The sequence below is a fragment of the Mobula birostris genome, chromosome 3 (genome assembly GCF_030028105.1).
Source record: "Mobula birostris isolate sMobBir1 chromosome 3, sMobBir1.hap1, whole genome shotgun sequence".
In the NCBI taxonomy this organism is placed as follows: domain Eukaryota; kingdom Metazoa; phylum Chordata; class Chondrichthyes; order Myliobatiformes; family Myliobatidae; genus Mobula; species Mobula birostris.
Window position 1 is genome coordinate 93487728 of NC_092372.1, and position 288358 is coordinate 93776085.

General features: G+C 43.0%; 3 protein-coding genes and 2 long non-coding RNA genes across 14 annotated transcripts in view; 2 read left to right on the forward strand and 3 right to left on the reverse strand.

Moving 5' to 3' along the window:
- Positions 1–9322: 9322 nt before the first annotated feature.
- On the reverse strand, positions 9323–26194 carry tmem150c (transmembrane protein 150C). Its single transcript, XM_072254400.1, has 6 exons — positions 26160–26194; positions 24404–24439; positions 24236–24303; positions 15038–15165; positions 10324–10501; positions 9323–9525 (listed from the first exon to the last, which is right to left on the reverse strand). The coding sequence occupies exons 1-6, from the start codon at positions 26192–26194 to the stop codon at positions 9323–9325; spliced, it is 648 nt and encodes a 215-aa protein (XP_072110501.1).
- Positions 26195–77228: 51034 nt separating this feature from the next.
- LOC140194641 (uncharacterized) lies at positions 77229–100190 on the forward strand. 3 transcript variants are annotated; one of them, XR_011885258.1, is made up of 6 exons: positions 77229–77314; positions 77451–77582; positions 78202–78292; positions 78719–78844; positions 92708–93159; positions 99436–100190. It is a non-coding gene; the product is annotated as an uncharacterized lncRNA (long non-coding RNA). The 3 variants fall into 3 exon arrangements; XR_011885257.1 differs by lacking the exon at positions 78202–78292 and having other exon boundaries at positions 77451–77833; XR_011885259.1 differs by lacking the exon at positions 78202–78292.
- Positions 100191–120362: 20172 nt separating this feature from the next.
- Positions 120363–211473, reverse strand: LOC140195163 (stearoyl-CoA desaturase 5-like). The gene is made up of 5 exons (XM_072253039.1): positions 211149–211473; positions 205153–205283; positions 147160–147365; positions 135259–135491; positions 120363–120958 (listed from the first exon to the last, which is right to left on the reverse strand). The coding sequence occupies exons 1-5, from the start codon at positions 211303–211305 to the stop codon at positions 120768–120770; spliced, it is 918 nt and encodes a 305-aa protein (XP_072109140.1). The 5' UTR covers positions 211306–211473; the 3' UTR covers positions 120363–120767.
- On the forward strand, positions 210542–215656 carry LOC140195164 (uncharacterized). 2 transcript variants are annotated; one of them, XR_011885379.1, is made up of 3 exons: positions 210542–210588; positions 213980–214081; positions 214718–215656. It is a non-coding gene; the product is annotated as an uncharacterized lncRNA (long non-coding RNA). The 2 variants fall into 2 exon arrangements; XR_011885380.1 differs by lacking the exon at positions 210542–210588 and adding an exon at positions 210853–210996.
- A 12192-nt stretch (positions 215657–227848) lies between these two features.
- sec31a (SEC31 homolog A, COPII coat complex component) overlaps positions 227849–288358 on the reverse strand; it is a 93829-nt gene continuing 33319 nt past the window's right edge. For 2 of the 7 annotated variants that reach the window (XM_072253041.1, XM_072253040.1), the window contains exons 8-28: positions 288211–288310; positions 286640–286801; positions 284291–284443; positions 281839–282063; positions 276652–276726; positions 276393–276446; positions 272485–272559; positions 271637–271733; positions 269923–270101; positions 269705–269831; positions 267034–267179; positions 265263–265436; positions 264832–265014; positions 248834–248923; positions 246116–246251; positions 244767–245093; positions 237932–237993; positions 235279–235533; positions 232295–232414; positions 230934–231005; positions 227849–228301 (exon numbers count right to left, since the gene is read on the reverse strand). In XM_072253041.1, the coding sequence (XP_072109142.1) occupies positions 228122–228301; positions 230934–231005; positions 232295–232414; positions 235279–235533; positions 237932–237993; positions 244767–245093; positions 246116–246251; positions 248834–248923; positions 264832–265014; positions 265263–265436; positions 267034–267179; positions 269705–269831; positions 269923–270101; positions 271637–271733; positions 272485–272559; positions 276393–276446; positions 276652–276726; positions 281839–282063; positions 284291–284443; positions 286640–286801; positions 288211–288310 (2992 nt within the window). In that variant the 3' untranslated portion in view covers positions 227849–228121. The other 5 variants (XM_072253042.1, XM_072253043.1, XM_072253044.1 and 2 more) reach the window with 5 other exon arrangements.

The following is a 288358-nucleotide window of genomic DNA, read 5'->3' on the forward strand; positions in this document are numbered from 1 at the left end:
TAAGAGACTTTGCTGGGCCATTCATGGACTCCATGTTTCTGATTGCTGTGGATGCTCATTCGAAGTGGCCAGAAGTGAAATCAATGAAGTCAACCACATCAGCAAAGATTGCCTTCACTCTGAGGACTATCTTCGCCAGAAATGGCTTACCTGAAAAAATTGTGAGGGACAACGGACCACAATACATGTCAGAAGAATCCAGACTGTTCATGAAGAAAAATGGCATCAGATATTTCAAGTCAGCTCCTCACCACCCAGCAACAAAAGAATTAGCTGAAAGGTTTATACAAACCTTCAAGAAGTCCATTAAAGTGATGGACAAGGAGGACATTTCTCTACAGCATAAGGTGGACAACTTCCTTTCTGTGTTTCAGAACTCTATTCATTCAATGTCAAATCAACCTGCAATGCAGTTTATCAGCAGAAATCTGAGACCTCCTGAAACCAGATCTACAGAGGGAACTGCAGAATAAACAGTTCACCCAGTTGCCAAATGAATCAGCAAGGAGCTTCGAGAAGTGCTAGCGTGATTACTGAGAAGACAAGTGGACACCCGGTAAGATAGTTGCAAGAACTGGACTACTGACGTACACTGAAGATCTTGGAGATCATACATGGAGATGTCACATGGACGCTGGACGATACTGGATGCTAAACTGAAGAACACACCTGAGTCGATTGGTTGAGAGAGTGAGCAGTTTCAAGTTCCTGGGTGTTAAGATCTCTGAGGATCTAACCTGGTCCCAACATATTGATGTAGTTATAAAGAAAGCAAGACAGCGGCAATACTTCATTAGGAGTTTGAAGAGATTTGACATGTCACTCAAGTTTCTATAGTTGTACCGTAGAGAGCATTCTGACAGGCTGCATCACTGTCTGTTGTGGGGGGAGGTTACTGAACAGGATCGAAAGAAACTGCAGAGGGTTGTAAATCTAGTCAGCTCCATCTTGGGTACTAGCCTACAAAGTACCCAGGACATCTTCAGGGAGCAGTGTCTCAGAAAGGTAGCATCCATTATTAAGAACTCCAGCACCTAGGGCATGCCCTTTTCTCAAGTGTTACCATCAGGTCGGAGGTACAGAAGCCTGAAGGCACACACTCAGCGATTCAGGAACAGCTTCTTCCCCTCTGCCATCCGATTCCTAAATGGATATTGAACCCTTAGGCACCACCTCACTCTTTTTTTTAATATACAGTATTTCTGATTTTTGCACATTTTTAATCTATTCAGTATATGTATACTGTAGTTGATTTATTTATTTATTTTAAATTTTTATTTATTTTTTTTCTCTTCTACATTATGTATTGCATTGAACTGCTGCTGCTGCAAACTTAGCAAATTTCACATCACATGGAGATGTCACATAGATGATAATAAACCTGATTCTGATCTTGACTGCATCCAACAAGATGGACATATTACAGTCACCGGACTTACCTCTCAGCAATGTGACGCCGAAAACAGAGAACGTTGTCTTAGACAAGACACCTGCCAAACCTGATGCCTCTCCACAGGTCCTATCCTAAAAGACACAGAGCATCACCCAGAAAATTGAACCTTTAGAACAGTGAAGTTAGTTATGGAGTGTTATTGTGAAAGCATGTTTATTTGAATACGGTTTGGAAAAGGGAAATTGAATGTTTTGTACATATAGAGTCTTATACTACATTAATCTAAAGGGCAGGAAGTGTAACACAAGGATCTATTTATTTTAGAGCAATGACTCGAATAACACTCTATAGAGTGTTATTGTGAAAGCATGTGCATTGACCTGTTGTCTATGCATGCACATTGTTCTCTCTCTCTCCCCCTCTCTCTCTGCAATGTGAATACTGTACACCAGTTAAAGCCATCTCTTGCATGCAGACTTTTATTTTAATTGATATGTAGTTGCACAAACTCAGCAATGCTTACTGGCCAACTGAGTTCCATCAGCAGCTCACTTTTTGATCAAATATGGGAAGCAATATCAGCTTCCATTCACAACCCAACAGCCCTGGCATGGAGGCTTTAATTACCTTCAGTCACGGCCATGTGATGGGGAAAGCCACATCATTCCCAACTCTAACAATAGGCTCTAGGAAGGCATCAAGCTCCTAGAATCTCCACAATGGAATTACTCTGAGAATGTTGGCAAGCAGTGGAAGGAGAACTTGTGCCATCAATCATCTCCTGACACACCTGTGGCAGAGTATGCAGATCCTGCACATGATTCATTAGCCAAAGGTATGAAGTGAAATCAAATCATCCTTAACTGTCCAGCCTTGCTTAAAAAGAAAAAGAACAGCATGGGATGGTTATTTGACAGAGAGCATCCCTTTGGTTGAAGTATTTAACTTGCACTCAGGAGAACATTGGCACAATTTTAAATTAGGATGTGGAAGTTTCCCAATATTCTGGCTAAAGTTTATTCTTTATCCATTATGTCACATACAATCTGGCTATCATTGTCATTGCTTTTCTGGGACCCTTGCTGCTACGTTCTTTGGTTAGAAGAATGGTGGCGCATTGCATGTAACTCGGGAGATGGGAAATATTGGCAAGTTCCTGCTCAGCAAACAGCATTGAAGGTCGCCACCTCATGGCCAAACAGAGAAGTTGGAATAGAATTCATAAGAGATTCACGATACATCAGAATCATAATCAGGTTTATTAGCACTGACTTACATGATGTGGAATTTGTTGCTTTGTGGCAGCAGTGCATTGAAAAGTCAGAAAATTATTATAAATTACAAAATAAACAAATAGTACAATAAAAGGGAATAATGAGGGAGTGCTCAAGGCCATTCAGAAATCTTATGGCAGAGGAGAAGATGCTGACACCAGATCGTTGAGTGGGGGTCTTCAGGTTCCTGTAGTGCCTCCCCGATAGTAGTGACAAGACAAATGCAAGTTCCAGATGGTGAGGGCCCTTAAAGATGGCCGAGGACTTCTTGAGGCATTGCTCTTGAAAATATCCTCTATGGTGGGGGGGAGGGTAAGTTTGTTCCCATGATGGTGCTGGTTGATTCTACAACCCTCTGCAGCCTTTTGCGACCCTGTGCATTGGAGCCTCCACACCAGGCTGTAATGCACCCAGCCAGAATGCTCTCCGCCTTAAATCTCCTCAAACTCCGAACAGAGAAGAGCCACTGGTGTGCCGTTTTTGTGATTGCATCAATATGCTGGACTCGGGATACATCCTCAGAGATGGTGACGTCCAGGAACCTGAAGTTCGATTGTATTGGGTTTTTTGACTGTGACGTTCTAAACTCAAACAAAGACCTTAAGCCCTATCCTATATAAATAGCCAGAGGTACTCTCACTAAAGAGAGGTTGTACTGCAGCTACATAATCTTCAAAACTACTTCACTTCCCATAACTGCCAATATCCACTATTTGAGGTGTTTGGGTCCCCCTTCCCCTACTAAGGAGGAGATACTTCCAGCTAACAAAGTAGATTAAGCACAGTTTATTTATTTTCAGTGATACACGTTTAATTCCAAACAATATTTTAAAACACTCATAGAGTATTTTCATCTCATCCAAATAACAAACCATTTCTAAAACACAACGCATTTCCAAAACATAGTTACACAGTTACAACAATTCCCATAAGCTAAAAAGACATACCTACACACTGCAGATGAACCAATTGTCCGTCGCAGAAATAGAACTCAGAGGAATGGATTCTAGATCACCCAGTGTTTCTGTCATTTTTCTTCATGTTCCTGGATCATTCCTAAAAAGTCTGGACTTCTCTCTTCATTTATTCTGTTTCTTTGCCACTTGGGATATTTTTCGGATATCACAGGTGATATTTTTTCACATACCTTTTAACACAAGTGGTCTAAAAGCTTCTGGAGCCAGAAACTGACTCCCTGAGTACAAAAACCTTTCAACAATTAACAGATCAGCTATTTGATAATATCAATCTGGTCTGCAAACTTCCTTGAACTAAGTAACTTAGCCAGCATTGTCTAGTTTGAAACTAACCCAATTAAATAACCCATTGTCCAACAATGCATCTCTTCAACAGGTACCCCAGGTGCTGTGGGTCTCAAATCTGCTTTATAGACAGTGCTTGTTTGCAAAGCTGTCCTTTTAACTTTAAACTGATCACTGCGTGCCATTTACATTAAGAACTGAAGAATGGCTCCTGTTTACGACAAGAAGCTAAACAAAGAATATTGATTTGAAGTTTAACTTATTCAAAAAGACTTTGACCTCTAGAAGTGTCAGCCGCTATGTTTAACAGCTGAGCTTCACAGAAACAAAAGGCCCCCTGGCCCCAGACAGTGGAAATCCATCACAGAAACTGCTCACCCTTTCCACCACTGAGTCCTCATTGAGGACTGGTACACGTTCTCTTGCTTCACTTCCTCAAGTCCACAATCAATTCTTTGGTCTTGCTAACGTTTAGTACCAAGTTGTTGTGAAACAACTCAGTCAGCAAAGGGAATCTTGCACAAGCCAAAGTATTTAAAACGCAGTAAGCCTAACAGAGCAAATATAACTAAACATTTCTACTATTTTTTTACACAAACAAGTTTCGCTTTATATAAACGTAAGTATTCTCAGTTCCCGATGTAGGCCTAAAATCGCTTTGTCTCAGAATCGATACATTTGCCCTGAAGAGGGAATAACTGGACTGCACATTAACCCTCACTCAATCTCATGTTAGAAATATAGAAAACCTACGCACAGTACAGGCCCTTTGGCCCACAAAGCTGTGCCGAACATGTCTTTACCTGAGAAAAAAACTAGGGTTACCCATAGCACTCTACTTTTCTGAGCTCCATGCACCTGTCCAGGAGTCTCTTAAAAGACCCTATCATATCCGCCTCCACCACTGTCACTGGCAGCCCATTCCATGCACTCACCACTCTCTGCGTAAAAAATTTACCCCTGACATCTCCTCTGTACTTACTTCCAAGTACCTTAAAACTGTGCCCACTTGTGGCAGCCATTTCAGCCCTGGGAAAAAGCCTCTGACTATCCACACAATCAATGCCTCTCATCATCTTATACACCTCTATCAGGTCACCTCTCATCCTCCGTCGCTCCAAGGAGAAAAGGCCGAGGTCACTCAACCTATTCTCATAAGGCATGCTCCCCAATCCAGGCAACATCCTTGTAAATCTCCTCTGCACCCTTTCTATGGTTTCCACATCCTTCCTATAGTGAGGCGACCAGAACTGAGCACAGTACTCCAAGTGGGTCTGACCAGGGTCCTATATAGCTACATTACCTCTTAGCTCCTAAACTTAATCCCACTATTGATGAAGGCCAATGCACCATCTGCTTTCTTAACCACAGAGTCAACATCTGCAGCAGCCTTGAGTGTCCTATGGACTCGGACCCCAAGATCCCTCTCATCCTCCACACTGCCAAGAATCTTACCATTAATACTATATTCCACCATCATATTTGACCTACTAAAATGAACCACCTTACACTTATCCTGGTTGAACTCCATCTGCCACTTCTCAGCCCATTTTTGCATCCTATCATTGTCCAGCTGTAACCCCTGACAGCCCTCCATACTATCCACAACACCTCCAACCTTTCTGTCATCAGCAAGTTTACAAACCCATCCCTCCACTTCCTCATCCAGGTCATTTATAAAAATCATGAGGAGTAGGGGTCCCAGAACAGATCCCTGAGGCACACCACTGGTGACCAACTTCCATGCAGAATATGACCCATCTACAACCACTCTTTGCCTTCTGTGGGCAAGCCATTTCTGGATCCACAAAGCAACTTCCCCTTGGATCCCATGCCTCCTTACTTTTTCAATAAGCATTGCATGGGGTACCTTGTCAAATGCCTTGCTGAAATCCATATACACTACATCTACTGTTCTACCATCATCTGTGTGTTTAGTCACATCCTCAAAAAAATTCAATCAGGCTTGTAAGGCATGACCTACCTTTGACAAAGCCATGCTGACTATTCCTAATCATATTATGCCTCTTAGGATCTTCTCCATCAATTTACCAACCACTGAAGTAAGACTCACTGGTCTGTAATTTCCTGGACTATCTCTAGTCCCTTTCTTGAATAATGGAACAACATTCGCAATCCTCCTATCCTCTGGAACCTCTCCCATACCCATTGATGATGCAAAGATCATCGCCAGAGGCTCAGCAATCTCCTCCCTAGCCTCCCACAGTAGTCTGGGGTACATCTGGTCCAGTCCCAGTGACTTACCCAACTTGATGCTTTCCAAAAGCTCCAGAATTTCTTCTTTCTTAATATCAACATGCTCAAGCATTTCAGTCCGCTGTAAGTCATCCCTACAACTGCCAAGATCCTTTTCCGCAGTGAATACTGAAGCAAAGTACTCATTAAGTACCTCTGCTACCTCCTCCAGCTCCATACACTCTTTTCCACTGTCACACTTGATTAGTCCTATTCTCTCACGTCTTATCCTATTGCTCTTCACATAGTTGAGAATGCCTTGGGGTTTTCCTTAATCCTGTCCACCAAGGCCTTCTCATAGCCCCTTCTGACTCTCCTAATTTCTTTCTTAAGCTCCTTCCTGCTAGCCTTATAATCTTCTAGATCTCTATCATTACCTAGCGTTTTGAACCTTTGTAAGCTCTTCTTTTCTTCTTGACTAGATTTACAATAGCCTTTGTACACCACCATTTCTGTACCCTACCATCCTTTCCCTGTCTCATTGGAACATACCTATGCAGATTTCCACACAAATATCCCCTGAACCTTTGCCACATTTCTTCCGTACATTTCCCTGAGAACATCTGTTTCCAATTTATGCTTCTATCTTCCTGCCTGATATCCTCATATTTCCCCTTACTCCAATGAAACGCTTTCCTAACTTGTCTGTTCCTATCCCTCTCCAATGCTATGATAAAAGAGATAGAGTTGTGATCACTATCTCCAAAATGCTCTCCCACTCTTCATTACTTACAGTGAAGGCTAGGGGGGGAGGGAGGGGAAGGGAGGGGAACAAAGGCTAAGATTCATTGAACTGATGCAGAAAATAGTGTGATTTATAAGGAGAGATCGATAAAGACTGCCCTGTATGCCCCATGGTGGAACAAATAGTAGACCTCACTGCTCCAGTGACCCAGGTTTAATCCTGACCTCAGGTGCCATCTGGGGTGGAATCTGCATATTCTCCACATTATATCAAGGTTTAGTCAAGTAATCCAGGCACGCAGATTGGTACATTAATTGGCTGCTATGATTTGCCCCTAGTTTGTAGATGAGTGGTAGAATTTAAAGGGAATTGATGGGAATATTAAGGAACACAAAACAGAATTCGTGAAGAACTAATGTAAATGGGTGGTTATTCATACAGTCTTTGAGTCACCTTTTTTCTGTACCTTGTGATGCTATGACTCCATGAGATCTCTTTGAGATTCTCAACACTGCAAGAGGTTTGACAGCAGATGCTCTAGTTTTCCGTTTATCTGGAAAGACCAGAACTAGAGGGTATACTCTGGGGATAAATGAAAAGCTGTTTAGGTAAGACATTTCTTTTGCAGTGAGGTTGTAAATCTCTGGAAGTTAATACTTTGGCAAACTACTGACATTCAGCCACTGAGTGTGTTCAAGGCTGAAATGGATAAAACTTCGGACATCAGTGAATCAAGTACCAAATAAAAGAATGGAATTAAAAAGGGAAAGCGTAGTAGAGGCACAGTTTGCTTATTATATGGTGGGCAGTACAGCTGGAAGGCTCCTGGAGCCCTTCCTTTCAGATCAAAATGTACCAGCAGCAGATTCAAGGGACAACTTGATGGCTCCCAGAAAACAAAGTGGCTAGACATGGTGGGGGTGGGCCGCATGTAGTTAACTGGGGAAGGCTGGATGCTGGACTTAACTTAGAGCCTTTGAACAATTCTTTCCAAAGTCTGCCTCCATGAATCCTTTAAAGTCTGCTCTGCCGTGGGAGAGTTGCCTGCCGGTTCATGTCTATGCTGCAGTCAATAACAAATACATTTTTGTTTACAAGGGAACCCTCAGGCACCAGCAACACTTTTGCCTGCGTGAATATAAGCCCTAATGGCTGTTTGAACTGTATGTCCCAGACATTCAATAAGACAGGTGACACTACGTTTTCCCTCGCCCATTGCTTTATCCTTCAGTGTTAAGATAATGAGAGATGCTGGGGGTGTCAGGTGGCATCTGTGGACTGAAATTGACAGTCAATGTGTTGGGTCCAGACCCCAAATGAAGGGTCTCGACCTGTAACTAGGGACTTAGATCTTCTGACAAAGTGGACAGACACAACTTAAGATAGGGATGTGTGAAACAATGCTTTCTGACAGGAAGGGAAAGGAGAGGCAGAAAAATGCAATGACATATTTTTATAATATAAAGGTACCAGAAATGAGACCAAAGGGCACATCCACAAACTTATAAAGGATGTTGAAAAATCATAAAGAGATTTTGCAGGTGCTGGAAATCCAGAGCAACAGACACAAAATGCTCAGCAGGGCAGGCAGCATCTGAGAAGAAGAATAAACAGTAGATGGTTGAGGCCAAGACCTTTCGTGGCAAGGAAGGGGGAAGAAACCAGAATAAGAAGGTGGTGGGAGGGAAGGAGCTCAAGCTGGCAGGTGGTAGGTGAAACCAAGAGAGGGAAGATTGGTGGGGGAGAGGGAAAGAAGTGAGAAGCTGGGAGGTGACAGTTGGAAGAGCTAAAGGGCTGAAGAAAGAAATCAGATAGGATGTTGGCAAGTTGTTTTGTAACAGGCAAAAACAAGGATGTTTATGGAACTTGAATAAATCATTGTTTAATCCCCATTTGGAGCACTGCACCACCAGTTCTATACTACAGAATATTGCTGTCTTCTGGAGATTTACTAAAGCAGTACCCGGACTGCAGGACTTCAGTGACATACGAGTCTAGAGAAGCAATGGTTGTTCTTCGAATCAAGGAAAGAGATGTGCAAAATAATTAATGGTACTGATGGAACAATATGAAATGATTACAATAACACAAAGGTAGGAACTAGCAGACACAGATTTAAGAAAATTGGCAAAAGAACTAGAGGCAAGATGGAAGAGTTTATATATGAAGTGAGCTGCAATGTTCTGAAAAGGTGGTGGAAGCTGATTCAATTGTGGATTAGTGGACTATCTGAAGTTCATGACTGGATCCTTAAGTTAAAAAATAGTCACATAATTATAACATGTACTGATAGATAAACAGATAAACAGATAAGTTAAATAATCACATAATTATAACATGTACTGATAGATAAACAGATTCAAAACAGTGAATTTATATTTAAAGCAACAGTTGGACATATCTCTACCAGTATTCTGGGCCATTAGAATGACAGTGTCAATAATTCTTTTCTCTATACGTGCTCTGAATAACACTCAGAGGTGACGCTGGCTACAGTTTCCGTTGAATTTGTTTGCTTCTCTCTGCCATGGACCTCAAAATCATAATGCCAAAAGTCCACTGCAAATGTCACTTCATACAAGAGCAAACATGTTATTAAAGTCCATTGAACTCTTGCTCCATGCAAATAGCTATGCTGAGCTAGCAGAAGAAAGTCTGTACAAAACTTGGTTAAGGAACTCAGCAAATCATTTTCAAGCATTTTTTTACATTTTGCATAATTATTTCACATATCAGCAATCATCTTATTTAACATAGACCAAAGAACAGTATAGTACAGTACAGGCCCTTCGGCCCACAATGTTGTGCTGACCCTTTAACCTACTCTAAAATCAATCTAACCTTTCCTTCCCACATAACCTTCCATTTTTCTATCATCCATATACTTAACTAAAAGTCTGTTATTAAATGGCAGAACAGAATTGAAGGACTGAATCAGCTATTCCTGCTCTTCATTCATATATCTGTGCTGATATAATTCAAATTAAACATAATTGATATATGTTAACTTCATTGTGATCACTAAATGAAGGAACATCATGCAGGATTCACATCCAACTAATACCAAATTAAAAATAATGTTATATACAAAAACTCACAGGCGAACATGTTAGAAATATGTCCTAATAGAAACCCAAAGGATCCCTGAATTTGGAAGAAAGTAAAAGAAAAAAAAAGTTTTAAGATTTGAAATAAATGCTGGAAATATTTAGCTGATCAGCCAGTGTAGGAAAGGAAGGGCTGCTGAAACTAATTACAGAATTCCAAAGAGTCAAACATTGAACCATTCTCTTCTGACTGAAAGTAGATGGCCATGATCCAATTTCAAAAACTGACCCAGAAAAGTAATAAGCTAAAGAAAGAAGCTGCACTAAATCTCTGGGTACTCAATATTTTGATGATTCTAGCTCACTGTTTCAAAGCTAGCTCAATGCACGTACAGGGAAAAGATACACGTGATGAACCCCAAGGTGATTACCACTGAGAGGATAACACGGAGGATTCCAAGTTTTCGCCCTTGATTATTTATATTCCCTTGGAAAGTCAGAACTGCTTGAATCCAACAGGCTGCTGTTCCAAAGCCAATGGCGGTGACTGCACCAACGTTATGTATTATTCTCTCATTAGACAGCTGGGAACATGAAAAATCAGGTTATTATTGAAACTTAATACTTTTATTTCAGCATTTTAGAAGTTATTACAGTGCACTGGATCTTAACAATATCCATGTTAAGAATCAGAGAGTCATAAAGCTATACAGCATGCGTACAGGCCCTTCGATCCAATGAATCCATGCCAACAACAGTGCCCACTAAGCTAGTCCTGATTTCCTACATTGGCCCATGTCTTTCTAAGCCCTACCCCTGCATGTACCTATCCATGTGCTTCATAAATGTTACTATTATATCCACCTCAACCATTTCCTCTGGCAGCTTATTCCACATACACACCACCCCTTGTGTGAAAACTTTGCCCCTCAGGTCCCTTTTAAATCTTAGCCCTCTCACCCTAAGTCAATGCTTCTCTGTTTTAGACTCCCCCACCCTAGGGAAGAGATATTACCATCCACCTTATCTAAGCCACTCATGATTTTATTACACCTCCTTAAGATCACACCTCATTCTCCTATGTTTCAGAGAGTAGATCTAGCTTGGTCAATCTCTCCCTATAGCTCAACACTCTACACTTGGAAACATCCTCGTAAATATTTTCTGTACTCTTACCATTTTAATCACGCCTTTCCAGTAACAGAGTGACCAATACTGCACACAATACTCCAAGTGTGCCTCACCAGTGAATCACACAAATGCAACATGGAGTCCTAGCTCCTATATTCAGTGCCATGACTGATGAAGGCCAGCATACTAAAAACCTTTTAGATCACCCGATCTCCCTCTGATGCTGCTTTCAACAGACTATGCACTTGTATTCCTAGGACCCCCTGTTCTATAACATTCCCTTGTGCCACCCTTCCAGAAATAAAGGAGGAAGTATTAGCAGCCTTACAGCATGCTAAGGTGGATAAATCCCCAGGGCCTGACAAAGTGCCTCCACAATTTCTTATCTAGCTTCTCACAAAGTCCAAGGTGCACTTGATCAGGCCAAGGAATTTATCCACCTTAGCATGCTGTAAGGCTGCAAATACCTCCTCCCTGGTATAACGAATATCCTGCAAATTATCTCCACTTGTTTCCCTCATCTCTTGAACAGCCATTATTTTCTCTTCAGTAAACCCCAAGGAGAAATACTCATTACAATTGCCACCCATCTCCTGCAGCTCAAGACATAGGTGGTCCTAGTCCCTCCCTAGCCACCCTTTAACTCATAATATAACTATAGAATCCCTTGGAATTTTTCTTAAACTTCCCTGCCAGATCCAGGTCATAATGTCTCATTGCCTTCCTGATTTCCCTCTGAAGAATATTCTTAATCTTTTTATAGTCATCAAGGGATTTGCTCATCCCTGACCTCCTAAACTCAACACATACATCATAAACGGGAGGAGGAGATGGCGGCGCGACACAGCTCACAGCAGCCACTCCGGTGGTGATGTCTGTTATCTGTCAAGTAGAGTGCCGTGCACAATCCTGATTTGATGGAGACAGACGTGAGAGCACGGAGGAACACCTGGTGAAACTTCTGAAATGCCTGCTTCACTGCTGCTGCTACTGTGTGATCCAGAATCTCCGGAGGGGAAGGCCCCGAGTCCTCAGCTTTGCTTGTTGCTCGGCGGCCGGGGCAGGGTCGAAGCACTCGGCAGAGGATGGTGCTCGGTGCTCGGTGTCAGAGGGCTGGTCGGAGGCTCGAAGTTTTCGGATGGACTCAGACTCCGCTGCAGTCGGGTGCTTCCAATGGTGCTGCATTGGCAAGTTTGTGGCGCTGGAGGTTTATGGCAGGGAGAGTTTCACTCTTCTACCATCTGCATGAGATGATGGGGCTATCGGGACTCTGAGACTTTTTTTTTTACCGTGCCCATGGTCTGCTCTTTATCAAATTATGGTATTGCTTTGCACTGTTGTAACTATATGTCATAATCATGTGGTTTTGTCAGTTTTAGTCTTGGTTTGTCCTGTGTTTCTTGTGATATCATTCTGGAGGAACATTGTATCATTTTTTAAGGCATTGATTTCTAAATGACAATAAATGAGGACTGAGTGTCCTCATAATCTAAACTAAACCATCATATTCAATGTATGATAATAAATCATCTTTAAACAAAAGCTGTTGTTCTGGATTAGCCAAATTAGAAAGAATGATTTTCCTCATTTGCATCAATTATGTTAGTCGATAAAATAGAAAACTGTTCAATTTCATAAGTACAAAAGTTCATTCAATTTCAAAGTATACAACTCTGAAATTCTTCTTCTTCTTAGCCATGAAACCAAGAAAGATAAGAAAGTTTCAGGGCAAAAGTTACAGCTACGTATATCATTTAGAATCAATTTTTAAAAAATATTGGGGCAGACTGTTCTTTCTTTTACCTTATGTTTCTCTATGCAACAGCTAGTTGGCTGTCTCTCAATTATCAGTTTATCCCAACTTTTGCACCTGTGTGTTGAAAATTGAAGTTGGCAATGAGCTGGTGGGAAGGTGCAAGTACCTTGTCTTCCTATTCTTTTCTCTTACTGAGGCCAGTGGCAGTGTGTATACATGTTAAGGAGAGGTATCAGATATGTTTTGCTTCTGGTCCATCACTTTAATCCAGGGATGGCTAATGTATGTAGTGCAACCCTATTCAACTGAATGGGTCACTGAGCTAAATAAATGTTTTATTACCTTTTGTTTTTGATATTTTAATTAATTTCTAACATATTTAGCTATTTTAATTTATATTTTTTATATTTAAGTTTCTTAAAATTACTTACATCCATTGAACAGTTTTTATATGTTTCACTAAGAGAAGTTTAAACCCTCAAAGGCTTTTGATATCAGTGCCAAAAGACCGCTTAGTGTTTTCAAGGGTAGGGTCTCAAAATCCAACAACTCGAAATATTTTGCCTCCTACACCAAATGGACCCCTTTCAAGTCCCTTAAAAACTTGAGGTTTTTAAGTTTGATCTGCCCTCTGTGATATGTCAGGCATTGAGGGGGGAGGAGAAGACGCGGCACGATGCAGTGCGCGCGGCCGCCTCCGAATGATATCGTATTTGTGAACTAGGATGCCATGCACAATCCTGATTTGATGGAGACAGCCGTGAGAAGCACAGAGGAACATCTGGAGAAACTTCTGAAATGCCCGCTTCGCTGCCGCTGCTACTGTGCGATCCAGAATCTCCGGAGGGGAAGGCCCCAAATCCTCGGCTTTGCCTATTGCCGGGCCCGGGGTCGAAGCACTTGGCAGAGATGGTGCTCGGTGCTCGGTGCTCGGTGTTGGAGAACTGGTCGGAGGCTCGAAGTTTTCGGACGGACTCGGAGTCGGACTGTGGTCGGGTACTTCCAGGGTGCTGCATCAGCAAGTTTGCGGCACTGGAAGCTCATGACAGGAAGAGTTTTTCTTCCTTTTACCATCTGTGTGAGTTGATGGGACTTTCGAGAGACTTTGAGACTTTCTTTTACTGTGCCCATGGTTTGCTCTTTATCAAATTATGGTATTGCTTTGCACTGTTGTAACTATATGTTAAAATTATGTGGTTTTGTCAGTTTTTTTAGTCTTGGTTTGTCTTATGTTTCTGTGATATCATTCTGGAGGAACAAATTGTATCGTTTCTTAACGCATGCATTACTAAATGACAATAAAAGAGGACTGCATGTCCTCATAATCTAATCTAATCTAATCTAATTGTGGTGGCAAATTTGGGTGGCTGACCAGTTTTGAGATAACCTAGTCAATCAAATTTTCTTTTATTCATGATTACTTTATATGCCCAGTTACTGATATTTAAGATTTTAAGATTAAAGAGCATAGCCAATAATTTTATCACTAGCATGCAAATTTGATCAATGAGACACAAAATGTCTGTCAAACACATCAACCTCAGGCAGAGGGTGACACTTCGAGGATCCATTAATACGATAATGAAGGATGAATCTGAGGAATCTGTATGCTGTATTTTGATGTTGCCGCGGGAAATCAGATGGATTAGCTACAATGGGAAGAATAGTTTTCCTTGCCTATATCCACCATGTGAGTCAATGAAATAGAAATGAGAGAGAAATGTCTTTGAAGATCATCCATTCCAGGTAAATGCAATGAAAATCTAAGGGCAATAGGGTGAAATTTTCACAGGATATCCCGATCTCTAGCAAAACATCAGCTGGAGGACTGCATCAGTTACCGTTTCTTCCCAATTTTCGCAAATCTCCTGCCAAAGTTATGACAACACCAAAAACATCTGAGAAAAATTCCATATGTGACACTAAGCCCCTATCCTAAAATATACAGTATATATCCTTTTTTTGTGAGGCGTATGAATCTGTCCCTCAGTCTTGTAAATTGTTCTCAAATCTAGCTGGCATGTCTACCAGTGCATCTCTCCACTGGTCATCTCAAGAAGACCACATTGGTGTTTACACTGCATTTCCTCAAAGTTACAATAAACTTCTAAGTTTTACCCACCCTTTAGTAATTGCTGAGATTACATTGAACTTTGTATTCCCTGAGCCAGGATGTCTGCTTCACTATAACAGAGCTGATGTACAGAGCAAGTTGATGAATACGGAAGTTTACCTGAAAATTCGCTATTATTGTCATTCCAAAAGATGATAGAGAAAGTGATATCAGCCCAAAGATATTGAGCCATGGTTTCATCACTTTTGCTTTAAGCTGTGAATAACGGAGGACAGCAACAGCAGTCACTATTAGGGAGAGGTCAGGGAGGTGATAGCAGAGTGGGGGGTGGGTAGATAAACAGATATGATGGATCAGTCTCTGCCACATTGACCAATACGAACTCATAATCACTATGTTCACTATCTATTAACTGTGTGGTAGCAAGTTATCCTGAATTTCTAAAGCATTTTGAAGAGAAAGGGTCCCCATGTATTAACTGCTGCTTTAAATTAGTATTGTAAGCATTTCTAAGGAAACTTTACACAGCTACTGATTATTAGCTAAAGTGGACAAAGATGGAAGTTCTAAGCAGCAAGGTAATGAGGATCCCAACGCACTTGGGGAATAAAGTGGCTAGCTCCGTGTCTCCTAAATCTGCATGAAAATTACGAGACCCATAATAATAGCTTTGAAGGTCAAAATCTTCTTAGTCTACAATAACAAGCAAATTGATTTGAAAATGCATATGTTGCAAATTGCAAATAAAAACATAAGATGCAAGAAACATTTGGCAAATCAGTCCTGTATCTGTGGAGAGAACAGAGCAATTAATATCACAGAGTTAACAACAGGTCTAAAGCTAAAATCTTAACTCTCTTCTCCCCATAGGAGGTGAATGGATTGCTAAACTTTTCGAAGTTTTCTGCTTTATTTTCTTATTTGTCTGCCTTCCAAAGTAATAAATCTATAGTCAAATTAATTTTCATGGACAGAACTATCAAGGTCTGGCAGCACCAGGAGGAAAAATTAAAGGCAGCCAATGATTCTTCTCTTCTGAAATTGCTTTATTGCCACAGTATATCCCATGCTCTTTTTATTGGTGAAGTCCAAATATTAATTCTTAAATCTATTTCTAACAACAAATCCATTGCTGTTTGTGAAACCTTGCTGTGATCAAAATGGTAATTCTCACTGCTTGCTGCTCATAACTTAAATCACATTAAGGCACTTCAAAGAATGACCATGAAGAACTTTACAATATGCTTATGCACAGGTGCACTAAATGCAACTTGTGATATGTATCTTTCTTTATTTCCCCAGAAGCACAAGAAGACCCACACAAAACTGGCAGAAAGATTATCCTCTTGGCCCACTAGCAGGAAGATTTCTCCTGAACACTACCCCACTATTTTGCTCACTTTTTGCTCCATTGAACTAGTTTTATATATTCTTATGGTAACAGTAGTTTTTAATGTATTGCTCTGTACTACTGCTGCAAAACTACAAATTTCACAACATGTCAGTGTTAACAAACCCGCTTCTGACTGTGCTCCATTGTAGTCAAACTGTTTGATTTTAGATTGTGAATTCTAGCTGCAATACAATCCATATAGATAGTCTCTGACACTGCTGTCAACCTATATATACACCAACTGAACTACATTCAGAAAACTATCTTATAATCAGAACCAAAAAAAAAGGAAACATTCAGTAAGCCAGGGTAGATCTGTGTAGGTTGAAAGAATTATTGTGCCAGCTCAGAGGGTTATCCTCATGAAATATTAATTCTACTTTATTTTTCATAAATATGGTGGCTTGAAACATATTTTCAACATTTTGTCTTTATTTCACAATTCCAGCATCCACTGGATGACTGTAAGAAGATTATGCAGACATATTAGAGGTAAACATAAATTGTTAACTTTTGATTTTTTTTTCAATGGCTTAGTTCGGAAACTCAAACAGAATTCTCATTGCCTTACTGCTTATAACTTCAGTCTGAGTCTGCCACAGCCATTTAAAACACTCATTATCACTAGCTAAAAAAGTACAAAGCACACTAATGCAGCTAAATGGTAATAAATCTAATGGACCTAATTCTCTACCTACTGAGGTTTTAATAGAAATGATAAATGTAAGAGACGTATACTGACTTCAATTTTCCCTAAGGCCCAAAATTCTGGATGGGTCCCAGCAATTTGAAATACCCAAATATAACAGTATTATGGAGGGAGGCAAAAAGTAGGAAACCAGAGTAGTTAACCTAGCATTCTGTCATCAGAAAAATGCAGGAATTCATTATCAGAACCTTAATACTAAGTGGAGTCAACATTGCCTCATGAAAGGAAAAATCATGTTTGATAAATTTTATTAGAGTTGTTTGAGGTTTAATTGAACAGGGTGAATAAAGAGAAACAAATAGATACAGCACTAGTGAGGAAATGTAGAAGGTAACTGAAGGCTGGCTGGTTCAATGAGTGAACAAGGATTGTGGATGAGTGCTGGGTTTAAATAGTCTACAAGTGCCATGTCAGAAACGTGTGGCAGGTGACTCCTGTTAGATGGGTGGAGACTGGGAGCGTTTGCCTGTGCAGATTTGACAAGAACACGTCCCTTCTACGGCCAGCACCCGATAACCCAGGATGATCCAGAAGGGCCCAGTGGAATTCCTCAATGAGCAATGGATCCAAAATGAAACTGGAGAGAATCCAAGACCTCCCCTCCAGGCCATACCCTTCCCAGACAACCAGGTACTGCAGACTCCATCCATGATAACCTTAATCAATGAACTGGCAAACTATGTACTCTAGACCATCCCAGGTTCAGGTGAATTGGCTTGAGGCAGGACACGTGTAAGGTAGGGGCAGCTGGAGAAAATAAGTGACCGGATTGCTATCATGGGTAATCTTGAAGGGCAAATGAACTGGGGCAAGAACTTACAGGAGTTGGTGCACAAATGCAGATCTCAGGTGGACAACACGACACAGTCCACAGCCTGGAGTAGCCTGGCTGGGTGCCACCAGTGAGGGCTCTACAACCTGAAATGGTTCTGGGAATGGAACTAAGTGACTGGAGGGTCGTTCCATAAGGTGTTTGTTAATTTGGAGAGTCAGAGTGATGAGGCTTTCAAGGTCAGTGGACATCTCCTGGATATTCAGCTCAAAGGCCCGTTTGATGGCAAGTAGCTCTGTCTCCTACTCCATAATGCTATAGTGTAGAGTTAAGCTTACATGAGAAGGCGGCACAGGATTGTGTCTTCACATCTCGTCCTCGCTGGGAGAGGATGGTTGTGGCCCCCAGGTCAGATAAGTCAATCTCTACCACAAAAGGTCTGGAAGGGATCGGATGCTGGAGAATGGGACTGGTGGTGAAGCATCTCTTGGGCTGCTCAAAAGCATGGTTTGTGGCAGCAGACCAGGTTATCCATGAATTAGGTGACTTGGTGAGGGAGGTATGAGGAGCATCAATTTGGCTATAGTATCTGAAGAAACAGCGGTGCCCAACAAGTGCTCCAGCTGTTTGAGGGTGTGCGGTCGGGGCCGTTCAATGACAACACACACTTTCTCTGGGCCCATGATTATGCCATGGGCGAAAGGACATAACCCAATGCGCAAGTGGCATTTCTGCAGTATAACTGATTTCTGAGGAAACACTGAAAGACTGAATGGACGTGACAAACGTGGTCTTGGAGATCCTTGGAGAAGTTGAGGACGTCATCAAGGTAGACAAACATATACCTGTGTAGCATGACTCAGAGGATCTCATTAATGAAGGCCTGGAAAACTGCTGGAATGTTTGGAAAGTCCAAAAAGCATCACCAAGAAGTCGTGGTGGTCAGTCAGTGTTATGAATGACACTTTCCACTCATCCCCGACGGCTGCGGATCAGATTGTATCCGTAGATCCAGTTTGGTGAAGAACTGGGGCCCCGTGGAGTGTTTCCAATGCATTACCCATCAACAGAAGACGGCAGCAGTTCTCAATGGTCATCTTGTTGAGACTAGGGTAGTCATGCAGGGATGAAAACACCTATCTTTCTTTTTGACAATGAAGAACCATGCACCAGCTGGAGACTGGGATGATCAACTGAAGCCATAAGTAAACACAAAATAATCTGCAGATGCTGTAAAAGATCAAAGCAACACTTTCAGTACGCTGGATGAACTCAGCAGGTCGGACAGCATCAGTCAAAAACGATGAGTCGACGTTTCGGGCCGGAACCCTTCATCAGGACTGAAGAATGAAAGATGGGGAAGGATTTGAAGAATGCTTGTAGCTTCAGTTGAAAGACCAGTAATTTGAAAGACAAAGGGGTCGGCGAGGGGAAGCATTGACGTCATAGCCCTGAAAACAATGGGTAGTAGAAGAAGAAGGCAGAACCATGAGGGAGCTGGGGGAGGGGGTAGAGTGAAATAGGGATTGAGGAAGGGAGGGGGAGGGAATTACTGGAAGTTGGAGAATTCTATGTTCATACCAAGGGGCTGGAGACTACCTAGACGGTATATGAGGTGTTGCTCCTCCAACCTGACTTTAGCCTCATCATGGCAGTAGAGGAGGCCATGTACGGACATATCCAAATGGGAATGGGAAGCAGAGTTGAAGTGAGTGGCTACCGGGGGATCCTGTCTGTTGTGGCGGACAGAGTGGAGGTGCTCGACGAAGCGGTCCCCCAATCTGCGTCGGGTTTCACCGATGTAGAGGAGGCTGCACCAGGAGCACCGGATGCAATAGATGACCCCAACAGACTCACAAGTGAAGTGTTGTCTCACCTGGAAGGACTGTTTGGGGCCCTGAATGGTTGCAAGAGATGAGGTGTAGGGACAGGTGCAGCACTTACGCTTACAGGGATAAGTGCCAGGTGGGAGATCTGTGGGGATGGACATGTGGATAAGGGAGTTGCGGAGGAACCGATCCCTGTGGAAAGCGGAGAGGGGTGGAGAGGGAAAGATGTGCTTAGTGGTGGGGTCCTGTTGAAGGTGGCAGAAGTTGCGGAGGATAATGTGCTGGATCCGGAGGCTAGTGGGGTGGTAGGTAAGGACAGGGGGAACTCTCTCACTGTTGTGGTTGCGGGAGGATGGGGTGAGGGCCGAAGTGCGGGAAATGGAGGAGATGCGGGTGAGGGCATCATTGATGACGGTAGAAGGGAAACCACGATCCTTAAAAAAAAGACGGCATTTGAGATGTCCTGGAATGGAAAGCCTCATCCTTGGAGCAGATGCAGCAGAGGCGGAGGAACTGGGAATAGGGAATGGCATTTTTGCATGTGGCGGGGTGGGAAGAGGTATAGTCAAGGTAGTTATGAGAGTCAGTGGGTTTGTAGAAGATGTCAGTGGACAGTCTGTCTCCAGAGATGGAGATCGAGACATCGAGAAAGGGGAGAGAAGTGTCCGAGATAGAGTAAGTGAATTTGAGGGCTGGGTGGAAGTTTGAGGTAAAGTCGATGAAATTGACGAGCTCAGCATGGGTGCAGGAAGAAGCACCAATGTAGTCGTCAATGTACCGAAGGAAGAGTTGGGGAGCAGTACCGGAATAGGTCTGGAGTACAGACTGTTCCACATAACCAACAAAGGGGCAGGCGTAGCTGGGTCCCATGCGAGTTCCCATAGCTACACCTTTAGTCTGAAGAAAGTGGGAAGAGCCAAAAGGGAAGTTATTAAGTGTGAGAACTAGTTCCGCCAACCGGAGGAGGGTAGTGGTGGTGGGGAACTGGTGAGGTCTATTACCCAGGAAGTAGCGGAGGGCTTTGAGGCCTTCTTGATGGGGAATGGAGGTGTATAAGGATTGGACATCCATAGCAAAAATGTAGCGGTTGGGACCGGGGAATTGGAAGTTATTGAAGAGGTGGAAGGCATGGGATGTATCCCAGATGTAGGTGGGGAGGGACTGAACTATGGGTGACAAAATGGAGTCCAGGTAGGCAGATACAAGTTCAGTGGGACAGGAGCAGGCAGAAACTATGGGTCTACCAGAACAATCAGGCTTGTGGGAGGAGGTGAAACCGAGCGGTATGGGGTGTGGGAATAATGAGTTTAGCGGCTGAGGATGGAAGGTCTCCTGAGTTGATAAGGGCGGTGATGGTGGGGAAGACAATGGTTTAATGGAAGCCATTCTGTAGCATTTTAGTGACATAATCATTCATGGATTGGCTCTCAGGAGGGGAGAGGGAGAACAGAGAACCTCAGGGAGGGGTGGTGCCTAAGAGGAGGCTGATCGTGCAGTTGTGAGGTCTGTGAGGCAACAGGGTGGCTGACTTCCATTTTACTGAAGGCGATGGCTAAGGTGTGGTACCCCAGTGGGGATTGGTAAGGTCAAGTGTTCCACTGTCTCCACAGATTTATGATGAAATTCACTGAGGTTGCAGGCAGGTTGTCTGGCATGTGGGTCCCTAGTGCAACACTGAATCAGATTGTTGTGTTTTGTAACTTAAGAACATGAAACTAATTCAAAGGAAGAGACGGGAGTCCGAAATGTGAGTCTAACTTTGTGTTTACTTTAAGCAAAGCGCGCATGTCACATGATAGTGTGATGACATATGCAGTTCATGTATTTATACATATAACCCACAATGAATTACTTAAATGAACAAGACTGCTTTATCAAATCTATTTACAAGATTACTCAAATATTACTGAAATATTAAATATACAATGCGAATGACCAGGCGCAGTGAGGGTCAAGAATGGACAGTCAGGGTAACCCAAGATGAGAGGAGTGTTGGGTGAGTCGATCAGGAGGAACTGGATGGACTCGTAGTGCTCGCTGAAGCTCATATGCACACTCTGGCCATCCCAGATCCCAAGGGAAATCTGTCAACAGCCATAATGCAGAAGGGGTGAGAGATAGAGTTGATAGAGAGTCCAAGATAAACATACGCACGCGCGCACCTGCTCCAGAAAGTTGCCTGCTGCGCCAGAATCTACCAGAGCCTCCAGTGTGTGTACAGCTTTCGGGATGTGGAGAAGAACAAAGAGAGAGAATTGGGCTGTGGAACTTGAATGACGGTCTAGGGGAGCTTGCCAGATAGAAGGCCACTCACCTCTACCACGTGGTGCCATTTTCCTGGACGCAGTGGGCATTGGATATGTGGTGATTGGTGGCTCTGTAATAAGCACACAAGTTGTTTCTCCACCGACATATGCTCTGGGGGGGGGGGGGGGGGGGGTTAAGGGAGCTCTCCCTAACTGCATGGATGATGAGGGTCCTGCAGCCTGAAATGGTTTTGGCAATGGAACTGGGGTTCTGCCTGATGATCTGAAGGGTTGTTCCATTAGGGACTTGTCAATTTGGAGAGCCAGAGTCATGAGGCCTTGAGTTCGGTGGGCATCCCCTGGGTTGACAGCTCATCTTTCAAGCACCCCGAGAGGCCATGACTGTAATGGGCCAGCAGCGGTTTTGCAATCTGCCACAAGGGTCCTGTACTCCAGGGTGTAATCCAGCATCGAGTATGAGTCTTGACGCAGGCAAAAAATCATATCTGCTGTCCCCCTTCCACTTCCCAGATGGTTGAAAACCCGGCGCATCTCAGCGATGAATTCCTCATTTTTTTGTAGATAATGATTTTATTTTACCAGTTAGGAGTAGAGCTCGCTCAGTCAAGAGAGATATGACGGAGGAAATCTTGGCTCGGTCTGTAGTATACAGAGATGGCTGAAGCTTAACATGTAAGATACACTGGGATAGGAAGTTGCAGCATTGGGTTGGGGATCTTTCAAAGCATCTGGCACTGGAATCTATTGGTTGAGAGGGAGGAGGTTGACTATCAAAGGTTGCTGTATTGAGATGAGAGTTAGAAAAGATGTTTTGTTTCTCTAAAACTTATACAAATTGGTTAAAAATTTAGATGTTGCTAATAGAGAGCAGGATCAGGAAAATAGGTTTCAGAAAGTACCAGACTTGGAGAAGGTCAGGCAGATGGTCAATGGTTTCCTGCTGCTTCTGGACCATGTGCTCATGTCGATGGACAACTTCCTTCAGGCAAGCAAACTTAGTTGGGCCAATCACTAGTTCACTCATCCTGTCAGGAAATACTGAGGAGGTTTGACCCAAACACAGAGCAGTGGAGATGAATTAGTGGTGAGCAATAACTTTAATAATAATATTCAAAATAATGACTCACAAGAGGCCACATAACAAGAGAGTACAGACACTTAACAAGGTAATTGAAGGCTGGGAGCAACTGGTGAGATTGGCTGGTTCAAAAGGTGAACAAAGATTCTGGATGAGAGCTGGGTTTAAATAGGCTGCAGGTGATATGTTGGAAACCAGTGGCAGGTGCCTCCTGTTAGCTGGGTGGAAACTGGGAAGTACCCGCCTGTGCAGGCCTAACAGTGTTTTTGGACATCCAGTAAGCTTCCATATAAAAGGGTACTGCTAAAGATGGAGTTGTATGAATCTGCTAGTATGTAAAGCAAGGTGTAATCAGTAGAATGCACAAGGCCTCAACCAGAAACAAATTTGTAGATGATACAAAGATAGGCAAGAAATAAATTGATAGGATGTCACAAAAAGCCTGCTGAACGATATAGCTAGGTTACATAAATTGGAAAAACATTGGCAAATGATGCATATTCTAGGGATATGCTCAGTATGCAGACATCCCACCTCTCCCGCATATTGATAACAGCTCCCTGACGCCCGCAAATTATATACAATATCCCGCAGATCGATTTTTTGAGAGCGAGAGGGAGCATCCTGATTGGTCTCTCTTCGTACTAAGTAGACCTATCAATTTTCTCTGTGGGCAGGCTTTACAGTCCACCTCAAAAATAATGACAGTATTGCTCGCTGCACTGTTCGCAAAGTGACTTTTCTATTGCCCATGGTGGGTTAAAATGCAAAAGACATGTTGAGGTGAGTTTAACAGGTGTCATTTGTTCATTAGCTTAGCTAACGTTATTTAAACTAGCTGGCTAGCTGCTAAGCAGCTACTCTATTGATATCCTACGTGATGAGGCCAAACTCCCTGTAGACTTGCTTAAAGTTGTAATAGAATAAAAATTGACTCCATGATAATATAATATAAGTACATATTTTAATGTCACATTTTCTGCATATACCCAACTTGGTTTACAGATTAGACAAAATCACTAAGCAAAGTATCACATACACCCTTGGAGGTCGATGGGGGCGGGGGGGGGGGCGGGAGGTGCTACCTCCCTGAGATGAGTTTTTGCAGGGTGAGCATGTATCAGACTGAGCTTTATTAAAACATGTTGGAATAAGTCTACCTAAATTAATTTCCAGTGACTTTCCCAAACCATCCTAAAGTGACACCAATTGCAAGCTGTTTAAAATATTGAAACAAATAAATTAAGTTTATCTTCAGTTTAGCAACTTTCATGAATGTAGAAAATATCTAGCACTGATCCCTGCATACCTAGAAACGCTGTCATATTCATTACTTGGCTAAAAATACAGCTTTCAGGAGGGGTATCACCTGCAATACTTAAAAAGAAAAAGGTTACTGAATTTGTAGTCAATTAGCTCATAAAGCCCAAGTGAATAAGAGGGAAGAATGCACTGGATAGAGAAAATACCAAAATACCTTAAAAAAGGAGGGTGTAAATTGCATTTCTGTTTCCTAGAAAGAAAACAGACATAATGATTTCAGAAATAATTACATCTGTAAACTGTTTTTAAACACCATTTACACTTCCCATATATATATATACTTACATTGATATTACTTAACTGACTCTCAGGAAGTAACATTATTCGATGGTAATCCCTTTTCAAAGTGACAGTCAGACAATGAACAACTTGTATGAACTTACACAAATGGTTACAGAAATGCTCACACATAGAACATTCCCCTCTTAAGGCAAACTATGATGCATTCAATATTCCATTACACCAAACTGGATAGGTCACACCAGGTCACCAAAGTGTTTAAAATGGGAATCTTTCAATACTGAAGGCATTTTAATTATTTAAACAGGTTCAGTTATTTCACTAAAATGGTGATTCACGCGGGCAGATAAATGAAGTTAAAAAACGCAACATGAGGAAATCTGCAGATGCTGGAATTTCAAGCAACACACATAAAAGTTGCTGGTGAACGCAGCAGGCCAGGCAGCATTACTACTTACTAGCTCTTCTTTCAGTTAGTCCTGACGAAGGGTCTCAGCCCAAAACATCGACTGTACCTCTTCCAATAGATGCTGCCTGGCCTGCTGTGTTCACCAGCAACTTTTAAGCGTGTTATGTGAGATAAATGAAATGCTAGGTGTGAGGGACAAGATACCACAGCACCCAACAGATGCAGCAATGTTTGGAGCTTGTCCCGTTTTTGTTCCTTGATGCCCGTGCTCTCTCTCTATTTGGCATCCATTCACCCTCCAGTTGCTGGGCACTCATGCTTCCCCCTGACTGAGGCCACTCCACTCTACCCAAAACATGGCCACTACTTTCTTCAAGTACACACCCCAGATACCCAGTGGCCCTCATCTCTCCCAGCAGCTGTGTCCAGCTCAGGCTCTCCAGGTCTCTCCCTTGGCAGAGTCTTGCTGACTATCTAGTCAACAGGTCAAGGTCTCCTAATGCTCATGTTATGGGTCCCAGTATGTGGTTTCCCTGCCAATGGAGGAGGATTTGTGTTCGAGCAATGTCAGCCATTACACTCAGTAAATACAAAGACTCTACACCTATAGGCCTCGGTCTCCCACACTGTCCATAAACCCACAGAGCTTCTATTTCCCTTTGTTCCTGAAATTCCAGCAAGATGGCAGCACGACTAGTCACAGTGGCTTCTACAGGGTCAACAAACAGTGCTACTGTTCTACTTAAATGTATGTCTAATGATCTCAAGACCCTGCTGCACATTAAGAACACAAAGTACTGTGGGTCTACACCATCAGCCAGTTGCTCGCTGCCGGAGATAATGAAGGAGCTGTGCAACGTGCTTCTGCCCGAGTCGATGGAGGCTTATAGTCAAATAGCGAGTGGCCATCATGGTTTCTTTTCTTGTGATCACAAGTCTTCCCCTTTGGGACATTATTAATCTGGTACGCCGCAAGTTGCATTCACTGATTTATTAGATGCGAGCAGGGGTAGATGGAGAAGGCCTAGTCCTTGGTCGTAGTGACAACTAGGCCTGAAGCCACAGTGTCACCTGTTTGCAGCCATCCAGAGTGACAGGACGAAGCCGTTAGGCTTCACCGGGGGTGGTGTGGCGCGGTGTCCAGAACGGAGTTGGAGCTGCCCTCCCAGGGTTTCGCTTGGCAGTAGACAAGCTCTGTTGTGGCTGACTGCAGATATTTTAGCGGCACTCAGTGGACTCGGGCCTCAAGCTGCGGGGTCACTTGCTTTTCAGCCGCCAGAGAGGCGTCCGAGCCATCGCGCTCTACTGGGAGTGGTGTGGCGACTGAAGATTTAAAATGGACTGAGAGGTCTGGACTACATACATATATATCTGTCTGGTTGTGCTTTTACTAATAGTCTACATGTGTCAGTATATGCGAGGACTGCGCCTCAAAGCCGCAGTGTCACCTAGCGGGAGTCGGGTGTCAGGCGAGGACTGGGCCTCAAAGCCGCGGTGTCACCTAGCGGGAGTCGGCTGTCAAGCGAGGACTGAACCTCAAAGCCGCGGATTTACCTAGCGGGAGTCAGGTGTCGGCCGAGGACTGCGCCTCAAAGCTGCGGATTTACCTAGCGGGAGTTGGGTGTCAGGTGAGGACTGCGTCTCAAAGCCATGGTGTCACCTAGTGGACGTTGTGGTGGGTCAACAGACAATATTGGTGGGCTGGGGGAGGGGTCTGGACTGTATATATGCATAATCTGCATCATTGTATCTTACTGATATTCTGTATGGGTTTGTTGATTTGTAGGTACGAGTACTGCGCCTCAAAGCCGTGGTGTCACAGGGGTTGGGGAGTGGTGGGGGGGGGGAGCTGGGGACAGTGTGGGAGGTAGGGAGCACAGAGGATACCAACTATAAACAATTACAAGAGAAACTCAAGTCAGACCAAGCTGGTTAAACAAGGTTTATTCCTTTAAGGTTATTTTTTCTGTATGTTGACAAATGAAACAAGTTACCCCTCATAGATAATGTATTTTTCAGTGCTATTTTTCCAGCTGGTCTCCAATAATGCAACTTGCAAAGTATAATTCTACCTTCAAGTAGGCATATTTATTGCTAAACTTCAGGAAAATCAGAAAAGGTACTTGCCTTTCCAGTAAATCAAGGCTACATATCTTTTTGTTTCTATATGCAAGTACGTACCTGTTGAAAATAGAAACTATTTTATGAATATCCAAAACATACCACAAATATACAATTCAACACACACCACAGTAGTAGCTAACCAGGAGATCACTTAACATTTTGGTAAATAGTGATAAAGCAAATTAAATGAGCTCTTACACTCTGTGATCTGCATCAAACCTGGCTCTGGCTGAATGACTCGAAGCTGCCTCTCTATAAACCACAAAGAACCATGAATCAAAACTGAGCATCTGGTACGTAACTTATGGGAGAATCTCCAACATAATGAAGGATACTGGAGAAGATTTGATAAGAGCCCATGGTATGACAGGAAATATACTAGCAAAGATAGAAGATTAGTTGACTGGCAGGAGGCGAAGAGCGGAGTAAAGACACTGAGACTGCAACAGTTGAGGGACAGTGTGGGAGACGGGGAACACGGAGGATATCCACTATAAACAATTGCAAGAGAAACTCAAGCCAGAGTATGATGGTTAAGGATTTGTTCCCTGTACATTGACAAATGAAACAAGTCACCCCTCATGGATAATTCAGGTTGGTTGCTGGTGACTAGCGGTGTTGGGACTGCTTCTTTTTATGTCAATGATTTGGATGACAGAGTTCAGTGGCTTTGTGACCAGGATGGCGAACAATACAAAGGTAGGTGGAAGGGCAGGTAGCGTTGAGGATGCAAGGAGTCTGCAGGACTTAGACAGATTAGGATAATGAGCAAAGAAGTGGTAGATGAAATACAGTGTATGGAAGTGTATGAACGTACATTTTGGTAGAAGGAATTAGGCGTAGACTATTATCTAAATGGGGAACAAGTTCAGAAATCAGAGGTGCAAAGGGATTTAGTAGTCCTTTTGCAGGATTCCTAAAGGTTATCTTGCAGGATAAGTCACTGGTAAAGAAGGAAAATGCAATGTTAGCATTCATTTTGAGAGGACAGAATATAAATGCAAGGATGTAATGCTGAGGCATTATAAGGCATTGGTCAGACCATGGTTCCTTATGGTTGTCATAGCGGGGTGGGGCGGGGGGTGGAGAGCTTAGTGGGGATAAGCTTCCACTGCCTATTAAATGATCTTAATGGTGTGCATCTCAAATAGCCTCTGACAGCCAAGTCCAGCGCCTGGTCTTTAAATGTGGCTTAGCTACTAAGCCTGGTGGAACCATTTCCACTGACAGGAAAAGGCACAAAAGCGGGTTACTGACCCCTTAAAACCAGTCACTTTGGACAGCTAGGGCTCATCAGCCATGGCTGGCAGCTTATCTAGAAGGAAAACTCTGATCTCAAACCTCCATTGCCTTGCAGTTATAACCACTCATGGGGAAGGCTTTGGGAGAAAATCCCGAGGAAAAATCAGGAGCTGGAGTTCCTAAGGCAGTACTACGTTAAGCTCAACGCTGACTGGCAACTCCTGTGATGCCGCTGGTGCCAAACTATATTGGTCTCTGCCATTCCCCAGCAGCATGGAGCCTGCTACATAGGCAACAGCTTGCACTTAAAACACGAGGGGATCTTAGACTGAAGCAAGGAGCAGTTGAAGATGTCAGCAAACACTCCAGCTAGCTCACTTGCACAGGCCCGGAGAACCCATCCCGGGACGCCATCTGGGCCCGTCGCCTTCCTTGGATTTATCTTCAGGAAGGCCCTTCTAACTTGAACTCCATATCATTTTACCCTGGCTTGTGTATGACAGCTAGGATGCAACACCTACAGTCGACCCCGACCAAAAGAGGCCACCATTGGTCAGACCGCACCTGGAGTATTGTGAGCAATTTTGGGCCCCCTGTGTAAGAAAGGATGTGCTGGCATTGGAGAAGGTCTAGTGAAGGTTCACAAGAATGATCCTGGGAATGAAAGGGTTAGCGTACGAGGAGCATTTGGTGGTGTTGAGCCTGTTCTCGTTGGAGTTTTAGAAGAATGAGGGGGATCTCTCCTATCAAATATTGATGTAGGAATCTGTCGAACATTGCTGTAGGTGTGTAGGAACTTCTCACAGAGGGTTGTGAATTTTGAATTCTCTACTTTGGAGGGTTGCAGAGGCAAGGACATTGGGGTTAATTGAGGAAGAAGATTAATTTTTGAAATTGAGGACCATGGAAACTAGCAAAGAGAAGGAAGTTAGGCCATAATCATAATGAATGGCAGTGCAGGCTTGAGCAGCTGAATGGCCGACCCCGGCTTATTTTCACATTATGTTCTTATCACTCACCCCTAATCTAGATCAAAAAACAATTTGATATAAAGGCATCACAGATTGATATAAAGGCTGTTTATAAGAAATGAAGATATTCCATAATATAGTTGGGATGCTTCAGGAGATTGGATCAAAGATTAGTAAACTTCACTGCAAAGGGGAGATTCTGTAATTTGGCATTTCTGGTGGGGAGCATGTCAGGCAGCCCACGACTTTTCCAGAGTTAACTCCCTATAAGTAAAACTCTGCTAATCCAGTCTCTGGCTATTCAGAAATCCCAACTGTTTGATATGTGGCACACCAGGTAATATTTGCTACATTCTTTCTCAACTGACAGGGATCCTGGTTCCCAACCACTTGTCTGGTTCTCCTGGACACCAGTTCCCACGCTTCCTTCCACGCACCAGGGCCACATTTACGTGGCTCCCTTCCAATGATGATAGAGATTATCTAAAACTCAAATCAATACTTGTTCTGTTCCTCTCCTCTTCCAAGGTTTCATGTACGAATACGAAGTGCTCAACATGACAGTGGAAAATGATGAATCCAGATATGACAAAGACTGCAGTTGTGAAGCTGCCATTGTGAATTATTAACTTTGCTTCAAAATCTGTCACCAGCTTTTATAATTAGAGTGAATTGCCTGACCAGCCTGAAAAAATAATAGCTTGTTTTGGGATCTGCATATCAATTTTCTCACTGGAGATGAAGATGCAGGAAGTAAGGAAATCAGTAGCTCATGATTTGATTCCACCAAGTGCTTGAAAGCCATAGCATCGACCTAACCAAAAACACTTCTTCTGACATTTGTAATAGATTCTGCAAGTTGCAATATACAGAGAAAAATTCACTTCTAGATTTAGATCTGTGTATATTATGTCTGTTGCCCTTTGAGATCCCCTTTGTGCAGTGACTTGTGAAGAGGTTTCAATGTGGTGGCCACGGTCAGTAGAAACTCTGGAGAATCGAGCAAAGTTCAGTAATATCAGTCAAATCTCCTGCACTCAAACCAACCATCACCTTTTTCCAGACCAGTCGCTGTCCATTCTTGTCAATTATGAGCCCCAGGCAGACAACTTCACACCAGACACATGCACACGTTCTATTTCAGCCTGATACCATGCTCTCCCATAGCACTCTCAGGCATTCTCTCAAATGTCTGAGGTGATGAAGACATTATCTTGATTACACAGGCCTCTCTGGATACACTGCAGTATGTGTCCAATTCAACTCACGTGGTAGATTGGTGTATGCACCTTGTTCATGTTAATTATCAGGCAGCTCTGGCTTGCTGAGCCCATATTCAGCAGCAAACAGGCATGACACACATCAAGCTCACAGAATATTAAGAATCTGCCAATTTTGTGAGCGGGGCTACAGATACCATTCATCATCAGAGATTATGTTTAGGGTTAATTTGTAGTCCCCACTTGATCACCATGCTGGACCTTCTCGCCAGATCCGCAAACCTTTGCCATTCTTATAACCAGACAATGTTTTCACCACCCATTTCCTCTGGTCTATGACTGCTCTGCTAAATTTGTAGCTCTCAAAAATATCAGACAATAGTCAGATTGAAGAGTACCATCAAGATTTTCACTAAATTGAAGCTTCACCACAGTTCAGTGTACTGGGAGACTCACCAATGTCTCATATATCTCTGGCCTATCACTGACAACAATGTTGTTTTCCTCTTCTTGTGTATAGTTGTGTATATTCCCCAGGAATTCAACAATTTTACTTGGTTCAGACAACTTCACTCATCTTGTGAACAAAATGAATGACTGAGTCTACTCATACCTTTCAGACTCCCTGATGTATTGGATTCATCAGGGAGCTGCCAACATTATTGGTCTGCTTCACAGGTTCCCAGCCTTTTTTATGCCATGGACCAATACCATTAAGCAAGGTGTCCATGGACCCCAGGCTAGGAACTCCTGATCTATTTAGAGATCCCCATTCTCTCTTTCCCTCATACTAGATCATTCTCCTACCATGCGACATTCCAAACTCAATGACAGTCTAGCACCTGGCAGATTCCTTGTTGTAAGCATAATGCATTAGAACAGTGGTCCACAACCACCAGACCGCGGACCAGTACCGGGCCGCAAAGCATGTGCTACCGGGCCACGAGGAAACGATGTGAGTCAACTGCACCCTTCCTCATTCTCTGTCACACCCACTGTTGAACTTGAACACATGCGACGTCATTACCCACGCGAGGTCATCAGTCAGTCACTAACCTGCAACTATTCGATGAGTGAAAAACAAACGTCACTTGAGAGTTTCTCTGGAAGAAATGGTAGGGGACATAGAAGGCCTAACGATGATGATAACGCAGAGACAGCTGAGGCTGAGGCTGCAAAAAAAAAGAAAGCTTCCTTCAACAGAAAATACGACGAGTCGTACATAAAATATGGCTTTATTGTGACTGGTGACTCGCACGCTCCAAGCCCCGTGTGTGATATGTGGAGACAAGCTGTCTAATGAGGCAATGAAGCCCTCAAAACTGCTTTGGAACTTTGAGTCCAAGCACCCTGCACTTAAGGACAAACCCATTGAGTTTTTTGAGCGGAAAAAACGTGAGCAAACGGGACAGAAGCAAGTGCTGAGAGCCACCACCTCCACAAATGTTGCTGCTCTGAGAGCGTCGTACTTGCTGTACGTGCTAGCTGTATTGCTAAGGCTAAGAAGCCTTTCACTGTTGGTGAAGAATTGATTCTGCCTGCTGCCAAGGACATGCGTTGTGAACTGTCGGGAGAAGCTGCAGCTAACAAGATGGCACAGGTTTCTCTTTCAGCTACCACAGTTTCAAGCAGAATCGATGACATAGCGGAGGACATCGAAGCACAGCTGTTGGAACAGCTTAATGAGTTTGGTTTCACTACCCGAGTCAAAGAGGTTGCTCCTGAATGCCAGTTTACACACTGTGTCACACACAGGGAAATGATGGCTAGCCGAAAAATGTCACCTGATCTTAACAGCGTATTGAGTGACGCTGAAGTTGAAGTTGTTGAAGTTATCTATCACATCAAAGCAAAAGCCCTTAACTCACGTCTGTTTGAGCAGCTTTGCATCGCTTCTGGTCTGGACCGACATTTAAGTGCTGGGCGGCACCTAATTAATTAGCTTGTTTATTTTGGCTTTTTTCTTAAAGATGTGCTGTGTGCCTCCCGGCTACTGCTGTACCCCTGCAGGCTTCGCGGATCGGTATCGGAGGGTGGGCATCACTGCACTACCCAAACTCCGACGACTCAGTCTAACACACCATCATCAGTGTGCTCTGCGCTGTCTTCCCGATTCCCGTAAGTGATACTACACTGTACATACATTATTTCTACTTTATATTGGCTGTGTATTTTTATGTGTTATTTGGTATGATTTGGCAGCTTCGTAGCTTAAAGGTTACAGGAGAGAGTGTTTTTGCCAACAGCACTTGCGTGAGATTTTCTGCCGAGAGCGCTTGCGTGAGATTTTCACTACGGAGAACAGTTCAGGCAATGATTGTGGAAAAGTATTTCTACTTTATATAGGCTGTGTATTTATCATATCATTTCTGCTTTTACTGTATGTTATTGTTATTTTAGGTTTTAAGTGTTATTTGGCATGATTTGGTAGGTTATTTTTGGGTCTGCAAACGCTCACAAAATTTTCCCATATAAATAAATGGTAATTGCTTCTTCGCTTTATGACACTCCGGCTTACAAACCGTTTCATAGGAACGCTCTACCTTCGGATGGCGGGGGAAACCTGTATTCTGGTCGTGATTAACCGTCACCACCACCCCCAGTCGGCAAAAATATTGTTAATATTAAACCGGTCTGCGGTGCAAAGAAGGTTGGGGACCCCTGCATTAGAAGGCATAGAGCAAGAAACAGTATATCCTTTGTTGAGAACAGTAATTCTCAATTGAATTTTTGTTTTCAGTATCTGTTATAATGTATCAATATCATACAGGTTGGTACATGGACTTAGATGCTACTAGACAACGGGGTGACCTGTTGGGGCACCCTTTGACAGAAGGGTAGTGCAGTCTGACGTGACCAGAATGAACATTAAATTTTCATTAAAGTTATTGCTATCTCTTTGATTTGGAAATTAAAGAAGAAAAATTCAGCTTATTAAAGAAGAAAGATGCATAGCAAGACAAACATGTGACCAAAATGAACATTAGATATCCATGAAGTAAATTTGAAGGAATTGGGCTTGCTGGGTTGGGTCTGGAATTAAATGTCTGATGTAATGATGGATTTGGCCTTGAATAATCACAGAAGGATTCCATCCATTCCTAGTTGAAATGACTTCTTTGGCACCAAAGGATGTCATTTGGAAGAGGCAATTGTATTGTCTGATGTTCTTCCTGAACTCGTTTGCAATAGGTTCATCATTGCTGTACAAATTGAGGAGTTCATTGGGTAGAGGCTGCAAATTGCCTATCCTGACCTTTCCCTTCATAACAGCAGAAATGTGCGGTTTCTCCAGTGAATAGGAAGGCACGACAGTGAGGGCATACTCTGGTCATCGAACCAACATCAGCAGAAATGTGACGGCATGCGAGTCGTGCATTTTGCCTTGCTCTTTCTCTGTCGAGGTATTGTCGTCAAAAGCGGCCATTGTCATTTTCAGCAACTCCCGCAATGATTACTCTGTGCCACATATTCTCAAGTTGATCTTTCCTTTTCTCCTCTGTCTCGTCCTCTCTCCTCCTTCTCTGCCTGTTTTTGTCATTCTGGAGATGCACAGCCCTTTCATCCTTCGTCTCTTCATCTCTTCTACCATTTGTTCTTTCTTTCTGATCCTGGAGTCATGTGGCCCTGGCCTCATCCAATTCTTGTTCTCTCCCTCTTCTTGCCGCTTCCCGACGACATTTGGTGTCATCTCTTGACCATAATGTCCCCCTTCTCTTTCCACGCGGCATGATTAGGCTATCCATATATTTTTATCCTAATGCTTGATAGAAGATAGGAAGCAGTAACACCAAAGCCTACAAGCTGCTAAGGCTGGCCATGCGCATGCGTCAGGCAGTGGTGTCGCAGTCTCCATGGAAGGTGGAAGCGGCTCTGTGAGCATCGTGAGGTGCTGCTGAGGCTGGCTGTGCGCATGTGTCAGGCTGTGGCGTCGCGGACTCCATGGAAGGTGGAAGCGGCTCTGTGAGCATCGTGAGGTGCTGCTGAGGCTGGCCGTGCGCATGTGTCAGGCTGTGGCGTCGCGGACTCCATGGAAGGTGGAAGCGGCTCTGTGAGCATCGTGAGGTGCTGCTGAGGCTGGCTGTGCGCATGTGTCGTAGTGTGGCGTCGCGGATTCCATGGAAGGTGGAAGCGGCTCTGTGAGCATCGTGAGGTGCTGCTGAGGCTGGCCATGCGCATGTGTTGGGCTGTGGCGTCGCAATTTCCATGATGGCGGATCAGATCTCGGGTGAAAGGCAACCTGTTGATTTTGGCAAATGAGCAATTTTATACGAATATATAACCCTGAACTTTGCCCACATTCTGTAAGCTAGCGCATTTTAATTCGATTTAACCAAAAAAAGTGCCGCTGTAACGCACTGTTTGCACTAATTGGAGATCACAAACAGACAGGCAGAGCATGAGAGTTTCAGTAGTATATAGATAACTCACAGCCATATGTACTGCAATAATCACAAAGAAAAATTAAGAGAAAGTACAAAGTACACCATCATCTCTACAGTTCTGATTAAAAAGCTCAAGAACCTGGGCCTCTATACCTCTCTCTGCAACTGCATCTTCGACTTCTTTACTGGAAGATCACAATCAGTGCGGTTTGGAAATAACATTTCCACCTCACTGACAACCAACGCTGGTGCACCTCTGGGACATGTGTTTAGTCCCCTGCTCTACTCTTTCTATACCCATGACTGTGTGGCTAGGCTCAAATGCCATTTACAAATTTGCTGATGATACAACCTTTGTTGGCAGAATCTCAGATGGTGATGAGAGGGTGTACAGGAGTGAGATATACTTGTTAGTTGAATGGTGATACAGCAACAACCTTGCACTCAGTGTCAGTAAGATGAAAGAACTGATTGTGGACTTCAGAAAGGCTAAGATGAGGGAACACACACCAGTCCTCATAGAGGGATCAGAAATGGAGAGAGTGAGAAATTTCATGTTCCTGGGTGTCAGTATTTCTGAGGACCTAACTGGACCCAACATATCGGTGCAGCCATACACAAGGCAAGACAGTGGCTATACCTCATTAAAAGTTTGAGGAGATTCGGTATGTCACCAAAAATACTCGCAAATTTCTACAGATGTACCATGGAGAGCATTCTAGCAGGCAGCACCAGTGTTTAGTATGGGGGGGAAGGGGGGGTTACTGCACAGGATCGAAGTAAGCTGCAGAGAGTTGTAAACTCAGTCAGCTCCATCATGGGCACTAGCCTCCGCAGTATTCACGACATCTTCAAGGAGCGTCCATCATTAAAGACCCCCACCACCCAGGACATGCCCTCTTCTCATTGCTGCCATGAGGAAGGAAGTGCAGCAGCCTGAAAACACACACTCAAAATAATTCAGAAACAGCTTACCCCGCCCCCCGCCATCCAATTCCTCAATGGACATTGAACCCATGAACACTACTTCCACTGCTTTTTTATTTCCTAGTTACAATATATAGAAAAAAACCCTGTCAATTGCAGTGAATATATATTTATATATACTTACTGTAATTCAGTTATTTTTCTGTCCATTATCATGTATTACATTGCACTGCTGCTGCAAAGTTAACAAATTTCACAGTATGCCAGTGATAATAAACCAGATTCTGTTCTGACAAAATTTAGCAAAATAAACAACTGTCATTCAGTGTATGAAAAAGGATATTCCAACAAACATGACAAGGTACTATATAAATAATTCCCTTTTTCAATTAGTTTTTAGTTCTAAAGGAGATTTAGCCACTTTAGAAGGGATTTATCTCCAATTCAGTCTAGTAATTGATGCTTTAAACCTGAAATACTGAGTTATGCAGATTTCTGCTCAGGATTTGGAATAACAATTGTGACGAGAATACACATAAAATTAAGATGTTTGCTGGCCTGGGTTAGCATCAGTGGCATCGTCAGTTGGTCTGCCACCTGTCCTCAGGGGAAGGAGAGATAAGGAACAATGAAGCAGCATCTGGAGATGTGTAATGAAGGGACGGGAGAGAGAGCTGTCTGGAGCGGCTCCCCCCTTTGAACCCTGAACTGTTTGAAGTGATGGACAGGCGATACCCCAGCAGGGGGATAAAAAGGGACAGGTTCGCTAAGGCAGGACACATGACACCCGAGGTAACAAGACCCTGGAAGCGGTGCGCCTCTCACGAGTCGGTGGGAAGTACCGGACCTTAAACACACAGGGTGGAAAGGTACGATCAGCGGGAACCCGGTGTGTGTCCACCCTCGCTTGGGTGCCGGGTTCACTGCAGAGGATCGACCGCATCTGGAGGAGGGGTCACAGTCGGTGACATCACAAAGGACTCGCCCGAAAGCTGCTTGTGAGCAATATCGCCGGTCTGTGAGTGGAAGCCGTTTCTGAATGACCAGTCGTTCCCGTTCTCTCTCTCTCTCTCTCTCTCTCCCCCCCAACGTTGTCCATCGCCATGGCCACGATTACTGCAAACTGAACTAAATTGGACTGAACTTTGTGTCACTTTGAAATTGGTCATTTACCCCTAGACGATAGAGCTTGATTGATGTTGTTATCTTAATTCTGTGCACGTGTGTTTATCATTGCTGAACTGTTGCATTTATTATCCTTTCGATTACTGTGTTGCTTGTTTCTTTAATAAAACTTTCTTAGTTCTAGTAATCCAGACTCCAACTGAGTGATCCATTTCTGCTGGTTTGGCAACCCAGTTACGGGGTACGTAACACACTTCACAGTCTAAACCATGGCAGTGAGAGGCGAGTGGAAAAAAGAAGAAACTTAAAAGCATACATTAGGTATTTATGCGTCATTAATCATGTCGATAAGACAACTGTACTCAAAGCAAAAATGACACTTTACGATTTAGAATTGGAACTTCATAAGGTAAATAAAGATATTCCACTAACCAAAAATTAACAAAGAATAAAATGAATTTATTTCATACATAATCGTAATTCTAATGGTTTGGTAGCCCGCACACGCGGGACTTGAACCACCATCGGGAGCCATGGGCAGACATGCGGTAGCGTGTTTGGAACTACCCGCTCGGGGCGAACCTTCCGGGGACAGTCTGACGTCACGTTCGCCCCGCGGGTCGCAGGGGCCCACGGGAGGGGAGATTTAAGCCTGCGATTTTGAATCAGTAAGGGCATTCAGAGTTCAACTCTGTCTGCCTCTGTGTGTTTCTTTAGCAGCGTGTTTGCGCGCGACTGCACTGGTGACCCCGACGTTCCAGACGGCATCTGGAGCCAGTGATTCAGCGACCAGCCATGAGTTTGAGCAACTCGCACATCGCACATCGTGGTCTCTCTGAAGCTCCCGACTTTCTGGGCCACTCAGCCCCACGTTTGGTTCGAGCAGGCTGAGGCCCAGTTTGATATCAGAGACATTACAGGCGACGCCACGCGGCACTACTACGTGGCCAGCACGCTCGACCAGGAGACGGCAGGCCGGATCATCGACTTCCTACGCCAGCCACCAGCGGAGGACAGGTACACTGAGCTTAAGGAGCTCCTGATCCGTACCTTCGGACTCTCCCGCCGCGATCGGGCCGTGCGGCTCCTACACATGGACGGCCTGGGCGACCGCACGCCATCCGAGCTCATCAATGATATGCTGGTGCTCATGGACGGCCATAAGCCGTGCCTTTTATTTGAACAGTTGTTCCTCGAGCAAATGCCAGAGGACATTCGCCTCCTCCTCGCGAGTGAGGATTTCAGCGATCCACGCAGGGTCGCGGCTAAAGCAGACATCCTTTGGCAGAGCAAGCAATGTGGAGCAGCCTCCATTGGCCTGGACACGATCGCGCGCCCCAAAGCCCAGGCCCCGCAACCGAAGCCGTCGAGACCCATGGGGGAAAAAGATGAAAGTTCGAAACAATGGTGTTTCTATCACCAAAGATGGGGCTCAGGCGTGCGCTGGTGCCGTCCACCATGTGCTTTTCTGGGGAACGCCGGAGCTAGCCGTTGCTAATGGCTACGACGGCTGGCCTCCTGTACCTCTGGGACCAACACTCCGGGTGGCGCTTCCTGGTAAACACCGGGGCCAAAGTCAGTGTACTCCCCCCCTCGAACATGGACACTCATAACGTGGTCCCAGGCCCTGAATTTACCGCTGCAAATGGCACCAGTATTCGGACGTACTATCTAACTTATCTACAGCTAACTATCTCACTGCATTTCGGTTCCAGCCATTTCACTTGGACTTTCACGTTGGCAGCGGTGTCACAGCCACTACTAGGGGCAGATTTCTTATGAGCCAACTGCCTCCTGGTCAACCTAAAAGGCCGGCGTTTGTTTCACGCCGAGACGTTCCAGACTTTCCAGCTCGAAGAAGCCAAGCTACCGGCCCTCCAACTGGATTCTGTGACCCTCTCGGGTAATGAATTCGCCAGGGGGTTGGCAGAATTCCCCTCCATAGTCACCCCGCAGTTCTCCATGGCCGACCCCAAGCACAGCGTGCAGCACCACATCCCCACGCAAGGACCGCCGCTGCACGCCCAAGCTCACAGACTCCCACCCGACAAGCTCCACCTCGCCAAGGAGGAGTTCCGTAAGATGGAAGAGATGAGAATTGTTCGCCGCTCAGACAGCCCGTGAGCATCCCCGCTGCACATGGTGCCCAAGTCCGCAGGAGGATGGAGGCCCTGCGGAGACTACAGAAGGCTCAATGACGCCACAACCGCCAACAGATACCCAGTACCCCACATACAGGACTTCATGACGAACCTGCACGGAGCGACCATCTCGAAAATCGACCTGGTCAGGGGATACCACCAGATTCCAGTGCATCTCAACAACGTGCTCAAGACAGCCCTCATCATCCCGTCCGGCTTGTTCGAATTCCTGAGATGCCTTTCGGTCTCAAGAATGTGGCCCAAACTTTCCAAAGGCTCATGGACTTGGTGGGACACGGCCTGGATTTCATTTTCATTTACTTGGACGACATCCTGGTGGCCACCAAGAGCACGTGGCACATTTGCGCCAGCTCTGCCAACGCCTGAGCAACCACGGACTGGCAATCAATCCGGCGAAGTGCCAATTCGGGCTGACGGAGATCGACTTCTTGGGCCACAGAGTCAACTAACATGGCACAGTTCCCCTACCGGCCAAGGTCTAGGCCATCTGACAGTTCCCCAAACCCAGCACGGTCAAGGGCCTACAGGTGTTCATAGGGATGGTTAACTTTTATCATCGGTTTGTGCCGGCAGCAGCACGCATCATGAGACCCTTGTTCAGCCTGGTGGCCGGCAAGGCCAAAGAAGTGGCATGGGACGCGGAGTCCACGGAGGCATTCGAGCAGGCCAAGGAGGCGCTGGCAAAGGTGGCCCTCCTAGTGCACCCGAGAGTCGATGTACCCACGGCACTCACAGTCGACGCTTCCAACACGGCAGTCGGCGGAGTCCAGGAGCAGCTCGTCGAGGACCAGAGGCGACCACTCACTTTCTTCAGCTGGCACATACGGCCACCAGAGCTGAAGTACAGCGCTTTCGACAGAGAGTTGCTAGCGCTCTACCTGGCTGTCCGGTATTTCCGGTACTTCCTCAAGGGAAGGGAGTTCACCGTGTATACGGACCACAAGCCCCTCATCTTCACACTGGCCAAAGTATCGGACCCACAGCTGGCTCGGCAGCAGAGGCACCTGTCCTTTGTTTCAGAATTCACCATGGACGTCTGCCACATCGCAGGGAAGAACAACGTCGTCGCCGACACACTGTCTCGCCCCTGCCTCCACTCAGTAGGCATATCGTCCTCAGGAACAGACTACGCAGCACTGGCGGAAGCACAATGGTCAGACGCCGAGATCCCGGCTTACTGCACTGCTGTTTTGGGGCTCCAGTTGGAGGACGTGTCCATCGGCCCAGCAGCGGATCGACTCCTGTGCAATGTGTCTACCGGCAAATCCCGACCCGTGGTACCAGCAGCAAGGAGGCGCCGGGTGTTCGACATGCTGCATGACCTGGCCCACCCGTCCATCCGGGCATCCATCAAGCTGGTAGCGGACAGATTCATCTGGCACGGTTTGCGGAAACAGATCAGACACTGGGCCAGGACTTGCGTACACTGCCAGACCGCCGAAGTCCAGCGGCACGTGAAGGCTCCCCTCCAGCAGTTCCAGCCCACACACAGGAGGTTCCAACACATCCACGTGGACATCATCAGCCCCCTGCCAGTCTCCTGGGGTGCCAGGTATATCTTTACCACGGTAGATAGGTTCACCAGATGGCCGGAAGCCATACCACTTGCAGACATGTTCACTGAGTCCTGCGCCAGGACACTCATTGCAAACTGGATCACCAGGTTCAGCCTCCCAACGGACATCACCTCCGACAGAGGGGCGCAGTTCTCGTCTGGTTTGTGGACAGCACTGGTGCAGCTCCTGGGCACCCAGCTGCATCACACCACAGCGTACCACCCCCAGTCCGACATTTTGGTAGAGCGATTCCACCGGCATCTCAGCTCAGCCCTGATAGCGTGCCTCCAGGACAGATGAGCTTCCCTGGGTCCTACTGGGCATCCGCACAGCCCCCAAGGAGGGACTGGTCTACGGCGCCCCCCTGACGGTCCCAGGCGAGTTCGTACCAGAGGCCCGAGGTCCGGAAGAAACTCCAGCAGTGGTGCTAACGAGGCTGCAGGACAAGGTAGGGACCCTGGCACCGGTCCCAACCTCCAGGCATGGTCCCACGCCATCCCTCACCCCTAAAGATTTCCGAGACAGTGAGTATGTTTTTATCCTCAGGGGCATGCACAGGTCACCTCTACAGCGGCCGTACGAGGGACCCTTCAAGGTGATCCGGCACAACGGAACCACGTGTGTCGTGGAGGTGAATGGCCAGAAAGAGACTTTTACAGTGGACGCCTCAAACCGGCGCACTTGGACATTGAGCAACCAGTGAGGGTACCCGCACCGCGCTGGCGAGGCCGGCCACCCAGGCAAGCCACACAGACTGGGGGCTCCACTCCCCCGATGGACATTTCTGGGGGGAGGGGGTGGTGTGGCGGCCCACACACATGGGACTCGAACCGCCATTGGGAGCTGCGGGCAGACACGCGGTAGCACATTTGGAACTACCCGCTCAGGGCGTACCTTCCGGGGACAGTCTGACGTCACGTCCGCCCCACGGGTCGCAGTGGCCCATGGGAGGAGAGATTTAAGTGTGCGATTTTGAATCAGTAAAGGCATTCTGAGTTCAGCTCTGTCTGCCTCCGTGTGTTTCTTTAGTAGCGCGTTTGCACGCGACTACAATGGCTTATTATTTTATCTCAGCTTATAATAATAAAAAAATGAGACACAACTCTTCAAGCTTTATTTCTTTTGAGGATGGTCACAATGAAAGCAGCTCTGACTTTGATGCACTGTCAATCACTCCAAAAGACTGGAAGTAGAGTAAATACTGAAAGGCTTTTATTAATAGTAAATGGTCCAACGTCCATGCTGAGTATCTGCCCCTGGACTGAGAGGAGGTGCAATGGCACAATGGCCTTTATTCAGGGATCTATGGGAGGAGCCACAGGAGCAGTCAGAAGGAGGGGCGTGTCCAGACAGGTAACCCAGTTACAACATATATATGGTTTACCACATTCACCCCTCCTTTTTTTAAAAAGAGAGTCCCACGGGGTGAAGTGACTGACAATATTTACAAGAAGTATATTTACAGGTCAAGTCTATCAGGCAGTCGAGTCCATCACTGTGATCTACGTAGCACCGGCGGTGATTGCACCGGCGACAGTGGTTGTGCTGGCTCCGGCCTGACTTCAGGTGCCAGCACGTTAGGCATTGGTAATCCCTCGTGCGTGTGCGTTGCGCCCGGTATGAGAGTGTCGTATGGTGTCTGTGTAGGGCTTGGAGTGCGTGGTGTCTCGTGGGTACATATATCGGTCGGTACGGGGTTAATAGTCACCAAGGAGTGTTCAGGGTAGGGGCCCGGTGCTCCTGCGGGCGCCAGGTCGCAGATGGAGACCGTGTCCTCACGCCCATCAGATAAAACCACGTAGGCATACTGGGGGTTTGCATGAAGTAAGACCATCAGGGAGTACTTATTGCTCCTTGCATGTTTCCGGAGCAGCAATGGCCCCGGGGACGTCAACCAAGTTGGTAGGGTGGTTCCAGTGGTCGACTTTCTGGGAAAAGAAAAGAGCCGCTCATGAGGGGTGGCAATGGTGGACGTGCATAACAGGGAGCGGATGGAGTGGAGTGCCTCGGGAAGGACCTCCTGCCAGCGGGAGACCGGCAGTCCCTTTGACCTGAGGGCTAAGAGTGTGGCTTTCCACACCGTGCCATTCTCCTTCTCCACCTGTCCATTCCCCCGGGGATTATAGCTCGTGGTCCTACTAGTTGCAATTCCCCTCACCAGCAGGTATTTGCGCAGCTCGTCACTCATAAACGAGGACCCTCTGTCACTGTGGATATAACATGGGTATCCGAACAGAGTAAAGAGCTTGCACAGGGCTTTTATGCCTAACATGGTAGTGGTATCGGGGCAGGGGATGACGAAGGGAAACCGCAAGTACTCATCGATTACGTTAAGAAAGTACACATTACGGTTGGTGGAGGGAAGGAGGCCCTTAAAGTCAACACTCAGTCGCTCAAAGGGGCGGGTGGCCTTGATTAGTTGTGCTTTTTCGGGTCGGTAGAAGTGCGGTTTGCACTCTGCACAGACTTGGCAGTCCCTGGCCATCGTCCTGATCTCCTCAAGGGAGTAAGACAGGTTGCGGCCTTTCACGAAGTGGAAAAACCGGGTGACTCCCGGGTGGCAAAGATCTGCATGTAGGGCATATAGCCGGTCGATCTGCGCACTGGCACACATTCCCCGGGATAGGGCATCGGAGGGCTCATTGAGCTTCTCAGGCCTGTACATGATGTCATAGTTGTAGGTGGAGAGTTCGATTCTCCACCTCAGAATTTTATCATTTTTGATTTTGCTCCGCTGCTGTATATTAAACATGAATGCGACTGAGCGCTGGTCAGTTAGCAGGGTGAACCTTTTGCCGGCAAGATAGTGCCTCCAGTGCCTTATAGCTTCCACTATGGCCTGGGCCTCTTTCTCCACTGCAGAGTGCTGAATTTCAGGGCCTTGAAGGGTACAGGAGAAGAACGCCACCGGTCTTCCTGCCTGGTTGAGAGTAGCAGCCAGTGCAAAGTCGGAGGTGTCACTCTCTACTTGGAAGGGAATGGCCTCATCCACCGCATGCATTGCTGCTTTGGCAATGTCCCCTTTAATGCGGCTGAAGGCCGCGCGGGCCTCAGCTAAGAGGAAGAGTGTGGTGGACTTGACCAGGGGCGAACCTTGTCTGTGTAGTTAGAGACCCATTGGGTGTAATATGAAAAGAAACCCAGGCACCTTTTGAGGGCTCTGAGGGTGTTGGGAAGAGGGAATTCCAACAGGGGGCGCATACGGTCGGGGTCAGGGCCAATGACTCCGTTCTCCACGACACATTCAAGGATAGCAAGTCGGGTGGTTCCGAACACACACTTGTCCTTGTTCTAGGTGAGATTGAAAGCTTTGGCTGCTTGGAAAAATTTTCGGAGATTGTTGTCATGATCCTGCCGGTCGTGACCGCAGATGGTGATGTTATCCAGATATGGGATCGTGGCCTTCAGTTGGCACTGGTCCACCATCTGGTCTTTCACTCCGGAAGACAGATACACCATTCATGACACCAAAGGGGACGCGCAGGAAGTGAAAAAGCCTGCCGTCCGCCTCGAAGGCGGTGTAAGGGCGGTCCTCCCGGCGGATGAGGGGCTGATGGTAAGCGTATTTTAGGTCTATGGTCGAGTACACCTTGTACTGTGCTATCTGATTGACCGTACCCGCGATGCGGGGTAGAGGGTACGCGTCAAGCTGCGTTAACCTATTGATGGTCTGGCTATAGTCCACGACCATCCTATTTTTCTCCCCATTCCGAACAACGACCACTTGGGCCCTCCAAGGATTTGTGCTTGCCTCAATGACCCCCTCCCTGAGCAGCCACTGCACCTCCAACTTAATGAAGGCTCTGTCCCCCGCGCTGTACCTTCTGCTTTTAGTTGCCACAGGTTTACAGTCGGGGGTCAGGTTGGCGAACAGCGGTGGGGGAGGGATCTTGAGGGTGGAGAGGCCACAAGTGGTGTCAGTAGTGCGGCTGTTGGAATGGTGTTGGGTGGGATGTGCAGGTTGGTGTGTGTGGGTGGCCAGTAGCGGGGTATGTGACGTATCCCTACAAAACTGGGGATTTACGACAGTGATTGGTGGGAGGGGCCCGTCATACTTCATTTTCACGCTTTTCAGGTGGCTCTGGAAGTCCAGCCCCAATAGCACAGGGGCACACAGTTGAGGCAAGACCAGTAACGTAAAGACTCAATATTCTGTGCCCTGCACCACTAGCGCCGCTACACCCCCCCCCCCCCCGGATGTGTGTTGTATGCGACCCGGTAGCCATGGCGACCCTCTGGCTTACCGGCCGTATCGCGAGTCCGCAATGCTGCACCGTGAAAGGGTGGATAAAACTCTCCGTGCTGCCCGTGCCAAACAGGCAGCTTGTCCTGAGCCCCTCCACCAGGATGTCCATCATTGACCTTGCGAGCTGGTGAGGAGTGCTTTGGTCGAGGGTCATGGAGGCCAGAGTTGAGTCGCTGTCTTGGTCCGGCGTGGGGTGCCTGGTGAGCACCCGTGGGTCGTAGGCGGTGCAAGGTAGCGCCAACCAAGATGGCCGCCCCCATATCTTGCACATGGTGGCGGCATGCAGGCAAGATGGCGATGGCCAAGATGGCGACCCTCATGCCTTGCACGCGGTGCTGCTCGATCCTGCTCGCGGTTTGGACTTACAGGCCTTGGCGAAGTGGCCCTACTTTCCGCAGCTGGAGCAGGTAGCTCCTCAGGCCGGGCAGCGTTTCCAGGGGTGCTTCTCAAGTCCGCAAAAGTAGCACTTCACGGACTCACGACTGGCAGCAGCTGTGGTCGATTCACCGGCGGGTTGCGGGGTCTGCGGCGTCCACGAGGCCGTCGGGAGATCGCATGCCTGGAGAACATCAGAGTTGTGCAGAGCGGCCTCCAGCGTGTTGGCCAGCTTAATCGCTGAACATAAGGTAAGATCGGCGTGTTCCAGCAGTCGCTGGTGCACATACACTGACCTGGCAGTGACGAAGGCGTCTCTTACTAGGAGCTCCGCATGCTGTTCGGCCATCAACCCCCGGCAATCATAGGCCCACACGAGTGTCTGTAGGGCCCAGACGAACTCAGCGCTTGACTCTCCGGGCCGCTGCTGCCGCGTCGCCAAGCAATGTCGCACATAGACGGTGTTTACCGGCCACAGGTATTGTCTTCTGAGGGCGCTCATCGCACTGTCGTAGCTCGGCTGATCTCTAATCATTGAGTAGACCTGTGGACTGAGCCTGAGAGGAGAACTCTGCGCTTCGCGGCAGACTCGGTCACTTCAATCTCCTCCAAGTATGATTCGAAGCAGGCTAGCCAGAGTTCGAAAACGTTTCCAGTTTCAGGCGTTTGCGGGTCAAGGTCTAGCATGTCAGGTCTCAGGATGTGTTCCATGCCTTAAAATTACTGTTGATAAAATTGATGCACTGTCAATTACTCCAAAAGACTTGAAGTAGAGTAAATACTGAAAGGCTTTTATTAACAGTAAAATGGACCCACGTCCATGCTGAGTATCTGTCCTGGACTGAGGGAGGAGCAGTGACACAATTGCCTTTATTCAGGGGTCTGTGGGAGGAGCCACAGGGGCAGTCAGCAGAGGGCCGTGTCCAGACAGGTAACCCAGTTACAACCTATATACGTGGTTTACCACAGACATCCCCTGACATTCCCCTTCCTAGATTTGGGAGATGAGGCTTTGTACTTCTGTGATACTTGGCAAACTTCTGCCAAGTTTTCTGCAAGGTTTTTGTCCTTTTCCAGTTGACCTGCTGGCTGGGGTGGCAGAGTAGATAAATCAGAACTAAGGACGCTCACGTTAAACACTGAATCACAGATGAAGGTGTTGAAATCATTTTTAAATATTTTTAATAAGATATTAGTTGAATTAATGCAAGACTAAAGTCATTGTTTTCACTAACACAATTTGTATCTTTTAACCATTTTATTTTCACAATATGTGATGATTGTCTCCACCTACTGGCAGAAAAGCATTGTAGCAGTTACATAACAGTTTATATTTTCATTGGCAAGTGTTAGCACATGGCACATGTGCTGAGACTGTGTATCTTTTAATTGGTCCTTCCTTATCTTCGGAATTTGCTTAACTCAAGTAAAAAAGTACCAGGCTCTGCTAAAATCACCATCTTTTCTCTGTCTTTTCCTGAGGATCCTTAGTTTCATATGCTCTGTTTCCATTCCTTTGTTTAAGCTTTAAAATAAATTATCATAAAGAGCCTGGGGACTGAAAAATCACCAGATCCAACAAAGGTTCAATGTCGCAGATGAGCAAAAGACAGTAGAATGTTGTATTTTGGGTGGTTTTCATTAATTTTCAAGACAACTATATAGAAGCTATTTAGGCATTCAGAAGCAAGAATGCTACCATGGAGGCAAGATAGAAATATAGAAACATAGAAAACCTACAGCACAATACAGCCCACAATGCTGTGCCCAACATGTACTTACTTTAGAAGTTACCTAGGGTTACCCATTGCCCTCTATTTTTCTAAGTTCCATGTACCTATCCAAGAGTCTCTTAAAAGCCCCTATTGTATCCACCTCCGCCTCCACCATCACCAGCAGCCCATTCCACGCACTCACCACTCTCTGCATAAAAAAAACTTACCCCTGACATCTCCTCTATACCTACTTCCAAGCAACTTAAAACTGTACCTTCTCGTGTTAGCCATTTCAGCCTTGGGAAAAAGCCTCTGACTATCCAGACAATCAATGCCTCTCATTATCTTATACACCTCTATCAGGTCACTGCTCATCGTCCATTGCTCCAAGGAGAAAAGGCCAAGTTCACTCAACCTATTCTCATAAGGCATATTCCCCAATCTGGGCAACATCCCATTAAATCTCCTCTGCATCCTTTCTATAGTTTCCACATTCTTCCTGTAATGAAGTGACCAGAACTGAGCACAATACTCCAAGTGGGATCTGACCAGGGTCCTTTACAGATGTAACTCAATCCCATAGTTAATGAAGGCCAATGCACCATATGCTTTCTTAACCACAGAGCCAACCTGCACAGCAGCTTTGAGTGTCCTATGGACTCGGACCCCAAGATCCCTCTGATCCTCCACACTGCCAAGAGTCTTACCATTAATACAGTCGGCCCTCCTTATCCACGGGTTCCACATGCGCGGATTCAACCAACCGCGGATCGGGAAAACCCGGAAGTTCTCTCTCCAACACTCATTGTTTGAGCATGTACAGACCTTTTTTCTTGTCATTATTCCCTAAACAATACAGTATAACAACTATTTACATAGCATTTACATTGTATTAGGTACTATAAGTAATCTAGAGATGATTTAAAGTACAGGCAGTCTTTAAGTCAGATTTGTACCTAAGTCGGAACAGGTACATCCAGTATTATTTAGCGTCAGTTAGTCAAACATTTGTCTTAGTATATAGTATATTTTTACCTTTCTATGCATATAAAACACTTAAGAAACATATGTATTTCAATAATTAAACCACTGCAATGCTTAGTAATAATTGTAGCTTTCTTCGGGGCAGGGCCTTTCACATGCTCCATTATTCTCACTTTATCCTCTAAAATTGTTCCGATGGTTGACCGACTGTAGCCTAACACTTTTCCAATGACCAATGACGTTTCACCTCTTTCTGATCATTTTATTATTTCCAATTTATTTTCAATCGTGATCGTTTTCCGTCAAAAGAACAGAAACACTGCGGATTCAGCAGCAGCCACGGGCGGCGGGTTCTGAGCTCCCCCGAATCCTAAAGTCCACCCGCACTGAGGCAGGTTAAATAAGGGACTTGAGCATCCGTGTTTTTTGGTATCCGCGGGGGGTCCCAGAACCAATCCCCCGTGGATAAGGAGGGCTGACTGTACTATATTCTGCCATCATATTTGACTTACCAAAATGAACCACCTCACACTTATCTGGGTTGAACTCCATCTGCCACTTCTCAGCCCAGTTTTGCATCCTATCGATGTCCTGCTGTAACCTCTGACTGCCCTCCACACTATCCACAACACCTCCAACCTTTGTGTCATCAGCAAATTTACTAACCCATCCCTCCACTTCCTCATCCAGGTCATTTATAAACATCATGAAGAGAAGGAGTTCCAGAACAGATCCCTGAGGCACACCACTGGTCACCGACCTCCATGCAGAATATGACCCATCTACAACCACTCTTTGCCTTCTGTGGGCAAGCCAATCCTGGATCCACAAAGCAAGGCCCCCTTGGATCCCATGCCTCCTTACTTTCTCAATAAGCCTTGCATGGGGCACCTTGTCAAATGCCTTGCTGAAACAGCGGAAGGAGAGAAAGCAGCGTGCTGCGCGTGCGCAGCCCTCCGGTGAAAAATGATATCGTATCCATTAAATAGGGGCCGCAGACAATTCTGATTTGATGGAGAGGGACGTGAAAGCACAGAGGAACATCTGGAAAAATTTCTGAAATGCTTGTTCGCTGCTGTCGTTACTGCGTGGTCAGGAATCTTTCGGAGGGAAGGCCTCAAAATTCCCGGCTTTGCCTGCTGTTGGCGACCGAGATGGAGGTTGAATTGCTCGGATAGAGATGGCGCTCAGTACTCGGTGTCGGAGAGCTGATCAGAGCTCAAAGTTTTTGGAAGACTCAAAGTCGGACCGTGGTCAGGTATGGCAGGGAGAGTTTTTCTTCCTTCTCCCGTCTGTGTGAGATGTGCGACATTTGAGAGGCTTTGAACTTTTACTGTGCTCATGGCCTTCTTCATCAAGTTATGGTATATTGTTGCACTGTTGTAACTATATGTTATAATTATGTGGTTTTGTTAGTTATTTTCAGTCTTGGTCTGTCCTGTGTTTTGTGATATCACACTAGAGGAAATATTGTAGCAACACACATCAAAGTTGTTGGTGAACGCAGCAGGCCAGGCAGCATCTCTAGGAAGAGGTACAGTCGACGTTTCAGGCCGAGACCCTTCATCAGGACTAACTGAAGGACTAACTAAATTGTGATCACTACCTCCAAAATGCTCTCCCACTGAGAGACCTGACATCTGACCAGGTTTATTTCCCAATACCAGATCAATTACAGCCTCTCCTCTTATAGGTTTATCTACATATTGTGTCAGAAACCTTCCTGAACACACCGAACAAACTCCACGACATCTAAACCACTCGCTCTAGGGAGATGCCAGTCAATATTGGGGAAATTAAAATCTCCCATCACAACAACCCTGTTATTATTGCACCATTCCAGAATCTGTCTCCCTAACTGCTCTTCAATGTTCCTGTTACTATTGGGTGGTCTATAAAATACATCCAGTAGAGTTATTGACCCCTTCCTGTTTCTAACTTCCACCCAGAGACTCTGTAGACAATCCCTCCATGACTTCCTCCTTTTCTGCAGCCGAGACACTATCTCTGATCAACAGTGCCACGCCCCACCTCTCTTGCCTCCCTCCCTGTCTTTTCTGAAACATCTAAAGTCTGGCATTCTAAGTAACCACTCCTGCCCGAGCCATCCAAGTCTCTGTAATGGCCACAACATCACAGCTCCAAGTACTGATCCACGCTCTAAGCTCATCCGTTATGTTCATGATACTCCTGGCATTAAAATAGACACATCTCAAACCATCAGTCTGAGCACATCCCTCCTCTATCACCTGCCTATCCTCCCTCTCACACTGCCTACAAGCTTCCTCTATTTGTGAGCCAACCGCCCCTTCCTCCATCTCTTCAGTTCAGCTCCCACTCCCCAGCAATTCTAGTTTAAACTCTCCCCAGTAGCATTAGCAAACCTGCCAGGATATTGGTCTCCCCCGGATTCAAGTGCAACTCGTACTTTTTGTACAGGTCACTCTTGCCCCAAAAGTGGTCCCAGTGATCCAGAAATCTGAATCCCTGCCCCTCACTCCAATCCCTCAGCCACGCATTTATCCTCCATCTCACTCTATTCCTATACTCACTGTGTTATCCTCCACCTCACTCTATTCCCATACTCACAGGCAGTAATCCCGAGATTACTACCCTTGTTGTGCTGCTTCTCGGCTTCTTTCCTAACCCACTGTAGTCTGTTTTCAGGACCTCCTCCCTTTTCCTACCTATGCTGTTGGTACAAATATGTACCATGACCTCTGGCTGTTCACCTTCCCACTTCAGGATATCATGGACATGATCAGAAACACCCCAGACCCTGACACCTGGTAGGCAAACTACCATCCGTGCTTCTTTCCTGTGTCCACAGATTCGCCTGTCTGACCCCCTAACTATAGGCCACTGTTGCTTCCCCCAGGTAGGTCGTCGCCCCCCCCCCCTTCCCCAACGGTACTCAAACAGGAGTACTTAATGTTAAGGGGGACAGCCACAGGTGTACTCTCTAGTATCTGATTCTTGCCCTTCTCTCTCCTAACTGTTACCCACTTAAGCAGGAGGAAATCTGCAGATGCTAGAAATTCAAGCAACACACACAAAATGCTGGTGGAATGCAGCAGGCCAGGCAGCAACTATAGGAAGAAGTACAGTCAACGTTTCTTCATCAGGGTCTCGGCCTGAAATGTCGACTGTACTTCTTTCTATAGATGCTGCCTGGCCTACTGCGTTCCTCCAGCATTTTGTGTGTGTTGCTACCCACATATCTGCCTCCCGAGGCCTCACTGTGACAACTTGCCTATAGCTCCTATCTATCACCTCCTCACTTTCCCTGACCAGACGAAGGTCATCGAGCTGCATCTTCAGTTCCCTTACCCTGTCCTTAAGGAGCTGCAGCTTGACACACCTGGTGCAGATATGGCCGTCCGGGCGGCTGGGAGTCTCCCGGGCATCCCACATCCAACAGCCAGTACAGAACACCGGCCTCGCAGACATACTTCCTATTCTTCACAAGTAACTTACCTCGCCTCGACCCATTGAGCCAAAACCCTCCTACTCTGACTCCCTCTACTCCGATGCCCACTCTATAAATCTGTCTTCTTTTTTCTTCCCACCAGTCTAACTCGCTGACGTCCACGTGCCTGCACTGTTGTGCCTCGATCAAACTGCCGAAGAAAAAATGGTCTCCTTTTAAATTCTTCCTGCCGGTCTAGTTTGCATGTTGGATGAAGAGTCAAAGAGAAACCTTTCTGTCAAGTAGGTGACATTTTATGGTGTCAGCTGATGCACTTTCTTGGTGTCTAAACCACCATTTCACAACATCATGGAAAAATATACTTCTGGTTCTAACAGTAGGAGTGACAGCAACCTCTGAGTTAGGTACTTTGAACCAATTTATAGGATTTTCAAAATAATAGCAAATCCTGTTTAGGCAAAGGAAGAATGTATTAATTAAGCCAAATTATCCTCTCCACGAACTGCATGGAATATACAATTAGTTATTATGACGTTTTAGCTTTTACAAAGATAAAGTGAACTGCTGCAATTTCTTCATAATCATGGTAAAAACAATGACAATTTATATTCTTATACCATCTGATGACTTCTAGTTTGATCTAATTATAAATTCTGTATCAAATCTTGAAAATTAAAAGTGGCCTGGTTTTGACTGTTAAGCCTTTCTTGATACTGTAAGAGTTGAAGTTCAGGCTGCAGTTTGGCACATTGTAAGCACATCATATTTTCCTAGTGGAGTACAGAGGGCTAGCTTTCTTTGATGTGCCACCATCTCTGAGTTTTAAAAGACGACTCAGGAAAACAATTTAGAATGAGAGAAGTTCACTGCATTACCAAACAAAATTTGACCCTAAGCAATACTCAGCAAGTCAAGCAACATATGTGGAAAGAGCAGCACAGATATCATTTTAGGTCAAAGATCCTTCATTTTAACTCATAACCGACAGAAATCCCACTGTAGAGGAGTATAGCTTCTTCATAGCGGGTATTCCTTAAAGAGTGGTGGTGGCAGAGATTTCAACAATTATCAAGATAAAACTCTGCAGATTTTGCAGATCTGAAATGTGAACATAATATCCTGGAAATAGGGGACTCGATAGTTAGAGGTGCAGATAGGAGGTTCTGTGGTCATGACAGAGAATCCAGGATGGTTTGTTGCCTCCCAGGTGCCAGGGTCAAGGATGTCTCTGATCGATTGCATGACATTCTGAAGTGGGAGGGTGATCAGCCAGATGTCGTGGTGCACATCGGTAACAATGACATAGCAAGGAAGAGTGAGGAGGTCCTGGAGAGTGAGTATAGAGACCTTGGTAGGAAGTTGAAAAGCAGGACCTCGAGGGTGGTAATCTCAGGATTGCTACCTGTGCTACGTGCCAGTGAGGGTAGGAATAGGATGCTCTGGAGGATGAACAAGTGGCTGAGGAACTGGTGTAGGGAGCAGGGTTTCAGATATCAGGATAATTGGGACCTCTTCTGGGGCAGGTGGGACCTGTACAAGAGAGACGGGTTACACTTGAACTACAGGGGGATCAATATCCTTTCAGGGAGGTCTGTTAGTGCTATTGGGGGGCTTTAAACTAGATTTGCAGGGGGATGGGAACCACAGTACCAGAGCTGACAGTGTGGCTGGGGTGAAAATAAATGATGTTAAAAGTTCAAGCAAATCCACTAATAGAATGGTTGTGAGTGGTGGTAAAAAATCTTCTGAGGTGTATATATTTCAATGCTAGGAGTATTGCGGGGAAGGCGGATGAGTTGAGGGCGTGGATTGACACGAGGAATTGTGACGTTGTAGCAATTAGTGAAACTTGGCTATAGGAGGGGCAGGACTGGCAGCTTAATATTCCAGGGTTCCGATGTTTCAGATGTGATTGAGGCAGAGGAATGAAAGGTGGGGGAGTAGCATTGCTTGTTAGGGAAAATATTACAGCAATGCTCAGGCAGGACAGATTAGAGGGCTTGTCTACTGAGTCCTTGTGGGTGGAGCTGAGAAACAGGAAAGGTATGGCCACATTAGTGGGATTGTATTACAGACCACCCAATAGTCAAAGAGAATTGGAAGTGCAAATCTGCAGAGAGATAGCAGGCAACTGCAGGAAACATAAAGTTGTGGTGGTAGGGGATTTTAATTTTCCATATATTGATTGGGTCTCCCATACTGTTAGGGGTCTAGATGGTTTAGAGTTTGTAAAATGTGTTCAGGAAAGTTTTCTAAATCAATATATAGAGGTACCAACTAGAGGGGATGCAATATTGGATCTCCTGTTAGGAAACGAGTTAGGACAGGTGACAGAAGTCTGTGTAGGGGAGCACTTTGGTTCCAGTGATCATAACACCATTAGTTTCAACTTGATCATGGACAAGGATAGATCTGGTCCTAGGGTTGAGGTTCTTAACTGGAAGAAGGCCAAATTTGAAGAAATGAGAAAGGATCTAAAAAGCGTGGATTGGGACAGGTTGTTCTCTGGCATGGATGTGATCGGTAGGTGGGAAGCCTTCAAAGCAGAAATTTTGGGAGTGCAGAATTTGTATGTTCCTGTCAGGATTAAAGGCAAGGTGAATAGCAATAAGGAACCTTGGTTCTCAAGGGATATTGCAACTCTGCTAAAGAAGAAGAGGGAGTTGTATGACGTGTATAGGAAGCAGGGAGTAAATAAGGTGCTTGAGGAGTATAAGAAGTGCAAGAAAATACTTAAGAAACAAATCAGGAGGGCTAAAAGAAGACATGAGGTTGCCTTGGCAGTCAAAGTGAAGGATAATCCAAAGAGCTTTTACAGGTATATTAAGAGCAAAAGGATTGTAAGGGATAAAATTGGTCCTCTTGAAGATCAGAGTGGTCGGCTATGTGCGGAACCAAAGGAAATGGGGGAGATCTTAAATAGGTTTTTTGCGACTGTGTTTACTAAGGAAACTGGCATGAAGTCTATGGAATTAAGGGAAACAAGTACTGAGATCATGGAAACTGTACAGATCAAAAAGGAGGAGGTCCTTGCTGTCTTGAGGAAAATTAAAGTGGATAAATCCCCGGGACCTGACAGGGTGTTCCCTCGGACCTTGAAGGAGACTAGTATTGAAATTGCAGGGGCCCTGGCTGAAATATTTAAAATGTCGCTGTCTACAGGTGAGGTGCTGGAGGATTGGAAAGTGGCTCATGTTGTTCCATTGTTTAAAAAAGGATCGAAAAGTAGTCCGGGAAATTATAGGCCAGTAAGTTTAACGTCGGTAGTAGGTAAGTTATTGGAGGGAGTACTAAGAGACAGAATCTACAAGCATTTGGATAGACTGGGACTTATTAGGGAGAGTCAACATGGCTTTGTGCGTGGTAGGGCATGTTTGACCAATCTATTGGAGTCTTTCGAGGAGGTTACCAGGAAAGTGGATGAAGGGAAGGCAGTGGATATTGTCTACATGGATTTCAGTAAGGCCTTTGACAAGGTCCCGCATGGGAGGTTAGTTAGGAAAATTCACTCACTAGGTATACATGGAGAGGTGGTAAGCTGGATTAGACATTGACTCGATGGAAGAAGCCAGAGAGTGGTGGTAGAGAATTGCTTCTCTGAGTGGAGGCCTGTGACTAGTGGTGTGCCACAGGGATCAGTGCTGGGTCCATTGTTATTTGTCATCTATATCAATGATCTGGATGATAATGTGGTAAATTGGATCAGCAAGTTTGCTGATGATACAAAGATTGGAGGTGTAGTAGACAGTGAGGAAGGTTTTCAGAGCCTGCAGAGGGACTTGGACCAGCTGGAAAAATGGGCTGAAAAATGGCAGATGGAGTTTAATACTGACAAGTGTGAGGTATTGCACGTTGGAAGGACAAACCAACGTAGAACATACAGGGTTAATGGTAAGGCACTGAGGCGTGCAGTGGAACAGAGGGATCTGGGAATACAGATACAAAATTCCCTAAAAGTGGCATCACAGGTAGGTAGGGTCGTAAAGAGAGCTTTTGGTACATTGGCCTTTATTAATCGAAGTATTGAGTATAAGAGCTGGAATGTTATGATGAGGTTGTATAAGGCATTGGTGAGGCCGAATCTGGAGTATTGTGTTCAGTTTTGGTCACCAAATTACAGGAAGGATATAAATAAGGTTGAAAGAGTGCAGAGAAATTTTACAAGGATGTTGCCGGGACTTGAGAAACTCAGTTACAGAGAAAGGTTGAATAGGTTGGGACTCTATTCCCTGGAGCGTAGAAGAATGAGGGGAGATTTGATAGAGGTATATAAAATTATGATGGGTATAGATAGAGTGAATGCAAGCAGGCTTTTTCCTCTGAGGCAAGGGGAGAAAAAAACCAGAGGACATGGGTTAAGGGTGAGGGGGGAAAAGTTTAAAGGGAACATTAGGGGGGGCTTCTTCACACAGAGAGTGGTGGGAGTATGGAATGAGCTGCCAGACGAGGTGGTAAATGCGGGTTCTTTTTTAACATTTAAGAATAAATTGGACAGATACTTGGATGGGAGGTGTATGGAGGGATATGGTCCGTGTGCAGGTCAGTGGGACTAGGCAGAAAATGGTTCGGCACAGCCAAGAAGGGCCAAAAGGCCTGTTTCTGTGCTGTAGTTTCTATGGTTTCTATGGTTCTATGGAAATGCTCAAAGTCCTTGACTCAAGCTCTGTTTCTTTCTACAGATGGTACCTGACTTACTAGGTACTTAACAGCAGTTTTTTTGGCTTTTATTCAAGAGGTTAATGCTGTTTCCAGTATGAAACATATGTGACTATTTTTCTCCACCAGTTCCAGCTGGCATATAATGAAGCTGTGCCTCCTGATCACTTTATTGACAACCTAAAGCCATTTACTACCTGAAAAATATGCATTGTACTGTGGAATATTACAGGCAAAACTTTGCAGGGCCATTAGTGTCCTCTGTCTCTTAAATAAAGGAAAAGGAAAAATCACATTGATGTTTTAAAAGCATTCCATTTACATAATAATTATTTCAAAGATGTGTGTGGTGGACTTACGTAGTCCAGAATCCAGCTGCTGCAAGGACAGTAATTATAATAGGTACAAGTATCCAGCAACTGCAGTTCTTCATTTTCTGACTAATCACCTGTTTCTGAAAGACAGAGACAGAAATAAGCCAAGGTAGTTTCACATAGCTAATTAGTTTTTTTGTAACATCTGTGCCATCTCACCACATTAAAGCTCCAACTCATTATTCATGATAGACAAACATGGATACACCCTGCCACTTAAACTATCTGGTCAAGGCAGAAATGGACTGAACCCTATGTAAGTGCTGTGTTTGAAATCAAAATTGTCACACTTGTTTTTATTCTCTCTGCAGCCTGACTTTATTGTAATTTCCAGTTCTAGATTGATGATCACTGAATTCCACCGCTGCTGCAGCACTAGATTCTGGAAATCCCTTACAAAACCTTTCCTCTTTTGAAATGCTTCTACCTCTTGGACTAACTGATGGTTCTGTGGAATTCCTTAGATGGGCATCTTCCTTCGAATGTCTGGTGTCAATGTAGTTCGATAATGCTTTAGTGAAGAACCTTGGAATTGTCCTCTCAGTTAAGGATGCTACTTTTACATAAGTATTTGATTTGGTGTGATGATTGTTAATCTGGATCTGAACTTTAATTCTAGAAAGCTCCCTTCACCGCTATCTCGATGCCAGGTAAAATAACTGCTCCGGCCTATGGTCAGGCCACACCTGATCCCCTCCAGTTCGCCTACCAGCCCCGACTAGGAGTTGAGGATGCCATCGTCTACCTGCTGAACCATGTCAAGCCAGTGAGCACTGTGAAGGTCATGTTTTTTGACTTCTCCAGTGCATTCAACACCATCCGCCCTGCTCTGCTGGGGGAAAAGCTGACAGCGATGCAGGTGGATGCTTCCCTGGTATCATGAATTCTTGATTACCTGATTGGCAGACCACAGTACGTGTGCTTGCAACATTGTGTGTCCGACAGAGTGATCAGCAGCACTGGGGCTCCACAGGGGACTGTCTCGTCTCCCTTTCTCTTCACCATTTACACCTCGGACTTCAACTAGTGCACAGAGTCTTGTCACCTTCAGAAGTTTTCAGATGATTCTGCCATAGTTGGATGCATCAGCAAGGGAGATGAGGTTGAGTACAGGGCTACGGTAGGAAACTTTGTCACATGGTGTGAGCAGAATTATCTGCAGCTTAATGTGAAAAAGACTAAGGAGCTGGTGGTAGACCTGAGGAGAGCTAAGGTATCGGTGACCCCTGTTTCCATCCAGGGGGTCAGTGTGGACATGGTGGAGGATTACAAATACCTGGGGATATGAATTGACAATAAACTGGACTGGTCTAAGAACACTGAGGCTGTCTACAAGAAGGGTCAGAGCCGTCTCTATTTCCTGAGGAGACTGAGGTCCTTTAACATCTGCCAGACGATGCTGAGGATGTTCTACGAGTCTGTGGTGGCCAGTGCTATCATGTTTGCTGATGTGTGCTGGGGCAGCAGGCTGAGGGTAGCAGACACCAACAGAATCAACAAACTCATTTGTAAGGCCAGTGATGTTGTAGGGATGGCACTAGACTCTCTCACGGTGGTGTCTGAAGAGAGGATGCTGTCTAAGTTGCATGCCATCCTGGACAATGACTCCCATCCACTACATAATGTACTGGGTGGGCACAGGAGTACATTCAGCCAGAGACTCATTCCTCCGAGATGCAGCACAGAGCATCATAGGAAGTCATTCCTGCCTGTGGCCATCAAACTTTACAACTCCTCCCTTGGAGGGTCAGACACCCTGAGCTGATAGGCTGGTCCTGGACTTATTTCATAATTTACTGGCATAATTTACACATTACTATTTAACTATTTACAGTTCTATTACTATTTATTAATTATGGTGCAACTGTAACGAAAACCAATTTCCCCCGGGATCAATAATGTATGACTATGACTAATCATCATAGAACAAGGATATCAATGCAAACCAAATGAGTCTGCTTTCATATCGAGAGCATAACCCACTCCATAAGGAAATAAAAATGAAAACCGTGCACAATGACTCCAGCTTCATTGTTCTTCATGTTTATATAATTCCTCCAAAACAATGCTGTCATCATACATTCTTCTTGATCACCTTCTCTTCTTCAAACTCATTGGAATACTTCCTTCCAATATCTTCAAATATAAATTATTATTTTGAGGCCTTGCCCAATGCTATCTCTGTAACTTCTCATGGTCTACATTCTCTTGATCGTCCAACTATTAATCTCCATTTCGCATAACTCACTTTGTAGCAAACTTTGGTACCCACTGAGTCTCACCATCTTCAAAAACCTTAAAAGCTGGAAAATGCTTTGAAAGACCCACCTAATCATTTCTGTCAATGATTTATGTCTTTTCCTTTATCAGTTTCTTTTTAACCTGATCTTTTGCTGGATTACCCTATTACTCTTTCTTACTTTAAACATGTAACACAAATACAGATCGGTTTGTGCCTGGGCACGTAAAGCTACTGTAGCTCTGTTACAGGAGGTGTTGTATGAGAAACTGGAAAATAAGAATGTCACACCAGAAGACCAAAATGGACTAACGTAATGTAAATAGTATTATGGTAACTGGCTTTTAAGGAACGAGGTGATTGCAAGTTTCAGGTATGTCATTCTTGTTTAACTCCGCTGTTGCTCTTGCCTCCAGGTCAGGTTGTGGTCCTCAGGCGGCTCCAGAGATTTGAGCACAGAAATCTAACCAGAAATTCCAGTGAAGTACGAGGGGAGGCCATCAATGCTGAAAGAACAGTGTGGAGATTAACTGGATAATTCATGTCCACTAGATAAAGTCTGGATGAATGCAAATGATCCTGCGACTCTATTTCTAAGGAGAATTCGTGGAGGTACCACTTAGGTTATGACCAATGTTTCCCTTCTACTCACTGTTTCCAAAACATTTTAACTGGTGACTATACTACTGTAGTACTAGTCCAATCATTCGAGTTGAGTATGATGTTCTCCTAAGGGGTTGTCCATTGGTTTGTCCTCAGGTGGCTCTGGAGGCTGATCCAAGATCCACATAATCTGGGAAATTTGGATGGATTCTCTTAATGGAGAATGGCTGTGTGTGACTTTCTTTAACGTGGTCAGGGTCCAGTGGCTTGGAATGCAAGACAACTGAGAACCCTTCTCTGCTGCAGCCTTCCTCTGCCTTCACTGCATTGTGATGTGTTATCATCTTCCGCCAGCTCCACCGTGAGGTCTTGGTTGAAACGCTCTTTGTTGGAACCTAACCTTTGACCTTCCCACCCACCATAGGCGACCCTACCAGGAGTAAGGAGCAAGTGCCTATACCCCAGATGGGATCACTCCTGGGACCTCAGGAGCTTACAAACTCACACAATAAGGTGGCAATCCTAAAAGACACTATAGTATCTCTACACTACTACCACTCTGTAGAAACACATAAATAGCTACAAAATGCTTTATACCATGCAAGATACTATATTAATAAAAATACTTTCTTTCAAATACTGTTATTCCTTTATGCACCTGGCATGTGTGCTAACTTAGTAGAGGTTAACAGTTTCAGAGAATTCATACTGAACAAATGCAAACAAAATGTCCCATAATTTAACATACATTATCAATTTAATAATTTTATAATTTGAAATAATTATACTGCAATAAATAGTTAATAATTTTATTTCCCTATCAACCACATTTTTGTCACATTTTACAGAAACAGGTTTAATATCACCAGCATGTGTCATGAAATTTGTTGCTATGCAGCAGCATTACATAATAAAAACAACTGTAAATTACAGCAACACACATAAAAGTTGCTGGTGAATGCAGCAGGCCAGGCAGCATCTGTAGGAATTACAGTATATTATATTATATTACAGTAAATTACAGTATATAAACACACACTGACACACACATTAAATTAAATAAGTATTGCAAAAAAGTAGTGACATAGTGTCCATGCTTAAGGATGGTTCATAGCAGGTATTTAGAATAATTTCCTAGAGTTATAGTGAGAGAGGAGGCTATTCTTGATTTAGTTATGTTGAATATATTTCTGAAGAATATATATTTATGAACATAAAAAGCATCAGTGTATGAGCAGATAATGAGAATATTATATTGAGATGGAGGATGATGAGGCAGGCTGAAAAGGCTTAAGTACCTACTTCTATTTCTCTGAATCAACTAATCATCGCACACCAAAGGATTCTCTAGGAAAGAGTGATTGGGCCATGGTAGAACTTAAAAAGCAGCTTGAGGGTAAGAACTTTGGTCTAAAACTTGTCCAAAATGTAAATAATGGCAATTGCTATCAATTGCAATTGTAGGTCAAAGTGGTCCGGAGAAAATAGATTAAAAGGTAAAACGATCGATCATCATCACAGACAATTGGGGAATATTCATAAATGTCCGAAAAGATACTTATAGAAAGAAAAGCTCTATGGGACAGATGCAATGTCCGGGGCCAACTAAAGAAGTTATCTAATACTATATATTAAATTGAAAGGAAAAGCAAACAATTCTGCAAAGATTAGTGTCAAGCCAGAGAATTGGAAAATCTTTATAAAGAGCTTAACCTTCTTTCACCAGTTTCTAAAAAAAGATTTAGATGGAGTATGGGAGTAAACTCGGAAATAATATTTTGAAATTGGCAACCAGCGAGGTGCATATATTAAATGACTTGGATAAGGGTAATTAGTATACTGTAGTCAAATTTGATAATGATACAAAGATAGGTGGTTTAGCAATTTGTGAGTACGTAAAGAGCCAGCAAAGGAACTGAGATCAAACATAGAAATTAGAACATTACAACACAGTACAGGCCGTTTGGCCCACCATGTTGTGCAAACTTAGCCCTCCATTTTTCTATCGCCCATATACTTATCTAAGAGTCTTTCAAGTCTCCCTAATGCATCTGCCTCTACTACATCACCACTATACCCCCCCACCCAGCAGTGTGTCTCACTGTGTAAAAAAAAATTACATCCGCCATCTCTACTATACCTTCCTCCAATCACCTTTAAAATTATGTCCCCTCATACAAGCCATTTCTGCTCCGGGAAAAAGTCTCTGGCTGTGGACTTGATCTATGCCTCTTATCATCTTGTACACCCCTCATCCTCTTTCACTCCGAAGAGAAAATCCCTAGCTCACTCAACCTGTCCTCATAAAGATATGGTCTCCAATCCAGGCAGTGTCCTGGTAAATCTCCTCTGCACTCCCTCTAAAGTTCTACAGGGAGGTTAAGTGACTGAGGAAGTTGGCAGATGGAGAATAATATAGGGGAATATAAGGCACGTGTGATAGTGTGATTGCGGTAAACCATACATATATATATGTTGTAACTGGGTTAACTGTCTGGACATGCCCCTCTGCTGACTGCCCCTGTGGCTCCTCCCACTGAGTCCTGTTTAAAGGTGTTCACCTTGCCCCTCCCCCTCAGTCCAGGACAGACACTCACCGTGGAGGTCATATTGTACAGCAAATAAAAGCCTTTCAGTATTTTACCAAACCTCAGTCTTTTGGAGTTATTGAAGGTGCTTCAGTGATATACTCATCTCCATTTTGTGATGTTGAAGAACTGAAGTGAATATGAACTTCCACACTGCTTTGTTTTAAGCATAACTGTACTGCCCCAGATTTTTGCAGCAGCACCTGATGTTGTGAACCAATTTCACAGAAAGTGGCATTGAGCACTTAAAGAGTTTTGCCTTCCAGCCTACAAGATCAGGTTCAATTTTGCAGTTGTCTGTAAGGATTTTGTTATCTTACAGATCTGGAGATCTGAGAGGCATGTTTTTCCACACAGAGTGCTGGTTGTAGGAAACAATCTACCAGGGAAAGCAGTAGAGGCAGATACAAATGTTTAAAATGTGATACCAGCATTTAAAAACCATTTTGACAGGTGTTTTGGTCTAAAGCAGGCAAATGGGATTAGAGTAAATAGGCATTGAGGTCAGCATTGACGTGTTGTTATGAAGGACCTATTTCTGTGCTGTACAACTTTATGTCGTTCACTTTTGAAGGAAGAACAGTAAAACAAATTATTAATTAAATGTAGTGAGATTACAAAATATACAAGGGGATTGGAAGATCCTGGTTAGGGATAAACAAAAGGCTAGCCCAACAAATAAGTAGGAGAAATACTGGCCTTTTTGCAAGAGGTCTGGAGTACAAAAATGGAAATTTTGATGCAATTTTACAGGCATGAGTGAGACCACACCGGGAGTACTGAATACAGATTTGCTCTCCACTGTTATTATTAATATAATTTTTATTGAGTTTTCGAAAAGATTACATAGAAAGATAATATCTACCCTCCCCCGGCTTAACCCTTCCCCCCGATATATACACCTACCTGAAAAAAAAGAAAAGAAAAAGAAAGAAGAAAGAAGAACTGCCTGGATATTGGAAAGTTTCCACATGCTCCATGGGATTCAAAATAAATTTAGTATATTTATTTATTACTTTCCCCAAGGGACCAACATCTTTATCATCGGAGCAACTAAATATGCCATCCTATCTTTTGTAAATATGGGCGCCAAATATTCAAAAATGTATCATATTTATCTCTTAAATTATAAGTAATTTTTTTGAGTGGAATACAACTAGAAATTTCATTATTCCAACAATCCATACTTAAATACGAATCCGATTTCCAAGTAACTGCTATAGCCTTCTTGGCTACTGACAATGCAATTTTTATAAATTCTTTCTGATATTTATTCAGTTTAAGTTTCAGTTTTACCCCTTCAATATCACCTAATAAAAATAATATAGGGTTATGTGGAAGTTGGGTTCCAGTAATTTGTTCCAATAAAACTCTTAAATTTATCCAAAAAGGTTGAATTTTGGAACAAGACCAAATAGAATGTAAGAAAGTACCAATTTCTTGATTACATCGAAAGCATTGATCAGATAAGTTTGAATTTAATCTATTTATTTTTTGTGGTGTAATATATAATTGGTGTAAAAATTATATTGTACTAAATCATACGTTTATTGTATTTGTCATACTGTCAAGACACAGTCTTGACCAATTTGTTTCGTCAATATTAACATTCAGATCTGTTTCCCATTTTTGTTTTGACTTGTGGATTCCTTGTTTAATTGTCTGTTTTTGAATCAAATTATACATAAAAGAAATAATTTTTTAAATTTTTCCTTTTTGAATTAAAATTTCAATTTCATTGGGTTTTGGCAAAAACATTGTTTGACCCAGTTTGTCTTTTAAATAAGCCCTTAATTGAAGGTAAAAAAAGAAAGTGTTATTTGATATTTTATATTTATTCATTAATTGTTCAAATAACATCAATATACCTTGTTCATAACAGTCTCCTATAGATCTAATCCCTTTTTGGTACCAATTATATAAAAGTTGATTATCCATTGTAAAAGGAATAAGTCTGTTTTGAATCAAAGGTCTCCTTGCTAATAAAGATTTCTTTATTTCATTATCAACGTTTATATTATTCCATAGATCAATCAAATGTTTTAATACAGGAGATTCTTCCTTTTCCCGTATCCATTTAGATTCCCATTTATATATAAAATCTTCGGGTGTATTTTCTCCTATCTTGTCTAATTCTATTCTAATCCATGCCGGTTTTTGTACGTCAAAGAAAGATGCAATAAATCTAAATTGTTTTGCTTTATAATAATTCTTAAAGTTTGGAAGTTGTAACACCCCTAACTCAAATTTCCATGTCAATTTTTCCAATGATATTCTTGACATCTTACCTTTCCAAAGAAATTTTCTCACACATTTATTTAACTCTTGAAAAAATTTCTGTGGCACTTGTATTGGTAATGTTTGAAACAAATACTGTAATCTAGGAAATATATTCATTTTTACAACATTGACTCTACCCACTAATGTTATTGGTAGTATCATCCATTTGTCAAGATCTTCTTGAATTTTTTTTTCAATAGTGGTAAATAATTAAATTTATATAAATTCTTTACATCATTATCAAGTCTTATACCTAAATACTTAATACCATTTACCGGCCATCTAAATTGGGTTACTAATCGACATTGGCTATAATCTCCTTTAGTAAGAGGTGAAATTTCACCTTTATCCCAATTTATTTTATACCCTGATAATTTCCCATATTAATCAAATTTAGAAGATAATTTGTGTAACAAATGCTGTGGGTTTGTTAAATAAATCAAAACATCATCAGCAAATAGATTAATTTTATATTCCTCCTGATTAACTCTAAAACCTTTAATATCTGAATCAACTCTAATTAGTTCTGCTAATGGTTCTATCGCCAATACAAATAAAGCAGGTGATAATGGACAACCTTGTCTAGTTGACCTTTTCAACTGGAATGGTGTTGAAATTTGACTATTTGTCACTACTTTAGCATTAGGGTTAGTATTTAAAGTTTTAATCCAGTTTATAAAAGGTGTTCCTAACCCATATTTTTCTAATACTTTAAATAAAAAATCCCATTCCAATCTATCAAATGCTTTTTCTGCATCCAAGGCTATTACTATACTCATCTCCTCCCTTTTTTGTGCCAAATGAATTATACTGAGTAGCCGAGTTACATTATCTGCCAATTGTCTATCTTTAATAAATCCTGTTTGATCCATATGTATTAATTTTGGTAAATATTTAGATAATCTATTCCATAAAATTTTTGCTATTATTTTATAATCCGTGTTCAACAAAGAAATAGGCCTATATGATGCTGGTTTTAAAGGATCGCTATCTTTTTTTGGCAATACTATTACAATCACAGTTGAGAAAGATTCTGGGAGTTTATGTGTTTTTTCCGCTTGACGTATTAACTCCATAAAAGGAGGAAATAATAAATCTTTAAACTTTTTATAAAATTCAGGTGGAAAACCATCCTCTCCTGGAGATTCATTACTTTGAAGTGATCCTAAAGCTTCTTCAACCTCTTTTAATGTAAAAGGCATATCTAATCCCTTCTGTTCTTCTGAATTCAATTTTGGAAGAGTTACTTGTGATAAAAACCTTTCTATCTCATTAACATCATTTTGTGATTCCGATTGATATAATACCGAATAGAAACTTTTGAAGGTTTCATTAATTTCTCAAGGTTTATAAGTAATTTTATTTGCACTTGTTCTAATTGCATTTATCATTTTGGAAGCCTGTTCTGTTTTCAACTGCCAAGCAAGAATTTTGTATGCTCTCTCACCTAACTCAAAGTACCTTTGCTTAATTCTCATGATTGCTTTTTCCATTCTATATGTCTGAAGCGTATTATATTGTAACTTCTTATTGACAAGTTGTCTTCGTTTTTCTTCTGTCGTATGTCTTTGAGATTCTTTTTCTAATTTTGTAATTTCTTTTTCCAACTGATCTAGTTCTGCCATATATTCTTTCTTAATTTTAGATGTATAACTTATTATCTGACCCCTCAACTATGCTATCATCACATCCCATAGTATAAATTTATCATCCACTGAATGAGAGTTTGTATCCAAAAAAAATTGGATGTTTTTTCATAAAATCACAAAAATCTTGACGTTTTAATAATGTTGAATTAAATCTCCATCTACAAGTCACTTCTTCCTTATCAGTCATTATTATTGTCATTAATAGAGTGATCTGACAATATTCTTGCTTTATATTCCATATTTTTCACTCTGTGTTGAATATTGATTGATAATAGGAAAAAATCTATCCTTGAGTAAGTTTTGTGTCTATTCGAATAGAAACATAGAAAATAGGTGCAGGAGTAGGTCATTCTGCCCTTCGAGCCTGTACCATTTATTATGATCATGGCTGATCATCCAACTCAGAACCCTGCACCAGCCTTCCTTCCATACCCCCTGATCCCCGTAGCCACAAGGGCCATATCTAACTCCCTCTTAAATATAGCCAAGGTACTGGCCTCAACTGTTTCCTGTGGCAGAGAATTCCACAGATTCACCACTCTCTGTGTGAAGAAGTTTTTCCTAATCTCGGTCCTAAAAGGCTTCCCCTTTATCCTCAAACTGTGACCCCTCGTTCTGGACTTCCCCAACATCGGGAACAATCTTCCTGCATCTAGCCTGTCCAATCCCTTTAGGATTTTATACGTTTCAATCAGATCCCCCCTCAATCTTCTAAATTCCAACGAGTACAAGCCCAGTTCATCCAGTCTTTCTTCAGATGAAAGTCCTGCCATCCCAGGAATCAATCTGGTGAACCTTCTCTGTACTCTCTCTATGGCAAGGATGTCTTTCCTCAGATTAGGGGACCAAAACTGCACACAATACTCCAGGTGTGGTCTCACCAAGGCCTTGTACAACTGCAGTAGTACCTCCCTGCTCCTGTACTCGAATCCTTTCGCTATAAATGCCAGCATACCATTCGCCTTTTTCACCATCTGCTGTACCTGCATGCCCACTTTCAATGACTGGTGTATAATGACACCCAGGTCTCGTTGCACCTCCCCTTTTCCTAATCGGCCACCATTCAGATAAATAATCTGTTTTCCTATTTTTGCCACCAAAGTGGGTAACTTCACATTTATCCACATTAAATTGCATCCGCCATGAATTTGCCCACTCACCCAACCTATCCAAGTCACCCTGCATCCTCTTAGCATCCTCCTCACAGCTAACACTGCCGCCCAGCTTCGTGTCATCCGCAAACTTGGAGATGCTGCATTTAATTCCCTCATCCAAGTCATTAATATATATTGTAAACAACTGGGGTCCCAGCACTGAGCCTTGCGGTACCCCACTAGTCACTGCCTGCCATTCTGAAACGGTCCCATTTATTCCCACTCTTTGCTTCCTGTCTGCTAACCAATTCTCTATCCACATTAATACCTTACCCCCAATACCGTGTGCTTTAAGTTTGCACACTAATCTCCTGTGTGGGACCTTGTCAAAAGCCTTTTGAAAATCCAAATATACCACATCCACTGGTTCTCCCCATCCACTCTACTAGTTACATCCTCAAAAAATTCTATGAGATTCGTCAGACATGATTTTCCTTTCACAAATCCATGCTGACTTTGTCCGATGATTTCACCGCTTTCCAAATGTGCTGTTATCACATCTTTGATAACTGACTCCAGCAGTTTCCCCACCACCGACGTTAGGCTAACCGGTCTATAATTCCCCGGTTTCTCTCTCCCTCCTTTTTTAAAAAGTGGGGTTACATTAGCCACCCTCCAATCCTCAGGAACTAGTCCAGAATCTAACGAGTTTTGAAAAATTATCACTAATGCATCCACTAGTTCTTGGGCTACTTCCTTAAGCACTCTGGGATGCAGGCCATCTGGCCCTGGGGATTTATCTGCCTTTAATCCCTTCAATTTACCCAACACCACTTCCCTACTAACATGTATTTCCCTCAGTTCCTCCATCTCACTAGACCCTCTGTCCCCTACTATTTCTGGAAGATTATTTATGTCCTCCTTAGTGAAGACAGAACCAAAGTAATTATTCAATTGGTCTGCCATGTCCTTGCTCCCCATAATCAATTCACCTGTTTCTGTCTGTAGGGGACCTACATTTGTCTTTACCAGTCTTTTCCTTTTTACATATCTTTAAAAGCTTTTACAGTCAGTTTTTATGTTCCCTGCCAGTTTTCTCTCATAATCTTTTTCCCCTTCCTAATTAAGCCCTTTGCCCTCCTCTGCTGAACTCTGAATTTCGCCCAGTCCTCAGGTGAGCCACTTTTTCTGGCTAATTTGTATGCTTCTTCTTTGGAATTGATATTATCCCTAATTTCTCTTGTCAGCCATGGGTGCACTACCTTCCTTGATTTATTCTTTTGCCAAACTGGGATGAACAATTGTTGTAGTTCATCCATGCAATCCTTAAATGCTTGCCATTGCATATCCACCGTGAATCCTTTAAGTGTCATTTGCCAGTCTACCTTAGCTAATTCACGTCTCATACCTTCAAAGTTACCCCTCTTTAAGTTCAGAACCTTTGTTTCTGAATTAACTATATCACTCTCCATCTTAATGAAGAATTCCACCATATTATGGTCACTCTTTACCCAAGGGGCCTCTCACGACAAGATTGCTAATTAACCTTTCCTCATTGCTCAAAACCCAGTCTAGAATAGCCTGCTCTCTAGTTGATTCCTCGACATGTTGGTTCAAAAAACCATCCCGCATACATTCCAAGAAATCCTCTTCCTCAGCAGCTTTACCAATTTGGTTCACCCAATCTACATGTAGATTGAAGTCACCCATTATAACTGCTGTTCCTTTATTGCACACATTTCTAATTTCCTGTTTAATACCATCTCCGACCTCACTACTACTGTTAGGTGGCCTGTACACAACTCCCACCAGCGTTTTCTGCCCCTTAGTGTTACGCAGCTCTACCCATATCGATTCCACATCTTCCCGGCTTATGTCCTTCCTTTCTATTGCGTTAATCTCATCTTTAACCAGCAACGCCACCCCACCTCCTTTTCTTTCATGTCTATCCCTCCTGAATATTGAATATCCCTGAACGTTGAGCTCCCATCCTTGGTCACCCTGGAGCCATGTCTCTGTGATCCCAACTATATCGTAATCATTAATAACAATCTGCACTTTCAATTCATCCACCTTGTTACAAATGCTCCTTGCATTGACACACAAAGCCTTCAGGCGCTCTTTTACAACTCTCTTAGCCCTTATACAATTATGTGGAAAAGTGGCCCTTTTTGATGCTTGCCCTGGATTTGTCGGCCTGCCACTTTTACTTTTCTCCTTACTACTTTTTGCTTCTACCCTCACTTTACATCCCTCTGTCTCTCTGCACTGGTTCCCATCCCCCTGTTGTGAACTAACCTCCTCTCGCCTAGCCTCTTTAATTTGATTCCCACCCCCCAACCATTCTAGTTTAAAGTCACCTCAGTAGCCCTCGCTAATCTCCCTGCCAGGATATTGGTCCCCCTAGGATTCAAGTGTAACCCGTCCTTTTTGTACAGGTCACGCCTGCGCCAAAAGAGGTCCCAATGATCCAAAAACTTGAATCCCTGCCTCCTGCTCCAATCCCTCAGCCACACATTTATCCTCCACCTCATCGCATTCCTACTCTCACTGTCGCGTGGCACAGGCAGTAATCCCGAGATTACTACATTTGCGGTCCTTTTTCTCAACTCCCTTCCTAGCTCCCTATATTCTCCTTTCAGGACCTCTTCCCTTTTCCTACCTATGTCATTGGTACCTATATGTACCACGACCTCTGACTCCTCACCCTCCCACTTCAGGATATCTTGAACACGATCAGAAATATCCCGGACCCTGGCACCAGGGAGGCAAACTACCATCCGGGTCTCTGGACTGCGTCCACAGAATTGCCTATCTGACCCCCTTACTATCGAGTCCCCTATCACTACTGCCCTCCTCTTCCTTGCCCTACCCTTCTGAGCTACAGGGCCGGACTCTGTGCCGGAGGCACGGCCACTGTCGCTTCCCCCGGGTAAGCTGTCCCCCCCAACAGTACTCAAACAGGAGTACCTATTGTCAAGGAGCACAGCCACCAGGGTACTCTCTATTACCTGATTCTTCCCCTTCCCCCTCCGAACCGTGACCCACTTGTCTGCCTCCCGTGGCCCCGGTGTGACCACCTGCCTATAACTCCTCTCTATCAACTCCTCACTCTCCCTGACCAGACGAAGGTCATCGAGCTGCAGCTCCAGTTCCGTAACGCGGTCCCTTAGGAGCTGCATCTCGATGCACTTGGCACAGATGTAGACGTCCAGGAGGCTTAGAGACTCCAGGGCCTCCCACATCTGACACCGAGAACAACAAACTGCCTTCACACTCATACTGCCCCTCTCCTCAAATAACAACAGAAAATGAATACCAAACCTTCCTCGCCTCGCCCATTTCCGCCTAAGCCCATTGAGCCGAAGCCCTTAAGCCTTCACTCTGCTCCCGGCTCACTCCGCAGCCCACAAACTCCGCTGCCCACTGTATGAAGCTCTGTTCCTTTTAAATCTGCCGCGCTGCACTGCCCGACGTCACACGCCTGCGCAGTCCCGCCTCTCTGAACGCCGTTGGAGAAAAAAAAAATGAAAATTTCAAAAATGTCTTTCTCCACACTCCCGCTCCGACTCTCAGACTTCCTTCTTCGAGTCAAACCCGAAGCAGGATTTCTGCCCTTTTAAATCTGCCGCGCTGCACTGCCCGAATAGAACAAATAATCTCTTTCTTTGGGATTGATTCTTCTCCATATATCAATCAAATTTAAATCTTCCATCAATGATAAAGTTAGTTTTACTACCTTCGATTTTGTAACAGCCTTAGTTGATCTATCTAAGACTGGGTCTAGGCAAAAATTAAAATCTCCTCCTATTAATATTTTTTCATGGGCATCAGCCAAATTCAAAAAAGCTTCTTGTATAAATTTTGCATCATTTTTATTTGGTGCATAAATATTCATGAGAGTCCATAATTCGGAAAAAAGTTGACAGTGTATAATCACATATCTCCCCGCAGAATCGATTATTACATTTTGTATTCTAATTGGTAACGTTTTATTGATCAAAATTGCTACTTCCCTCGCTTTTGAATTAAATGAAGCTGCAACAACACTACCCACCCAATCTCTCTTTAATTTCTGATGTTCTGTTTCTGTTAGATGCGTTTCCTGCAAGAAGGCTAAATCTACCTTCATTTTCTTAATATGTGTTAAGATTCTTTTTCTTTTCACCGGTCCATTAAGCCCATTAACATTAAAACTCAAAAAATTCAATAAATTAGTCATTATTCTTAACAAAGTTACTCCAATCTAAAACGTTACTTAACATCTTAACTTTCATCGTTCCCTAGGGAATCTCTTTAAACTTCACCATGTTGCTATGTGTTTCCCTCCCAATCATCCAAGCAAAAAGAAAGAAATAAAAGATAGATAAGATACAAAAAGAAAAACAACAAAATACCCCCCTACTAATGTTGTGAATAAAAAGAAACACACTACCCCCCCCCCTCCATTTTGCAGGTCATGGCTATAGCCACATTTACACACATGAATTCCGTAGCGATTGGTCAGTATTTCTTCCAGCTCCCCCGTAACAAAAAAATTGTATGTATGTGTGTGTGTGTGTGTGTGTGTGTGTGTGTGTGTGTGTGTATATATATATATAGATAGATAGATAGATAGATATAAATTAATGTCACTATTCCCAACTAATATTCTTCAAACTTTAACCTTTCTTCCCCTCTATCATATAATTAATAATATATTTATATATTCTTTCGCCTTTAAAAATCCACCAAGTCTATTCCTTGACAAAATCTTCATCTTTAATCCATCTCGCTCCCCTGGGTTCGTTCTTGTATCTTCAAAGAATCTCGCACAAACTCCTCCACTTTCTGGTAATTGCCAAAAAATCTTTTTTCTCCAGCAGCCAAAAAAATCTTCAAGGTTGCAGGATAGCGTAGTATAAATTGATAACCGTGATCCCAAAGGACTTTTTTCACTGGATTAAATTTCTTCCTTCTCTTCAAAAGTTCATAACTTATGTCAGGGTTGAAAAAAATTTTGTTCCCTTCTATCATCAATGGCCCTTTTCTATTCTTGGCAGCTTGAGCAGCCACCTGTAGAATCCTTTCTTAGTCTTGAAATCTCAAACATTTTATTAAAATTGGTCATGGATATTGGTCATCTTGTGGTTTTGGTCTTAGAGCTCCATGTGCCCGTTCAATTTTAATTGATCGGTCTTCCTCCTTCATTTGCAAAGTTTCCGGGATCCATCTTTGAAAAAATTCTATTGGATTGTCTCCCGCTATATCTTCTTTAAGACCAACAATCTTAATATTATTTCGTCTACTAAAATTTTCCAGCACGTCCTTTTTCCAACAGTCAATTTCTTTCCGTTTTCCAGACAAGCATATCATTTTCTGTTTTTTCCACTCTGTTGTTAACATGCTCCATTGTTCTTTCCAACTTTTGAAGTTTTTATCCATTTTCTCGTCTTCTCATAGCTTTATTATAGCTCAGCTTCATGTTTCTAATCTCTATTTTTACTCCTTTTAATTCAGTCATTACTTGCAATAAAGCCTCTTTTATGTCTCCATCATATCCTTTACTTTTAGTCTCTTCCAGTTCTTCCTCCTCTTCTTCATCTGTGTTCTCTGCGGAATCCGATTCTGACTCACTTTCACTTGCAGTGGCCGTCGGTTCTTGTAGTTTAATTGTATCAATTTGCTCATGCCAACTTCTTTGCGCATGCGCAATTCTGGCATCTTTTTCCCAGGGACCGCTACCGCCACCATTGCTCCCTGTTCTTCTACGCCAGAGGTAAAACGCGTTTCCTCCGAAGGAGATCCAACCTGAGTCCGAGGATCCATCGCTGCAGTAGGCCTTTTTTTCTTCCCGTCTCGCGGCGACTTCACAACGGCAGACTTCTTCTGTTGCAATTTATGAGGCACATCGTAAAATAGTCTTGAGAAGTTTATAAGTAGTTTTCGGAAAGTATTCATTAACTTTGCTTTGTTTAAATGGTACTTTGCTGATTTTTTACGAGAGAGCTGGATTCATACATCTCAATCCCACGTCATCACGTGACGTCCCCCTCTCCACTGTTAAGGAAGGACATACCATTGAAGGTAGTATAAAGAAGGTTCACCACGTTAATTCTTCTGTTGAAGGGTTTGACGTTTGATGATTGACGAAAGGAAAGCAAGGTGGCATAGCAGTGAGTGTAACATTTTACAGCACCAGCTGTAAGGTCAAGGTTCAATTTTGCTGCCGTCTGTAAGGAATTTGTTCGTTCTCCCTGTGACCCCATGGGTTTTGTTCAGGTGCTCTGGTTTCCTAACACATTCCAAAGATAATACCAGTTAAGGTTAGTAAGTTGTGGGCACACTATGATGGCACTGGAAACATAGTGATAACTTGCAGGCTTGTCCCCAGCACACCTTCAACGTATGTCAGTCATTGGTGCATTTCACTGTATATTTCCATGTACCTGACAAATAAAGCTAATATTTACACCTTAAGTTTGCTCTCTATGCCCAATGCAATTTAGAAGAGTGAGAGGATGTTTTCTCCAGTGAGGTATCTAAAGTTAGGCTATATAGTTTTGCACCAACAACAGATGGAACAAATGAAGATATAGATAAATTCTATGAAGAGCTTGAACAAGCAAAGAATGGATGCAAATCTCAAGATATTGTTATTGTCATGGGAGATCTAAATACTAAAGTAGGACAAGGTGCTGATGGAAATACCATAGGAAAATTTGGACTAGGGGAAAGAGGTGAGAAATGGGTAGAATGGTGCAAGATGAATAATCCGGTCATTATGAATACCTACTTTAAAAACCATTCAAGATTCTTGTGGACCTGGAAAAGTCCAGGCGATAACACTCGAAATCAAATTGACTTTATTACTATAAACCAAAGATTTAGAAACTCAGTGACTCAATGCAAAATATATCCAGGTGCAGACTGTAATAGTGACCATAACCCAGTAGTATGTCATGTAAAAGTAAAACTTAAAAAACTAAAGGAGCAAAAACCTGAACAATCCCTTGACTACTTGCAATTAATTAAAGAAAACTTAAGAGAAAAATTTACAATTGAAGTAAGGAATAGATTTCAAAGTCTAGAAATAGAATCTGTTGAAGATGATACCAATCATGTAGAAATGAAATTTAAGTCTCTAAAGGATGCCTTGGTAGAAGCAGCAAAGTTAGTGATTCCTAAAAAAGAAAAAAGCACAAAAAATGCAAACACGAGGAAATCTGTAGATGCTGGAATTTCAAGCAACGCACATAAAAGTTGCTGGTGAATGCAGCAGGCCAGGCAGCATCTCTAGGAAGAGGTAGAGTCGACGTTTCGGGCTGAGACCCTTCGTCAGGACTAACTGAAAGAAGAGCTAGTAAGAGATTTGAAAGGGGGAGGGGGAGATCCGAAATGATAGGAGAAAACAGGAGGGGGAGGAATGGAGCCAAGAGCTGGACAGTTGATTGGCAAAAGGGATATGAGAGGATCATGGGACGGGAGGCCTAGGGAGAAAGAAATGGGGAGGGGAAGTGCAGAAGATGGACAAGGGGTATAGTGAGAGGGACAGAGGGAGAAAAAGGAGAGAGAGAAAAAGAATGTGCATATATAAATAAATAAATAACGGATGGGGTACTAAGGGGAGGTGAGGCATTAGTGGAAGTTTGAAAAGTCAATATTCATGCCATTAGGTTGGAGGCTACCCAGACGGAATATAAGGTGCTTTTCCACGTCCCATTCCCATTCTGATATGTCTATCCACAGTCTCCTCTACTGTAAAGATGAAGCCACATTCAGGTTGGAGGAACAACACTTTATATTCCGTCTGGGTAGCCTCTAATGGAAGAAAGGAGACGGAAGAAAGCAAATCCTATAGAATATAAGTCCTTAGATAAAAAAGTTAAAAGCTTATGTCAAAAAGCCAAAGAAGAATGGTTAAACCAGGAATGTGAGCAAATAGAAAGAATCCCTATTACTGACCCAAAAAGGTTACATCAACAAATCAAGAATATCACTGGTAAAAAGCTCCTCTGTTTTTCAGGTGGATGTTTGAAAGCAAAGAACGGTACCATTATCATGGAAAAAGATGAGATTACGAACAGATTGAGTGAGTATATTCAGGGATTGTTTGAAGACGATAGAAGCAAAAAACCAGAAATTAAGAAAAACATTGATGGTCCAAGTATTTTAAGCTTCGTAATGCAATAAATAAGATGAAGAAAGGAAAGGCAGCATGAATTGTAATAGAAGAAATTATTGCCCTTGAAGATCATGGTATTGAAAAACTTACTGATTTAATCAATGACATTTATGAGACTGGAATAATACCAGAAGAGATGAAAAAAATCAGTATTTATCACTCTTCCTAAGAAACCTGGAGCAATAGAATGTGAATTACATAGGACCATAAGTCTAATGAGTCATATCACCAAGATACTTATAAGAATTTTGATGACAAGAGCTAAAAGTAAGATACAAGCTGAAATAAGCAAGGAACAATGTGGTTTTGTGAAAGACAAAGGTACAAAAAACACAATATTGATGCTAAGGATACTATCAGAATGAGCTATTCAAATGCAAAAAGACTTGTTTGTTTTATCGACTACACAAAAGCATTTGATAAAGCACAATAAGTTATTTGAAATATTACAGAATACTCAAGATCTAGATTTGAAAGACATCTGTACTGGGAACAAACTGCCACTGTAAGAATCGATGGAGAAGTGAGTCAGTTTACGAAAATCAAGAGAGGCATTAGACAAGGGTGTGTTTTCTCCCCTGATTTATTTAATGTGTACAGCGAGACAATATTACAAAAAAAAAGAGACATCTTGGGAATCAACATTGGCGGTGAAAATATCAATAATTTCAGATATGCGGATGACACTGTGGTAATTGCAAGTACGGAGGAAGAACTACAAAACTTTATTGATATAATTGTTGAAGAAAGTGCAAAAATGAGTCTATCAATCAATTGTAAGACAGTATGTATAGTGATATCCAAAAAGAAGGAGAATCCTATTTACAGGCTGAGAATAAATGGGGAAGACATAAAACAAGTACAGAACTTTTGCTACTTAGGAAGCTGGGTGACATCAGATGGCAGGTGCGACTTGGACATCAAAAGAAGAATAGGGATGGCAAAAGACACCTTTACGAGAATGAAGAGTATACTGACCAATACTACACTAGGCATGACAACCCGCCTCAGAGTACCGAAATGTCATGTTTATCCAGTTATGTTATATGACTCAGAATGTTGGACAATATCTAGTAACATGAGGAAACGAATTGAAGCAGCAGAGATGTGGTTTTTGAGGAGGATGCAAAGAATATCATGGACGAAATGCATATCTAACGAGGATGTCATGAACAGAGCAAACACAAAAAGAGAAATAATGTATGCGATCATGAAAAGGCAACGTAACTTCATTGGACATGTGATGAGGAAGGAGGAGTTAGAATGCACGGTAATTATGGGAAAGGTTGACGGGAAGAAAGCAAGAGGAAGACAAAGACAAATGATGATGGAGACAGCAGCCAGAGAACTGGAAATGAATACCAATGAATTGATTCACTTGACCCGAAACAGGAGAGTGTGGGCCATGGCAGTCAAAGCTCAAACTGGGCACAGCACCTGATGGTGATGATGATGATATAGTTTTGGAATAAGATGGAGACAACAAGGAATGTCTTCCTTCAGTGGATCATGGAATTTTGGTATTTTCTAACACAGAAAGCGGCAAAAGTCAGTAAATGTATTCATGGTAGAAACTGACAAGAATTTAAACTAACAAGGCAGTTGTGGAGAGGGGAAATGGCAATTAGGCTAAAATCAAGCATGCCATAATTGTACTGAACGGCGACCGAATGGCGACCCGTTTCTTATAATTTTTTGTATACCAAGACTGGTACTTGTTCACTCCGCCTAAAGTAGTGGTCGCGGTAAGAGCCTCTTTAGGGCGTTAGTACTCACAAGAATTTAGAACTTGGCTTCGAAAGTAAGCGTAACGCCAACTGTCTACTCAGTACTGCAAATGACGAGGTGGGGTTGTTTGGTGCAACGGTGCCCTATAGACACCAGCTCAATCTGAAAATTAAAGCTTTAGGGAGAAGTAGGCGCGACACCGCTCCCCGTTGCACTGCCTCACCTCACAGAAAATGACTGACAGCACCCCCCCCCCCGCGAGCGCTCTCAATCTCTTCCCCCTCCCCCACACCAAGCGCGCGCTCACCCTCTCCACGCCCCTGCAGCCTCCCAACTGACACTCAACGCAAACTCCCACTCACTCCTCGCCGCAGCTGTGACTGACAGCGTCCAGAACAATACAACTATTGAGGGCGTGGCCCGGCATCGACCAATTGGAGCGCCGGTAGGTGTAAAAGGGGCGGTACTTAGGGCAGTGACCGTTGCCGCGCAACTTTGTTTGTTTACCGAGAAGAGGCCGTTCCGGTAGTTGAGTCCGGTCCGCCCCGCAGTCCCCCGATTTAACGGGACAATTTACCGGTACGTGCGTCCAGAGCGCCCATGCAGTCACAGGGAGAATGTGCAAACCCCTTACTGGGAATTGTACTCATGTTGCCGGTGCTGTAAAATGTTGAAGCGCCAATATTTTGTGTTGACTGTTTATGCCTCTCCATAGGTGCTGCTTGCTGAATTTCCCCAGTATCTTGTGCGTGTAACTCAGGACACGAGTCCTGCAGATCTGGCTTCACCGAGTGGCTGTGATGTAAATACAATTTCCAGCATCTGCAGAATTCCTGTTGTTGACTGGGTAGGTTAGTGTTTTACAGAATGTGTGGGCGTCATGGGTGAAGCTAGTCCACACCTTTTGTTTCAGAGCGTGGTGGTGAGCTGCCTTCATACACCAGCACTGCTACGCTCACAGGGCTGATGGTTACAGGATTTGGATGCAGTAATATCTATTAAAACTCAATAGGCCCATAAATTTATCTTCATCTTTCTCACTAGCTCTCTACTCAATGCTGTTTTGTATGAAAGTTTCTGCCTTCTCTACGAGACCAGGTAAGTGCCTTTGGTTCATAACTGAAATATTTTCCTCTCATTGTTCTGTATTCTTTCTACCAGCTTCTCTAATAAAGGAAATAACTATTATCCTGCAGAGGTGTCATCTGCCACTGTAACAGGTATATAGTGGACATAATCTCTTTAGCTCTCCACTCTGCTTTGGTGCCCCTAGACAACAGAATGTACATGAGGCTGCTATTAATTATAGTGCAGCATTCAATACTATCATCCCCTTACTATTAATCACCAAGCCTCTAAACTTGGGCCTCTGCAATTGGACCCTCAAATATCTCACCAAGAGATCATATATCAGTAAGGATAGGTGATAATCTGCTCTTCTGTCCTCTCCCCCCCCCCCCCCATAGATGCTGCCTAGCTTGCTGCGTTCACCAGCATTCTTTGTGTGTTTGTTTATGGCTTCATGGACCATTAAGAAACCTGATGGTGGAGGAGAGTGTAAGTATTAGGATTGTAATTGAACATGATTTATCTGAATCCCCCGTACACCATGGTTCTATTGGCAGCATCAGCATTGGGTACGATAGCTAAAATTAGTGACTGGATGAACTTTGCATATCACACCTCTCATAATCCAAAATGGCAGAATTTACCAGATGCTGTATTGGTATTATGGTTATATCTCTTCCAGATGCTTCTGATATTTCTCCTGTTTCAAAGATTTCTTCCCACTAGTGTTGATAGCCCTCTCGCCCAAATCCATTCCTTTCCTACATCAATGTTCTTGTCTCTTCTCCCTATCAGAACCAGAATTGGGATCTCCTTTGCCCACACCTTTGACACTTTTACATCTAACAGATCATTTTTGTTAATTTTCCAATGTGACATCACAACCAAAGCTATCTTCCTCACTTTCCCTTTCAGCATTCTAAGCTGTTCCCTCGGAAACAACTTGCTTCATTCTTACATTTCCAATTATTTCTGGAGAAACAAAGAACTGGAAAACTGGAGAAATTGAATGACATAAGGAATCACCATGCAAGGCAAAAGGTAAGAGAGGAATTATAGGCAAGTTGGGTTAAAATGTTATTTGGAAATTAGAAGATTCTAAATTAACAGTAGGGTGATGAATTAATTAGAGTCTGAACAAATGTAGGTCATATGTGATGCACCTGGGTTGAACTTTTTAAGGTGATGACTAACGTAGCTGACAATTTATTAGATCTTATTTAAATAGGTCTCCAGAAGACAGTTCTTAAGGTTCCCTGTAGGTTTATCTTAGGAACTAAGGCCAATTGATTGATTTGTTTATAAGGAGAGCTGAGAGACAAGACACTAAAGTGTCTTTAGGGAGATAGTCTAATTGACAGGGTTTGATTAGGACTGTTCCATAGAGATCTGTGTTGGGACCAATCAATACATTGTATTTATAAATGACTTAGATGGAATAATGATTCAGATAACCAGACTTGATGATCATTTCCAAAGACGGTGTAAGTAACTTTCCCTGATACCTATTATCTGTGTTCAGCCCTGAATCTGTCCCAGTGAGATAAAGCTATCTGAGACTTGTGGACCATTATAATTTAGACCTCTTTTAAAAGTTTATTAAAACTAAATAATTCTACTAATATAAAGTAAATATTATAAATAATATCATTTACTATTTTGACCTTCTTTGACCCTGTGAACAGAGATAAATTAGAGAAGTTATATAAATGGGGGAAAAAAAACAATATGCTAGAAATGCTTGGTAGATCAGGCAGTATCTGTGGAGAAAGAAAAATTATTAACACTTAACAGTTCTGACAAAAATGTGAAATTCTAACCTTCTTTGTCAAAGACTCGGGCTGACATTCTGAATTCCTAGCAGTTTCTGGGATTCTAGAGTATCCCCCTTTAAATCTGGCTCTCCTCATTACATGTATGTAATGACCTTGGTACTGTGATCGTAGTCAACATTTCCTCCACAAACTCAGATTCAATCCAAGTGCAGCCTGGGATCAAACGAGGGTTTGTCACTCTCCAGTTTTCCTTGCTACAATACTGCATCCTACCTCCAACCAGCTTCTAGATTGAGTTGATTTAATTATTTCAGGAAGAGGAAGAAATTTCAGTTTTTGTTATCTCCACTGCAAAGCCAAGATCATGTCAACCTCAATCACTGAATTCTGTGTTCAGAATACCTGACCTTTAGCCATCATTGACCTCTTTACTGAAGGGTAAGAAAGGATGTGCCCTACATTGAATATGCAAAAGATAAACAACATCATGTACTACACCACCTCCCCCCCAAAAAAATCAAAATTCAGTGCCAGACGCTAGTAAACAAGGATCACGTTACACATTCAGAGAACATTTATTTGCACTTTTACACCTTTGAGCAAAGATAAATGTCAATAACCAAATTCACTGCTGCCTCCAGGTACCACTGAAGACTTTGGCCAACTACACAAAATAATCTTTGAACACCAAAACATCAAACCTAGTACCACATTCATCTATGACAAAGCTTAATGTGCTGTATGTCTTGAAGTCATAAATTTATAGTAGTCACTTCAAGGGACAAGGCAATGCTGTCTCTGCAAAATCCTCCAAACTGACTGGTGGGTTAGACATCCAATGTCAAAATATTCTCCCAGGTCATCAACCCTGGTATCAAGATTCTGAGCTCACTCGATCAGTTTCGGGAGACTACGCGTTGTCTGGTGTGACTGGTATCAGTCTTGCAAAACAATCATTCTAATGTGAGCTTTGTCACAGCAGGAGAGGGTGTTCCCAAAGTCACCTTTTAAAATTGTAACATCCCCACTGACTCATGAGAATCCCTAGTCAATAATCATTTAGAATGGAGAAGAACACTCCATAGAGACAATATTTGAGTCTTCATCACAGGATCATGCACAATATCTTAAACCAGGAAATGTAATTAGAGACTCAAGTATGAGATTAGATCATTCTCACACATCTGAAATGGCCAGCAGGTCACTGAGTTGTATCAAACTGCCACTTTCAAGCATAGTAATAGAGACAGAGTGTTTACCCAGCATCATCCTGGTACTGCATTTGGGCACTGCAGTTACACAACTAGCCCACTCAATAATCATCAATCTTTTCTTGTGAACAGCCAGAGATAACACATAATTGGAAAAGGTATCCCAAAGATGCATACCTTTGAACTCTATCCATTGGGGAGATGTGGATGTTCAATCATTTATATTAAAGGCTGAAGTCGATACATTTATGGACATTAAAGTAATCAGAGGATATAGAAATGGCACAGCAAAATGAATGTAAGTCATAAGATCGGCAATGATCTCATTGAATGCAGAGCAGGCTGGAGAAAGCCCTATTGGCAATCCTGCTTCTAATTTTCTCATACCAGTCATGCAACTGTCAAAGTACAGTAGTTACAGAAATACACCTTCAGCCAATCTCTCAAACTTGTCCATTATGAATCCCGGATATGTCCTCTTCCATCATTAAGCTAAAACCACATAAGAAGACCCTGCAATTTCTGACAATTACTTACTGCTAATTACTACTGATCAGTCTTCCTATTTTCCACTGATTACCACCAATTAGTCTTCCCCATCCAGTGATTCTAAACTTCTTTCTTTTGAAGAGCATTTGGAGGAAGTGCTGAGAAAACCAAAGGCATAGCATCTACTCTGATTAAGGAAACTTAGCACAGTATCCATTGCCAACAGCATCACAAATGACCAAGCTAGCAGATTTCTGAAATAGTTCATTGCCAGGCTGGGCAGAGAGAGAAGCAATCTCTTCTCCGATTCTCAAGGACTTTTCAACTAATTTGCTCAGTATTATTATTGCCTTTTTTATTATTTGCAGAATTTGTCTTCATTGGCACATTTGTTGTCAGCCTTTGTTTTAATTGTAGTTTTTCATGAATTTTATTCTTTTTCTTTGTTTTCTTCTAAATGCCTGCAAGGAAATTAATCTGAGGATAGTATATGATGACATATACACACTTTGTTAATAAATTTACTTTGAACTCTGAACCTAACCACCTTAGCCGCTGTAGATGCATCTGTCTATGACAGCAAAGAGGACAGAGCACAACCCATCTGGGGGTAAAGTCCTGTCCTTACAACAAGGGCATCCTCAGTCATGTAATGTGGTGCTGTCCTCCTAGGATAGTGCAAGACCAGTTATCATGGGCTCAAGGGGTTAAATTTCTGTTTCTAACATCCTTTGAGATTATTGATCTGCTGATATGTTCAAGAAGTGAAGAAAATTATGTAACATAGTTCTCCATTGTGTAAGGTTACACCCTCTTGTAAAACTCACAGGATTTTGGAATTTAATCTCCTAATGCCTGCTGATTATGGTGACATATTTAAGTTATATCATGGAAAATTTGAGCCATTTCAAAGAAGAATAATTTAGAAAATAACACCTAGGTACTGTAGTATTTTAAGGAACACAGAATAGTTTATATAAATCTGCATTAACGCATACAGCTTAATTCCTGAAAGGTTCATTGGTACTCGACAGCTTCAGAACAGCTTACTTTATGGACAATTTCATCAGGTGACAATTTGTCCATGTGTATGTATTAAAATGAAACCAGGCTCACTAAAATGTGATCATTTAGAAACTACTGAACTTGTCTGCATTCTAATGTTACAAAATCAGAATAGAAGTTACAAGGTTCACTGCATGCTAGCCTGTGATTATCTATCACTTTTCTCTTCCTCTGCTATAATTATTTACAACAGCTACTCAGCAATCATTTGTCTTGCTGCTGTTTATGGAATTGTGTATACATGTTGCAGCCTCTTAAGTGCTCCAACGTTAATGCCATTAATTATTTTCAGGCTAAAGTACTAATCTAACAGTTTCCTGGCAGGGATGTAGAGTTGCATATTTTGCATTACTGCCTGAATTTACAACACCTCTGCAAAGTTTTGATCTTAAACAGTATAAGAAGGAATCCCTCAGAGCTGTACCCTATTTGTCAAGAATGATAAGAAATTGGTAAAGTTTGATGATTTCAATGATTCTTTCCAATTCCTTTCGTACTACCTGTGAAGGTTGAAGTTTCTTCTGTAGCTTCCTCCCTGTCCTCAGAGTGAAGTATCCAACAATGAATTGTTATGAATCCACACTGCTCATTTCAGATATTTAGTCATAGAGGAGTACAGCCCTTTGGCCCATCTAATCCATGCTGAAACCATTTAAACTGCCTACGCTCATTGGCTTGCACCAGGATTACAGCCCTCCATATCCCTGTCCACGTACCTATCCAAACTTCTCTTAAGCATTAAAACTGAGCTCGCATGCACCACTCCAAACTCTCACAACCTTCTGAGTGAAGGAGCTTCCCCTTGTGTTCCCCTTAAACTCCTCAGCTTTCACCCTTAACCGTAGTCCCTCCGACTTCAGTAGAAAAAACCTGCTTGCATTTACCAGATCGATACCCCTCATAATTTTGTATACCTCTATCAAATCTCCCCTCAATCTTCTATGTTCCAAGGAATAAAGTCCTAATCTATTCAATCTTTCCTTTTAACTCAGGTCCTCCAGGCCCAGCAACATCTTTGTAAGTTTTCTCTGCACTCTTTCAATCTTGTTTACATCTTTCCTGTAGCTAGGTGACCAAAATTGCACACATTACTTATACTCCAAATTAGACCTCACCAGCATCTTGTACAACTTCAACATAACATCCCATCTTCTGCACTCAATAAATTGATTTGTGAAGGACAATGTGCCAAAAGCTTTCTTTGTGACTCTGTTTCCAGCTGGTCCAGATCCCTCTGCAAGCCAAGGCAGCCTTTCCTCACTGCCCACTACACCCCCAATCTTGGTGTCATCCTCAAATTTTCTGACCCAGTTAACCACATTATCATCCAGATCATTGATATAGATGACAAACAACAAAAGACCCAGCACCGATCCCTGCAGCACCGCACTAGTCACAAGCCTCCAGTCAGAGGGGTAACCCTCTTCTACCACTCTCTAACTTCTGCCACAATGTCTCATCCAATTTACTACTTCATCCTGAATGTCGAGACACTGAACCTTCTTGACCAGTCTCCCATGCAGGACCTTGTCAAATGCCTTACTAAAGTCCATGTAGACAACTTCCACTGCCTTGCTTTCATCCACTTCCCTGGTAACCTCCTAGAAAAACTGTAAGATTGGTTAGACATGACCTACCATGCACGAAGCCATGCCGGCAATCCTTAATCAGTCCATGTCTATACAAATACTTATATATCCAGTCCCTTAGAACACCTTCCAATAACTTTCCCACTACTGATGTCAGACTCACCAGCCTATAATTTCCTGGTTTCGGTTTAGAGCCCTTTTTAAACAATGGAACAACATCAGTGATCTTCCAATCCTCTAGTATCTCTCCTGTCGCTAAGGATATTTTAAATATCTCTGCTAGGGCCCTAGCAATTTCTGTACTTGCTTCCTGAAGGGTCCAAGGGAACACCTTGTCAGGCCCTGGGGATTTATCCAACCTGATTTGCCTCAGGGTAACATTGATGAGTTATTAACTTCAAACTTTCTGCATAATCACTCAAAGAGTTGAACTGCGCGTGCACATAACGAGAGCTATATAACCCAGCTCCTACTGTAGGCCACGAACTTATCAGTCATCCCTGCTGTGGACCACTTTCTGGAGGTCCAAGATACCAACTTCTACAAAGAAGGGATCCGTATGCTCCACAACCACTGGACTAAGTGTGTAAATGTAGGAAAAATAAATGTGCTAGGTTTTCTAAAATTGACTCCTTTTGCCCTAGGCCACGAACTTATCAATCATCCCTCGTATCTCAACAAATAAACAGATACGGTAAATAGATAAATGAATAAATAAATAGATATTTACTTACACCATTTGATTATAGTGAAATATTTTAGATTTTTAGATTAGATTATGAGGACACTCAGTCCTCGTTTATTGTCATTTAGAAATGCATGCACGCATTGAGAAATGATACAGTGTTCCTCTGGAGTGATATCACAGAAAAAACAGGACAAACCAAAAACTAACACTGACAAGACCACATAATTATAACATATAGTTACAGCAGTGCAAAACAATACCATAATTTGATAAAGAGCAGACCATGGGAATGGTTAAAAAAAAAGTCTCAAAGTTCCGATCGACTCCCGATAGTCCTAATAGCAGGCGGCAGAAGGGAAAAACTCTCTCTGCCATAAACCTCCAGGTACTAACAACTGTCGATGCATTGAAAGCAGCCGACCGCAGCCGACACTGAGTCCATCCGAAAACTTCGAGCCTTCAACCAGCCCTTCGACACCGAGCTCCAAGCACCATCTCTGCCGAGTGCTTCGACTCCGTCCCAGCCGCTGAGTGCTCTGCCTTGAAGTTTGTCCTTCCAAAGTGTACCACCTCACACTTCTCAGGGTTGAACTCCATCTGCCACTTCTCAGCCCACTTCTGCATCCTATCAATGTCTCTCTGCAATCTTTGACAATCCTCAACACCATCTACAACACCACCAACCTTTGTGTCGTCTGCAAACTTGCCAACCCACCCTTCTACCCCCACATCCAGGTCGTTAATAAAAATCATGAAAAGTAGAGGTCCCAGAACAGATCCTTGTGGGACACCACTAGTCACATTCCTCCAATCTGAATGTAGTCCCTCCACCATGACCCTCTGCCTTCTGCAGGCAAGCCAATTCTGAATCCACCTGGCCAAACTTCCCTGGATCCCATGCCTTCTGACTTTCTGAATTAAGCCTACTGTGTGGAACCTTGTCAAATGCCTTACTAAAATCCATATAGATCACATCCACTGCACTACCCTCATCTGTATGCCTGGTCACCTTCTCAAAGAACTTTATCAGGCTTGTTAGACACGATCTGCCCTTCACAAAGCCATGCTGACTTTCCTGATCAGACCATGATTCTCTAAATGCCCAGAGATCCTATCTCTAAGAATCTTTTCCAACAGCTTTCCCACCACAGACGTAAGGCTCACTGGTCTATAATTACCCGGACTATCCCTACTACCTTTTTTGAACAAGGGGACAACATTCCCCTCCCTCCAATCCTCCGGTACCATTACCGCGGACAACGAGGACATAAAGATCCTAACCAGAGGCTCAGCAATCTCTTCTCTCACCTCGTGGAGCAGCCTAGGGAATATTCCGTCAGGCCCCGGGGACTTATCCGTCCTAATGTATTTTAACAACTCCAACACCTCCTCTCCCTTAATATCAACATGCTCCGGAACATCAACCTCACTCATATTGTCCTCACCATCATCAATTCATCGTCATTGGTGAATACCGAAGAGAAGTATTCATTGAAGGCCTCACTCACTTCCACAGCCTCCAGGCACATCTTCCCGCCTTTATCTCTAATCGGTCCTACCTTCACTCCTGTCATCCTTTTGTTCTTCACATAATTGAGGAATGCCTTGGGGTTTTCCTTTACCCTACTCACCAAAGCCTTCTCATGCCCCCTTCTTGCTCTTCTCAGCCCTTTCTCAAGCTCCTTTCTTGCTTCTCTATATTCCTCAATAGACCCATCTGATCCTTGCTTCCTAAACCTCATGTATGCTGCCTTCTTCCACCTGACTAGATTTTCCACCTCACTTGTCACCCATAGTTCCTTCACCCTACCATTCTTTATCTTCCTCACCGGGACAAATTTATCCCTAACATCCTGCAAGAGTTCTCTAAACATCGACCACATGTCCATAGTACATTTCCCTGCAAAAACATCATCCCAATTCACACCTGCAAGTTCTAGCCTTATAGCCTCATAATTTGCCCTTCCCCAATTAAAAATTTTCCTGTCCTCTCTGATTCTATCCTTTTCCATGATAATGCTAAAGTACTAGATCTAGTATGGCATTCCTCCTAGTTGGCCTGTCCACATACTGTGACAGGAATCTGTCCTGGACACACTTAAGAAACTCTGCCCCATCTAAACCCTTGGAACTAATCAGGTGCCAATCAATATTAGGGAAGTTAAAGTCACCCATGATAATAACCCTGTTATTTTTGCACCTTTCCAAAATCTGCCTCCCAATCTGCTCCTCTGTATCTCGGCTGCTACCAGGGGGCCTATAGAATACCCCTAATAGAGTAAGTGCTCCCTTCCTGTTCCTGACTTCCACCCATACTGACTCAAAAGAGGATCCTGCTACATTACCCACCCTTTCTGTAGCTGTAATAGTATCCCTGACCAGTAATGCCACCCCTCCTCCCCTTTTTCCGCCCTCTCTATCCCTTTTAAAGCACTGAAATCCAGGAATATTGAGAATCCATTCCTGCCCTGGTGCCAGCCAAGTCTCTGTAATGGCCACTACATCATAATTCCATGTATGTATCCAAGCTCTCAGTTCATCACCTTTGTTCCTGATGCTTCTTGCATTGAGGTACACACACTTTAGCCCTTCTACCTTAATACCTTTACACCCTTTACTCTGCTTCTCTTTCCTCAAAGCCTCTGTATGTTAGATCTGGCTTTACTCCATGCACTTCTTTCACTGCTCTATCGCTCTGGGTCCCATCCCCCGGGTCCCATTTTGCATGTGTTGCTTGGATTTCCAAAATCTGCAGATTTTCTCTTGTTTATAAAGAAAATTATGTTGGCCGGAAAGAACTATAATCTACAAATCAGTGAACAGGAATGATGCAAAGGCAGTGGAAACAGACAAAGCAAAAGTCTTTGTTCGTGCTATTTGGTTGCAGGAATGGAGGCAACCTCTTTTGTTAAACATTCCTTCCAGTTGCCATTTTGTGAATTGTTTGGTGAACTGGTTGTTGCTCAGGGATAGCTTAATCAGAGCAAATGAACATGGACACAAGGAGTTTCTGCTAAACCTGAGACTACTCTCAGATAAGACGTTGTTTATTATTTAAAATAGCAGGGACAGCCTATGATCTGGTCATCTGGGCTCAGTGTTTGGCTGACCTGCTTAGACTAGTTTGGACCTGTCTGAATTGGACAGAACAAAAGAAATCACCTGATGCACGAGGCTAAAGGAATACTGCTTTAGCCATTGGGCCAGATCCAATAAGAAGCTAATGATGTCAGATGTGCTTAAGCCAAGGAAATTGAAACATCATAAAATGATCTGATTTTAAAAAAAAAGAATAAAAATGAAAGATTTTGGGAGTACAGGCAGCAACAACTCTATGGAGATCAACCATTAGAGAAGTGGATGATCCCACCTTCGGATCAGGAAGAACATCAGGCCAGCGTAAACTCCTTTTCCTGGGTACTACCTCTTCTATTCTTTGACTGTTCATGGAGGGTCAAGGAAACCTAGTGGGTGTGTACACAGGCATTTAGTTCATAACTTCACGTGCTTGTTAGTTGAGACAATAAAGGCACTTGTCAGTAAATACAGACCCTCTCTGTGCCTAACTGATCATAATTGTTGAGAGTTAAGACTTGTAACAGAATTGGCATCCCTGGGTAGGCTCAAGGATAAATTTCTTTGTTGAGTCAGTAGGATACTCAAGTTTGACCATGTTGGTGAGGTACAGAGAGATCTGGGGCTGGGTATATAGCTGTTACTAACCGAGGATGAAGAATTCAGGTAATTCTGCAAATCCAGAGGACTTGGATTGTTTTGACTGGAGAGGTCTCCTCCAGAAATACATATTGAGGAAATGGCCACAATACATGGATTATGCTGCTCACACCAGCAGTGAAGGGAAAACTGCTAGGGAAGCTCTTTGGAAGATTGCTCAAAGCAAATTGTCAGACAAGGAATCTAAATGATTAAAGAAGCCAGTAATATTTGGCTGTTTAATTGAGGATTTTATTGAATGTTGGCAGAAAGATAAACAGAGTGGGACAGGTTAGACAAGGAAAACCTGGAATGTTAACAGGTAATGTAGAGCAGGACAGATTAGAAAAGGAAAATTTAGGATATCGGCAAGAAACTAAAGTAGAGCAGGACAGATTAGAAGAAGAAATCAAAAGGCTTCACAGAGGATAGTGCACCTTAAGAAAAAGTTTACTGATTTACAGGGGCAGAGAAATCTGGATTTGATGCATTTGAACCAGTTTCAGTTGAAGTGTGAGAAAATTGATAAAGAAAAGAGTAAACAAGAAGATGAAGTTCGTCAGTCATGGTTGGCAGCTCATCTAGCAGAAGGAAAACTTCGATTTCAAACCTCCACTGCCTTGTGGTTATACCCACTCACAGAAAGGCTTTGGGGTAAACTCAAGGAAACGTCCAGAGCTGGAGTCCCTTAGGCAGTTCTACATTGAGTTCAACACTGACTTGCAACTCCTGCAATGCCGTTGGTCCCAAAAAGTATTGGTCTCTGCTGTTCCCTTGGATTCATCACTGTGAGGAGAGGGAGAGGCTGCTGAATGGGCAACAGATTGCTCTCCATATCGTACTGCCCTGGCTTGTGTATCACGTAGACACTAACACGCAAATCCATAGTCGACCCTGACCAATGGTGGACCATGAATGTGATGCAGAAATCAGAACATGAAAAGAAGAACAACATTGGAGATCACACTAAGTGTCTAAAGCTGACAGAAAAGTTGCAGGGCCAATTTACTGCTCTGAGAGGATTAATATGTGCTTTTGGATCTGAAAGTGGGGAGGAAGATGAATATGGAGATACGGATTGGAATGATTTAGCAGATAGGGTGACCAAATAAGGTTACAAAGAGGAGCCTTCTCCCAAGAATCCCCCGTCAACATATAACCAAAAGTATATGCACAATTGCTCCCCCTCAAGTTACTAACAATTGGGGGAGTCAGGGCAGGAAACAAAACCAGAATGTAACCTACTCTGCCCTATTTGCAGTACAGTAACAGAGGGATACTGGGACGTATTTGCTTTTGGGATGAATCTAGGGAGCTGTTTCAGGCAATTAGTTACTAGAGAGCAATACACGTCTAGGTGATGCCATAGAAAGAAGATCGATTGTAATGTCCTTGCATCCAAACATACACTTTGCTGGGGGAACAAATGAGGAGTTAAAGAATGTGATACTGACTGTTATGGGTAGTAACAGCAGGGACCCAATAGAAGATTTAAGTAAATGTTACCAGAGGAAAGGAGAACACCCATTTACCAAATATGGATGGTGTTCCAAGGGGTGTATGGATTAACATTAGATTGAGATAATTTAGAATCAGAAGCAGCAATTAAATAGTTAAGTGTCTCATAGCATCGATAATCTGGAAAGATGTTAGAACTGTTTGATCCCAGTGACCCTACACATATTGAGGCATGGGTACTTGGGAAAATGGTTAGAGCATGGGAGAAGGAAGTGCTGGAGTTAGATTTTAACTTTAGAAATACTTCAGAAGGAACACACTTGATTGCACAACAGATAACCAGATGATATATACTGAACAAATTGAGCAGTATTTTGAAGCATATAATGTAGCCAATGAGAAGCAAGTGCCAGTGCAAAATATGGAAAAGCATATAGTTTGCTTAGAAGTTTAACTGCTCCAACCAAGCCAGTTGAATTCAGCTGTGCTGATATTGTCAATGTAATACTGGAAAATTTAGGACCAAAACAATTTTTGATTGCACAATGTTTTGGGTTTCTTAAGTGGAATCAAAAGAAAAGGGAGTCCATTTCAGCCTATATGGCTGAATTGAAGAGGCTGAGCATTGTAACTTCAGTGATAGGCTTAATGATGCACTAAACAAACATTTAGTTTGTGAAATCTTACAAGAAAGCTTTCAAAAATGACTCCACATGGAAGCACAACTCACATTGAAAAGAGCAGTTGAAATCACTGTATCGATAGAAACAGGAGCCAGAGACACAACTGAGTTGCAGTCAGGAATGAAAGTGAGTGTGAACCAAACTGCAACACCTAAACAGAAATCAGCCTGACCAAACAAATTGTTACCATTGTGACAGGGGCTCACATATACCAGACCGATGCAGGGTTAAAGGTGAAACTTGAAGAAAATGTAACAAGGTAGAACACATACTAGGAGTGTGTCAGGCAAACAAAAATAAATGGATTGCACAGGAAAGAGATAAAGCCAAAAAGTCAAGTTGCAGTTTTAAAAAGAGCACTAATCTGCATGCTGTTGATGAAAAATCTGATAATGATGAGAGTGACACAGGACTGGATACCCTTGAGATTTACAGTGTGAAAACTAACATGAGACAAGCAATATGGCTTACACCAGAAGTGAACGGCAAATTAATTCAAATGGAATTAGACACCGGGTTGTCTGATTCAGTCATTCCACAAAATGAGTTTGAACAGCATTTCAAAGATACTGAACTGAAGCCTACAGATATCCAACTAAGAACCTATACTGGAGAGAAGATAACCCTGAGGAATGACATTTGTAACAGTGAAATACAACAATCAACAAGCTACATTGGTCTTGTATGTGGCGAAAATAGAAGGGCCAGCATTCTGGGGACATAATTGGCTGAGCCAACTACAACCTGGTAGGAGATCCATCCACCATTTGCATGCCACATCCCCTGTAATAGAGTCAACTCAAAGTGAATTAAGAAAGGTACTGAATGATGCCACAGCAGTGTTCAAAGATGGCTTTGGAAAACTCAAACATATCAAGGGTAAAATAGTGTTAAATGAAAATGCCACACCAAAGTTTTACAAAGCCCATCTGGTTCCTTATACCATCTGTGATCAAGCAGCTAGTAAGCTAGATCATAAGGAGACTGAAGACATTCTTTCCAAGGCTGAGCAGAGCCCATGGACAATGCCAATGGCCCCAGTCACCAAAAAGGATGAGTCTATCAGAATCTGTGGTATCTTTAATATCACCATCAAACTAGTACTGAAAGAAGATCAATACCCTCTGCCCAGGATAGAAGATATCTTTGCAAATCTTTCTGGAGGAAAACACTTCAGCAAAGTGGACTTAGCTGAGGCCTGCCTACATATGGAGATGAAGGAAGAGTCCAAAGTGTTCCTCACCATAAACATTCACAAAGTGCTTTATCACTATAACAGGCTTATTTTTGGAGTAGTGTCTGCATCTGAAAGCTATGGACCAGGTGTTGCGAGGCTGCCCAAGCACTCAGTGTTACCTGGATGACATCATTGTCACCACTGAGGATGACAAGCAACATCTCCAAAATCCCAAGGCAGTGTTAAAAAGATTAGAAAATAATGGGCTCTGTGTACACTGTAACAGGTGTGAATTCTTTAAACCAAGCATCACTTACTGTGGTCACACCATTGACACACAAGATTTAACACAAGTGTGCTGGGAAGATTCAAGCAGTGGTGGATGCCCCGAAGCCAAAGGATGTGTCACAGGTATGGTTCTTTTTAGGAATTGTCAAGAACAGATTCCTACCAAACCTGGCCACTGATCCACCCTTTCAATTCATTACTACAGATTGGCAATGAACAAAGCAGTGTGACATGGCTTTCCAGGAGGCAAAAGAAGTGGTGACACTAGACTCTGTACTTGCACATTATGATCAACGTTGTCCAGTAGAGCTTGCTTAGTGACATCTTGCCATATGATATGGGGCAGTCATGTCACATGTTTTGAGTGATGGAAGTGAATGTCCCATAACCTTTGCATCATGTTCCCTTACCACTGCAGAGAAAAATTACAAACAAATTGACAGAGACATTGGGTCTGGTTTAGGGTGTAAAATGTTTCAACCAGTACTTGTATGGGCGAGAGTTTACCCTCATTACTGGTCGTCAACCACTAGTGTCCATTTTCAATCCATAGAAGGGTGTTCCACTAATAATATGAATGCAGAGGTGAAATTTGTTGCTTGGAAAACACAATTACATGATCAAATTCATGAAGTTAACTAATTATTGAAATGCTACTAGTGTGTCCCATTTACTCTTTGAAAAAGAAATACCCAAAAAGTTTAGAAAAGAGGACACTCCTCTTGACGTTTTCTTCCTAATGCAAATCGAAAGTTTTTCTCTTACAGCAAAGTTGATCCAAAGAGAAACCAGAGAAGACCCCACACTGTCTCAGATCTACATGACTACCGAACATAGCTCAAATGCACAGCAGAAATTCCAGCTCTCCCAATTTCACTCGCACCGGGATGAACTTGCCTGTGACCAAAGTTGCCTTATGTGGGGATTGAGAGTCGTTGTTCCATCCAAGCTGAGAGCTAAAGTGTTGGAGAAACTACATGCCCGTCAAAATGAAATCATTGGCTTGAAGCTTTGTCTGGTGGCCTGGGATGGATCAGCAGATTGAACAGCTTGCTGTGCACGGTTCGGGATGCCAATACGTCCAGAGAAAAGGTGGCCACAGCTGTCAGAACCACTTTTCTGCAGTCCCAGAGTCAACTCCTACAACCTCCACGGATGAACCCCCAGAGTTGGGATGCATTCTACATTAAGTGGAGTAAATAGTGGAGAGTAGTATCAGGTGGGCACTGAGTGTAAACACTCACACTATCAGATTAATGTAGGGATATGTTATTTTGCACACATACATTGTATATTGTTTACTGTAAGGGTTAAGAAGTTTAGGGATAATCTGGGGAGAATGTTTTCATGCAGAGGCTGGTTTGAATCTGGATCACACTGTCTGAGTGGATGTTGGAGACAGATACTCTCACATTCAGTAAGTATCCTAATGAAATCTTGAATCACCATGACATAAAAGTCTACAGGTAAGGTGCTGGGCAACTGGATTACCTTAGATAGGTACTTGGTGGAGCCAAAGAGCCTGCTAAGATGTTGTACGACTTTCTCATTATTTATTTACTCAAATTCTCTCGTATTAATGGTCAATATATCACTTGTCTTCTTACTGAGCCAGCATGTTGAGATGATAGATTCATACAGCACAGAAACTAGCTGTTTGGTGCATGCCAGTCAAGATGCCCATGCAACTCTGTCCCATTTGCCATCTACCTGTCCAGCTGTCATTTAAATGTTAATGTACCTACTTCATTCACTTCTTCTGGCAGCTCATTCCACATACATGCCAACTTCTGTTTAAAAAGTTACCCCTCAAGTTCCTATTACATCTTTGCCCTCTCCTCTGAAACCTGTGTCCTTTAGTTCTTGATTCCCAACATTGGGGAATAGGCTGAGTGCATTCACCTTACCTATGTCCCTGATAATTTTATATGCCCCCCCATAAGATAACTTCTCAGTGTCCACTCCAAGGAAGAAAGGCCTAGTCTGTGCAACCTCTCTCTATAACTCATTCCCTTAAGTTATAGCAACATTCTTGTAAATCTTTTGTGCACTCTTTCCAGTTTAATAACATTTTTTTTAAGCAGGGTATCCGAATCTGAACCCAATACTCCAAGTGCAGCCTCACCAACATCTTGTACAACCACACCATGTCCTCCCAACTTCTATACACAATGCCCAACTAATGAAGGTCAGCATACCAAAAGCCTGTCTACTTGTGACTCCACTTTCAGCAAATCATGTGCCTGAACTCTAAGCACAAGAGATTCTTTGGATTCTAGAAACCTGAAGAACACATACAAAATACTGGAGGAACTCAGCAGGTCAGACTGCATCTACGGAGAAGAATAAACAGACAACATTTCAGACTTAAACCCTTCATCAGGATTGGAAAGGAAGAGGGAAGAAGCCAGGGTTCTCCATTTTGAGTTGTGTACAGCAGGTCTACACCCAATATTGAGAGTCAGAACAATACAGAATCTTGGAACATAATTAAGTTCCAGAACAGGGGTTCCCAATCTGGGATCTACAAACTCCTTGCTTAATGATATTGGTCGATTCCATAAAAAACATTGGGAAGCCCTGTTCTAGAGCAATACTTATTAGACCATAGGACATAGGAGCAGAATTAGGCCATTTGGCCTATTGAATCTGATCCGCCATTCCAGCATGGCTGATCTATGACCCCTCTCAACCCCATTCTCCTGCCTTCTACCTGTAAACTTTGACACCCTGACTAATCAAGAACCTGTCAACCTCCGTTTTAAATATACTCAATGACTATTACTTAATAATGACTGAAATATTAAATATGCAACAATCATAACATTGCCCTTTTTACATGTTTTTTCTATCCCTCCCATTGTAATTTGTATTCCACGTCCTGGCTACTGTTCAGAGACTGTGTAAAACTCCCATCAAGGTCTTTTTACCCTTGCAGTTTAACTCTACCCACAAGGATTCTATGCCTTCTGATCCTATGTCACTTCTTTCTAAGGATTTGATTTCATTTTTTACGAGCAGTCACCCTCCCCGCTGTGCCTTGCATCTTAAGCTCCCAACTATAGTTTTCTTTCAGCCATGATTCAGTGATGTCCATGTCATACCTGCCAATCCCTAATTGCACTACGACGTCACCTACCTTGTTTTGCATATTGTGTGCATTCACATATAACACTTTCAATCCAGTATTCATCACCTTTTTTGAGTTTGTCCCCCTGTTACACTTCAACTCATCCTACTGACTGCAATCTTTCCCTACCAGCTGCCTGTCCTTCCTCGCAGTCTCACTATACACTGCGTCTACTTGTATACCAGCTGCCCCATCCTCAGCCTTATCATTTCAGTTACCAACTGCCTGACAAATTAGCTTAAACCCTCCCCAGCAGCTCTAGCAACCTGCCCACAAGGATATTGGTCCCACTCAGGTTCAGGTCTTCCTTATCCTTTTTGTACAGGTCATACCTTCTCCAGAGGAGATTCCAATTATTCAGAAATCTGGATCCAGAAGGGAAAGAGGGGAGTGATAGTGCTAGGGGACTCAGGAGTCAGGGGAACAGACAGGAGACTCTATGGACAGAAACGGGACACCCGAATGGGATGTTGCCCCCCAGGTGCCAGAGTCAGGAACGCCTTGGATTGCGTACACAGCAGTTTCGAGTGGGGAGGGGGAGGGCGCCCAGATGTCTTGGTACATATTGGTACCAATGACATAGGAAGGAAAAGCAAAGAGGCCCTGATAAGAGAATTTCTAGAGCTAGGTAAAAAGCTGAGAAGCAGGACCTCCAGGGTAGTAATTTCTGGATTTCTGCCTGTGCCATGCACCAGTGAGGGTAGAAACAGGATGATTTAGCAGATAAATGTGTGGCTGAGAAGCTGGTGCAGGGGTCAGGGGTCAGGGCTTCAGGTCTTGAATCATTGTGATCCCTTCTGGGGAGAGGTATGACCTGCACAAAAGTGACAGGTTGCACCTGAATCTGAGGGGCACCAATATTCTTATGGGCAGGTTTGTTGGAGCTGTTGGGGAGGGTTTAAACTAATTTGGCAAGGAAGTGGGAACCAGGGTGAAATGACTCAGGATAGGATGGATGGTAAAAAAGCAAAGACAGCATGCAGTCAGACTGTCAGGAAGGGCAGGCAGATGACAGGACATAACTGCAGCCAGCAGGGTGAGTATCAGTGCAGGAGGGATGCAGAATCAAAAAGGGTAGCAAATGCAGTACTCGAAGTGTTATATCTCGATGCACAGAGTATAAGGAATAAGGTGGATGATCTTGTTGCACTTTTACAAATTGTCAGGTATGATGTTGTGGCCGTCACTGAATCATCGCTGAAGGATGGTTGTAGCTGGGCACTGACTGCCCAAGGTTGCACATTGTTTCAGAGGGATAGGAAGGTGGGCAGAGGGTGTGGCATGGCACTGCTGGTAAAGAATAGCATCAAACCAGTGAAAAGATGTGACATAGGATCAGAAGATGTTGAATCCTTGTGGGTTCAGTTTAGAAACTGCAATCATCAAAGTATCCTGATGGCAGTTATACACAGGCCTCCGAACAGTAGCTAGGGTGTAGACCACAGATTATGACGGAAGTAGAAAAGGCATGTCAAAGGGGCAATGTTATGGTAGTCATGGGAGATTTCAATATGCAGTTCAATTAAGAAAATCAGGTTGGAAATGGATCTCAAGAGAGTGAGTTTGTTCAATGCCTCCGACATGGGTTTTCAGAGCAGTTCGTCGTTGAGCCTACTAGGGGATCAACTATACCTGATAGGGTGTTATGTAATGAATGGGAGGTGATTAGGGAGCTTAAGGTAAAAGAACCCTTAGGAGCCAGTGGTCACAACATGCTTGAGTTCAACTTGAAATTTGATAGGGAGAAAGTAAAGTCTGATGTAGCAGCATTTCAGTGGAGTAAAGGAAATTACAGTGGTATGACAGAGGTTGGCCAAAGTAAATTGGAAGGAGATGCTGGCACGGATGACAGCAGAGCTGCAATGGTGTGAGATTCTGGGAAAAATGAGGAAGGAGCAAGATGGATGTATTCCTAAAGTAAAGAAATACTCAAATAGCAAAATAGTACAACTGTGGCTGACAAAAGAAGTCAAAGCTAATGTAAAAGCAAAGGAGAGGGCAAACAACAAAGCAAAAATTAGCAGGAAAAATTGGGAAGTTTTTAAAAAGAGCAACTAAAAAAATCATTAGGAGGGAAAAGATGAAATATGAAAGAAAGCTAGCAAACAATATCAAAGTGGATAGTAAAAATTTTTCCAAGTATGTAAAATATAGAAGAGAGATGAGAGTGGATATAGGACTGCTGGAAAATGAGGCCAGAGAAATAATACCTGGGGACAAGGAGATGCCAGATGAACTAATTGAGTATTTTGCATCTGGCACATTGCTAGTCTGAAAGACCTAAGGGTATATAAGTCACTTGGACCAGGTGAAATGCACCCCGGGGTTCATAAAGAGGTAGCGGTAGAGATTATGGAGGCACTGGTAATGATCTTTCAAAAATCATTGGGCTCCGGCATGGTGCAAATATCACTCCACTCTCTAAGAAACGCAGAAGGCAGCAGAAAGGAAATTATAGACCAGTTAGCCTGTCCTCAGTGGTTGGGAAGATGTTGGAGTCAATTGTTAAGGATGAGATTATAGAGTATTTTGTGACACTGGACAAGATAGGACAAAGTCAGTATAGTTTCCTTAAGGGAAAATCTTGCCTGATGAACCTGTTGGGATTCTTTGAGGAGATTACATGTAGGATAGATGAAGAGGATGCAATAGATGATGCATATTTGGTCTTTCAGAAGGCCTTTGACAAGGTGCCACACATGAGGCTGCTTACCAAGTTAAGGGCCCATGGTATTACCAGAACGTTACTGGCATGGTTAGTGCATTGGCTGATCGGTAGGAGGCAGTGAGAGGGAATAAAAGGATCCCTGTCCAGTTGGCTGCCAATGACTAGAGGTGTTTCACGTGGGTTGGTGTTGGGACCACATCTTTTTATGTTGATATCAATGATTTAGTTGATGGAATAGATGGCTTTGTTGCCAACTTTGCAGATGATACAAAGATTGGTGGAGGAGCAGGTGGTTTTGAGGAAACAGGTAGGCTGCAGAAGGACTTGGACAGATTAGGAGAATTGGTAAGAGAGTGGCAAATGAAATGCAATGTTGGAAAATGCATGGTCGTGCACTTTGGTAGTAGAAATAAATGTGCAGACTGTTTTCTAAATGGGGAGAAAATTCAAAAAGTTGAGTAGCAAAGAGACTTGGGAGTCCTTGTGCAGAACATCCTAAAGGTTTACTTGAGGGTAGAGTTGGTGGTGAGGAAGGCAAATGCAATATTAGCATTCATTTCAAGAGGTCTAGAATACAAATTAGGGATGTGGTGCTGAGACTTTATAAAGCACTGGTGAGGACTCACCTTGAGTATTGTGAACAGTTTTGGGCTCCTCATCTAAGAAAAGATGAGCTGGCATTGTAGAGGGTTCAGAGGAGGCTCACAAGGATGATTCTGGGAATGAAAGGGTTATCATATGAGGAATGTTTGATGGCTGTGGATACTTGCTGGAAATTTGGAAGGATTGGGGGTGGGGGGGTCTCTTTGAAACCTTTTGAATGTTGAAAGGCCTAGACTGAGTAGATGTGGAAAGGTTGTTTCCTATGGTGGGAGAGTCTAGGACAAGAGGGCACAGCCTCAGCCTAGAGGAGCGTAGATTTAAAACAGAGATGTGGAGAAATTTTTTTAGCCAGAGGGTGGTAAATTTGTGGAATTTGTTACCACAGGCAACAGTGGAGGCCAGTTCATGAGGTGTATTTAAGGCAGAGCTTGATAGGTTCTTGATCGGACACAGCATCAAAGGAGAAGGCCGAGAAGTGGGGCTGAGGAGGGAAAAAAGGATCAGACATGATTGAATGGTGGAGCAGGCTCGATGGGCCAAATGGCCTAATTCTGCCCCTATGTCTTATGGTCTAAATCTGAAACTTGCCCCCTGCACCAATTTCTCAACCACACATTCACCTGCTAAATCATTCTATTCTAATCCCCACTGGTGCATGGCACAAGCAGTAATAGTGTAATATTGTTGCAGCATAGTAGCATTGAGTACCAAATCAATACTGAATACCAGAACCATACTGTGATACTGCAATAAAGAGTAACACTGAGGGTTACAGCAAAACAATACTCAATGTTACAGTCTAGTAATACCAATGCAGAACATCTATGCATGATATTTTTGTTGACCGATTCAACTAACTGAAGTTGTCATTGCCTCTGATTGAGACCATGCTGTTACTTTGACTCATCCTCATATTCTCCCACAGGAGCTTGTATATTGGTCTAGAACACAGACAACTGCTTCTTCCTGGGTCCCCAAGTGCTTCTACTTTTGTGAGCCTTCGCCCTAGTCGTATTTGTATTACATTGGCTGTTGTCTAGGTTGTTCTTGATATATTTTTGAGTGATACGAATGCCTTTCACCTTTACTTGCAGGCATCCCACATTATCAAAATTGGAAAACAATTATCTAAGTGTTCTTGAAGGTCAGCAGAGAGGTTGCCCTTTATGAAGCTGATATCTTGATGATGAGAAATTGAAGAGACGACTGAAAGCTCTTGTTAACACTTGAGGCTGTGCCTAGGCACGTGTCCCAACATTTCTGACACTATTGCAGTTCTGGGGTGAAGTGAAGATTACGTTGACTCAGTTATCTCTGTTACCTTTGTAAGGGGGTTTCATCTTTTATGTTACTGTGTACGCTAATTAAAATGGCTTCTTTGTTATGTTATACTTGGGAATGCTTCTTTGTTATGTTAAACGCTGAGAAAGTTCTTGCGCTAGCAGCTTGTTTTGGGCTAGAGTGTGATAAGAATATGTTACGAACCAATTGGGATAGTTGTTATGTTTTTGGTGTATCTGAAGGTATTGTATGCACGGGGTTTTGGGGGAGAAGGCGGGAGAGAGAGACAGAGGATGGACCAGGTGCTGTGAGTCCATTAACGGGGTCGGACCCCGAGCGGGGCGTTCAACCAGGAGAGGAGACAGAGACGGACTCATGTGGAGCGTCTGGTCGACCACTGTTGTTGGTCCCAGGTGGCCGGTCGAGGTGGTCCGAGGGGTCACAGGTGAAGAAGAAGGGTCCTGAGCTCCAACTGTTTGTGCACGAAGATATTGAACTTTGATAAGTGTGGTGCCTTTGATTTTCCTTTTATATTTTATTCTCTTTTAATTATATAGTTCCAGTAATATCTATAAACTGTAAATCATTTAATCGTATCTGGTGTATTGTCTGTTATTTGGGCGGGGTGGGGTACATCACACAGCATCCACACAAACTAATTACCCAGTTTGGCGGGGCCGAGGGCTATTTCCCTAGACGGCAGTGAGCCGAGCGACCCTGAGGCTGGCCAGGGGGGCTACACCTTGTTTCAAGCAACATCACTGGAGCTTCTTTAACCACAGACCTTTAGAAGAAGCGAACGAAGGCTCTCAGGACAGCAAACCACAATTGTTCGTCCATCGTTGACGTCGAAGAGGATCTCGACACCATAATGATGGTGTCGAGACTAGCGCATGATTTGGATTTAAGTGAGGGAGAGTTGCGCAGCGTCAGCCTCACTCTCTCTTCCCAATTCCCATCTGGATCCAGTGGCAAGACAGAGTCTAGGCGGCTGGAGATGGGACTAGGTGCAGTGGATGACCAGGACGTCTTCTGTGTCTTGTCGTGCTCTACACGTTCCACGACGCTTGCAGAGACCACCTCCTTGACCGTTGGACCTTCCATTGGTCTTGTCCGCTCAATCCGCCGGAGTCTGTCTTCACATGCTGGGATAGACAACTCCCTATCTCACTGAGGGTTTGAGACCCGTCGGCTACCCTCACCTGGTTTAGCCGGCTTATCGAAGCCGTTGCCCGGGGTGTGGCCGCTGTCGCATGCAAACAGCTACGGGGAGCCACAGGTGAGAGCTGAGTGCCAGGTGGGGACCAAAGGTGGACTAACTGCCCTGAAAAGGATGCGACGTTCCCCCACCAGAGGTGCTACCCCTCCCTGAAACCCCATATACCCCTAACCACAATAATGGCTAAAGAAAGTACTGAGAGAGAAGTGGAAGTACAATTACAGCCATTCACTCCCCTCAATGGCACTCATCCAAAGGACAGGAAATAATTCAAGCCCAGCTGTGCAGGTATAACAATTTAGGTACTTAAATCTGTTTTTACTGCATGAGATTAGAGCCAGGTAGTCAGTAGTATTTTTTGAGACTTTGCTGCTTAAACAACTACTCTAATTTTTGGTATTTTTTAGGCAGGACTGAACTCCGTTTCTCCTTCTGCTATTAGCTCTGGTATAAATCATTATTTCTAGGTTATCCCCAACTCCTTTCACATCTACTTGTGTGTGAAACCCACCCTTCTTTCTTTGTTGTTTTAGGTATCAGTATTCCATAAATGTAAATCTACTAAATGAAGTTCTGGGTTTAGTTATCCATCCAGTGTTGAATTTGCTGTTTCAATTTGAGTCAGAAAGTAGAACAGCACAGCACAGGAACATGAACTTTGGCCCACAGTGTTGTGCTGAACTAATTAAATTAGTAATCAAATAGCTAACTAATCTCTCCTGCCTACACAATGTCCAGGTCCAAGTTCATAGCTCCCTGAAAATAGCTACACAGGTTGATAATGTGGTTCAGGCAGCATATGGCATGTTTGCCTTTGCTAGTTGAGACACTGAGTTCAAAAGTCAGGAAGTTACTGGGTGTCACAGCCTTATAAAACTCTAGCTAGGCCACGTCTGGAATTTTGTATGCATTTCTGGTTGCTCCATTTTGGGAAAGATATTGAAGCTTTGGAGAAGGTCCAGAAGAGGTTTACTAGGATGTTTCCTGGATTAGAGGGCATCTGCTATATTGAGAGGTTAAACAAATTTGGGTTGTTTTCTCTAAATTGGCAGAGGCTGAGAGAAAATCTGATAGAGGTTTATAAGATTATGAGAGGCATAGATAGAGCAGAGAGACAGTATCTTTTTCCAAGGGTTGAAATGTCTACTATGAAAGGGCATGCATTTAAGGTGAGAGGGAGTAATTTCAAAAGAGATGTGAGGAGCAAGTCTTTTTAGAGAATGGTGGGTGCCTTGTATGTATTGTCTGGTGTGATGGTAGAGGCAAAAGCTGTTTGAATAGGCACATCAATGTGAGGACGTGGAAGGATATGGAGCCTTATTCTGCATTTAGATGCCTACCACTTTTTAAAAAAGGAGGGAGAGAGAAACCGGGGAATTATAGACCGGTTAGCCTAATGTCGGTGGTGGGGAAACTGCTGGAGTCAGTTATCAAAGATGTGATAACAGTACATTTGGAAAGTGGTGAAATCATCGGACAAAATCAGCATGGATTTGTGAAAGGAAAATCATGTCTGACGAATCTCATAGAATTTTTGAGGATGTAACTAGTAGAGTGGATAGGGGAGAACCAGTGGATGTGGTATATTTGGATTTTCAAAAGGCTTTTGACAAGGTCCCACACAGATTAGTGTGCAAACATAAAGCACACGGTATTGGGGGTAAGGTATTGATGTGGATAGAGAATTGGTTAGCAGACAGGAAGCAAAGAGTGGGAATAAACGGGACCTTTTCAGAATGGCAGGCAGTGACTAGTGGGGTACCGCAAGGCTCAGTGCTGGGACCCCAGTTGTTTACAATATATATTAATGACTTGGATGAGGGAATTAAATGCAGCATCTCCAAGTTTGCGGATGACACGAAGCTGGGCGGCAGTGTTAGCTGTGAGGAGGATGCTAAGAGGATGCAGGGTGACTTGGATAGGTTGGGTGAGTGGGCAAATTCATGGCAGATGCAATTTAATGTGGATAAATGTGAAGTTATCCACTTTGGTGGCAAAAATAGGAAAACAGATTATTATCTGAATGGTGGCCAATTAGGAAAAGGGGAGGTGCAATGAGACCTGGGTGTCATTATACACCAGTCATTGAAAGTGGGCATGCAGGTACAGCAGGCGGTGAAAAAGGCAAATGGTATGCTGGCATTTATAGCGAGAGGATTCGAGTACAGGAGCAGGGAGGTACCACTGCAGTTGTACAAGGCCTTGGTGAGACCACACCTGGAGTATTGTGTGCAGTTTTGGTCCCCTAATCTGAGGAAAGACATCCTTGCCATAGAGGGAGTACAAAGAAGGTTCACCAGATTGATTCCTGGGATGGCAGGACTTTCATCTGAAGAAAGACTGGATGAACTAGGCTTGTACTCGTTGGAATTTAGAAGATTGAGGGGGGATCTGATTGAAACGTATAAAATCCTAAAGGGATTGGACAGGCTAGATGCAGGAAGATTGTTCCCGATGTTGGGGAAGTCCAGAACAAGGGGTCACAGTTTGAGGATAAAGGGGAAGCCTTTTAGGACTGAGATTAGGAAAAACTTCTTCACACAGAGAGTGGTGAATCTGTGGAATTCTCTGCCACAGGAAACAGTTGAGGCCAGTTCATTGGCTATACTTAAGAGGGAGTTAGATATGGCCCTTGTGGCTACGGGGATCGGGGGGATGGAGGGAAGGCTGGTGCAGGGTTCTGAGTTGGATGATCAGCCATGATCATAATAAATGGCGGTGCAGGCTCAAAGTGCTGAATGGCCTATTCCTGCACCTATTTTCTATGTTTCTATGTTTACATGTCCTTCCACATTCCTCACATTCACTAACCCACCCAGCTACATTTTCTTCCAGCTCATTTACAGTGCCTATAAAAAGTATTCACCCTCCTTGGAAGTTTTCATGTTTTATTGTTTTACAACATTGAATCACTTCTTCAGCAGTTTGATCGGGGCATGACTGCGCAAGTGCATGGATGTCAGCCAGTGAGAATGGCGAGAAGAGTTTAAAAAGAAGACAGTTTTATAGAGCGAGTGAAAGAGCAGAGGGAGACAGAGTAGGAAGGCTTTGGCTCAATGGGCTTCAGTGATAACAGGTCAGGGTGAGATAGGTTACAGACAGGAAGTATGTGTGTGTGAGGCCGGTGTCCTGTGCTCAGTGTCAGATGTGGGAAATCTGCGAGACTCCCAGCCTCCCAGACGGCCACATCTGTGCCAGGTGCGTCGAGCTGCAGCTCTTTAGGGACAGGGTTAGAGAACTGGGGATGCAGCTCGATGACCTTTGTCTGATCAGGGAAAGTGAGGAGGTGATAGATAGGAGCTATAGGCAGGTAGTCACACCAGGGCCTCAGGAGACAGATAAGTGAGTAACAGTCAGGAGAGGGAAGGACAGGAGTCAGAAGCTAGAGAGTACCCCTGTGGCTGTCCCCTTAACAATAAGTACTCCTGTTTGAGTACTGTTGGGGGGGGAATGGCCTACCTGGGGGAAGCAACAGTGGCCGTACCTCTGGCACAGAGTCTGGCCCTGTGGCTCAGAAGGGTAGGGAAAGGAAGAGGATGGCAGCAGTGATAGGGGACTCTATAGTTAGGGGGTCAGACAGGCAATTCAGTGGACGTAGGTAAGAAACATGGGTGGTAGTTTGCCTCCCAGGTGCCAGGGTCCGGGATGTTTCTGATTGTGTCCACGATATCCTGAAGTGGGAAGGTGAACAGCCAGAGGTCGTGGTACATATTGGTACCAATGACATGGGTAGGAAAAGGGAGGAGGTCCTGAAAACAGACTACAAGGAGTTAGGAAAGAAGCTGAGAAGCAAGACCTCAAAGGTAGTAATCTCTGGATTACTGCCTGTGCCACATGACAGTGAGTATAAGAATAGAGTGAGGTGGAGGATAAATGTGTGGCTAAGGGATTGGAGCAGGGGCAGGGATGCAGAATTCTGGATCATTGGGACCCCTTTTGGGGCAGGTGTGACCTGGGCAAAAAGGATGGGTTGCACTTGAATCCCAGGGGGGACCAATATCCTGGCAGGGAGTTTGCTAGGACTATTGGGGAGAGTTTAAACTAGGATTGCTGGAGGGTTGGAACCGAACTGAAGTGACGAAGAAAGAGGTGGTTGGCTCACAAATAGAGAAAGCCTGGAGACAGTGCGAGAGGGAGGATAGACAGGTGATAGAGAAGGGACGCACTCAGACCGATGGTTTGGGATGTGTCTATTTTAATGCAAGAAGTGTTATGAACAAAGCGGATGAGCTTAGAGCGCAGATCAGTACTTGGAGCTATGATGTTGTGGCCATTACAGAGACTTGGATGGCTCAGGGGCAGGAATGGTTACTTCAAGTGCCAGGCTTTAGATGTTTCAGAAAGAACAGGGAGGGAGGCAAAAGAGGTGGGGGCATGGCACTATTGATCAGAAAATAGTGTCACGGCTGCAGAAATGGATGCAGCTCTATAAAACTCTGGTTAGGCCACACTTGGAGTACTGTGTCCAGTTCTGGTCACCTCACTATAGGAAGGATGTGGAAGCATTGGAAAGGGTACAGAGGAGATTTACTAGGATGTGGCCTGGTTTAGAGAGTATGGATTATGATCAGAGATTAAGGGAACTAGGGCTTTACTCTTTGGAGAGAAGGAGGAAGAGAGGAGACATGATAGAGGTATATAAGATTTTAAGAGGAATAGATAGATAGAGTGGATAGCTAGCATCTCTTCCCCAGGGCACCACTGCTTAGTACAAGAGGGCATGGCTTTAAGGTAAGGGGTGGGAAGTTCAAGGGGGATATTAGAGGAAGGTTTTTTACTCAGAGTGGTTGGTGTGTGGAATACATTGCCTGAGTCAGTGGTGGAGGCAGATAAACTAGTGAAATTTAAGAGACTAGACAGGTATATGAAGGAATTTAAGGTGGGGGGGGTTATATGAGAGGCAGGGTTTGAGGCTCGGCACAACATTGTGGGCTGAAGAGCCTGTACTGTGCTGTACTATTCCATGTTCTATATGTTCTAAGACATGGAGGGATTGTCTACGGAGTCTCTGTGGGTGGAATTTAGGAACAGGAAGGAATCAATAATTCTACTGAGTGTTTTTTATAGACCACCCAATGGTAACAAGGACATCAGGAAGACAGATTCTGGAAAGGTGTAATAACAACAGCGTTCTTGAGGTGGGAGATTTTAATTTCCCAAATATCAATTGGCATGTCCCGACAGTGAGGGGTTTAGATAGGGTGGAGTTTGTTAGGTGTGTTCAAGAAGGTTTCTTGACACAATATGTAGAAAAGCCTACAAGAGGAGAGGCTGTACTTGATCTGGTATTGGGAAATGAACCTGGTCAGGTGTCAGATCTCTCAGTGGGAGAGAATTTTGGAGATAGTGATCACAAGTCTATCTCCTTCACCATAGCATTGGAGAGGGATAGCAACAGACAAGTTAGGAAAGCATTTAATTGTAGTAAGGGGAAATATGAGGCTATCAGGCAAGAACTTGGAAGCATAAATTGGGAACAGATGTTCTCAGGGAAATGTACGGAAGAATTGTAGCAAATGTTCAGGGGATATTTGCGTGGAGTTCTGCATAGGTATGTTCCAATGAGATAGGGAAAAGATGATAGGGTACAGGAACCATGGTGTACAAAGGCTGTTTGTAAGTCTAGTCAAGAAGAAAAGCTTACAAAAGGTTCAAAAAATTAGGTAATGATAGAAATCTGGAAGATTATAAGGCCATCAGGAAGGAGTTTAAGAATGAAATTAGGAGAGCCAGAAGGGGCCATGAAAAGGCCTTGGCAGACAAGGCATTCTACAAGTATGTGAAGAGCAAGAGGTGAAGGAGCAAGAGAATAGGACCAATCAAGTGTGACAGTGGAAAAGTGTGTATGGAACCAGAGGAAATAGCAGAGGTAATTAATGAGTACCTTGCTTCAGTATTCACTATGGAAAAGGATCTTGGCAATTGAAGGAATGACTTGCAGAGGACTGAAAAGCTTGAGCATGTAGATATTAAGAAAGAGGATGTGCTGGAGCTTTTGGAAAGCATCAAGTTGGATGAGTCACTGGGACCGGTTGAGATGTACCCCAGGCTACTGTGGGAGGTGAGGAAGGAGATTGCTGAGCCTCTGGTGATGATCTTTGCATCATCAATGGGGACGGGAGAGGTTCCAGAGGATTGGGTAGTTGCGAATGTTGTTCCATTATTCAAGAAAGGGAATAGAGATAGCCCAGGAAATTATAGACCAGTGAGTCTTACTTCAATGGTTGGTAAGTTGATGGAGAAGATCCTGAGAGGCATAATATGATTAGGAATAGTCAGCATGGCTTTGTCAAAGGCAGGTTGTGCATTACCCGCCTGATTGAATTTTTTGAGGATGTGACTAAACACATAGATGATGGTAGAGCAGTAGATGTAGTGTATATGGATTTCTTCAAGGCATTTGACAAGGTACCCTGTGCAGGGCTTATTGAGAAAGTAAGGAGGCATGGGATCTAAGGGGACATTACTTTGTGGATCCAGAAATGGCTTGCACACAGAAGGCAAAGAGTGGTTGTAGACGGGTCATATTCTGCATGGAAGTTGGTCACCAGTGGTGTGCCTCAGGGATCTATTCTGGGACCCCTACTCTTCGTGATTTTTATAAATGACCTGGATGAGGAAGTGGAGGGATGGGTTTGTAAATTTGCTGATGACACAAAGGTTGGGGGTGTTGTGGATAGTGTAGAGGGCTGTCAGAGGTTACAGCGGGACATTGATAGAATGCAAAACTGGGCTGAGAGGTGGCAGATGGAGTTCAGCCCAGGTAAGTGTGAGGTGGTTCATTTTGGTAGGTCAAATATGATGACAAAATATAGTATTAATGGTAAGACTCTTGGCAGTGTGGAGGATCAGAGGGATCTTGGAGTTCATAGGACATTCAAAGCTGCTATGTAGGTTGACTCTGTGGTCAAGAAAGCATACGGTGCATTGGCCTTCATCAACCATGGGATTGAGTTTAGCAGCCGAGAGGTAATGTTGCAGCTATATCGGACCCTGGTCAGACCCCACTTGGAGTACTGTGCTCAGTTCTGGTCACCTCACTATAGGGAGGATGTGGAAACCATAGAAAGGGTGCAGAGGAGATTTACAAGGATGTTGCCTGGAATGGGGAGCATGCCTTATGAGAATAGGTTGTGTGAACTCAGCCTTTTTTCCTTGGTGCGATGGAGAATGAGAGGTGACCTGATAGAGGTGTATAAGATTGATGAGAGGCATTGGTTGTGTGGATAGTCGGAGGCTTTTTCCCAGGGCTGAAATGGCTAACACGAGAGGGCACAATTTTAAGGTGCTTGGAAGTAGGTACAGAGGAGATGTCAGGGGTAAGTTTTTTATGCAGAGAGTGGTGAGCGCGTAGAATGGGCCGCCAGCGATGGTGGTGGAGGCTGATACGATAGGGTCTTTTAAGAGACTCCTGGACAAGTACATGGAGCTTAGAAAAATAGAGGGCTATGGGTACGCCTAGGTAATTTCTAAGGTAAGGACATGTTTGGCACAGCTTTGTGGGTTGAAGGGCCTGTATTGTGCTGTAGGTTTTCTATGTTTCACAGTGGATTTAATTTGGCTTTTTTGACACTGATGAGCAGAAAAAAACTTGTTAGTGTCAAAGTGAAAACAAATCTCTACAAAGTGACCTAAATTAATGGCAAATATAAATCACAAAATAAGTGATTGCATATGTATTCACCCCCCCCCCACCTTTAATATGACACACCAAATCATCACTGTTGCAGTCAATAGGTTTTAGAAGTCACATAATTAATTAAATGGAGACAACAGCAAACAACAGGAATTCTGCAGATGCTGGAAATTCAAGCAACACACATCAAAGTTGCTGGTGAATGCAGCAGGCCATGCAGCATCTCTAGGAAGAGGTGCAGTCGATGTTTCAGGCCGAGACCTTTCTTCAGGACTAACTGAAGGAAGAGTGAGTAAGAGTAATTAAATGGAGATCTGTTTTTGGAGACCTGCATGTAGGTGTTTCAATTGATTGTAGTAAAAGTACATTTGTATCTGGTAGGTCTAACTGCTGTCAGTATTCCGGCAAAAACTACACCATGAAGACAAAAGAATACTCCATGCAACTCTGCAAAAAGGTTATTGAAAAGCACAAGTCAGGAGATGGATGCAAGAAAATTTCCAAAATCACTGAATATCCCTTGGAGTACAGTTAAGTCAATCATCAAGAAATGGAAGGAATACGGCACAGCTGTAAATCTGCCTAGAGCAGGCCGTCCTCAAAAACTGAGTGACCGTGCAAGAAGTGGACTAGTGAGGGAGGCCACCAAGAGACCTGTGTCATCTCTGGAGGAGTTACAAGCTTCAGTGTCTGAGATGTGAAAGATCGTGCATACAACAACTGTTGCCCGGGTACTTCATCGATCACAGCTTTATGGGAGACTGGCAAAGAGAAAGCTACTGTTGAAAAACTCATGAAATCTCAGCCAGAGTTTGCCGGAGGTATGTGGGAGACTCTGAAGTCAGCTGGAAGGTGGTTCTGCAGTCTGTTGAAATCAAAATTGAGCTTTTTGGTCATCAGACTAAATGCTATGTTTGGCATAAGCCAAAACATTGCACATCATCAAAAACACACCATCCCTACAGTGAAGCATAGTGGTGGCTGCATCATGCTGTGAGGATGTTTCACTGCAGCAGGCCTCGGAAGGCTTGTGAAGGTAGAGGGTAAAATGAATGCAGCAAATGACAGGGAAATCCTGGAGAAAAACATGATGCAGTCTTCAAAGAACTGCGACTTGGAAGATTTGTTTTCCAGCAAGACAATGACCCCAAGCATAAAGCCAAAGCTACACAGGAATGGCTTAAAAACAACAAAGATAATGTCCAGGAGTGGCCAAGTCAGAGTCCAGACCTCAATCCAATTGAGAATTTGTAGCTGGACTTGAAAAGGGCTGTTCACTCATGATCCCCATGCAATCTGACAGAGCTTGAGCAGTTTTGTAAAGAAGAATGGAGAAACATTGCAGTGTCCAGATGTGCAAAGCTGATACAAACCCATCCACACAGACTCAAGGTTGTAATTGCTGCCAAAAGTGCATCTACTAAATTGTGACTTGAAGGGGGTGAATACTTATGCAATCAATTATTTTGTGTTTTATATTTATTATTAATTTAGATCACTTTGTAGAGATATAACCACGTTTGCTCTTTGACATAAAAGACTCTTTCCCATTGATCAGTGTCAAAAAAGCCAAATTAAATCCACGGTGATTCAGCTTTATAAAACAATAAACCATGCAAACTTCCTGGGGGGGGTGGTGAATACTATTTTTATAGGCATTGTATATACATCATAAACATCAGAATTCCCAGTACAGATCCCTTTGGAACACCACAAATCACAGACCTCCAGACAGAATAAGTCCCTTTAATTACTACCCTCTGTCTTATAACCACGTAACAATTACAGCACGGAAACAGGACAGCTCGGCCGTTCTAGTCCATGCCGAACTCTTACTCTCACCTAGTCTCACCGACCTGCACTCAGCCCATAACCCTCCATTCCTTTCCTGTCCATATAGCTGTCCAATTTAACTTTAGACGACAACATCGAACCTGCCTCAACCACTTCTGCTGGAAGCTTGTTCCACACAGCTACCACTCTCTGAGTAAAGAAGTTCCCCTTCATGTTACCCCTAAACTCTTGCCCTTTAACTCTCAACTCATGTCCTCTTGTTTGAATCTCCCCCACTCTCAATGGAAAAAGCCTATCCACGTCAACTCTATCTATCCCGCTCATAATTTTAAATACCTCTATCAAGTCCGCACTCTACCTTCTACGTTCCAAAGAATAAAGACCCAACTTGTTCAACCTTCCTCTGTAACTTAGGTGATGAAACCCAGGTAACATTCTAGTAAATCTTCTCTGTACTCTCTCTATTTTGTTGACATCTTTCCTATAATTCGGTGACCAGACTGTACACAATACTCCAAATTTGGCCTCACCAATGCCTTGTACAATTTCAACATTACATCCCAAATCCTATACTCAATGCTCTGATTTATAAAGGCCAGCATACCAAAAGCTTTCTTCACCACCCTATTCACATGTGATTCCACTTTCAGGGAACTATGCACCATTATTCCTAGATCCCTCTGTTCTACTGCATTCTTCAATGCCCTACCATTTACCATGTATGTCCTATTTTGATTAGTCCTACCAAAATGTAGTACCTCACATTTATCAGCATTAAACTCCATCTGCCATCTTTCAGCCCACTCTTCTAACTGGCCTAAATCTCTCTGCAAGCTTTGAAAACCTACTTCATTATCCACAACTCCACCTATCTTAGTATCATCTGCATACTTACTCATCCAATTTACCACCCTGTCATCCGGATCATTAATGTATATGACAAACAATATTGGACCCAGTACAGATCCCTGAGGCACACCACTAGTCACCGGCCTCCAATCTGACAAACAGTTATCCACCACTACTCTCTGGCGTCTCCCACCCAGCCACTGCCGAATCCATTTTACTACTTCAATATTAATACCTAACGATTGAACCTTCCTAACCAACCTTCCGTGTGGAACCTTGTCAAAGGCCTTACTGAAGTCCATATAGACAACATCTACTGCTTTACCCTCGTCAACTTTCCTAATAACCTCTTCAAAAAATTCAATAAGATTTGTCAAACATGGCCTTCCACAAACAAATCCATATTGAATATTCCTAATCAGACCCTGTCTATCCAGATAATTATATATACCATCTCTAAGAATACTTCCCATCAATTTACCCACCACTGACGACAAACTCACAGGCCGATAATTGCTAGGTTTACTCTTAGAACCCTTTTTAAACAACGGAACAACATGAGCAATAGGCCAATCCTCCGGCACCATCCCCGTTTCTAATGACATTTGAAATATTTCTGTCAGAACCCCTGCTATTTCCACACTAACTTCCCTCAAGGTCCTAGGGAATATCCTGCAGGACCCGGAGACTTATCCACTTTTACTTTATATATTCCTTAAAAGTGCCAGTACTTCCTCTTCTTTAATCATCATAGTTTCCATAACTTCCCTACCTGTTTCCCTTATCTTACACAATTCAATATCCTCCTCCTTAGTGAATACCGAAGAAAAGAAATTGTTCAGGATCTCCCCCGTCTCTTTTGACTCCACACATAGCTGTCCACCCTGATTCCCTAAGGGACCAATTTTATCCCTCACTATCCTTTTGCTATTAATATAACTGTAGAAACCCTTGGGATTTATTTTCACCTTACTTGCCAAAGCAACCTCATATCTTCCTTTGGCTTTTCTAATTTCTTTCTTAAGATTCTTTACATTCTTTATATTCCTCGAGCACCTCAGTTACTCCATGCTGCGTATATTTACTGTAGATATCTCTCTTTTTCCGAACGAAGTTTCCAATATTCCTTGAAAACCATGGCTCTCTCAAACTTTTAACCTTTCCTTTCAATCTAACAGGAACATAAAGATTCTATACCCTCAGAATTTCACCTTTAAATGACCTCCATTTCTCTATTACATCCTTCCCATAAAACAAATTGTCCCAATCCACTCCTTCTAAATCCTTTCGCACCTCCTCAAAATTAGCCTTTCTCCAATCAAAAATCTCAACCCTGGGTCCAAACCTATCCTTTTCCATAACTATATTGAAACTGTGATCACTGGACCCGAAGCGCTCCCCAACACAAACCTCCATCACCTGACCTATCTCATTCCCTAACAGGAGATCCAATACTGCCCCTTCTCTAGTTGGTACCTCTATGTATTGCTGCAAAAAACTATCCCGCACACGTTTTACAAACTCCAAACCATGCAGCCCTTTTACAGTTTGGGCTTCCCAGTCATGTGTGGAAAATTAAAATCTCCCACAATCACAACCTTGTGCTTACTACAAATATCTGCTTTCTCCTTACAAATTTGCTCCTCCAATTCTTGCTCCCCATTTGATGGTCTATAATACACCCCCATAAGTGTTACACATTTCCTATTCCTCAATTCCACCCAAATAGCCTACCTCGATGAGCCCTCTAATCTATCCTGCCAAAGCACCACTGTAATATTTTCTCTTGTCCCTCCGATTCTATCACACCTGGAGCAATTAAATCCAGGAATATTTAGTTGCCAATCACACCCCTCCTCCAACCATGTTTCACTAATAGCTACCACACCATACTTCCAGGTATCAATCCATGCTTTAAGCTCATCGACCTTTCTTATAATGCTCCTAGCATTAAAATAAATGCATTTAAGAAATTTTCCACCTCTTTCTCTCTGTTTATCACTAACCATGCAAACAACTTTATTATTTTCTTCTTCTTCCTTCTCCCCTACATCTATTCCTACACTCTGTTTCCCCTCCCCCCCCGTATCTATTTTACAAACCCCATTTCCAGAAAAGTTGGGATATTTTCCAAAATGCAATAAAAACAAAAATCTGTGATATGTTAATTCACGTGAACCTTTATTTAACTGACAAAAGTACAAAGAAAAGATTTTCAATAGTTTTACTGACCAACTTAATTGTATTTTGTAAATATACACAAATTTAGAATTTGATGGCTGCAACACACTCAACAAAAGTTGGGACAGAGTTAAAATAAGATTGAAAAGTGCACAGAATATTCAAGTAACACCGGTTTGGAAGACTCCATATTAAGCAGGCTAATTGGTAGCAGGTGAGGTATCATGACTGGGTATAAAAGTAGCGTCGGGAGTACTTCGGAAAACCATTGTCACTCAACACAGTCTGTTGCTGTATCCAGAAATGCAACTTGAAACTGTATTACGCAAGGAGGAAGCCATACGTCAAATCTATGCAGAAACACCGGCGAGTTCTCTGGGCCCGAGCTCATCTCAGATGGACCAAAAGACTGTGGAACCGTGTGCTGTGGTCAGATGAGTCCACATTTCAGCTAGTTTTCGGAAAAAGCAGGCTTCGAGTTCTCTGTGCCAAAGATGAAAACGACCATCTAGATTGTTATCAGCGAGAGGTGCAAGGGCCAGCATCTGTGATGGTATGGGGGTGCATCAGTGCCCAAGGCATGGGTGAGTTGCATGTATGTGAAGTTACCATTGACTCTGAGGCGTATATTAGGATTTTAGAGAGACATATGTTGCCATCAAGGCGACGTCTCTTCCCGGGACGTCCATGCTTATTTCAGTAGGACAATGCCAGACCACATTCTGCACGGGCTACAACAGCGTGGCTTTGTAGACACAGAGTGCGTGTGCTTGACTGGCCTGCTGCCAGTCCAGATCTATATCCTATTGAAAATGTATGGCGCATCCTGAAGAAGAGAATCAGACAACGGAGACCACGGACTGTTGAGCAGCTGAAGTCTTATATCAAGCAAGAATGGCCAAAATTTCCAATTGCAAATGTACTACAATTAGTATCCTCAGTTCTAAAACGATTAAAAAGTGTTATTAAAAGGAAAGGTAATGTAACACAATGGTAAACATGCCTCTGTCCCAACTTTTGTTGAGTGTGTTGCAGCCATCAAATTCTAAATTTGTGTATGTTTACAAAATACAATTAAGTTGGTCAGTAAAACTATTGAAAATCTTTTCTTGCAACACACATCAAAGTTGCTGGTGAATGCAGCAGGCCAGGCAGCATCTCTAGGAAGAGGTACAGTCGACGTTTCGGGCCGAGATCTTTTCTTTGTACTTTTGTCAGTTAAATAGAGGTTCATGTGAATGAACATATCACAGATTTTTGTTTTTATTGCATTTTGGAAAATATCCCAACTTTTCTGGAAATGGGGTTTGTAAATCCACTGGAGCCTCTCTAGCAAACCTACCTGCAAGAATATTTGTCCTCCTCCAGTTCAGATGTAAACCATCCCGCCGGAATAGGTCCCACCTTCCCTGGAAAACTGCCCAACTATCTATAAATCTGAAGCCCTCCCTCCCGCACCATGTCTTCAGCCACGTGTTGATCTGCACTATCTTACCATTTCTAAACCTGCCTGCACATGGTACTGGTAGCAATCCTGAGATTGCTATCCTGGAGGTCCTGTCCTTTAACTTGGCGCCTAACTCCCTAAACTCACCTTTCAGGACCTCCTCACTCTTCCTACCCATGTCATTAGTCCCTACATGGACCACAACATCCGGCTGCTCACTCTCCCTCTTAAGAATACCGAGAACTCGATCCAAGATAGCGCAGACCTTGGCACCAGGGAGGCAACAGACCATCCAGGATTCTTGATCTCTTCCACAGAACCTCTTATCTGTCCCCATTGTCTTCTGTGGGCAAGTCAGTTCTGAATCCAAATGGCCAACTCATCACCATGGATCCTATGCATTTAATCTTCTGGGTGAGCCTCCCATGACAGACCTTGTCAAATGCTTTACTAAAATCCTAAATTTTGGATTAGCCTCCTTAGTAGAGCAGAAAAATCAGTAATAATTTCCACTATGCTAAATGATTAATGTGAGAGGACATCAACCTGATTTTGCTGTCTTCATAGTCAGATATCAATGCACAATGTTCAAATCTGAAGTGAAGAATTGCAAATTAAACAAAAGGTACTAGTGGAATCAAACTAGATATAGTCACCATTTCCAAGACTCAATGCAAGAATGTTTTAAGTAAAGCAAGCCTCTTTATTGCAACAGATAGAAAGTAAGTTGACACAATTACAAGCTACACAAACATAGACAAGGCAAACTTAGCAGCATTTATTTTAAATTGTTTTGAATTCTACAATTAATTTAATGAGAAAGCATTAAACTCTATAATATGCAAACAATATTTGCTTCAATGGATGGGTTAAGAGTTAATATCAGTTTTACTTCTGGCCATTCCCCCCCCCCCCCTTCACTTTTAATTTCTGTATTCATAGAACAGAATTCTAAACTTCCATCACAGAAATGGCCTCAAAAGTCCACTATTCTCTCCCGAGTTTTATAATCCTATGATTATGGCAATAAATAAATACACAAATTCTAGACCCAGTATTCTGTGATTATGTAAGTAGCTGGTTCATATTTTACTAGGTCCTTGCCCAGGCCATTCCCAGTGAGGTAACCCTTTAGGATTTGGTTCAGATGAGATATACAACACTATGCAGAAGTTGGATGCGGGAGAGGTAATTTGATAAAATGCTATAAAACACTAGTTGGGCAGCATTTTTGATTTTAATTGAGTTTAGTATAGTTTTCTTTTACAAAATAGTTTTAAACAGTCTAAAATATAATACAACCCTCACACTTGTCAAATTTTATGGTTTTTTTTGTGGGAATCAAATGATAAACACTACTACATCTTAACTAAATCAAACCTGACACCTGCTTGGAATAATATTAGTGTATACATATTCCAAAAGACTGAGCAGAATCGTGCTTTAGGGAGTCATATCAATTCTAGTTATATGACATTTGATTTCATTCATCTTCATCTTTCTTGTTATTTGGTCAAATGTTTGTTTGGTGGTTGATGGATTGAAAATATTAATAACCAATAATCCCTAGCTTTTGTCAAGATCTAACATTAAGAGTACACAAGTTTAAAGCTGGTTAGTATTTTCTTACAGAATTGTGCAAACATGCACTATTACGAACAGGCTGCTGTAATCTAGGGTTGGATCGAGGTCCCAGGAATGTGTCCACAAGGAATTCTTTTCCAAAATGAATGTGGCACATTACTTGAGGCCAATAACCTCTTAGTTATAGCAAAATAAAACCGAAGTTCAAATATATTCACAGTTCATTAAATATTTCAAATAAAGACTGATTACAGTATCTACCTTTCTTAGAATGTATGTACAATTCAGCATCAGTTGCCAAAGTTAGTTTTAAAGAAATATATTTGAAAATTACATTTTAAAAATCTTTCTACAATTCATTGTCTCACACACCAACATCAGAAGTATACCCTATGTTCTGAGGATAGCCAAAGATTGTGGACTGTCAAAAAAACATGGGAAGCAAGTCACAAGTTACAGGAATTTACAGAGATGGCCATTCAATCCACCATTTCTACCTTGGCCAGCAATGATCCACTGCCCATCAGGTCATGCTTCAAGTGCTCTTCCAGGAAACTTCTAACAGTGGTGATGGGGGGGCGGGGGGTGTAAGAAGTGTGCTTCCACCACCTTGTAGGCAGCAAGTTCCACACCCCCTAATTTGCTTGGAATGACATTTTCCAGCTTTCTCTCCCCCCCCCCCCCCAATTCTTTGACCACAGGGTTATTTTTATCTAGATATACAGCATGGTAACAGGCCCTTCTGGCCCGAGTCCACACTGCCCAGTTAAACACGTGACCAAACCTGCTAATCAGTGTGCCTTTGGCAATGTGGGAGGAAACTGAGGCACCCAGAAGAAATACACACAGTGATGTAGAGAATGTACAAACTCCTTAGTCAGCAGTGGAGTTAAACCCCAGTCACTGGTGTTGAAATAGCATTATGCTAAACACACTACTATGTTGCCCCAGGGAATCTATGTCCTCTTGTACAGCACACTGCCAAGCAAAACAAATCCTTCTTATTCATCCTTGTTTAGGTATCTCAAACTTTGTACATCTCCCACAGATCTCTCCTGACTTTGTTCCAAAGTGAGGTACTTCTCAACTATAATTCTGTAATCTGGTAAATAACTACACACAATACCATGCTGCCAGAGCCTAACTAGAGTTTTATACAATTCTGATATAACCTCTACTTTTATATTCCATGCATCAGCTGGTACCATGCACAATATATGCCCCAAGTCAACCAACTACAGCCTTGAGCTGTCTTCCTCACCGTCAATCACAACCTTAGCCAACCTTAGCATCAATTGCAAATGTTAAATCATAATTTTTATCTTTCAATCAACAATTATTAATGTATTATCCCAAAAAACTAAGCAAGAAAATTGTACAGAGCTCTGCAGAAATGCACGGCACACTGTTTTCCTATGGACAAAATGTTTTAATCTAACTTTCACTTTCCCACCAGATATCACATGCTCTCAATTTCCTATCAACTTGCCACACAGGACTTTGGCAAATGACTTACTAAAAATCTATGTAGACTACATTCAAATGTTCTACCTTCATTGACCCTCCTTATCACATCTTCATAAATTATCATTCAGTTCTTCAAACATAACCCAACTCCTCTATGCTAGTAGTCCTTTATTAATCTATACATTCCTAATCTGAATTATATTGGTATTTTCCAATAATTTGACAATGATTCCCTTGAATTTGCTAGACCACAAGACCCTGGAGAAGAATTAGGCCATTTGGCCCACTGAATCTGCTCCACCATTCCATCATGGCTGATTCATCATCCCCCTCAACCCACCTCTCCTGTCTTCTTTCCGTAACCTTTCACACCCTTACTAATCAAGAACCTATCAATGTCCATTTTAAATATACCCAGTGACTTGGTCTCCAAAGCCATCTGTGGCAATGAATTCCATAGATTCATCAACCTCTGGCTAAAGAAATTCCTCTTCATGCTCAGACCATCTATTTCTCCTTTAAAACCAATGCTATCACATTATCAGTCTTCCAGACATCCATCACCATGCCCAGAGCAGAGGACTGAACCAGTGCTAAAGAAACGTCCCAAAGCTGAAATGTCACTGATTGAAAAGGCATTAAAGGAATTTCCAGAATATGCTGCTGAAAAATTTATGTGTGATTACCTTGTCAATAAACCCAGTGGGTAATTTGACCATGAGAGCATCAACCATTCCATGTACTTGTACATTAACAGGACTTACAGAATAACAATTCCAAGTGGGAACCCTAAGCCAATTTCCTCCTTTCTAATAGATGAGCACCAAGTTCAACTTGGTTCTGCCAGAAAACTTAGAATTTAAACCTGCTCTATACAGGGCATAGAGCAATTACAGGACAAGCAATAAGGTGTCTAGTTGTCTCAAAATATTGCTTTCCCACATTCTAGGTTAAAGTCACAATTGAACCCACAAGTGAAAGCAATGCCTGCATTATATGCTCAGCAAATTCATTCCCAATATTCCCTTTGAAAGACATTTGGTCTCTTGTGAGAAGCAGGCAACATAATTTTATTATTTACTGGTGCTAACATACACACAGCTTTGGTTAATCATTATAGTTTTGCCTCTTAAAAGCTGTGATCAGAGTTGCTTGACATACGAATTAAGCTTTTAAAATGGATTTCATTAGTATTTACTCTTTAAAGTTGATGACCTTTCTGTTTTCAATTTCAGTACAGTATACTAACTTCACCTTAACTTACCAAACTGTGTTCAAATCCATTCATAATGACATGGTCAGACTTTGGTTTATTCAGATGCAAGAGAAAAAACTTGGTGTAGTATGCTGATTTATCATGAGTAAAACACAAAAGAATAGTAGATGGATCACCTAACTCAGTACTAAGACAATTTAAGTCGAAGAAGGAACTGCTGATTACCCAGGTGTAGTTCTGCCACAATATAAAAGATGAGTGGATTAAATAAGTGTATCTATTCGAATGAACTCAATCTTGATAGATATGGTGCATTACATCCATCATAGGATCTTGTCATAGTCTTTATACTTGGTTAAATACTACAATGCTTTACAGTCACCACGGACAAATGGATCTTTGCCAAGCTATTATAAAGCATTATCACAGTACTTGGTTTATATTACTATACATGCATCTCCTGCTTGCACCTCATCTTCCCTCTTCTCAGCAATCTCCTCAACTCTCTTTCACAGTCTGAGCAGCATCTAGCTTACTGATAACAAAACCATTGCAATTTCCTTTCAACAGCTTAAATATTAGAGGCAAAAGTTTAGTTATAATTTGCATTAATTAAATCTCTTTTGTCGTGTGTGGGTTTATCACCTCTTTTAAAACCATTTCTGCAGTGTTTCTGAAAACACCACCCAGCACAGGCAGTTGGGTGATGCTCTTGGGAGTTGTAACTGTTTTGATTTTTAACTTTTAAAATCTAATGCACATGCAACAGCTGATAGAGGAGTCAAAAGGTTAAATTTTAAGTCACAAAAGTTTTTAAAACATTATCTGAAAGTTTTGGGATGTTTCTTGTATCTTGTAGTTTGTCAATTCTGTGTTAACTCCTTACCAATGAGCAAAGCAATTTCCTGCTGATCCTGATTCATTTGTCTGTACAGACACAAGACCCAATTCTTCACGGAAAACCCACACCCTCATGCAAAAATTTTAAATGTAAAACATACACTTGTTACATGATTTGGTCTCAAAGAGATTAATAGCTATTAATATCTTCCTAAAACACAATATCTGCCACATCTGATGAACCATATAGAAAAATATTTTTACCTTTGTTTCTCCTTATCACACATTATCTAAAAATCACAACAGTTTTCCAATTCATCACCAAACTAGAATTAAATAAAACTTGCTTGAAATTAAATAAAAATTCTTAATCACTTACACTTGGACAGCAAAGTACCAAAACTGCTCATTTTCTCCTGAACAACTACTTTCTATTACAAAGGTCACATTGATTTGAATAAAGTAAAATACAAAATATCAACACCACCAACATGGACATCTTGCAAATTTAATCATTTCAAGCCCAAACATTTATTTTATTGCAAGAACATTAATTCAGCTTGCCAGAGTGGGGATAATTTCACAAGCCCGATCCATTACACTGACAATTTAACCCTAATCTCCTGAGGTCAATGCAAGATGTACAGTGTACCCTTTAAACAAGGGATATCTGCTGTCACTTATTACATTAAACCACTGATGGCAGATTAAACAGGGCTTTTTGCAGTCAGTAGAATATAGTCAACACACTTACTCAAGGACTCAAATTAAATTGAGAAACAAAGTGAAAAGGCCATAAAGCAAAATGCATCATTGTCAGAAGCTTGGAATGCAATGACTATATATCCAAGTCAAAGTAACAACGAATTTAAATATATGAAAACTCTGCTTGGAACTTGAGACCGTTCCTTTTCAAGCACTTCCATCTCCAGTTCTCATTTTGCGTGCTTCAATCATTTGCTTTGTGGCTCTTTTTCGATCACTTGCCAGGCCAAGCCAACACATGAAATCAATAAAGCACGTTGTCGGGTTCAGCCGAAATCCAAACTCACTTGTTGAGTAGTCAAATGGAAATGTATGGTGATAGTTGTGGAATCCTTCCCCTGTAGGTAGGAAATACAGCAAGTTTATTATTAATCCAAAATATTCTCCATAACCACTTTCAGTGCTGTAACATGCAACAAAGGCTGATACAGTATCTGACTGGACATCCTGTTTTATGTTGTTTTATTATTCCCTGTTCCCTTCACCTACCAGTACCTTCATAGCCAGTACTACTCTCCACCATCAACCCGTCCACCCAACATATTTATCAAGCAGAATTTCTGCAATTATTGCAGACACGAGGAAATCTGCAGTCGCTCAAAATTCAAGCAACACACACACACAAAATGCTGGTGGAACGCAGCAGGCCAGGCAGCATCTAGAGGAAGAGGTACAGTTGACGTTTCAGGCCGGGACCCTTCGTCAGGACTAACTGAAAGAAGAGATAGTAAGAGATTTGAAAGTACGAGGGGGAGGGGGAGATCCAAAATGACAGAAGACAGGAGGGGAGGGGTGGATCTAAGAGCTGGAAAGTTGATTGGCAAAAAGGATACCAGACTGGAGAAGGGACAGGATCATGGGATGGGAAGCCTGGGGAGAGAGAGAGAAGGGGGCCTGGAGGGTGGAGAGCAGGCAAGGAGTTGTAGTGAGAGGGACAGAGGGAGAAAAGAAAGAAAGAGAGAGAGAGAATGAGAGAGAGAGAGAATGAGAATGAGAGAGAATGAGAGAGAGAGAGAGAGAGAGAGAGAGAGAGAGAGAGAGAGAGATAGATTGAGATTAAATAAATAAGGGATGAGGTGTGAAGGGGAGGAGCGGCATTAACAGAAGTTAGAGAAGTCAGTATTCATGCCATCAGGTTGGAGGCTACCCAGATGGAATATAAGGTGTTGTTCCTCCAACCTGTGTGTGGCTTCATCTTGACAGTAGAAGAGGCCATGGATAGACATATCAGAATGGGAATGGGACGTGGAATTAAAATGTGTGGCCACTGGGAGATCCTGCTTTCTCTGGCGGACAGAGCGTAGGCGTTCAGCGAAACGATCTCCCAGTCTGCGTCGGGTCTCGCTAATATATAGAAGGCCACATTGGGAGCACCGGATGCAGTATATCACCCTAGCCGACTCACAGGTGAAGTGTCGCCTCACCTGGAAGGACTGTCCGGGGCCCTGAATGGTGGTGAGGGAGGAAGTGTAAGGGCATGTGTAGCACTTGTTCCGCTTACAAGGATAAGTGCCAGGAGGGAGATCGGTGGGAAGGGATGGAGGGGACGAATGGACAAGGGAGTCGCGTAGCGAGCGATTGCTGCAGAGAGCAGAAGGGGGGGAAGGGAAAGATGTGCTTGGTGGTGGGATCCCGTTGGAGGTGGCAGAGGTTACGGAGAATTATATGTTGGACCCAGAGGCTGGTGGGGTGGAATCCTTTGTTTGATTAGGCCACGTTGCCCAGTTTGGCTTTTCAGAATAGATTACAATTTGCTATTTTAAAATACGAGGAACAACTTTTTTTTGTATTGTAACACTGCAGCCACCTAGAAAAACATCTCATATTGTCATCCAAATGCACCTACATTAGAAGCTACTGACACAAGTAAACTGTAATGGATACAGGACATCAAGAATGTGGCACCCTTAACACAGGGAAAAGTCCCAAGGCACTCCATAGATGCATTATCTAACAAGATTTGACAATCACATGAGGGCAAATGGTGAAAGGATATGTTTTAAAGAATGTCTTAAAGGAAAAAAAAAAGAGAGAAAGCAATTTAGGATGGGAATTCCAGAGTAGTTTGACAGCTGAAGACACTCATATTAGTGGTGGAAGAATTAAAATCAAGAATGTGGATCAAATGAAAATTTGAGATTTGCCAGTGTCTCAACATGGAGGAAACAATGTGCATAGGGAGTCAATGGAGGGTTTGAATCAAGCACAAGAATGCTGATTAACTAGGAGAACATATGGATCAGTAAGAAGGTGTGTGATGGATCAATGGGACTTCGGACAAGGGAGTAGATAGTTCTGGATGACCTCCAACGTGGGTAAGTTAAGTGAGAATAGCCAGACAGCATTAAAAGCTTAGCAGCTTGGAAACCTAGCAAGAGCCAATATCTTTAGTCTTTGCAAATCTTCAGAGGCAATTTCTTCTAATTCAGTACTGAGATAACTGATAACAGTGCAACAATGTCCTTACATGTCTGCAGAAGGATGAAATATAGAAACAGAAAAACTACAGCACAATACAGGTCCTTCAGCCCACAATGGTGTGCCGAACAGATACTTACTTTAGAAATTACTTAGTGTTACCCATAGCCCTCTATTTTTCTAAACTCCATGTACCTATCCAGGAGTCTCTTAAAAGACCCTATTGTATCCGCCTCCACCACCGTCGCCGGCAGCCCATTCCACGCACTCACCATTCTCTGTGTAAAAGACGTACCCCTGACATCTCCTCTATACCTACTTCTCTCTCTCTGTCTTGTTTTATGGCAGTTGGCACCCAACTAATGGTGCATTACTGCCACCTTCTGCTCCGGAGTGTGCAATAGACTTACATTCTAAATCCCTTCACCCAATACACTAGGACGGGTAAGTCCGCGGGGCCTGACAGAATATTCCCCAGGCTGCTCCACAAAGCGAGGGAAGAAATTGCTGAGCTAGGATCTCAGCAATCCTCTGGCTAGGATCTTTATGTTCTCGTTGTCTACAGGAATGGTACCGGAGGATTGGAGGGAGGTGAATGTTGTCTGCTTGTTCAAAAAAAGGTAGTAGGGATAGACCAGGTAATTATAGACTAGTGAGCCTTACACCTGTGGTGGGAAAGCTGTTGGAAAAGATTCTTAGAGATAGGATCTCTGGGCATTTAGAGAATCATGGTCTGATCAGGGACAGTCAGCATGGCTTTATGAAGGCAGATCATGTCTAATAAGCCTGATAGAGTTCTTTGAGGAGGTGACCAGGCATATAGATGAGGGTAGTGCAGTGGATGTGATCTATATGGATTTTAGTAAGGCATTTGACAAGGTTCCACACAGGCTTATTCAGAAAGTCAGAAGGCATGGGATCCAGGGAAGTTTGGCCAGGTGGATTCAGAATTGGCTTGCCTGCAGAAGGCAGAGGGTTGTGGTGGAGGGAGTACATTCAGATTGGAGGGTTGTGACCAGTGGTGTCCCACAAGGATCATTTCTGGGACCTCTACTTTTCGTGATTTTTATTAACCACCTGGATGTGGGGGTAGAAGGGTGGGTTAGCAAGTTTGCAAATGACACAAAGGTTGGTGGTGTTGTAGATAGTGTAGAGGATTGTCAAAGATTGCAGACAGACAGGTAGATAGGGTAGTTAAGAAAGCTTATGGGGTGTTAGCTTTCATAAGTCGAGGGATAGAGTTTGAGTCACAAGGTAATGATGCAGCTCTATAAAACTCTGGTTAGGCCACACTTGGAGTTCTGTGTCCAGTTCTGATCACCTCACTATAGGAAGGATGTGGAAGCATTGGAAAGGGTACAGAGGAGATTTACCAGGATGCTGCCTGGTTTAGAGAGTATGGATTATGATCAGAGATTAATGGAGCTAGGGCTTTACTCTTTGGAGAGAAGGAGGGTAAGAGGAGACATGGTAGAGGTATACAAGATAATAAGAGGAATAGATAGAGTGGATAGCCAGCGCCTCTTCCCCAGGGCACCACTGCTCGATACAAGGGGACATGGCCTTAAGGTAAGGGGTGGGAAGTTCAAGGGGGATACTAGAGGAAGGTTTTTTACTCAGAGAGTGGTTGGTGCGTGGAATGCACTGCCTGAGTCAGTGGTGGAGGCAGATACACTAGAGAAGTTTAAGGGACTACTAGACAGGTATATGGAGGAATTTAAGGTGGGGGGTTATATGGGAGGCAGGGTTTGAGGGTCGGCACAACAATGTGGGCCGAAGTGCCTGTACTGTGCAGTACTATTCTATGTTCTATCTCACACACACACCCTAACCTACACTTTATCCTCGCAAACAACAGGAATTCTGCAGATGCTGGAACTTCAAGCAACACACATAAAAGTTGCTGGTGAACGCAGCAGGCCAGGCAGCATCTCTAGGAAGAGGTGCAGTCGATATTTCAGGCCGAGACCCTTCGTCAGGACAGAACTTTATCAGGACTTTATCGTCAGGACTTTATCCTCCCCTGTTTGGGCATCCTAGTACCCTATTCCTGCTTATCTGTCATATCCTATAGAAAAAAATCTGAACCCCTAACCTGTGCTCTCTTACCCATGCCCAGCAGCCCTTTTAATGCAAATTCCTGCACCCCTAATTCTCATCTCTCTCTGTATCCCATGCTTCCTGCAACTCAGAACTACACGTTCTACTGACTCCTCTTCCTGACATTCCTCTCACAATCCTGTCTGGTGTTTCCCTATCATTTTCAATGGCGCCCCAGCCTTAACCTAGTCCACAGAGTTTCCTCTCTTCTGTATCCACTACCTACCCTAGTACCTGCAACATTTTTTTTGTATTTGATATGTGTACCTACTTCCAAGCACCTTAAAATTGTGTCCTCTCGTGTTAGCCATTTCAGCCCTTGGGAAAAGCCTCTGACTATCCATACGATCAATGCCTCTCATCACCTTATACACCTCTATCAGGTCACCTCTCATCCTCCGTCGCTCCAAGGAGAAAAGGCCAAGTTCACCCAACCTATTCTCATAAGGCATGCTCCCCAATCTAGGCAACATCCTTGTAAATCTCCTCTGCACCCTTTCTATAGTTTCCTTCCTGTAGCGAGGTGACCAGAACTGAGCACAGTACTCCAAGTGGGATCTGACCAGGGTCCTATACAGCTGTAATATTACCTCTGCTCTTAAACTCAATCCCACGGTTGATGAAGGCCAATGCACCGTATGCTTCTTGACAACAGAGTCAACCCACACAGCAGCTTTGAGTGTTCTATGGACTCGAATCCCAAGATCCCTCTGATCCTCCACACCGCCAAGAATCTTACCATTAATACTGTATTCTGCCATCATTTGACATACAAAAATGAACCCCCTCCCACTTATCTGGGTTGAACTCCATCTGTCACTTCTGAACCCAGTTTTGCATCCTATTGATGTCCCGCTGTAAGCTCTGACAGCCCTCCACATTATCCACAACACACCCAACCTTTGTGTCATCAGCAAATTTACTAACCCATCCCTCCACTTCCTCATCAAGGTCATTTATAAAAATCACGAACAGAAGGGGTCGCAGATCAGATCCCTAAGGCACACCACTGGTGACTGACCTCCATGTAGAATATGACCCCTCTACAACCACACTTTGCCTTCTGTGGGCAAGCCAGTTCTGGATTCACAAAGCAATGTCCCCTTGGATCCCATGCCTCCTTACTTTCTCAATAAGCTTTGCATGGGGTACCTTATCAAATGCCTTGCTGAAATCCATACTCACAACATCTACTGCTCTACCTTCATCAACGTGTTTAGTCACATCCTCAAAAAATTCAATCAGGTTCGTAAGGCACGACCTGCCTTTGACAAAGCCTTGCTGACTATTCCTTATAATATTTTGCCTCTCCAAATGTTCATAAATCCTGCCTCTCAGGATCTTTTCCAACAACCTACCCAACCACTGAAGTAAGACTCACTGGTCTATAATTTCCTGGGCAATCTCTACTCCCTTTCTTGAATAAGGGAACAACATCTCCAATCCTCCAGAACCTCCCCTGTTTCTATTGATGATTCAAAGAACATTGTCAGAGGCTCAGCAATCTCCTCCCACACCTCCCAGGGTAGCCTGGGGTACATCTCGTCCAGTCCCAGAGACTTATCAAACTTGATGCTTTCCAAAAGCTCCAGCACATCCACTTTCTTAATTTCTATACGTTCAAGCTTTTCAATCCATTGTAAATCATCCCTACAATCGCCAAGATCCTTTTCTGTAGTGAATACTGAAGCAAGGTATTCATTAAGTACCTCAGCTATCTCCTCCAGTTCCATACACACTTTTCCACCATCACATTTGATTGGTCCAATTCTCTCATGTCTTATCCTCTTGCTCTTCACATACTTGTAGAATGCCTTGGGGTTTTCCTTAATCCTGTCTGCCAAAGGCTTCACATTGCCCCTTCTGGCTCTTCTAATTTCATTCTTAAGCTCCTTCCTCCTAGCCTTATAATCTTCTAGATCTCTATAATTACCTAGCTTTCTGAACCTTTCATAAGCTTTTCTTTCCTTCTTGACTAGATTTTCAACAGCCTTTGTACACCATGGTTCTTGTACCCTACCATCCTTTCCGTGTTATTGGAAAGTACCTATGCAGAACACCACACAAATATCCCCTGAACATTTGCCACATTTCTGCCATATATGTCCCTGAGAACATCTGTTCCCAATTTCTGCTTCCAAGTTGCTGTCTGATAGCTTCATATTGTCCCTTACTCCGATAAATGCTTTCCTAACTTGTCTGTTCCTATCCCTCTCCAATGCTATGATAAAGGAAATAGAATTGTGATCACTATCAAAATGCTCTTCCACTGAGAGACCTGGCACCTCACTGGGTGCATTTCCCAATACCAGATCAATTACAGCCTCTCCTCTTGTAGGCTTATCTACATTGTGTCAGGAAACCTTCCTGAACACACTTAACAAACCCCACCCCATCTAAACCCCTTGCGCTAGGGAGATGTCAATCAATATTTGCGAAATTAAAATCTCCCACCACGACAAGCCTATTATTATTACTCCTTTCCAGAAGCTGTCTCCCTGTCTGCTCCTGATGTCCCTGTTACTATTGGGTGGTCTATAAAGAAAACACCCAGCAAAGTTATTGACTCCTTCCTATTTCCAACTTCCACCCACAGAGAACTCAGTAGGCAATCACTCTGTGACTTCCTCCTTTTCTGCAGCTGTGACACTATCTCTGATCAGCAGGTGCCAAGCCCCACCTCTTTTGCCTCCTTCCCTGTCCTTTCTAAAACATCTAAAGTTGGCATTTCTGCCCGAGCCATCCAAGTCTCTGTAATGGCCACAACATCATAGCTCCAAGAACTGATCCATGCTCTAAGCTCGTCCACTTTGTTCATGATGCTTCTTGCATTAAAATAGACACATCCCAAACCATCAATCTGACCGTAACCCTTCTTTGTCACCTGCCTATCTGCCCTTCTCACACCATCTCCCAGCTTTCTCTATTTGTGAGCCAACAGCCCCTTCCTCCATCTCTTCAGTTCAGTTCCCAATCCCCAGCAATTCTAGTTTAAGCTCTCCCCAATAGCCTTAGCAAACCTTCCCGCCAGGATATTGGTCCCCTTGGGATTCAAGTGCAACCCATCCTTTTTGTACAGGTCACGCTTGCCCCAAGAGGGGTCCCAATGATCCAGAATTCTGCATCCCTGCCCCCTGCTCCAATCCCTCAGCCACACATTTATCCTCCACCTCACTCTATTCTTATACTCACTGTCATGTGGCACAGGCAGTAATCCAGAGATTACTACCTTTGAGGTCTTGCTTCTCAGCTTCTTTCCTAACTCCTTGTAGTCTGTTTTCAGGACCTCCTCCCTTTTCCTACCCATGTCATTGGTACCAATATGTACCACGACCTCTGGCTGTTCACCTTCCTACTTCAGGATATTGTGGACACGATCAGAAACATCCCGGACCCTGGCACCTGGGAGGCAAACTACCATCTGTTTTTCTTTCCTGCATCCACAGAATCGCCTGGTAACCCCTTAACTATGGAGTCCCCTATTACTGCTGCCCTCTTCCTTTCCCTACCCTTCTGAGCCACAGGGCCAGACTCTGTGCCAGTGGTACGGCCACTGTTGTTTCACCCAGGTAGGCCATCCCCCCCAACAGTACTCAAACAGGAGTACTTATTGTTAAAGGGCACAGCCACAGGGGTACTCTCTAGAATCTGACTCCTGCCCTTCCCTCTCCTGTTACCCACTTATCTGTCTCCCGAGGCCTTAGTGTGACTACTTGCCTATAGCTCCCATCTATCACCTCCTCACTCTTCCTAACAAATGACCCAAAGCCTCACCATTCTGCCTCAGATCACACCATCGATGACCACTCCACTAGGCAGTGTCTCCCTGCTATAGTATTTAACTCACGAATGGTGCTCTGGTTATAGCCACTGATTGGCCACGTACAATGGACAATGCTCTCGAAGCTCCCTTTTTAAACAGCCACCTATTAAATAATACTTATGTGAGAATGCTGTTCTTGGACTACAGTTCAGCATTCAACACCATAATTCCCTCCAGGCTCGACAGGAAGCTCACAGACCTCTACCTTGACCCTGTCTTGTCAGCTGATTCTGGATTTCCTGTCAAATCGCCAGCAGGTGGTAAGAGTGGGCTCCCTCATCTCTGTCCCTCTGACGCTCAACACAGGAGCCCCTTAGGGCTGTGTACTAAATCTCCTCCTTTACTCCCTGTATACCCATGACTGTGTCGCCACCCACAGCTCCAATCTGCTAATTAAATCTGCCGACAACACTACATTGATCGGCCTAATCTCAAATGAGGTGGTCTACAGGGAAGAAGTCATCTCTCTGACACAGTGGTGTCAAAAAAACCTCTTCCTCAATGTTGCAAAAACAAAGGAGCTAATTGTGGATTACAGGAGGAGTGGAGACAGGCTAACCCCTATTGACCTCAATAGATCTGGGGTTGAGAGGGTAAACAGCTTCAAGTTCCTCGGCATCCACATCACCGAGGACCTCACATGGTGTATACACACCAGCTGTGTGGTAAAAAAGGCACAACAGCGCCTCTTTCACCTCAGACGGTTGAGGAAGTTTGGTATGGACCCAAATCCTAAGAGCTTTCTACAGGGGCACAATTGAGAGCATCCTGACTGGCTGCATCACTGCCTGGTATGGGAACTGTACTTCCCTTAATTGTAGGACTCTGCAGAGAGTGCTACAGACAGCCCAGCGCATCTGCAGTTGTGAACTTTCCATGATTCAGGACATTTACAAAGACAGGTGTGGGAAAAGGGCCCATAGGATCATTGGGGACCTGAGTCACCTCAAACACAATATATTCCAGCTGCTACCATCCAGGAAACGGTACCGCAGCATAAAAGCTAGGACGAACAGGCTCCAGGACAGCTCTTTCCACCAGGCCATCAGACTGATTAACTCATGCTGATTTGAGTGTATTTCTATGTTACACTGACTGTTCTACTTATTATAAATTACTATGATTGCACATTACACATTTAGACAGAGATGTAATGTTAAGATTTTTATTCCTCATGTATGTGAAGGATGTAAGAAATAAAGTGAATTCAATTCAATTCAATGAGGGATAGAAAGAATGTGAGATAAAACTTTTTTTCTCCAGCCCATTCATGGAAACTAACAATGCATTTTTCCACATTACTGATGAGCAGGACAAGTTGGAGGAAGCCAAAGAAAGATCCAGTACCACCAGTTTTCAGAGGTGACTCTTTGGCTGTGACCTAAAGACAAGAATGGAAAATGCTGAATATGGACTTCATCTGTGGACCAGTGGTGCAGAGGTACAGGAGAAGGATGATCTAGTCAAGTGTGCCAAATACTGCAGGTAGGAGGAAATAGTGCTAGAGGAATTTTAATGAAATGCTAGAGCAATAAATCTTATGCTTGGGTATAAATAGGATTAATTATTTGCTTTATATTATTTTCTCTCTCTAAATGGTGACAATCTATTTGGGTGTGGCTAGATCGGCAATCATTATTCTTGGTTACAAAGGTGAAGTGCACTACGACTGGAAACCACATAAAAGCTAAACCTGCACATAATTTTTGTTCATTTTTTAAAGAAATGGTCCATCAAAAATGACACCCCAAACCAAAGGATTTCTAGTTCTGGGTATCATCATTTCAAATATTGTACATAAACTGCTGAACATCAGACACGGGAAAAAGAATAGCAAACAGCTGCTTGAGCATCCAATGTGGCTCTTGGGCCTCTCAACAGGGTAGAAGCAGTGGTTGCACATCATAACACTGTTTTAGAGATTTCCACTCAGTGCTCATTTTTTGAATGATATGGGCACCACAAAATGAGGAGCAGATCATAGTTGGAATACACCAAGGCACCAGATTCTATTCGGGGGGGGGGGGGGAAGAAGGGACAAAATTTAAACTCTGAACATGCAGTAAAAGGTATTCTCTCTTCTGGCCACCCATTACAGGAAGGATGTGGAGATTTACCAGAATGCTGCCTGAATTAAAGGGCATGAGCCATAAGGAGAGATTGGACACACTTGGGTTGTTTTCTCTGGAGCATCAGGGGCAGAGGGGAGATCTGATAGTAAATAGAATTATGAGACGTGTGGATAGGGTAGATGGTGATAATCTTTTTGCTCAGAGTACATGCAGAAACCTGAAGACACACACACGTTTAATGAACAGCTCCTTCCCCTCTACCATCAGATTTCTGAACAATGAACCAAAACATGAACACTACCTCACTATTTTTGCAATACTTATTTTTTAAATATATACAGTACCATGCAAAAGTCCTAGGCACATATCTAGGGTGCCCAAGACTTTTTCCAGAGTGCTGTAGTAAGTTTATGTATTTTACTCTACTGCTGCCTCTAAAAATAAATTTCATGACATATGTGAGTGATGGTAAACCTGATTCTGATAAGAGTCTCTATTGTGGACTGAGAGTGGGATGGGGGCAGAGAGAGGGGAATCGTGGCTGGAAAAAAAGGAATGGAGTGGGAAGCACCAGAGAGAGACATTCTGTGATGATCAATAAACCAATTGTTTGGAATCAAATGACCTTGCCTGGTGTCTCAAGGCTGGGTGTGTCTGCACCTGCGCCGTTGGCACTCTTTCTCTGCCACCTGTCCCACACCCCTCCTGCAGCGCTCCACCGTCACCATTTCCAACATCCTTTGCTTCCAGCAGACTTACAAGCTCACCCTCTGCTCCATGTTGACAAATACAGTGCTGTACAAAAGTCTAAGGCACCCTTGCTATACATACACTATGGGCCTAAGACTTTTGCACAGTACTGTTTTTCTTATTGTAATTTAGTTTTTTTTAAAAAAATGAATGGCACTGTACTGCTGCCACAAAACAGGGAAATATCAAATACTTGAGAACATGAATAACAGGGAAGGAGAAAACACTTAAAGGAAACGTGCCGGTAAGTTTCTTTTAAATATAGTGTTACATGACTGAAATAGGCTGCTGGTGGTAATGATGAAAACGAATATGATAATGAGTCTAATTAAGAGGCAATTAGACACATTAATATGCAAGAAATGGACAGATAGATCACGTACAGGCTGATGAAATTTAGTTTAACTCTCTATTGTGCTTAGCACTGACATCGTAGGCTGATAGGCCTGTTCCATGTTCTAAGTAAATTTCACTAACAAAAAAAAAGTACATGCCAGCAATTTCAGGATGCTGCAGCAAGGTAAAGAGATTAGAACCCCCATTAAAGTCCAAGGTGAGAGCATATAAGTACTGTAGTAATGAATATAAAGAATGGGGAAATTAATACAGTAGGAGAAAAGCTGTGGGGATTGCAAATTATTTTACAATCAAAATGGGAAATGAAATATGCATGTATAAAGGAGGAATTATTATGGGGTGGTAAACTGGATGAGTAAGTATGCAGATGATACTAAGATAGGTGGAGTTGTGGATAATGAAGTAGGTTTTCAAAGCTTGCAGAGAGATTTAGACCAATTAGAAGAGTGAGCTGAAAGTTGGCAGATGGAGTTTAATGCTGATAAATGTGAGGTGCTACATCTTGGTAGGACTAATCAAAATAGGACATACATGGTAAATGGTAGGGCATTGAAGAATGCAGTAGAACAGAGGGATCTAGGAATAATGGTGCATAGTTCCCTGAAGGTGGAATCTCATGTGGATAGGGTGGTGAAGAAAGCTTTTGGTATGCCGGCCTTTATAAATCAGAGCATTGAGTATAGGAGTTGGGATGTAATGTTGAAATTGTACAAGGCATTGGTGAGGCCAAATTTGGAGTATTGTGTACAGTCTGGTCACTGAATTATAGGAAAGATGTCAACAGACTAGAGAGAGTACAGAGAAGATTTACTAGAATGTTACCTGGGTTTCATCACCTAAGTTACAGAGGAAGGTTGAACAAGTTAGGACTTTATTCTTTGGAACATAGAAGGTTGAGGGCAGACTTGATAGAGGTATTTAAAATTATGAGGAGGATTGATAGAGTTGACATGGATAGGCTTTTTCCATTGAGAGTAGGGGAGATTCAAACAAGAGGACATGAGTTGAGAGTTAAAGGGCAAGAGTTTAGGGGTAACATGAGGGTGACCTTCTTTACTCAGAGTGGTAGCTGCGTGGAACAAGCTTCCAGCAGAAGTGGTTGAGGCAGGTTCAATGTTGTCGTCTAAAGTTAAATTGGATAGCTATATGGACAGGAAAGAAATGGAGGGTTATGGGCTGACTGCAGGTCAGTGAGACTAGGTGAGAGTAAGAGTTTGGCATGGACTAGAAGGGCCGAGATGGCCTGTTTCCATGCTGTAATTGTTATATGGTTATTAGGTGGGTCCTGAAGAGGACTGTTACTTTGTAGACAATGATCCGAGAATGGTGCAGGAATTTGATAAGTATTTAAAGTTGGTCTTTACTAAAGAGAAGATATCAAGAGTTGAATCCTGAAGTGAGGGTCCTCAGACATCATTGCTAAGATACCGTTCCAAGTTACTCTCCAAGTACCAACTTGCTGGTGAGAACCCTGGAGAGATTGTGGGATCACAACCGAGCACAATGACAGATGATCATAAAAACCCAAGGAAATATTCAGTATCTATCAAGGATGATAATTTGAGTCAGCCAGTGGTGCAGTGGAATCCACACCGGACTTCGAGGTGAGTGGTCCCAGTCAAACAAGATAGGCTTCTTGCACGCTTTCCACCAAGTCGAGCTGACAACTCTGCCTTGTAAAGAAACAGCAAGGTTGCCACCCGATACGCCACATGGTTTGGAGAGGAACACAAACAGATCAAGGATGATTCCATGCTGTAGTACTGGACAACCACCATTACAATCTGCAGGTGTAAAAAAAACAACTTACTCATGATTGTACTTGATAAAAGATTCGATTCTTTTGGGAAAGCATATTTAATAATGGGCAGGCCTGATACAGGGTCTTGACCTGAAATGTCAACAATTCCACCCCTCCCCCCCACATATATGTTGCTCAGTCTGCTGAGTGTCTCCAACAATGTTTCTTTTGTTTCAGATTCCAACATTTGCTGTCTCTTGTGTCTCTATAGTAGATAGAATATTCATGAATTGTAGGGAAGTCTTCTACTAGCTTACTTTTTCACTTCTAAAATTCTGTAAATAGGATATTACTTCAAGTATAGTACTAGGAGCAGATAGTAAACTTAAAAATTGAAAAGCAACTTTTCTAGAATGAGTGATGTTAGGTCACGCTATCTTATTAAGTTCTATTGAGGCAGCATCACTACATATCAGAGACTTGGATGCAGGGGTAGAACAAATGGTGTCAAAATTTCACAATACCAAGCCGCTTTTTGGTTACAAATTGTGAATTATACTTCTGACATTTATAAAAGTAGCTCGCAAGGCAATGAGAATAAACAAAATAACCGAGAAGGTACAGATTCAAATGACACCTCAGGCTGATGAGTAAGTTTTATGGCCTTTTGAATGTTATTCATATTAATATCACAATATACTTTTAATCAGCATTAAGTACCATACAGTGTTCAGTACCATAACAAACTTCAATGAATTAGCAAATGTCAGGGGAACAGAAGAACCAGGGACCCAGTGAGCAAGACACCAAACCATTGGGATCTACGAATGGCCAAGTCAGAGGTTTAGTGTAATTACACTGAGTAGCATGTTTCGATGTTGCTTTTTTCTCTCCAGTCAGTTAGCAGATGTACATGAAGAACTGCTTTGTTGCCCAGGTGTGCTTACCATCAGCCTCCATGGAAATAAACACCGTTGATGCCAATGTTGCATGCAAACTATTGTGTAGGTGTCAGCAGAGCTCCTAGACAACCTGTAAGTGAACAGGTGATGAAGATAGATCTACTGTGACACATCCAATTTTGGATTATAAACAAGGTCAGGTCACTCGACAGCTTTGCATCCCCAATTCAAGTACTTGATTTTACCACCTCTGTTGATGCAGTTCAGGCCCTACTAGCTGACTGGGACACAGTCAGCTAATAACTTCAGGAGGCATAAAGAGAAGGCAAGATGGTAACTCAATTACATCACTAAAACGATAATGCTTGCGTCAAATGTGAAAGGGGTTCTACCCAGAGTTGCAGTTAACCCCATTGCTGTCAAATTTTTGAAAACAACCAAGTTGGTACCAACCTGGACCGGTTTTCCTACTCACCAAGTGCTCCAAAAGTAACAAATCTGTTTTCTCTAGGACTGATGTTCTTGTCATAGGGTCTGTTTCCATACATGTGGGCAGCACTATTTACCAGCCATGTGACATTCAGAGAGATGGTATATCGAAGAATGGAAGCCAGAAAGTATGAATTCCAGAGACTCTCCCCCCAGAAGTACCAGGGGATAATAGTTGGCATTAAGAAACACATGATTAAAACTGACGTCCTGTAATACCTACAAAAGAGAACAAAACTTAATTACACAGTTACCAGAACAAACCTCATGAAAAAAGCAGGACAATCTGTATGACTATCCATGGAAAACAAATAAAATCATATGCAGTATAACATCTACACAAACAGTTTCTGTTCTGCATTAACAAGAATGTGATTTAACAGGACAATTCAGCAAACGGTTTTATGATGAACAGTTTTTGTGCCACTTTGGCAACATCTGCACATATTCAAATATTATATAGAAGTACTTTAATGTTTAACAGACATGGACTCCTGGCCCTGTGGTTCAGAAGGGTAGGGAACTGAAGAGGATGGTAGCGGTAATAGGGGGCTCTATAGTCAGGGGGACAGATAGGTGATTCTGTGGACATGAAAAGGAAACATGGATGATAGTTTGCCTCCCAGGTGCCAGGGTCTGCGATGTTTCTGGACATGTCCACAATATCCTGAAAAGGGAGGGCTAGCAGCCAGAAATTGTGGTACATATTGGTACCAACGACATAGGAAGAAAATAGGAGGCGGTCCTGAAAACAGAATACAGGGAGTTAGGAAGGAAGCTGAGAAGCAGTATCTCAAAAGGTAGTACAGTGAGGATAGGAATAGAATGAGGTGGCAGATAAATGTGTGGCTGAAGAACTGGATCAGGGGGAAGAAATTCAGATTTCTGGATAATTGGGACCTCTTCTGGTGCAGGTGGGAGCTGTACAAAAGGGATGAATCTGAATCTTGATTCATGAGGGGGAATCTGAGGAGGACCAATATCCTTGTACACTGGTTTACCGGAGCTGTTGGGAGTGGTTTAAATAAATAGCAGGGGGAAGGGAAACAGTATGATAGAGCTGAGGATGAGCCAGCAGGTTTACAAGTAGATGATGGATGTAACATGACTGGGTACAAATGCAGACCGAGCAAACAATTAAGTTGTACCACAGAGGCAAAATTCAAAAGGTCAAAGAATGCAGGACTGAAGGTGTTGTATTTAAATGCACATAGCATTCGGAATAAGGTGGATGAATTCATGGTGCAATTAGAGATTGATTGGTATGATGTTGTGGGCATCACTGAGTCGTGGCTGAAAGGAGGTCATAGTTGGAGCTTAACATCAAAGGATATACTTTGTATCAAAAGGACAGGTAGTGATGGTGTGGCTCTGTTGGTGAGAGATGAAATTACACCTTTAGAAAGAGGTGACATAGGGTCAGAGAACGTTGAATCTTTGTGGGTGGAGTTAAACTGCAAATGTAAAAAAAACATTATGAGAATCATATATAGGCCTCCAGATAGTAGCAGAGATGTGGGGTTGAGATTGCAAAGGGAACCTGGAAAAGGCATGTAATAAGGGTAATGACACAATTGTAATGAGGGACTTTAGGAAAACCAGGTTGGTGTCAGATTGCAAGAGAGGGAATTTGTTGAATGCCTACGAGATGGCTTTTTAGAGCAGCTTAAGAACATAACAACACAAGAAATTGGAGCAGGAGTAGGCCATCCGACCAATTGAGTCTACTCCGCCATTCAATAAGATCATAGCTGATCTGACCATGGACTCATCTCCACCTACCTGCCTTTTTCCCTTAACCCTAATTCCCCTACTATGCAAAAATCTATCCAACCTTGTCTTAAATATATTTATTAAGGTAGCCTCCACTGCTTCATTGGCAGAGAATTCCACAGATTCACCACTCTTTGAGAAAAGCAGTGCCTCCTCATCTCCGTCCTAAATGTACTCCCCTGAATCTTGAGGCTATATCCTGTAGTTCTAATCTCACATTCCTGCCTCTACCTTATCTATCCCTTTCACAATTTTATATATTTCTGTAAGATCTCCTCTCATTCTTCTGAATTCCAGTGAGTACAGTCCCAGGTGACTCAAACTCACTTCATAGTCTAACCCTCTCATCTCAGGAATCAGCCTGGTGAACCTCCTCTGCACCGCCTCCAAAGCCAGTATATCCTTCCTCAAGTAAGGAGACCAGAACTGCACGCAGTACTCCAGATGTGGCCTTACCAGTACCCTGTACAGTTGCAGCATAACCCCCTTGCTCTTAAATTCAATCCCTCTAGCAAGGAAGGCCAACATCCCATTTGCCTGCTGCACCTGCAAACCACCTTTTGCGATTCATGCACAAGTACCCCCAAGTCTTTCTGCACAGCAGCATCCTGCAATAATTTACCATTTAAATAATCTGATCTTCCATTTTTCCTTACAAAGTGCATGACCTCACATTTACCAACATTGTATTCCATCTACCAGACTGTTGCCCACTCAACCTATCTATATTTCTCCTCAGACTCTCCAAATTCTATGCACAATTTGCTTTTCCACTCAATTTAATGCCATCAACAAACTTAAATACACTACACCCGGCCCCCTCTTCCCGATCGTTAATGTATACCGTGAACAGTTACGGGCCCAGCACCGACCCCTGCGGCACACCACTCACCACTGACTGCCAACCAGAGAAACACTCATGTATCCCAACTCTCTGCTTTCTATTGGTTAACCAATCCTCTATCCATGCTAATACATCATCCCCAGCTCTATGCATCCTTACCTTATGAACAAGTCTTTTATGTGGCACCTGATAGAACGCCTTCTGGAAATCCAAATAAAGAACAGCCATCTGTTCCCCTCCATCCACTCTGTTCATTATATCCTAAAAGAACTCCAGTAAGTTTGTCAAACAGGACTGGCCGGCTTTTGCTGAATCCATGCGTCCGTCTGCATGATGGATCCATTTCTTTCCGGATGCCTCACTATTTCTTCTTTAATGATAGCTTCAGATGTTAAACTGGCCTATAGTTACCTGCCTTTTGCCTACATCCTTCTGTAACCCTCGGCCAGCACATGTTCATCTAGCCGAACTGAGAAATCTTGTTTGTGTGGATGCTGCGTGACGCGTTGCCCAGTTACAAATCCGCACCGCAAAATATCCCACAGTACACAATATGCGATTAAATGATAGATCTTTATCATTCTTAATTTGACTATATGGTTAGTAAAGAAACAAAAAAAAGGGCCCATTCTCATGAAACAGTCTATTGCGCATCATTGGAGCTCATTGTTCATTCATTTGTTCCCATTGATCTCCAAGCCCTCGGACCCTTGCCCCTCAGTCCACTCCATCCGGTGATCTTCCGCCTCTCTCCATTCGCATCCTCTCTCTCCATCGCTCCCCAACAAAAAACTGCGAAAAACCCAGCTCCCAGACACACAAAAAAGAACATTACTCCCATTGGATAGCCCCTGCATTCCAAAGCCCCGTTATCTCTAGTCATAAGCCAAACATTGCTACCACAGAGAAACCATTACCTTAGCAGTGGAACATTACACAGAAGCCATTACATTAGCCTTAGCAGTGAAACCTTACAGCATGTTACACTCTCCCCCCACCAAACTTAGTCATGTCCTCATGACGTTGAGATAATTCACCAACCCTTCCTGCAAAACACAAAGCCCAACCCAGGTGTACAAGGCAATGACATAGCTGCCAAAAACAGTAGGGGTCACACTCTGTTCCCCTGGTGTTACATAGCCCAGCCTATCCGGTGGTCTCCTAATTCTCTGAGACCTCTGCACCCCCTCATCTAACACAATGGGAGAAGGGACGGGAGTCTCTCCCTCAATCAATGGGGAGTTAGCGAAAGGCAGCATGTACCACAGAACCCGAGGAACAAGTGCAGAGCGCTCACAGTCTGAGGTCTTGGCCAGGTGGTAACTGCCTCTATGTTTGCTGTCAACTTTCCCCCTTTTTCCTATAGTTTCTCCCCAGCTTGTCTCACAGGAACACTGGACATTACTGTCACTGGGAACAGGTGCACCGGGGAAACCCCTCGAGGTCTTCTGGAGCGTTCCCTAAGAGTGCCTCGCCCTCAGGCACTCCGGGAAAGTTGGGGGCCCCATCATTCTCGTTACTTCCTCGGGCCATACCACCATTGGCTTCGACTGAGTGAACTACACAGTCCCTCATCTAAATTCAGTACCTGACCCAATGCAGCCATGCACTTTCTCAAAGGCAGCTCGAAACACTGGGTGCATGGACAATGTTCCCAGAAAGCTCTCACCAGCCTCCCCCTTGCAGGCCCCCATGAGCCTCCTCACAAGAGGGGTGTTGGTGCCCACCAGAATTTAAACGCTGCCGTTCTGGCACATGGACGGGCCATGGCCCCGCCTCACCTGGAGCACTGGTAGATGCTGGCAGTCCCAGTCAGCAGTAGTCTGAACTAAAACAAGGTCTGAGCCCACCACTTTATCAAACTCCGTGCTACAATTTCAACTTTGCCAACAGCTTTAACACTACTCAAAAATCGAACGAACAATTCACTTGGGGTACGAATATCCACCCCACTCAACATGCACACATTAGTTACCGGTAACCCCACGGAGGTGCACCAACGCTCCACCCCAACAGCATCCATATCAGCACAGATTTAAACACAATCACGCAGCATCCAACGGAATCGATCCCAAACATAGCCCCCACAATTGTAACCCTCAAGCTCGGCCAACACATATTCGTCTAGGGGAAAACAACTTCTGGTCCTGCCAAACTGAGAAATCTCGTTTGTGTGGAAGCTGCGTGACGCATTGCCTGGTTACAAATCCGCACTGCAAAATATCAAACAGTACACAATATGTCGTTAAACGATAGATCTTTATCATTCTTAATTTAACTATATGGCTAGTAAAGAAACAAAATAAAAGGGCCCATTCACATGAAACAGTCTATTGTGCATCGTTGGAGCTCATTGTTTGTTCATTTGTTGCCGTCAACCTCCAAGCATAGCCGGCCCTCGGACCCTCGCTCCTCAGTCCACTCCATCCAGTGGTCTTCCGACGCTCTCCATCGCTTCCCAATGAAAGACCGCGAAAAACCCAGCTTCCAGACATACAAGAAAGAACAACATTTCTCCCATTGGATAGCCTCTGCATTCCAAAGCCATGGTATCTCTAGTCATAACCCAAACATTACTGCTACAGAGAAACCATAACCTTAGCAGTGGATCATTACACAGAAAAGCATTACATTATCCTTAGCAGTGAAACCTAACAGCGTATTACACTTCTTTAAACAGTGGCGTGATAATTCACCTTTCTTCAATCTGCCAGGATCTGCCTAGAGTCCAGAGAATTTTGGTAAATTATCACCAAAGCCTCTACTATAACCTCTGCCTACTCAGGGAAAGGCTATCTTAGATTGGATGTTATGTAATAACCCAGATCTTATTAGGAAGCTTAAAGTAAAAGAACCCTCAGGAGGCAGTGATCATAATATGATTGAATTCATACTGCAATTTGAGAGGGAGAAGCATAACTCGTATGTACCTGTATCACAATAGAATAAAGGGAATTACAGAGCCATGAGAGAAGGAGCCTGTCCAGAGGATCCAGAGCAGAGATGGCTGAAATTTCTGGGAATAGTTCACAAGACACTGGATAGGTATGTCCCACAGAGGAAGTAGTTCTTAAAAGGAAGGGGTAGGCAACCGTGGCCGACAAAGGAAGTTAAGGACTGCATAAAAGCCAAGGAAATGGCACATAAAGGTGGCAAAAGTGAATGGGAAGTTGGATGATTGGGAAACTTTTAAAATCCAACAAAAGGCAACTAAAAAAGATACAAGAAGGGAAAAAATAAAATATGAGGGTAGACTAGCCAATAATATAAAGCAGGATACCAAAAGTTTTCTCAGTCATTTAAGGAGTAAAAGGAAGATGAGAGTTAATATTGAACCACTGGAAAATGATGCTGGTGAGGTAGTAATGGGGGACAAAGAAATAGCAGATGAACTTAATGGGTACTTTCCATCTGTCTTCACTGTGGAAGCCACTAGCAGTGTGCCAGAGGTCCATGAGTGTCAGGGAGGAGGAGTGAGTGCCATTGCTATTACAAAGGAAAAAGTGCTAAGCAAACTCAAAAGTCTTAAGGTAGATAAGTCACCTGGACCAGATGAACTACATCCCAGAGTCCTGACAGAGGCTGCTGAAGAGATAATAGATGCATTGATCATGATCTTTCAAGAATCACTTGATTCTGGCATAGTCCTGGAGGACTGGAAGATTGCAAATGTCACTCCACTCTAAGAAGGGAGGAAAGCAAAAGAAAAGAATTTGTAGGCCAGTTAGCCTAACCTCAGTGATCGGGAAAGTGTTGGAGTCTATTATTAAGGATGAGGTTTTGAGGTACTTGGAGTCTAATGATAAAATAAGTCAAAGTCAGCATGGTTTCTGTAAAGGCAAATCTCGCCTGAAAAATCTGTTAAGAGTTCTTTGAGGAAGTAACAAGCAGAGTGAACAAAGGAGAGTTAGTGGGTGTCATTTACTTGGATTTTACACATGAGGCTGCTTAACAAGATAACATCCTATGGCGTTACAGGAAAGATACTGGCACGGATAGCAGAATGGCTGACAGGCAGGGGGCAGTGGGTAGGAATAAAAGGGGCCTTTTTTGGTTGGCTGCCGCTGACTGGTGGTGTTCCTCAGGGGTTAGCATTGGGACCACTACTTTTCACATTTTGTCAATGATTTAGTTAATGGAATTGATGGCTTTGTGGCAAGTAGGTAGTGCTGAGGAAACAATGTGATTGCAGCAGGACTTAGGCAAATTGGAAGTATGGGCAAAAAAAATGGCAGATGGAATACAGCGTTGGGAAATGAATGATAATGCATTTTGATAAAAGAAATAATAGCGCGGACTATTATCTAAATGGGGAGAAATTTCAAACATCAGAGGTGCAGAGGGACTTGGGAATCCTCGTGCAAGACTCCCAGAAGGTTAATTTACAGGTTGAGTCCGTGGTAAAGGAGGCAAATTTAATGTTGGCATTTATTTCAAAGGGAATAGAATATAAAAGCATGGAGACAATGCTGAGGCTTTATAAACACTAGTCAGGCTGCACTTGGAATACTGTCAACAGTTTTGGCCCCATATCTCAGAAAGGATGTGTTGTCATTGGAGAGAGTCCAGAGAAGGTTCATGAGGATTATTCTGGGAATGAAGGGGTTAACATACGAGGAGCTTTTGGCAGCTTTGGGCCTATACTGACTGCTGGAATTTAGAAGAATGTGTGTGTGAGTGGGGGAGGGGGGAATCTCATTGAAACCTACTGAATGTTGAAAGGACTGGATAAGGTAGATGTGGAGAGGATGTTTCCCTTGGTGGGGACATCCAGAAATAGAGGGCACAGCCTCAAAATTGAGGGGGTGACCCTTCAGAAAACAGGTAAGAAGAAATTCTTTTAGCCAGAGAGAAGTAAATCTGTAGAACGCTCTGCCAGAGAATGCGGTGCAGGCCAAGTCTATGTGTAAATTAAGGCGGAAGTTGATCATTTCCTGATCAGCCAGGGCACCAAAGGATATGGCGAGAAGGCAGGTGTATGGGGTTGAGTGGGATCCGGGATCAGCCATGATGGAACGGCGGAGCAGACTCAATAGGCTGAATGGCCTAATTCTGCTCCTATGTCTTATGGACTCCAGAGTTGGAACACCCAAGTAAATAATACAGCTTAAGCAGAAATCCAAGAATCCCATAGTTTTAGAGATTGTCTGTGTAAAACAGGGTTTCTTCCAATATTCCACCAAAACTCTAAGGCTCATTGTGAGGACCCTCTAATGCAAATTCCAGACTAACTTCTTCCATAAATTGATAATGGACAAGGTACAAACAATTGATTAATGAGGTCAAACAGGAAACTCTACAGGATTCAGTAAAGAAGCACGTATATTTACGATCTGAAAGGACGAAAAAGCAATTAAGATTGAATTAACGGGGCAATTTTAAATTTGAGCAATAGTATCAAAACTGCTGTCTACTGTATATCGTTACATTTTGCCTTCTACTGAAGTGCAGAGGAAAGAGAAAAAAAAGGTGGATCCACAAGAGGAAGACTTTAGAATATCAAACATTTCATATCAATTCTTGAACTTCTATTACATCTTGAACTTCTATTACAGTTGAAGCTGGCACCAGTGTAAATTCATTGCCAAATGACCACTTCCTGTAACTCAAATAGGCTTTTGTTGTGTTCGTTATTGCATAGTAAAGTTAATTTTCCTATGGTTCATTTTCTGCAATCTAATCAATAGAATATCCATCATCATACTGTATGATTTTTCCCCTTCATGAACACATGCTTACACACAATAGAGAATTTTCTTGTGTATACTTTCCTTTTTCTTTCTTTATGAAAGCACTGACTTTCCTTTACAGCCCTAATGACTGCTGCAGAACACTGAATCATGCCCAGCTCCATTAACATCCAACTACTGAAGCCACAGTATGACTGTAGGACCCTGACCAATTTTGCCTGAGAGGTACTGAAATCTGACCTGAACAAATATTTTAGCATAGACAAGAATCATATTTGGAATCTTCGGAGTTTATACATCTTTACACCATCCTATGTGACCATATCTGGGCACCAGTCAATCCCTTACCCTACCTTAAAAGTGTACAGTAAAACTTTTGCAGACAAACCCCATGAATTCTAGAAATAAATTGCACATCATTAAGGCTGCTTTTAAATTTGTTGGAGTCGGATAAAGAGCTAAATGCCAGCATATATTATTAAAGATGAAAACTATTGCGAGTGCTGGCATACTATTCATCACAGGAACCATCACATTTAAACTTGATCACATCTTTGGCAGATATCCACATTTGAATAGATGGTCATTAAATAATACTTGGCAGCTGGAATCCTGGCTGGCTGTATTTTTTTTTTTGCTAAGTCAAGGGCACAAAAACCAATTCTGATATTCCCAACCAAGAACAGACTGAGATTTGAAACTGCATGACTATTACCATTGCCAGGCAATGCCTTATCAAGGTCATTTTAAAGCTTGAAGGTGAACTTTCAATATTTAGAGCTGTCCATCTCTGGTCTGTGGTTTCAGTTTAAAATACCAACAGTGTTACATATTTAATACCACTTTTCACAATGCAACACAATGTCAACTTGAGGATCTTTAAAAATCCAAGCTAGGAATTATGAAAAGTAACATGCGGAAAGACAAAATCTTTTAAAATGATTCAAGTAGAACTTGCTTTCTTAAAGTAACCAACTCATTAAAAATTAACAGGAACCTTGACAGAATTTTCACTGCACATCCAAAGGAATGTCTTAGTATTTTGGAACACAGGACCATGAGCAATTTAAATAATCAATCCTTTCTTATTAATGAGTCAAGTCAGTCTCAAAAGACAAAGGGAATAAACATAAAATGTGAGGTCTGTTTATTAACGCCCTTGTGATTTTAGTTCAGATGAAATGATTCAACATCCATAATTTGAAAGACATTTGAAATTTAAAGAAATTAGAAAATAATTTGGAAGCAGATGCAACTACTCAATATTTTCTTCACTAATAACTGGCAAGATAAACACATGCTTAAATCTACATACGTAAATCCTTTAGACAGATACATATTTTTTCTCTGCAAATGGTGAGTAACAAAAAAACTACAGTACAAGTTTGACACAAGTGTAATTGATGAACTGGAAGCATGACTGTAAAAAGGAAGATCACAGCTGTATTTTTATTATTTCTCATAATTGGAGAAATTACAATAAGTCAGAAATAGAAAGGACAATTTTAACTCTGAGCAATGGTGTCAGATGTACTGCCCATTGTACACCAACCCCATTTTATACCAGCCTCCAACCTTATGTCATCTCTGGCAGCTACAGTTAAAACTGGTAACAGTATAAATATAGCAGTTAAATGATTGACCTCCCCCCACCCCACCTCTGCCAATGACTGATTTGATCTTTGGATTCTCTGCACCATTGTAAGAAGTGGACAGTGAATATCCTACTAACTACTGTGAACAATGTCACTACCAGTCAGAGTAAATTTACCTACCCATCAGACCTGTCACGTGCTAAGGTCCAGCACGTGACTGGTGTTTGCTGCTCCGCCACTTAAGTTTATGTAAAAGGTACCTAATGCTTTCATGCTGGATAACTACATTTCTAGGGGACATGTAACATCTCACATTTGTTTTCCAATCTGAATCAAGCTACTTATCCCCAACAGGGGTGCAAAAAAGCAAAATACGCCTGAATTGCCAAAGACGAACATTACTCAATATTTCATTTGAAATGTGGATATTAGATGAGGATGGAATTAGAAAAGCAAAAGAAACCTCTAGTGTTGGAAAATCTAAATAAAGACAGAATGGTGGAAATACTCAGATCAGGCAGCACCTGTAAGGAAATAAAGAGTTAACATGTCAGTTGATGGGCAAATTAATCCTTGTTTTGAAGTTGTCCCATCTCAGAGCCTATCAATGGTCAAAGATTACATATGAACAAGTAGGCAAGCTGTCTGGCAGGAAGGCAATGTCTCAGGACAGTCCCAATTGCAGATCATTCAACCAAGAGACAGGGCAAACAGATGAAAGGTGGTGGTTTAACGAACACATAAGAATTGGGCAATTAAAGAATGAAGAAGTCTGCTGTTGCTCCCATTAGAGATAGGGTGAAGATCAGTTCCACAGGTCTGCATTAGCACTTTGTTACATGATACCCAAAATAAAAGAAAAAAATTCCTTAATGCTAATGAGGATCATAGAGCACGCGTTTGATCACTTCCAAGCACAGGAGATGCTAGTCATGATTTTGAGCACTGCTCTGATGGGCATGTACACAATTCAACAAACACTGCAGAGTTTCCAGAATAAATAAATAAGCATCTTTTCTCTTTTTTTTCCTAAAGGGAGTAATTTAATGATCTTTTTATTGCAGAGTAACGCAAATAGCTGATTTAAATTTGTAATACTGTAGAAATAAAAGAAATCCAGTTATTCCCATGTCAGAATTGCTGACATTTTCAGCTAACATTGTCAGGAAATCCGATTCTGAAATGACACAGTATGTTAAAAAAAAATTCAGCTTCATTATCACCGAGATATTTGTAAGATACAGTCACTCAGGCTCATCACTCCACACCCACAAGGAATGATACCAGTAATATTAATCAGTGCTCAATGCAGGAGATGGAACCTGAGTGAGTGTATTTATCAGTTGAGTTGTAAATAGCTCAGACTGCCCACTGTAAACTGCAAACATTGGCATGAACACTTATTTTTTTTAAAAAGTTTGTAATTCAACTTACTCATTGTTACTCAAATAGGAATACCAAAAACTCTCCCACTAACAACATACGTTCCCCGTTTCTGAGGGAAGGAGAAAATCGCAAGTAATCGTAAATGGTAAGACATTTTCTCAGCTCTGCACTGAACTTTGGGACCTTCTCTGTGGACTTCAGTTCAGAAACGCTATTTACTTGTGGTTACTGTTTGCATGATGCTATGTTTTCAATGCACGTTGGGTGTATGACTGTTTTTTTAATGGGTTATTTTATTCTTTTTTTAAAAATGGGTTCTTTTTTTATGGGCATGATGTGGTTTTTATTCCCTGCACATTGGGTGTTAAACAGTCTTTTTTCTCTCTCAAGGTTGTATAATGTACACACTTTGATAAGAAATATACTCTGAACTTAAAAATAGTTTGAAATCTCCATAATCCCCAGACACCAGGTTACAGTTATGATTGCTTGAGTAAAATCTCTTTAAAAGGTAAAAAAAAAATCTTCAATATTTATTATTAGCAGAGCAAGTATTACAATATATTCCCCATGTTTTCCCTCATTCCTCCAGTGCTTACTTTCTCTGGAACACAACAACAGGATCAGCAAGGAGGTCACTGACATCCAGCTTCTTTCCTTTTTCTGCCACGTCCGGGTGCTTACGAACAAACAGCCAGCCAATATGAGAAAAGAAGAACCCACGAGTGGCATTGTGAGGGTCGGCATTGGATTCTGAGTATTTGTGATGTACCCGGTGATCCCGAGACCACTCGTAGATGTCATTCTAAGGAAACACACAAAAACAAAATAAAGAAAAGACTCAGCCATTTTTTAGAGTAATTCTAAAAAAACCTTGCTTTCAGCTCACAGGAAGATTCAGCATTTCACATGATAATTATCATAAATCTGTCAGAGTGCTCATTAATAATAAAGTGATTAAATCCCCTCTGAACCAAGTATCAGGTTGGTCAGAATCATAGCTCTGCACATCAAACACTTTCGACCTTATATTAATTTAACTGGGTCACTCTGTAATTCATAGCCATAGTAATTCAGTTTTGTACCTCCGGAAAGCATAGCCAAATTAGTAGACTGGGATACTTAATTATCATTGTTCATATGTGTTCAAAAAAGGCTTGGAAAGGTATAAAGAAATATCCTTACCAAATCATCTATTGTATGATATTCTGTTTCATTTTGTAAGTTCAAAATGTGGGTCTAACTTCATGTTTACTTTAAGTGAGGCACACCCATATCATGCGGTACATGATGACATATGCAATTCACATATTTATACATGTAACTCAATGAATTATTAAATGAAGAATTTTTTATATATATACACACACACACACACACACACACACACACACACACACACAAAAGTTTGCTCAAATAATACTGAATTAAGTCTTTGGGGTACTGCAAGTCACTGTCTTTATTGCTTTGCTGCACGCTCGAGCGCTTGGTGGAAGACACCGAGGACTCAGGTTTTTTTTAACGTGGGGGAGGGCGGGTCATTGCCTTGCTGCTGCTTCTGCGTGGGAGGGGGAGCTGGGGGGGCTTTGGGATTCTAAAGTTTAACTGTCATTCATTCTTTGGGGCACTCCTCTGTTTTCATGGATGCATGCAAAGAAAAAGAATTTCAGGATGTATATTGTATACGTTTCTCTGACATTAAATGTACCTATTGAAATACACAACACCCCTCCCTGCTTAGCTATAAACTTCAAATCAATAGAGAATGCACCTCAATTATATACACTGTATACTATATAATACAACTTCTATACAGCTATCCATACCCTAGTAATATCTTAAATGGTCCCATTCAAGTCTAAAGATTTAATCACGGTGGAGAATTTCTTACTGTTGTGAGATCATGCTTTTCCTGACAAGGGGGTTCACTCTGCTTGGCAGGTGGCACTTGGGGCTGTGAAACAATGTCAGGTTCTGGGGCCTCTTCCGTGGTGGTTGTAGGAGTAGACTCTGAGAATGCAGGAACTGGTTCTGACAGAGGTAGCCACTTCTCTTTTCTAACAATTGACTCTGCTCTCCCCAAATGACTGATGTGTCTGATATCATCTGGAGATGACACAATCTCCACTGTGTAGGAGAGTGATCCAGTTCTGTCCTTTATCTTTCCAAGTACCCATTTTTGATCACGTCTTCAGTCTCTTGGCAGGACTGCTTGATTAGGAGTGAAACACTGAACCGCCTTGTTTAGGGAGTCTTCAGTTTGTCCCAGCTGTTTGTCTTGCATACCCCTTCCGAGATTGGGTTTGAGGAGATCCAAGCAGGAGTGCAAGGGACAACCCAGGAACAGCATAGCTGGTGAGTTAACAACAGGAATTCTGCAGATGCTGGAAATTCAAGCAACACACATAAAAGTTGCTGGTGAACGCAGCAGGCCAGGAAGCATCTCTAGGAAGAGGTGCAGTCGACGTTTCAGGCTGAGACCCTTCATCAGAACTAACTGAAGTAAGAGTGAGCAAAGGATTGGAAAGTTGGAGGGGGAGGGGGAGATCCAAAATGATAGGAGAAGACAGGAGGGGGAGGGGGAGATCCAAAATGATAGGAGAAGACAGGAGGGGGAGGGATGGAGCCAAGAGCTAGACAGGTGATAGGCAAAAGGGATGAGAGAGGATCATGGGACAAGAGGTCTGGGAAGAAAGACTGGGGGGGGGGGGGGGGACCCAGAGGATGTCAGAATGGGAATGGGATGTGGAATTAAAATGTGTGGCCACTGGGAGATCCTGCTTTCTCTGGCGGACAGAGCGTAGATGTTCAGCAAAGCGGTCTCCCAGTCTGCGTCGGGTCTCGCCAATATATAAAAGGCCACATCGGGAGCACCGGACGCAGTATATCACCCCAGCCGACTCACAGGTGAAGTGTTGCCTCACCTGGAAGGACTGTTTGGGGCCCTGAATGGTGGTAAGGGAGGAAGTGTAAGGCTGGTGAGTTGTTGGTTGTGCAGTGTGCTGCATTGCAATAAACAAGGAAGAAGTTGGCGAGCTTCTGATTCAGTGTCAGTGTAGTGTGTTCTGCTGACATTGATCGAAGTGTGTTTTTTATATGTTGGACAAAACTTTCTGTTAAGCCAGTTGCAACTGGGTGGTAGAGTGCAGATGTAATATGTCTTATTCCATTCATTTTTAGGAATGACTGAAGCTGTTCTACCATAAACTGTGGTCTATTATCTCTGACTAAGTGTTCTGGAACACCAGACCTTGAGAAGAGGCTTCTCAACACATCAACAGGGTGTAAGGCTGAGGTGGAGGCTATTGGGAACACTTAGGAGTCTTGACGAAGGGTCTCGGCCTGAAACGTTTACTGTACCTCTTCCTAGAGATGCTGCCTGGCCTGCTGCGTTCACCAGCAACTTTGATGTGTGTTGTTGGGAACACTTCTGGCCATTTTGTAGCTGCATCCACTACTCAAGAAATCTGTGCCCATGAATGGTCTGGCAAAATCCATATGAACCTGCTCCATCTGCTGATCTATCCCAGGCCACCAGACAAAGCTTCAAGCCAACACTTTCATTTTGACCACACCTAGATGACCAGCATGTAGCTCCTCCTACACTTTAGCTCTCAGCTTGGATGATACAACAACTCTCAATCCATGCACAAGGCAACCCCCATCAAGGGCAAGTTCATCTCAACGCTGATAAACATAGGGAAACTGGAATTATTGCTGCACATTCCAGCCATTTTGGATGGTCATGTACACCTAAGACAGTGTGGGGTCTTTCCTGGTTTCCCTTTGGATCATCTCTGCCATAATAGAGAGACTTTCAATCTGCATTAGTGAGGAGTGTCCTTTTTTGTAAATTTTTCTGGTATTTCCTTTTCCAAGGATAAACAGGACAATCTGCCATCATTTCCATGATCTTGTATTCAATCTTGCAATTGTGCCTTCCAAGAAACACAAGTGTGATCCCAAAGAACTGTAATCTTACCATGGCCATCATTACCTGAAGGCTGCCCAATAACTGGCCCTAAAAACTGACTAGTTATTACACCCTCTGGAAGCAATGACATCCCTAGAATTTTATACAAGAACTGTACATTTGTACCCAGGCACATCAAACCATCCATCCCAGCATAACACAAATTCAAATCGCTCTTCCTCCTTTGTTTGCCCCACATTACACCAAGAAAAGTTCCAAGTATTGACATCACTGTTGACACATTTGTCTGCTGTAATGGCTAGAGCAAGACCGAACATAGCCACAGTCATGATTAATTCTACTGCAACAAAATACATTTTCTTCATCTCAGGTTAAATGAAATCTTGGGTTTAAAGGCTTACGCTTTCATTTGGTGTTTCCAGGGCACTTAGTGCTCCCTGTTATCCCCATAGATCATGGTACCAATGGGTCATTGGGACTTTGTCAAATGGTGCAAGCTGAATCATCTGCAGCTCAACATCAGTAAGACAAAGGAGATGGTGATGGACTTTAGGAAGACACAGCCTGCACTGCTCTCTGTCAATATTGATGGTGGGAACATGGATGTGGCAAGGACCTACAAGTACCTGAGGGTGCACCTGGATGACAGACTTGAGTGGAGCACCAACACAGAGGCTGTGTACAAGAAGGGGCAGAGATGCCTCTACTTCCTGAGGAGACTGAGGTCCTTTCCTTCACGTTCTACCAGTCTGTTGCCGCCAGTACAATCTCCTATGCAGTGGTGTGCTGAGGCAATGGCAACAACACGGGTGATGCCAAGCAGAACAAAGAGCCCTACGGAAAATCCTGGCAATTTTAGACAATGTTCCTCACCCTCCGCCTGCACCTTAGCTGAATAGAGGAGCACTTTTAGTGATAGATCAAGACAACTGCCCTGCTCCAAAGAGCACAATATGAAGTCAGTCTTACCTTTGGCCATTAGGCTCTATAATGACTCAACCTATAGCTGGGGAAGTGATGACCCCCTCCTGTTAAGACTGTTTGAGGCAACTTTTTTTTTTAATTCTTTCTTACTTCTCACCTAATATTTGTATATTTGATCTGTTCACTTGTAATGCTACTGTGACACTATAATTTCTTTTGGGATCAATAAAGTACCTATTCCCCCCTTTGGAACCACAAATTTCACAAAGGACCACTCAGTCTTTAGTAAGCACTCCCTTGTGCTCTTTGTATATTTCTGACCCTGCTCCTTCTATCAGTTAGTACTTATTTAGTTTTCTTCTCCCAAATCCATAACCTTAACCTGTTGCTCCTTCTGTCTTCCAACATGGCCAATCTGCAACTGCTCTGTCCATTTACAACACCTTGTTTTACATACTTGTTTGCCTTTTTATTCCTGCTTGGAATATTTTTTCAGTGAGCTTTTGGGTATTCTTTCACCCTCATGTATATCCCAGTTAGTTCTCCTCTCCTTCTGTAGAGAAACCATCTACAAAATAGAGATTTTCCTTTGTGCTTTTTACTTTATCCAATCTCTCCACCTCCTCCTTTTTGTTTTGATATAAATGGTCCCCTGGGATCATTGCTGTCATACCCTGATACCCATGTGGTTCTCTAGTACAATATACAAGGAGGCAGATACTTTAATACACTTTACGACTACATCAAGTTATTGATCAACTTATTTTAAGACACTGTAAATGTGTGCTTTAAGATGGTGAAGGAGTTAATGCTGAACTGCTTTTTGGACCAGCCCACTATTTAAATTGAACTTTCATTTGTAGTTTACGTGACAAACATATGATTACACCAAAATTATTTTCCAAAGAAACTCAATCTCAAAATCAATGTCAGAAGTCTTGAGCAACATCTTTCATGTTCTGTAAAAAGCAAGCATTCTTGTTAGTAAAAACAACTTTTAGGATTGCGACCCAAATATTCCAATTTCCAAATGTTAATTTCAAATTCCCAATTTCCATGCCCACAATAACTAATTTCTCCAAATGCAGATTTTCATCTGAAATCCAGGCATCTCATATCCAGAATAGAGAAGCACAGATTTCCTTCACCTTAACCTGGATTCCACATGACTAGTGTCTCTCTAAAACCAATTATATGGAAAACAAATAAAGAAACACAAACCAAAAACACACACAAGACAAAACAAAAATCCATGCTTGAACTTTTGCAAGTAAATTCCCACTGAGAAAAACTTTGACGCATCTTTCAAAGAACAATACATGATGATCTAGATGATGCTGAGGAAAGATTATAATGTGTTTGCACTCCATTTTGACAGAAACATAGCAACACACTGGGGGAACAAATGAGCACTTTTAGAATACAATATTGTCGGTTATGGGTAGTAACAGAGTGCACCCAATAGATGAGTAAGCAAATCTCTCCTAATTGCTTAGAACAGCTTCCTAGGAAAATCCACAGCCAGCTACGTCCTGATATCCTCAGCAATATCCCTCAACAGCTGTACCTGAATGGGGTAGTGTACGTTATATTCTGTTTTTGGTATCATGAGCTGGCTCCTTCTCTCTGATAGTAACTAGGGTGGCCATTCTTGCTGACAGTAGCATCAGCAGTGGATTCTCAGCAGGATGATCCCACCGCTGTCTGTAAGGAGTTTGCATGTTCTCCCCATGACCACGTGGGTTTCCTCCAGGTGCTCCCATTTCCTCCCAGTCCAAAAACATACCGGTAGGTACGTTAATTGGTCATTGTAAATCATCGCATGATTAGCCTAGGATTAAACTGGAGGTTGCTGGGCGGTGCAGCTCGAAGGGCTGGAAGGGTCAATTCCACGCTGTATCGCAATAGATATATAAATAAATAAAATGACCATATCTGGTTGCCTCATCTGTTACATCACTCCAATCTATAACTTCCAAATTCACCTTCCTGCCCCCATTCAGATCCAAAAGCACAATTTTTCCCTCTCAGAGCAGCAAGTTGGCTCTGCAACTTCTGTCTGCCTTAGACACATTGACCATCTGTGTTACTTTTCTTTTCATGTACTAATTTCTATATCACATTCATTGTAGTCTTTAAATCACCGCACTGTGTCCTTAATCACGCCACTTTTTTTCTTGGCTACTTGAGCTTCTTCCTCTTGTTTACTCTTTAACTACTTTCTCACACTTCAACTGAAACTGGTTCATATCCATCAAATCCATACTTCTCTGCCCATGTAAATTTGGATTAGTAACAGCTAACCACCCAGCCCCAGGTCTCTCTGTACCTCACCGGTGTAGTCCATTCGAGTTCCCTGCTGACTCAACACAAAGATTTATCTTCAAGCCCACTCACAGGTACGCCAATTCTGTTACACGGATTTAGCCTCAACAATGATGATCAGTTAGGCACAGAGAGAATCTCTGTTTGCCAGCCAGTACCTTTATTACCTCAGTTCCCAAGCACTTGAATTTACACAACTGAATACCTGTGTGCATACCGACTAGGTTTACCTGACCATCCATAAACAACCAAAGAAGAGAAAACGTAATAACCGGGAAAAGGAGTCTACACTGGCTAGGTATACTTCTTATTCCAAATGCAATCTCAATATTTCCAAAGTGGGGCCATTCACTTCTGTGAAAGTTGGTCTCCACAGAGTTGTCACAGCCTGAGCTACTGAAATCCTCCATTCTCATTCTTTTTCTTTTTAGATTAGTCAATAATGTTTCAAACTGACTGGCTCAGGGTCATCTGATTGACCTGTGTCTGCTTCTTATTGGATCTGGCACAAGGCTAAAAACAGTATTACCTTATGGTCCAATCCCCTAGCCTTGTTCCTTGGGTGATTTATTTTGTTCTGTTCAACTCAGACTGGTCTAAACCAAACACAAGACTCCCATTTTACATAATAAACAGTTTTTTATTTCAGAATAGTCTCAGGTTTAGTAGATCATTAGCAGAAACTCCCTGTGTCCACATTCAATTGCTCTGATTAAACTATCCTTGAGCAAGAACCAGTTCAAACAGTTCACAAAATGATGGCTGCAAGGACAGTCTCACAAAATTGCTGCCTTTATTACTGCAATCACATGATAAGAACAAAGACTTTTGCTTTATCTACGTCCATCGCCCTTATCTCATTCCTGTTCACAGATTTGTAGATTGTTGTGTTTTCTGGATAACAATATACTTAAGGGATTAAGTCCCCACAGGGAATATGGTCCGTGTCAACTATGCTTGAGATCTTCAATGTTTAAAAAGTAATAAACCCGCAGAAAGACGATTTTAGAATTCAAGAAACTGAAGGAAAGTTGATTGAAAGTAAACCAGTAAGAGACAAAAACAGCTTGTAATTTTTTCCAGATATAAATAGAAACGATGATTGAACATAAACATGGCTTCAATTTGAAGAGTAATTGGAACAAGAAATACGGAAGTGACAGAGGTCAGCAAATAGCTTACATCATACATTTTCACTGAAAGCATTAAAGCTATTCTGGAAATGCTGGGGAATCAGAAGAGTTAATAACACTGAGACCTTAAAGGTATCTCCTCGACCAAATAAACTACAGCCTACAATTTAACTGAGGTGCAAAATAGCAGAAGTATTGGTTTTCATTTTGCTCAATTCTCTATATTTTAGAATGACCTCTACAGATTTTAAAGTATCAAATATGATTTTTAAGGTTGAGGTACATGGGGAGCAGCATGAAAGAGAAGCAAATTAAGCCCGTAGTCTGAAAAGAAAAGAAAGTAAATGGCTAGATTCTATGAAGATTATGGCATAAAGACTTAAGTCTTGATATGATGGACAACAGGAGCAAATTAATAGGTATTGATGAAAATGAAATTGTGTTTGTGAAATCCATTAAAGGTTTATAATAGGATAGATAAGAGGAAATAAAGCATTAGATTTAATAAGAAATTTTCAAAAAGCATTTTACTAGCTATGGCACAATAGGTTAGGAAATAAAGAAATGGATTAGATGCACTGGCATGGATTTGAGAGTCATTTTTGGACAAAAAGTGTACTAATATACAGGATTTTTGTGGGTTGGCATATTGCAAATAGTGGAACACAGCAAGGATTAGTTAATTAAAATGTGTCAATGATTTAGATGACAGGACCAAATGCAACTTTTCCAACTGTCTTATAAAATTAAACTGATCAGGAAACAACCTCCAGAATGATGTAGTTGGGTTAAATGAGTGATCAAGAGCATAGTATGATAGGGGATAATGTGGGCCTATATGAAGCTGCCCATGTTGGAAGGAAAATAAAAGTAAAATATGTATGTTTTTCTAATTATGAGAATCCAAAGGACTCACAAGTTAATAAGCAAATATAGGAGGCAAAGCAGAAAGTTAGTGTGGTGCTAGCATTATAATATGATTGAGTTAGAGAGTAAAATTACTAAAATTATAAGAACTTGGAAAGTGCACAACTGGAATAAGATGTAAAATTTTGATCTCCTTCTCCAAGGAAGAATCTAATTGTATTGTAGGGAACTTGATAATGCACATTCATGAGAAAGGGATAGTGCGGTCTTAATTAATCATAAGAATTTTGAGCAATGGGATAAGATTGTTGCTGGAAAAGTGTTGTTGTCCTTAACTAGAACTAATTGTCAAAGACTAAGAATATTCAGGACAGAGGAGAAATTTCCTTGGTCAACTGGTTATGATTTTCTTTTGGAATACCTGCTCCCAGATGACTATATTTGGGTGTTAAGTATATTCAAAGTAAAATAGATGATAATTTCTGTGATAATCAAGAAATATAGAGAAATTGGATTAATGAATGAAGGTGGCATTCAGAGTCATAGTACTATATCATTATAGTACATTAGCAGCGGACCAATCAATTCAAAGAGAGACAGTGCTTTGCACAGGTCTGGGAGAAAAGTTTTAAAAAGGAGCGTTTCGCAGGGCTCGGCACATTAGCGGCGGACCAATCGATTCGAAGAGAGAGTGAGCTTCGCACAGATCGGGGAGAATTGCACAGACTCAGTAGCTCATCATCTTCTCAAGGACACTGAGAAAGCTCTGAAATAAAAGAGAGACACTGTCTAGCGAGCAGTCGTCGGAGTAGTGCAAGTCACAGTAACGGCTTTGGCGAGGGCGGGCCTAGGCAAGGTACATTACTTTCCCCCCCCCCCTCCAACAAAAGTAGTGGATATGACTGCAAAGTCAGTTTTCTGTTCTGGGTGTCAGATGTGGGATGTCCAGGAGACTTCCAGCCTACCTGATGGCCACATCTGCGCCAGGTGCACTGAGCTGAAGCTCCTTAGAGACAGATTTAGGGAACTAGAGATGCAGCTCGATGACCTTCAGCTTGTTAGGGTAAGTGAGGAGGTGATAGATAGGAGCTATAGGCAAGCAGTCACACCGGGGCCTCAGGAGACAGATAAGTGGGTAACAGACAGGATAGGGAAGGGCAAGAGTCAGATACTAGAGAGTACCCCTGTGGCTGACCCCTTAACAATAAGTACTCCTGCTTGAGTACTGTTGGGGGAGGTGAAGACCTACCTGGGGGAAGCAGCAGTGGCTGTGCTTCTGGCACAGACTCTGGCCCTGTGGCTCAGAAGGGTAGAGAAAGGAAGAGGATGGCAGCAGTGATAGGGGACTCTATAGTTAGGGGGTCAGACAGGCGATTCTGTGGACGCAGGAAAGAAACACGGATGGTAGTTTGCCTCCCAGGTGCCAGGGTCCGGGATGTTTCTGATCGCGTCCACGATATCCTGAAGTGAGAAGGAGAACAGCCAGTGTTCGTGGTACATATTGGTGCCAACGACAGGTAGGAAAAGGGAGGAGGCCCTGAAAAGACACTACAGGGAGTTAAAAAGTTGAGAAGCAAGACCTCAAAGGTAGTAATCTCAGGATTACTGCCTGTGCCACGTGACAGTGAGTATAGGAATAGAATGAGGTGGAGGATAAATGCATGGCTGAGGGATTGGGGCAGGAGGCAGGGATTCAGATTTCTGGACCTCTTCTGGGACAGGTGTGACTTGTAAAAAAAAGGACAAGTTGCACTTGAATCTGAGGGGGACTAATATCCTGGCAGGGAGGTTTGCTAATGCTATTGGGGAGGGTTTAAACTAGATCTGCAGTGAGGGTGTGAACTGAAGTGAAGAGGCAGTGAATGGAGAGGTTGGAGCACAAGTAGAGACAGCTTGTAGGAAGTTTGAGGAAAGATGTACCGAGGGGATGTCAGGGGTAAGTTTTTGACACAGAGTGTGTGGAATGCACTGCCAGTGGCAGCGGTGGAAGCAGATACAGTAGTATCTTTTAAAAGCCTCTTAGATAGATACATGGAGCTTAGAAAAACAGAGGGTTATGCACTAGGGAAATTCTAGGCAGTCTCTAGAGTAGGTTACATGGTTGGCACAACATTGCAGGTTGAAGGACCTGTAATGTGCTGTAGGTTTCTGTGCTCTATGTTCATAGTAACAAACCCTCTGGCCCATCTAGTCCATGCTGACCTGAGCTTCTGCCTAATTCCACCGACCTGCACAATCTCCCTAGATGAGAGGAACTTAATGTACCTATCCAAACCTCTCTTCAGTGTTACCATTGAACCTTATCTACCACTCTACTGGCAGCTTGTTCCACACTCACACCACATTCTGAGTGAAGAATTTCTCCTTCATATTCCCCTTACATGTTTCATCTTTGATCTTAAACCAATGTTGCCGAGGGGAAAAAGCCTGTATGCATTCAGCCCATCTATATCTGCTCAATGTTGTATGCCTCCAAGTTCTCACCTCATTCTCCTGTATTCCAGGAAATAAATTCATAACATATTCAACCTTCCCCTTAAACAACTCAGATTCTCAAGTCTCAGCTACACGCTTGTAAATTTTCTCTGCACCCTTTCAAGCTTATTGTAGGTAGGTGACCAGAACTGCACACAATACAGTACTCTATATTTTGCAACACAAACATCTTGTACAACTTCAACGTAACATCTTAACTCCTTTACTTAATGTCCTAATTTATGAAGGCCAATGTGCCAAAAGTTCTCTCTATGACCCTAACTACTTGTGATGCCACTTCAAGGAATTATGGATCTATATTCCCTAGTCCTATTGCTCTACTGCATACCCCATTCCCCTACCATTCGATATGCATTCATTGGTTTGTCCCCCAAAGTGCAACACCTCACATTTGTCTACATTAAATTCCACCTGTTATTTCTCAGCTCATTTTCCAGCTGGTCAAGATCACACTTCAAACTATGACAGCCTTCCTCACTGTTCACTATGCCCCCAATCTTGGTGTCATCCACAAATTTGCTGATCCAGTTTATTACATTATCTAATTTAGTATAGATTATAAACAACAACGGACCAATCAATTCCAGCAGCACTTCAGTAGTCACAGGCTTCCAGTCAGAGAGACAACCATCTACTACCACTCTTGACTTCTCCTACCGAGCTAATGTTGAATCCAAATGCCTAGTTCATCCTGACAGCCAAGCAACTTAACCTTCTGGACCAGTCTTTCACGCATGACTTCGTCAGAGGTCTTGCTAAGGTCCATGTAAACATTATCCTCCATCTTTCCTTCTTCTTGGCAAACTCCTTGAAAAACTCTAAGGTACCATGCACAAAGCCATGTTAACTATCCCTAACCAGGTTCTGTCTATCCAAATACTTATACATCCTGTCCCTTAGAATACATTTCAATAATGTACTATACCCACCGGTTTGCAATTTCCTGGCTTATTCTTTCAGCCCTTCTTGAACAATAGAACAACATTAGCTATCCCCCAGCACCTCATCAGTGACTAAGGACAGCTTAAATGTCCCAGCCAGGCCCCCCACAATCGAGGTGGAAGTTCAGTCATAGCTTACATAATAGCAGAGAAGTTCAGTAGCTCAGCCAAGCTACTTCTGCTCCTAGTTAAGTTCTTGTTGAGGGAAAGCTGATTTCTTCATACACAATGTTTTCAGATGCTTCATTTTTAAAGAGGCCAAGTTACATTATAGTAGCTAGAACCTAAACAATCATTTGTCAGTGGAAATGAAACAAACATTTCAAAAGGCTGTAAGAAAAGAAGAACTGCCTGTTACATTCTGTATCAGATCTGAAGTCATTCTGGGTCAACACACACACACACACACACACACACACAAAGAGCAAGAAGTTTAAAGATACTTCGTTCCCAAGCAACAATGTCTTTCATTGTTAGAAAATCTTAGTAAGAATCAGGCCTTACTATAGAACAAAAGGCAAACCTATGCTGTTGGGATTTCTATTCTACTTTAATCATGTAAATCTCAAGAATATTTCCCTTGACTGTGTAACACTCTATAAGGTTTCACTGCTAATGTAATGGTTTCTCTGTCGCAGCAGTGTTTGGGTTATGACTAGAGATAACAGGGGCTTTGGAATGTGTGCCATCCAATGAGGGGAGCGTTGTTTCTTTCTTGTGTGTCTGAGAGGAGGTATTCATGTTCTTTTGTCGGCGAGAGATGAAGAAAGAAGACGTGAGAGGAGAGAGCTGGTAGATCGCAGGGCAGAACAGACTTGGAGCGAGGGTCCGGGTGTCAATGACGATCAGAGGAAATTGACAGGGAATCCAAGGACAGAAAACCATGAGCTCCAACATGCACAATAGACTGTTCCATTAAAATGGGCCCTTTCTCTTTTTGTTTTCTTTACTAACCCTATTGTCAAATTAAGAATTATAAAGCTCAATTGTTTAATTGCATATGGTGTACTGTCTGATATTTCATGGTACTGAGTTTTAACAGGGGAACACCTCACACAGCATCCACACAAACGTGATTTCACCAGTTTGGTGGGGGTGGAGACAGTCTTTCCCTGGACTAATACAGCTGGCCGAACCTGGGAGTTACAATTGTGGGGGCCTGTCCAGGATTGATTTTGTTAGATGCTGTGTGATTGCCCTGAACGTTGAACCAGTGGGTTGTGTGTTTAAGTCTGTGCTGGTATGGACACTGCCAGGGTGGAGCAGTGGTGTGCCTCCATAGGGTTACCGGTAACTAATGCGTACCTGTTGAGTACTTTTAAGTACTGTTCAAAGTTACAATTGCAGGGTGGAGGTTTGATAAAATGGCAGGCAGAGACCCCATTTTACTGCAGACTAGCACTGACGTAACGGTGGTGGAGCTGCCCAGTACTATCAGTGCCCCAGGTGAGGTGGGGCCGTGGACTGTCCATACTGTCAGGGAGGAAGAGAGTGTAGCGGAGTGGGCCAAATCACAAGTCGAGTTTCCCGTAGCTGGGGGCAGAGACTTCAAAAACAGGGTTCCATAGTTTCTGAGGAGTGGTCAGATTTGGAATGCCTAATTGGTCCCCGTCCCCAGTGAAGAGTGAGAATTCTGAGTTGGCATCAGCCCTTCCCTCTCTGGTGAATATGTGGCCCAGTGCACAGGCAGAGGGTCCCCACCGGAAGCTAAGAGTATTCTCTGGAATAACACCCACCCTCGAGAGGGAACAGGAGTATGAGACTTGGGCGAAGCAGACCTCTCAGCTGCTAGATGAGTGGCAGTGCTCTGACGACACCAGTCCACCAGTTTACTGTAGCCTGACTGCTCTGAAGACAAACCAGTTACCAGAACTGAGTTCTGGGGAAGTGGCAGCTGCTCAGCGAGATGACTTGGGTATCATTACCATTTGGTTAGTGGTCAAAAAGGGAGACATGGCTCAGGTGGAGAAGACGAAACACGCTGTAGTGCCTCCATTACTGAGAGAGTGGCCCAGATTGGAGAGGAGGAACCAGATCCTACACTGGGTCACGTCACCCCCGGCTTTCTCAGCTGTTCCTGCCCAAGAAGTATCGGAGGATTGTGTTGAAGTCACTTCATGATGATTCTGGACATTTGGGAGTTGAAAAGACCTATGGATTGCTCAGAGACCGGTTCTACTGGCCCTTAATGAAGCCAGAGGTTGAAGAATACTGAAAGTCATGCATTTGATGCATATAGAAGACGACGCTGCCAACGCAGGCAGCTCTCATCTCACTTGCAGAGTACAGGGCCCCCGGACCTGGTGTGTCTGGATTTCCTGTCAATAGAGCCAGTTATCAGCAACATGGTAAATGTCTTAGTCATCACAAGATATGCGCAGGCTTTCCCTATCAGGGACCAGAAGGCATCCACAATGGCCAAAGTGTTATGGAAAAGTATTTCATTTATTATGGCCTCCCCAGTTGGATACATAGTGATCAGGGACAGGATTTCGAGAGTAGGCTCATCCATGAGCTACTGAGCATGCTTGGAGTCGAGAAGTTGAGGACTACTCCCTATCATCCGCAGGGTGATCCCCAGCCCAAGAGGTTTAATCGGACCTTGTCAGACATTCTCGGAACCTTGGAGATCAGCAAGAAGAGCAAGTGGAGTCAACGTACTGGATGTCTGGTCCACTGCTACAACTATACCCGAAATGAAGCTACCGGGTACTCGCCATATTATCTGATGTTTGGGCGCAAGGCGAGGTTGTCCATTGACCTTTGTTTTAGGACTGCCGAGGATGACCTACCACCGAAGACTCGTCTGAAGTACGTGTCTGATATGAGAAGGGAGATGAAAAAGGCTTATGAATTAGCTGAGCTCATGGCTGCCAAGCAGAATCAAGGAAATAAGAGGAGGTATGATCAAAAGGTTAGGTTCCTTACAGTCCAAACTGAGAACTTTCCACTCACTGGGAAGAATACAGTTGAAGAAAAATTATCCAGGATAGAGCACCTCAGAACTTTCATTTAGCTTAAGGTACTAATGCAATTAAAGACACACAAGGATTTTTCTGCAGTTAGGCTATCTTGTTTCAGGGCAATCTTTTGAAGTTATCTGAACAGCACCAATTTCTGCTTCCTTTTACTCAAGTAATTGCAACACTCTAGCACCAAAATCAATACATGGTTCTGAATTTAAACAGCCTTCAGCTCCAGGACAGCCCATCTTTTAACCTGTTGTCCTATTAAAGAGTGCTGGCTATTTTTGAATCTATATACTACTAAAATTCTCATGCTTTGCAAACTCCAATTAGCCCTAACGGTGCATTACAGCGGCACTTTTTTTGACTAAATCGACTTAAAATGTGCTAACTTACAGAATGTATGCAAAGTTCAGGGTTATATACTCGTATAAAATTGCTCACTCGTCAATCAACGGGCCCCGCTTTCCACAACGCGAACCAATTCCAGCTTTAATGGAAACCGCAACACGACACCACAACGCATGCGCACGGCTAGCCTCAGCAGAGCCTCACGACGCTCACAGCAGCGACACCAACTGCGGCAAAAGGGCAGGGCTATCACATCCATTTAGGAGAGCACCAACTATATCTTCAAGATAAATCAGCATCCTGGAGGCTTTGGTGTTACTGCTTCGTATCTTCTATCAAGCATTAGGGTAAAAAAAAAAATATGGACAGCCTAATTATGCAGCGTGGAAAGAGGAGGAGGACCTTATGGTCAAGAGATGATGCCAAACGTTGTCGGGAAGTGGCAAGGAGAGGGAAAGAACAAGAATCAGATGAGGTCAGAGCCACACGACTCCAGGATCAAAGAAGCAGGATAAAAAAGATGAGAGAAGAAGAGACAGAGGAGGAGAGGTATGCACGTCTCCAAAATGACAACAACAGGCACAGGAAGAGGAGAGAAGAAGAATCGGATCTGGCCAGGGCCACGCGACTCCAGAATCAGAGAGAAAGAACAAATGGTAGAAGAGATGGCTCCAGTAACTGGAAACTTTGCGTGTGCTCTCCCGAGCAAACTGCCCTCTCCACTATCCTATACCCAAGAAACTCTTCTAAACCTCCAATCTAGCAAGATCAAGATCAACAACACCCTGGCGAAGCTACTGACCCAGCTGGAGACCACCGCGCCAGAATTGCTTCTTAAACTCCGGACCGCACCTGGACCTGACCAGCGAGGCCCACCACGTTCCCGGAGACTTGCAGTCTGCTACCGTGCTGGAGCGCTTGGAGACACGGCCCATTCCGACCAGCACCTCTCTGGAGCAGACGACCACACAGAAGTGATGGCGGAGACCTCAAGGTGCCCCAGACGCTTCCCCAGAGCAACCACTGTAAAGCCCCGTTGGTGGCCATCCACAGCTGCCGGAAGTGAGGCCTCCGCCGCCGACCTCGGAAATCGAGCCCGAGGCTCAGCTGGAGCAGAGGCCTCCGCAACCGTGACTCGGCTTAAGGACTTGCTTCAGCAAGGAGCCCAGCCATCCAGGATTAAGTGTCGGCTTCGGGGCCCGACCCAATCGACAGCCCGGGCCCCTGGCAGCTGGAAGCGGCAGCGGAGCCTCCCCTGTCACTCAGCCCAACCTGGAGCGCCCAACGATGTGACCAGCCAATCAATCACCGCGGGATGCGTCCACCAACCTCAAAGAGCTAACAAGAACACACTGCATCGATGGAAACCTGGAAAGATGCACTACTTACCAAGGAAGCGTAGGAAAAGAGCAGGGCTGCTGGTCAGATTGAAGCTGAGGGGCTTCAGGGTCCCTATGCCCACCATCCTACTAGCTAATGTGCAAGCCATAGAGAACAAGGTGGATGATCTTAAAGGGAGACTCACCTACTGCAGGGAGATGCAGAACTGCTGTGTATTCTGTTTCACCGAGACCTGGCTCTACCCTGCCAACCCCAACTGTGCCATCCAACCAGAGGGGTTTTCCATCCATCTGATGGACCGCACGGCGTCTTCGGGCAAGACGAGGGGAGGTGGTGTCTGCCTACTGATCAACACTGCGTGGTGCTTGGACACAGTGGCACTGACAAGCTCCTGCAGCCCGGACCTGGAACACCTGTCGGTGAAGTGTCGTCCCTACTGCCTGCCATGGGAATTCACCTCGGTCATACTGACAGCGGTCTACATTCCCCCCCGAGGCGGACGTGGAGTGTGCTCTGAACATACTGTATGCCAGCATTAGTGAACTTGAGACCAAGTATCCGGAGGCTTTGTTCATTACAGCCAGGGACTTTTACCAGGTCAACCTCAGAAAGGCGCTGCCAAAGTTATACCAACATGTCTCCTGCCCCACTAGAGGCCCGAATATACTTGACCACTACTACACAGCAGTCAAGGATGCCTACCGTTCCATCCCACGACCTCACTTCGGAAAATCGGACCATCAGGCCGTACTCCTCCTCCCGGCTTACAATCAGAAACTGAAACAGGAGGTCACAGTGTCAAAAGTAGTGTCGCGTTGGACGGAGGAAACGGATGAGGTCCTCCGTGACTGCTTTGAATCGGTGGACTGGTTGGTATTCAAGGACTCGGCAGCTAACCTCGATGAGTATGCCTCAGCTGTCATGGACTTTATTTGGAAATGCACGGAGGACTGTGTGTCTCGCAAGATGATCCAGGTATTCCCCAACCGGAAACCTTGGATGAATTATGAGGTCAAGTCCCTTTTAAAGGCTAGAGCTGCGGCTTTTAGGTCCGGGGATACCAGTCACTACACGGAATCCAGGCATGAACTCTGGAAAGCCATTAAGGGCGCCAAGAGGCAATATCGAGCCAAGTTGGAAGCCCAGGCTAACCAAAGGGATGCCAGTAGACTATGGCAGGGTCTAAATGAGATCACTGGGCGCAAAGAAAAGGCTGGAAATATCAATAACTGTGGTGCTTCTCTTCCTGACAAACTTAACGTATTCTACTCAAGATTCGAACAGAAGAGGAGCATTCTGCTCCCTCCGGATGAACCGGACCTGGTGGCATCGAGATTCATCGTCACCGAGGAGGACGTTAGAAGGGCCTTCCTGAAGATAAATCCAAGGAAGGCGACGGGCCCAGATGGCGTCCCAGGACGGGTTCTCTGGGCCTGTGAAAGTGAGCTAGCTAGAGTGTTTGCTGACATCTTCAACTGCTCCTTGCTTCAATCTAAGATCCCCTCATGTTTTAAGAAGGCAACAATAATCCCAGTGCTGAAGAAGAGCAAGGTGGCATGCCTGAATGACTATCAACCTGTGGCTCTGACATCAATTGCTATGATGTGCTTCAAGAGATTGGTTATGGCACACATCAATCACAGCCTACCGGTCAACCTCAACGCTTTGCAATTCACCTACCGGAGCAACAGGTCAACAGCAGATGCCATCTCTCTGGCCCTACATTCCTCCTTAGAACATCTTGAGAATAAAGACGCATACGTAAGGCTCCCTTTCATTGACTACAGCTCTGCCTTTAATACCATCATTCCAAATAAACTGATTCCTAAGCTCCGGAACCTGGGCGTCAGCACTCAGGTCTGCAGCTGGATCTTCAACTTCCTCACAGACAGGAACCAGGCTGTAAAAATAGGAGACAAGCTCTCCTCTACAATCACTCTGAGCACTGGTGCCCCACAAGGCTGTGTACTCAGCCCCCTGCTGTACTCACTGTACACCCATGATTGTGTAGCCAAGTTTCCATCAAACTCAATATATAAGTTTGCTGATGACACAACAACTGTAGGCCATATCTCGGGTATTATGAGTTTGAATACAGAGAGGAAATTAAGAATCTGGTGGCATGGTGCAAAGACAATAACCTATCCCTCAACGTCAGCAAGACCAAGGAATTGGTTGTTGACTTCAGAAGGAGTAGCGGACCGCATAACCCAATTCACATCAGTGGTGCGCAAGTGGAACAGGTCAAAAGCTTTAAGTTCCTCGGGGTCAATATCACAAATGACCTGACTTGGTCCAACCAAGCAGAGTTCACTGCCAAGAAGGCCCACCAGCGCCTTTACTTCCTGAGAAAACTAAAGAAATTTGGCCTGTCCCCTAAAACTCTCACTAATTTTTATAGATGCACCTTAGAAAACATTCTTCTAGGGTGCATCACAACCTGGTATGGAAGTTGTCCTGTCCAAGACCGAAAGAAGCTGCAGAAGATCGTGAACACGGCACAGCATATCACACAAACCAATCTTCCGTCCTTGGACTCAGTTTACACCACACGCTGTCGGAGCAGTGCTGCCAGGATAATCAAGGACACGATCCACCCAGTCAGCACACTTTTCGTCCCTCTTCCCTCTGGGAGAAGGCTAAGGAGCTTGAAGACTCATACGGTCAGGTTTGGGAACAGCTTCTTTCCAACTGTGATGAGACTGCTGAACGGATCCTGACCCAGATCTGGGCCGTACCCTCCAAATATCCGGACTTGGCTCTCGGTTTTTTTGCACTACCTTACTTTCCATTTTTCTATTTTCTATTTATGATTTATAATTTAAGTTTTTAATATTTACTAATTTTACTATTTTAAATATTTTTAATATTTAATATTTGTAATCCAGGGAGTGGGAATCGCAGAATCAAATTTCACTGTGATGATTGTACGTTCTAGTATCAATTGTTTGGCGACAATAAAGTATAAAGTATGAAGATGAAGAAACAAAAGATGAAAGAGCTGCGCGTCTCCAGAATGACAACAACTGCCGATGAAGTCGCTATCATTATACTGAACAGCACTGAACCTGAAACAAGATCATGGCATCTCATCATTTCAATGAGGAACTTGGATCCACCAAGGCTTTGCAATGGAACGCGAATGATGGTGGAGGAACTGCACGACAATCTCATCGTAGCAAAGATAAACATTGGTGCGTTCAAAAATGACATTGTCATGATCCCAAGAATTACTCTCAGTTTATCAAAAGGGGAGGATGTCCCTCTTCAGTAGAGCCAGATCCTGATACAGTCACGCTTTGCTATGACTATACATAAGGCGCAAGGCCAAACCAGTATTCCAGCATGGTCAGCTGTATCTGGCCGGGGAAAAGGAAATGAAAACGTTAGAGTATTCTTGAAGGGTGGCAGATCAACCAGAAATGTTGTCATCAAAAGTGTCCTTCGTTAAATGAGGAGGAGCTATATTTGTCTTGCTATGCGCCTTTCTTCTTTAATAAACTAAGTTTCTCTTCTTTAATTTCCATAGCACATTACATCAGACTGCACTAACTTTCTCTCAAAGGGTGCCCCAATGGGTCACCGGGTTGTCTATTAATTAATTGACTGAAATCCAATACCAAACAAATCTGGTTCCAAAACAGATTTTCTTGTTTTTTTTTCCTGTTTATTCAAGCAACTCAAACCTAGTTTCCTATTTAACCAGAAGGCTGCAGCTACTATAGTGTATTGGACCAATTCAAAGCAAGGGCAAGGGAATTCCTCAATGGAGCCACAAGCCTCACCTTAAACTTGTCTCTTGTTGGGATGTCTTTACAGATTAATTTACAATTACATATTATACTCACATCAATGTTGCACGTTAGATAGATTAAGTCTTCTGTGTCAGAATATAATTTCAATAACACAGCTGCATAGTACTGCACCTAAAACTGTGAAGAATGTCATCTCAAATATTTCTGTACAATAAACATAAAAGGGCAATTCAGTTTTAATGTCATAAACAGTATTAGGCCTTCAGCAGAATTAGTTTTATGAGGTTTTTCTGGTAACCATTCTACAAATCAAACATTTCCTCATAATAGAGCTGTGTGATTTTTAATAACAAGATTAGTTACAGTACGAAATAGGCCCTTCTGGTCCTTCGAGCTGCCCTGTCCAGCAACCCCCGACAACCCTGATTTAACCCTAACCTAACCACAGGCCATTACAATGGCCAATTAACCCATCGATGCGTCTCTGGACTGTGGGAGAAAACCACACATTACACTGGGACGACATACAGAGATTCCTTACAGAGGAAACATTACACTGGGAGGACGTACAGAGATTCCTTACAGAGGAAACATTACACTGGGAGGACGTACAGAGATTCCTTGCAGAGGAAACATTACACTGGCAGGACAGAGAGATTCCTTACAGAGGAAACATTACACTGGGAGGACATACAGAGATTCCTTACAGAGAACAGCAGGATTAAAGTCTGAAATCCGAAGCCCCAAGCCATAATAGTGTTGCACCAATCACTACCCTACCGTGGTGCCCAACTTGTTGGTTTATTACCATGAGCTGGGTGGGGATCTGGTTGGAACAGTTGAAACCCATTACAATCAGATAAATTGGAGATTTTTTTTTATCTCAAGCAACTACAGAATGTGGAAAAGGATGACATAAATTGGTTTGAAAAGTTTCAGTAAAGCCAGCTTTAAATAGTGTATATAACTGCTAAAAATGTCTTGCAGTATAATATCTTGAAGGACATGGGTACATGTATGGGAATGCCATATTCTGCAGGTTCTGCTCTAAGTCACATACAATTCTGACTTGGAAATATTTTGCAGGTTCAAAATCCTGGAATCCCTAACCAAAAGCACTGTGCAAGCTCACTAGGAAGACTGCAGTAATTCAAGAAGATATTTTACCACCACTTTGTCAAGGGCAATACCCAGATCTTTAAAATGAATTATAAAGACAGATTTTTAACAACGCACATTATTCCAGCAATACACAATAGACACTATTATTACAACTTCTCAAGGTGTTCGGCTTTCCAGTTTATGAATGATATTTTTAACAATTAGGGAATTCTAAAAACTAAGAAATTTTGAACTAATTTTATTGGTGGTTCATTAAATTTCACTTCACAACCTTTCACACAAATTATGCATTTCAAATATCTCATTTTATTACAAGGTCACTGTTTATGAGAAACAGTGGACTTTTTATTAAAACAGCCAAGTTATACCAAGTGCATTACCCTTCAGGGATGAAATGAATATAGTTCTATTACAAAGACCTGCTACTAAATAACACAGCATATTATTTACGACCCCTAGAATGAAACCTAGTTTGTCATAAAAAGATTGCAGTGGTACTGTGCTGCAGTTTCATTAATATAAACTTCCCTTGAGCCAGTGTTTGCCAATTTTTTTCTTTTTTGCAGCAGAAGTCATTAATTTCCAACTTGGGCATGTAAAAGCACCTAGTCATTGTCAAAGAGAGACACAAGAGATTGCAAATGCTGGAATCTGGAACAAAACAAATTTCTGGAGAAATTCAGGAGGTCGGACAGCATCTGTGGAAGAAGTGGAATGGTCTCTGTTTTGGGCCAAGACCATGCATCAGGGCACCGAATGCCAAAGCATTACCCCACAGTAAAGGAGCAAGAATTCAAATGACAAGTCATTCTAATTTGCTCTTTCAACTGCCAGAACTACAGAGTGTACCTCACCGACAAATGCAAATCCATTGTTTATTCAAGTAACCCCAGTTTAATTTATTTTTCACTTTTCAATAAAGTAATCCAGAAAAAAAAAGACAGAATTCCTCATTTGAAGGCACAGGACCTCACCTTGATATCCTCTCCAGATGAAGTGTCTTGGAGATACGTTAGAGCTTATTTATGCCTGGATATGATCATTTCAATTGCGAACCCACTTATCACTTCACCTGGAGTCCTGCAAAAAGCTATTTCATCCAAATTCCGTCTGGGTAGCCTCCAACCTGATGGCATGAACACTGACTTCTCTAACTTCTGTTAATGCCCCACCTCCCCCTCATACCCCATCCGTTATTGCCCATCCTCTGGGCTTCCCCCTCCCCCTTTCTTTCTCCCTAGGCCTCCCATCCCATGATCCTCTCATCCCTTTTGCCAATCAACTGTCCAGCTCTTGGTTCCACTCCTCCCCCTCCTGTCTTCTCCTATCATTTTGGATCTCCCCCTCCCACTTTCAAATCTCTTACTAGCTCTTCTTTCAGTTCGTCCTGACGAAGGGTCTCGGCCCGAAACGTCGAATGTACCTCTTCCTATGGATGCTGCCTGGCCTGCTGCGTTCACCAGCAACTTTTGTGTGTGTTGCTCATCCAAATGTAGCCATTGTTTGAGGAAGCATTCCAAAAGTTAAGTCAGAGCCAAGACTCGCTATAGTGCCAGAACTACTACGGAAAGTTAAGGGTAGTGCATGTTTTGTTACCTACTAGTGTGAAGGAGGCACATTGCCATGGACACGGCACCACAAGTCCCACCAATCCCTCAATCACAGCCACAGTTACTTATCAATTACACAGAAAAGGGCAGCACCTAGTAGATGAACTCAGGAAACCCACTTCACATCTATAGAGGCAAAGGAAGGACAGAGACATGTCAAGGTCTAGAGGACAGAGAGGATTAGCCCAAAACTCACTTTAGTAAATTGAAATGCCTTATGTTAATTGAATGAAATTAGTTAAACAGAAAAAACATAGAAATACAAAATGACTGAGACATAATGAAAAAACATGTAGGTAGGAAAGGTGAAACAAATTACCTTTACAGCACAGGAATAACAATTTGATCTAACTGGTTTATGCTCTAAAATTTAGCTTTACTTGCTATCATTTTATCCTTTAGCTTCCTCTCTCACAAACTTAGTAGTAGTAGTAGTAGTCGTCATACTTTATTGATCCCAGGGGAAATTGGTTTTCATTACAGTTGCACCATAAATAATAAATAGTAATAGAAGCATAAATAGTTAAATAGTAATATGTAAATTATGCCAGTAAATTATGAAATAAATCCAGGACCAGCCTATTGGCTCAGGGTGTCTGACCCTCCAAGGGAGGAGTTGTAAAGTTTGATGGCCACAGGCAGGAATGACTTCCTATGACACTCTGTGTTGCATCTCAGTGGAATGAGTCTCTGGCTGAATGTACTCCTGTGCCCACCCAGTACATTATGTAGTGGACGGGAGACATTGACCAAGATGGCATGCAACTTAGACAGCATCCTCTTTTCAGACACCACCATCAGAGAGTCCAGTTCCATCCCCACAACATCACTGGGCTTACGAATGAGTTTGGTGATTCTGTTGGTATCTGCTACCCTCAGCCTGCTGCCCCAGCACACAACAGCAAACATGATAGCACTGGCCACCACAGACTCTTAAAACATCCTCAGCATCGTCCGGCAGATGTTAAATGACCTCAGTTTCCTCAGGAAATAGAGACGGCTCTGACCCTTCTTGTAGACAGCTTCAGTGTTCTTTGACCAGTCCAGTTTATTATCAATTCGTATCCCCAGGTATTTGTAATCCTCCACCATGTCCACACTGACCCCCTGGATGGAAACAGGGGTCACCGGTACCTCAGCTCTCCTCAGGTCTACCACCAACTCCTTAGTCTTTTTCACATTAAGCTGCAGTTAATTCTGCTCACACCATGTGACAAAGTTTCCTACCATAGCCCTGTACTCAACCTCATCTCCCTTGCTGATGCATCCAACTATGGCAGAGTCATCAGAAAACTTCTGAAGATGACAAGACTCTGTGCAATAGTTGAAGTCCGAGGTGTAAATGGTGAAGAGAAAGGGAGACAAGACAGTCCCCTGTGGAGCCCCAGTGCTGCTGATCACTCTGTCGGACACACAGTGTTGCAAGCACACGTACTGTGGTCTGCCAGTCAGGTAATCAAGAATTCATGATACCAGGGAAGCATCCACCTGCATTGCTGTCAGCTTCTCCCCTAGCAGAACATGGCGGATGGTGTTGAACGCACTGGAGAAGTCAAAAAACATGACCCTCACAGTGCTCGCTGGCTTGTCCAGGTGGGCGTAGACACGGTTCAGCAGGTAGACGATGGCATCCTCAACTCCTAGTCGGGGCTGGTAGGCAAACTGGAGGGGATCTAAGTGTGGCCTGACCATAGGCCGGAGCAGCTCCAGAACAAGTCTCTCCAGGGTCTTCATGATGTGGGAGATCAATGCCATCGGTCTGTAGTCATTGAGGCCGCTGGGGCACGGCGTCTTCGGCACAGGGACGAGGCAGGACGTCTTCCACAGCTCAGGAACCCTCCGGAGCCTCAGGCTCATGTTGAATACATGGCGAAGTACTCCACATAGCTGAGGGACACAGGCTTTGAGCACTCTGGTACTGACACCATCCGGTCCTGCAGCCTTGCTTGGGTTGAGACGTTTCAGCTGTCTTCTCACCTGTTCAGCCGTGAAGCCCACCATGGTGGTTTCGTGTGGGGGAGGGGTATAGTCATGAGAGCGGGGGGGGGGACTGTGAGGAGGGGTAGGAGGGGAGAGTGGAATATGTGTTGGTTGGGGGCCGACAACAGATGGCTCATGTGGGGGATGGGCAGGGGTCACAATGTCAAATCTGTTAAAGAACAGGTTAAGTTCGTTGGCCCTGTCCACACTGTCTTCAGCTCCTCTGTTGCTAGTTTGCCGAAACCCAGTGATGGTCCTCATCCCCCTCCAGACCTCTCTCATGTTGTTCTGCTGGAGTTTCCACTCAAGCTTCCTCCTGTCTCCCTAAATATATCAAAGCCTCAACTATTTTTGGTTCAGCATGCTCATCTTGGGCAAGAAAGTTTCTCTTGAATGCCCCACTTGATTGATAATCACCATTTATAACTGAACTTATTCTGGAGAAATCGTCAAATTAGAATAAATGGGTATGAAAGACAGAGAATGACAGATCCATCAAAACAACTAATTTCACATAAGTAAAAAGACAATATAAATGCAATACACCTTAAAAAGATCGTATTCAGTAAATGACATATTCAAATATGCTCCATCATATCTTGACTTATTTAAAAATAAACTACTGCCACAATTGTCATTAAAAAGAAACAGTCAAGAAAGCTTAAAAACATTCGCATAGTTTTCCTAATAAAACCAACCCTAAAATTTCAGAAAGCATGGAAGTGGAATTACTGATAACCCATTTATGATTTACTGGACTACTTCCAAAATTCAGGCTATTTTAAACATTAGGAGTAGGCATTCTTGACACATGTAGGGCAATTAATTTACAGGATAGCGTAGAGAACAAAGTTCACTGCAGTACTTTACTGCAGGATCTAGAGGATCTCCCAAACCATCATGAATGATGATTTACAAACAAAAATGCTATTATACTACTGATTTTTCTTTTGGAAAAACTGGCGTTTACCTGCATAAGTAATCAAAATACAAGAAATAGGTCAACTGTCTTCTCATAACTGCTCCGCCATTAATAGGGTAATGGCCAAACTAAACACAGCCAACATTATTTTCCACCTTCTCTCCCCCACACTCATAACTGTGAGCCTCCACCTGCAATACATTCAATAAATTCACCTCCACATTTTTCTTAGTTAAGCATCAGTTCCCTCAGAGAAGACAATCCTCTTCATCTTAAAGGACAATCCTAAAAAAAAAAATGACCCCTCCCAGTTCTAAATAGCCTTGTTAGGAAAAAAAAAACAAGATCACCATCAATTCTCCTCAGAATCTTACCATTTCAAAATGGCCATTTCTGAATTCTCTATACTTTCTTGAGCACTGGCCCAATCTGCTCAATGTTTCTTCACAGCAACTTCTCATCATAGGAATTAGCCTCCTGTACTTTCTGTGTTGCCTACAATGCAATAATAGCCTTCCTTTTATTATGTATTGTACTGCTGCCATGAAACAAATTTCACAACATATGTCAGTGACCGTAAACCCGATTCTGATTGTGAAAATGCTCTACAGTTATTACCATGCTGATCTGAGCTATTTCGGTTCTTCAGATTTTCTTTAAGAATACCATGCAGTGATAAACAGCAGCACAGGTCACAAGAATATGAGGACAGCACCAGTCAGCACACTTGCCTGCTTCATTAAACAGTATGATCATATCTGAGCCACTTTCCTTCATTACCCAACAGGGAAAGCAATTCATGAGTGACCAACAAGAAAAATTAAAAGCAACAGTAAATCCAGCAGTGGTTTGTAGAAGCTGCCAGAAATAGCAGCAGGTGCGAGGATTGGGTGCACTATTTATTTATGACATAGTGCAGAGTAGGCCCTTTTGGCCTTTCAAGCCACACCCCCAAAAACCCCATAATCCTGATTAACCCCAACCAAATCATCAGACAATTTACAATGACCAAATAACCTACCTGGTACGTCTTTGGACTTTTTTAAAAACTGAAATGCCCGCTATACCGCTGGTGTCTAGGGCAGCAACAAAGGTCCTCCATTTCTGGCAGTGTTGCGGCTTCCTTCAATCATGTCAGTAGCTTCCTCTCTCGGATTTTACTGTCAGTCATGCAAGTCCAGGATACAGATTCCGGAACATCGTCACACTCAGATGTAGGAGGATTCATCCTTGCTGTTTCCACAAATATTTTGTTTTACCAATCAGGGTTGTCAGCTCTAAGCTGAACCCCCAAATGTGGAGGACTAGTGGACCAATCTTAGTCTGTCTTCTACCCTTTGACCTGTTTGACCCTACCAACAGCCAAAGCATAAAGCCCTGACTCCAGCCAGTATACTCTCTGGGTCATTGAGGCACGCAAGCCTCCAAACCATGATAAGGTTGTGATCCTCTTTGAGGCTGGACTTTAGAGTTCAGTAGTTGAAGATCAGGAAAACTAGCAGTTTCTTTCTGTCGTACCTTAAGGACCCAATGAGAATGAAGAATAGAGGAAACCAAGTGTTGGTCAAGTTGATGAGCTTTGAAGTTAATAAATGCCAAGGAATGATATTCTGTACATTCCAGAGTTTTGGAAGAAACGCCTCCGGGAGACTCTAGCTATCATCTTTCAAAATTGTACAGACTCCAGAATTGATCCTGTAGATTGCAGAGTGATCCCACTAATTCAGAAGAAACACAAATTTGGTAACTACAGACCTGTTAAATTAACATTAGTGGTAGAAAATCTATAATGAAATACTGTATGTAATGAAACATTACAGAAGTAACAGAACTGAGCAAAGCCACCGTGGATTTATAAAAGGACTCTCATGTTTGATTGTTCGAATGGAGTTCTTAGAGGATGCGATGAGTAAAATAACAGGGGAAACCAGTGGATGTGGTGTATCTAGATTTGATAAAATTCTATGAAAGAAGTTGTTTAACAATGATTAGAGCACATGGAAATAGAGGCAATGATTTGGAATGAGAACTGGTAATAAGATTGATGGATTGTTCGCAGTGGGATAGTGAAGGAAATCAGTGCTTTTACCCCAGCTTTTCACAGTCCAATCAAATTCGCCAAGGGGACCAAATATTTCAAAGTAAAATAGGAGGAATTCTGCATATACAGGAGGATGTAAAGTAGCCTCAATGGCATATAGACAAGCATGTGGACAAAAAAATGGCAGATGGAATTCAATGTGAAAATTGCGAAGTTACCACTTTCGTGCAACAACAGAAAACAGCATTTATTAAATGTGAAAAATTGGGTTGGGTTGATGCTTAAAGAGCAGGTATCTGAAGGCAGGTATAAAATAGCCTACCGCAGTTGTATTGAGTGTCATTATGATCACAGTCTAATTACAATGCATGTTCTTGGCCTCCTTACCTATGAAAAGATGTACTTAGTATAGAAGATTCATCAGACTTGCTCTGGGTCTGATGGGTTTAATCATAAAGTGAGACAATATTTTCTAGAATTTAGAGGAATAAGAGGACAGTCCGGAGGCCCAGTCAGCAGCGGGAACAGAGCACGGTGACGAGGTTTCTCACAGGTCGGCGACGCTTGTTTAAAAGGAGACCTTCACAGCCTTTCGGAATTTCGGAGGCCCAATCAGCAATGGAAACAGAGCACGGTAACGAGGTTTCTCGCAGGTCGGCGACGCTTGTTTAAAAGGAAAGCTTCGCAGGCTTTCAGGATTCCGGGAGCCCGGTCAGCGGTGGGAGCAAAGCACAGTGAACTAAATAAAAGTACTAAAAGGGACAAGCGGGACAGCCATAGTTGGGAGTAGGCTAATTGTGAGAGTAGGAGCATCAGGCTTTGGTTCAAAAGGGGCTTCGGCTCGGAGGCGGTGGTGGCTCTACGTAGGTTTTTGTAATGTTCCCTTTTTTACCTCTTGGCGTACCTAGTTAGTAAATGGCTATTGCGTGTTCTTCATGCCGATGTTGGAGTCCTGAGAGAACCGGAATCTCCCAGAGAACTACATCTGCGTGAAGTGCATCTGGCTGCTTGAAGACCGTGTTAGGGATCTGAAGCAGCAGCTGGATGACTTTCAGCTTGTACGGAAGAGTGAGGAGATAATCAATCAGTTACAGGGAAATAGTCACCCTATAGAAGGTGAGTAGCTGAGTGACTGACAGGACAAATGGAAATGTGAATAATCAGTTAGCACAGAGCACCCCTATGGCCATTCCCCTCAAAAATAAGTATACCACTTTGGATACTGTTGTAGGGAATGGGCTCCCAGGGGAATGCTATGGAGACCGGGTTACTGGCACTGAATATAGTTCCTTGGTGCAGAAGGGAAGGAGGGAGAAGAGGGGAGTGGTAGTGATAGGGGACTCAATAGTCAGGGAAGCAGACAGGAGACTCTGTGGATGTGAAAGACACCCGGGTGGTATCTTGTCTCTCAGGTGCCAGTGTTAGGGACATCTCAGATCGCATCCACAACATTTTGGACAGGGAGGGAGAGCAGCCAGATGTCTTGGTACATATTGGTACCAATAACATGGGAAGGAAAAGCAAACAGGTCCTGAAAGGAGAATTTAGAACTAGGTAGAAAGCTGAGAAGCAGGACTTCCAAGGTAGTGACTTCTGGATTGCTGCCTATACCGGCCGCCAGTGAGGGTAGAAACAGGATGATTTGGCAGATTTATGCATGGCTGAGAAGCTGGTGCAGGAGGCAGGACTTCTTCAGGTTCTTAGATCATTGGGATCTCTTCTGGGGCAGACATGACCTGTACAAAAGGGACAGGTTGCACCTGAACCCAAGGGGGACCAATATTCTCGTGGGCAGGTTTGTTAAAGCAGTTGGGGAGGGTTTAAACTAATTTGGCGGGAGGTGAGGACCGGAAGGAAGGGACTCAGGATAGGACGGTTGGCAAAAAAAAAGCAAAGATAGCATGCAGGCAGATGACAGGACAAAATTGCAGCCAGCAGGGTGATTTTCAGTGCATTAGGAATGCAAAATCAAAAAGGGCAGCAAATAACAGTAAAGTGTTATATCTCAATACACGGAGTATAAGAAATAAGGTGGATGATCTTGCTGCACTATTACAGATTTTCAGGTATGATGTTGTGCCCATCACCAAATCATCGCTGAAGGGTGGTTGTAGTGGGGAGCTGAATGTCCAAGGTAACACTTTGTATCAGAGGGATAGGAAGGTAGGCAGAGGGGGAGGAGTGGTTGTGCTGGTAAAAAAAAATGACATCCAATCAGTAGAATGATGTGACAAAGTATGTTTGAGTTGAGTTAAGAAACTGCAAGGGTAAAAGGGCCCTGATGGCAGTTATATACAGGCTTCCCAACAGTCACTGGATGTAGACCACAGATTACAACAGGAAATAGAAAAGGTCGATTGGGAAAATCAGGCTGGTAATGGATCTCAAGACAGTGAGTTTGTTGAATGCCTACAAGATGGCTTTTTAGAGCAGTTTGTCGTTCAGCCTACCAGGAGATCAGCTATACTAGATTGAGTGTTATGTAATGAACTGGTGGCCATTAGGCAGCTTAAGGTAATAGAACCCTTAGGAGCCAGTGATCACAATATGATTCCAGTTCAACTTGAAATTTGATAGGAAGAAAGTAAAGTCTGATGTAGTAGTATTTCAGTGGAGTAAAGGAAATTATAGTGGTATGAGAGAGGAGTTGGCCAAATTAAATTGGAAGGAGATACTGACAGGAATGACAGCGGAGCAGCAATGGCGTGAGTTTCTGGGAAAAATGAGGAAGATGCAGGACAGACGTAATCCCAAAATGAAGAAATACTCAAATGGCAAAATAGTATAATTGTGGCTGATAAGGGAAGTCAAAGCTAATGTAAAAACAAAAGAGAAGGCATACAAAGCAAAAATTAGCAGTTAGAGCATTGGGAAGCTTTCAAAAAACTAAAGAGAGCAACTAAAAGAATTATTAGAAGGGAAAAGATGAAATATGAAAGCAAGCTAGCTCTTTAAGAAAGGAGGAAGGCAGCAGAAAGAAAATTATAGACCAGTTAGCCTGACCTCAGTGGTTGGGAAGATACTGGAATCAGTTGTTAAGAATGAGGTTAGACAGGTGTCCCCCGCTTTTCGAACGTTCGCTTTACGAAACCCCACTGTTACGAAAGACCTACATTAGTACCCTATTTTCGCTTTCAGAAGGTGTTTTCACTGTTACGAAAAAAAATTCAGTGCGCGATAAAAGGCAGCACGCCCCAAGCAGCCGCTCTGCCCCAGATTCTCACCGACATTGCTTAAACACGAGCCTGTGAGCAGCCGTTTGCAAGATAAGTTCTATGGCATTGGAAAAGCCTGAAAGTGCTCGTAAGGGTGTTACACTTACGGTAAAACTAGACATAATTAAGCGTTCTGATCGTGGTGAACGAAGTAAGGACAACGTGAGTTTGGCTTGTGGAAGTTGACGAAGATGATGTTGAAGAGGTTTCGGCATCCCATCACCAAGAACTGACAGATGAAGAGCTGATGCAATTGGAAGAAAAAAGGATAACAATTGAAACCGAATAAGTGATGATAAAGTACGACTTTAATTTTGAAAGGGTACGTCGGTTTAGGGGATATTTGCAGGATGGTTTGAGTCCTTTTTAAAGAACTGTGTGATAGAAAAATACGCGAGGCTCAACAGTCAAGCAAGCCTTCCACATCAGCCACAGCAGACGACGAACCTCGACCTTCGACATCGAGGCGGGCAGTTATAGGAGAGGATGAGCTGCCTGCTCTAATGGAAACAGGCAACGAGATGACACCCCAGTGTCCCACCACCCCAACCCCCAGGCCACAGACAGATACCAACTCACGGAGAATGCAAAGGTAGCTGGGAGGCACACAGCACATCTTTAAGAAAAAAGCCGAAATAAACATGTTAATTAATTAGGTGTCGCCGACGCATAATTGTCGGCCCAGATCAGAGACGACGCAATCGGAAATCGGCACTGATCTGGGCCGACAATTACGGGTGGCACCTAATTAATTAGCATGTTTGTTTCGGCTTTTTTCTTAAAGATGTGCTGTGTACCTCCCGGCTACCGCTGGACCCCTGCATTCTTTACGGCAATGTATCGCTCAGCGGCCTGGAGGGTGGGAGGCCACTGCACCACCCAAACTCTGACGACTCAGTCTAACACACCATCATCAGTGTGCTCGGCACTGTCCCGATTCCCGTAAGTGATACTACACTGTACATACATTATTTCTACTTTATATCGGCTGTGTATTTTTACGTGTTATTTGGTATGATTTGGCAGCTTCATAGCTTAAAGGTTACTGGAGAGCACTTGCGCGTGTTTTTGCCAACAGCGCTTGCGTGAGATTTTCGCTCCAGAGAACAGTTCAGTAATGATTGTGGAAAAGTATTTCTACTTTATATAGGCTGTGTATTTATCATATCATTCCTGCTTTTACTATATGTTACTGTTATTTTAGGTTTTATGTGTTATTTGGCATGACTTGGTAGGTTATTTTTGGGTCTGCGAACGCTCACAGAATTTTCCCATATAAATAAATGGTAATTGCTTCTTCGCTTTACGACATTTCGGTTTACGAACCGTTTCATAGGAACGCTCTACCTTCGGATGGCGGGGGAAACCTGTAGAGTACTTGGTGATACGGGACAAGATAGGACAAAGTTAGCATGGGAAAATCTTGCCTGACAAACCTGTTGGAATCCTTTGAGCAGATTACTAGTTAGGTACCCAAATGGGATGCAGTGGATGTTGTATATTTGGATTTTCAGAATGCCTTTGACAAGGTGTCGCATGAGGCTGCTTACCAAGTTAAGAGCCCATGGTATAACAGGAAAGTTACTAACTTCTTGTGGGAGTTGGCAAAGCTGCATCTGCCCCAAAACATACTGGTGCAGTTCTACACTGCCAACATAAAGAGCATCGTAACATCAACCATTGCTATCTGGTTTGGTGCAACAACCTCTCACAATATACAAAAACCACAGTGAACTAACTCGATAGCAGAAAAGGTCATTGGTTGCAGTATACCATTACAGTAAGAATTGTATGTGTCCAGGACAAAGCAGAAGTCAGGAAAAAAATCATTGTGAACATCACCCACCCAGCAAATTGCCTTTACCAATGCTCTCCTCTAGAAACCACAATAAGGCTATTAAAACAAAAACTTTATACTTTATACTTCATTGTCGCCAAACAATTGATACTAGAATGTACAATCATCACAGCGATACTTGATTCTGTGCTTCCCGCTCCCTGGAGTACAAATCGATAGTAAGTATTAAAAATTTAAATTATAAATAGAAAATAGAAAATGGAAAATAAGGTAGTGCAAAAAAACCGAGAGGCAGGTCCGGATATTTGGAGGGTACGGCCCACATCCGGGTCAGGATCCATTCAGCAGTCTTATCACAGTTGGAAAGAAGCTGTTCCCAAATCTGGCCGTATGAGTCTTCAAGCTCCTGAGCCTTCTCCCGGAGGGAAGAGGGACAAAAAGTGTGTTAGCTGGGTGGGTCGTGTCCTTGATTATTCTAGCAGCACTGCTCCGACAGCGTGCGGTATAAAGTGAGTCCAAGGACGGAAGATTGGTTTGTGCGATGTGCTGCACCGTGTTCACCATCTTCTGCAGCTTCTTCCGGTCTTGGACAGGACAACTTCCATACCAGATTGTGATGCACCCTAGAAGAATGCTTTCTACAGTGCATCTATAAAAATTAGTGAGGGTTTTAGGGAACGGGCCATATTTCTTTAGTTTTCTCAGGAAGTAAAGGCACTGGTGGGCCTTCCTGGTAGTGGACTCTGCTTGGTTGGTCCAAGTCAGGTCATATTGACTCCGAGGAACTTAAAGTTTTTGACTTGTTCCACTTGCACATTACTGATGTAAACTGGGTCATGCGGTCCACTATTCCTTCTGAAGTCAACAACCAATTCCTTCGTCTTGCTGACATTGAGGGATAGGTTATTGTCTTCGCACCATGCCACCAGGCTCTTAATTTCCTCTCTGTACTCAAACTCATCATTACCCAAGATACGGCCTACAATTGTTGTGTCATCAGCAAACTTATATATTGAGTTTGATGGAAACTTGACACCATCTTAAAAGTTTCTTCCCCAAGGCAGTTAATCTGATCAACCATTCTAGCACCCTCTATTACCTCAGTCACTCCACCATAAACATTATAAAATGCTCTTTATAATGCTGTTTAAATATACACTGGTATATTGTATTTCAGCACATCTTATTCCATATCTGGTCTTCTGACTTATTTTATAAAATTCTTTATAATCGCTGAATGCTATCATTTTGTTCCGTGTGGTGCCAACACACCACAGCAATTTCCTAATACATGTGAATATCTGTACCAAATAAAGCTGATCCCTTAAGATACAGATTGTGGTTATTTGGTTCAGCAGGTTCTTGCCAGCCTCCCCAAGTAGAAATTTCACTTGTCCTATTGCATCCTTCCACATTTCTTCACACACATGCTTATCAACTCCACATTGATCTTTATGCCATTGACTACACCTAGCAGTAAATTAGTCAGAAAATGTGCAGCTTGGGTGGTTGATAGTTGGTTTGAGTCGTTCTCCGATCTTGGCAATTCGTTTTGCAAATGTCTTATCACCATACGACGAGACATCATCAGCATGCTGTTAATTTGTCCCTACATCACAAATGAGTTTCCGTAATGATGACCAATCAGCTGATTGATAAGTTTATAAAGGCCAAGCATTCAGAGGACACACCACAAATTAATAACTCAACCCAACCAGTAATAGTCATTTGGTAACATCTGAGCTTTTGGAACCGTAAAAGGAAACCAGAGCACTTGAAGGTATGGGGAGAATGCATAAACTGCAGAGAGGAGCAGAGGCCTAGATCAATCCACAACGCTCTTATGTTCTTAACATTCAGAGTTATATCAATTTCTATTTTTAATGCGTTCAGTGATGGTCTTCACTGACCTCCAAGCTAGAAAATTGCAAAAGATTAACTACATCTTGAATGAATAAACCTTTTTGTATCAATCCAGCATGGCTAACCCTTTATTTTGAGTCTGTGTCCTGGTTCTGGACACCCCATTCAGGAGGATATCATTGCTGCATCTACCATATTAAACCATGCAAGAACACTTCAGTTAGAGCACCTATTAAACTATAGAAATGATATGGTCAGTTACTTCTATATTGATTCCCAGGGATATTTGCAGCTCTCTCCATCTCAAGGACATTCCTCCTTAGATAAGAGAAACAAACCTGCATGCAACATACAATGTACATGAGATTGGCTGGTTGAGTGGTGTCAAAACAACAACCTTGCACTCAATGTTAGCAAGGCTAAGGAACTGACTGTAGACTTCAGGAAGGAGAAGTCAAGAGAACACTCCACCAATCCTCATTGAGGAGTCTGTGCTGGAAAGAGAAAAGAACTTCCAGTTCCTGGGCATCAACATCTCAGATCTATTCTGGGCCCAACATATTGATGCAATGTCAAAGGAGCCAAGCCAGCAGCTACAGTGATGAGTTTGAGGAAATTTGTTATGTCACCAAATACTCTAGTAAATTGCTACAGATGTATGTTGGAGAGCATTGTGACTAATTACATCACCGTCTGGTACAGAGGCTCTAAAGCACAACATCAAAAAAGCTGCAGCGAGATACAGACACAGCCAATTTCATCATGGGCACAACCCTCTCCATCACTGAAGACATCTTCAAAATACAGTGCCTGAAGATGGCATCCATCATTAAAGACCCTTACCATTGGGGAGAAGGTACAGAAACCTAAAGACCCACACTCAATATTTAGAAACAAATTCTTCCCTTTTAACATCAGATTTCTGAATGGTCCATCAACCCATGAATACTATTTTTCTATTCCTTTTTCTCACTGTTATTTCTATTTAGTTTCTGTCACTTACAGTAATTTTTATGTCTTGCAGTGTACTGTTGCCACACAAATATCATGACATACATTAGTGGTATTACACCTGATTCTGATACCACGTTCAATCTAGACAGGGCCATTTCTGTCAGTGCCTTGAAAAAGTAATCAGCCCCAAAGTATTATCACTTTTTACTGTTTCATTTTTCTAAATTTAAAATATACTGAAGTAGGATTTTTGAGCTAATCTACAAAACATTGTTCACCGTGTCAAATAAAAAGAAAAATTTCAAAACCTGTTAACAACTTACTAAAAATTAAAAATTTAAAACCAAAATTGAGGTTGAGAAAGTATTCATCCCCTTTGTAATTAGTACGCTAACATCCCTCAGGTGCAAGGCATTTCCTTACCAACTCACCTAGTGGAAGATCACCTGCTTTCAATGAATTCATAAGAATAGCCCTTCTCTAAGGTCCAACAGTACGGTAGAGTTTCAACAGACCAAACCAAAATGAAGACAAAAAAGCATTCAAGCTAGGTCAGGAAAATGATAACAGAGAAGCACAAATCTGGGGAAGGGTACCAGACCATCTCAAAGGCACTTCAACATACTTCAGAGCTCAATGGAGTTCATCATGAAAAAGCCACACTGCCTAGGTCAGGCTGCTCCTCTAAACCTAGTCACTGGAGAAGAATAGCACTTGTTAAGAGAGGCTACTGTGATGCCAACAGTCACTCTGAGTGAGCTGTAGAACTCAATGGTTGCAATTGCAGATGAAGTTCATGGCTCCACAATCTTGATGTCCTTGCAAAAAAAAAAGATATTTATGGAAGTAGTCTTGGGTTTTAAAAAAGGCATACTTTGCTGGTAAAGACTTAACAAAGTATCACTTAGAACAGGGGTCCCCAACCTTTTTTGCACCGCGGACCAGTTTAATATTGAAAATATTCTTGCAGACCGGCCGACCCGGGGGGGGGGGGGGGGGGCGTAGGGTTGCCAACGGACAAGAGTAGCAGTCAAATATGTTGCATTTATGACTATGAAGCCTTGCGCAGGCACCTGTGTGCGCATGCGTGACGTGCGCATGCATGTACGTGCCGATTTTTTTTCTACAAATCATTTTTGGCAATTCTGTTCATTGAAACTACACTACATACATTATTTCTACTTTATATAGGTGTGTATTTATCATATCATTCCTACTTTTACTATATGTTAGTGTTATTTTAGGTTTTATGTAACAGCGCATAAATATAGTGATAAGTCACTTACAACTGAATAGCATCATAACATTTTAAGTAACGTTTGGATATTAAACACACAGCACATATTTTCCTCGTATGAACATATAAAATCATTGCAACACATCAATATCACTGAATCAGTGGGAGCCCTGGGCTTGTTTCCCTGCAACAAGACGGTGCCATCGAGGGGTAATTGGAGACAGCGATACTCGAAGGGGGTTCCTTATGTCCAGTCTATTCCGCAATTTAGTTTTCGTTGCATTCATTGCAGAAAACTCTGCTTCGCAGCGATATGATATTGGAAATGGAAGCAACGTTTTCAGTGCTTTCGTGGCTATCTCAGGGTATTTAGCCTTGACTTTGATCCGGAATGCCGGCAGAGATGTTATGTCAGACATACTTTTCAACCCACTGTCATCTGCAAGTTCGAAGAGTTGATCTTCTTCCCGCGCTGACATGGATGACGCGTGGGTAATGACCTCACGTGCGTTCAAGCTCAACAGTGGGCGTGACACGGAATGAGGAAAGGTGTAGCTGACCCATATCGCCAAATCATATCGTTTCCTCGTGGCCCAGTAGCACATGCTTTGCGGCCCAGTACTGGTCCACGGCCCGGTGGTTGGGGACCGCTGACTTGGAAGATACTGTAAAATGTGGAAGTAGGTCTTATGGATAAGACCATAGATATAGGAGCAGAATTGGGCAATTTGGCCCATTGAGTCTTCTCAACTATTTCATCACAGCTGATCCATTTTTCCCCTCAGCCCCAATCTCCTGCTTTCACACCCCATAACCCTTCGTGCCCTGAACAATCATGAATCAATCAATCTCTGCCTTAAATATAAAGACCTGGCCTCCGCCACTGCCTATAGCAACAAATTCCACAGATTACCACTGTCTGGCTAAAGAAATTCTTCCTCATCTCCGCTCTAAAAGGACACTACTCTATTCTGAGGTTGTGTCCTTTGGTCTTAAGACTCTCCAACCGTAGGAAACATTCTCTCCACATCCACTCTATCAAGGCCATTCACCATTTGATAGGTTTCAATGAGGTCACCTATTTCTGAATTCTAGCAAATACAGGTCCAGAGCTATCAAAAGCTCTTCATATGACAAGCCATTCAATCCTGGAATTATTTTTGTGAGCTTCCTTTGAACCCTCTCCAGTTTCAGCACATCCTTTCTAAGATAAGGGGCCCAAAACTGCTCACAATACTCCAAGTGAGGCCTCACCAGTGTTTTATAAAGTCACAACAATACATCCTGGCTTTTATATTCTAGTCCTCTTGAAATGAATGTTAACATTGCATTTGCCATCCTCACTACAGGCACAACCAATCAGATGGATGAGACTAAAGTGGAACTTTCTGGCTTCAACAATACGTGTGGCATAAATTTAATACTGTGCATCAGCCAGGTAACACCATTGCTACCGTATAGTGGAAGTAGCATCATGCTATGGGGATGCTTTTCAGCAGCAAGGACTGGAAATCTGGTCAGAATTGATGGGAAGATGAATGCTGCCAAATTTAGAGATCCTGGATAAAAGCCTGCTAGCCTCTGCCAGAAGTTAAAGCTAGGAAGGAAGAACTGGCAGAAGAAAATTATGCCAGCGAACAACTTGACCAAAGGCGACGTCCTTCTGACAGTTCATGAAACAACTACTTCTACTTCTTTCAAATAGGATTCTGCTCCTATTGCAACCTGTGATTTACATGTTGATGGTGTGTTTTTGGGCCAAACGAGTGATCTGGTGGTTTGCTGTCTCTGAGGGAGTTCCATGAGGTTTGAAAGTCAATGTGTGGCCTGGAGACCAAGAAGCTGCGAGCCTATGATCAGCTCCGTTTCTTGCAATGATCAACTCTGATTAAAGCAGAGAACCAGACTGATATCAACAAGAATGAGAGCAGAAGGTGAGCGGGTGTTCAGCGCCATCCCTCTCTCCCCTTTTCGCTCGATACTGTTGGAGAATGGTGCATGCATCTAACCAGTCACTCTCTCTCTTGCTCGATGCTGTTGGAGAACGGTGCCAGAGTTTAGGGTCTTGGGCAAGGTTTGTGGACTGGACTCTGTAATTCATGTTATGATGTGTTTCTGGTTACTCCTTTAATATTAAATTGTTATTTTGATCAGGGCGAACTGGCTTTGCAGCCTGCAGTCAACGAATGACACAGCGCTAAATTGAACTGAATTAAGCTTTATGAACATTCCTAGACAGTTTTATATTCTGTGTCTTACACTTGTTTTTCTTTTGCTGTTTGTGTGATTTGCTCATTTTATGTGCACGTTGGATGCTTGATGTTTTCTGTGAATGGGTTCTATGGTGTTTCTTTGTTTTATGGCTGTCTGTGAGAAGATGAATTTCAAGGTTGTATACCACATACATATTTTGAAGTTTGGATCATTGTCCTGCAGAAAGACAAAGCACACTTCCAGAGCAAGCATGGAGTGGCTTCAAATCAAGAAAATTTATATCCTTGAGTGGCCCAATCTGAGTCCTGACCTTAACCCGATCAAACATCTCTGGCAAGACCTCAGGTTTGCTGTCCACTGTCACTCCGCAGCTAACCTGGCACAGCTAGAGCAATTTTGCAAGGAGGAATGGGCAAATCGTGCTCCATCATGTTGTGCAAAGCTAATAGAGACTTATCCAAAACAACTATTGGCTGTAATAGCTGCGAGAGGTGGTTCAACTAAGTACTGAGCAAAGCGGGATGAACACTTTTCAATTGTTGACATATCAGTTTCCGAATTTTCAGTTTTCATGCTTTACAATTTTCCATGGTTTTTTTGGGCTCTACTTGGGGGGAAAAGGAACATGCGATTCATAAATAAAAATTCTCAGTTAAATTGACCAAAATCCTCAGTTGTAATTCACATTTATGCGAACAAAGGTTTGGGGGTTGAGGCACTGTATATTCTTTAATTCAAATCTTATTGCAATGAATGCCAAAATACTGTTTGCCCTCTTAAATACAGGTCGACCTTCACTAATTCGACTACTTGTAATCCGATTCCTTCGATAATCCGGCACTGATTATGCTTAATGTGATCCTTCTGTAATTCGGCATTTTCACTAATCTGGCACTCCTCAAATCCCAATGGTGCCGGATTAGCGAAGGTCAACCTATATCTACTTTTGCCTCCATGTAAACTTTTAGTAATTTGTGTACTAAAACACCCAGGTCCTTCTGAACACCAGCACTTTAAATCCTGTACCATTCAAAAAGTGCCCTGATATCTACTTATTGACTAAAGTGGATGATCTTATATTTTACCACAATATAATTCACCTGCATGTCCTTGTCTACCGTTAGACTGTCTACATCTCTTTGAACCCTCACTGCGCATTCTTCACAAAACATACTGCCAATAACACAACAAAACAAACTTCCATGCTCCAAGGAGTTTGATAAAGTTCCTATAATTTTATTTATCTGCTTAATGCTGATTGTAAACTTATTAACTATTATACAAGGTGTATTCATTACCTTCAACTTTAAATCAAGAGGATGGCATTTGATGCCGAGTGGGTTTCAGGCTGCTGAACAATGAGAGGCCAGTACAACTTAGAGCACATTTGATTCATGGCTGCCATCATGTGCCATGAATCTAATGCCTCAGAACAGTCTGCGGGCCCTGTACCACCAAAAGCTGGTCCATCTGAACACATGCAAATGAAAATAAAAACTAAAGATGCTGGAAAACTAAAATAAAAACAAAAGACAATTAAAATATTCATCAGGTCAAAGAATATCCGCAAGAAGTAAATCAGAGTCAACTCTTCAGGTCCAGAACATGTGGTTCACTCAGTACAGGTGTACAACAGCAATAATAACCTTAAGGCATTCTGTTTAAAATCAACCTGAAGCCTGAATTCTGCAAGAAAGACCAGCATGAAACATATTTTAGTCTTTAAAAACACACCATGTTTTCATAACACATTATATTACAGCTAATGTAGAAGTGGCTGTAAAAATACATTAACTCAATTCAAGTCACTATGGTCGGTCTACAAGAATATATTGACCATCATTGTACACCGAATCCCAAGTTTTTAATTAGGTACATCTATGTGATTAATGACTCCGTGTGTACACTTTCTGTACGTCTGCAGACAGCTGTTGTTTGGGGAACCAGTCTTTCAAATGCTAAACTACAAGGGGTAATTGATAAATTCGTGGCCTAAGGTAGAAGGAGTCAATTTCAGAAAACCTAGCACGGTTATTTTTCAACATAGTCCCCTCCTACATGTACACACTTAGTCCAGCGGTTATGGAGCATACAGATCCTTTCTTTGTAGAAGTGGTCCACAGCAGGGGTAATTGATAAGTTTGTGGCCTAAGGTAGAAGGAGATGAGTTACACAGCTCTTGTTACCAAGCACGTGCAGTTCAACTCTTGGAAATATCAATCACCTCTGCTGTGGACCACTTTCTGGAGGTCCAAGACGCCAACCTCTACAAAGAAGGGATCCGTATGCTCCACAACAGCTGGACTAAGTGTGTAAATGTAGAAAAAATAAATGTGCTAGGTTTTCTAAAATTGACTCTTACCTTAGGCCACGAACTTGTCAATCACCCCTCGTAAGTAAGCCAAAATGTTGAAGTAGATTTGGCACCAAATCTTGCCCAGTAGTAAGGTCTTGTAAATAAAGCTCACCTGTTATTATGCACAAATTCTGGAAGGGAGCTTCCATGACATAACGGCCTTTTACCCTTTTAGTTGTAGATACAAGGAAGTCTTTCTCAATTAAGACCGTTCTGTGTCCAAGTTTCTAACTGTAAAGTCTAATCTCCCAAATCAATGCCCATCATAATTTTATATTGTTCTATCCACTAAAATTTACAACCTCACATGCTGGATACAGAACGTTTAATCCTTAGCAAAGAGGGAACTTGAGCTCGATTCTCTTCAAACATTAATCAATTTCCCAAGGTAATTGAGCAGTATAGTGCATTGATGTTTCAGCAACCATGGCGACAAAGGACAAATAGTTCACTGGTTCAGGAAGCTGCTGACCAGTTTCAACGACACATTTCTGAAAATTCACTCCATGGAAAATCCCCACTATTGCACAAACAAATGTTACAATAGAAAATTAAAAATATAAAACATGCCTCAAAACTAAAAGAAAACAATGATAGCTGAAAACAAATTATAAAGATGATGCTATAGACACTTCAAAACATGGTAATTTTACTATTTCTACTCTGCAGAAATTTTGGAAAAATCTTCATTAAAGAATAAAAAAATACTTATATTTCTCTTCAAAGTATGAAAGGGAAGAAGGATGTAGTCTTGGAGTGTACACGTGCAGCTAACATCAGAAGATTACACATTGGTACTTGTCCATTTGACCAAAAATCCATGATTTTATAAAAGAGCAAAGCAGCTAGTACCATTCCTCTCAGCCCTGTCAATACTTACCTATCAGTTACCCAGCTCACTTTTGAATACTACAGCTGAATTTGCCTCGTCATTACCCAAAGCTGTATAATCCCAAAAGGCAATAGCTCTAAATTAAAACAAAACTTTTGCTCTTGCCATTTTTGTTTCTTCATACTGGATCCCTTGTTTCTGACTTTTGTACCAATAGAAAGTGTTTCTCGCCATCCACTTTTAAACAGCTCAGACCCTCTCAGAACTTCCTCCAATCTGAAATGGAGAATTACAACTTATCCAATTCATCTACACAAATTAAATCACGTTAGTCAATTTCTTCTGTACACTCTTTACATTCATCTTAGATTATGGCTCCCAAAATTGGGCTAAGTACTTTAGTTGCTTCTGAGCCATATTTGAAAGAAATTTGTCACAACTTCCTTGACCTTACATTCTTTTCCTCCATTTACAAAGCACAGGAGCCCATGATCTAGGTTATGTTTTTGACGTCCCCAACCCTGGGAAAAAGACTGTGCACACTGACCTGATCTATGACTCTCAGTTTTATAATCCTCCCTCATACTCCTACATTCCAATACATCCCAACTTAAGAGTTGTAGAGCTCTGCAGCTCAGACACGGCCCTTTGGCCCACCTAGTCTATGCTGAACTATTATTCTGCCTAGTCCTATTGACCTACACCTGGACCATAGCCTTACATACACCTCCACTCTCCTCTCCCATCAGATTCTTTCTTCTCTAGCCCTTGACCTTTCCTACTAATCTGGCTTTACCCATCACCTTCCAGCTAGCCTCTTTCCCCCTCCCCTCACATTTCAGGCAGCTTCCCCTTTCCTTCTCAGTCCTGAAGAAGGGTCAAGGCCTGAAATGCCAACTGTTTATCCATTTCCATAGATGCTGCCTGACCTGCTGAGTTTCTCCAGCATTTTGTGTGTGTTGCTTTGGATTTCCAGCATCTACAGACTTATTCATGTTTTTGGTTGACACCTCCCATTCTGTACTTATCCAGATGTTGAAATCAAACCTGGATCTACCACATGCACTGGCAGCTTGTTACACTTTCTCACCACCATCTGCGTGAAGGAGTTCCTCCTCTAGTTCCCCTTAAATGTTTCACCATTCACACCTAACCTATGTCCTCTAGTTTCAGTCTCACCCAACATCAGTGGGAAAAGCCTGCTTGCATTTACCCAATCTATACCCCTCATCATTTTCTACACCTCTATCTCATTCTCCTAAACACCCCTCATTCTCAGTTCTAACCTATTCAACCTTTCCTTATAACTCAGTTCCTCAAAACCTGGCGACTTCCTTGCATATTTTCTCTGTACTCTTTCAATCTTCTTGTGATCTTTCCTGTAGGTAGGTGCACACACAATACTTCAAATTAGGCCTCAACAACATCGTGTACAACCGCAACAAAACATCACAACTTCTGTACTCAGTAAATTTGATTTATGAAGACCAATGTGCCAAAAACTCTTTACAACCTTATCTGCCTCTGATGCCACTTTCAAGGAATTATGGATTTGTATTCTCAGATCCCTTTGTTCTACCACAGTCCTCAGTACCAGGATAACAGGGTGTGTTAAACAAGGGTTAATAACAGTCTAACAGGAAGGATTCATCACTTCCCTGGCTATAGGTTGACTTGACTCAATATACAGCCTAATGGCTGAGGGCAAGAATGACCTCATATAGCACTCTCTGGAGCAGCACAGTTGTTTTAGTCTATTACTGAAAGCGTTTCTCTGTTTAACCAAGGTGGCATGCAGAGGGTGAGGAACATTGTCCAGAATTTCCAGGATTTTCTGGAGGGTCCTTTGTTCTACCACAGCCTCCAGTGTGTCCAGTTTGACTCTGTAACAGAGCCAGCCTTTCTAATCAGTTTATTGAGCTTACTGGCATCACCTGTGTTGATACCATTGCCCAGCACACCACTACATAGAAGATGGTACCAGCGGCAATAGACTGTTAGAACTTTGTCTTCCCAGGATGCAACACCTCACAACTGCTTGCATTACATTCCATTCGCCGTTTTTCAGTCCATTTTTCCAGTTGGTTTAGAACCCGCTGCAAGCTTTAATAACCTTCCTCGCTGTCCAACACCCCCAATCTCGGTGTGATCCACAAACTTGCTGAACCAGTTTAACACATATCATCCAAATTACTGATATAGATGATAAATAACATCTGACCCAGCACTAACCCCTATGGCACACCAACAGGTATAGGTCTCCAGAGAAGCACAAAACCAATGTCTAGTCCAATTAACTACCTCATCTTGAATGCCGAGCCATTGAACCTTCTGGACCAGCCTCCCATGTGAGACCTTGTCAAAGTCCTTACTAAAGTCCATATAGACAACATCCACTGCCTTTGTTTCATCAATTTTCCTGTTAATTTCCTTGAAAACTATTAGATTGGTTAGACCTGACCTAACACGCACAAAGCCATGTTAACTATCCCTAATCATTCCCTGTCCATCCAAATACTTATATATCCTGACCCTTGGAATACCTTACAATAATTTATCCACTACTGACGTCAGGCTCACCAGCCTACAATTTCTCTGCTTATTCTTAGAGTCTTCCTTAAACAGTGAAACAATATTAGCTGTCCTCCTATCCTCTGACACCTCACCATGGCCAAGGACTTAAGTATCTCTGCTTGGGCCCCTACAATTGTTGCACTAGCCTCCCACAAAGTCTGAGTAGACATCCTGTCAGGCCTCAAGGATTTATCTACCTTGATTTGCCTCAAGACAGCAAGTATCTCCTCCTGTAATCAGTGTGCAGCCCATGGCCTCACTGCTGCTTTGCCTCACTTCTATTGCCTGTGTTTGACTCCTGAGAAAATACAGATGTAAAAAAAAAATCTATTTAAGTTCTCCCTCCATCACTTTTGACCTCAATCATCGATGACCACACTGATTGTCAAGAGAACCAATTTTGTCCCTTGCTCTTAATATATCTGTAGACATCCTTGAGATTGTCCTTCACCTTGTCAGCAAAAGCAACCTCGTGCCTTCTTTTAGCACCCCTGGTTTCTATTGTTATGTGCCTCTAGGAGATCTGTGATATTTTTTCGTGAGAATGATGTAATGGTCTTTTGGAGGTCACCTGCTGTAATTTTCCCGCCGATGTGAGGTCAGGTGATGACATGTGCACCACGGGTATATAAGGGAAGACCTCAGATGACGCAGTTGGTTTTTAGTTTTTAGTCTTCCAGCTAGAACGTTACTGTGTCTCCGTTTCTGTTGCATATTTGTTTTTATGACGCAGTCTCAATTTTAAAATGGTTGTTACGTTCTGTTGCAAGGTACAGTAGTGCTGGACTGGGAATTTTTGCTAGATGCGTTGACGTACCTTATTCCAGCAGTAGTACGGGACGGTGAAGACTTTATCGAAGCACAAGACCCGAAGGATTGAGAGGAGTCGGTATCATTCAGCAGTTTAACAAAGGATCGACCTTATTGAATCTTCATTGAAGGAATAGTGACCTGCATCGAAGATAACTCTTGCCAAAAGAGCAAAGAATTCATGCAAGGTGATCTCTAGAATTTAAGGTCAGTTGTTTTAAACTGTTTATTTCCTACATCGTGAATCCTTTGGACAGAACCAGCAGGAAAGTCGTGTCTATGAAAAAATCCTTCTCCAGAGAAGCCTCTCCCAATTTTACGTATAAATCTGTTGGACTTTCGAATTTACCATTATAAGAACTATATCTGACTTTACCGCTTTAAGAACCGTTTTCACATTTAACGCTTTAAGAACCAGTGCCGAGTGACAAGTTGTTGAACGGCTGCATAGCGGTTAACTTCCAGTTAAGGTTTTCGTTTGTTTTTTTTTATTGTTTATCCATGTTTAATAAATCTTTGGTTGTTTTTATATAACCTGTCTCGATTGATGTTCATTGTTGCCGGTTACATAACACCATCTTAAGCATTCTCTTGCATTCCTTATACTCAAGTACTTCATTTGTTCCTTGCTGACTATATCTGCTATGCATCATCATCTTCTTAGCCAGGGCCACAATAACTCTCGAAAACCTAGGTCCCCTAAACATGTTAGCATTGCCATTTACTGCCGGCAGGAACATACAAACCTTGTACACTCAAAATTTCACTTTTGAAGACCTCCCATTTATTAAGCATCTCTTTGCTAGAAAACAACCCATCCCAGTTTATATTTGCCAGATCTTTTCTGATAGCATCAAAATTGGCCTTTCTCCAATTCAGAATCTCAACACGAGGACCAGACCTATCCTGCTCCATAATCATCTTGAAATTAATGGAATTATGACCACCAGATCTAAAGTGTTCCCCTACACGCACTTCTATCCCCTGCCTGGTCTCATTCCCTAACAGAATATACAGTATCTCACTCTCTGCTTGGGATCTCTATGCGAGCACATTTGACAAACTCTATCCCATCCAACCCTTCTACAGTGTGGGAATCCCAGTCAGTATGTGGAAAGATAAATCACCCATTATCACAAATTTATTTTTCTCACAACAGTCTGCAATCGCTCTAGAAATTTGCTCCTCTAAATCCTGCTGACTATTGGGTGGTCTATAATATAATCTGATTAACACAGTCATCCCTTTCTTTTCTCATTTCAATGCATATAGCCTCAATAGACGAGCTCTCCAGTCTGGCCTGTTTGAGCATATTTCCCCAGACTAGTAATGGCACCTTTGTCCTTTAATCTCTCCTGCTATTTCACATCTAAAACACTGAATCCCAGAACTTTGAGCTGCCAGTCCTGCCCCTCCCTGCAACCAAGTCTCACTAATGATTACCAACGTCATAAGTCCATGCTCTAAGCTCATCCACCTTTCCTACAATACTCCCTGCATTGAAAAATACATAACTCAGAACATTAGTACCACCATGCTGGACCATTTGATTTTTATCTTTGTATGTAGACTTAACAACATTTTTTCCCTTATCCACTCCACTATCCACCCGGGCACTCAGGTTCCCATTCCCCTGCAATTTGTTTGAACTCTCTCCATAACTCAGTCTGAGTCCCAGCAAAACCCTCTCTACACTCTTTCCATCTTAATTACCTTGTGAGGGGATCCTGGAGTGCCCCTATTAACTGCTTGGAGAGATAGACATAGAGAGATAGAGAGAGGTAGAGAGAGAGGTAGAGAGAGAGGTAGAGAGAGAGGTAGAGAGGTCTGAGTCCCAGCAAAACCCTCTCTACACTCTTTCCATCTTAATTACCTTGTAAGGGGATCCTGGAGTGCCCCTATTAACTGCTTGGAGAGATAGACATAGAGAGATAGAGAGGTAGAGATAGATAGAGAGGTAGAGAGAGGTAGAGAGAGGTAGAGAGAGGTAGAGAGAGGTAGAGAGAGGTAGAGAGAGGTAGAGAGAGGTAGAGAGAGGTAGAGAGAGGTAGAGAGATAGAGAGATAGAGAGAGATAGAGAGAGATAGAGAGAGATAGAGAGAGATAGAGAGAGAGATAGAGAGAGAGATAGAGAGAGAGTTATTTATCACCGATGGTTTGTTTTGAAGAGAGAAACCAAGATTAACAGTTGGACTGTCCCGTTAGGGCACGGGAGGTAACTTTGAATTTCTACTTTGGAGATAACACCGAGCAGCTCGAAGGTTGCTATGGTGACCGACAGCAGATTATTGATGTTACTTTCAAGGACAGCTCTGTTTGTTTGCATTCCTTCACAGACCAAGGAAGGAGGGACTCTTTGAATGACAGGTGATGCTCAGCACGGTAAGATAAATAGGAGGTCAGCGGATACAGACCTCAGACACATGATCTGGACACTGAATGAGCATTGTTGTGCCCGCAGAGAAAGTGGGTCTTGGCGGATCGATCCAATTGCTCTACCAGTGAAGGAGAAGGGGTTGACTGGTGGGGAGTTGTCTATGTGTCCACCCTGCCGGGGTGATAGCTCCACCAGCTCCAAAACTGGTCCCCCTGGTTAAAGTCACAGTCGGTGACTTGTGAAGGATTTCGGAGGACGACGAGAAGATCGACTGCAACAGCTCACCTGAAGACTCGACTCAACTCACTCTCTCTCTCTCCCCATCACTACTCAACTAAATACCACGAACTGAACTGAACTTTGCTCATCATCGTAAGACTGTATCTTTTTATCCCTAGACTTAAAGAAGCTTGGTTTTTCATATACATATATTTCCACACTTACTGATATACTTACTTGTAACATATATTATCACTGCTAACCTGTTTGATTTACTTACATTTATATTACTGTATTGCATAATCACTAATAAATATTATTAGTTTATAGCAATACTGGACTCCAAAGTGTTTTCCATCTCTGCTGGTTCTTTATTCCCGTCACGGGTTACATGACAAAATTGGGGCCTGCATCCGTGATGTGAACAAATTGGTCGGGAGGCTGGTTTGAATTGATTGGGAAAAATTCCTTGTGATCTGGTTGTGTGGAATATCAGCAGAAATGGAATTTGAAGTTAATAAGTTTATGGCAGAACCAACTCCTGAGGCGTTGGAGGATGCTAAGAGGGATTTGCTGTGGGGAATTGCTCAAAAGTTAAAACTGAAGGTGACCACTAAAATGAGGAAAATTCAGATGCAGATGATAATAGCCCAGCATTATGTACCTAAGGGAACGTTTAAGGAGGAGGCATTAGAGTTATTTGCTGAAAGTAAGGTACATGCTGAGGCTGAAGCTCAGTTGAAACTGAAATTGGAATTACTAAAGCTCGAGGCTGAGGCCGCAGAAAACAGAGGATCCATGAGGCTAGAAAGGCAGAAAGGCAGAGAGCAGAGGCAGAAAGGCAGAGAACAGCGGCAGCAAGACAGAGACAGTTTAAAAGAGAGAGGTTGCAGCAAAGAGGTTTAGAGTCGGACCCTGTTGATTTTTACAGCTCGGAAGGGCTAGTTTTGTGTGATGAATTTAAAAGTTGTGTTTCTGATGAGGTAGGGGCATACCCAGTTGCAGAGGATGCCGCTACCCTGTGGGAGTCTGATAAGAAAGCAGACGAAGAAGTTTTAACTCACGAGGTTGAGTTTACTCCAGATAAGAGTTTGCCAGAGAAAAGCTGGGGGAGGTTCGGGATGACCTTGAATTTGAAACTGGGACAAGTGATGACAGCCCATAAGAGGCAGTTGTTCCCAATGAATGTGTTCAGGTTGTTGAGTACCTGTGAGTTCACAGGATTCTGAACCTTATGTTGAGACTCAGTTAAAGTCTGAGGTGCCTGGCTTAGTTGGAAAAGAATGCAGTTTTTGTGTGTCAGATGATCTTGGTTCAGTGAATAAGGGGTTAACTTTGGTACCAGTGGAATGGGAGGATTCTCAGTCATTTGCATTACACCATGTTTTAAAAGTTGGTGAAGAGGTGGACACTGATGAGGTCAGTGTTGCTGGAAATAATGGGAAAAGTGCTGTTCCTGGAATTTTGGGTAAAGTGCTGGGGAAGGTTGAATTGGTTGTGCGACTTTTGACCCTGCTTGTGGACAAAGACCTGCTGAGGGAAGATGTATGGCTCTGTTGAATTTTGTCTGGACATTTGAGCACCTGCAAGGTCATAATGTTAGGCAGTGTAATGTTATGGAGAAGGAAGAAAATTGTTATGGTTTTGGAGTGGAAGTTGCTATGGAAGCAAGTCGTAGTGAAGGTCGGAGAAAGTTGATAAAGAAATTGTTTAGCCTCTTTCATAATGTTTACGTAATTCTCATCAGCCTGATGATGATACAGAATTTGGTAAACAATGGAAGCATGTTGACAGTTCTCCAAGATAAGAGTGTTTCAGAAATTCAGCTAATGAGCAAAGTTGCTGTTGAGGCCTATGGCAGAACCAGAGGTTTAAACTATGATGTGTCACAGACTTTTCTACCTTCCAGATTTCAGCAGGACTTAAGAGGGTAGGTACAGCTGTTAAGGGTAAGGTGTATAAGAGAGGTTTGTCTTTATTGAGGAAGGAATGTACAGAGGAACAGAAGCGAGAGTCTGGAATGGTGGCTTTAAGGGAGATAGCTCTCCTAGGAGAGGAGGTTCAGAGAGATTCAGTGGGACATTACCTTAAAGATGGGATGTTGATGAGGAAGTGGAGACCAGCCACAGTGCCTGCCAGTCACGTGGTGGTTCTGAAAGGTTATGGGGCTGAAATTTTAAACATGGCTTACAGTATGCCTTTAGGTGGATATCATGGAGTGAGAGAGACAGTGAATAGGATTGTGAAGGAATTTTACTAGCCTGGTTTAAGGAAGGATGCAATGAATTGTGTGGGCCCATTGCGAAAGACTGCAGCTGGTTATCAGTATATGTTAACAATTGTGTGTGCTGTGTCTCAGTCCCCTGAAGCAATGTCTTTTGAAAATACGGAGGCAGTGGTAACAGCATTCAGTAAGCTTTACACACTGGCAGGTCTGCCCAGAGAAATTCAATTTGACCAGGGCAGTAACTTTACTTCGAGAACATTCCAGGGGAAAGAGAATTGGAAGCTAAGCACATGGTGTCATCTACATATCACACAGATTCCAAGGGAGGCTTGGAACAGTTCAATTCAACTTTTAAGACCATGATTAAAGCACATTGTGTGAGAAATGGGAAAAATTGGGATGAGGGGGTTCCCCTCCTCTTATTTATTGTTGGAGATTCGATTCAGAAGGCAGTGAAGGGTAATTTGTTGGAACCTGTGTTCAGTTACAGGCCAAAAGGACCTTTGACCCTACTCAGAGAACTCTGGAAGGGATTTAGTAGGCTTTGAGACTTTGCCAAGGAAAGTTTACGAAATGGTCAAGTCAAAATAAGACACTTGTTTGCTAGAATTGCAGCTGGGAGAATTGTTATGGAACAAAATGGAGTCATGAAATCTGATAATGGAATGGAAAGACATGTTTACCCATTGAATCTAGACTCACCCAAATGTCAGAATTCCATTGTTTTGAAAAATATTACTGATAAGGTCCATCAGTTGGACCCAAAACCAAAAAAAACAAGTAAAAGGACTAATTGGCGTTTTGAAATGGTGCACAGGTGCAGTGCATCCCGTCATTATGAATTCAGCCCAGCCTATGAAAAGGCAACACAGAGTGAACTTGGAGAAAAATAAAATAGTTGAAGAAACTAGAAACAAGAAAGAACAAAGAAAGAGAAAGGATGACTGTATTGATAGAGTGGGTAAGGCTAAATACCTTATTAAGATTGACGGGTTAAAAGGATACCGGGGTGTTCCTTTAACAGAGAGGGCTAAAGAGACATCAGTATTTGTGACACCGTCTAGACTGTATGAATACAATGTTTTACACTTTGGGATGAAAAATGCACCAGGGACATTTCAAAGAATGATCAATTCAGTGATTAAAGGTTTAGAAAACACAGGGACTTATATTGATGACTTAGTGGTCTGGAGTGACACATGGGAAGAGCATGTTGCAGCGGTAGAAAAACTATTTGACAGACTTTCTAAGGCCAATCTTACTGTGAACCTCGCTAAAAGTGAATTTGGCCATGCCACAGTTACATATCTGGGTTATGTGGTGGGCCAAGGCCAACTGGCTCCTGTACAGGCCAAGGTTCCCTGTGGAAGTCCCTGTTCCAACTGGTAAGAAAGCTTTAAGAAGGTTTTTAGGAATGGTTGGGTATTATAGAAAATTTTGTAAGAACTTTGCTGACATCGCTCTCCCCCTAACAAAACTCCAAGGGAAGAGTGAAAGATTTGCATGGAATGACTTTTGCCAGGAGGCATTTGAATGCTTGAAAACCATCCTGTGTTATCATCCTGTGCTCAAAGCACCGGATTTTTCAAAACCATTCTCGATAGCAACAGACGCTAGTGATGAAGCTGCTGGGGCAGTACAGTTACAGAAGGGTGCAGATGATATTGAACACCCCATAGCTTATTTCTCAAAGGAATTTAATGTGAACCAGAATAATTATTCAACTGTTGAAAAGGAGTTATTGGAACTTACTCTGGCCTTACGTCATTTTGAGGTTTATACTTGTCCTGCTCAAAGACCTCTTGTGATTTATACGGATCATAATCCGTTGGTGTTTTTAAATAAAATGAAGGATAAGAATAGAAGGCTGTTAAATTGGAGGCTAATATTGCAGGAATTTGATTTGACAATCAAACATGTAAAAGGTACTGACAATGTTAGAACTGATTGCTTATCCAGATGTTAAGTTGGAAACTGTAAACATTTTTTTCTCTGTCATCTGATGATTTTTTTATCCCTCCATTGTTTCAAACTCTGTGATGTACATTTAGACAAAAAAAATCATCTTCGACAATTTTTTTTCTCTGAGGAAGGGGAGTGTGAGGGGATCCTGGAGTGCCCCTATCAACTGTTTGAAGAGAGAGAGAATTATTTATCACCGATGGTTTGTTTTGGAGAGAGAGAGAGAGAGAGAGAGAGAGAGAGACAGAGAGACAGACCAAGATTAACAGTTGGACTGCCCTGCTAGGGCACGGGAGGTAACTTTGGAGATAACACCGAGCAGCTCGAAGGTTGCTATGGTGACCGACAGCACATCATTGATGTTACTTTCAAGGACAGCTCTGCTTGTTTGCATTCCTTCACAGACCAAGGAAGGAGGGACTCTTTGAATGACAGGTGATGCTCAGCACGGTGAGATAAATAGGAGGTCAGCGGATACAGACCTCAGACACATGATCTGGACACTGAATGAGCATTGTTGTGCCCGCAGAGAAAGTGGGTCTTGGCGGATCGATCCAATTGCTCTACCAGTGAAGGAGAAGGGGTTGACTGGTGGGGAGTTGTCTATGTGTCCACCCTGCCGGGGTGATAGCTCCACCACAGGAAAACTGGTCCCCCTGGTTAAAGTCACAGTCGGTGACTTGTGAAGGATTTCGGAGGACGACGAGAAGATCGATGGCAACAGCTCACCTGAAGACTCGACTCAACGCTCTCTCTCTCTCCCCCCCCCATCACTACTCAACTAAATACTACGAACTGAACTGAACTTTACTCATCATCGTAAGACTGTATCTTTTTACCTCTAGACTTAAAGAAGCTTGGTTTTTCATGTACATCTATCTCCACACTTACTGATATATATATTAAAAAAATCACTGCTAACCTGTTTGATTTATTTACATTTATATTACTGTATTGCGTAGTCACTAATAAATATTATTAGTTTATAGCAATACTGGACTCCAAAGTGTTTTCCATCTCTGCTGGTTCTTATCCCCCGTCACGGGGTACATGACAACCTCATTGAACCAACTTTTTTTTTTTTAAGTCAGTCACGTGCTATTTTAATAATGTTGTTTTACCAACTTTGTTCTGTAAGTAATCTTTGGCAATTGCATTGATACTTTTATACTGCAGTTAGATGTCATCAGAAATAAGTGTCAATATCTCTTACAACATCCAACTGGAACTTTTAGTAACATTTGCTGAAAATTTAGATACCCAATTTTAGATATCATATTCCACTTTCTATCATCAGATAATGGGGGGAAAGGCACCAGCCTCAGCTCAATGTAGGGCAGAAGAATATAACTAATTGCAAATAAACAGACTTACCGCTTGCAGGAGGGCAAAAAAAAACAAACTTCCTCAAAGTGCTAGCCTGACCAAAATCACACTCCATTTTTCAGTTGTTTTCTCAATTAAAGAATTACAAGTGATCTGCCATATTGTGAAAGCAAAATATTAGAAGTTACATTCAAGCCACTGTATAAAAATATGAGGCTTCAAAAATCGAAAGCAATTTCTGACCATAATTTATGAGTAGCCTTTCTTGACAATCTGTTGTTTTTGAGGGCTTCTGCCAAGTTTTCACCATTTTCGTGATTGTGTGAAACATTTGTCTATAGGAACACAACTACTGCTCTATAAAACAAAGCACACCACAAGCTGCCCTGCTGGCAAATTCAAAGTATACGTAATCATATATGCCCTCAAAAGACCTGTCAACAAGAGACTTTACAGAAGAATGAGACTGCCATACAAAATTCTTCACTTCTGTATGATGCTTTATTACCTCAAAATTACAACACTTTACGTCAGCATCACTATTACAAACTGCTGAAGTGGACAGCCATATTAAAAGATTCTAAAATGATTAGATGATTACTTAAAAATACCACTCACTCATCCATTCAGTTAGTGTCAATATAGCCATAGGAGTATCTTAATATCAGAGTGTCTTAATAAAATTTCAGGAGAAATCCTGGATGTCAGTGGATGTTTGATCAATATGCCTGTCAGTGCACATCAAACAGGGAAGGGTTGAGAGACCTTTAGTGGATGTGGACAAATTTCTAAGCCTCTGCCTTTTATTTTTAGAACAATTGTTTAATAAAGGAATTTTAACAGAGAGAAACCAACTCTGGTTCAGAATTCTTATTCAGCTTTTTGATATAGAAATCAACTAAGGCAAAAGAGATATTAGTTAAAACTAAGCATTAAATGGATTGGGGTTTCTTCAGAAAAGCAACTGGTTTAAAAATTCTGGGCAAAATGTTTAGTTTGTAAGTAAATTACTAAATGAGAGAATACAAATACCTAAGGTGTCATTATGATCACCCCTTAAACCAGACTTTCATGTCTCACCCTACGAAAACGTCATTTGATAATATTTCACATCATGTTCCAAGGTATGTCCATACAGTCATACTTCATTACAAATTGCAGTCAGTATCAACAAGTTACATTTATTGACGCCAGTAAGAGTCAATTCACACAGCAACACAGTTCACTTGACGGCAGCACTTGTCTTGAAGTTATATTCATTTGAATTCTTCAACTCAAGTGTAGCATAAATAAAGTGTGTAATTAATTGCCATGTTATTTAACTTGAATCCCACTCAGAACTAATTGTGACTCCCTAGCTATTAAGTCTAGTCTCTTGCAGAATATAAACTGTTGTTGTTACACATCTTATTCTATCATGATTAACACAATGAAGACTATTAAGATCTGGCTGGAGGGTGCTGACTCTGCCCTTCAGCACCAATTCCAGCACACAGACTGGAGCACGTTTGCCGCCCATGCCACCACAGATTCTCAGATTAACATTGATTTATATACTAACTCTGTCCTTGAAAAGAGCACATCAACAAGTGTGTAGGTAGAGCGACATCACAAATCAGAAACCATGGATGAACAGAGAAGTTCACCTCCTGCTCAAAGCCAGAGATTCAGCCTTCAGGTCTGGAGACTAGGAGGTTTACAGCTCAGCCAGGGCCAACCTGAGGAGGGGAATCTCTCAGGTTAAACACATGCACAAACAGAGAATCGAGGAGCATTTCAACTCCTCGGAGCCCCGGCTCATGTGGCATGGCATACAGGTCACTACAGACTTCAAACCACCTAGTATTGTGCCCCCTTCCAGCTCTGCTTCCCTCCCTGATGAGCTCAATTACTTCTACGCTCGCTTTGACCGAGAGAACAAGGAGATCACCCTCAAAGCGGATCTCCCACCTGGTGAACTGCCTCTCTCACTTTCCACCTCTGATGTTTGCACCACCCTGCGAAGGGTGAATGTACGGAAGGCAGCTGGTCCAGATGGAATACCTGGTCGTGTACTCAGAATCTGTGCAGGGCAGTTGACCGGGGTCTTCACGGACATTTTTAATCTGTCCCTGGCCCAGGCAGTTGTCCTCACAAGCTTCGAGATCGCCACCATCGTGCCAGTGCTGAAGCATTCCACTGCCACAGGCCTGAATGACTTCCGTCCAGTTGCACTCACCCCCATCATTGCAAAGGGCTTTGAGAGACTGGTTCTATCAGATCTGAAATCCTGTCTGCCCTCTACCCTGGACCACCATCAATTTGCCTATCGCACCAACAGGTCAACAGAGGCCGCCATCTCCACAGCACTTCACTCTGCCTTGACCCACCTGGACAGCCCCAACCCTTACGTCAGAATGCTGCTCAAGACTTTAATTTGGCATTCAATACTGTGATCTCCTCCAAGATGATCGCCAAACTTCGCCAGCTTGGTATCAGCTCATCCCTCTGCAATTGGACCTTGGACTTTCTGACTTACAGACCCCAATCAGTTAAGTTAGACAACCTCTCCTCCTCCACTCTCACCCTGAACACCAGCGTGCCTCAAGGCTGTGAGCTGAGCCCTCCTCTGTACTCCCTTTTCACCTATAACTGCGTTCCTGTACATGGTTCTAACTCCATAATCAAGTTCGCAGACGACACCACTGTGGATGGCCTGATCAGAGGGGATTAATGAAACAGCCTACAGGGACCTGGCCGTGTGGTGTGCCGACAACAACCTGACCCTTAACACCCAGAAGACCAAGGAGATCATTGTGGACTTCAGGCATGCTAGGAGCCACACTCACGTCCCCATCTACATCAACGGAGCTGTAGTGAGCATGTATCAAGCTTCAAATTCCTTGGTGTCCACATTTCCGAGGATCTCACCTGGTCCCTGATCATCACTCCTCCATCCTGATCAAAAAGGCGCAACAGCGCCTTTATTTCCTGCGGAGCATCAAGAAAGTTCACCTCTGTCCCAGGATATGGACGGACTTTTACCGTTGTACCATTGAGAGCATACTCACCAACTGCATCTCAGTGTGGTACGGCAATTGTCTCGTATCAGACCACAAAGCACTCCAGCGGGTGGTGAAAACTGCCCAGCGGATTATCAGCACCCAATTGCCCGCCATTGAGTACATCTACCATAAACGCCTTGGCAAGGTGAAAAGCATTATCAAGGATGCATCTCACTCTAACCATGGGCTTTTTACTCTCCTCCCACCCAGTAGGCGCTACAGGAGCCTCCGCTCCCGCACCAGCAGGCACAGGAAGAACTTCTTCCCTGTGGCTGTGACTCTGTTGAACCTCACATCATAGCGCTAAGCAGTATTGCACCCATATTGTACTGTCTCAGTAGTTTTATATTTGTGTGCTGTAGCACTTTTTATTCACAGTTATTTTGTAAATAACACTATTCTTTGCATTTCTGGTCAGATGCTAACTGCATTTCATCGGCTTTGTATCTGTACTCGGCACAATGACAATAAAGTTGAATCTAATATTAATATGTTACAGATTCATTGCCTATGGGCATGCACTATCACATCCTAGATGGATTAAAGTTTACTTTTTAATTGCATACTACAAAGAATACTTCATATCACTGATATTAAACTCTCTACTGATCCAATAAAATACAAAAGACAATGAAATGGGTAACAGAATGTTTGCGTGGAGCTGAACTGTTCAAATTCAGTGATTTTTTTTTAAATGCATGTCAAGCTCAAATAAAACATGTAGAATATTTCATATTAAATAAAAATTAGAACAAAATTTATTTTTAGACTGTTTGATTTCAATTCATTTCTACATAATAAATGTAAGTATATCCACAATTTAATGACCAAGATATCAGTGCTAGATTGAAAACATTTTTCAGTCAGAAGAGTCACCTGAAAAGCCATGGAGTTGGCAGCAGCCAAGAACATCCGTAGTGGCAGTTTTGCCTTGTAAGACCGATGGCTCCATAATCGGTGTGCACCAGCTGTCACTCCAAGGGCCGTTATTAGAAAACAAATATAAGCTGTAGAGCAGAAAAGTGGGATTAATATCATGGCACTTTTTATTCCTAAACTCATGACTACCTACTGGGACATTCAGTAAAACAATGTGAGTCATGCAAGTGATTTCCATGCATTTACTGTCATTCATCTCTTTAGTGAAATAGTTGCTTCTTCACTCCTTAACCTCGAGCAGATAGATGCATGCCTAACCCAAGGGATAATTTCCATATTATATCACAAGTATGAAATATTTGAGCAAAGTGTGCACAATACTAAAAAAAACAGGGAAATACACAGCATGTAATGTAGCACCCATTAAAAAAACAAACAAACAAACACACACACACACACAATGCTGGAGGAACTCAGCAGGCTAGGCAGCATCCACTGAAGTGGACAGTCGATGTTTCGGGTCAAGGATTTTCTTCAAGACCGAAACATCGACTGTTTGTTCATTTCCATGCCTGACCCACTGAGTTCTTCCAGCAGTTTGTCTGTGTTGCTTTGGATTTCCAGCAGTGGCAGAATTTGTTGTGCTTAGAAACATGACTGATTTGTCACCGCTTAATGAAGGCAGATGTTGTTGATGAAATTCATCATCACCATGTCAGCAAAGACTCTGGCTACCCAAAGAAAAGCTCTCAAACCTGGCACCAAGCTCATGGCCTTCTCTGCCCTCCTACATACTTCTGGGACATGGACTCCTTCAACAGGGCTCATTGGTGATTCAACGTGCCTGACCATTGCTAATCAACAATTATCCAAACCCAATGGCTGGGCAAGTGATCAGCATCTTCTTCCACAGCAATGTTTCTGTCCCAAGTTACATTTAATCGGCTCAGATGAGGAATTCATGCTCTATACTATACTTCCAAAACAGATAATCTATTCAGAGCTCTGTCACAGCAAGAGACAAAGTTAGACAGAGGAAAAGATTCACCTCCTTAGAAAAATGGCAATAGCGGTACTGATTCTTGGGAATCCCTGTGCAACGACTACTCAAAGTGATGATACCAAGACTTCAGCATAGAAACACACAATAAATGGCAGGAGAAAAACCCTGCTTTCTAAACCACCCATCCCAGTATGTACCACTTGAGGCACAGTCCGCTATTTCTACTTTGGCTTCATCCACCACCTCAGAACTCACAAAACTAGAGCAGACACAACTTACTAAACACTTGAAACACTAAGAAGAGGTTAATGCTCCAGGTGATTTTGCCTAATAGGGATACCTGAAATGTTTGTTTTTTTATAAAGCACGTTTTCCTTTAGATTTCCAATGTTTGCATTCCCTTTCATCCCAACCTAATTAAAATAAATAAGTGTTTTGGGCTAGAAAACAGAACATAGAACAGTACAGTACAGGAACAAGCCCTTTGGCCCACAATGCTGTGCCAAACCAGTTAAATTAGTAATCAAATAGCCAACAAGTAATCAAATAGGTAATCAAATGGTCAAACTAGTCTCTTCTGCCTACACAATGTCCATGTCCTTCCATTTTCCTCACATTCATGTGCCCATCTAAACATCTCTTAAAAGTCTCTAATGTTTCTGTCTCTACCACCACCCCAGGAAGCTCATTCCAGGAACCCAAAACTTACCCCTCATATCTCCTCTGAAAAATACCCCTCTCACCTTAATTGCATGCCCATGGTATTAGATATTTCAACACTTGGAAAAATTTTGATACTCTGTCTACCTCTCATAATCTTATAAACCTCCATCAGATCTTGCCTCAGCCTCCACTGCTCCAGAGAAAACAACCTAAGTTTGTCCAACCTCTCATGATAGCACATGTCCTCTAATCCAGGCAACATCCTCTTAAACCTTTTCTGCACCCTCTCCAAAGCCTTGACATCCTTTCTATAATGGGGTGACCAGAACTGTACACAAACTACAGACACGGCCTGGAACAACCTATCTTTTAAAATCACGTGAGAGAACACAGCGTAATTTTTTTAAATACCGGTAGTGAGGCAAGGTGGGGGGTGGTGGAGGTATTGCTATAAATTTGTCTTGGGCATTTCTGCAAAAAAAAAGGGCAACATAAGAGTGACACTTCCTCATTTTATTTCCTGTTGACTTCACAGATAAAGAAAATTAGTGTAAAACAGGTTGCAAATTCAATAAGAAATTTTACTTTGCTCCAATAAAGCTGAACTTCACTTTCCTCAATATGTCCGAAAATAGGAAGCATAATCCAGGAGCTAACTGGTTAAGAAATAGTTTTAATGTTATATGTTGAGAATATTAATTTTCCTTCTTTTTCTAAAGTTCATTTTTCCACATTGTTTTAAAGGTGCAAAAGCAACCCATTATTCTCTTTATTCCCTAAAATTTGAAAAGATGTGAAAAAGTGATGGATTATATATACACCCTTAATTAGAAACCTTAGGCACATTGGAGAGAAATCTGAACACTGAGAGATTCACATCCAAAAGATTTATCTGATATTGCTGACAGATTAATGTTGCAGCAAGCTTAGCAGGTAGAATAAATTGAGAAAAGTAATAATCCTAATGTGGCTGAAACTCAATGCACTCTTATTCTTAAAATGTGTAATATAAAAAGTTACATAGGAAAAATGATGTAGAACTAAATGTGCTGCTTTCGTTGATTAAGGTATGTTACTTGTTATGAGCTAAACAATGAACATTGGCTCCTAGATACCACCTATATTTTCATAATAGAACTTTACTGAATTACTTTGTACATAAATAAAATGGAATCTTTTCACTCTAATTTCCCCGTAGGCACAAAACCATATCACACTCTTAACATTAAAGCAGGGGGATTATGTAACTGCTGTACAGAAGACTATCTTTAAACTCATCTGTATTAGCAAGCCCCCCATTTCCTGCTCCTGACACTGTGATCTAGTAATGGAATTTTATGGAAAGTCACTGTACTTGTATGTGCTAAATGTGCCTTCTTTCTGTGTGTGACTGCTGGGACTGTGTTTTGCAACTTGGCCCCAGTGTAATCAATACTGTGTTGTTTGGCTGTATCATGGTTGAACAACAATTAAACCTGAATTTGAACTAAAAGTTTACATACTCACTGTGACTGACAAAGTCAACAAAAAATGCAAAATAAAGTCACTAACCTAACTCATGCTTCGAACAACTCTAAAACTTTGCATAAAGGGAATGAAAGTGGTATGCATAGGTTGTGCACAAGAAGTTAAGATTTACACAAAGTTTGAACAACAAGACATACTGTGCTTTGGTTTAAATGTGAAAATCATTTACTTACTTATGGTGGCCACACTTTAGACAGCATGGCCTCATCTGAAATTCTTGCTAAACCTCTACCTCTCATCCTGCTGTTCCCAAAAATCTGTCAAACTTTTTAGTCATCCAATTTTTCATAGCTAGTTGCCTTTGACAACTACAATTTAATACTCAGCTATTAAGGACCATTCTTTCTGTCATGGCAGAGTGAATCACTGTGATAATGTTTTCAAGTTTGTGGATTATGGGTTGATTCATGATCTGTTTTATTTGCTCTCTTTTTGTACTAAATATATATTTATTATAATTTATAGTTTTTGTTTTGTATTGCAATGTACTGCTGCTGCTGCAAAACAACCAATTTAATGACATCTGCTAGTGTTATTAAACCTGATTCTAATCACTACTGTAATTTATTGGAGAAGTTAATTTCTGTTTGTGTTAGTTATCTACACCTGTTATGACTTACCTAAAGCAATTTGGAGATAACAATAACTTCTGTGGATATCAAAGACAAGATCACCCTGTGGCTGTAGTCACCTCTGCTAATATCTTCTTGTATGTCCTGTCAAATTGTGTTTGTTGATACTCTTGTAAACTGCCTTGGGATATTTTGAGTTATAAAAACATGCTCCATAAATGCAACTTACTGTTTTTCATAAAATAAAGATTATTGCCATCACATCCATTTTGAATAAGGCTAGTTTTCAAAATAAATCTACAGAAAATTCTTGAAAAGAAACTGAATATCTTACATTTTAAGTCATATTTCCTTCATTACAGCTGTTCCTGAGTATACAGTCAATTGTTTATAAACTTGCTGATGTTTTCAATATTTTTTTAAAATCAACAGTATTTTATATGGCAAAAAAAGGTGACCAAGCTCATCGAATTATCTTTAAAATTGTACTGGATAACTATTTCAATATGTTTTAAAAACTTTAAATAGTGGATTTGTAAGGGTTAGTTTTCGGCTTACCACTTACATTGCTTTGAATCAATGCACGTCCTGATGACTTTCTGTAAGTGAATGCATACCTACAGTCACAACAATTAAAGTTTGAATATCAGACAATTCAGGTTTCAAACCCAAAATTCAAGACCAGCAGATAAGAACAGCAAATTCTCACAACTTCCTTTTAGTTAAGGATAGTTTTATTTGGCTTTTAAGTTAACATTAAACAATTTGCTAAATTTTCACTAAACAGTTCATGCTAATTTAATCAACTTTAAGATTATCTAATAATTTATATCTTTAGACAAAGCCTGCACTTGCTGAAGCTTATGTAAAACATAAATTATTCAATATTAATTCTGCAATAAAGAATGGCTGCAAATCTGTTCAGCTAAAGAAACACTGAATTCCTACATGTTATAGGAAGTTATTATGTTATTTACCCAGACCGGGAATTCTGTCAGTCATAAGTCTATGACTGACTCTATTTTGACTCCCTTGATAGATTAAGACAAGATTACCTCAATGGAATTAAATTTATAGCATTTCTTGACATCGGTATTTGCAGATTGAAATTAACCTGAATAGGGTAGCACCTTTCTCTGTCACTAATTATTTTCCATCTCTTTAAAAATGCTGCTAGCCAGACCATTAATCACCTTTAATAGCCTGTGCTCTACCTCAAGTTTTGTTGGTTAACACTCCTGTAAAATGCCGTGGGAGCATTTACGGTCCTGCATTAAGAAAGTGTGAAATAAACCTGAGTTGTTTAAAGAGGGTCACAAACATTCAACATGCACTTTAAGCAGATAACCATTTAAAATCGAATTAACAATATTTCATTATTCACATGATATCAGATTAAGCACTAATGCATTCCCTTTTCCCTGACCAGACATTGATACTTATGGAAATCAAATCTGATGTGTCATTCTGTGAATGCAATTTCCCTGAGCCACTGCAGACTTTTACAGCAGGCACCGTAGCACAAATCATCAGTGTGATTAAAACCAACGTGTGTTATCATCACCACTGGTATCCAATTGCATGAAAATTCTTTAACCGTGGTCAATAATTAGTCATTGTTACACGTGTGCATTCGCCGTTGCAGCTCCGCGCTCTCAGCAGCAGCAGGTCGAGTGATTTTTTTTTTGAGAATCCAGGCTGCGGGGGTTTGGAAGGGGGGGATAAAATAAACGGGGCTGAAGTAGAATAAAGAACCCAGTTGGAACATCATGAGACACGACTGCAAAGGGCCGAGTGGGGTCAGAAATGTCCGGGGCTGGGGAGGCGAAGGTGATTGAGATACTGAGGGGACAGGCTGGGGGGGGGGGGTGAGTGACGAGTGTGAAATGGGGGAGGGGATGTGGGGCAAAGACAGCAGAGTTGAGGTCGGTACTGAGTGGCGGATGGGGGTCGCCGGCGGTGCGGGTACCCGTGTCTCGCCTTTCAGGGTATTAAGGGCGCCCGCCCGACCCGCGATTCCCCCAGTACCACGGCAAGCATTCGTTTCAGGGCGGCGTGGACATTTTACCCCAGCGGGTAAGTTTCACCGGCAGGGGTCTGGGCGCCGGGCCGCCAAGCCAACGCCACTCGGACGGCAGGGAGGGAGGCTGCGCCATCGGGGCGACTTCCAGCGGCCGGCCGGCGGGGCGACTTCCAGCGGCCGGCCGGCTGGCCGCTCACTCACTCACCCCAGAGCCAGGTCAGCGGCTGGGCATACGGGACGAGGCTCAGCGAGTACACGGCGCCCAGGTGCAACAAACTCATCAGCACGACGTTCCTCCAGACGATCCTGTGCGCGGCCCGGCCCCCCGGCCACCCACCGCCTATCTTCTCCTCACGCTCCATGCTGGCAGACACGGCCGGTGTGCCCGCCGTCTCGGCTCGCCTCAGCCCGGCCCGGCCCCAGCGCGCTCAGGCGGACGGACCGACGCGCGACGGCAGCACAGGCATCTCGCGCCAGTGAGCGGAGCTCGAGACCCGGGACCCGGCCGCCTTCTGGCAGCGCGCAGCCAATCAGAGCCGGGCATCAGCGCGGCTCCACCTGTAGCGCCGACTGCAGCAACACCTAACCAGAGCCGGGGGGGGGGCGGGGTGCACCCAGACCGACAGACACCGGAGCCGGGGGAAAGGGGGGCGTGCACCCGGACCGACAGACACTGGAGCCGGGGGAAAGGGGGGCGTGCACCCGGACCGCCAGACACCAGAGCCGGGGGGGGGGGGGGTGCACCCGGACACCGGAGCCGGGGGGGGGGGGGGAAGGTGCACCCAGACCGACAGACACCGGAGCCGGGGGAAAGGGGGGCGTGCACCCGGACATACAGACACCGGAGCATTGGGGGGGGGGTGCATCCGGACCAACAGATTCCGGAACCTGGGGGGGGGGGAGGGGGCGTGCACCCGAACCGACAGACACCGGAGCCTGGGGGGCGTGCACCCGGAATTACAGACTCCGGAGTCTGGGGGCGTGCACCCGCACATACAGACACCGGAGCCTGGGGGGGCGGGGGTCGTGCACCGGACTGACAGAGAACGGAGCAACCGGAATGAACAATCAGACTGACAGAATGGAGACTGGAGCGTGCACAGAAAGTGATCGGGGGTGTGCATCCGGAGTAACGGAGACAGAAGCCGAGCCAGAGAGCCCGGGGCTTATAGACGCTTGGGGCCGGGCAACAGATACTTGAGACAGCAATTATCGGAAAGAGAAGAGCCATCGAACTGCTGTACTACCAAAACGGGCAATGATTGGTCCGCACAGCTGTTTAAAAATTATTAGAGGGAACGTTGAAGCCATCAAAATATATTGCCCAAAACACACGAATTTGGAGAGCCTTCTCTTGAATACTGAGGGATAAGCGGCTTGGGGAAGGAGAGTAAGCCCCATTTGTTACGTTCTCTCGCGTTTTAAAAACGCCTGGACAGCAGCATTCAACGTACACCCAGCAACCAGAGATTATCCTGCAGGAGATGTGCGTCTGCATTCAACACGGGAGGAACCATTTCGCAGATGGGTTTCAGCAGCTGAGTAACAACGGAATTTAAAACAGTCACTCGCCATTAGATTCCCTCAGAACCAGAATTCACCAAGCCTGCAGTAAGGCCACGGCCTTGGCATTACTTCAGGGGGACAGAGACATAGTTAGGAGTTCTTGTGATAACTACATTTGCTTTTTTTGGGGGGGGGGGGGCCTGTATATGTGGACTTGGGTACTACTGACCAGGCTGTTATTATTGTCCTCTTCAATTAGACCATAGGAGTAGAATTAGGCCATTCAGCCCATCAAGTCTGCTCTGCCATTCCATCATGGCTGATCCCAGATCCCACTCAACCCCATGCACCTGCTTTCTCACCATATCTTTTGATGCCCTGACCGATCAGGAAACGACCAACTTCTGCCTTAAGTATACCCATGGACTTGGCCGCCACCACAGTCTGCGGCAGAGCATTCCGCAGGTTCCCTACTGTAAGGGGTAGTGGTGAGACGCCTTCTGCTGTGCCTCGGTGAAGGTACTCCCTCAATGTTGTCGAGCAGGGAGTCCTAGGATTTAGATTCATCGAATTTGAAGGGAACCTGCTGGTAATGATGGTCCCCTGAGCTTGCTGCCTTTGTGCATCTTGGTAGCAGCAGTTGTATGTTTGGGAGGTGCTGCGTGCCATTGGTAGACAGTACTAAATGCAGGGTGGTGGATTGCTGTAGATCAGGGGATCCCAGTCTGGGGTCTGTGGACCCCCTTGCTTAATGGTTTTGGTCCATGGCATAAAGAAAGTGGGGAACCCCTGGTCTAGATGGAGCTGTACTCATTTTGTATTCCATCTCGTGCTTTGTTCTTCGGTGAGAAGGACCTGGGGTGTCAGGAGATGAGTCACTTGTTGAAGGGTATTCAGCCACTTGTTTGATTCTGGTCAGTGATGAACTCCCAGGATATCGATGACAGACTCGGCAATGGAAATGTCATTGAATGGGCAAGGGTAGGTCATTAGATTCTGTCTTGACAGAAATGATTATTGTCTGCAACTTTTCTGGTACGGATGTTATGTGGCCTTTTATCAATCTCTGCTGGAATGTTGTCTAGGTCTTGCCCAATGGAAGTTTGGACAGCTGAAATTGCTGTGCAGTTGAACATTGTAACCAGCAATGAAAATCCTCACTTCTGACTGTAGCAACACCCCTGCCCCATGAGTATTCTCAACACTGGTGCCCCACAAAACTGTGACCTCAGCCCCCTGTTCTATTTTCCGTACACTCGTGGATGCCTGGTCAGACTCCGACCTAAATCCATCTACAAGTTTGCAGATGGCACCACTGTCATGGGCCATATCTCAAAAACAAAATGAATCGGAGTACGGGAAGGAGATGGAGAGCTCAGTGACATGCTGATGATGACAACAACCTTTCCTTAAATGTCAGCAAAAATGAGAGCTGGTAATTGCCTTCGAGAAGGGGAGCGGGGGGACAGTGCATCAACAACTCATGAAGGGTCTCAGCCCAAAATGTCAACAGTTTACTCTTTTCCATAGATGCTGCCTGGCCTGCTGAGTTCCTCCAGCATTCTGTGTGTGTGTGAGCTGTCTGGATGTATCATGGCTTCGTATCGCTAAGCCATTGCTCTGCTCTTAACGGTAAGAAACCACAGAGAGTTGTGGACACAGCTCAGCATATCACAGGAACCAGTCTGCCCTCCATGGACTCTCTGTATATTTCCTGCTGCCCCAGTAAAGCAGCCAGCATAATCAAAGACCCCACTCCCCGGACATTCTCTCTTCTTCCTTCTCCCACTGGGCAGAAGATAAAAATGCCTGAAAGTATGTAACTCATCTCAAGGTCAGTTTCCACTGCACTGTTATAAAACTATTGAATGGTTCCCTCGTAAAATAAAATAGACTATAGAGCTCACAATCTGCCTTGCTTATGGCCTTGCACCTTGCTGTCTACCTACACTATACCCTTTACACTTTATTCAGCAGTCTGTTGCACTTTTACCTTGTTCTACCTCAATATACTGCGTAATGATTTGATCTACATGAACAGCATGCAAGGCAAGCATTTCACTGTACCCTGGTGCTTGCGACAATAATAACCCCATTCCCAATTCCATAATGGAAGGCCAATCATCAATGACGCAACTGAACGCAGAAACGGAAGAAATTCCATATGCTGGAATGCGGAGCAAATCAACAGGTCAGGCACATCTGTAGGGGGAGAAGAGTCCAGATGCTTCTTGGTCTGAAAGATCAACTGTTTTTTTGTCTCTACAGATGCTGCCTGGCATGTGACTGGACCTGAGGCACTACCGTGGGGAACTTCTCCAGAAACGTCTTGGGTCTTGTATGGTCGACATCGAGCAACCACTGTCATCTTCCTCCACGTGACGTAGGAGTCCAACCATTGGAAGGATTTTCCCTTAATACCCTTTACCTTCAGTTTTACTAGAGCTGCTCGATACAACACATAATCATCGGATGTCTACGACTCCTTGATGTGACCAACAGGACTGTGTCAAACATCCCTCTGTCAGTTCAAGGATTCGAAGTGGAATTCCTCCGTTCTTCCAAAAGAGAGTTCTGCTGCCAGACACGGAATCATAAATATGATTCCCCTTCCCCAATACCCTGTCACAACTAGTGCTCCCCTGATACACCTGTCCAAATTAGAATTTACCACTTGGATGACCCTAACTGATTTTAAAATGAGTATGCAATGCAGAAGTGTTGATCCTGATTTCACAACCACTGCCCCCCCCCATAGATTTTCCATTTGGATGAGTTAGTTTTTTTTGGCATAATTTACCTGTAATGTGTAAAAGATTTCAGAATTTCAAGCAGGAACTGAAAGTCTGCAATTTTTTGTAGAAAGAAACAACAGCCATGTAAAGATGGTCCAAGCCACAAAATGTACCGGTCCCGCATATTGAATGAATCATCGTTGGGAGTTTGCGTTCATGGCATTTGTTTGCTGATCTGGAGGAGGGACTAAACGTTAGGCTGCCCTTTTGAGTGGAATAACATGGGTCTGGCTCTAAATCTTTGCAATGTAATACCTGAAGTTAAAATATTACTCCAAAAATGGTTACTGTATCATAATACCATTAAGGATCATTTGCTAAAGTAATTTTAAGTTAAATTTATGTTTAAGTTCTTCACATAAATGACTGATGCCATATTTAAAAAGAGGTGTTTGTGAAAATAAAATATTTTGTCAGCAATATAATCAAGTAGCACCATTATCATTCTTAAGGGAATGTTTCTGAAAGCAATATGTTTTAACCTTTGATAACAGCAAGGGAAGCTACTAAATATCAAAAGAAAAACTAAATACAGCATTTTCAACTTCCTTGAAGATAAATTTCTGAAAAAGTTCAGGAGGGAGTTTACAGAACAATTTAAGTGAAGTTTTATAATACCATATTTCAAAGGGATACTATTATTTTGCTAATGTATTCTAAATGCTTACAATAGCAGGTTTTTAAATTATGCTTTAATGAGCATAGAAAAGTAATTGTTCGTATTAAGAAGGCTCAAGTTCTGGTGGCATAATGCCTTTGTGCAAGTTTAGATACTTCTCAGGGTTGCTCTTCCTAATGACACAGAATAACTGAATTCATGGAATGCTGCCTGGGTTCCAGAGTAAGCACAGCTAAACTAGTGTCGCAACGGAACACACTATCCCACCTAGGCATGTATGCAGTAACCCAACAATCTTAGTTTGATAGCCTGGATAATTTTTTTCCCTATATATCATCTGGAACAAATGACATTTATAATTTGAGAGGCCCATAGATCTTAGTCAAGAAGTTTCCTCAGTAAATGGAGATGAGGTTTTCTTTCCCTCAAAGCTCTTCCGCAACACAGCGGGTCAGAAGCATACTCAATTGGAGCCTCGATAATGAGGTTGGATTTTACTGCCGAATAAATCTTCCTCACCCAAACTCTGCAGTTAGGCTTGGCCCATCAACTATGAGTTGTGCCTGTCTTGGCTGCTACCCTGTTCATGCTGTGTCTGCCGAGCTTTTCCTGCATATTTCAGAGACCACCATGTAACCATGGAGGCCTGAAAAATGGAGCAGGAGGTTTGTGAGAATAAGGCATGAAAAAAGTAAGCTGAAATATGAAACACCAGAGAGACAAAAGCAACAATGAAGAGAAATGGAAGCGAGTGGAGAGAGACGTGGAAATATAGCAGGAAAATGGAAAGTTCTGATTGGACAAGAGAGAGAAAGACAATGCGCTGAAGCTGTTTCAATATCACAAGCTTTTTACAAGAGTGAGGGAGAGAGAGAGATGAAAATCAGAGAGATATTTATGGAATATCACTCTTCACTGATGAATCAGATGACACCGATAAAAACTATTGTCAAGGGTGAAGCTGTTGTTGAGGTTGCAAATGAAGATCATTATATATGATCAGAACAAAATATCTTGTTTTCAGTGTTAGCTCCCCCACTCCTGGCTGATTTCATTAGACATTCAGTCTACATTTGAACAGTGCCTCTCTTCTTCCTTCAGCTCTGAACCAGACTTTACAGTGGGACTTCTGCTTTCATCAACACCGTTATCAACAGAAAAACTCAGATGGTTCCTTCTGGGGAGAAAAGCTGCTTTCCTGGTGTCATGTACGTGACTTTAGTTCTAATTAGTTGTGGTTGATGCTCAATTACCCCAAACAGGGCCCACAAGATGATATAGAAGAGAAACAAAGCATGGACATTAACTGGCCATTTTGACCTCAGATAACATCCACTGACATCTTTCAGTAGCAACATATTTGTCTCAAGGGCTGTCTCGAGCCTGTAACCAATATGTATTGAGGATTATCTAGAATGTGACTTTAGCCAGACTCCACAATCTCAAAGGTCACTTCCATCTGGACTCAGGGTCCTCAAAGATCTGTGCCCATCCTGTCCCGAGTACTCTCTCTGGTCTGTTCGGACTGTTTCCAATTTCCTAAGAGGGTTTCAGGTACGTCTCCAGTCTATTCCCAAAGTATTTCAAAGCTCGTCTCCATTCTATTCAGTCTGATGAAGAATCTTTGAGTTGAAACATTGAATCGGTCTTTACTTTCTTCTCACAACTGGACCTAGTTGCACAAATCGTGCAACTGGATCTTCAACTTCCTCACATGCTGACCCCAGTCAGTACAGTTTGGCACATCTTCTCTACAATCAGCATCAGCACAGGTGCACCAGGTCCCAGTTTAATCATCATCCAACTGTACATGAATACAGCCAAGTGAAACGGCGTTACTACAAGGCCAAGGTGCAAAGCACAGTACATACAATCATCCAGAACACAAAGCGCATATAAGTCAGGAGTAAACACAGGGTCAAACAAACAATATATATTGTTTGTAGGGTTGCTTGCCGAGTCTGGGGGTGAGGTTGCAAAAGTTTTGCCGCCATTCAAGGTGACGTCATCAGTGCCAAACTGAGTGTTGTTTCCGCCTGGTGCTCATGTTTATGTATATGGGTCCGACTCAGTGCTCTGGTTGCTTGGCTGGTCACACTGGCCACCAGTCTCAGCTGGGTCCTGGCCAACCGGATAGCTGAGAGATCTCCGCTGGCCCATGTCCCTGGTTATTGGTGTATACGAGCATTGGTTCCTCAGGTGTCCCTTGGCCCCAATCCCACAGATACATGGGTTCGGAAATGGCATCTAGTTCGATATGCTTGTCTTCCGTTGAGAACCAAGCCTCTGAGAGTTCTCTTGATTTCTTGTCAGGAGTCTGGGAAACTACGAAATTCATGGCAGAAGCACAAAACTAGAAATCTCCTGGACTGCTGCAACAGGGAAGCCCACGGCTCGAGGCTTAGTCCTCACAGCCCCTCTGCCTCCTGTCTCACCAATGAACAAGGAGACAGACTCGCATTGTTTTATGTTATCCAATGGAGTCCTGTGATCACGGGAGAATTGTCCGAGTCAATCATTCGCTGCTAGACCGCACACCGCCTTCACACACCGACTCCAATACCTTTCTGTAGCAAGCAGTAACACGGTCCATGCCAAGGCCAGCTCCTGCACCAATGAGCAGGTCACTGCGGGGGTAGACCTGCAGTTCTTAATGTCCAGCATTGTCTTACCATTGTAATAAAGATGTTTTAAAAAGACCTAGCACAAGGTTGTGTGCTTAGCCCTCTTATATTTAGGATTGAGAGGCTACGTTTAATGCCATAATTTATCTATTTATTATTTGTTTGTATTTGCAGTTTCTCTTCTTTCGCACCCTGGTTGTTAATCTTCGTGTGTTGCTTTTCATTGATTTTATTGTATTTCTTTGTTCTTTTGTGAATGCCAGCAAGAAATTAAATCTCAAGAGACGTACATGTACAGTGCTTTCGTAATAAATTTACTTTGAACAGAATCTATGTGACTTACTGTTTCCAGCATTTTGAAAGATGGCCTATAGTCTGTCTACAATCTGACTCCAGTGCTTCCTCAATATATTCCGTTCTCTGAGGTGAGGCTGCAGCCTCTTCTGGACTGGAAATATTCACAGAGTGACAGAACATGGAAATATTCAGAGTCACAGAACATGAAAATATTCACAGAGTGACAGGACGTGGAAATATTCACAGAGTGACAGAACATGGAAATACTCACAGAGTCACAGAACACTACAGCACAGAAACAGGCTGTTTGATTCACCTCACCTGTGCCAAACCATTAATCTGATTCATCCCATTGACATGCTCCCAGACCACACCCCTCCCATCCATGTACCTATGTTGACATCAAACCTGCATGCACCACTTGCACTGGCAGTTCATTCCACACCACCCTAAATGAAGTTCCCTCTCTGTACCCCTTAAAAATTTCACCTTTCACCCTTAACCCATGATCACTAGTTGTATCATCTATCTCGGTTGAAAGAACCTATTTGCATTTGCCGTGCCTAACCCCTCATAATTTTGTTCACCTCTATCAAATCTCTCCTCAATCTTCTACTCTCCAGGAATAAACTCCCAACCTATTCAACATATCTCTATAACTCAGGCCCTCAAGTCCTGGCAACATCCTTGTAGATCTTCTCTGCACCCTTTCAATCTTCTATCCAAGCTGGTATCTTGCCTGTAATATCACGAGCTCTTATCTTATTAAACAGCCTCATGTGCAGCACCTTCTCAAAGGCCTTCTGAAATTCTAAATAAACATCCACATGTTTCTTTGACTATCCTGACTTATTTCCTCAAAGAGTTCCAACAGCTTCATTTGGCAAGATTTCCCTAAAGGGAACCATGCTGACTTTAGCCTATTTTATTGTGTGCCACAAAGTACCCCAAAACATTATCCTTAGTGATAGACTCCAACATCTGTCCAACCACTGAAGCCAGGTTAACTGGCCTATAATTTCCTTTCTTCTGCCTTCCTCCCTTCTTAAAGAGTGCAATGACATTCGCAATTTTCCAGTCCTCAGGAACCATTCTAGGATCTAGCGATTCTTGAACGATCATTTCTAATGCCTCCACAGTCTCCCCAGCTACCTCTTTCAGAATGCTGGATGTAGGCCATCTGACTTATCCATCTTCAGACCTTTCAGCTTCTCAAGCACCTTCTCCCAAGTAAATGTACTCACTTCTGCCCCCGACACTCTCGAATTTCTGACATTCTGCTGGTGTCTTCCACAATGAAGACTGTCAGTGTGACTGAGTTGAATAATCATGTGCGGTCGCTGATTTGTCCCTAGGCATGTGACAGTTGCTATATTAACACCAGTTTAACGGGCTCCTAGTTGAGCTCAAGTCCTTCCATGTTGTGACATAGGAGGAACAATTCTAACTCAGATTTTCTGCCGCATTTTGTCAAGGAGGAGATTTCTTCTGATCATGTTTTCGTTCTGGTTAGGTAGTGGTATTCTCTGATGCAGCTGCTTCTGTGGAGGTCAACGAAAGGTGTTATTGTCTTTTTTTAAATGTATTTTTTTACGATCACAAGACCCTGATGGACATTAATTTCAACCACTGCAGATCTACCCGATCAGCGAGTTGCTCGTTCGCAGATAAACTGAAGGAGCTGAACTTGGTGTGGGCCATGACACTGCCGTAACAGAGGGGCAAAGGAGGTGAGCAGACCAGCAGCCAGTGAATGCCCCAGACAGTTCTCTTGTGATCGCAAGACCCTTTTGGACATCAGTGCTGTGGAAGTCCAACTCTTTGGCTTAATGGTGAATGGGGCGGGGGGGGGGAGTGAATCATAGGGAGCTACAGAGCTTTAATCAGAGCAAGAGCTAGGCCTCAAGCCGCAGTGTCACCTGTTGACAGCTGCCCAGGGGGAGGCATCGGAGTTGGGTACTGCACCAGAGTGCCAGAGGCAGTGTGGTGCTGTGTCCATGCTGGAGCTGGTACTGCCCCCTGCTGTTCACTCGGCAGAAGACAAGCTGCATTGTGTTGGACTGCAGACTGCTACAATATTCATGGACCCAGGGACTTGGACTATATGTATTATTTGTGTCACTGTATTTTACTGTTGTATTGTATGTGTGCCTTGTGCTGTGTATGACTATTGGTACTGCATTTTGCACCTTGGTCCTGGAGTAACATTTTTGGCTGCATTCGTAGGTGTTCATGTTTGGCAGAATGACAATTAAACTTCAAAACTTGAACCAGAAAAACAGCATGAGTGGTCAGAGAAAACCATGTAGGAATATACCTCAGGGAGAGTCAACACTCAGAAAGTGTTTCAGCAACATTTCCTCATCTTTGACTCTGAGTCAAACCAGAATTTCAGACATGTCTCTGAGCCACTGCTGATTTACAGAAATTATCTTGCCCCAAAGACTTGGTTGGGAACTGCAAGGCTGGGTCATGTGGGTGGGAAGCTTCAATCACCGCCTGAATCTCTGCCTGCACCAAGCAGCCAAAAGGCCTCAGGCTCAGAACAGTTCAAAAGCTTGCAGGCATGTTCACTTGGTTGCTGATTCAATCCCACGTCAAAAGGTTATGGGTTCACAACCCCGTCATGAAGCAAGCACAAAAATTCTAGGCCGCTATCCCAACGTAGGAATGAGGAAGTGTACGCCTTCAGCAGAGCTGTCTGTCCAATGAAAAGTTTCAACAACAGTGGGTGCAAAAGATCTCATGACTCTGCTTAGAATAAGAGGAATTATCTCGGGGGGAGATGGTTTCCTATATATATCCCTCAATATTGTTAGAACAGATTATAGCATTATTGCATTTATGAATTAGGTATTGACAAATTGTCTGCCACTGTGACTCATTCCCCCATACTACCAAGTGTGTGGGGGTCTCATCACTGTTTCTACATTGCGCTTGGAACACAATATTGTGACAAGGTTTACCAGAAGAATCACCACCTTCCTAAGGACAGTTAAAGTCAACAATTGCAGACTGTAGTAGCGATGGCTACATCCCATAACTGAAAGTTTAACAATGGTGGACAACATTAGGTGAACAGAACAATAAAAAAAAAGAGAATGAAAGAATAGTAGAGTGGATAATTAAAGGAAATGAAACCTTGTGTTTACTTTGAACGGGGTTAAATATTATTGTCATAAACTCAAGAGATCCTGCAGATGCTGCAAGTCCAGAGGAACAAACACAAAGTGCTGGAGGAACTCAGCAGGTCAGGTAGCGTCTATGGAAACAAATGAACAGACAGCAACTGAGGCAAAGACCCCTTCATCAGGTAGGGAAAAGGGGAAGAAACCAGAATAAGAAAGTGGAAGCATGGTGGGGGGGGGGAGGTACAACCAGTGAGGGGAGAGATAGTTGAATGGGGGAGGGGGATGAAGTGAGAAGCTGGGAGGTGATGGGTGGAAGAGGTAAAGAGCTAAAGAAAGAGGAATCTGACAGGAGAGCAGAGAGGACCATGGGAGAAATGGAAGGAGGGAGATGATGGGCAGGTGAGGAGAGAGAAGAAGAGAGGAGCCAGAATGGGAAATGGAAAAAGAGGGCAGGGGGTGGAGAGGGGGAGAAATTACTGTAGGTTAGAGAAATTGCTATTTATACCATCAAGTTGTAGACTAGCCAGACAGAATATGGGGGAAATATTATGTCATTAGGAAATGCAGTGTGTTATGATATTAAGGTCTTCTAATCTGTCATGTAATTCCACTGCTTATCATTTATAGAGATATGGCATTAATGAAGATTTATCTATGTCAAGAAACAACATTACAGTACGGTAGGCTAACACAAACCATGTGTTTGCATTTGGTAAAATCTATAATGTCAGCTTTTCTATTTTCTAGCTTCCTAATCATTCACCAGATTTTCATGGGCTATTTTCTGGCAGATCAGAATCAGAATCAGTAAGACGAAAGAGCTGATTGTGGACTCCAGGAAGGGTAAGACGAAGGAACACATACCAATCCTCATAAAGGGATCAGAAGTGGAGAGAGTGAGCAATTTCAAGTACCTGGGTGTCAAGATCTCTGAGAATCTAACCTGGTCCCAACATATCAATGCAGTCAAAAAGAAGGCAAGACAAGAGACTATACTTCATTAGGAGTTTGAAGAGATTTGGTATGTTAACAAATACACTCAAAAACTTCTATAGATGTACCGTGGCGAGCATTCTGAAAGGCTGCATCACTGTCTGGTATGGAGGGGCTACTGCACAGGACTGAAAGAAGCTGCAGAAGGTTGTAAATCTAGTTAGCTCCATCTTGGGCACTAGCCTACAAAGTACCCAGGACATCTTTAGGGAGCAGTGTCTCAGAAAGGCAGTGCCCATTATTAACAACCTCCAGCACCCAGGAGGTCTCACTGTTACCATCAGTTAGGAGGTACAGAAGCCTGAAGGCACACACTCAGCAATTCAGGAACAGCTTCTTCCCCTCTGACATCCGATTCCTAAATGGACATTGGAACTTTGGACACTACCTCACTTTTTTCAAAAATATACAATATTTCTGTTTTTGTACTTTTTTAAAATCTATTCAATATACGTAATTGATTTACCTGTTTATTCATTATTTATTGTTTTCTTCTATATTATGTATTACATTGAACTGCTGCTGCTAAGTTAACAAATTTCACGTCACATGCCAGTGATAATAAACCTGATTTTGATTCCCTAAATTATATTAAGCACAAATGAAATGATCAATTAGATAATATATTCGCAGGATAGTCTGAATTAAAATAATCTGATAAATCTTTTCACCGTGTCACCACTGCTGCATGTTTTTGAATCATGATGAATATTCACTCACTGATTTATCTCATTTTCAGATATATTATTAGTGCACTTCAACAAAATAATTTACACACATTAAATTCCAACCCATTATATAAATTATCTCACTGATAACTGCCTAAGAGGAAAGTTGAATCCCAGCCACGCATAACAGAATTTTTTTTTAAATCAGTAAGGTAGATTAACATCACAACAAAAGGAAAATCTATGAAATAACCCAACAAAATTTATGCAAATATAAAATGCAACAGTTGCTGGAAAAAATTACAGCTCAGTCAGATATATTAAATACATGAGACATAACTAATCAATTTTCAGATGCAATTTTACAGATACGTTAGAAGTTTGCTTGAGATCTTAGAGAAAAGAAAATCAGATGTTTATAAAAATTCATTCATGGTATGTTATGTCACTGACAACGGCTGCATTTATTTCCATGATAGCCCCCTGTCTGCCCCAAATTGATGTGGCGGCTGGGAGCCAACCCCATTGGAGGCACGACAGTCAGAAACAAAGATGTCTGCCTTCCTTTCATAAGAAATTGTTCTTGGCTGGTACAAGGTGATGACCTAGCAGTGAAGTTCTCAATCTGCATTTCTCAATGATTTGAATTTGTCTATGAAGAGCTCTGCCAATGTATTTCTGAATATGACTGGCCTCTGTTTTGCATCTTAAACTCAATGATCTGTCTCTTTTCATGTGTGATGTGTCATGAAACATACTTTCTCTGGAGGTGGAAGTGCCTGATGACTTAAGTGCTGGAATCTCTCGTTAAGCACTCAACGAGGTATCAGTGACGTTTTATAAGAGAGTGAAACCCTTGGCATTCCATATACCAGGGCAAGGACTCCAGTTATTGCAGTATTGGTATTTGAATTTCAGAAACAAGGGCTTGGGCTAGTTATCAATGATCCCAGATAGCTACCAAGAATTTGATAACAGTGCCTTGAGTTTTCACTGCAAGGTAAAGGGGTGATGTTGTAGTATAAGCATCCAAAGATTGAAGAATGGTAATAAAAGGGTTCAAATTATTTCCTAAACGGAATGACCTAGTAGCTTTAGGATTAATTGTTCCATTAATACCCCCCATTTTGGCTTTCAAAATATCTAGTCCACTCCAATGTGCATATGACTGTTTGGGTATGTAACCTGACCATCCTGTTGGACAACTCCATATTGACCGAGTCTCACGTTTACACTGAGACCCACATAAACCGAGATCATTTTCAACCTAGTCTTCAGAATCTTAAAAACAGTAATCAGTACATTGATCAGCTTTTTTTCCATCAATACATTCATACAACATTTTACCTATAGTTCTCAGAATCAAAATCAGGTTTATTATAGAAACGTACATAGAAAATAGGTGCAGGAGTAGGCCATTCAGCCCTTCGAGCCTGCACCACCATTTATTATGATCATGGCTGATCATCCAACTCAGAACCCCGCCTCAGCCTTCCCTCCATACCCCCTGATCCCCGTAGCCACAAGGGCCATATCTAACTCCCTCTTAAATATAGCTAATGAACTGGCCTCAACTGTTTCCTGTGGCAGAGAATTCCACATTATCACTGGCAATACATAATCTAGCAGAGAGAGAGAGAGAGAAAAAAATAATAAATAAAACATAATAATAAATAAACAAGTAAACAAATTATCATCAATATCTTCAATATTTTTGTTCTGTTTTTTTCAGCTGACAGCAGGTACCAGTTTTTGTTATTTAAAATGTATAGATACCCTTTTTCTCTTAAGTATTTTTGATTTGTGATCCTTTTTGTGAAGTTTTTCCATTTGTGCAAAATCCCTTTATTCAGTCAAATACCCATGGCACATTTAAGACATACGAAACATCAAAATCAATATACTGATCAAAGCGATGTTGATTTTTTAAAATACAATTACAGCATTTTCATTAGTTCAGTCTGTGGCGTGATCTGTGTTAAGAGTTTAGTATCACTGAATTAAAGGTATTCAAGTGTGCTGGGGGGAGGGGTGGAGACACACAAACCCATTCTAAACAAAATGATAAATACTTTGACCGACAGATGAGGCATGGCATTACAATACAAAGTGTTAGCAGTACGTGGCAGAGTGGAGAAAGAAACAGAATTCATTGTTTGAACAAAGGAAGTTGGAATGCTGCTCTCTGAGATACGTAACCCCGATCACACTTGTGAAATCTCTCATCCCACCAGTGTTTGTTAAGTTTATTTGTTTAGAAATATGGCAGGGTGACAGGACCCACCACCCAATTACACCCATGTGACTAACCCTTTGGTAGGTAGGAGGAAACCGGAGCACCCAGAGGAAACCTACATGGTCATGGGGACAATGTATAAACTGGTTACAAACAGCGGCAGGATTATACCCGGGTTACTGGCGCAGTAAATGTGTTGTGCTAACCGCTACCCTGACATCCTTAATGTGGTATCTTAACTACATAAACCATGTCTGGTTACACTGGAGTACCAGACAGCTTTGTGTGATACATGTGGCAGCAAAGTGCACCATCTAAAATTTCTGTTTCTGGTCAGTGATGATTGTTTTTGCTCTTAAACACAAGGCAAATTTCGGTTGCTATGATATGGTCTGAAGGTCGCCATTTCTGAGTGTTTGAAGTCTCCAGGTTACACTGAGGGAACCTAGTTTGGTGAAGCGATCACGTTCATTAGCTATCGATACAGAAGTCAGAAGTTCTACAATCCTGCAGGTTCACTGGAATTTGGATTTGTTGACATATTAATAAATTTATATCTATTCTCAGGATACTGAAAACAAAATTTTAAAAATTATTTTCACAAAACCTGATCTACATTATCAGTGCATTGCTGGAATAACCTCAGATTTCATGACTGTACCATACCAGAAAGGAATCAAGGGTTCATGAGCATTTGCTTTAGCTGAAGCCAGAGCGATTATCTTCAATCGTTCCATTTATTGCAAGAGTGAGTAGAAATACACATTTTCCATTTCATGGGAACTGTGATTTTTAATTATAGGAAAAACAACTGACTTTGTTTGATGTAACAACAATCAGAATATCACTTTCCCACAGGTATTTTAAGTATATTGAATATGAGCATTGCTCTACAGCACTGCTCCAGTAAGTTAGTAACAGTGAAATTCTCAACTGTTCAAGAGCTTCAATCCATGTTTAAAATTCACTATTTGCTTTAGACTTTGCCCACTCAAGAAAAAGTTCCGGTAAGTAACAAGGAGGACTATATTGAATTGCAACAGGTACTTTATAATACCATCTGCCAAAAATACTATCAGTGGCCACTTTATTAGGTACAGGAGTGGAACCTGGTGTGGTCCTCTGTTGCAGTAGCCCATCTGCTTTAAGGTTTGAAGTGCTGTGCGTTCAAAGATGCTCTTCTGCACATCCGCGTTCTAACACATGATTATTTGACTTACTGTCACCTTCCTGACAGTTTGAATCAGTCTGGCCATTCTCCCCTGACACTCTCATTACAGGCCATTTCTGCTGCTCACTGGATTTTTTTTGTTTTTTGCACCATTCTCCATAAAATCTAGAGACTGCTGTGCGTTAAGATCCCAGCAGGTCAGCAGTTTCTGAGGTACTCAAACCATCCTGTCTGGTACCAACAATCATTTCACAGTCAAGGTTACTTAGATCATATTTCTTCCCTATTTAAATGTTTGATTTGAACAACTTCTGAGCCTCTTGACCACGTCTGCATGCTTTTATGCATTGAGTTGCTGCCACATGATTGACGGATAAGATATTTGCATCGACAAACAGGTGTACCTAATAAGGTGGACACTGAGTGTACTTCTCTGGTAATCAGCTATCTTAACAGCTATGAAGGATTAAAAGAATACCAAAAGGCAACATACTTAAATAAATTAATGTTTATTTAAAATAAGATGAATTTTTAGGTGTGTTTCCAATTCATAAAATTGAGCAGAGAGCAGACAAGCTTATTGGAGTTCTCATACAGGTTACGCTGCATTGCAAGCAGCTATTTCGACTTTTCCCAGAGCCTTGGTCATTGAGTATCATCAAGTCCTCATAATATACTCTTCCACTCTATGTAAATGCACTGTGCTAATCACAGACCTGTGATCTACAAGTACACTCTGCCACCAAAGTCAGTGGGATAAACCTGTATTATCTCATATTTTGATCAGACATGCATGTAGTTGGATTAAAACAATACTGTGTGGATCCCATTTGTCCTATGTAGGTCATAACATTTCATTGGTTTATTTTTAAAAAAAATATACAGGCAACATAGATTTAAAAGATCAAGGTGCATTCCCATTGACATAATTTTATCAGATTATATATTGGAATGTTTTGCCTCGTTACAGAAGACGCTATGGAAAAATGCAACGTGGATCGAAGAAATTGTCCAATCTACATTTAACCACGAGTATTCGAAGGGTCTTTGCTTAGATTTTCACATCTAAGTCAGCATAGGTTTGGCCATCATTGCTTTTCATAAAGTATATAGCTGTCTTTTCAAATACATTTTGATATCAAACACCTAGTTTATTAGCCTGGGTGAGGACCACCTTCAGGATCGGCATAAATGCTGAGATCTCACTGAAGTTGCTGGTGCTCACTATGTGTGTGTGTATGCTTAACCCTTCAGTGTAGTTCTGGCTTTCAATGCTCCTCGCTATGTTGTGCAAACCGCCAATTATGACTGGTGAGAGCTGTAAGAAAGGAATAAATTATTAAAATCAACATCACATTTTCTTGACTGCAAAACTTCTCTTGCAGCTAATACAATATTAATAACACCACTTTAACTAATGGTCTTCCGGCCCCTTCCAACAGAATTTATAGCAGGGTCAGCCTGAGAAGACATAGGTTCCTGTTCAGAAACCGAGATCAATCCCAAACACAAGTCAACTTGTAGGTTTATCTCCTTATTTTCAAGAGTGAAATAAGTCACAGTTTTAAAGTGAAATTTATTGAAGTTCTGGTATCTTTGTATTAAAATACACTGCACACTTTGCCAGAAAGAATTAACGATACAAATCCAGCACTTGCATTGGACAGTGCAAACTCCCCTAGCAAAGAAAAGCTGGGACAATGGACAGAGAGGTAGTGCGCACAGGGAAGAGGGTAAATAGTTAGAGAAAATATTTGACGGATTACTGCAGTGGAAGGTAATATATGACTAAGCTTCCACCAGTTACAAGTCTTAACACGGCAGCTGTGGTATCCTATTACGGCTGCAGTGAGTCACCAGAACAAATTTCACATCCAGCTGGCCATCTACTGAAATGTCGCGCGCAGCTTTCCTACGCATCTTTAATGTGGGCATCCTCTGAAGGGCTGCATCTGCCATGCAAACGCTAATGGTCCTTTGAAACAGGTCAGCTGGAATGAGCACACCAGGACTTGGTAACAAGCAGGAGACTTCATTTCTGACTGGGGGCCACAACTGTTAAACCATATAACCATATAACAATTACAGCACGGAAACAGGCCATCTCGGCCCTTCTAGTCCATGCCAAACTCTTACTCTTGTCTGGGCAGAAACGAGTGTACGTGAAGTGGTCTGGGCATGCTATTTATTTAACACTATTTTCATTCACATCATGCAGTAAAAGGGCTGAGACACTTCTAATGAATTTTTTAAAATATTTTTGGGAATACATTTTTTTCTTCCTCTCACACAGCACTGGGAAGCCAGTGGCAAAACAGTCTAATATCGATGTCTGCCAGAACCACTACTTAAAAAGTGAACCAAGTTAAAGAAATAATACTTCAAGAAGAATTAACTTGCAAACAGTATCAGCAAAACCTCTGCATATACTTATTCTGAGGAAGAGATACGCCATTTCCTCCACTCACTAGTAACCCTGACTACATCAGGACTAGTTTTCAAGTCTGGTGCTTATAGGAATTGTACTTGTGTTTTGCAGCGCTGGGGGTGGCTGGACTCCAGTTCAGGATTTAACTCTGCCTTTCACCCAACACCGGGGAAATGCCTAATTCCTCCTTAAAATGTGGCCCTACTCACTACCCAGGGTGGGGCCACGGGGCACATTTGCAAGATGTCCCTGTTGATGAAATGGCTGGACAATGCTCCCTTCCAGGGCTTGTATGGAGGGAACAAGGGTGCTCTCAGCCAACAGCCTGTTCCACAGGAGCTGCACATGAGCAACTTAGAGAGGACTGCGCACTCTCTTGTGACTATTAATTGCTGAAATGGAGGTAGGAATGTGATGGAATTTTACAGTCCAGGGCTGGGGGCCTTTTTGCCCAGCTCAGCTTTCCAACACAGCAGCCGAGTCTTCCAACGGTCAAAGAGTTGTTTTTGAGTAAGTTAAACTTCCAACCATTATTCTTTGCTCAATCTCTTATTGTAAACAAGTGAACAATAGGATCATCATCGGTCCATTATTTATTCAACAGAAAACAATGGGGTCTGGTTCAGCTTAATTAAACAATACATTCACCTGGCCTGATGAATGTACTTAATTAACATCACATGCGTGTGAAGTCACCAAGTAGCAAAAAACAGTATAAATGTTACAGAGCAGTAAGGCTCATAAGGAATGGTCAAGAAACGACAAGAGGAATGACAGAAAGACGAAGTGACTAGAATTCATTCCTCCTCCTTCATTTTCTGCAACAGACAACTCGTTAGCATGGTTTTTTAGCTTATAGGAATTGTACTTGCGTTTTGGAAAGCCTTTGTTTTAGAAATGGTTTGTAATTTAGAAATCTTTTTTGAGATAGAATTCCCCTAAGTTTTAAATGTGTTTTAAAAATGTTATCTAAATTTAAATTTAATGTTTAAACTACTTCATTAGCTGGCAGTCTCTCCTCCGTGGTAGGGAGGGAAGACCCGCAACTTAAGTAGTGAGCACTGGCAGCTAAAGCACGCCGTGGAGGATAAACAGGGAAGTGATCGCCTTTACAGAGTAGGTGGCCACAGTACAACCTCTTTTTAGTGAAGGTACCAGTAGCTATCTATATTGAATAGGGCTTAAGATAATTGTTTGAGTTCAGAACCTCGCAAACAACAAACCTAACACTGTCACAGGAAAGCATTCCTGGAAGTTACATCTGCAAAGAGTGGATTTTAAGCAAATTCCACATGGTGAGAGGGTTTACTGATATTTTTTTGCAAAGTATCACTCTGCAGGATTTGGGGAAATATAAAAATGAAAGTGGTATTGTATAGTAAAGATACAGAAAACATTAGAATATATATTTCTTTCTTCAAGTAGATTTTCATTGTCAAATCAGGATGATTAATGGTTACATAAAACCCGTAACAGGATGCAGCATGCCATACAGAAAGGAAACTTGGGTTCGGTCACTCACCACTTGGTCCCGTAGCTTGTCATACAGGGATTCTAGTCGCTTGTTAGCATCATCCAGCTTTCTCTTGGTTTGCTGTACAAAAGTTTTTTTAAAAAAAATAATCTAGTTAGCAAAAGATAGCAACGGCAGAATCTTTAACTAAAGTTTACTGTAATTTTCTTGTTGTCATTAATGCACTTGAATGCTCAGTGGCAGTTTCCCTTGCAGGTTGCGCAGCAGAGGATGCCTCAGAGTACTGGAAAGCCACTTTCCTTCCTGACTTGGGCTATTATCTGTGTGAAGACTACAAGCTCTTCTTGTGACAAACAAGACAAAATCTGCAGATGCTGGAAACCTAGGCAACACACACAAAACACTGCAGGAACTCAGCAGGCCGGGCAGCATCTATGGAAAAGAGTACAGTCGACGTTTCGGGCTGAGCCCCATCAAGGGTCTTGGCCTGAAACATTGACTGCACGCTCTTCTTGTAGCTGCACAGGTATGCCCTGTTTGACAGGCTAAGGGGTGAATAAAAATTATTGTAATTACAGACGAGTGGCAGTAGAATCAAGTTGGGTGGGCAGGAGGGGACACAAGAGGAAAAGCGAGATTGGTGCTTGATGGCTGGCATAGACTTAATGGGCCAAATGGCCTGTTTCTATGCTTTGTGACTCTACAACCCCACGTCTCTTCCTTATTAACTTCAAGTTTTCACCTGCTTAATTTTCATGACTTGTTGTCATGGGGTGATTCATTTGGAGTTTGGTTTGGAAAACCTTTTCCTCTCTTCCATCATCATTCTGTAATAATAATTCTTGCTCAGTGGGAGATTGCTGTGTGCAAGTGGGCTGTCAGTGTTCCTACAGTGCATACACTTCAGAACTGACTGAGTGACTGCATACACCTGCCTTTCTTTGTGGTTTAGTGGCAATCTGGTATCTACAATGAAGAGGTGGTCACAGGGCACCCAGAGGTCTTGTTGACCTCCCCTCTCCATCGGGATAAGGAGGCAGTTGCAACAGTGGTATCGTGCTTCTAGCTTAGACCAGCAACATAGGTTTGGGACGCAGTTGTTGGAAGCCCACAGTCTCAGGCAGACCATGCAAAGCCCACAGAGGCCTGCACTGGGCCTAGGTCACTCTGGCTGCAAAGCAGCGGCTTCCTCCCCTGTGCTACCCAAGACTGTCATAATGACACAGCTTCACGTTGAGTGTCATATGCTTTCAAAACCAATTCAACCTTTGCAGTGGAGCCCTACGATTGTGAATGCTAAACTGGTGGCTCAGAGATCAAGCAGAGCACAAACACATCACAGGATCGTGTAAGGAAATTCACCAGTCCCCCAAAAGAGCACTTAACAAGTTAGTACAGTCGGTATGTACCGGATCAGTGGCTGCACTCATACATCGCTGAATCAGTCCTTCAAACGTGATCTTCAGAATCGCATGCTCTTCTGGAATGGGTTTCTTGGCGATTTTCTCAGTTGTTACTGGTTGCACTGGCTGAACAAGTTCAAACAACACACAGCTTTCAGATAAATTCAACACCAACTCTGGCATTACCACTATACACCTCTCAAAGTTTCCAGCATGGTACATTAAGGTTGTCAGTCAAGAGGAGCTTCAGCAAGTGAGTCCAGCTGATGCAGCTACGTTACTCATTACAGAGCTACCACATGATGAGCTGCCTAGGGCAACTGCGCCCCCAAGGTCTGGCATATTATGCCAAAGGCCAAATTTATTCAGTAAGAATAGAAACGTTTGCCGTGATGTATCTAAAGCTCAGATGCCAAACTGTGGATATTGTTACAAAACAGGATTCTGTGAGTGCCAGATGTCAAAGACAGAAGAGGTCCAGCCACCTACAATCAGACCAGGGTGTTGCAGTCGTGTCATATCCAGTCTTGAAAAGTGGGGTGAACAATTCAGACAGCTAACAGGGACTGGGGCAGAAGGAGCCTTGTTCAAAACGATGGCAGGATATGATGGGGTGGGGAGGGGAGAGGGGGGAGAAAGAGAAACAATGTTAAAGTGTTTCCAGTAATCTTCAGCCTGGAGTGCCAGCTGGATGTCCCAGCCTGCTCTCCACCATTACAATTATCCGACTTCATCAGGTGTAATTTGCTTCAAGGTATATGAAGAAAGAGATAATACAGTGGGCACAATGATAGCCAAGCTTTACTGTGAAGGTACGCTCTGGAATTAGCTGTTTCTCGGCCAATCTGAGCCAGTACAGCCACCTGACAAAATGGGAGATTGCTCGAAACTGTAAGTAGCAGGACAGATCTGAGGCAGCCAGCTACTGGCCATTCAATAAGGAGAAATGCCCAGTTCAGCTTCCACTAGAACCGTGGGGCCTTAACCACAATGTAGCCCTGATCCAATGAATGCACAGCAGGAAGGCGAGCAGGCATGCCTTTGAAATCAAGGCAACACAGACTGCAATAGAAAGCAGAAACAGGGAGCCCAGTAAAAGGGAAGCTCATGGAAAATGGGGACAGGGAGATATCTCTCCACTGGTTGGAGTCATACTTACCACAGATCTGATGGCTTATAGTTTACAGTGGGCAATCCCTCATGCACACCAGTGTCCAGGGGTCAAACACTATTTCATCAGACTACCATACGTTCAGTAGCAAGGTTCTCTGAGACGTAGGTTCTTAGAAACCTGCAGCATGAAACAGACCTTCGCTCAATCCCAGCTAAGATCCCCATCTAAGCTACCCTCATTTTTCCACATTTGGTGCATATCCCTCTAGAGCAGAGCTTCCCAAACCCCTGCTCCAAAGTCCTTGTATCCATATACCTTTGTTTCGGTACTTAGTACCAGCCTCAGCTACTTCCTCTGCTATCTCATTCTATATACTGAACACTCTCTGGGTGAATGCGTTGCCCCTCAGATTCCTATTAAATCTCTCCCCTCTCACCCTAAATCTATGTTCTTGATTTCTGCAACATGACTAGGTGCATTCACGCTATCTATGACCGTAAGACGTAAGATATCAGACCTTTCATTCCTTCGAGTTTGCTCTGCAAAATCATGACCCTCATGATTTTATACACCTCAAGAAGATTGCTCCTCATTCTCCTACACTCTACTGAAAGAAAATCCCAACCTGCAGGACCTCTCTCCACAACTCAGTCCCAATGTCCTGAATCCCAAGTAGCACAATGTTTAGCCCCGTCACCTTCCTGGTCAATGGGAAAGTACGTGCTCATATAGATACTGCCCAGACGCAGGCTGAAGAGCAAATGATCAAATACACAGCATTCAAGAGCGAGGCTCCACCCCATCCTTAGAATTACAATCACCAATCCCTCATCAACCTTCTGGAGATCATAATGGATCCAGAACTTAACTGGACCAGCCATTACAAATATGGCTACAAATCAGAGGCTGGACATTCTGCGGGAAATCCTTCACCTCCAGATTCCCAAGCTTTTCCATCATTAAAATACATGTTATAAGCATTAAAGAATTCTCTTGACAGGTTTGGCATCAACCTCACAAATCCATCGCCAATATTACCAAGGATTAGAATGATAACTGACAACTAACTCACACATTACACGTTATCCTGACCTGGTAAAGTGCCATTCTTCCTTGTACCTCAGGGAATACCTTTACCTCTCCCAGCGCTTCCGAACAACAGCTAGCAGCTCCCCTCTGTCTTCTCAAGAGCAGTAAGGGCTGGACGTGGATGAAAATGGCTGGTCCTGCCATTAACAACAACTGCCAGTTGAAATAGAAAGCACTATAAAAATAGATACCTGCCACAGCCAAGAGTTTATGTGGAGAGGAGCAGTGGCATAATTGGGACAAGAAATTAAGTGAAGGGACCAAATCTGGAGAAACCTTTCTGTCGTACCTAAAACAGAGCACACATAAAGCACTCAGCTGATCGCAAAATAAATCACCACATACCCTGAACCAGCTTTCCTTCTTTCTAAATTAATCTTCTGCATTAAAGTGCAACTTTACCAGCGTTTATAGACTAAACAAACATTTGACAGCCAATTGTTTTGCCCCCTCAGCCTGGATTGTCCGTGTGACTAAAACAGAGATATGAACTAATGTTTAGGTTACAACTGGCCAAGCCACCCTTTAGTTAATATATCCGATTCCACCTGAAAGGAGACACAAGGCTGGAAATGACCTGAAGATTCAGCAGGTTGAGCTCAATCCATTCAGAAGGTGAAACCAATGGCTGTGATGGTGGCAGGTGTGAGATTATACAGCCTACTTATATTGTGCATGTTTACGTGGAAGTTTGCAGTGCCTGAATAAGTTTATCCATTTTGAGTCAGCCAAGTTGGCCCTGGATTTGATACAGGAACAGGTATAGAACACGAGAAAGCTGTTATACCAGCATAATGTCACCAGTCGGAGCGCCGGGTGCTTCTTCCGTGCTATGCTTCGGCACCATCGTTGGAACTGCCGGTTGCAACATTCCTTGATATGGATTCTGAGCTCCTGGTTGGTTGGGAAGTTGCTGGGAGGTCTGGAACGAAGTGTGCGGCGGAGCAACAGACTGCTGGCTCTGGATCGAGGCCTGAGGATCTGCAACTAGGTTCATTATGGGAGCAGTGATGGGTGCAGGAGGGGTGAAGCTGCCGGAAAACTGCAAAATATTGTAAATTAAAGCCAGAGATAAATGTTGAACATATAAAAAAACACAGACTGACTTGGTTAATGTCAAAAATCTAAGAGTAAGGCTAAGGTACATGTAGTGGAAATCCGTAACTTCGTGGGATTCAGAGATGTTAAACCAACGGTTCACACATGCAAACACGCGTGCATATACTTATGCAAATATACATGCAAATTAATCACCAATGAATACATGCATAGTTAATATTGTTACAAAAAGAACTAACAATAGAAACACAGCAATCTGAATGCAAAATACAGAAGAGAGTAATATTCATCCTGCAATCTGATATCATTAACAGCAAATTCCTGACAACCACAGAGGCAAAATTGCTAGAATCTATTACGAAAGAAATGATAACAATCCACTTTTAATACAAGAGGATAGGGGCAAAGTAAAACAGATTTACAAAAATATAATCAAGTTTGACATTTTAAATTTAGCAGATAGGTCTGGAGGAATCCAGTGGACGTTGAACATCTGGATTTTCAGAATACCTTCGATAAATTGCTATTAACTGTGGATCACCAGAAGAAAATTTAAAGGGTGAATTTATTTTTAGGTTGGGAAGGTAATGGGGTCCCAACTATATCCTAGTCTATATCCAAGGAACCCAAGTGTAATATATCCAAGTCTGTTGATCACAGGTGCCAGAGCAAGTTATAGAAGGGTGCAGAGTAGTTTCAAAGGGATATAGACAGGCTTTTTGAAATGGGCAAGGACGTAGTGCATGGATAAGAGGGGATTCTGCAGAGATCAAGCCGACTAGGCCGATACGGTTTGTATTTTAAAAAGGAAGGAAGGTGATCTCAGTAGGGCACAGCAGCATAATCTTGCTTCTGTGTTGCTGACTTCACGTGGGCTCAAGCAGTGAGCTGCACGTATTACATGGAAGCCCATCTCATTGTTTCTGAATGGCTGCCACCTTCAACTAACAAAAGTCTGTAACAGTGCTCCTAGCAGCGACAGATTTCACTTAGAGAGTCCAACTAGGTCATCAAAATTTGTGAAGGAGTTTTGGCTAAGTCAGAAAAACACTTCAGTGGTGATGTCTGTTATCTGCCAAGTAGGGTACCGTGCACAATTCTGATCTGATGGAGAGACAGACGTGAGAGTACAAAGGAGCATCTGGAAACTTCTGAAATGCCTGCTTCGCTGCCGCTGTTACTGTGTAGTAACGGGAATCTCCGGAGCAGAAGGCGCCGAAATCCTTGGCTTTGCGTGTTTCAGCGGCTGGAACGAGGTCGAAGGCGCTCGGCAGAGGATGGCGCTTGAGAGGCTGTATCGGAGGGGCTGGTCAGAAGCTCGAAGTTTTCGGACGGATGGACTCAGTGTCGGCTGTGGTCGGCTGCTTCCAAGGTATCGGCAAGTTGACAGTGCCTGGAGGTTTATGGCAGGGAGTTTCTCCCTTTTGCCGCCTGCTATCGGGGACTCAGGAGTCGATCGACTCGGGGACTTTTGAGACTTTATTTACTGTTCCCATAGTTTGTTCTTCATCCAATTATGGTATTGCTTTGCACTGCTGTAACTATATGTTATTATTATGTGGTTCTGTCAGTGTTAGTCTTTGGTTTGTCCTGTTTTCTGCGATATCACTCCGGAGAAACATTTCCTAATGCATGTATGCATTTCTAAATGACAATAAAAGAGGACTGAGTGTTCTCATAATCTAAATCTAAACTTCAATAGTTTTTTTTCACCTGTTATACATCCCCACATTATATTTAAATAACAATTTTGTATAAAGTCACATTAAGAGTTTAGAATTTCCTGACAATTTGTCTTGTTTACTATAATGTCACTCTCCCTTTAGAAGCACAGTGCAGTAACTATACACTTCTTTGCCATCAGATTTATTTCAGTTCCACTAACCCCTTATCTTTTCTCCCCCCATATGCCGGTCATCCCTTCCTTCTCACATGCCCTGGTCCCACCTTAACCACCTTGTACAGTGGCCATTTAATTGAACAACCCAAGCATCCGTGGTAAAATGGAACAAATTAGAGCATTTGACACGTGAGGGAGAAAGGTGCACCGAACAGCAAGAGTGAACTTGACACGGAGACCACCAGAAATCAGGATTGGATCCACATTACTGCGGCTGTGAAGCAGCAGCGTTTGCCTGCTGTGCTGCCCCAAAACGAAAAGGTATAATTACTGTCTAACGGCTGGCTTACACAGATAACACCATTCTAATTGCGGACAAGTAACTCTGCAATGGAAACTTAAAATCAGAAATGCATAGAACAGCACAGTCTGTTGCCTGGCCTAATTAGAGTTTGGCCGCTAACACTGGCCCACCTCACATACAATATCTGGCACTGATCCCATGTTCTAGTTAAAAATATTTAAGGATTTGTTAAATTACCATTTGCTTCTTCTTTGTCATCCTACTCAAAGCTGGAGGGTCATTCCAACCATTTTGTGGTCCTTTGAAAAAGAAACAGCCTTTTTAAAAAATTATTATTTGACAAAGACAAGAAATTACCTGAATGTCCATCTAAAAAGCATGCATCAATTTTTTGCCCCCAAATCCCCAAATGGAGAAACTAACACGGAGGAGTTACTGATCTTAAAGTCAGCAGAATTGAGAGTTGGTTGGTTAGATCAGTTGCCAGATTTTACTTAGCTATTTCCCCCTTAGTGATGGTGAAGACAGTGCTTCTAACAATTTGTCAGTTCTCCATCAAAAACCTTAAAATAATTCTACATCCACTGACTAAATACGCAAAATCTCAAGCGAAGCTGGATTCAAAAATGACTGTACTGAACCAGCAAGTCAAGTAATTTGATATTTAGCAGCAATGTAAGAGTTTACAAAAGTTTTCATGCCTGCTCACTGTTCAACTGCTACAACTTCTGATCTTTTAAATGCCATTAAAGCACACTGAAATGTATTATATATTTCCACATTACATAAATGACAGAGGCAATGCAAAACAACTCTACTACGTGGTTCTCAAATTTTGATTTGCTCTTAACAATTCCTGTTAACCAAGATGCTTTCCAGTCTCCTCTGAAAGTCCTCAAACCTTGCTCCAGCAAAATTACAGTTTTGAAGGTTAACCCTACTTCCTGATTCTTCATATTTATTCCTCTTCAATCATTACACATTCTGAATCATAAATCAACAAGCACACTTGCTCAAATTTTATGCTGCAAGCTGCGCTTTTTTTTTTAAAGCCTTTACCTTCTTATTGCAATTTAAGGAGAACAGAATTCTAGCAAGGTGACAGGACCTAACCAATAGTTACAGAAATGGGCTTTGAATACTGAAATATGTCAAAGCCACCTCTGCTCCTTATCATAATTTGACCACCTTAACATGCAAGTAATGAGCACTTTGCATTGAAAAACAGGTTCCACTGGACGTAGCAGAAAAAAACTGATGTGGCCAGCGTTTGACTGGTACCAATGGACAACACTGTAATAACCCACAATCATCCGCGACCCATGTGAAAAAAAATTGCCAGTTACAAATACTTGTGTCAATACAGCATCGAAGGGAAAATGAAATTGCCGTGTAATCAATTAATCTCTTGAACCTTGTGATCACTGAATAAAATTATTACAGAAAAACTCTGCATTATGTGATAGATTTTAATCATTAACTCCAGGTGTAAATGGAACGACTGAGGAAAATAAAAATGTCAAACACTATTAGCTAATGCTAATACTAAATACGACATGTTTTGACTGCTGCTGCAGTCAAATGCAGCTATGCATTAACTGGAGAATTTGCAGCTGAACACGCAACAGCAGTTTTTGCTCTTTGACCTTGACTAAAAAAAAACCTCTTCACACCTCACTGAATATGAAATGCTTGAATCCAAAAGCAGAAATATTGTTATTTTATGCAAAACTTCACTGGATTAAAATAAAATTGAACCCAAAGCTTTGCAATTAAGTAACCCTTGCTACACAGAACAGTGCCTGCAGTTTTATTTTCCTCAAGTAGAAGCATATTTAAACATAACACAGTGGTGTGGATCATCATGGTGCTAATGAAATCATACATAACCAGTTTCATTTTAATTAAAAATTGGCATCATTAGGATTATGTTTGAATTTTTACAGATTATTCTCAAATCAAATCAAATCAATTGAGATTTCCAGAGTAACATTTCATTAACTCTAGTTCACCTTCTAAGAAAATAATTTGGTCCTGGGGATACATATCTCCTGTAGACAAAAGCAAAGTCAATTCAGAACCAAAGACACACAAATGTAGCTTATCGTTTTGTTAATTGGGTGATGTTAGAACGATTTTGGGGTTTGGGACATATACATTTAGCATTTGGCTTTGGCTACCGGTCTTCACATCTGAATATGGATTGTACATTTAATTTGGAGTGCAGCTCTGAACAATGGGTTCCTAAAAGCAGTGAATCCCAGTCCAGACAATGCTGATTAAAATTAATTTGGATGCCTGCGGTGTGGATGTGAATCCGGAGGTGTGAAGGTTTCAAAGAAAGCATTGTCCATACATTGTAAATATGGAATTGTCCTTTGATGTTTGGCACATAAAGTACCGAGCCTCATTTTGGCCCAGCGAGACCTTTCCACTGAAAGCACCTCTGTATGATGCCTGCTGTAGCTGGTTTTCTCGAATAAAGAAGCTGCTTTGTATCCACCAGTAATTTTCTCTGGTGACTTCATTCACGCAGCAACAGATGATCTCAATTAGCTTAGTAGTAGGTTGACACAATATGTACATTTACTGGGCACCTAAGCCTGTCAGTGCTGTTTGTTTCTCTTACATTTCTAAAGCATGAATATAAAGGTTAGTGTTTCAATGATCAATCAGCCTGCAAAGTATTCTGCCTACACTGGAGTAATATGTACAAACAGTAACAAACTGGAAGCATTACAGAACAAAGAGCACAGGCCCCTGACTCCCTGCTTATAGGCTGGTGCTGTTTACGCACCACATGGTGACTCTGGCAATGTTTTGTTTGAAAATACACATCCGTTAAGAGCTCCAGTCACACCGCAAAAATCTGGAAGCTGCACTTCTTGGGATTACTTCTAAATTGAGCAGGAAATATAAATGAATAAACTCTTCTCGGGCTTCCAACCGGGTACAAGCGTCCATTATAACTGACATTTTGACGATAAACTCTGCCACCTTTTTCAGGGAGCAATACCGCCCTGTAAAAAACCCAGATCTGGAGAAACACCAACAGAAGCTCCAAGGGTGTCTACGGGTGAAGTGCCGGAGGATTGGAGAGTGGCTCATGTTGTTCCGTTGTTTAAAAAAGGATCGAAAAGTAATCCGGGAAATTATAGGCCGGTGAGTTTAACGTCAGTAGTAGGTAAGTTATTGGAGGGAGTACTAAGAGACAGAATCTACAAGCATTTGGATAGACAGGGGCTTATTAGGGAGAGTCAACATGGCTTTGTGCGTGGTAGGTCATGTTTGACCAATCTGTTGGGAGTTTTTCGAGGAGGTTACCAGGAAAGTGGATGAAGGGAAGGCAGTGGATATTGTCTACATGGACTTTCAGTAAGGCCTTTGACAAGGTCCCGCATGGGAGGTTAGTTAGGAAAATTCAGTCGCTAGGTATACATGGAGAGGTGGTAAATTGGATTAGACATTGGCTCGATGGAAGAAGCCAGAGAGTGGTGGTAGAGAATTGCTTCTCTGAGTGGAGGCCTGTGACTAGTGGTGTGCCACAGGAATCAGTGCTGGGTCCATTGTTATTTGTCATCTATATCAATGATCTGGATGATGATGTGGTAAATTGGATCAGCAAGTTTGCTGATGATACAAAGATTGGAGGTGTAGTAGACAGTGAGGAAGGTTTTCAGAGCCTGCAGAGGGACTTGGACCAGCTGGAAAAATGGGCTGAAAAATGGCAGATGGAGTTTAATACTGACAAGTGTGAGGTATTGCACGTTGGAAGGACAAACCAACGTAGAACATACAGGGTTAATGGTAAGGCACTGAGGAGTGCAGTGGAACAGAGGGATCTGAGAGTACAGATACAAAATTCCCTAAAAGTGTCATCACAGGTAGATAGGGTCGTAAAGAGAACTTTTGGTACATTGGCCTTTATTAAATGAAGTATTGAGTATAAGAGCTGGAATGTTATGATGAGGTTGTATAAGGCATTGGTGAGGCCGAATCTGGAGTATTGTGTTCAGTTTTGGTCACCAAATTACAGGAAGGATATAAATAAGGTTGAAAGAGTGCAGAGAAGGTTTACAAGGATGTTGCCGGGACTTGAGAAACTCAGTTACAGAAAGAGGTTGAATAGGTTAGGACTTTATTCCCTGGAGCGTAGAAGAATGAGGGGAGATTTGATAGAGGTATATAAAATTATGATGGGTATAGATAGAGTGAATGCAAGCAGGTTTTTTCCACTGAGGCAAGGGGAGAAAAAAACCAGAGGACATGGGTTAAGGGTGAGGGGGGAAAAGTTTAAAGGGAACATTAGGGGGGGCTTCTTCACACAGAGAGTGGTGGGAGAATGAGCTGCCAGACGAGGTGGTAAATGCGGGTTCTTTTTTAACATTTAAGAATAAATTGGACAGATACATGGATGGGAGGTGTATGGAGGGATATGGTCCGTGCGCAGGTCAGTGGGACTAGGCAGAAAATGGTTCGGCACAGCCAAGAAGAGCCAAAGAGCCTGTTTCTGTGCTGTAGTTTCTATGGTTCTATGGCTTCCTCCCTGGGAGATGACGGATATACAAGGAAGATGGTCTACACCCTGAAAGAACTGCTGGGGTGGAGGCCTCTGGCAAGCTACCCTCAGCAGCCTATGCCCCAGTAGGGGTGATGGGCTTAATTTCATCCAACCGTATGGAAGAAAGTTAAAGGAAAAGATTGAATGTTTTCATGTAGCCATTGAGTCATACAGCCCTGAAACAGGTTCCACAGCCCACAATGTTCATGCTGATCATCGAGTACAATTAGCCCATAAACTTCTGTATGCCTTGGTGACTCAAGTGCTTCTACATAGATCGATGTTAAATCTTGTGAGAAACACCAGCCAATCGGGCATACTACTGAAGTTTCACTAGTACTTCCCACACTAGTGTCTGGGATCTGCGTCCGACATGAACTGAGTTAATGCACCCAGCAGGTTGGCAGCAGCTTGTTGAACTTCTCCTTCCCCATCAACTGAAAGCCTTCTCCTGTGTGGGGAGCATAGAATATCAGACCCATGGTCACCCACATCGTTGATCCCCCCTCAGATCTGCAACAGTGGAGCAATGAGAGACAGAGCTTTCAAAGAAAAAAAAATGAATCCCTCTTCATACTTAATTTCTTTTCATGCAACACTGTACAACCAATACTTTATCTACCACCAGCTTCAAAAACTTACTATCCCTCAACCAACAGGCTCTTGAATAAAAGGGGATAACTTCACTCACTGCACAACTATTGATCTCACTTTAAGGACTCTTATCCTCTCCTTATTTGTTGCTATTCATTTATATTTGTATTGCACAGTTTGTTGTCTTCTGCACTCTGGCTGATCTTTCACTGACCCTGTTACAGTTACCATTCTATAGATTTGTTCAGTATGCCCGCAGGAAAATGAATCTCAGGTTGTGTTTGGTGACATACGTGTTCTTTGATAATAGAAATTTACTTTGAACTTTGAAGGCCTTTATTCAGGCAATATGTACACATTTCAAACTAGGCTACAACTGGAGCTCTGGTTGGCAGATGAGGTATACCCAGATGTTGCCTGGAATGGATCCTTGAGCTATGAGGTAGGCTAGACAGTTGGCTCTGTTTTCTTTGGATGGGAAGAGATTGAGGAGCAACCTGATTGAGGCATACAAAACGATGTGGGAGATGGAGAGGGGAGATCTAACTTCAGCAGGGATACCTGTAACCAGATGGTAAAGGCTTGGAGACTTGAAGGAGGATTTGAGGAAAGATGTTTTGCACCCAGGGTGATTGCTGTAATCTGCCGTGACCTGACAAGATGGTGGAGGGACAGATTCTCACAACACTACATATTTATGTGAAACACCTTGACGTGGAGGCAAATTGCTGGGAAATGATATTAGTGTAGATTGGTACTTGCGGTCGGCCAAAGGTCTGTTTATTCTAAAACTCCAAGACTAATTCATGTCAATTTCTCCTCCAGTTCATTAAAGAATGAGGACCTCAGCACTGGTTAAATACGTCTTGAGGGGGGGAAGAGGGAGAAGCAGGAGGGGCAGAGGAGAGAGGAGCGAAGAGGGGAGGGGAGGGGGAAAGAGGGGGGAAGGGGAGAAGAGGGAGAGAGAGGGGGGAGAGGAGGGGAGAGGAGGGGAGAGGGGGGGAGAGGGGGGAGAGGGGGGGAGAGGGGGGGAGAGGGGGGGAGAGGGGGGGAGAGGGGGGGAGAGGGGGGGAGAGGGGGGGAGAGGGGGGGAGAGGGGGGGAAGAGGGGGGGAAGAGGGGGGAAGAGGGGGGAAGAGGGGGGGAAGAGGGGGGAAGAGGGGGGGAAGAGGGGGGGAAGAGGGGGGGAAGAGGGGGGGAGGAAGAGGCTACAATCTGGAGTTGGGGCAGTTCCACACAAATCCAGGAAAACACTTTTGTAGAACGGTATATGAAAATGTGAAATGTGCTTGCCAGAAAGTCAGTGACTTCAAACAGATTTAAAATGTAGTTGGAAGCAGAGGCAGAAAGAAAAATAGAGAAACAGTGAGAAATTATGAGATCCGGCCGTTGTGGAGACCGAAGGGAATGCCACGGAATTGATGGACCAAGTATTTGCCATTTATTCTAGCTTTGGTGAAAATCCAACTGACTGTGTGTCTTTGCTGTTGAAGTGGAAATGCAGGAGTTAAAATAAATAGGAATTAGTTGATGGAATTATAACTTGGACTCATCCATCACGGTGCAGAGGGCAACTACCAAACCTGCAAGTTTTTCAGAGTCAAAGTGCAACAGAGAAATGTTCTATTTCACTTGCTCTTCGACAACTATACAAATTGTGATCATGCTCTAAAGCCATGCCTCACTCTTGCTTTGCATGAATCATGCAAGGATGTGTCTCGATGCAATACGTGTTTGCTTGTTAATGAAGATGGGGCCATATTGAAAAGGTCAGGGACAATGCACAGTAAGCTGTTACTGCCTTTATGGAGGACATGCTTCACCTCCCTCCCTGCATATCAACTGCGACGCCACTAATCATACAACGTTAAGTGCAATTCCTGTTGAAAGGAGAGAACGAAAGCCAACGACAGCAGACCTGTTCTTTGTGAGGCAGGCAGTCCGATACTTGCGGCTGGTGTACCTGGTGGTCCTGTTGATGGTGGATAGGCTGCAGAGGACGCTGGAGCTCCTGGTCCGCCATGCTGGTAGGATGCTCCAGAGAGAGTCGGAAAAGCGGAGGCGGGGCTGGAGTCTGGGGGGGACACCTGAGGCTGCCCTGGGTACCGAGGAGCCACAGCCGAAGGCAAAGAGTGAGAAGGAGCAGGAGGGAAATATGCAGACGGGGCTGAAGGTGCAGAGTGTTGATGAGGTTGATAGTAAGCTGGGCCTCCAGCTCCGTGAGGGTACTGCTGTGGCTGATGAGCTATGGAACAAAATTACACCATTAACAAGCAAGGAAGAATAATCAATTATATTATCATCCCACAGTGAAACTGAGAACAAAACCCACCATCCAACAGCAGTACATACTTTATATTGAAGTGAATCCTGCAAGGGGTTGAGCTTACTGGCACACAGTGTTGGCGGCAGCTGCTGCTCTTTCCGAGATAAAGTGCAGCAAATGCAACACTGCAAACTGTGTTAGCCTCCACGTTCAGTGAATATGGAGCTCAAAGCTTCAGCCAAGGTCCTTTGGTAACTCTACACAGCAGCAGGAAAGAGAACCATCCACCCTGATTTTAAAGGGATCAGCCACCTGTGACAGGTGAATTGCTGGTAAGCACTACTCTTCTAAAAGTGTTTGATGTTTTCTCCGATCATTACAATTTATTAGCGTGGATGAGGCAGATTCTGAGGGGTTTTTGTTAGCTTCAAATTTCTGCCCTCTCAGACACTTGTAGGCACATTCCTTGGCACAGGGCACAATTAGGAGAATGATCAGAGGGCAAATACAACCGTTAGAGCTGCTAGAAGAGAGAAGGAGACTCTCACCCCAACATCACATTCACCAATGTTATTAAAGGGGAAATTCTCCTGCACAACCCTCAGGGTGCAACGCCACCACTATGCTTCAGTAAGAATTATTGGACTGGAGCTTTCCACCTTGTGCGGCCACAACTTCAGGCAGTTCACTGCCAATATCCATCAAGGTATTTGTGCAGGTTAATTAAACCAGATGGGTTTGGCTTCTTGGAGCTGGATTCATCACAATATCATTGAGTCTGCCATCTAGCGTCTGTGTAAGGGAATTGCAATTGAAAAGGAGTTAACTACATTCTTCCTGTTACCACATTACTATCTCGACTTCACTGGGTAACAGGCATATTCAGGGATCCCAGATTGCTCAAAAATGCATACTCTCTTCATTGCTACCGTCTGGCCCGACTAAATTTCAATCATTCACCGAATAATTTCCGTGACTTGTAGCAGAAAGAGTGCTCTTACTTGGGGGGAACGCCTGACGGGATCCAATCTGGGAATAGACGTTGTATGCAGTGGATGTCGAGTTTGGTGCCTGGATCTGCCCAACAGGATTTGGAATCGCCTGCAGCGCAAATCCTGGTGGTGGGGGGGCTTCACCCTGAGGAATGAACAAAACAGCCTGTGAATATATGGAACCAAACTTTGATAAGATATGTATTTATTAAAGGGATAAACAAGATGTAAACAGCATCAGTCTTTTAGAAAGCTGTCAGATTTCAGATGCCGTTGAATGGGATATCATGGGCTAGCCCTGTGAGCAATTTCATTCAAACACTGACAATGTGGCTTTCTTCTATCAGGTACCAACTTTAAAATAATCTACATTTGTAAAGCTTCTCTTGTTTAACATTGATCTCAGAGCAGCTCTGGCCGATGCAGGCACTGAGTAGGGACAGGAACATTTTGGAGAAGAGCCAAAGGATAAAGTTCTATTTTTATTTTAGATTGATATGTATTTATTGAAGTGTGCATGGTAACAACTCCGAAGATTCATGGAGAAGAACTGCTGAGGATTTGGAAGCATTAATGGAAACTGAGGGACAGAAGTCCTATCAGAAAATCAAAGTGAGTGCGATTGAAAGTACAAACGCTTGTACTTTGAAAAGCTGTGCAAGTTTGGGTCCAGACAGACAGCCATACAAAATGTATTTTAAAGTTTCTTACAGAGAGCTGAACTGCCATTCCACTCACACTACTGCCATAACTCTAGTTCATTTTATTTTTATGACTTAATATAAAATGGAAACCAAAGTCTTTGTGTAAAGGAACTACAAGTCCTTGGTCTATCACCATGGAAGAGCAAGTTACAACAGAAAAAAAACCAGATTTACTGACAAACCATTATTTTTACTTGACAAAGTCTAGCCACATTACTTGAGTAGAGAAATGCAGAATATATTTAATTTGCAACACTTGTCAAAGATCATGTTTCAAACATTAAATATGAAGATAATCTTCCTTTTCACAAATCTAACACATTAAATTTTAAGATATGGTCCAATTTGGAAGACTAAATCAAATTCAGACATTTGTGCATTAGGGGTGATATCTGTGAGTTTCAGTCTGTGCATCAAATTTCATTCCTAAGTGTACAGATGTTTTAAGTCAAGCCAGCATCTTACTTCCCTTAAGCAACACACATCAAAGTTGCTGGTGAACGCAGCAGGCCAGGCAGCATCTCTAGGAAGAGGTACAGTCGACGTTTCGGGCTAAGTCAGGACGAAAGGTCTCGGCCCGAAACGTCGACTGTACCTCTTCCTAGAGATGCTGCCTGGCCTGCTGCATTCACCAGCAACTTTGATGTGTGTTGCTTGAATTTCCAGCATCTGCAGAATACCTATTGTTTGCAATCTTACTTCCCTTTTTCACATCCATTTTCTCAATTTTTTCTAGATAACAATTTAAACTGATTGTAATTGGTTTAACAGTTTAACAAAACTGTCCCTGAAAAGGAAAGATTTCTAAAATTAAAAAGAGAATAGCACCAAACTTCTGTGGCTTTTTTAAAAAATCTTATCTGTGACATCTTCCAAAATGAACTTGGAGAATATGGATATTAGAAACGGGATTTCTTTCCGTGTGCCTCAGAACGACTGACAAAAGACTAGTTTGTTGCTCCATCTTTTCACTGCTGTGTGGAATTATTTTTGCGTTCAACGAAAGTGTGCCAATGTGCTCAAGTGTGACCTATTTTTTTTTGAGCTCTGCAAAAATAAAATCATCAATAATAGGAACTTGAGTACAACAACTAACAGCTTCTCCAGTAATCAAGTTTAGTAACCTAATTAATGAGACCTTCGCATCGCAGCAGCAACCGAATTTTTCAAGTACACTCGGCATGTCACTTCATTTCCCTCCGGCATCAAATTCCCGGTATGTGCCCACATACTTGGCGATAATAAAGGATTCTGATTCTCAGTCAAACATTGCTAAATACTTGTCATGGCAAACCAAGCGGGTGTCAAATTCTCACCTTAAATTACAGTTAAATTCAATTAAAACCAACTTAAATACAATTAAATTCTCACCCTAAACAGAATCTCCTGCCTGTCCCTGTGAAGTAAGTTACTATAATGAAAAGTCACAACAATAAGAACAATTGGTCTTAATTAATCTTATTTTAATATTTTTTTTAATTTTTCCCTTGTTGGTGTTTGGTGTACTCCAGGAACAGCTGGTGCAGGGCATCAAATCCTCAGCCGACTCCCCAGATGTGATCGTTTGTCCAAAGTCAGATGGCTGAATACTAAACCCGCCTCCCCCCCGCCCACAAAATTTAAACAAAATATAACTGAGACAATGCATCACTAAACCAGAAATAGAGCTTAGTCAGCGGGTGGAGCAAATCAAATTGCTAGGACAAAAATGTCTGTTGGTTGGCAGCAGTAAACACAGGATATTGGATCTCACGCCAGGCCCTCAAGTTAACAAATTTCACGACACATGCTGGTGATAATAAACCAGATTCCCATTCTGAAGTTGCAAAGTCTCTGTTTCAGGGCCCACAATTTGACTTCACTTAGGAAGATGGAATTTACTTTTGGAAAACGTGTTGCATTTATAGAACGTGCAACCATTTGGCTTGTTTATTGCTACCGGCCAAGGATTAAATTCTACCACTGGTTTCTGCCGTGAAAAGAGGCTGCTAAGTGAGAGAGCAGGAGATTAACATGGTTGTACCTGTGTGTTAGATGCAGAGAGTGGAATAAAGCTGGGGAGGGCAGTGCATGTTTGATTACTCCATGATGTAACTGTGTGGGCTGCTCTAACCTGCAGCAAACAGAGATAGACACCAATAATGGGGGAAAAAAAATAAGGAATCACACAATATACATACAAAAAATAAAGAATGGCATAAAAGCTCCCTTCAGTAACACACAAACAAAAGTAAATAAAGACCAACACTATTAAGACACTTTCATTTGAAGATGAACAATTTTACTGAGCAACACACACAAAATGCTGGAGGAATTCAGCAGGCCAGACAGCATCTATGGAAAAAAAGAGTACAGTCAACATTCTGAGCCTGCTGAAGGGTCTCGGCCGGAAACATCAACTGTACTCTCTTTTCCATTGATGGTGCCTGGCCTGCTGAGTTCCTCAGCACTTTGTGCGCCTTGCTTGGATTTCCAGCATCTGCAGACTTTCTCTTGTTAGTGATATTACTGTCCACATTTGAAAGATGTTTAAAAATATTGTACTGCATGCATTCTGTTCAAATCACCACTGCTTTTCTCCTGAAGACACACACTAGCAATTGCATTACAGTGTCCCATAAAGTAAGAGTCCCAGGTTTGGCACCAAGCATCTTCAAATATTCACACAATACTCACCAAGGGTAAACTGTCGTAACCTTTCCCCTCACAACAGGGTATCAAAAGCAAGGCGCCACAGTTCTAAGGCGAGATGGGAGTTTTAAAGGGGAATAGAGGAAAGAGAATTTGTTTTTACACACGGAGAGTGGTTTATATCTGGAAGGAACTGCCCAAGGAGATGGTGTACTCAGATATAACCACCACAGTTAATAGCTATTTTGTTAGGCACATCCTCCAAGAGGGCCTCAACTTTGCTGTACAGGTTGGAGGCTTGCGTGCCTCAATGACCCGGAGAGCTAAGTTGGCTGGAGTCAAGGCTTTATGGTAGGGTCACCCATGCCAAGTAGGTCAAAGGGTAGAGGTCAGACTAAAGGTGGACCATCAGTCCTCCAGGTTTGGGGGTTCAGCTCAGGGTTAACAACCCTGACTGGTAAAATAAAAATCGTTATGGAAACAGCAATGAAGAATCCTTCTACATCTGAGACTTCACCCGGCTAACTGTAGTGAAAACCGAGGAGAAGCTACTGGCACGATGAACGAAGCCCTGAACACTGCCAACACCAAGACCAAAATTGGTTTTGATGGTGAAGGTCAGAGAGAGAGATGGAGGACCTTCATTGCTGCCCAAAACAGCAGTAAGGACAAGGCTGACAGGCACTGAAATATGCAAAGCATTGGATAGGGACCTCTTGTGGGCAAATGGGATTAATGTAATAAGGATTGGCATGGAGACAGTCTGAAGGATGACTGTACGACTCTGACCCTATAGCATTTGCTGATATTACCATGTGTTATCAACAAGGGAAGCCAATGGGGCCAGAGCAAACAGCAGATTTTTCAGTGTTAAGTGAGACTTCCAAACCTCAGGAAGTTGTGGATGGATGAAACTCTTGCAATAGAAAACACATAGGTTCTTGATAGCTGGGTCACACAGTGCAGTTCAGGGATAAAATTGGATCCAATCTGCTCTCAGCCAGAGTAGAAATTTAGTGGACTCTTCCCAAGGTTTGAGACTTAGGAGTTAAACAAGATGTATTACTGTTCACCGTGCCCATGAGGAAACCGGACACAATCTAGTCCTGGCTAAGGAATGTATGGGCTTTATCCGAGTATCCCGTCCCCAGAGAGATGAGACGATCGGAGAAGAGGGAAATTGCTGCACCAGATTCAATACCTGGCTGCTGACAGGTTTGTTGACCAGCAGGGCAGTGCTGAGGTTACAGTAAGGCAAACTTCCCACATCTCTAGGCCAGGCAATACATTTCCAGCCAACATCTGCTGGAGCTGAGGATATGATTGGATCAAGCAGACCTACATGCTCTCAGGTTAAACAACCTCCCAGGGTTTGCCAACAAGGGTCAGACAGAAATTACAGCCATTTCACAAGGCTTCCCAGACTCTGGCAAAGAATAGCCTAAAAAACAAGTTTCACTGTATTTCAACATGGTGCAAACTTCTCCTGTCAGACACTTCAGCTGTGTGCAGAGTGATAAAGCAGTAACGCAACAGAAACATCCTGTATTTTGAACAAGCATCACCCAGCAGCCAATTCAAAACATATGAACAATTGCTTTTCATATCAAACCGAAGGCACTACTATGCAGCGGTGGAAGTGATCATTGAGTGTTTTTAAAGCTGACCACAGAAATTCACCCTCTCTTACAACTGCTCAGCCCGTGATAAGAGCATCATACAGGTTTTGAACTTTGCTCCCGAAACTCAGCTCAAGTTCCAAAGGGGACCAAGTTTCGGAAGCAGAGTTCGCAGCATGCCCTTATTCCACAGAACTTTCAGGATCAACGCTGCCATCTTGCGACTGCCGATGAGAATGCCTTCTCCCATGGGTTTAGCTTGAAATGTGTCCCCAAACGGCATCAGAAAAAAGGATATAGTAGAAAGGCTATATTGGTTTTCCCCACCTCAGCAGAATATTTAGAAAATAAGAGCAGTAAAAAAAGTAACACACATCAAAGTTGCTGGTGAACGCAGCAGGCCAGGCAGTATCTCTAGGAAGAGGTGCAGTCGACGTTTCAGGCCGAGACCCTTCGTCAGGACTAACTGAAGGAAGAGCTAGTAAGAGATTTGAAAGTGGGAGGGGAGGGGGAGATCCAAAATGATAGGAGAAGACAGGAGGGTGAGGGATGGAGCCAAGAGCTGGACAGGTGATAGGCAAAAGGGATACGAGAGGATCATGGGACAGGAGGTCCGGGAAGAAAGACAAGGGGGGGGACCCAGAGGATGGGCAAGGGGTATATTCAGAGGGACAGAGGGAGAAAAAGGAGAGTGAGAGAAAGAATGTGTGTATAAAAATAAGTAACAGATGGGGTACGAGGGGGAGGTGGGGCATTAGCGGAAGTTAGAGAAGTCAATGTTCATGCCATCAGGTTGGAGGCTACCCGGACGGAATATAAGGTGTTGTTCCTCCAACCTGAGTGTGGCTTCATCTTTACAGTAGAGGAGGCTGTGGATAGACATGTCAGAATGGGAATGGGATGCGGAATTAAAATGTGTGGCCACTGGGAGATATGTCAGAATGGGAATGGGATACGGTCTGTCCGCCAGAGAAAGCAGGATCTCCCAGTGGCCACACATTTTAATTCCACATCCCATTCCCATTCATGATCCTCTCTGCCTGGCCTGCTGCGTTCACCAGCAACTTTGGTGTGTGTTGCTTGAATTTCCAGCATCTGCAGAATTCCTGTTGTTTGCAGTAAAAAAAAGTCGCAGGCCAGGTAACCCTGCTGGAAACATGCTTCTAGTCCAGACAGCATATACCGGGAAACCTGGAACTCTGTGGCTGCATCTTTGAATCAAGCAGGGGAGCAATCTCTCTCTCTTTTTTAAATCTGGTAGTGCTTGAATCTGCTAAATGATTCCACCAGCTTCAGATTGGTGGGTTGCCAAGCATCGCTGACGGAAATAAAGCCAAGAACGGACTAAGGAGGACCTGTGGTTGCAGAAAGATGTAAAAATAAAGAAACAAATTCAATCATCACAGGTAGGGATGTCTGGGTAAAGAGGTGGCAGATTGAATACAGTGTTGGGAAGTGTATGGTCATGCACTTTGGTAGAAGAAATGAAAGGGTTGACTATTTTCTAAATGGAGAGAAAATACAAAAGACTGAGGTAGAAAGGGACTTGGGTTCCTTGTGCAGGATCCCCTGAAGGTTAATTTGCAGGTCGAGTCTGTGGTGAGGACGGCAAATGCAATGTTAACATTCATTTCAAGAGGACTAGAATATAAAAGCAAGGATGTGATGTTGAGACTTTATAAAGCACTGGTGAGGCCTCACTTGGAGTATTGTGAGCAGTTTTGGGCCCCTTATCTTAGAAAGGATGTGCTGAAACTGGAGAGGGTTCAAAAGAGGTTCACGAAAATAATTCCAGGATTGAACAGCTTATCATTATGAAGAGTGTTTGATGGCGCTGGGCCTGTATTCACCAGAATTCAGAAGAATGAGGGGTGACCTCATTGAAACTTATCAAATGGTAAAAGGCCTCAATAGAGTGGATGTGGAGAGGATGTTTCCTATAGTGGGGGAGTCTAAGACCAGAGGACACAGCCTCAGAATAGAGGGGCTTCCATTTAGATCAGATTTGAGGAGGGATTTCTTTAGCCAGAGCGTGGTGAATGTGGAATTCTTTGCCACAGGCAGCTGTGGGGGCCAAGTCACTGGGTATATTTAAGACAGAGGTTGATAGATTCTTGATTGGTCAAGGCATGAAGGGATATGGGGAGAAGGCAGGAGATTGGGACTGAGGGGGAAAATGGATCAGCCATGATTGAATGACGGAGCAGACTCGATGGGCCAAATGGCCTAATTCTGCTTCTATACCTTATGGTCTTATGGGACGTGCAACCAGTGGGGAAAGAGGTAAATTTCCCTTAGGCAAAACAAAAGTGTAAACACGATTCTAGAAACATCTTAGCAGTGTGTTACCATCAACGCATATAAATGATCCTTTACCCATGAGACAGAAATAGACAATAGGTGCAGGAGTAGGCCATTCAGCCCTTCGAGCCAGCACCAGCATTCACTATGATCATGGCTGATGCAACAAAGCAAGCTGTATTCTTCAATCAGACCCGCTCGTTAATCCTGTCGGAGCTCACACAGCCAGAACGACGGGACCTTAACACTCAGCGGTCATCATCTGAATGTTCTGTCTCAGGTTAAAAACCCAAACGGTGATACATCCAATCAGGAATTGCAACCCATCGCCAAGGAAAGCTCTGGCCACAGGGCAGGGAAACGAAAAACGAGGTAGGAAAAACTGGCCAGAAAAGAAAAATCTGCAAATCTTTTGAGTTCCTGGGTGAATCTAATATTCCACAAAAAGACTGACCCAGCTGGCAGCCAGCCTTGCTATTGGCTCAAATTACTATTTCCCCAAGAGCCAATAGCTTAATAATCCAGAGCAACACACACAAGATGCTGGAGTAACTCAGCAGGCCAGGCAGCATCTAGGGAAAAAAGTTTTGGGCCAAGACACTTGTGTCTTTTTAAGTAAAACTTCTGAAGATACAAGTGACCCCCGCTTTTCGAACGTTCGCTTTACGAAACCTCGCTGTTACGAAAGACCTACATTAGTTACCTGTTTTCGTTAACAGAAGGTGTTTTCACTGTTACAAAGAAAAAGCAGCGTGTGAAAAGGGCAGCGCGCGCCCCGAGCAGCCGCTGTCCCCTGGGAACTGCATTCTAGCCAGCATTGCTTAAACACGTGCCTGTGAGCAGCCATTTGCAAGATGAGTTCTAAGGTATCGGAAAAGCCTAAAAGAGCTTGTAAGGGGGTTACACTTAGCGTAAAACTACACATAATTAAGCAATTCAATTGTGGTGAACGAAGTAAGGACAAAGTGATTTTGGATTGTGGAAGCTGACAAAGATGATGTTGAAGAGGTTTTGGCATCCCATGACCAAGAACTGATAGATGAAGAGCTGATGCAATTGGAAGAGGAAAGGATAACAATCGAAACTGAATGCAGTAGCGAACGGACCAAAAGTGAAGTCGACCAGGAACTGAACGTGAAGCAACTGCATGAGATTTTCGCTTCAACGATTGCAGAAAAGTATAACTTTAATTTTGAAAGGGTACGTCCGTTTAGGGTATATTTGCAAGATGGTTTGAGTGCTTACAAAGAACCGTATGATAGAAAAATGCACACGGCTAAGCAGTCAAGCATACTGTCGTTTCTCAAACCTTCCACATCAGCCGCAGCAGACGACAAACCTCGACCTTCGACATTGAGGCAGGCAGACATAGAAGAAGATGACCTGCCTGCCCTGATGGAAACAGACGATGATGAGATGACACCCCAGTGCCCCACCACCCCAACCCCCAGGCCGCAGACCGAAACATGGCCACGGAGAATGCAGCGGTAGCCAGGACGCACCCTGCATTCCACTGCACCACCCCAACATCCAACGACTCAGCCTAACATACCATCATCAGTGTGCTCCGTGCTGACTTCTCGATTCCAGTAAGTGATACTACACTGTACATACATTATTTCTACTTTATATAGGCTGTGTATTTTTATGTGTTATTTGGTATGATTTGGCAGATTCATAGCTTAAAGGTTACTGGAGAGAGTGTTTCTGCTGAGAGCGCTTGCAAGAGATTTTCGCTACGGAGAACAGTGCGGCAATAATTGTAGAAAAGTATTTCTACTTTATATAGGCTGTGTATTTATCATATCATTCCTGCTTTTACTATATGTTACTGTTATTTTAGGTTTTATGTGTTATTTGGCATGATTTGGTAGGTTATTTTTTGGGTCTGCGAACGCTCACAAATTTTTCCCATATAAATAATTGCTCCTTCGCTTTACGACCTTCCGGCTAACGAACCATTTCATAGGAACGCTCTACCTTCAGGTGGCGGGAGAAACCTGTACTTACTCCTATAGAAAATAGTAACTTTTCACTACAAGGTCTGACATCCGAATATTTTACCATCAAGAAGGATGCTAAATTTATGGAAACGTGGTCACTGCATCACATCGTTTTGATGGTGAATGTTTAAAAGATCAGCAAGTCCTTATATTATGCAATTGTCAGAAAGAACAGCTGGGCCAGGGTCTTGTAGCTGTGAGAAAACCACTGTAGTTGCACAAAAAAGAGTTTGGTGGTAAGAACAGGAAGGCAGATTACTATCTGAATGGTGTCAAGTTAGGAAAAGGGGAAGTACAACGAGATCTAGGTGTCCTTGTTCATCAGTCACTGAAAGTAAACATGCAGGTACAGCAGCCAGTGAAGAAAGCTAATGCTGGTCTTGACCGGGTTTTAAATCAACCGCTCCTTCTCAGCCAATGCCCTCAGTCACTCCTTCAATTGTCACACCTCGGCTGACCTCCACAGTTTAAGAATAAGGGATAGACAATTTAAAATGGAGTTGAGGAAAATCTTTTTCACACAGAGGGTTGTGGTTCTGTGGAATGCTCTGCCTCAGAAGGCAGTGGAGGCCAATTCTCTGGATTCTTTCAAAAAACAGTTAGATAGAGCTCTTAAAGATAGCAGAGTGAAGGGTTATGGGGAGAAGGCAGGGAAAGTGTACTGATTGTGGATGATCAGCCATGATCACAGTGAATGGTGGTACTGGCTCGAAGGGCCGAATGGCCTACTCTTGCACCTATTGTCTAAAAAAGGATTCAAGTTCACAGCGAGGAGAACAAAACATAGATAGAACTGTCAGAGTCCGAAATAAATAAATCTGGAGGACCTGCATCTACATAGTGAGATGTTATAAACGGCCCCATGTTCTCAAATCTCGAGTAGTCACTCCCAAATACAGGCAATTCACTGTTGTTGCTATGAAATGTTGCTGCTCGGTTGGTGGAAATGAACATTATACACTATGCACCTATGCGACGTTTACTCCACTCTGTGATAAACTCAGGCTGAAGTTGTGGGCCTGCTCCAGGCTTCGTGTCTGAGGACTAACTTTCATTCTCAATACTACCTGCTTACTTCTACTGTTTGCACGATTTGTGCTTTTTTTCCCCTCTATGCACGTTGGGTGTTTGTTGTTTTTTTTGATGGATTCTTTTGGGTTTCTTGTTCTGTGGCTGCCTGTTAGGAGATGAATCTCAAGGTTGTATAATGTATACATACTTTGATAATAAATGTACTTTGAACTATACAGTAGTTATTCTTGATTCAATACTCTCAAATTCAAATATGTTGAAACACAGTACTTTATCATAATCAACCCCTGAAAAGATTTGCTAACAGTCCACAATTGAAAACATGGTGTTATTCAAACAGGTGATTTATGCGTGATCTGGTAACACACCAAGATGGGGAAATAAAAGTAATATTGGCAATTACGTACAAACTTATCACAAAATAGAAAGGACTTCACATAATGATTGGCTGCGAATCACGGGTAGGTCTGTGATTGAAAAGGGAAACCCGGACCTGGACCAGGCCTAGATACTTGTACTTTCCAGAATATGATGCTTTGAAAGTGAAGGTCATATAAAACAACAACCTCAGATGAGCAGAACACATGCTTGGAAAAGAATCTCAAAAAGAAATGTAAAATAACAGAAAACCTGCAGATGCTGGAATTCCAAGTAACACACGCAAAATGCTGGAGGAACCCAGCAGGCCAGGCAGCCTCCATGGAAAAGAGTAAACAGTTGATGTTTCAGGCAAAGACCTGCTGAAGTCCTGCTTAAGAGTCTCGGCAAGAAACGTCGACTGTACCTTTTCCATAGATGCTGCCTGGCCTGCTGAGTTCCTCCAGCTTTCTATCCGTGTTAAAAGGAATGTACTTTGTTTTTAATCTGTGAAGGCAAAACTCATAGTAAAGATATTGAAAATACTGGAGTTGTGTAAGTAATCTCAATTTGTTAGCTTTGATACACAATCGTCCAGCTCTCCATTTAATGAGAACAGATCAGTTGCACAGCCAGCCAGTGGTGTAGTGGCATCCACACCGGACTTCGAGGCGAGTGGTCCCGGGTTCCAATCCGGCCGGCCCCTTGCACGCTTCCCTTCCGTGTCAGGTTCAGCGTCGAGCTAGCAACTCGGCCTTGTGAAAAACAGATAAACGCGAAGGAAATGGCAAAGTTGCTGCCCAATGTGCCACAAAGGCACAGAGAGGAACGACGAGGAATCGGTTTGCAGTGACATCAGGAAGGAAAATGAAACAGGGAATTAGACAGTGCGTTTCATTGCTATCACAGTGGGTGGCACTAGTCTACAATCTGTCAGTCTGGTAACATCCAGCTGCCAATCTACACACCTATCTGATTCAGTCAGTGCCCCAGAGGCTCTAATTACAGCACCAAAAACAAGAGATTTAAGAAAAAACGAAGTTATCAACAATAATAAAGAATCAAGGCAATGATAAAAAAACAAAATGACAGCATTTTCCCTGGGGGTGGGGGAGAGAAAAATGGCCTTATTGCTTACAGCATCCCTTCACAAACACAGAAATGCAGCCCGAGGAAGTCCCTGTGTCTATTCACAGACCCAGTGGACCACTTAAACAAGAAAGTCTGTAGATGCTGGAAATTCTAAACAACACACACAAAATGCTGGAGGAACTCAGCAGATCAGGCAACATCTGTGGAAATGAATGAACAGTTGACGTTTTGGCCTGAGACCCTCCCTCAGGACTGAGAAGGAAGGGGGAAGATGCCAGAATAGAAAAGGCGGAGACAGGGGAAGGTGGACAGCAGGACTGGGATGGGTGAAGCCAGATGGGTGGGAAAGGTCAAGGGCTGGAGAAGAAGGGATCTGACAGGAGAAGAGAGTGGATCGTAGGAGAAAGGGAAGGAGGAAGGGATCGAGGGGAAGTAACAGGGAGAAATAATTCATCTCACCTGTCTATTATTTCCCCTTGGGTCCCATTCTCCTTTCCTTTCTCCTATGGTCCACTCTCCTCTCCTATCAGATTCCCTCTTCTCCAGCCCCCTTGACCTTTCCCACACACTTGGCTTCACCTATCACCTTCTCTTTCCCCCACCATTTTATTCTGACGTCTTCCCCCTTCCTTTCCAGTCCTGAAGGAGGGTCTTGACCCAAAACATTGAATGTTATTCCAAAGATGCTGCCTGGCCTGCTGAGTTCCTCCAGCATTTTGTCTGTGTTGCTCAGGGTGAGCCATTTTCCTGCTAACGTGTCATTTACACTAATTTTTTTTACCATTTATGTCTTTGCACTGTATGTCAGCACAAATCAACCAATTTCTTGTCATCACGTCAGTCTGATTCGGATTCTAAATTCTTACAGATGCTATATAACATCTCTCTAACTGAATTTACTACGCCAGGATATTATGTCATGCTTATAATAGTAACGTTCTACAGGAAAAATCCAAGCCAACATTTACTAGAGCAACACACACAAAATGCTGGAGGAACTCAGCAGGTCAGGCAGCATCTTTAGAAATGAAATGTCGATGTTTGAGGCCGAGACACTTCATCAGGAAAACTTGCTACAGCTTTTCAACTTTCTGACTGGCTTGACAACTCTCGTCTCATTTATCAAACATTTCGATGTTTCTTTGTAAGATGCTGTTATGTACTGTGTCGATGGTGACTTGTTCATTCCTGTTGCCCTATAAATCTCCCTACAACTGAGCTGCTGGTAGATTATGCTAAATAACTGATTTTAATACTATTGCGGGGGAAAAAAATTCCATTTCAAATTATGTTCCTAGGTTGAATTAAGTCTTCAACACACAATAAAAACAGAAAATTCAGGTCAGGTAGAATCTTTGCAAAGAGAAACTCAGTCATCAGAATTAAATGTTTAGTTCCCCTTTCCATAAATATGGCTAACTCGCCAAGTGTTTCAAGCATCTGCTGTTTTTTTTCCTCTCTATACGTTGACCTGCTATACATTTATCTATACACTCCATACATTTATCTAATGATTATTAGATAAATGATTGAACTAAACAAGAGATGAAAAGACTACTTGGCTCTTTGTGCCAGCCCAGCTCTTCAAAAGAGCGGCCCAATTAGTTTCAGTCCCCTCTCCTTTCATTACAGCATGGCAGAATGTTCCCCTTCGATTATTTATCCCTTTCCCTTTTGGAAGTTAGTAATCAATCTACTCCCAGCACCACTGACGGCAACGTTGAGACATGCTCCGATAAGAGTGAAAGCAGCTGGAGACACACATGCTCTGCTGAACTCCAGCTGTTAAGGTGCGAGTTAGCAGGACGAAAGCAGCTATTAAAACATCTTACAATCGCTTGAGGTGTTCAGTAAGAATCAGAGCTTGGTTATTGAAATAATCGGATGATAAATAAGGATGCTGAGTTCCTTGCGAAGGCAAAAGACCCTGCAGCAGATTGCAGCAAGATCTGCGTCAAAAACAGAAATAAAAATTCTTCAAATAATAACCAGTTTTCATATGGGAGAATAAATCATCACCCTCCAGGCGACAGTTATTTCACAATCCTCTCGGGTAGCCGGTCTGCCTGTACTTCATCTAGATTTCATTTCATTAAAGTGCATCAACCTTTTTGCACAAATCCAGTGTGTGATAAACTTCTGCACAAAATGAAGCAATCACTGTATAACTGAGCATCTCGTGTTTGAGGTAGGGGCTTTAGGGAAAGCACATCAACGTTGCACTTGGGTTACTGGAGGTTGAGAAAGGGGAGGGCAGAGGTCATCCCCACCTCTCTAACTACTGGGCAGGAGCCTACAAATTGGTTTCCTGATGCCTGCCTGATCTTGCTTCCACCTCCAAAACCAAATGGCACGAGTAACTGAGGACAAAAAGAAAAATCTTTAAAATTTTGAGATAATATTGAAAATGATGCAAGCAGCATTTTCAAGAGAAAAAGGAGGTTAGCAATCTTCCTCAGATCCTTCATGGAAATTGTTCTGGGCTGGATAGTCCGAACCATCTGACTCACTCAACTGTACAGGGTCTCAACGGGTCTGAAGAGCAAAAGGCTTCTGGTGGCAGAGAAGAGGTTCTTCCCCAAAACTTCCCCTGCTCAGCCCCACCTAACGGTGGGAATGTTGTATTGTTATTGTTAAAGGGGAAGCCTTTTAGGACCGAGATTAGGAAAAACTTCTTCACACAGAGAGTGGTGAATCTATGGAATTCTCTGCCACAGGAAACAGTTGAGGCCAGTTCATTGGCTATATTTAAGAGGAAGTTAGATATGGCCCTTGTGGTTAAAGGAATCAGGGGGTATGGAGGGAAGGCAGGTACAGGGTACAGAGTTGGATGATCAGCCATGATCATACTGAATGGCGGTGCAAGCTCGAAGGGCTGAATGGCCTACTCCTGCACCTATTTTCTACGTTTCTATGTTTCTATGTTATTGACTTTAATAAACAACTCCAGCATTCAGATACATACAAATTGGAATGAAAGCAAATGATATAAAGCATTTAAAATATGAAAACAAAATATAAAAAGCACATGGATTAAAACCTTAAAAATAAAGCAGTTATTGTCCTCCCTTTGCTTCGTACCTCAAGCCCCAGGGAAACGGAACCCCATGGCAATGCCTGGGAATCTCCGTGAGACCAGGCCCCGGGGCTGGTATCCTTACAGCCGAGCCAACAGGTTGGCTCAATCCTGGGAGCCCAGCAGTCAGTTCTATGCTCCAAAGTCAGTGACTTGCTTTGGTTTTGACAGCTGAATGCTGGTGGTTCCAAGTGGAACCCATACTAACGTCAGCACAATGTGGCCTTCTAACATTTACCCTTTTGATGTGATCGGTAATCCACAGTGCACTTACGGAACAGACCGTTTCAATGTAATACAAGCCTAGCCATTTTCTTTAAGAATAAACTGCTGAGAATAAGCTTCACTGAATTCCTCAGGTGCTTTCTGTGACCTTCCATCCAAAGAACAGCAACTTACAATCTACTTTCACTGAGTTTACCAATTATTTGTCTTCACACTCATATTTCATGAAACTTCCAGTCCAGCAGATTTGTATAAAATATGCAAAAACTTAAAGGGAAAATAATGTCAATGTGAAATACCCCTATTAATAACATTATATATTACTTAGTTAAAGGAGATTAACATTTTTATACCAAAGAAAACATACCCAAACCCTTTTTGACTGCCTACTTTTCTGTCATTTGGGATTGTTTAAAAACTCTATACAAGTTGTCATTTCATTACTTCAGTAATTTTCCTTTGCATCCTTTCCATGGGCCTGACATCTTTTCTAAACTAGGGAACACGAATGCGCACAATATTCTGTGGTTGAATAGATGGTTCACTGAGGGTTAGGATTACCATTGTTACTTCAGAGGCCCATTTTTAAACATGTTCATATTTATCCTTAATTTCTCTCTGGCTTTTTGGGTTTAACAACATCATATAAAACTTTTATTCTCCTTTCCAACATGTTTCTGTTGAATTTCATCTGCCTATCCAGCATATTAAAAAAAAAGTTTAAGGCTCTTGCAACAAATTGTCTTCAGACTTCATACAATCAGCAGTCACTGTGTTTTCCCCTATCAAGCCACAATTTTCTCAAAACAAGCCAATCTATCCTTAACTAATCCACATTTTTCAATACGAATGCTCCTCCTACTTTGTATTACGTCTTCCAGAACTTAAACACTCACATTCACTTTGTTGATCTAGCTATCTGATCCCCATTTCTATTTTCTTTTTAAACAAAGCTCAAAAAAACAGCCTCTCTTCTGTGGAGTCTGTCTACATTTCTTGTTGCTTCGTAGAGCATCCAATGTAATGAAAGACCTCGCTTGCCTGAGGTATGCTCTCTTCTCTCCCTCCCAAAAGCCTGAAAGCGTGTCCCATTGTGATAACACAACTGGACAATAAGATGAGCCCTTGACCACAGTCTACCTCGTCATGGCCTTGCATCTTATTGCCTGCCTGAACTGCACTTTCCCTGTAACACTTTATTCTGCATTCTGCTTTTCCTCTTGTCCTACCTCGATGTAAGATATGGTGATATAATCCACGCAAACACGAAGAAACCTACAGATGCTGGAAATTCAAACAACACACACAAAATGCTGGTAAACGCAGCAGGCCAGACAGCATCTATAGGAAGAAGCACAGTCGACATTTCGGGCCGAGACCCTTCGTCAGGACTAACTGAAAGAAGAGATAGTAAGAGATTTGAAAGTGGGAGGGGGAGGGGGAGATCTGAAATGATAGGAGGAGACAGGAGGGGGAGGGATGGAGCTAGAAGCTGGAAAGTTGATTGGCAAAAGGGATACAAGGCTGGAGAAGGGAGAGGATCATGGGATGGGAGGCCTAGGGAGAAAGAAAGGGGCAGGGGAGCCCAGTGGAAGATGGAGAGCAGGCAAGGAGTTATTGTGAGAGGGACAGAGAAAGAGAGAGAGAAAAAGGAGGAGGAGGGGAGAAAGGAAATATGAGGTAAGAATGGGAGGAGGGGCATTAACGGAAGTTAGAGAAGTCAATGTTCATACCATCAGGCTGGAGGCTACCCAGACGGGATATAAGGTGTTGTTCCTCCAACGTGAGTGCGGCTTCATCTTTACAGTAGAGGAGGCCGTGAATAGACATGTCAGAATGGGAATGGGACGTGGAATTAAGATGTGTGGCCACTGGAAGATCCTGCTTTCTCTGGCAGACAGAGCGTAGGTGTTCAGCGAAACGATCTCCCAGTCTGCGTCGGGTCTCGCCAATATATAAAAGGCCACATTGGGAGCACCGGTCGCAGTATATCACCCCAGCCGACTCACAGGTGAAGTGTCGCCTCACCTGGAAAGACTGTCTGGGGCCCTGAATGGCGGTGAGGGAGGAAGTGTAAGGGCATGTGTAGCACTTGTTCCGCTTACAAGGATAAGTGCCGGGAGGGAGATCGGTGGGAAGGGATGGGGGGGACAAATCGACAAGGGAGTCGCGTAGGGAGCGATCCCTGCGGAAAGTCGGGGGGGGGGAGGGAGGGAAAGATGTGCTTAGTGGTGGGATCCTGTTGGATCCCACCACTAAGCACATCTTTCCCTCCCCCCTTTCTGCTTTCCGCAGGGATCGCTCCCTACGCGACTCCCTTGTCCATTCGTCCCCCCCATCCTTCCCCACTGATCTCCCTCCCGGCACTTATCTGTGTAAGCGGAACAAGTGCTACACATGCCCTTACACTTCCTCCCTCACCGCCATTCTATATATTGGCGAGACCCGACGCAGACTGGGAGATCGTTTCGCTGAACACCTACGCTCTGTCCGCCAGAGAAAGCAGGATCTCCCAGTGGCCACATATTTTAATTCCACGTCCCATTCCCATTCTGACATGTCTATCCACGGCCTCCTCTACTGTAAAGATGAAGCCACACTCAGGTTGGAGGAACAACACCTTATATTCCGTCTGGGTAGCCTCCAGCCTGAGGGTATGAACATTGACTTCTCTAACTTCCGCTAATGCCCCACCTCCCCCTTGTACCCCATCCATTATTTATTTATATACACACATTCTTTCTCTCTCTTTCCTTTTTCTCCCTCTGTCCCTCTCACTATACCCCTTGCCCATCCTCTGGGTTCCCCCCCCCCCACTTATCTTTCTCCCTGGGCCTCCTGTCCCATGATCCTCTCATATCCCTTTTGCCACTTAACTGTCCAGCTCTTGGCTCCATCCCTCCCCCTCCTGTCTTCTATCATTTTGGATCTCCCCCTCCCCCTCCCACTTTCAAATCTCTTACTAACTCTTCCTTCAGTTAGTCCTGACGAAGGGTCTCAGCCCGAAACATCGACTGTACCTCTTCCTAGAGATGGTGCCTGGCCTGCTGCGTTCACCAGCATTTTGTGTGTGTTGCGTGATATAATCCATAGGGATGGAGTGCAAAACAAAGTTTTTCCCCCCTTTAGCACAGTACATGTGACAATAATAAACCTATCCACAGGCTTAAAGTGACCTTCCAGTCTCCTGGCAATACTTTCAAATCCAAAGCCATCTCTGAGATTGCAGTTCAAAGCAGCCTGTTTCCATTATCACTAAGATGCACACTATTAGTCCTATTTTGGCTCGATCTTAATGTGTAATAATTCTCTTGCCCAATAGCCCCTGTGTCCTTCCAGTTTTGTAAATGTATTCTTCTGTGAAAACTGGGAACATCAGACAATTACAGACAGAAGTGACTTAAACAGGGGCATCAGCAAACGAATATATTGGGACCTGGATTTATAATATCACATAGCTGGAGTTGGCAGCGCCTAGACAATAAGCTCGATTCATTCAGTGTAACTGGATATGACACTTCACCTTATTCATATATCACCTCGAATGAGCACACGCCTGATTCTCACAAGGAATTTCCACCAACAGAAGACGAACATTTTCCCATTTCATTTACATCTCAGAGAATATAAAAAGTTCTACGTAGGTTGTGCTAGCCTCGGGTGAAAGAGGGAGAAGCGGTCTTACCTGTGGGTAGTACTGTTGGGTGGGGGCTGAAGGCTGCGCCTGTCCTTGGTTGAGTGAGTGACCTGAACCAGCACTGCCTCTCGGAGCTTGATGCTTCACGTAAGAGGAAGGAGCCGATTCCTGCCCTGCTACTTGTTCACCCTGGGCACGGAACAGTCTGTCACGTAAATGTAGGATTGTCATCTTTAATTTTAAAAAAAGAGAAAAAAAACTCACATTATCAAAACTGCATAGACCATCTAAAGGTAGTGGTGTTTTCTTCTTGTGCTAGCAAGCTTGAAAACAGTAAACAAAAGCTTCACAGCAATAATTTGACAGACGATCAATAAAAACAAAAGATTATTCATTGTACTTTTGGTTGCAAAATTATTCCATATTGAGCGGCAGACCAAAGTCTACGAATGTACTAACGTGTCGACTTGCATCAGTACCTGATTTGCGTCAGTAGGCAGATAAGACAAAGCAGCAGCTAAACTTCCCTGGGCTGCCAGCAGACTCGCATACTGACTCATCTTCTCCGCTAGGACGGCCCCTACTCCGTTGTTGTGTGCTCCCTGGGTAAGTTCGATGGCTTTACGCAAAATCACCACTTTCTCAATGAGATCCTGAAAACACGGAACAAAATAAAAATGTACAATGTCAAGATCTTGGCCATGGAGAAGTCTCCTCCTGTTAGATCATCGGTTGGAATGATGCATTGGGTAAGGCATAATGTCAACATTAAATAGGGTATAGTATAGGAAGGCTTGACCCATTTTTATAACACGCCCTTGCAGAATTCCTGATGCACAAGACTGCACACTTTCATTATGTTAACCCTGCAGTGTCATTAACTGCTGAGGTGATCTGGCCAATATACAATGCAACTATGACCTGCTAAGGCAGCTGGTCTTAAGAAACTTAGCTTCCATTCCATGTGCAGGCTCTCAGTCTTAAGAGTGCTTCTTACCCACACATCAGTGACGAAGAGTAGCCCAGACCACTGGCATCACTGCATCAACCCCTCCATGTAAGCAGAAAAGTCCACATTAAGACTGGAGAGATCATAGCCAAATTACGTTCACGCCGACCTTTTCCATTTGAATAGGAAAATACATTTTTCTATGACTTAGCTTCTCAAATACAAACCTTTTTAAGAGACCCTCCATACTTGGAACTTATCACACTAGTAGTCAACTCTGTAAACAGTTTTTAACACTCCAACAAACACTTTCTTAATATTGAAGTCCAATCCAAAATAAATCAACAGAAGAGAGCTACTAACATCTTGTTCAATCGCAAACATTACGTTGCAGAGTGAAAGGTGTTGTCTTTCAGAAAGCCTATTTTTTTTAAAAAAAAAGAGTCTCCCATTACCTAGCAGCTTGGGGGAATTTTAAAGAAATTATGGCATAATTCAGAGAAGTGAATTCTCCCAGCAAACCAATTATCTTTACTCTCTGAACCAGTCATGAAACACCAACACATGAATTTGTCACTCACGCCTTAACCTTTGTAGGTTTCTTGCTAAGTGGAAAAAATTATCATTACATTCTAACACAAGATCAGAAATCAGAGCTAAGAGTAAGTAATCAGGGATGTTGGAGAGATACCTAATCAGATATTGTGTAAATACTTAACACAGAGCTGTTTTCAGCACTGCAAGAGGCCAATGCACAGTGCCGTGGAGTGAAGGGGTAACTCGAGCTTTCAATTCCAGCTGCACTGCTGTTAGGAAAAGCGAGGACTGAAACCCCACAATCTTCCCAAGGAAAAGATTAAAGAGTGGGACTGGAACATGAGACAACAATAGGTTTTGAAATCTTCCTGTCTGGATTTGCACTATGGCTTAATTTAGATGCTAATATTATGTCATCTAGTCTGTCTTTAGCCAGATGTCACAACTAAATCTTTTCTGGGAAGATGAAGCTGAAAATCACAGCAATTTCACGCCATTTAAATAAATGATCATTGAACACGAACTAATAAGGATGAGCAGTCATGTGTGAAACCAGTTTGGAAGGATATTTTTCACCTTAGCAAGTCAAAGGTAGTGCCATCTGGGACTCGCACTGAGATTTTTTTTTCTTTTACACACTAGGGAAGAAGTCCCACTGCAATGAAGTATGTCAAAACATTACCTTTAAAAGAAAATATCACCGTCTCCTCTTGGAAAATTAAAAACAGAACTGCATTGCCCAAAGGAATTTCAGCCAGACTAACCTGGAGAGCATGGGGAGAGTTACCATTCTGAGCTCTATCCCAGCAGGCAACCAGCTTCTCCACGTTACCGGCACAGATGTAGCACAGGCAAGCTTGAGCTTGAAGGCTGTTGTCCCCTTCTCTCTCCAAACGTGCACCCAAATAATCTTAGGTGAAACAAACAACAACGTTTTTTAAAGTATCCGCTTTTTGTTTAATTTACTTTCAATTTGTACATCTATCTGAGAGAGCCATTCCCAGATCTGTGGCTAAGAGTGTAACCACACGGGTCCCCGGCAGATTAGGCCATTTTCCAAACGCACCCCTCCTTTCAGCTTCAGCACTGCATTCCCCGAGTGAGTGGCCGACCAACACAGGAAACCACTTCACTCACTGCACACCGAGATTTAGAGAGTTCCAACAGACCAAAACACTGACATCGTGACTGAAGTCTGCACTCCGAGGAGCAGTGCGAGTGAGAAGAGACGCGCTGATCCAAATCTCTGTTGGTGTTCTTAGAGAGTTATACGGTGTATCTTTTAACTGCACTCAGCTGAAGAACTTTTACTTTTAACTCAAAAGGCAAATTTTACCTCAAGTGAAGTGACCTCTCCTAATTGTATGGAGGTACAGCTTGGAAAGAGGCCTTCAAGTCCACACACACTAAAGGCTGATTCATACTTGTGTGTCAAATGTACGCCGTAGGTATGGCATAGCAGCGTACCCTACGCTGTACTCTACGCCAACCCTATGTCGTAGCCTAATGTGCACCTCTCCCAAAATGTAACTACGTGTCGTGGCGTCGCAGACCGCAACAACTGTAATTGGTCCGCTTGGTAGCATCGCATTTCCTCCTACGCTGCAATAGCTTCCCATTGGGCAACGGAAGGGCAGGGAAGGAACTCTGGCTGCAATGCTTTCCATAAAGCTTTTACAGACCTCCAAAATTATGGAGGATCCTGTGTTTGACGCCAGTTTGTAGCTAGCTGCTACAGCCTGTTGACTTCCACCTGAAGCTAAAACTCGAATGGTGATTGCCAGTCTCTGATTATACTGTGCGTACACGATTGGAAATAAATGGTTGGAGACGATGAACCAAATCATCAATTCTACCCGCCGACATCCAAAAATATTTGAAATGCATTTCCTCGTCCATGTCTCTCAGTGGCTGGACGAGCACAGACAATTGACCCTCCTTCAGTTTCAGTCACCATTGTTTGTAATTTGAGTTTCTTCATGTTGAGTTTCAACACGAAGAAACTCAACACAGTGGCATAGAAACCCCACCGCCAGCTAGCCTCTTGGCGGTGAATTGCAGAGCGACGCAGACACACCAACACACAAGTATAAATCAGCCTTAATCCCTTTTATTTTTCTCACCTTCTCATCATCTTCTGCAGATTACACACCCCCACAATTAACCAACTAACCTGCATGTCTTTAACAAGCGGGAGCAAACTGAAACCTGTGTCACTGGGAGAACTTGCCAACAGGACCCGAGGCAGGGACTGAACCGGAGTCGTTGGTGTTGTGAGGCAGCGCCTCGACCAGTGACATCACCACGTAGCCACATCTAACTGACTCACAAATAGGAAGCCAGCACCCTGGAATTTAGAGTTCAATATCACATCAGCAGATTCATAAAGCATCTGGAGGATATTCCCATTTGACCTGTATCCTGCTGTAGCCTCAGACAAGCCCTTGCAATCCACAAACTATCATTTTTTTGTGTCATCTGCCTACTGTACCTCCTACATCCACAGCCAAGTCATTAACATACATCAGAACAACAAGGACACCTGTGGTTCACCACTAGACACAGACAATTTGCCCACTACTAATCCAAACTTGGATCCAATTAGTCATCTCACCTGTGCCTTAAACTCCTAGACGTGGGATCTTGTCAAATGCCTTACACAGATAACGCACACAGACCAGCCCTCATCTATCTCTTTGCCTATCTCCTCAATACCTCTGGCAAATTGTGACATGGCGTTTAGGGCAGCAATGAAGGTCCTCCATCTCGGGCAGTGTTCAGGGCTTTCTTCACCGTGTCAGTAGCTTCCTCTTGGTTTTCACTACTGACAGCCGAGTGGAGACTCAGGAATACCATCACACTCAGATGTAGAAGGATTCTTCATCGCTGTTTCCATAACGATTTTGTTTGACCGGTCAGGGTCGTTAGCCCTGAGCTGAACCCCTAAATCTGGAGGACCAGTGGACCACTCTTAGACTGTCTTCTACCCTTTGACCTGTTTGGCATGGGTGACCCTACCAAGAGCCAAAGCATGAAGCCCTGACTCCAGCTGACAGAGCTCTCTGAGTCATTGAGGCACACAAGCTTCCAAACCATGATAAGGTTGTGATCCTCCTCAACAAACTCACAGATTTCCCTGACAAAAAGCAATGCTGGCCATCCTTGTTGCTGCCACAAGCTGAATTACACAGGGGCAGTTTGTCTTCTGCAAGCTACCGTCATCCACACAGGCATCGGAAATAGCGATACCAGCAATTCTGAAATAAATACAGAAAATGCTGGAAGTACTCAGCAAGTCAGTCAGCATCTGTGGAGCGGGAAACATTAATATTCCAATTGCAAAGAATGAAACTTTATAAAGAACATTCATTGTTTATAGTCAGTTAGAGCTGAGATGGCAGATACTTCAGAACACAGGGCAAAGGGACTACTCACCACAAAGTACAGCAAATTCATCAGGCCCAGCGTACGTCAACAAGGCAGCCAAAGCTTCTTTCCAATTCTGAAGATCACATGACTGCAGAATTTCTTCCCAATCCCGCGTCACCACAGCATCTATCAACTAAGTTTTATATTGAAAATTTAAGAACAAAATTCTGCGAAAGTATTGTAATAAAGAATGACATCAGTGATCATAAAGAAAGCCACCTCACCCTGGTGATCTTGCTATTTGTTTTGGCGAAGTATTTTTTCTGTGTCTTGGCCAGCAGTTCCTGCCCGCCGGCTATTGCTAAAATGATGGCGTCAGCCATTCGGTTATCATGCAAGCAAAGATCAACAGCCCCTTCAAAGTTGCCCGTCAACAAAGCCTGTGTGATCAACCCATCAACATCTGTGGAATGGAAAGAGTTTGTCAAAATACATCCTTCTTACCAAAATGCCTTAATCCAAGCTATAGACCACTGCCACAGTTTAGCATAAAACCGAATGATTGCTCCAGCGTATTTTAAAAGAGGCATTGGGCTCAGTCACCTGTCTGCTCAGGAGGATATCAAAGACCTTGAGGCACGATTCTCACGACAACCTCTGCCGGTGACCTGGTCAACACTGTCCCCTCAAGTACTGCCGTCAAAAACAATCCACTGTGTGAAGCTCGTGAGACCATAATCTGCATAAATTATTGACTTATGGTGAAGTATCGAGTTCTAAAAGCAATCCATTTGGTGCACAGCGCCTGTGACATCCCAAAAACCTGATATGCAAATTCATTCCTCCCTTTCCTACACCAACGTTTACACAGATTTGAAGCTGTGTCACTTGCACTATTAAGCTTTGAAACAATGGTAGGCTCGTGATACAAAGCCAAGAAAGATGTTCCTCAGCACATAACTGATGAAGGAAGCTTGGAGTAACTTGAAAATCTGCCAACTCTGTGGCTGTCAGAGCATTTTGACTTTCCCTTCTAGCCTCTGGCTCACCCTCAGATTTCATGAAGTCTTCAAAAGCCTCACAAGATGGCTGTCCTGAAGCTGCAGGAAAACTCCTGCTGATAGTCCAACTCCTGCTGTGTATTCAGGGAAGGGAGACCAAGACATCTTCTCTAAGCCACCTAACAACTAAACTGTCATTTACTGGGCTGAAGTGTGTGCGCAAGGTTAAAGGAAATAGTCGCATTCACAGAATTTGACCTTTTGTTGCTTGCATAGGAGAAAAATTTAAAAATTAAATGCAATGAAAGACTCAATTAAATCGGTACATTACAAATTTTAGAAACTGATGTTCTGAGGAATTGGTAGTCTGATAACAGGAAATAATCTCTGCCAAGAACATCCACACAGAACCAGTAACTAGTAATGAATGGAGAAACAAAAAACAAAACCACATGCATTTTGCTCAAATAATATTGCACCTATTTTATCTGCAGATATGCAGTTTGTCACGCACAGAGCTTACTACACAGACCAAGTGGGATTTCCTTTAAATGTTATTACATCAAAAGGAAACTTTACTAATTTAATGATCGTTAATGATGGTGGTTGAATTCTCTGGATTTTATTGTATGGATTTAAAGCCTGAATAATTTCTGGGAAAGCTATTATTTGTTTATTATTCCAAGAAAATTATTTTATGAAGCAGAGGCAAATATTCATTCTAGTAAGAGCTAATGCAAACCCAATGAGTCAAAATGACCTTTCTCCTTGCATGTTATAAATCTGAAAAACAGACAGGATTTTCTTGGAGAACCTGATGATTATATCAACCAATTTAGAGATGCGGTTTGCTGGGTTAATTATTGAGCAAAAATGTTAATTATGCAATAAAGCATTAATTTTTGTCCTAACTTTTTCACTCTATTCAATGAGAGAAAGTTTACTCTGCCATTACAACTCATCTGAACACAAATCAAACTTTGTACAAACTAATTACCTCCACTAATAGAGATACTGAATTTTGGTTCTTTCTCAACTTGCTTCTTGGACGTTGTCTTATCCTCGTCCTCGTCCTCTCTGTGCTCATTTTCCACCTGTGGGCATCAAATACACACAATATGAAAACAATCACAAGCATGTTATCATTGGTACTCATATTTAAAACACAATCCACCTTATTCCATTCTCTAAAGTTTTGAAGGGCATGATTGTCAAGAGTTGTAATTCTTGAGATGAAAATGGGCATCTGTTACACTGCAGTCAGAATACAAGGTTGTCAAACACAACCCAACTCCAAATAACAATGTGCAGGCCTAGATGTACAGCCCAGGCAGATTATCCTTTTTCACGATGGTCAGGCAGTGAGCATTGGAATCATCAGAGCACTCAAAGAGGAACGTCTCGATTTACAGTTTGATTCCATTAAAGGCTCAAAGGTTTAACTGAGTCAGCCGAGTAACAGCAAAACTGAGCTCAGCTAGGTACAGGAAAATCAGCTATGGCTCCCAAACCAGATCACATCCAAGGAATTCTAGTGTTTCCTGCTTCCCGGAAATGTACACAGCAGCAGGAAAAGATACACTTGCCCTAAGTGGCCCCTCACGACGATTAGGCGCAAGTGTCATTTACTCGAGGTACCGGAGGACAAAGTAGCCCATCAAAGTGTCAGCATCTTCGTGGAAGGAAGAGGAAGGGGGGAAATCCCATTTGAAAACAAAATATTCAGATCTTGGGTCAATACTTTACGTCTCCAACACCAAACACAGGTTTCTGAACACTAGTACAACCAGCACACAATATTATCATATTCAGATTGACAAATGACAATAGGGATTGATGTGATACCTCCCCCAGGCACTGATCTTCTAAAGCAGGGCTGTCTTCAGCATTCTCTGCTGGCTGCTCAGAGTCCCTGGGAGCCTTAAAGAGGAAGGGTTATATGACAACATCAGAAGGAAGAGCAGGAAGCACAAGCCAAGCCAGAGATAACAACGTCTGGGATCAGAATAAGATTATTCCACAAGTGCTACAGATCATAATACCCGAGTCTGTCAGTAAAACATGGCACTCAAACCACTGAGATACTGGCATTCTTTCAGATCATCAACTGTAATGATTCTAAAGACTTACTTAAAAACATTAGTATATTACAATGCTTTAGCGGTCCACAATATGATGGGGCATTGTCTTCCCCCTCCAAACTCAGCTCCATCCCTAGGGGATGTAGGTCAATGGAAAACTATTACTTAACCCAGAACTGCACTGGTATTGATCTTGAAAGGACCATAGGACGGCTGATGTGACAAACACTCAAACCCTAACTGGATTAGTGTCACCACCCTGAGAATGAAATGCAGCACCCAGATTCGTTCTGGATCTTCTCCTGTTGGAGAGAAATCACTGCTGATACAATAACTTCCCTCATATCACTGCACAAAATAATCAAACCAAAAAATAAAACTACATATTTAAAAATAAAATAGTGAGATGCTGAAATAGTGGTAGTATAGTTTCAAACTCAATGCAAAGTTGAATGTGTCAGAAATGTATCTCGCTTCTGAGCTTTTAAACATGATGGCACTACTTAGCGTGTTGGTTTTTATGGAGTTGACATGCTCCACACTGGAGAAGTTTGAATATTCACTTCAAGTACACCTGATGATCAGCTTCCCCTATTTGGATAGGCCAATCAGAAACAAAATTACTTAATTGCCCACTGTTAACATGGCCATTTTAACCCATTTGCCCCAATTGCAACAGCCATTGAGATGTCAGGATGCCGTACCAGCCACCTTTCACCTCCAAATTTAAGACCTCCTTTGGTACAGCAAAATTTTACGCCCTCGACTCGGCCTTACTATTTACTCTCCCAGAATTCAGGAGAATATTCTTAACTGCACCAATGTACTTTGCCCCGTTTACCACATCAGCCACCTTGGGATGAAACAACCCCAACTCTGTATCATCAAACTTGGATTTAAATTCATAACACAAAGATAAAAGCCATGCCCAATGAAACACTGCAAATTTTTAATCTTTAAGAAATATATCCGCTGGTTTAAATAATGATTTTCAACTTGTGGAATAATATTCATCCCATGATCTGTTCAAGGATGCTAATATTCAATACAGATCAGACAGATATAAATTAACCACTTTTTCAGGTTACACAATTATTTGATTTAGTAATTGGTACAATTTTTAAAAAGCTACTTCATCAAATGAAAATTATGAACTGAATAGTAGAGTGCTGCGATTGGAGAAAGAAAGTAAAGAGAAATAAAAGGTGTTCAAAATCACACATGGTTTGATATTTAAATAGGGAGAGACTATTTTCAACAATCAGTGACTTGGTGACCAGAAAGCAAATTTAAGTTAGGTTAGAAATGAGATTTAGATTGGAAGTAGTTCAGTAGAATGCTTCATTGAGGAAAAGTGTTGAAATCACGATCCATAATGGATTTTAAAAAGAAAATTAGGAGCACATCTGAAATCAAGAATTTCAAAAGAAAATAAGAAATTATAATCTAATTGCTTGAAGAAGAAAATTCATTCAGGGGTTAGGGACAGATTACACTATCACTCCCCAACCTGCAAAATTATAGAATTTTACTGTGAACTTTCCAACTACCTAAACTAAAACACTGCAAAAATTAAAGAGTACCAACATGTCTTCCCTAGAAATAATTAGGAAACGTTATTTCTTGTAATAGTCTTAATTCCAGGAAATCAATCTTTATTTTAGTTTCAACCAAGTTGAAAGACTATAGTATTGGGTCTATTATTACTGGAGGACATGAGGAGATTAACAAATATGCTGGGATGTAGAGTCACGGAAATATATCGTACAGAATCAAACCCATTGCCACCAATCCTGCATTTATCTGTCTTTAACCGTCATCACAACACAGCAATTCAGGCATAACTGTGACCAGTAACCAACACAAACAATGCCTGCCAAAGGGTTTCGGCCCAAAACGTCAACTGTACTGTTTTCTATAGACGCTGCCTACCCTGCTGAGTTCCTCCAGCATTTTGTGTGTTGTTATTGCTTGGATTTCCAGCATCTGCAGATTTTCTCTTGTCAATGACTAATCCATCTTCCTGGTTCTTACTAGTCAAGACTTCTTCCAATGCTGACACCTGGTGCACCCCCTTCCCTTCGTCCCACCATTGGGAGGTATGTCTTCAGCCTTTTACGCCAACGGATCTGAAAGCTCCCCCCTTTTAATATACTTAAAAACTACCTTCTCTACCAAGTGTTTAATTCTCCCATCTTGTTGACCAATCATCAATGATCTAGCTTCTACAAATCACTGCACAACTCTTAATTAATCAAAGCTTGCACTTTATAGTCGCTGCACAAACTATGTTGATCCAGGCCAACAACTTAAGACACAAATTCTACTTTTCCCTCTGTACCAATACTAACTCAGACCACTTCTCCAACTTATAACACCGAAATAGAGAATCTTCCATTAGCCGAACGACTGATCCTTTTTCTCCCAGCCCTTGGCTTGGGGGTTCTTCCTTGCGATAGTCTCTGGAGTTCTCGCTGCTTTGCATTCGAAGCCCTTCATTCTTATAACCTTTCTTTATCAGTTCAAATGCTGTGCTTCAATCTCATTGGCTCGAGATCACCTGACTGACCTGCGTCAGGCTCCCATTGGATGTCATGCAAAACAGCAGCAATTTGTTGCCCCTTTTGCGAGTGGCAACTTGTACGTGCTGCTGAAGGGTCTCGGCCCAAAACATCGACTGTTTACTCTTTTCCATAGATGCTTCATAGCCTAATGAATTCCTCCAGCATTTTGAGTGTGCTGCTTGAAAAACCTGTCTGCAGATTTACTAGTGTTTGGAACTTGTAATTAATGTCTCTTTATTCTGAATCAGCCAGTTACCAGGCTCCAACTACTCAGGTCAGGCACAGTCTCCCCTGTTCATAAACCTGCAAGTTCTATCGTAGCAAAAAACCTCCTCACAAATAACTTCTTATTTGGAAATTATCTCTAGTTCTGCAGATTATCAGAAGTGTCGCTGTGTCAACTTTAACGCACCTTGATAGGATCATTCCTGAGTGCACAAGACAGCTCACAAAATAGAGTTTACAGAACAGCTGCACAAAACAGCAGCCCCCATTCCTTCAAGCACATGGCAAGAACAAAGGCAATTGGTTTGTTTACTTCCACTGTCCTTGACTCATTAGAGTTCAATGCCTTCTTCCCTATTTTAAGAGCTTCATGACCAACAATCTAATTCCTCCTGCTTTGGCTCACTCGGTTTTTCTCGAATGTCTGTGGAGATGTTGGTTCAGTTTCTGATTGGACAGCCTACCTAATTTAATCCCCACTGAGACCAATGTCTAGGACTACCTGCAGGACACAGAATGAGGCTGAGCCAACGTAATCTATTTTACAATCACAGCAACGTCAGTAGTTTAACATAACAACGCAGGATACTCAGAATGAGTGGTGGTGACAGGAATCATTCAAGAGAAACTCCCGTCTGAGAAAGTTGTTAATAAACAGCAAAGAATGTTGCAACTCTAAAGGGAAGGAGCTATATATTTCAAGCAGAGGACTGAGGGGTTAACTTTATAATTCTTATGAAGATCTGATACAGCGATAATGAGCTGGAGGACCTCTTCACTGCAAGTTGGAAATAAGCAGAGAACAGGACAATAGTTTTCCTATTTCACAGCCAGCACTGGCAGGGATGTGTGCTACATTTCATCGACTTTACACCATCTGTACCTGATCTGATGGAAGCCTGATCTTGCCTGCCCCACTTTGCAGTGCTGATGCAATCTAGAGTAGAAATTTCAAAAAAAACATCAGGGTTAAATGGTGCCAACACAAGAGAAATGTGCTCAATTTAACTAGTACTTATCACCTGGCTCTCCAAGTACATTGTTAGCAATTAATCCTTTCACAAATAGACCCAATAATTACCACAATTTTCATCCAGCCTGTCTTTTTAATCTCAGATATTATCAAGAAATATTCTTCTTACCTTTTCTGCAAGTTCTTCTTTTTTGTATCCTAGAAGTTCCAGGTACTTATTGCGATGATCTTTCTCAAAGTTCACCTGCGTTAAAGACCAAGAAGTCAATATGAGCGCCTGTATGTCCTACATTCTGAGCTAACCCAGGTAACCATGTTGTGTTACACCAGGGATGGCCAACCCATGGTGCTTTGGATGATTAGAAGTGGCACATTGCACCCCAGTGATAATAATAAAAAAGTAAGCCTACTCACGCAAGAAGTATTAACCAAAAACCGATTTGTAGAAAAGAAAATCTCTAACAGGAATTCAAGCAGCTTAGAGCTAGAAATGGGTTTTCCTGAGAATAAATCTAAAACCTAGCGATTATTTTTAGCGATTTTATTATTTCATGCACATCTTTTGGCGAACATTATCTTCTTTCACATTAATCTGTTTTCAATTTTTAAAAAAATGTTCAGTGAGTCAAACTAGGAAAGAAGGACATTTGTTCTGCAGTGGTTCCATAACTGTTCAACACACGTTTGATACTTGTTTGATCCTGAGGCGCCAGACGTCTGCACCAGTGCTGCGTCGCAGGTTTTTGCCAGTCAGTTTACAATTGACACACGTGCGCTACGGAGCTGTGCTTTGTTCATCCTTTGTGAATATTTGCAGTTTTGTACTTTTTCGAAAATGAAGCCTTGTTTTTACATTCAGTTACCCATCACAGTGCAAAAGAAAATGATCAGAAGGAAAGCAGAAAGTGATAGCCTGAATTCAATGAACAGTGGGAAAATGAGTTCTTATTTATAGCGGATCCATCAGGAAAATTGTTGTGCATTGTTTGTGAAAACACTTTCTCACATAGTAGAAGTCATGATCTTAATAGACACTATAAAACACAACATCAGACTGAAATAGGAGGAAAACTGAAGCTCGTGCTTGAGTCTGAGTTATGGAAAGAATATGTGATTAAGAAAAACAAAGAAGTCAAAAGAAGACAAAATATATTTGTTAAAAGTCTCATTAAGGTAAGTAATGTTTATCTTGTTTTTATATTAAATCATTATATCATGTAAAAATGCTAAATATGTCTATATTAACATATTTTTACAAGAGTTGAATGGGGATACAAGAGTTGTATGGAGCATCTGAACTCGTGTGTGAAAAAGTTAACGCATGGGATGTAAAAGGTCGGCCACCCCTGGGTTATACGAAAATTTTAACCAGAAAATTTTAAATAATGGAGGTCAGCCAATTGCAAATGTTGGATTCGTTATAAATAGAAACAGGAGTAGGCCACCTGGCCCATTGAGCCTGCTCCGCCATTTAATAAGATCACAGCTGATCTGACCATGGACTCATCTCCATCTACCTGCCTTTTCCCCATAATCCTTAATTCCCCTACTGTGCAAAACTGTATCTTAAGCACATTTAACGAGGCAACTTCTACTGCTTCCTTGGGCAGAGAATTCCACATATTCACTACTCTCTGGGAAAAGCAGTTCCTCCTCATCTCCGTCCTAAATCTACTCCCCTGAATGTTGAGGCTCTGTCCCCTAGTTCCAGTCTCACCTACCAGTGGAAACAACCTTCCTGCCTCTATCTCATATATCCCTTTCATAATTTGATATGTTTCTAAGATGCCTTTATTTCTTCAACCAAAGTGACCATACAGTTCCCTGCACTGTATTCCATCTGCCGCTTCAAAGCCCATTGCTTCTAACCTGCCCAAGTCCTTCCGCAAACTCCCTGCTTCTTGCCCCTCCACTTATTTTTGTATCATCCACAAACTTCACCACAAAGCCATCGACTCCATCATCTAGATCACTGACATATGACGTGAAAAGCAGCCCCAACTTCGACAGAACACCTCTAGTCACCCACCAGCAGCTAACCAGAAAAAGCCCCCTTTATTCCTGCTCGTTGTCTCCTTCCAGTCAGTCAATCTTTTATCCATGCTGGTTTCGTTCCTGTAATACCACAGGCTCTTATCATGTTTAACAGAGTCATGTGCAGCACCTTGTCAAAGACCTTCTGAAGAACCAAGTAAACAGGGACACTCCATTGTCTAACCTGTTTGTTATTTCCATAAAGAATTCCAACAGGTTGTCAGGCAAGATTTCCCCTTAAGGAGACCACGCTGACTTTGGTCCACTTTACCACGTGCCTCAAAGTACCCCAAAAACTCACCCTTCATAATGGAAGCTAACATCTTCCCAACCACTGAAGTCAGGCTAACTGGCCTATAATTTCCTGCTTTTGCCCCCTCCCTTCTTAAAGTGTGGAGTGACATTTGCAATTTTTCAGTCCTCCGGAGCCATTCCAGAATCTAATGTTTCTTGAAAGATCATTACTGATGCCTCCACAAACTCTTCAGCCACCTCTTTCAGAACCCTGGTGTAAGTCCATCTGGTCCAGGTGACTTATCTACCATCAGACCTCTCAGCTTCCTAAGCACCTTCTCCTTAGTAATAGCAACAACTCACTTCGACCCGATACTCTCCAGTTACTGGCGCACTGCTGGTGTCTTCCACAGTGAAGACCAATGCAAAATACTTACATTAGGTTTATCTGCCATTACTTTGTCCCCCACTGCAACCTTCCCAGTAGTCCAAGGTCCTCTCTTTTACCCTTTATATATCTGAAGAACCACCTTCATATCACTGGCCAGCTTCTCCTCATTTTTCAACTTTTCTCTCCTTTTTGCTTTTTAGTTGCCTTCTGTTGCTTTTTAAAATCAGTGTTCTACAAGTTCATCTACCTTATTCTGTATACTGCATGCATTCAAATATAACACCTACAGTCCTGTACTCATCGCCCTTTTCGATTTTGTCTCCCTGTCACACTGCAGCTCATCCCACTGACTTCCCAATCCTCTAATTTCTCACTAATCTTTGCTATAATATATGCCCTCTCTTTTCCCTTTCTGATGCCTTTGACTTCCCTTGCCTCATCCCCCCTTTAGAATACTACTACTTCTCCGGGACGCCTCTCTCCTGTACCTTCCTAATTGCCCCGCGAAATTCAGCCATCCTGTTCATGCCCCGCCCAATCAATTTTGGCCAACTCTTCTCTCATGTCTCTGTAATCCTCATCACTCCACTGTAATACTGATACGTCCAATTTTAGCTTCTCCCTCTCAAACTACAAAAGTGCAAATTCCAATATTTTAAGAATAGTGACTCCTAAGGGTTCCTTTACCTTAAGCTTCCTTATAAAATCTGGCTCATTTCACAACACCACATCAAACACCAAAGGCCCATAAATCTCTCCCCTACTGAGGTCAACTATAAGCTGCTCTAAAAGAACACCATCTCTCAGGCATTCCAAAAATTCTCTCTTTCAGGATCCATCATGAACCTGATTTTCCCAATCTACCTGCATATTGAAATCCCCTATGACTATCGTAACATCGCCTTTTCTATCTCCCTTTATGATTCGTACCTCACATTCTGTCCAGAGGCCTGTATACAACTCCCATCAAGGTTTTTTATTACCCTTGCAGGTTCTTTAACTCTACCAATGAGGATCCTATGTCACCTCTTTTTAAAGGATTTGATTTCATTTTTTACCAACAGAGCCACCTCAGCCCCTCTGCCTTCCTGCCTGTCCTTTCAGTACAATGTATATCCTTGGATTCTAAGCTCCCAACTATGACTTCCTTCAGCCACGATTTAACGATGTCCACAACAATCATACATGCCAATCTGTAACTGTTCTACAAGTTCATCTACCTTATTCTGTATACTGCATGCATTCAAATATAACACCTACAGTCCTGTACTCATGGCCCTTTTCGATTTTGTCTCCCTGTCACACTGCAGCTCATCCCACTGACTACAGTTCTGCCCTACCATCTGCCTGTCTTTCCTGACAGCCTCTACTTGTATACCAACTGCCCCAGCCTCAGCCCTATCACTCAGTTTCCCATCTCCCTGCCAAATTAGCTTAATCGCTCCCAACAGCTTCCGCAAACCTGCACTCGAGGATATTGGTTCCCCTTGAGTTTGAGTGTAACCCGTCCTTTTTGTACAGGTCACACCTTCCCCAAAAGAGACCCCAATGATCCAGAAATCTGAAACCCTGCCCCCTGCACCAGTTCCTCACCCATGCATTCATCTGTCAAATTATCCAATTCTTACCCTCACTGGCACACGGTACAGGCAGCGATCCAGAGATTGCTACACTGGAGGTCTTGCTTTTCAGCTTTCTACCCAACTCTCTATATTTTCTCTTCAGGACCCTCTCCTTTTTACTTACTTGCGTTGTTAGTACCAACGTGTACCAAGACTGCTCACCCGCCCTCTTTAGAATGCCGCGGACCCAATCTGAGACATCCCTGACCCTGGCACCTGGGAGGCAACATACCACCTGGGTGTCTCTTTAACGTCCACAGAATCTCCTGCTGTGGAATCCTTTATCATTACTGCAGTCCTCTTCGTCTCCTCCCGTCTGAGCCACAGCGCCAGACTTGGTGCCAGAGACCTGGTTGCTGCAGCTCTCCCCGGTATCCAAAACGGTTACTTATTACCGAGGGGAACGGCCACAGAGATACTCTGCACTGGCCGCCTGTTCCCGTTCTCTTTCCCTCTCCCGACACTCACTCAGGGACCTGCCTCCTGCAGCTTAGGGGTGATGACCTCCCTGTAGCAGGGATCTGTGCCAGGAGGGGGGAGTCCTTGAAGATTGCGGAAGCTGAGGGGTAACTTTAAATAATTACTCTTTATTTAAATATCCTGGCTCTTTTGCAGGGAACAGTTACTTCATTCGGACATCAAAATTATGGAAAGGACAGTGACTTGGACTTCTTCCCCTTTTAAGATTACCCTGTAATTACCAGGGGAAGGGACTGAACGCGGTTTAAACTGATAGAAGATTATACTGAGCAATGGATGATTCCTGACTTCCCAATTAGTTGCCCTGTTGCCCAAGGAGATGGAGAATTCCAGACAATCCACTGTTATGATTTTCAGACACTATGTGTATATACCCGTTCCATTGCTCACAAACTCAAGGTATTCAAACAGGTACTGCACAACTTTCAGGTTTTATATATAAAGAAATACAGAGACTTGGTCCGGACTATAAAGCTGGAAATTTAAACGGTGTGCTGCAGTAGTCAGCAGCCCTCCCCACAGCTACACAACTATATATCAGAGATCAAAAGTATCGCGTCAGGAGTCTAGCAATTCCTTCTCCACTTGTTCTCACCTTTAAGAACCCCCAGACATTTCTCTCAAAGTCCGTCTGAGCAGCATTAATTTTCGACTGGCAGTACTCCACAAAACTTCCCGAATGGATGGTATTCTGCAGCTCGTTGGAGCGGCTCAGGAGTTCCGATTCGGTCACCACTTGGCTAACAAACACTTGGAACGGGACGTCCTGCTGCTGGGGCTGGGGCTTTATGTGCTGAAACGTGACCAGCTTTCCTCCAAACTTCGCAGCAAAACCGATGAAACATAAAGTGAACGAGAGAGAGAGACAGACAGAGAACACGCCATTGGTTAAGTTCATTTTACAGCATTGGCAAGTGCAAAACTAGAGGTCAAAAAATCAATTTAAACTACATACTGTAGTATACAGTTTGAATACAGCTGCAGTTTCACAGCGGCAGAAACTGCGTGACCTTTAGTATTGTCTGTCCAGAGTTTATACGTTCTCCCTGCAACTATATGGGTCTCCTCCAGGTGCTCTGGTTTCCTCCCAGTGGCCAAAGACAGGAGGGTCTGTAAGTTAATTGGCTACTGTCTGTTGATGATGGCTGATGATGTTGATGATGATGGAGCCGATGGGAATGTGGGTAATAGCAGAGCAGATTAATAAGTGGCACGGCATATAAAAAATACTGAACCCACACAAAGGGTTTGTCAAGCAAACTCAGCCCATAAATGGAGGGGGAAATCTTCCTTCATAACAAAGAAGTAAACTGAGGAAAATCTAAAATGGAAGGTTAGCACTGACTGAGATCAAACTGCATTAAAATGCAACATGGTTGTGTCACTGCTGATTCAGTAACAGTTCAGTAGCTGAGTACATCACGAGGTTTTCTTCAGGAAGGTTCCAATTCAAGCTACAAAATGCCAAACTCAACAGGGTAGGTGGTGAAAACAGCCTAAGTGGGCTCTGCACATCAATTAGGAATCAGAGGGAGATACAGTACAGAAACAGGCCATTCTGCCCATTGAGGACACACTGACCATCACCCATTCATCTACACCATTCCTACATTAAGGTTTCAATAGGTACATTTAACATCAGAGAAATGTATACAATATACATCCTGAAATTCTTTTCCTTCGCAAACATCCACGATAACAAAGAAGTGCCCCAAAGAATGAATGACAGTTAAATGTTAGAACCCCAAAGCCCCCCCCAGCTCCCCCTCCCACGTACAAGCAGCAGCAAAGCAACAATCCCCCTCCCCCACCAGCAAAAAAGCATCTGCACCCCTCACCGAGCACTCAAGCGTGCAGCAAAGCAACAGCAAAGACACAGACTTGCAGTACCCCAAAGACTACTCGTTCACCCGGTATTCGACATACCGCAGGCTCTCTCTCTCTCCCTAATAAGGGAAAAAGAGGTGTCCCCGTTTCACCCATTTATTGTAGTTCCCACATTCTCGCCCCCGATTCTACACACTGAGAATTTCACACAGCAGCCAATGAACCTACCAAACTGCACGTCTTTGAGCTGAGAGAGGAGATCAGAGCACCCACGGGGGTCGCAGAGTGAACGTGCAAACTCCAGACAGATAGCTCTCGAGGTCACGGGGTCTCTGGCAGAGTGAGGCAGTGGCACCATCAGCCGCGCCCACTATGTCATCCTGACCAGCTGCATCCACTGTGCCACCCTGACCAGCCATGCCACCTGTGCCACCCTGACCAGCTGCTCCCACTGTGCCACCCTGACCAGCTGCTCCCACTGTGCCACCCTGACCATGTGCACCCCCTGTGCCACCCTGACCAGCCACTCCCCCTGTGCCACCCTGACCAGCCGCGCCCACTGTGCCACCCTGACCAGCCGCGCCCACTGTGCCACCCTGACCAGCCGCACCCACTGTGCCACTCTGACCATCTGCACCCCCGTGCCACCCTGACCAGCCACGCCCCCGTGCCACCCTGACCAGCCACGCCCCCGTGCCACCCTGAACAAGCGGAGCTGCTCGTTTCTGGCAGCTGATAAGGACTCCAGGAGTCAGGCAAAAGTGGGAGCAGCCTTAACGTGACGGCTTCGGCAGTCAAATTCTGCCAGTGTTCGTTGCCCCACATCACACACAAATCCTCTCCAGCAGAACACAATTGTTTTTATTTATTGAGATTTCGGCCCTTCGAACCGCATCGCCGGAAATCCCCCGATTTAATCCGAGCCTAATCATGGGGCAATTTACAATGACCAATTAACCTACCAACCAGTAGGTCTTTGGACTGTGCGAGGAAACCAGAGCACCCAGAGGAAGCCCACACTGTCACGGGGACAACGTACAAACTCCTTACAGGCAGTGCTGAGAATTGAACCAATGTCGCCTGTACTGTAAAGCCTTGTGCTATCCGCTGGGGAACAACTAGAGATATTAGATTCATGGTCCAGAATGGAGGAAGGAGAGCTGGAAAAGATTAGGCATGTTCTAAATTATACACCCCGTCGTAGATTGCAGAAAACTTACGGCAAACGTAGCTCCCACGGGACGGCGGATCCACTTGGGTGGCTTCTTAAGGGGCAGCATAGTACTAGGCTGAGTGATGGACTGAGGGAGCTGCAAGGGAGGGAGAGCTTGTCCCGTACCAAATGGATCCAAATTCCCAAAGGAAGAAGAAATCTAACAGAGGGGGGAGCATAAGTGCACAGTTAGAGACAAGGAGGGGTCAGGTAGGAATTCAGATCAATGCTTACACCCAGATCTCTGCTGAATCCTGTACTGATAATGCTCTCGCCTACAGTGCCTCATCCATTCTAGATGCAAACAGGTGACAGTTAGTAGCAGTGAGGAGGTTTGCACATCTTGTTTGGGCAAACTAAACAGCTTAATCACTGCTTTTCACCTGCACAGCGTCTGTTACCTGTCAATAAAAAAAACAATCTTAACACAATTACGAAAGTCAGCATTGAGATGCAACCCAGGTAGGGAGAAGATACCGACAAAAGCTGAGATTACACACATCAAAGTTGCTGGTGAACGCAGCAGGCCAGGCAGCATCTCTAGGAAGAGGTGCAGTCGACGTTTCAGGCCGAGACCCTTCATCAGGACTAACTGAAAGAAGAGCTAGTAAGAGATTTGAAAGTGGGAGGGGGAGGGGGAGATCCAAAATGATAGGAGAAGACAGGAGGGGGAGGGATGGAGCCAAGAGCTGGACAGGTGATTGGCAAAAGGGATATGAGAGGATCATGGGACAGGAGGCCCAGGGAGAAGGAAAAAGGGAAGGGGAGGAAACCCAGAGGATGGGCAAGGGGTATAGTCAGAGGGACAGAGGGAGAAAAAGGAAAGAGAGAAAAAGAAAGTGTGTATCTAAATAAATAAATGACGGATGGGGTACGAGGGGGAGGTGGGGCATTAGCAGAAGTTTGAGAAGTCAATGTTCATGCCATCAGGTTGGAGGCTACCTAGACGGAATATAAGGTGTTGTTCCTCCAACCTGAGTGTGGCTTCATCTTTACAGTAGAGGAGGCCGTGGATAGACATGTCAGAATGGGAATGGGACATGGAATTAAAATGTGTGGCCACTGGGAGATCCTGCTTTCTCTGGCGGACAGAGCATAGGTGTTCAGCGAAACGATCTCCCAGTCTGCGTCGGGTCTCGCCAATATATAGAAGGCCACATCGGGAGCACTGGACGCAGTATATCACCCCAGCCGACTCACAGGTTAAGTGTTGCCTCACCTGGAAGGACTGTCTGGGGCCCTGAATGGTGGTAAGGGAGGAAGTGTAAGGGCATGTGTAGCACTTGTTCCGCTTACAAGGATAAGTGCCAGGAGGGAGATTGGTGGGGAGGGATGGGGGGGACGAATGGACAAGGGAGTCGTGTAGGGAGCGATCCCTGCGGAAAGCAGAAAGGGGGGAGGGAAAGATGTGCTTAGTGGTGGGATCCCGTTGGAGGTGGCGGAAGTTACGGAGAATTATATGTTGGACCCGGAGGCTGGTGGGGTGGTAGGTGAGGACCAGGGGAACCCTATTCCTAGTGGGGTGACGGGAGAATGGAGTAAGAGCAGATGTACGTGAAATGGGGGAGACGCGTTTAAGAGCAGAGTTGATAGTAGAGGAAGGGAAGCCCCTTTCTTTAAAAAAGGAGGACATCTCCCCCGTCCTGGAATGAAAAGCCTCATCCTGAGAGCAGATGCGGCGGAGACGGAGGAATTGCGAGAAGGGGATGGCATTTTTGCAAGAGACAGGGTGAGAAGAGGAATAGTCCAGATAGCTGTGAGAGTCAGTAGGCTTATAGTAGACATCAGTAGATAAGCTGTCTCCAGAGACAGAGACAGAAAGATCTAGAAAGGGGAGGGAGGTGTCAGAAACGGACCAGGTAAACTTGAGGGCAGGGTGAGACTAGTTTACCCACATCCTCATTTGGGGAAAATTCAAAAGATATACCAACGACAGCAAAAAAAATCCTGTCAACTTAATGGCAGATCTTCAAAAATCCACCCCAAGTGTTTTTACAGCAAGATATGGATGCTGCAAATGTAAGACTCATCACAGCATGATGCAGGCTGAAATGAATAAATACAACCCACTGACAGAAAATTACACATGAACATTGACGAGCTGCTGTTAAAAGCTGAATTGGTTCAATAATCCCTCGGACGTGGGGGTGGCTTGGCCTGACTGCTTGTGTTCAATGAAGCTCACAATTCTGCATCATTCAGAAGACTGTATCTACATTTTAGCTCTTGTCTGAGCTCTGAAGGAGCTTCCACAAATGCCGACGCAGCATAGAAGTATCTCCGCGATGGGGCAAGTGACAAAGCACACACTACATAGGAGACGTGTCCATGCTGGCTCTGCGTAATATTTACTTACGTTATCAACCTGCTTCTGCCTTTGTGCATCCAGGCTTCCGCCCATTAGCGAGTAGATGCTGATGTGGCCGTCGAAAGCAGCAGCAGAGAGGACAGCGGGATTCCTGGGGCACCACTGAATATCAAAGCACCACTGTGTCGCTGTGGGCAGCTCGTACACAACCTAATCACAGTCAGGAACAAGAAAAACAAGAGTAAATCACAGCATACATTGCTTGAATTAAAATCATACAATATACTTTTGATTTCTGATTTCACCATTGGTGTAAAGATAGAAAATAGCTTGCAGGTGTGTCATCGCATCTATAGCTCTGAGTAGTGCGTGCACAATGAAAAGAGAGGCTTGAATCAGGAGGTTCTTCGGAACATACTGAAATGTGGATCCTGTGGTCTGTTTAAAATCAATTAGAGATGAGGAAAAGTGAATTCAGGATGTTCTTAAGCAATTCAGCATGTTACATTATTCTGCAAAAAGACTCTCAATAGAATACATGATTCTGCTTTCCTATTTTTGGCACAGATTCCTATGCTGGGCTCCAAATGACTGCCCACAGGCCTTTTATGTGGAAATGCACTGTCAAAGAGAGAAAGTGAGATTTTTTAAAAAATCTACATTGTTATCAAAGCTCTATCGGACACGTGGGCACATGGCCAAGTGGTTAAGGCATTGGACTAGCAACCTGAAGGTCGTGAGTTTGAGCCCCAGCTGAGGCAACGTGTTGTGTCCTTGAGCAAGGCACTTAATCACACATTGCTCTGCGACGACACTGGTGCCAAGTTGTATGGGTCCTAATGCCTTTCCCTTGGACAACATTGGTGTCGTGGAGAGGGGAAACTTGCAGCATGGGCAGCTGCTGGTCTTCCATACAACCTTGCCCAGGCCTGCGCCCTGGAGAGTGAAGACTTTCCAGGTGCAGATCCATGGTCTCACAAGACTAACGGATGCCTTTATTTTATTATCGGACAGTACCTTAATACAAAAAAAATGTCAAAAAATAAGCTAATAGAGCTTTGGAAACTACATAGATTTTCTTCAATCTATCACACTCTCTCTATGACAATCAGTTTCCACTTAAGAGGCCTGCAGTCACTTTTTTAAAATTTTATTTATTAATTTACGGGATGTGGACGTCACCAGCTAAGCCAGCAGTTATTGCCCATCCCTAGTTGCCCTTGAGAAGGTGGTGATGAGCGGCCTTCCTGAACCACTGCAGGTACACCCACAGTGCTGTTAGGGAGGGAATTCCAGTGACAATGAGGGAACGGCGATGTGCTTCCAAGTCAGGATGGTGAGTGACTTGGAGGGGGATTGCCAAGTGGTGGTGTTCCCAGGTATCTGCTGTTCTCGTCCTTCTAGATGGTAGTGGCCGTTAGAATGAAAGCAAAGGATAACAAAGTGGATGTTTTTCTGATTTGTGGGAAGTAAATTGGGACAGTTTGCAGACAGTCTCAGAATCTAATTTTCACCTTACTGACATGGAAAGTCCTTTTTGATTGCACGTGGTGACCTAGCACTCTGAGACCCCCCCTCCCCTCCACTGAGGAAACACCGAGGCACCCAGCGTGACCGACCTCCGCAGTGTTGGGGTTCCAGCAGAGCATGCGGTTGTCCTTGCCACAGCTCAGCAGCAGCTCGGGGTCTGCCAGGCTCCAGGCAATGGCTAAAATTCCTCTGCAAAACAAAGTCAGTTCACAACTGTCAGCAAGAGTGAAATGCTGC

Excerpts from the sequence above, each read along its gene's own strand:
- LOC140195163 (XM_072253039.1), bottom strand. The coding sequence starts at position 211,305 with ATGGAGCGTGAGGAGAAGATAGGCGGTGGGTGGCCGGGGGGCCGGGCC. Across the intron at positions 205,284-211,148 it reads GCCGCTGACCTGGCTCTGGG|CTTATATTTGTTTTCTAATA; the intron begins GTGAGTGAGTGA and ends TCTGCTCTACAG. Across the intron at positions 135,492-147,159 it reads GTTGTTGTGTTCCAGAGAAA|GTATTACAGGACGTCAGTTT; the intron begins GTAAGCACTGGA and ends TCTCTTTTGTAG.
- tmem150c (XM_072254400.1), bottom strand. The coding sequence starts at position 26,194 with ATGGCTCGGACGCCTCTCTGGCGGCTGAAAAGCAA. Across the intron at positions 10,502-15,037 it reads CAATAATAGCGAATTTTCAG|CTGTCTAATGAGAGAATAAT; the intron begins GTAAACTTCCGT and ends TCATGTTCCCAG. Across the intron at positions 9,526-10,323 it reads CACCTTGGGGTTCATCACGT|ACTTTCTTCTGCTAGCTCAG; the intron begins GTATCTTTTCCC and ends AGTTTTGTACAG.